The sequence below is a fragment of the Malaclemys terrapin genome, chromosome 9 (assembly GCF_027887155.1).
Source record: "Malaclemys terrapin pileata isolate rMalTer1 chromosome 9, rMalTer1.hap1, whole genome shotgun sequence".
Classification (NCBI taxonomy): Eukaryota; Metazoa; Chordata; order Testudines; family Emydidae; genus Malaclemys; species Malaclemys terrapin.
Window position 1 is genome coordinate 96,871,987 of NC_071513.1, and position 248,325 is coordinate 97,120,311.

General features: G+C 41.8%; 1 protein-coding gene and 1 long non-coding RNA gene across 6 annotated transcripts; one reads left to right on the plus strand and one right to left on the minus strand.

Annotated features, from left to right (window-relative positions):
* Positions 1–27,156: 27,156 nt before the first annotated feature.
* On the minus strand, positions 27,157–129,357 carry LOC128842805 (uncharacterized). The gene is made up of 4 exons (XR_008446123.1): positions 129,180–129,357; positions 54,221–54,273; positions 28,956–29,006; positions 27,157–27,691 (listed from the first exon to the last, which is right to left on the minus strand). It is a non-coding gene; the product is annotated as an uncharacterized LOC128842805 (long non-coding RNA).
* A 153-nt stretch (positions 129,358–129,510) lies between these two features.
* Positions 129,511–235,205, plus strand: ATP11B (ATPase phospholipid transporting 11B (putative)). Of its 5 annotated transcripts, none has more exons than XM_054038792.1 (31): positions 129,511–129,765; positions 150,513–150,629; positions 151,601–151,690; positions 153,053–153,133; positions 160,843–160,950; positions 161,153–161,281; positions 162,105–162,208; positions 163,627–163,674; positions 166,340–166,404; positions 166,936–167,017; positions 168,277–168,427; positions 171,974–172,171; positions 172,440–172,598; positions 172,860–173,035; positions 174,227–174,295; positions 175,390–175,463; positions 175,550–175,653; positions 177,255–177,436; positions 178,412–178,615; positions 178,898–179,051; positions 182,248–182,350; positions 184,602–184,747; positions 195,138–195,197; positions 200,735–200,862; positions 204,459–204,597; positions 209,417–209,482; positions 209,802–209,905; positions 211,094–211,259; positions 222,782–222,867; positions 229,562–229,695; positions 234,056–234,145. In XM_054038792.1, exons 1-30 carry the CDS (start codon positions 129,739–129,741, stop codon positions 229,662–229,664), a joined length of 3,423 nt encoding a protein of 1,140 aa, XP_053894767.1. In that variant the 5' UTR covers positions 129,511–129,738; the 3' UTR covers positions 229,665–229,695; positions 234,056–234,145. The 5 variants fall into 5 exon arrangements, with proteins under 5 accessions (XP_053894767.1, XP_053894768.1, XP_053894765.1 ...); XM_054038793.1 differs by lacking the exon at positions 234,056–234,145 and adding an exon at positions 225,867–225,992 and having other exon boundaries at positions 229,562–229,649; XM_054038790.1 differs by lacking the exon at positions 222,782–222,867 and having other exon boundaries at positions 234,056–235,205.
* The last annotated feature ends 13,120 nt before the right edge of the window (positions 235,206–248,325 follow it).

The following is a 248,325-nucleotide window of genomic DNA, read 5'->3' on the forward strand; positions in this document are numbered from 1 at the left end:
GCATATTGCCCAGAGGGTTATGGGGAACAGGCAAGGTGAGACCTTCCATCTACTTGCAAGGAAGGGTGAGGGGGTGAAGGTTGCTCTGTGGATGCCCACCCTTCACATGCCCACCATGCCTGGGATACACCCTTTTCTGGCCCAGCGTCGAAGTGCTGGAACTAGGGGTACTGGGGGTGCTGCCACACACCCTCTCTTGAAGTGGTTTCCATCATATACAGGGTTTACAGTTTGGTTCAATAGCTCTCAGCATCCCCACTACACACATTGTTCCAGCACCCCTGTCCTGTGTAGTAGAGGATTCCTGTTCCTCTATCCCAGACGTGGGCAAACTACGGCCCGCGGGACCATCTTGCCCAGCCCCTGAGCACCGGGGAGCCTAATCCCTGGCCCCTCCCCCACTGCCCCCCCTCCCCACAGCCACACCGCAGCGTGGGCCACACTCTGGCCCACCGCTCCCGCTGGGCAGTGTCGGGAGCACAGCTGGCTCTGGCCGGGTGTCGCGGCTGCGAGCTCCTGCTGCTGGTAAGGGGGCAAGGAGCAGGGGGTTCTGTGGGGCAGTCAGGGAGGACGGGGCGGTTGGATGGGGCGGAGGTTCTGGGGGAACGGTCAGGGGATGGGGAACAGGCAGGGTTGGGAGTGGGAGTCCCGAGGGGCCTGTCAGGGGGTGGGGATGTGGATAGGGGTCGGAAGGGCAGTCGGGACAGGGAGCAGGGGGAGTTGGATAAGGGGGTGGGATCCTCGGGAGCAGTTAGGGGCGGGGAATCCCAGGAGGGGGCAGTCAGCGGACGAGGAGCAGAGGGCAGTTGGATAGGCGATGGGAGTCCTGGGGGGGCTGTCAGGGGGCGAGGGTGTGGATAGGGGTCCAGGCAGTCAGGAGACAGGGAGCAGGGGGGTTGGATGGGGGCGGGGGGTCCCGGGAGGGGGCGGTCAGGGAACAAGGAGCAGAGGGGTTTGGATGGGTTGGGGGTTCTGAGGGAGGCAGTCAGGGGGCGGGAAGTGGGAGGGGATAGATAGGGGGCGGAGGCCAGGCTGTTTGGGAAGGCACAGCCTTCCCTACCCGGCCCTCCATACAGTTGCGCAACCCCGATGTGGCCCTCGGGCCAAAAAGTTTGCCCACCCCTGGTCTATCCCCATACCAGGTTTTGAGGTGAATGTTCCTCTCGCTCACCTTTTCACATACGGTTGGGACCTTTTGTTAGCATCTGCCCTTAGCAGTGTACTCACAGGGGAAAGGGACTACAGTGACGCCTGTCTGCAATGTGCACCTCTTCAGCACGGGTGACTGGTGTCAGCTTCTGATGTCCCCATCACCAGGGCTTATATGCTTTACGCAGTAATACACTAATTCACTACTGTGGTAGGAATGATTGAAATATTTAGACATAATGGAGGAAGTTTAATAGGGTCTACTGGGAAACCCAGGTGTTTAGATCAGCTTAAAAATAATAACCTCCTCCCCTGCTGAGAGCTTTCTTTTCACAATAAGCTCAGCTTTTATTCTTAGCCATAAAGGCTACCTCAGACAGGAAATTATTCACGTGATTGGTCTTTACAAGTAGTGGAGGGTTTAAACTCAGGGCTGGAGAGGTCATTAGTGGACAGCCATGTGATTAACCTTTGCTAGCCCATTTCTTTTCACACTTTGTTAACAGCTTCCATTATTGCCCTTCTGTGTCTTAAGGAAGTAGTTTATTGACAGTATTAAAAATACATAGCTACAAATTCCAAAGAGGCCATCCTGGTGTAAAACGGCTAGCAATTTATAACCATCTGATGTAAATGGGACAAAACTCCTCTATTTTTTCATGAGGGAATCCCAAAAGAAATTGAACGGCTAACACTGGATTTGATTCATACCCATTGTTTTACCCTTCACTGTCCCTAGTTCCCCGACCCCTCCCCAAAAATATATTTTTTGTGACACACAGACACAAAAACCAGGTCACAGCTGTAAAGCTGGGTTAGTAGTCAGCTGAAAGTGTCAGGGTATAATTGGATGAAATTGGATCCTTAATATTATTTTCACTGGAGATGGGTTTGGACCAAAAGCTGAGGATTTTGAAGATGTTTAAAATTAAAACCTGGATCGAGGTCCAAATTTTGCACATGGCCCCAATTTTTACAGTGGTCTAGGCACCAATAAATGCTGAAATGTTTGATCCAGATCTAAATTGTGTGGTTTGTACTTCTAACACCGGTTTTAGTTTGTCGGTTTTGGTTTTTAAACCAATCACGTGTTATGCTTTTTTCCTAGCTTTTAGTCTGAAGTTATCTTTATTCATAATGTACTGAGACTCTAGGTTGAGAATCTGGCTGGCTAGACATGGGTATAGAGCATTTTGTGGTCTTCTGCCTTAGTGTCTGCATGCGTGGACGTGACCTGCCTCTAACAACACGTAGATTCACAGGTGGGACAGACCCATCAGATGCAATGAATGGAACCAAACTGTGGAAGAAACCAAATCTAGATAAAAATGGAAAACGTTGTGATCTGAATGTGTATTTTGCCAAAACAATGGAAATGAGCAAGATTTTTGCACTGACCAAAATTTGCACATTTTTCACAGTAAAGTTCAACAAAAATGTAACAAAGCAAAAGCCGGAGATTTTTTGCACTGCTGCTGAGCAAAGAATTCAAGTGAGTAGTAAAAGTGTGTGTGTGCGCGCGTGCGCGCACACTAGATGATGGCTTTCCAAATCTAAAGAGCCATTCCTAGAGAAAGAGGGTCAAATCATTTAAATAGAAAGTGGCTGAATGTGTCTTTTCTAGTTAACTTATGGGAATTGTGGGGCATTTTTGCACACAATGGGACACTCTTTTGGTGTCTGAGGAGTGGGGGCAGAAGTCACAGAGGGCAGAGAAGCAAGCCAAAGAAGAACATCAGTTTATGAATGCAAAACTTACAGTAGAATATTTTTTTAAAAAAGTTGAATGTGCAAGTTGAAGCTAGCCCCAGGCAGTAGAACTTCTTCAAGTGGCATTTGTTTGTCAGGAAACCCAAGGCTTCACTCAACTTACCAGTCTTACAGGGGACATCTTTATGTACGAATGAACTTCCGGAACAGTGTAGTATGGAATTATGGGCTCTTTATACAGTAAAAGTGAATTTCCAATCCCCCAAAGCACTTAGCCATAATTTTCTGTCCTGAAGTGCCAAGGAATATAAGGAGCAGCTTCCCCTTATGGTGGGAGACCAGAGGTGAGGCAAGATGTGGGATCCTTTTCAAGGAACCTGAAGAGGGAAGAATCCCAGGTGTGGGTAAGTTGCTCAAGTGGCTTTAAGGAGATTTGGGAGAAGGCCTAGAAACAGGATATGGAAAGATCCTATGGTGGGGAGAAGTGAGATAAGGAAGAGGATGTGAGTAAAGGGAGAGGGCTTGGGATAAGAATTGAGCATTAGCTTCCTGTTTGGGCAGTGCATTGCTGGAGCTGAGAGGGAGGGTAGGAGGAAGTTCCCCAATATTGACAGGAGAAAGCCCAGAGAACACATGGGGGAAAGGATGATAGAACTGGTTAGTCCAGAGAGTGCAAAGGCAAACTACAAAGCTATAATTTGTATTGATCAACTCTATATCAACAGAAGGAAAGGCTGTGGCCTGAGCTGGGGCTAAGGGTGTATGTTTATATTTGGACTTCTTTTCCCCAGGAAGGGAGGATTATGGTTGGCCAGAGAGCTACACTTTATCAATTTACCCAAGAGTAAAGGGGAAACTGAGGCTTGGCCACTTTCTGAGGTCCGAAAGATAAGGACATACTATGTTACCTTTTCTTTTGGTCCATGTAAGCTGTGGACCAGAAAATGCCTGATCAATAACATAAAAACATTAATGATATCAATCATGTAACAGAGTCTTTAGTGACATTTTAACAATGCAAAACATTTCAACTGATACATCTATTTTAATATTTTAGTGGCACCGGCTTGCAGCCCTAGTCTTAAAGACGTGTTGGAATTTCTATCCTAAACTCTGAGTTTATTGAGTTTATCATTTTACTGTAAAAAAAAAAAATTAGCTGCTGGCTACAGTTTGACACACAAGGACACAGGAGCATATTTTTGAATGAAATTTTAAAAAATGCAGTTTGACAGGTTTATAAGACATCCGACTTTCTAAAAAAAAATTGTACACCCAGGTATTTTTTTGTTCTCTTGTAAATCAAACCCAGCTGGGGTTTTTAAATAGAAATGTTGCTGTCTGTTAGATTGCAATGATTGATACTTTGGGGTATTTTATGGCAGTGGGGAGGGGAATCTGGAAAGGCACCAGGGTAATGTTTCAAAAAGCAGCTACTACGTATATGCTTAATTAATTGTCTTCTGGCTCTCAGCCAGTATAAAGTTGTCATGCAAGATCTTGCACCAGCTCACCCTTTCTCTCCAGTCCCTCCCCCGACACATACCCCTCCTCAAGCATATGCGGTGTGCCAGGACAGGGAAGAAACATGCCAAGGACGGAGTGCAGGTCTCTGCTTCCCTACTCCTCTGTACCTACACTAGTGACATAACATAGAGCAACCCCTAGACTGCTCGCACAGGACCTGAGCTAACTATCCCCCACAATATGACCCTGACACTGCCCCATCCCTGTTCTCCTGTGCTGAGTGGAGTTTAGCTGCTGGACAGAATCTGACCCTTAGATTAACACAGATTTAGATTTGATATTTGGCCCAATCCTGCTCCCAGTGAAGCCAATTGCAAAAGTCCATTGAATTCAGTCCCAATGTGTGTAAAATGCTTTGAACATGAAGTGCTAAGTATGATTATTTGAAGTCTGTGGACAGTGCTTGCTCTGGGAATCACCTCCCTACTCCTTAATCCTGCACCATCAAAGTCCTCAACCAGATTCTGGTATCTCAAAGATTTGGATTCACTTTGATGAATGACTTATTTTAACTAAACTAGTTAGTCTCTTCCTATTATGACCTATATGCACAATGGACATTATCATTGGGATTAGGTTCCATTAGTATTACTTTATGCTGTTACTGGGATATCACAATACACTATATATATATATCTTTAAAATGCATATAAATAGGTATCTAATATATATAGTTGCATCTGTCTGATGTACGTGCATTGTTCACTGCAATATATTTGCTAGTAGAATGTGTGGGGTTTTAACCAGATACTTGGGGGGGGGGGTTCCCCATAAATTACCACAATGAGAAAATTTACTTACCCAGTAGCACTAGTGCACCGTATTGATCTTTATTTTGTTTTATTTTATTTCCGCATCCATAACCCATTCCCATCTAGTATGGAATAGCTAAAGCACTGTTATCAGTTGAGGTTGACTAAAGTTCAGAAGCAGAGATCTCATAAGGCACATTACTAACTAACATGCCATTATTTCCCTGTCTGAGCATAGTTTCATGCGGTAATCGAAGGAGGGAAGAATTGTGTTATCTTAAAGAGAACAACACTTAGTCTGCATCGTGAAACTGCTCAATGTGGACATACGCCTCGGCATTCTCGCTGCATTGGCACAGGACTCAGCAAAGTTTTCAGTTAGTCACAATATTACACTTTCTGATCATGGTTTAATTTAGCCAAACAGTAAAGGCATGAAAAAGCCCTGGATGGGATGATTTAGTTGGTGTTGGTCCTGCTTTGAGCAGGGGATTGGACTAGATGACCTTCTGAGGTCTTTTCCAACCCTAATATTTTATGATTCTATGTCTTGACAGGCAAAACAGGTGTTCTTTTCAGTTGTGTTAGCTCATCTGAGTTGGCTAACATGGCTTGAAATACACTAGCCTGTGTATTAACAGGGCCTTTCAATCATGTTAAGCTAACTCGACTGAGGTAACATGGTGTGGGGGCATCAAGACATGGCCTCAGATTCAGCTTTATCTAGTTTTTAGTGAGTGCTTTAGTTAAAGACATACCTGACCTCAACCCAGCTCAGCTGCTGCACAACTGTGCAACGCTGTCCTGGAAGAGATTAGAATGACCACAGAACTTGCTGCAGAAAGCACTTCTCCACTGTAATGCCTCAGCTTTCCCACTCTTATGCAGTTTTAAAAAAAATCCTTAAGGCACTGACCTGGGAGACCTGGGTTTAATTCCCAGATTTGGCACCATTTTCCTATGGGACCTTAAGCAAGTCACTTCATCCTAGGGTTACCATATTTCAGCAAGCAAAAAAGAGGACAGGAGGAGCCCCGCCCCCGTCCTGCCCTAGCCCCGCCCCTGCCCCTTCCACTCCCTCCCACTTCCCGCCCCCCTCAGAACCCCCAACCCTCCCCCTGCTCCTTGTCCCCTGACTGCCCCCTCCTGGGACCCCTGCCCCTAACTGCCCCCCCAGGACTCCACCCCCTACCTAAGCCTCCCTGCCTCTTCTCCCCTGACTGCCCTCTCCTGAGACCCTCCCCCCATCCTAACTGGCCCCCTAGGACTCTACCCCCTACCTGTACCCTGACTGCCCCAACCCTTATCCACACCCCCACCCCCAGACAGATCCCTGGGACTCCCACGCCCCATTCAACCACTCCCCACCCCCCTGACAGGCCCCCCCAGAACTCCCGACCCATCTAAACCCCTCTGCTCCCTGTCCCCTGACTGCTCCGATCCCTCTCCCCACTCCTGCCCCCTGACAGCCCCCCCCAAAACTCCCAACCCCCACCCCCCGCTCCTTGTCCCCTGACTGCCCCCTCCTGGGACCCCTGCTCCTAACTGCCCTCCAGAACCCCACCCCCTACCTAAGCCTCCCTGTTCCTTGTCCCCTAACTGCCCCCTCCTAAGACCCCCCCCAACTGCTCCCCAGGACCCTATCCCCTACCTGTACCCTGACTGCCCAAAACCTTATCCACACACACCCCAGAAAGCCCCCCCGAACTCCCAACCCCCCCATCTTTTGACTGCCCCCTCCAGAACCTCTCTGCCCCTTCTCCGACCCCCTGGCCCCCTTACCCTGCCGCTCGTCCCGGCACACTGGGCAGCAGGGGAGGAGGAGCAGGGGAGGAGCTCCAGGCTGCGGGAGGCGATCTGCGAATGCAGGGAGGGAAGGAGGGAGGGAGTGATCTCTGCTGCAGGGGAAGCGGAGGAGGGGCTCTCTCTGGCTGTCGGAGCCCCATGTAAGTGGCACCATCCGGCCGGCTGCCCTGTTAGCCGCGCGCGCTCTGCATGGGGGCGTCCGGACATTTTCAAATTCCCCCCAGACGCTATTTTTAGCTCAAAAAGCCAGACATGTCCTGGGGAATCCGGACGAATGCTAACCCTACTTCATCCCTCTGTGCCTGCATTTCCCCTCTGTAAAATGGGGTTAATATTTCTTTTGTCTCTATTACCTATTTAGATTGTAAGTGTTCTGGATCAGGGGCTGCCTCTTAGCACATGGATTTACAATGCTTAATGCAATGAGGTTCCCCATCTTGGTTCCCTCCCTTACGCAGTATTGTAATACAAATATTAAATACTGTAGTAATAAATTAGGGAAGGAGAGAGAGAAACAGGTCTTATTCCTATCATTTATTTTAGTTCTTTCAAGATACTTCAGTGCCACTATGATGAGTGTTGGGAATACCCGGGTACGCAGCCTGCTGTCTCAGGAATGACCAAGCAGGAGGGAAAAGAAAAGACTAATTCCCATCGTGAGGGTTCATTTCAGTGTGTCAGGTTGATGGTTTACAATAACTGCTTGGTATCCAAAGGGAAAAAGAGAGAAAGGACTATTATGCCAATAATATATCATACTGCAGGTAGTATACAGCTTTAATTGTGTCCTCTGCATCAGTTTATATCCTGAAATTTGACTCTGCAGATCTGCTCTGATCTACCCTAAATCAGCTGTCCAATTAAAGGATTTGCATATGAGATAATCCTATGAGTCTGCAGGAAGCGGAGTTAATGTTTGCTTTATACTTTAATGTCTAAAAACCCTAATAACTTAAACCTCAAAATGCCCAGTCAAGTTTGGGGAGAAGCCCTTCATTTTTTAATTCAGTGCAGTAATGGTTGGGATCAACATGGTATCTCCTCTCCCAGTTCTGGCCACAGCGCCTTGCCATTGCCAGCTATTGGGCTATCTTTTCCACACTGCTTTCTCAGGCTTCTTGGAACTCAGACTGGAAGACAAAAGGCAATTCAGACCAGCTTGATGCTCACATATACTGAGAACTAAACCACTAAGCAGATATCATCAAAACACATTTCACTTGTGACCTTTCACAGCCAATGAATTGGAAGGATTTTCTTTTGCTGTGGATTGAATTTAAAACTACTTCCCAGGAGCGAAAGGTCATCTCGTGGAGTCATGATATCCAGTTAAAGAGTTCTATTTAGCTGTATTTAGCATCACAATGAATGTAGTTATATATTACCTGGTTCGGGACGCTTTTGAGCTGAGAAGGGAGATGTTGGTGGGGGAATAGATCCTTCATCACCCATGGAAATGCACTGTAATAATTGAGTGAAAGAACAAAGGTAAAATATTTGACTAAATCTGCCCTTAAATCTGTTCCCCTTTGCCAGCAATGTAAGTGGACAGAACAGCAAGGTTTGTGTTGCATAAAGGATGCATTCTCCTCTTGATGTGTACACATTCATGGGAGTTAAGCATGCATCAAAGCGAGAATATACTATTTACCAACTTTCTGCAGAGCTTTGATCTTCAGATACTGAATGTATTGTGGTAAAAAAAACAAATTCATTGATCTTGTTGCATGAAACCAAATGCCCCCACAGCAGCACATTGTACCATGGGCTACAAATCTAATTGGCAGCTAAAGGGCCATATACACCAGGGGATCCCATGACATTATGTATCCTTCGAGGCCATCTCTTTTCTAGGGAGCACTCCCACTGCTCCAGATCTCTCTTATCTTAAGGCCTCTCTATTTCAGCCTTTCCCTTTCTGTTCAGATTTCAGGAACGACTTTCTCTCTGAGCCAAATTCAGACTAGGTGTAAGTGTGTGCCACTCACAGAGCTGGCTGCAGTTCATGGCACGGGAAGTGATTTCTGTAGACACTTTGGAAAATGGTTTGGGATCCTTTGGCAATATAAAATGAGAGGTTCTACATCCAGTGTTATGCATGATCGTACTGCTGAGCAAATACTGTAGCAAGATGAGGCCCTGAAACAAACTCTTGTGTCAGATGCCCAGTCTGAGGCCTGAAGCCTGAACCAAAGTACTTCCAGGCATTGCTAAGCAAAAGCTGGGCTGTGAGCCAGAGGCAGGCCTCACTCACAGAAGTTGGCGAGAAGAGGGTTGTTAGAAGCAGGTGCATTCACATATAAGTGCTAATAAGAGGAACTTGTGCCAAGATGGCACCTGGACAGCCCGATACAAGGACACTCCACAGACATAACAAGGAACAGGCAGGTGCATTTTAAAGACAGGCTCAAAAGGACAGCATGATGGATAGATCTGTTTGTTTGAAACAACATGATCAAAGGGGGAGACAGCACGCTAATGAGCCAAGGGGCTGTACCTCAATACGTCAGTAGGAATGAGTAATCTGTCCTGTAACTGTATAAAAGTCGGTCCCGGAGTGCGCATCTTTGTCTGGCCTAGGGGGCAGTGGAAAGTCCCGCCACTGACTGAGCCGGTCCATTGCCAGGGGACACAAATTTGTAGTGTGTCCTGCACAGTCTATAGGAAACTATTACTGTGCTTCGTTTGACAATAAACCTGGCTGGATGCCTTCGTACCTTATTAGAGTCTCTGGTCATTGGGGGTTCTCTCGGGGTTTGCTGTGTCAGAGATCTGCGCAGAGCCGGGGCAGCACACGGAGGGAACACGCACGCAGCCGACTGTTATCATCATCGAACAAGAGCAGAGCACCACACCGGTAGCTACTGACAATAAATACACTTAGGGAATAATGTGGGTGATTTAGCTGCTTATTCTGTTCATGAGATGGCCGCAACAATTAGGGGTTTTCATGAACTAAGCCATTTTTAAAAAATTTATTCAATCTTAAGTGTTTTTTTTAAACTTTGTGAATTGCTTTGAATTTGCTGCACTTACCAATACTTAAAACTCATAATTGCTGCCTGTGTTAGTTATATCAGTCATGAGTCACATAGATTCATAGATATTTAAAGGCCAGAAGGGACCATGATGGTCATTTTGTCCGACCTCCTGCATAATATGGACCATTGACCTCACCTAATAACTGCTGCCTCAAGCCCGTCATTTCTGTTTGAGCTACAGCATATGTCTCAGAAAGACATCCGGTCAAGACTTCAAATGATGGTGAATCCACCCCATCTCTCTGTAGCGTAGTGTTGGAGCGGTTCCCTGACTGGATGAGCGTCACTCTTATAATCAGGAGGTGGGCAGCTTAAAGAAGCCGATGGGGCTTGGAATCTCTCAGGGTGAGGGAGCAGGTAGAGTTGATTGAAAACAAAGGGAAACTTTCATTAAAACGTTCATAAAAAAATTCATTTTGATTTTTTCATCAGAGTTTTGAAATTCAAGGAAAAAACCTTTTGCTTCCTGAGCTACACAGGGCTTGCCTGAGGCACCATTCCTAACAAAATTAATGGATTCTAAGGGTACATCCCCACTGCTATAAAATACCAGGGCACAGCCGTGGCTGGCCTGGGTCAGCTGACTGGGCTTTGGGCTGCGGGACCATAAATTGCAAGGTTGGTGCTCAGACTAGAACCCTGGCTCTGAAACCCCGCGAAAGGAGGGTCTCAGAGCCTGGACTCCCTCCAGCCCAAGCCCGCAGATCAACACTGCAATATTTCACCCCGCAGCCCAAGCCTTGCTAACCAAAGTCAGCTGACCTAGACTCGTCTCTGTGACTCAGTGACACAGATTTTTTATCACAGCATACACATACCTACTATCTAAAATCCTGCACCCAGCCATTACAGGTCTTAATGTGTGCTCTCACCCATGCATGTGCAAGGTCCTAGTTGTAAAGGGTGCAGTCAGGCAGATCTTAGTCTGGTTTATTCAACTCCCACTTTGCAAGGGATCAAGTGAGGCATTTTTGAGGACTCTGTTGCCCTGCTATATTAGGGAGTTTCACATCCCATATAAAATATACTATGCATCCGAAGAAGTGGGCTGTAGTCCACGAAAGCTTATGCTCTAATAAATTTGTTAGTCTCTAAGGTGCCACAAGTACTCCTGTTCTTCTTTTTACTATTTCCTTTGCAAATACTCACCCAAGTCTGCTTAAAACTCAGTTTCTGCAAGGGCTGATGTGAGTAAAACATAGTCTGTCAAGTGTCTGCAGGAAGCAAACACACAGGTAGTGTGAGCACGGCCAAAGTTGTTGCTATTAATGTTGATTACTTGCAATGTGGACCAGTTGTGGTAGGCACTGCACAAACACACCAGAAAGCTCTGCCCAGGAGATCTTGCAGTCTAATTTCATATAATGGCAAATTGAAAACTGATAAAAGGAAATCCATTTGATACCACGTACAGTTACCCTGTGGAACTCATAGCCAAATTGGATTAAACATTGATGTGAATAACAAGAATATTCAGAATCACAATAGTAAATACTAAAAATAAATAAACAAGAGAGGTCAAAACATAAATCATCCCCAGGGACAGATTATCTCATAACTGACTGCTCCAGGGCTGCTTGCACTTTCCTCGGTAGCACCTGGAACGGTACTGTAGGCCAGATGAACCACTGATTGGATCCTGTATGGTTTATGTTCCTAGAAGATGAAACCACTGAGTGTACAAGCAGTGAAGTGCAGGGATGGAAAGAGTATGAGGGGATCAGTATTAAAAACATTCACTTAGGCCACCTAGGGACATAAATTGATGGTTCTGAGTGACTTTTTAAAGTTCAAAATAAAAAAAAGTAGTTAAGTAAATATCAGCCATCCTTACTAGCCATCCAAATGGCCTCTCTCTGTGGCGATTCCCTGTAGATATTATTCTTGAGGTAGGCCTTGGGGGAGGAGGGGATAAGATTTGCCTTGCTCTACAATATAATTAATGGTATAATTGCTTTAAAGTATTCAATGAACGCACTATATATGGATCTGAAATGTATTGAAACAGCCCAGTCTTCCTCTGGTGTGAATTAGTTTAGCAGCACTGGAAACAATGCAGCTAATGCTGATTTACATCAGCTGAGAATTTGGCCCAACGGTGGTGGTGGTGATTGTTGTTTGTCTCCAGTGTTAAAGCTTTTACTAGCTGGAATAGGGCACATTCCATGCAGGAGCTCACGTTACGCATTTAGCATAGGAAATCATCACCTTTATGCAGGCAAGCAGCAATGTTTCTGGAAGGCTTGCCTTGGGCAAGAGCTGATTTATAGGCGTAAACGAAGCACTTTACACAAAAGTGGAAATGCCTACCATGCGGGCATCTGGAATTCGAGACATGCATATTGCTTTGCTTCATGCTGGCAGAGCTGCAACTAAATTCTGACCCAGAAGACCACTGCCACCTCAGGGTCTCAGATCCTCCAATCACCTACAGTTTTTCTCCTCCCACAGCTTTAACCCTTACAATACTGGCTGATTTAATACTTAATGTGACGTAGACATCTGTAGTTTTCAAAAGGCTAATCTGTCCCCTTTCTCCACTCCCCAATTTCAAATTAGAAACCTGCCCCACAATATATCTTTTCGGATTTATGGAAATACTACGTTCACACAAGCCATTAATGAGTGATTCTGTCAGTTAGAACCCTAATATCTCAGAATTATCCTGTACTGTAGCGGTTCCTAAGGCAACCGCACTTTTTGAATGAACTGTAGTGTAAAATATGTAACAGTCAGTCTACAAAAAGCAGCCACTGCTGTTCTAAGTACATGCATATAGCAGGGTAACTGCTCTTACTGCATTTAAAGGCTGGGCCACATCCTCCGCTTCAGTGGAAGGAACTGTAGTGATTTATACCAGCTGAAGCTCTGGCCTTTGGTGATTTGGGATATGATATTTAATATAATCAAGCAGTTGAAGAGGGTAAGACTGTAAGTCAGGAAGAAGGAAAGCCCCCCAAATATTAAGACCAGTCCTTTTCAAGTCCTTTGAGGACTCCCATTGGGCTTGGAGTGAAGAGGAGGTGATTGGAGGGATCCGAGGAATCATATCTCGTGCTTGGGGTTTCAAGTTGGGCAACAATTTTGGGGTTTTCTGTTTTGTTTTTAAGATCCAAAACTCCTTGAACAATTGGAGAAATTAGTTTGGAACTTTGCAGCCTGGTTTTCTCTTATATCCCTAAGTGTTTCCTCCCCACCCTAGAATAGGAACAATCTGGGTGCTTAAAAAATCTAATTCTAGTTATGTTTTCCCATACACAAAGAGCTGTGCTCTAAGTTTGGTGATAATAGATTGTATTTTGTATTAAGAGAACACCAGCATCGAGAGAACAAATGTAAGATTTCCATGTGAGAGAGAGAGAGAGGGAGTCTCCTCTGTAATAGGCTGACTCTGGGCACAAAATGGCAGCCTCTGAAGCAAGGAGCGGGAATGCTTTCCGTTTAAAGGTGCAGTACAAATTCAAAAACCTTTTAAGCTGCATATAACGTGGCTCTTACCCTAGTTTTCTCTAATTGAATCTAGTTAAGGCTTTTGAGCACTGGAGAATCTTAAGGAATTCTGAGAACAGTTGTTCTCAAAGTCCATAAAATCCAACCAATAGCATGCTTTAGTCATATCTAACTGAAGAAGGTGATTGGGCCTCCTGGAGAGAGGGCAACAGTGTAGGTTTCTAAAGGAAAATGATTGACAGGTTCAAAGATGACTGCTAACTAACCCTTATGGCAACTATATTTAATAAAATGTGGATTTCAGTTTGCCCCAACCCCGCCTTCCCCGCCACCATCCTCTAATCAATCTTGGACTATGCATGTGGCTATTTTGACATTTCCATATCAACTTTAACCTGATCCATGTGCGTGTTCTTTCAAACAGAATAGCTAAAGGAGACTTTTATAATGCCAGATCTACAGTACAACAATGCAGCATAAAATATACTTTCAACTATTGTGCACTTCTTTTGCAAGGAAAACTTCTGATGCATTCTTTTATCTGCTCCATTTTATGTGGGCCAGCCCTTGTGCTTCTAGATTTTTTTCCCCCTCCAAAAAAGAAATATTTGTCTAATAGGTTGTCACTGCTCTCACATTTCCATTTTTAGCACATGCAGATGTGCTCACTCTGATGGAACCTTTCATTTTATTAAACGTGGAGAAGGATTTTTTGTCCACACACCAATTGGGCTGCAATTAGGGTCATTACAAGAAATAGATCCAGGAAAGTTTCTTGTGTAAAGTAGGTCTTAGGTTTCTTGGCAACAGATTTAAAAAAAAAAAAAAACAAGAAAAGAAATCCAGGACATTTCCTTCACAACAATCTCCTTCCATCATATCTAGTCTTTTGTTGGGTCTTTTCATTTTTTTCAGTTTCTCTTCCCAAGAAAGTAGGTAGCTATAACCATAGGTATCCCGGAGCCTTTTGTTAATACTGTAATAACAGAAGAAGATTGTTCAAAGGTGTGCTTGAAGTATGCAATTTCCAATTCCCTTTTGAGTGGTCAAACATTATTCAGCCTTTGCTTTTGATTCAAGCTAAACAAAAATCAAAGATACACCCACCAAAATTCAGGATTTGAAAGTTTCATCACCCCATGTTTGCTGCTAATACTGATGAAATAGAAAAGAATTCTAATTTAAAAATCTAGGGGGCGATAGGTTCGCTCTTCTTGCCATCCTAAAGATGTAGTTCAATAGGCATTATGAATTTTGTAATATCCTTGCAGTGTTTTTACTAAAAGCCAAAGCAGAATGACCCTAGCTGAACAATACATCGTGTAAAATTGCAGCAGTTGCTAAAAGCTTGAATACTGCAGATAGCCATGGGTCTGAATGCAGTTCTGTGTACTCTTTAAGAACAATTGATATAATTTTCAGGTATCTGAAGTACAGAGACTCATCTGCTGCATTCTGCCAGGCAATCATGAGGTTGAAAGTGGCCTGGATCTCAGTAAGTAGACTTGAAAAATCTGTATGCTGGGGATCCTGAAAGGACAACATTGGGGGATTTGCTGGGAGTCAATGATGCTGTACTTCATATGTGGCTGTGAAAATAACACTTAATGGGTGGATGGAAAGGATGCCTTTAACTACTGGAACTTAAGGAAACATTTTAGGTGGGCTGTTTATTTCTGAGACCTTTAATCTATTTTTCTAAGGGAGCAGTCGCCACATTTCCTAAAATGTTTGGACAACAGTAAATATTTTAAGCTCCAAACAGCTGCTGTCTGTTTAGCAAATTCAGAGAGAACATGTCTTATGCACATTTAACAGTGGGTGGCAAACATGGGAAAATGTCTTGTTCCATCAAACTGCAACATGCTATGTCATGAACAGCTTGTCAGAAAACAATGTAGGTTTTGTGTTTGCTTCCAGGTATTGCTAGATAGAGAACATCTGACCTGTGATTTTTTTTTTGTAGCTAATTAGTGGGTGGGGTTACCCACACAGATGCAGGTATTTGGGGATTAACTGCAAATCAGGCAGATCAGCAGGTATTCAAAAATTCAAAATAGTTAACATGGCTTACCTGCTACCATCACTTTTTAAGGTGGTCATGATACATACCATACTCTCTTTGCTAATTCATAGATTCAAAGGCCAGAAGGGACCATTATGATCATCTCATCTGACTTCCTGTATAACACAGGCTATAGAACTTCCCCAAAATAAGCCCTAGAGAATATTCTTTTAGAAAAACATCACATTTTGATTTGAAAATTCGCAGTGATGGAGAAACCCTCAGAGCACTTGTTAAGTTGTCCCAGTGGTTAATTACTTTCACTGTTAAAAATTCACACCTTATTTCCAGTCTGAATGTGTCTAGGTGGGATTGTGTTACACCTTTCTCTGCTAAATTGAACATCTTATTATTAAATATTTGTTCCCCATGAAGGTACTTTGAGCAGGGGGTTGGACTAGATGACCTCCTGAGGTCCCTTCCAACCCTAATCTTCTATGATTCTATGATTACAGACTGTAGTTATGTCACCTCTTAACCCCTTAACCTAAATAGATTCAAAGAGACTATCCCTAAAAGGTATGTTTTCTAATCCCTTAATCATCCCTGTGGCTCTTCTCTGAACCCTAACCCAGGCCATGGCCCCCACCCAGACTTTGTCCCGAGGCCCCACCCTTGCTCCCCCTCACCCCTGAAGCCGGCGGGGGCTCTGTTCCAGCGAGCAGCCAGGGGCTGGGGCGGCCAGGGGCAGTTTGTGCCAGCCCCGGGGGTTGAGCCAGCAGCCTGGGCTGGCTGGTGGCCCGGTTCTTGGGCCAGTGCTCTGGCCGGCCAGCAGCCCAGTGCTTGGGCTGGTGCACGGGCCGGCCTGGGGGTCGGGCAAGTGCAGCTGGGGCAGGCAGTCCTGTGGGCCGAGGTGGGGTGGGCCAGGGCTCCTCCGGCCACAAGGGGCTCAGGGTTCCAGCCACAGGGGGTGGGGGTAGGGGCTCTAGCCATGAGGGTGGGGGCTGAGGTTCTGGCAGGCAGGGCCTCAGGCATAAGGGGTGAAGGCTAATCTCCCCGAAAGGGGGATTCCCCCACTGCCCTTGAACAGATAGATGTGTAAGGAGTCAGTCATCCTGTTCACTAGTGTGATTTGGTATTCTGTAGCAAACACCAACTAATATCCCATCTTGTGCTTTATCCCATTTTGTGCTTTATGGACATTGATCCATCCTGGCTTTTATAGAGATGAAAACAAACCCTATCACATAGTATATGACTATGGAGGAGCATAAGCATAGTAGCTGATTGCATAACAGAACATGGTCATTTACTACTTTAAAGCTTGTTATTGGGTTTTTAGTGTATTCATTTAGTTGGGCAAGGTAGGAAATTAATAGCATATATGTAGCAGCCTATTTTCATGTTGGAATATCGTTTGATTTTTTCCCCCAATTAAGAGTCTCTGGGACAATGAAACAACTTCCAGGATTTGAACCATTAAAAAAACAGAAAATTTGAATTTGGGATAAAATGTCTAAGTCAAGGTTTATCCAGATGCAATCAGAAACCCTGCAAATCGGAAGGAAAATGGTCACCTTTAAACATAGGGCCAAATTCCACCTACAGATTCCCAAGCACCACTCCTACGAACTTTAATGGGAGTTGTATATGTAACCTCGGACAAAATTTAGCCCACTACTGTGAGGCACTGGTGTAAATCAGGAGTGAAGTATTAATTAAAAGGGCCAATCCTGCAATGTGCTGAGCAACTGCTAAAAATGTACTAACCATTCTTGACCCCCTCACTGAGTTGAGGGCATTCAGCACGTTTCAGGAAAACCTAAGCCAATTTTGTTTGGGATACAGGTGACTCTGGACTCTGGACCACATCCATGGCAGAATGGTACTTTCCTCTCCTGGAAATAGCCGTGTTAGTCTGTATCCGCAAAAAGAAGAACAGGAGTACTTGTGGCACCTTAGAGACTAACAAATTTATTAGAGCATAAGCTTTCGTGGACTACATATGCATCCGAAGAAGTGGGCTGTAGTCCACGAAAGCTTATGCTCTAATAAATTTGTTAGTCTCTAAGGTGCCACAAGTACTCCTGTTCTTCTCCTGGAAATGTTGCCTTTACCAAAAGAAGAGACAATGTCACCTTCCTATTGAGCCAACATAGACAAATCTGACAGTATGTGCCACAAGCCGTATTTGTATCTAGTCCTGTGAGGGCTTCTGGGAGGTATTGAGTAGCCTCAGCAGTCATTGAAGTCCTGAGTGTTAAGTGGAGTTCTTCTGGTTCATGTATCTTCAGCAATAAGAATTCTATGATCAGAACCTAGCAGAAAACAGTGGGCCAAAATCTCTGCTGATGCAATTCTTTGTTCCTTGTCTTTCTTCTTTTTATAACTCACCCTTGTGGTGAAAGGGACACAGGACTCTAAAGACCCTGTTCTATTTGGGGAGATACAACAGCGTATGCATCTGGACAATGAGATGTTTGTCTGAAGTTCTCCTGAAAACTATTTGAATGTTCAAGTAACTAGTATGGAGAACCAGGGCCAGATTAACTTTTTGTGGGCCCAGCACCAAACATATTTGTGGGCCCCCATGGGGCAGGAAGGGTCGGTCGCAAGAGCGAATCAGGGGCTGAGGGCAAGAGCATAGAGGGGTGTGGGGGTTGATCCCCAAATGAGGCAGGAGTCGGGGGCAAGCACAGCAGGGAGGGGGTCAGTCTTCAGAGCAAGACAGGGGCCTGGGACAAGCACAGTGGGGGGGGAGGCAGACAAGATTCCCCCGATGTGGGGAAGAGCTGGTACCTACCTCTCTCCGCCAGAGTCGGGTCCTTAGCAGCCAGTTCTCTCTCTCTCCAGCTGAACTGCAGCTCCTCAAGGCACCAGCAGCTGCTTTTCCTGCCCTCCTGGCAGGGAGGCTGATTGCAGTTACTCCTGTAACCGGAATTTTAGTGTCCAGTCAGCACTGCTGACCAGACACTGCCAGGTCCGCTTTTTGACTGGACTTTCTGGTCAAAAACTGGCCACCTGGCCACAGGGGTACTGGACCAGAGGGGGCCAGGTGCCATGGCTCCATCACTTTTTTTCCTCTCCTTCAGCGTGAAAGATGAGGGGAGGGGGCGGAGAGGAGCAAGCAGTGGGCGAGGTCTCAGGGGAAGAGGCAGAGTGGGGCAGGGCCTCAGGGCGGAGCGCAGGTGGGGCCACAGTCCAGGGACTGATGCCCCAACACTTCTAGGGAGCTTCCGGCACTCCTGTCTGGCAACCATAATGGGCCCTTCTGAGTGTGGGCCCAATGTGACGGCGCCATTGGCGGTGGAGAACAATGTGTGAATAGTTTATTATGCAATAAAAGAGGAAACTTAAGAGTGATAGCAGGCTCTAAGAACATATGGAGTGTGAATTAGGTGTTCCTACTGTAGAGGCTGATTCAGCTTCCATTGAAGTCAATGAAAAGACTCCTATTGACTTCAATGGAGAATTGAATTGGGTCTCAAAAGACTATTCCTACAGCACTTCCTCACATGAGTAAGAGCAGCAGAATTATGCCCTTAGTGACTGCAATGTTTAACATAAAGGAAGCAGTCATGTTAGTCAAGAGAGAAGATACAGCATTTCCTTATTAAATTCGTTAGCACTTAGCTCCTTCTGAGTCTGCTTTGGCTTCTGAAGCCATAGTTCATGCGGAGCATGCTCACAGGCTTAATACAGGTGCTGGAATAGTCGGTTCCATATTAGAATAACATCATCTTGTTTTTCAAAGTTGAGCCCCTGGTAGTAACTTGATACCTGTCCTGTGATGTGTTCTGGTTCACAACGGGAAGCACTGGTGCCTCTCATTCAATTGTGTCCAGTCAACCAGTCACTAGTGTCTGAGCTGTTCACTGAATTGTGTTTGGGGCAATCCCATCGGGGGTTAGAGTACAGATAACTGGGAGATTTATTCGGCTAAGGTCCAAAGGCCCAATTCTGCAGCTCTTATTTCCATTAGTGAGGATTGAATCTGATAAATGGTATTATTGCCCAGCAAAGCTGGGACCACTTTGCTGTCCCATGTTATGCTGCTTAAGTTTGGTCAGAAGCCAGCCACGTTGACCATCACTATTGATATTCAATAAAGGAAAAAATGACTCCTGCAAAACAACGTACTGAGACCAAGACCAGGCAAACAAGTCCAGGAATGAAACTAACATTTACAGTGTCCCACCGCAAATCTGAACAAACACCCAGAGCTGCAGCTGACATCGTATCAATAGAACAAATCAGGGATCTGGATTGTGGATTGGAGAGGAGAATTTTGCTCAGAGAGCTCCACTAATTAGATCCACCAGTGAGCAGCAGCTTTCACCAAGGCAGCACATACAGGGAATGTGAGTTTGTTTTGCAAACGTTAAATGAACTGCATGATGCCTTGTAGAGTACATAAATGGCAGTATTATTCCCATTTTCCCGATGAGTAAAATGAGATACAGAGAGGTTAAGAGAGCCAATATGAGAGCCAAAAGTCCTGACTACCTGCTCCTGTTGTAACCACTAGACAGCATTCTCAAAATCTGTTAGTCTGTTAGACCTGGTCTACACTGGGGGGGAAGGGTGCCGTACAACTTCAGTACGGGAATACCATAACTGAAGTCGACATATCTTATTCCAACTTACCTCCCGTCCTCACAGCGCGGGATCGACGGCCGCGGCTCCCCCGTCGACTCCTCTACTGCTGCTCTCTCTGGTGGAGTTCCGGAGTCGATGGGGAGCGCTTTCGGGGATTGATATATCTATTCCTGATAAATCGATCGCTACCCTCCGATACGGCGGGTAGTCTGGACTTACCCTTGGTCTATAAGGTGCCACAGGACTCTTCATCCTCAAAATGAGGTTCTAAGAGCTTGGCATCCTCTCCTGAAGGACGGATTCCACCAGCGATGGCATTCTTTTGTCCTTAGGCCATGTTTTCACCATAGAACATATCTGCTCGTAATGACGGAATACAGTGTTGGTAGTGAGCGGGAAGGGGGCATCAGGGGGAATTAAAGCAATTGTATGTATTTGCTTGCCTCTATGACTTGCAGGTAGGGGACAGCTCAAAAGCACTATTTTGATTTATATAAACAGGGTAACGCATCCAAGAATGAATTTGTACTCCTTGAATGAAAACAGCATCTGTTCAACGCAAATATCAACCTCTGAAATAGACACATCTTCTCATTTCAGCCTAACAACTGTAATCCACCATCAACAAGTTGGAAGAAAATGAATATAAGAAATCAGAGCAAGAGGAACAGAGAAGGGAAGTGTGACAGAGGGGTAATGCTTAAGATGATCCAGGAGGAAAAACCAACCCCTAAATAGATTCCATATTCCCTCGCTGTCCTTGTGAAAGGAGGATAAGTCAAGGCTAGACAGAGATGCTAAAAAGATGAGATACAACACAGGAAGAGGAAGTGACAAGATGAAAGGTTTGCTGAGATCAAACAAGAGAAATGAGAACTATAAGAGTCATTCCTTCCTCTTACACTTGCAAGTTCAGGATTGGCTTGTGCAAGGAGCCACAAGGGAAAAAGCAGAGTTTAACCGATGACCTAGAGATGCAGGGCCTGATTCACTGCTCCATTACACCAGTTTAGACTGGTATAACTCTGACTTCAGTGCAGAAAAATGGGGTAACACAGTAGTGAATCAGCCCCTAGTTTGAACAAATGTTATAACAGTATAGAGCCCGAACTATGTGGGCTATGGTGCAGAACAGTAATAGTGCTAAGATTTCCTAGAATCATAGAATAGCAAGACTGGAGTCTCCTGCACTCATGGCAGGATTAAGTATTATCTAGACCATCCCTGACAGGTGTTTGTCTGACATGCTCTTAAAAACCTCCGATGATGGAGATTCCACAACCTCCCTAGGCAATTTATTCCAGTGCTTAATCACTCATTAGGAAGTTTTTCCTAATGTCCAACCTAAACCGCCCTTGCTGCAATTTAAGCCCGTTGCTTCTTACCTTATCCTCAGAGGTTAAGGAGAACAATTTTTCTCTCTCCTCCTTGTAATATCTTTCATGTACTTGAAAATGGTTGTCATGTTCCCTCTCAGTTTTCTCTTCCCCAGACTAAACAAACCCAATTTTTTCAATCTTCCCTCACAGGTCATGTTTTCAAGACCTTTAATCATTTTTGTTGCTCTTCTCTGGACTTTCTCCAATTTGTCCCCATCTTTCCTGAAATGTGACACCCAGAATTGGACACAATACTCTAGTTGAGGCCTAATCAGCGTGGAGTAGAACAGAAGAATTACTTCTCATGTCTTGCTTACAACACTCCTTCTAATATATCTCAGAATGATGTTTGGTTTTTTTGTAATAGTGTTACGGTGTTGATATATATTTAGTTTGTGATCCACTTTGACCCCCAGATCCCTTTCTGCAGTACTCCTTCCATTTTGTATGTATGCAACTGATTGTTCCTTCCTAAGTGGTGTACTTTGCATTTGTCCTTATTGAATTTCATCCTGTTTACTTCAGATCATTTCTCCAGTTTGTCCAGATCATTTTGAATTTTAATCCTATCCTCCATAGCACTTGTAACCCCTCCCAGCGTGGTATTGGCCACAAAATTTATAAATGTACTTTCTATGCCATTATCTAAATCATTGATGAAGATATTGAACAGAACTGATCCCTGCACGACCCCACTCACTATGTCCTTCCGGCTTGACTATGAACCACTGATAACTACCCTCTGGGAACAGTTTTCCAACCAGTTATACACCCACCTTTTTGTAGCTCCAGCTAGGTTGTGTTTCCCTAGTTTGTTTATGAGAAGGTCATGTGAGACAATATCAAAAGCCTTATTAAAGTCAAGATATACCACATTTACCCCTTCCCTCCCATCCACAAGGCTTGTTACCCTGTCAAAGAAAGCTATTCGGTTGGTATGACATGATTTGTTCATGACAAATCCATGCTCACTGTTACTTATCACCTTATTATCTTCTAGGTGTTTGCAAATTGCTTAATTCTTTGCTCCATTATTGAAGTTAAGCTGACTGGTCTGTAATACCCCAGGTTGTCCTTTCCCTTTTTATAAACTGGCACTATATTTGCCTTTTCCCAGTCTACTGTAATCTCACCCGTGTTCCATGACTTTTTGAAGATTGCTGATGGCTCATTGGTCAGAGGAGTGCACACAATTTTTGGTTAAGATTCTTAATTTTCAACACTTGAGGACTTTCACATTTGGTTGCAAATACAAAAAAGGCCCTGTCTTTGCAATAACTTCACAATAAAATGAGATTGTGGAGCAAAATGGTTTTCATTGTGAAATTCCATATATTTTCTGAGACAAATTACTATTATCATGAAAATGGTCAGAACAGAATTTCATAAGAAACAAAACCACAATGATAGTGCAACTAGCCAATCATGCAACAGAAAGACTAGACATAGGAATGGATACCAATATATAGAAGCAATTAGGGGTGGAGATAGAAACCAGCATTCTTCTCTGGTTTGCTCTCCTTTGTATAAACCCGGGGCAAAACTGATCAAGGTTAATGCATTGAAACTTCACAAATGTATCTTTAGCCTGGCTTCCTCTGTGCCTCGTAAGTATTCATGTATGTCCTTGTACTGATACCATGTCATGTGGTTCTTCCTACTACCAGTCTCTAGTCAGTTACTGATGCACTCTTTCACTGAGCAGGTTGTTTCATGTGCATTTAATCAGTCTGGCTGATATTTCCTCAGATATACAGTAGCTTGCAGTTTCCATAATGTATCTCTGTAGCAAACTGTATTTATGAACAGAATTAATCTTTCTTCCCTGAAACTTGGTCTACTTTAAATGTTCCTTACTAAGCTGTAGTTCATGTATATAATCAACATAATTAGTTCTGTAGTGAGATACAGTCCTTTTTTTGTATTTCCCCAAGCACCAACTACCCCTCCCAACAGCAAGTCCTGTGACCCACCTTTCTTTCCTTATATACCTTTGCAGGGAGACATAGTGACCTTTACATTAGAACTGGGCAAAAAGAAATAGGACAATCATTTATTCACTAGAAAATGCAGTTTGGGATGCCCTAAACCTATGTACAAATTTGACAAGAATTCACCAAATAGTTTTGACCCATTGGTCCTGCTTTGAGCAGGGGGTTGGACTAGATGAGCTCCTGAGGTCTCTTCCAACCCTAATCTTCCATGATTCTATGATTTTTTGTTTGAGTTAGAGTCACGAAGGACTTTGGCACCATTCACAAAATGGCCAGAGGAGGAGGTGCTCCTCCCCTTACAACTTTTAGCCCCAGGGTTGGGACTCTCCCCCAGGATGTGGGAGACACAGGTTCAATTCCATCCCTGCACACACACCCACGCCCGATGTGGAGCAGTGTTTTGGTCTTCGGTCTCCCATCTCCCAAGAGACTGCCTAAGCACTGGGCTTATGGGGTATTCTGGAACAGGTCTCTCTCAAGCTTTCCTGTTGATGTTGTTCCACTTTGTATAACATACCTCAATAGTCATTAGGCCAGAGAGAATAGCCCAGTGGTGAGGGCACCCACCTGTGAGGTGGGAAACCAAGTTCAAATCCCTGCTCTACATCAGGCAGAGGTGGGAATTGAACCTATGTTTCCCACATTTTGGGTGAGTGCCCTAACTACTGGGATAAAAGTGATAAAGGGGGTATCACCAGCTCCTTCTCCTGTTTTGTAAATCTAGCCCTTTAAAAATGCCCTGGGAAACAAAATATTTCATTTTCACTAAACATCTTAGTTCAACCCCAAATGAACTTTTTTGATTCACTGAAGATTCAGAACAATTTTAGATTTGGTTCAGCCTGAACCAAAAGTTCTTCGTTTGTTTTAAACTGCTGGCAACCTGAAAAATCAGTTATACAGTGAGCTCTACTTTTCACCCCTTCCTTTTCTTTTTCAAACCTGATGGCCTCCACCACCTCCCACAATCCTCATTGGATGTAGTAATGAGCACAGGATGTGAGTCCTAACTTCTTGCATGAGTATGTAGGCAAGAAAACCTATCCCTGATTGTGCATAATCGTAAAGATGTCTTGTGTGACATGACATGTTCATCACTAGCTGCAGGCTGGAAGCTGCTCACCCCTGCAGTGGCATCCAATAAGGGCTGGTGCCTTCCCCTATCATAAAGGGGATGACAAGTGGAATATGGAACGAGAAAAGGGAAACAAATTTCTAGCTCTGCTGTTGGCTGGCTCTAGTGAGCTGGCGCTGAGAGATCCTGTGTAATGTTTAGCACAATGCCTGCATATTATTAGGGTTCTCTAGCGAATATGTTTGGGATTAGGGGGACTCTAGAGGAATTTGGCAGCAGGAGTTAGGAGTGCTTTTGCTGCTGCTGTTGAACTGGGGCACGTGCATACTACACTTCTAGAATAATTTATTTAGGCCTTGGATTAACCTCATTTCCTCCTTTTGTGGTTCTAGGTGACCAGGCTGTGGGAAGCGACCACACATCAATCTCATAGCCCCAGGCAAGGCAGTGAGCCATCTGATTCCAGGAGAGCAGAGCAGGTGGGGGAAAGCCACCAGCCTCCCCTGAAGACAGCTAAGGTACAGTAAGAAGAGGAGTCCTGGGAAGGAACACAGAGAAGCCAGTTTACACAGGTTTTGTAGCTATGCAAACAGCTTCAGTCAAGGATCTCAGGCTCACTGCGTTAAATCTGACCTCACTTTGAAGTCAAACTCCCATTGACTCAACAGGGACAGACTTTCACCCACTGAACCTCAAACCCAAGTTTCAGTTGAGTGAATTTGAGATTGATTATTTTACGCAGTTTTAGATTTTATATATATATACATACATATATAGATAGATAGATAGATATAAAAACTACTGGATGCCTTTTTCTAGTCCAATAAGATTAATTTATAGCCCTTCTGTCAATGAAAATTGGGCAATGTTTTTATTAGCTGACTGTAGTGAGGTTGAGTGGCCTCCCACTGAGCCAGATGGGGAGGGACCACTCCCTGAACTCAGGTAGGCAGAAGTAGGCCATGCACGCCCCTCCCACCGGAAGTCAGGAGGCGGGACAGGAAGTATAAAGGGCAGGTCCTGGAACTCAGTTGGGCTGCAGCGACTGGAGGAGAAAGATGCCTTCTGCCTGCTCCCGAGCCACGAGAACATAGTGCAGCCCCGCCGAGCTGAGGACTAGGTACATCCCAAGGGGAGGGGAGGAAGTGGCCCACAGGTAGCCGAACTCAGTCTGACTGAATCGCTGCCTAAAACATGGTCAGTGTGTTGCAGCTGGATTCTCTGCAGACCCAGGGGCAGAACACTCCACCTCTGTTAGGGCCCTGGGTTGGGGCCCGGTGGAGTCAGGTGGGCCCGTGTCCCCTTACCCTCTGCCTCCCCTCTCTAGGCCAAGAGACCTGCATTTGTTGGCTGTCCTCCGGAGCTAGGATGCCAGACCCCTTTTTTGCTCTGTCCTGAGTACAGGCGAGAGCCATGGACTATTTGCTGCCCCGCTCTGACTGAGGAGTGGGCTCATAAACCTTTGCTGCTCTAGGCTCAGAGACTCCTTTGCTGGTTGGCCTTGATTGCAACCAAGAGCCCTGAACAGTTTGCTGCTCTGCCCTGACTGCAGGCTGGAATGATAGACTGGTTGTTGCCTAGCCCTGCTTGAGGGCCTGAGGCCCCGAGACTCATTTGCGGCTCTGCCCGGACTGCATGCCAGAGCCATAAACTGTTCAGTGCTCTGCTAATTCCCTGACTGTGGGCGACACCCAGTGATGTAGTGAGGCGGAGTGGGCTCCCACTGACTCAGAGGGGGAGGGACCACCGCTAACCCACTACACTGACTCCATAAGTAATTTTTCCAGTTGCATTGTTGGAACAGTTCACAATGTAACCACTCTTGAAAACTATCAGCAAGATCACGTCTGATTCCATGATGTATTTCAGTTAAGCTCTTGGGTGATTGAATTAAAATCCAAGGTGGGCAACATCTCACATCGATGATGTTTTGGAAAGTTTGATAGTTTCAAGCCCATACCATCTGCTTTGAGGATCTTACATTTAAAAAGATCATCTTAAATAAAATTTCCATTGGCATTAAAGATACTGTCATGAAAAATAGTTTAGTTTGGGGCAGTATATTTTCATGAGACTAATATGTATTAAACTAAGCTGTTAACTCAGAGTTGAAGCCAAGACCTGGCAAATCAGATTTGCTCTGCTCACGAAGAGGGATTTTCCATCAATATTATTTTTTCTTAAGATTAAATCATCTTCAGCTGAATTTTGAGCCTATTACCTAACATTTCTCAGAGTGTGCCGGTAGCCAAAATATCTAACCTTGGATGATACATTTGAAAACAACTGCTTGAGAAGTTGAATTTGATTTTTTTCTCAATTAAAAATATAGACCCTGAGTCAAAAATGTGGCTGATACCTCTTATCAAGCCACATGTAATGTGTGTTATGGCTTATTTTTTCTCATACATTAATGAATTATCTTCTCAGTGGAAGAAGACTGCATGTCTCAGCACTCTGAATAAGTACAGAGCATTCAGTTCCTCTCCATAGCAAATTCAGCCTTCAACAAGTCAGTGCTTCCAATGAGGCACCGATGCAAAACTGCTTCGCAAATGTTTTGCTGGGTTTGTTGCTAGGTGATGACTTGGAAAACTTTGCTATTCCCGCTGAGCGGTTTAAAAAAAAGGCTTCATATTAAATAGCATAAAAATAGGCCATCTTGCTTCTTTAACTTCTGTTTTCTACCCCCTGTAGTTCCCTCTCCCCCACCCTTGCACACACCCTCAGCTCTGCTCTCCAGAAGTTGGGGCCACTAGAAAACATTTACATTTTATAAGTAAAGCGGGGGAGGGAGGAACATTAATCTTGTTGCACGTGAAATATAGTGACTTTTACAAATGCCCAGTGATTTATGGTGTCTCTTTGTTTCTACTTAAATTTCAAGTTAATAAAATAATCAGATTTTTAATTATTCAATGTGATTGGAGTGGGGTTTACAGGTAACAACAGATTAGGGCGTTCCATTGTTCCTGGGAATGGCCACTCCAGCTTAATATGTCTTGTACCTGGGCTGTATTTCAAAAAGTCCTTGGCTGTGACTCCTTCACCTGCCAACCAGCAGGGAATCCTGGGAAAGCCCCTAGGCTTGTCTGAGGCCTGGTAGCATGTCAGTGATTAATGATGTAAAGTTCTAGAGGTGACACACTGTGAAATCAGATGGTAGCACAAAGAGTTAATTCTTGGGCTATTTCCAAACTGGGCCTGTGAAGGAAGACAAAATATTTATTCAAGACATTGTACATTTTGTATCTATGGAGGTACTTTTGATGTCTTATTCTCTAGACATGATGCCAGCAAAGTAACCCTAAAATAGTATATGGCTAAATACCATACAGTTAGATGCAATTATTTACCTTTTTCTTCTGCTTCACTGTAGACTTCTTTTAAAATCTTTGCTCTGTTATGCGATATATTGTAAACATACTGTAGGAACAGCCATTTTGTGTGGCAGATTTGGACAAAAATAAACACTGGCCCAAATTTGCCACAGTCATAAACAAATGCAACTCCACTGACATTAGTGGAGTTACACACATTTTCAGCCAAGAATTTGGACCATTGACCCCTTATATAGGGTGACCAGATGTCCCGGTTTTATAGGGACAATCCCAATGTTTGTGTCTTTTTCTTATATAGGCTCCTATTACCCCCTACTCCCGTCCTGATTTTTCACACTTGCTGTCTGGTCACCCTACCCCTATAGCATCCAGTTATAATCTAGCTCATAGGGCCTGATCCTACAATGTGCTAAGTGCAGAGTCCTTAAATCCCACCTCCAAGGAGATGCTCAGCAACTTGCAGGATTGGGTGTTTTAAAAGTGCAGCTTTCTTCCGCCTCCCCCACCTCCCCCCGGGTGTGTTTGGTACTGTACAAGCATAGAGGAAGATGTGGTTCAAGAACCTTACAATCTTAGGCCCCAGTCCTTCAGAGATTATATAGCTGTTTAACTCTACATACATGAGTAGCCCCATTGATTTCAATGAGACCACTTGGATGCATAAAATTCAGCATATGTGGAAGTCAGGGTCTAAAACCAGAAAATGAACAAACATCAGCGTTTGTGCTCAGTTTCCCCTAGTCCTGTCCTAGGAGGAGTGGGGTGAATGTGGGTTTGGCTCTGCTACAGAACTCGTTTCCTATCTGTGTGTAGTTTCCCCCAGCAGATGCACGAACTTCAGCAGAGTCTCTTTAACACTTCATTAATTATTGAGAGATGGCAGAAGTTGTACGCTCCCACATCAGTAAATAGTAATTTAGAGGAGTGGGGGGTTGCATAAGTGAGCAGCTTTTTCACTACAGCTGCACTCCGAGTGGTATCAAAAGTCTTCCTGTGCTTTTTGCCAAAAGAGCTTGTTAGCATAACCTTTATGGGTTACATTATTTAAAAAAAAAAAACAATAAGAACAATTTTGGTGCTAAATATGTGAAGCAAGAATGGGTGAATACATAACGTTTTGAACAGACCTATGCTCCCTGTACTTCATTCATTTTATATCTTCATATTGGACTGCAGCGCTGAAAGGCATAAAGACAAATTGATTTCATGATTATATGTTACATAACATCATACAAAATTTAACATTAATTACAGCATCGCTCTTCTCAGCAATATACTTGTCATTCAGTTAGGGGCCTGGAGGAGTTGGGAATGGTTAGCTAAGGTTATCTTATTATCAGGATATTACTTCATGGTTTCTATGATCCATCACTTGGGGGCCAAGGTTTTCAAAGGTTGGAGCCTAACTTTACGCTTCCAAGGCTATAGTTAGGCTCCTAGATAAATGGCTTGAATTACAAAAGTGCTGAGTACTAGACCTGGTTGAAAAAATTCAAACAAAACATTTTCCCATTAGAAAATGGGCTTTTGTGGAAATTTTCCATAGGAAAAGATTGATTTTTGCAGAATTTTTCATCAAGAACATCGTAAGCCATAGAGAGACTGCAGAGCATCATGGGAGATATAGCCCTATGATCCCTACTTCCCAGCTGCAAAGAATGGGGGCACTACGGACATGGAACTACAACTCCCATGAGGCACTGTGGCAACTCAAGTAGATGCAAAAATTAACATTGATCTGACCTGAAACAAAATGCGTTGATCAAAAATTGTTGGAACTGCTTGTTCCATGAAAAGTTTTGATATTTTGACTTTTCTTCCTGATTTGAGACAAAAACAAATATCATAATATTGGAATTTCTCACAGGATGGAAATTTTGTTTTGTTTTTTATCACTTCTGTTGAACACCCAGCTACACCTATTGAAGTCAGTGGGTGATAACCACTTCTGAAAAATCAAGGCATTAGCTAAATTGGATTTAGGTGCCTAATTTTAGGCTCCTAAATCTTAATCCTAACTCACTGGGTCTGAGCCAATGGAAGTTGATACAGCAGCGACAACTAATATAAACCCATTTGGCACACTTCTGTATTTGATTGTCAGCTCTCTAGGGCCAGGGACCTTCTCTTTCTTTATATTCTTCTCCTCTCTCACCCACTGGATCTACAAGATGAGGGAGTAGCCACCTGGCAGCCTCTAAATACCCCAGCACAAAGTTACCATGCAGGGACTGCTTCCCAAGACTTCAAAGGAAAGGGATATGCAGGCCTTCTTGAAGTAGAAGAGGGTGTCATGCACAGAGGCAATGCAGTCCAAACATTATCCAAACCCAGGCCAGTTGTGAACACTTTTACCAGCTCTGTGGGCCAACTTGCTTTCATTGTTTGTAGCAACCTACATGGAACTTGGAGGGAGGATCATAGGTTGCAGGAGGGAAACGTATAGAGGAGGCACCAGGAGCCAGTCTGTGTGCACATGACTTGAATGTTAGTGGCAGTTGCAACATCTCTGTCAATAGTTTCCTTAAAGATCCAGTTTAGTTATAGAAACATGGAGCCTTCTCATGTTATTACCTAGGAAGTCATAGATAACACATGGTGGCAGTAGTCAGTCTAGTGTGACCCACAGCAAGGGGAAGAGTGTGATTAATAGGATAACAAAGAGAAACCTAGAAACAGATGAAATAGGCAGCGTGAAGGGACTCAGAGCAGTGGGAAAGCTTGATCTGCATCCAAAAAAACGTCTAGAAGTATGAAAGCAGCGGAAGCAAGAATCGAGTCAATATATAGAGATGACCATGGAAGACAAATTTGGGACAATGAAGCTAAAGCTTTCTGCCTATCTCATTTGTGAGGGAAAGGATAAGAAGTGAATGAGACACTGTTGCCAGAATAATGCCCGAAACATTAAAACAGCTGATAAAAGTGACTGATGAGTACTGTGACCCCAGCCAGAATAAGGTTGTAGAGAGACTATTTTTTTACCCAAAACCAAGAAGCAGAAGAGGGAATAGATATTTACATTACAGAGCTGCCAACTGTGGCATTCATATGTAACTTTGGAGACATTAAAGATGCCCTAATTACAGGATTATTTGTGGGACATGTAATTCCAGTTTACAGCAGATGTGAGAAACAGATCTAACCCTGGAGAAATGTCTCCAAATAGGAAGGGTGAGATGGGACCAAGTGCTGGTGATGCACAATAAAACCATTCTGAGGCCAGTGCACACATGGAGGCCATCCATAAGAAACCCATGAAACAAGGCACTAGTCCTAAAGTACTGCAATCATGGGGAATGGCTAAGGCCACAGTGTGATGCCTCAGAAGGAGGCCTAAGAACAGCACTGATGCAAAGCCCAGCAACCCTTTGCATTTGCTAGTGAAGCCCTGAGAGACACAGAATGGGAATATGCTCAGATAGAAGAGGAGCTATTGGCTGTGCTCTTTTGATTGGAACAGTTCCATCAGCTGGGCACAAGGTGGAGGTGCAGTCTGATCTACCCCCGACTGCCAGGGTCAGGAATGTGGGATTTTATTTAAAGGGGCTAAAGTGTCATCCTAGCAGATTTTAGAGCTGACATAATGAGACTGATACACACTTCACACCTGGGGACAGAAGCATGCCTGAGATGAGCGAGGGAGTATATATGCCAGCCACGCACAAATGCCAAGTTGAAAGCATACATAGAGTCATGGGTGGCGCTTGAACTGCTGGCTGGGGGAGACTAGCTCCCAGTCCCACCTCTTCCACCAGAGGCCCCACCCTTTCCACCCCAGCCTCAGAGCGCCAGGAGGGCAGGTGTCACAACCCCAGCCCCGGAGCGCCGGGAGGGCGGGTGGTGCAGCCTGAGCCAGGGCCACCCCACAGAGAAACTGGTCACTGGAGCCGCGTTGAGTGGAAGCAGGAGGGAGGTGGAGCACGAGCATGGCCACATTTGGCTGTTTGGGGAGGCACAGCCTCTCCCAGCCTATGTTACCCGCCGCCCATGCCTGGAGTGGGGCATAGTGTGCAAAAAGTATAGTGGCCGACAACAGAAGGAAGCTCTACAGCCTAATGAAATCCCAACCCGACCCTGGAAAAAGGTCAGAACAGATCTGTTCACTTTTAATGATAATAACTACATGGTCACAGTAAATTACTACTCCCATTTGTGGGAGGTGGACTATCTGGAGGACACTCAGGCAAGAAGTGTGATCAGGAAACTGAAGGCGCATTTTGCAACATATGTCGTACCTGCCACGCTGGGCTCAAGCAATGAGCTGCAGTACGCTGCAGCGGAATTCAAATGATTCCCGGCTAAATGGGATCCAAGGAACCTACAAACCAATCGAAAGACAGAGCTGGCAGTAAAGACAGTGAAGAGTCTGATCACATCCCTAAGGTGGGCTGTGTACTAGCAATCTCTGGCCTGCGCAACTCAGCAAACACTGGCACAGAAGACACAACAACAACAAAAACTGATGAAAGATGTAGCAACCTGAGTAGGTCTTGGAGGGGGGGAGCACAGGTTGTAGGAGGGAAGAGTGTGAAGGAGAGGCCAGGAGACAAGTCTTTGTGCATGTGGCTTGAATGCTCGTTGCGGTTGCAGCATCTCTGTAAATATTGTCCTTAACAAAGAGCCAGTTTAGTTTTAGAAACATGGAGTCTTCTCATGTTATTACCCAGCATAAAAGACATGCAACAACTGTCTTGTTTTAACCACTTAAACGACTAATGCTTTTCCACTCTGGCTGTACTTATAGATATCCTGGTCTAGATCTTGAGTGTCTGATGGGAGCTTGTGTAGCTCAGAATGGAGGATGGCTTTAAGCATCTTCCCCATCTTTGGCATAAACTAAAGCAGGTGAGGATTGCCATGGAATAAGAAAACTCTGGACACACCCTTTGTGTCATCTTGGGGGGTGGGACATTAGTGTAGGAACCATAACCAGAAGGTGACTGACTAACATCTGAACTGTTCTTTTTATCACTTAACATCTGCTAACAGGGAAAATGTTCTAGGTCAGCCAGTATTTACATGACAGACTGAACGGCACTAAGGGGGCTTATTCTGGTCTATTTGGTAAGTAATAATATATCTTTCACATTTTTCTTTTTAATATGTATTTGCATGATAGACTGGAATGGCTCAGAAGAAGCCGTTTTGTTCTCTGGCGTACAAAACACATGGTGTGTTTTTGTTGTTGTTTTTTTGGTTTTTATGTTTTTATTAACTTCCTGAATACGCATTTACTCAGTCCCCAACATAGCAGTTCTGTTTTCTTGAATAAATAATACAACTCTTATAACCTTCCATTACATTTGAAAAGAAATACATCAATTATATGATTTTTTTAAAAACATGTTATACAGATGGAAAAGTTTTGGCAAATCTACAGGAGCCAGAAAACTCTAAGCTTAAAGAACACCGTTGGATTAAAAATGTCCTTCTCTTTATTGCAAACACCACCTTAGATTATTAATAGTGGATGAATATATTCTTTGGCCTTTGTTCGCTTTTTCATTTGTGTAAGCACAAACAGTGAAACCAGACAAGTATTCTGTTCGCTATTGCTTATGACAGGTTTGTAGGCAATTGCACTCTCCAGTTCTCATGGTTTAATGCTACAATCGGTGAGTCCTATTGGGCACGTTTCTGGGGGCAGGACCATTGTTTTGTTCTTTGTACAGCACCTAGCACAATGGGAGTGGGGACTGGCTCATGACGGGGCTCTTAGATGCTGCCGCAATGCAAACAATAACTTGTAAGTAAGCACTTTTTCCTGCTGGCTGTCATCTTTTGCTCCAGAGTCTAAGCTTTCTCTTAAAGTAAAAAAGGATGGTCCTGATCTGAAGCCCCAAAATGTCAGTAGATGGCCTTCCCAGGATGAATTTTTTAATTTTACCCATATAACTCTAGGTTCCTCAGCTCCTTGGAGGAACCTGATTATGTTCTGAATCTTGTAGGAAAACACATCTTTTTGAAGGAACTCTCTTCCTGGGTTTACATTTCATTGTATGCCCCATTCATGAGCTCATTTTAGAATGTGTTTTTTCCCCCAGCTTCTGTTGTGGTACTGACCATTTAATGGTGCCAACATTCTGCTAGGACAGCAACGTTTGCTGATGAGACAGATTCGGTAGCTGGGATAAACTGTGCATCTAAACTTCCATTTTTTTGCAGATTAAAAACAATCCAGTCCTGCCCCAAACTGCTCTGAGCAAAATGTTTCTGTGCCCTACAAACACCAACAGTCAAAAGGTAGCATGGCGGAGATAACAGGAAAGGACACAACCACACCACTAAACATGGATTTGTAGCTGGTCTTCAATAGCTCATGGTTCAAGGAGGGGGAACGCTGTTCGGCCCATTGTATGTTTCTCCATTGCATAACATGACAGCATCATATGTTCTCATGTGGCTATACAGTTCGATCCATGATGAGCAAGATTGCAAACTGTTGTCACATAGGAATGTGCAGGCTTCAACACAAGATGTGGCATCACATGTGGCCCTTTTTTTCAATCAGTTTTTTGCATCTGTCTTCCTCAAAGTGTTTACAGCCTTTATTGATAATTGCCATGCGTATCTGTCCTTGGTTCCGTCTTTGAAGTTATCAATATTTATGCTGCATAAGGGCAAATTATGTTATGGGCGTCTTTGAAGTGTTTTTGTTGACCACTCTTCCTGCACGTTCCAAGTTTCAGTTCACCATAGAGAACTTTTTTCACCTATTCTGATAATGTCCTGTCCCTCTAAATTGAGCTTTGATGATCATTGCCGGTGGTTTTTGATCTTTCAGCAATGTTAATAATGGATACTTTGTCTTGCCAGTGGACCTTCAGAACAGAGCATATGGCATTTTTCAAGTTGTTTAATGTGTCTGTGGTAAACTATCCATGAATCATGCCCATGTAAAAGGCCCTTTGCTGTATTGTACATCATCAGTCTTATTGACTGTTTGATGGTGTGCTGGTTGAGTATCCTATGGTGAAATCTTCTGAAGGCCTGGCTTGCCTTTCATAGTGTGTCTGACATTTCTTGATCCAGGGAACCATCACCAGAGATGGTACTGTCAAAGTGTATAGCTATACATTATACAGCTAGGGGTTAGACACAAAACTAAGTTCCAGACCCAAATGTTCCCCACATCAAAGCCAGTTCATACATGCTGCCACATGTGCCTTTGCAGAGGACTTCCAGGAAAAGGAGGCCGTGCTCCACCAGGGACAGGGTAAAATACTACTGAAGGGTTTTCCCTTTGCGTTCCAGTGACGTGTTATGTAGAGTATCAGCAGATTTTAGATGACTGAACTGTGATAACAACTTTAGCCCTATGTGGAGCTGGAACATTTCCCTCACTGTGTAGCCCTGGCCAGAACACATCATGGTTCCCCCTTCCTCCTGTGTAACAGGAAATGTCCATTCTCTATTCCCCCATCTCCACTCTCACACATTCATAATGGGAGACATTACACCAGATTCTGATTGCATTTATACCTGTGGAAATATGATGTGACTTCACTGAAGTAATCATGTCTTTCCCCTGTTTGCCCCTGCGGGAATAAACACTCCCCTTCCTTCCCTAGCTGGCATGGCATAGGCAGTATTACTAATCTCAAGCATTCAAACAGGTCCCCAGAATTGAGAGAGGCTGAAAAACCATGAGACTTTTAAAAAGGTATGGTGTTTTGGGTTTGGTTTGTTTTCTTTCTGGTTCTGAGCCTTTAGGGTCACTGTTTCAAGCTTTTCTGTGCAGCCATGAGAGCTAGAAACTTGTATAAAAAAAAAAGCAAGCTGAGATTCTCATGTGATCACATGATTCCAGAAGCTGGGGCTCTTAAAAAAATCCCCCAAATATAGTGAGAGTGATGATAAAAGTGCCAGAGTTGGCAACACAGACACTGACAAGATTTTGAAAGTCACCTGGATCAATATTTAGATTTTCATGAGGTAGCAAGTTTTGGAAAGCTTTGAAGGTGGCTATTTGCATTTAAACCCTAATTGCAAGTGAAAAGAAAAGCACGCTTAAAATAACAACCACCTCCTTTCTATGCCTCCCAGTGTGCAAAAGGGAGGCTTTAAGACTTTGTTTGCCAATTTCCGTTCACAGTGCTGGCGGGGGGTCGGGGGTGGGAGAGGCAGGTTTATAGCTTCCTCCCCCCCCCCCCCTTTTTTTTTTTTTTTTAAATATGAGAAAGGGAAGTTCACTGTAAGTTGAAAAGCAAACAACCAAGCAAAGAATTTCCATGTACAAAGCAGATGGATGCGCATGGCCTTTCTTGAGGGAACTGGGCAGGTCTCCTTAACCACAGCTTGTTTTGTACTGCACATCACTCCGCACTAGCAATTGTTACTGTGCACCTGTCTGTAATTTCAGAGGTTCACCCACCTCAAGCAAACTATATTTAAAAACTCGACGCTGATAAAAAAAAAAAAAAGTTCAGAGGAAGGGATTTCCTAGTTCACAAATAAAAATGTGCAGTTGAGCGCTCACTAAGTAAACAGAAAACATGGGCAGCTGAGAGAAATCAATTTAGCTGAACAAACAATGTTCCATGTAATGAACTACTAATTATCCTTTTATGCCATGTCAGTCTGAGTGATTACAGAGCTGTGCAGTTTAATTTGACGTTTGAGCATTGCCTTGCTCCATTAGCCTCATATAAAGCTACGACACGTCGAGAGGGGGGAAAAAGTGGTGTATGGGGCGGGGGAAGCTGTCTTTATCTAGAACTAAGTAAGCACCTGTAGCAATACTAAGGAAAATATCTTTTGACAAATATCCTGATGGTGATAAAGGGCCCAGCATCTGGGGACTGTAGCAAGCATGAGGAGGCATCTGCTGCCCTTTCAGAAAACTTAGCTCTGTGCGTTGATGGTGTCCCAAATATTTGAGGCTTGCATTAAACTATCCGTAAGTACAGAAATAAATTCCACAGATCAGACACATGGACAGGTTGTCTCTGTCTCCAATACACAGGTTCCTGCATGGTGTTTGCCTTTGGCTGCAAGCTCTGAACAAGAGGATGCGGGGGCCTCCCGGATTTGAGAGGAAAAAAACAACACTTCGTGAGCATAAATATCTTTCCATGTGTGTGTGGTGTGGGTTGTTGGGGGTCCCTTCTCTCCCCACACACATACACTTTTATCTGGCAATTTTCACACTGTAGGTAAAGCAAATCCCCTTAGTATTTGGGAAATCTCCTGGTTAATCTGGAATTGAAAGAAGTGTATGATAAATACTAGTTTATTATCACACTGTTTGTCCAACTAGCTGTACTGATAACAGGATTAAGGAGAATTAACATGTGGAGAAAGCTAAAGACAATTATTTGGTATATACATTGTGGCTATTAACTCTGAGGATACCAGTGTAATTACCATATTCTAATATCTGGAGATAAACATTTTAGACTTGATTCTTTTCTCACAACAGTATAAATCCAAAGCAATTCCACTGAAGTCACTGGAGTTACTGCAGTGTAAACTAGTATGAGTGTGGAGAATTGGGCCCATTGTCCAGTATAATAAAATGCAGATTCTTTCATTGCAAAACAGTGACATTAAGAATAAATTTGATCCAGTGTAACTAATGTAACAGTTTCTGGAGTTAGGTTAAATAATGACAAACCTTCACCCAAGCAAAAATTTATAGTAGGTTTTTATAATTTGTACATCGGAAATGCCTCCCATTTTCAATATCTTCAGTACTGAAAATTGTTAGTGGACTGATAGATGCTAAAATAGTCCATACTCAGTGGGGAGCTGATTGGCAGGTGTAAAAGTGGTTCAGAGCACTCCAATTTGAGTTAAAATTAAATGAAATGATTTTTCAACTGATCAGTTTTATTGCTCATTCTCTTTTGGAGTAAAAATTAATATTTTCCCCTAAAAATAACCACCCAAACCTGGATACCCCAAGGATATATTTCAATATGTTATCTTTCATATAGGATGTACCATCTATAGTTCATCTACATTCAGATCCCCAGCTGGAGTAAATCAGTGTAGCTACATTGACATCAGTGAAGATATACAGCAGCTGAGGCTCAGGTCCACAGTACATAACATACTCAAACGTCCACCCTCCAGAGGTCTTGCTGTTTCCACACCTTGTACCATCATTCAATTTGGCCCTTTCTTAGGCTATTCCCAGAGCTTCCACACTGTCTCCAGTTTAAGCAAATTTAGAGCTGTTGAAAAGTATCATGTTGACAACCCTGAAGAGTGAAGTCCTCTTACCCACAGTACAAGTATCACAAAATTTACCGTTTCCCTGACACTTTTTTGCCTATAGGCTTCAACCGTAATTTGGCATGACCATCATTAGAGAGGTTCAGTCTCTATGCTCATTCGGTTCTTGGCCTTTCTACTGAGCCAAGAACCACAGCTGCGATTGGTGGGTTTTGTTATTTGTTGTTCTCAGTGGACAGGTGTCCAGAATTGAGAACACCAAGCTCGTTTGGCATAGGATCCCAAGCACCTACAGGGTAATGGCGACTTTTTGGTCACTGCCAACCTGGGCCAGGTTACAACACATTGGGTAAAATTCAACTCTGGTGTAAGCGACAGGATTTAAAAATAGAACTGCATCTAATCACCCCAGAGCTGAACTGGCTCCATTATTTCTTTTTAATCTGTCACTGTTGTACACATTGGGGTCTCTCTCCAAAGAGCGTTTTAACTCCCATTGATGCTAATGGGTGTGACATGCGTGTATCCAGAAGAGAATAGATCCCATTGACTATCGTAGCTCCCTGGACTTGAGCGATGCTCGACACTTGATTAACCTAAACTAATGAGGCACAACTAGAGCCAGTGGAAATGCACAGGACGCATGCCCTCTGAAAGGCTGTAGTGCAGAGTTTACAGTGGTGTTTTCCAATCAGACACACCAGAGGGCTTCACCCTCATCCTGAGAGAAACCAGTGGAAAGTGACGGCAAGAAAAAAGTGCTCTTAGGAGCAAGCACTCTCTTCCTTACATATGTGTACAGTGCACATTGGGGCCCTGATCCTTGGCTGGTGCTCCTGCAATATAAATAATAATAAAAATGACATAGGAGATTGTTTCAAATTCCTGGGAAGTTTAAGGTTTTGCAAGATTTGAAACATGATTTGTTGTCAGCTCTCCACTCATGCACTCTTCCCCTTCATAGGCCGGGAGCTTGGAGATTGCCTGGGATTCTTTCTCTAGGGAATTCAGGTGTGGCAAGAGCAGGGTCTCCTTCAGGGCTCTCACCAGATTGGCACCTGGTCCCAAAGGAACTTTCCCAGCTGGCATTAGGCAAGCAAGAATGACCAGCTCTTTCCAACATAAAACACTGACAATTTGGCAAGCAGGAACCTGTGAAATCTGTGAAAGGCCAGTGTCCCATGCAGTGGACACTGGTCACGTACCGACAAGTATCAACCTGGTCCTGAAGGGAGGCCAACACTTCTGCAAGGCGATAAGTACCATCATTTATTCATTGATTCTCCTGCTCATGGAGTGTAGTGTGCACATTTTGGATCACCCATCTCTAGAGCCCAGTCTCCTGCCAGTATTGCAGCCTGCCCTGTATTAAGGCTGAGGTAGGCGAGGTCGGAAGCCACAACATCCCTCCAGCATTTGTGAGGCCATCCACAAGGTCTTCTCCATACAGCTTTTATTGGATCAAGTGCATAAAGCTGGTGGGCTTGCATGGACTCCAGCATACAGAGCAAAAGTCCAAGCGTCCTGAGCTCGTGTTGAGTCATTTGGGAAGACATTGGAGGCTGGCTGATCTGACACCTGACATCCTTGTTCAGAATGTGATGAAACCACCATGTATGCTTTCAATTCATCCTCGCTGGTTCATGTTGTTAGTGTCCAGCTGACGCATTTGAATCTCTGTGGTGGCCCAGGTTTCAGAGCCATACAAAAGGATAGAAGCCACTGCTGCTTGATAGATGTGCATCTTAGTCCAAGTTGATATGTAGCGTTGATGCCATAGAGGCTTCCAGAGCATGCATAACACCCATAGCCTTGCTGATGCAATGTGTCATATCAGCAAGGCAACCTCCCTTCTTGGTGACAACAAAGCCAAGATACTCAAATAAGTTAAAAAGAACAGGAGTACTTGTGGCACCTCAGAGACTAACAAATTTATTTGAGCATAAGCTTTTGTGGGCTACAGCCCACTTCATCGGATGCAAATAAGTTAACAGATTCAACTTCTTGTCCATCAGTTACAATGGGTAGGAGTAGAGGTCCACCATCAGCGTGGTCTTTTTCCAATTGACTTGAAGACCAAGGTTACCATTCAAATTAATGCAAAGGGGGGTCCTATTAATCTGCTCCTTCTCCCCTTGAAGTTAATGGCAAAACTCCAAGAGAAGCTGGATCAGACCCTTATACAGATAAGAAACCGTTTTAAAAATCGGAGTCTCATGTAAAACATATAGTTTATTGGGAACACTTGGTATAAAAGTTCTGTAATACATCAGTCTTTCTCATTGTATTTTACACTGCCAGTGCATTCCAGGTCACAGCAGGTTAGTGTTTTTGTCATATCTTGCAATGCTTGCCTTTATGTAAGTGCTGCTAAGAATAAAATTAGCAGTGGGAGCGAAACAGCAGTTGGATGTCTAAATTTAGAAAACTTGATGAATAAATCTATTAACTTCATTGCAGGAGGAGAAAAGAATAGCAACCCTTTGTTTAAAGAAAAAAGTAAAATAAATATAAAATAAGAGCTGATTGCCCCTTTAGTTTCTTGAGGTGGCTGATTTAAAGTCTTCTCATTCCAAGTAGAAATCTAAATATTAGTTGATTGCCTGGTTTGATTCATGGGACCATGACTTAAGAAGACATTTTCCAGACAGATCTAAGAGGTTTTGTTGAAAATATTGTCGAAAGGGTCTCCTTTCAGCATTTATTGGCGGCGGAGAAAAACAAAAGGCTATGTCCTCTTCATAACATGGCATAGCATAAAGCAGGTTCTTCCAGATGTTCTGTGCTAACATGATGCTGGCTTCATTGTACCGCTCACAATAATCACATACCACACCCCAGACGTCAGGCAAGCAATACTGCTCACAGTGTGACAACGACCGGAAGAAGTGAAAAGCTGATTCCTAAAATAATGGTGAAGTGAAATAGCACAGGGAGCTGTGGGTTTTAAGAGAGAGGTTCCAAGCTTATAACACAGGAGACCAATCATTTCCTAAAGTGAAGCAAACCCCAGTGCAGATGGCCTGCATAGGAACATATGCACCACTTAAACCCCATGGTAAGGGCCAAACAGGTATATATACATGGAAGCTCTGATCCAGCAAAGGACTTGAGCACATGCTTAACTTTAAACACATGAGTAATCCCATTGACTTTGGTGGGACTACTCACATGCTTAAAGTTAATTAAGTGTGTGGTTAAGTACTTTGCTGGATGGTGGCCATAAGGCCTTTCTGCCCTGAGGTGATATCCACCTGGAGAAGAGATCACAATTGCATGGATCCTGAGCCAGGCCTGAGGATGGATTTAATTTGTCCCAGTTCTGTAGCCCATCTCCTTCTTCCAGACAAAAAAGGCTGCCTCCTGGTGCCAATAAAGAGGCTCTAAGATGGGAGTCAAAAGTCCAAAAGAACAAAGCGGTGTGACTATAGATCGGTAACACACAAATCCCAAAGCTGCTATTGCAGAACCTTAAAGAAACAGCCCATGACTATGGCAATGAAATCAATAGCCATGGCATGACACTGCTCTTTACTTTGCTTTCAAATAAAAAAAGGGAACCCTGATAGCTGAGCATGTTAAATCCCTGCTGAGCAGGAACAAGACTATGCCGCAAAATGTTTATTTTCTTCCTTTAAGAATATTTGCTCAGCTTTGATTTCCAGTGTTTCCAGTTGCCATATCAACCTGAGAAACTTGCTCTGCAATTGACAACATATTTTTTCAACACAGGATTTTAACACTGGTTGCGTCAGCACAGAGTTTCAATTGCTAATGTTCCTTTTTTTTTTTTTAAAGTGTGTATCTTCCCAGATAGCTCATGTTAGTTTGGGAATATGCCATTCCCTGTTCACTCAATGCTTCTCAGGTTTAAAAATGTCTCCTGAAAGGCAAGACGCAATGGACCAGAATCATCCCAGCCTCAGGAGAGAGGTCAAAACTACAGGCCAAACCCTTAGGTGTCGAAAATCAGCATCACTCCCTTAACATCAGTAGAGCTATACTGATTTAAACCAGCTGGGGTCTGGGCCTATACTCTTACAAGGCAGGCCTGCTGCACCGCAGGAGAGATTCAGCCCTCAGGGAAAGATGCTATCCTTCTTTTGGAAATTCGACCAATCAGAGTCAGCTTCATTCTCTAGAACTCTATATAGGACTCTAGAAGCCTGGCTGAAAGAGGAGATACACTGAATCAATGGCGAGCAGAACCCCTTTTCTTTGAGGTTGTGCTGTCTCCCTTACAGCTCCCCCGATGGAGGGGAGCTTGTAGTCCTCCAGCACTGTTAGAACCTTTGCCTTCAATCCAGTGGACTTTCAGTTGCTACTGGCCTAAACAGCAGTGAATCTGGCGCTGGTGCATGAAATGAGTCTGATAGAGTGAGAGTCTATAATATTTTTCATGGTGATTATACTGGGCTTTTAAAAAGAGAGAGAGGAGAAAAGAAAGGAAAAAACCCTGAATCTCTATCTTTTTAACATGGAGATGCCACCACAGCAGGAAATAATGGATTGCTGTGATGGTGGCTTGCCTGAACGCCTGTAGATTTATGTAACGAGAAATACAATTCTTGCAAAGGACATTGTTAAATCTTTTCAAAATTTCAGCAATAAGCCATTTTATTGCTAATAATATGGCTAGATTCTTCTTTTGAATCTAAGAACATTTGACAAGAGGGGAAAATGGATAGGACTTGAGGCACTGTAATCTATATTTTTCATTTACCTTGCTTGAAGCTTGAACAACACATGTGCCACAAATGATTTGTTTATTACTCGGAGCCCCTAAGGGGACCGGTATCCAGTCTCGGGAGCATAATGGCTATTCAAATGAAAGCTTTAATAGATTGTTGCAGATTTGATATCAATGCAGCAAGAGAAAGAGATATGCAAATGTTCGGAATTAAACAAACTAGCTGCCGCCTTTCACCTCTGGAGCCACGGTTTCAAATCTGGATCACATCATAAGTGAAATGAGTTTGTTGGCCTCAGTCCAGGTCTCTGGGGAAGATTTTTTTTTTTTCCTGTCTCACAACAACATTGCCCGGTTTGAGATGTTTGGCCTCTAACTGGCATTTGTGGCTGAGGAGAGCGCAGGGGTGATTCAGGTCAGGATCAAGGTATAGCAGGGGAAACAGCTGCAGTCCAGGTCTGCTTGTAACAGGGTTGGCTACCACCCAAGTGCCGCCTCATGGCCAGAGGTAGCTCTGCAGCACTCCCCTCCTGTTGTCTCCTTCACAGCGTTCCTTAACCAAACTCATGATAGTTCAAAGGAAATTAAAACATTCCCGTCCTGTGGTCCAATTTATTCACTCTTTAAGTACACACTGGCCCTCTAGCCCCCAACCCACTTCAATCTCTCTCTCCTGTTAGTTGGGGGGTTCCCAGCCCTCTTTCCCAGAGTTAGGCACAGTTAAAAGCCTCTGCGAAAGCTAATCTTGCTGCTGCAGATCTCTGCCTCCAGAGCATCCCCCCACCTTACTGCAGCCACCTGCTGCCCTTTATAGGGAAGTTCCTGATCCCACTCAGGTGGGGCGCATCCTGTAATGAGGGTTGGTTTAACCCCAGCCCATGGGACAAGCCACCCTGTTACTCTGCCCTATGCCTAGCTTAAATCAGGGCTAGTAATCTCACCCTTAAATTCTGTATAGATTTTTATACCACACTCATCACCATAGCATCTGAGCAACTTCCAGTAGTGTATTAAGAAACATGACCACACAACAATCACATGTTGGTCTCTTAACCTCTTCCCAGAGGGAGACGTGTATGCAGTGGAGTGTCGTGCTTTGGCAGGGTTTTTATTTAACTACACATGTTGCTCCGTGTTTATGTTACAGAAGGCAAAGTCAAAGAAATGTGTCTTGCACTTGGAGTGAAAGGGGATGAGGTTTGAGCTGGTCCTGCTACTGAAGCATAGAAATTAAAGATGGAAAAGGCGCTATTCACAAAGATCCCAACGGCCCCTCTATGTTGTGTTAACCGTTGTTGCAGGAGGATCCAGTTATACATTTGGAGAAAGTCGAGCAGAGCTGTAGCTTAATTTGGGGACACAGTTTAAACATGGTTCCATCCCATCTACACTGCAAGACCATGTTGAGGGATTGCCTTGTTGTTACCAGGGTCCCCGTGGTACAATCTGCCTAGAATCCTGGCCCCAAATCCACCTCAAGAAATGCTCGTATAACACCCTTGTCCACCCTACAATTGAAACTCTGCCAGCAACAACTGAAAACATGAAACACTGGGGAAAAATAATAATTATACATAAAAAAAAAACCCTGTAAAAGTTTTCAATGTCTTCTAGGTTCTTGTAAAACTGCTATTATCTTGTCCAACCCCCATAGCTTTTTATGCAATTATCAATTATGTCGGGTGGATTTCAAACTGAATCTGAAACACAGAGGCCACATTTCAGGAAAGAATGCTCAATATGGAGACGCACTCCTCTTAGCAGTACTTTTATTTGTTATTTGCCCAAAATGGAGCATAAAAATAAGACAATGGAAAAGGTTACAGAGAAGGATGGTCCTGTGGTTAAACCACTGGGTTGAGATTCAGAAGATGTAAATTCAGTTCCTGACTCTGCTGCAAACTTCCTGTGTGAACGTGGGCAAATCGCTTTAATCTCATCATACCTCACTTCCATATCTGCAAAATGAGGATAATGGTAGTCCTGATGTCTGTCGTGTCTACTTGGATTGCAAACTCCTTGGGGCAGGCAGTGTCTCTAACTATGTATTATTAGGAGTATAACGATGGAGCCTAAGGGTCTGTCTGTACTGAATTGTAAACCTGGGTCTGTTGGGTACTGAATTGTAAACCTGGGTCTGTTGGACCTGAGCTGTGGATTCAGTGGGTAGGTCACACAGCAAGCAGAAATCCTTAGAGTGAACCTGGCAGAGAGTCTCAAGCCCATGTCTATAGACTCAGGCTTAGAGAGCTTGCATCAGGGCAGTAAAAATAGCTGTGTAGACATCTCAGGTGCCAGACTCTGTGTGCTTTTTAGTAAGTTTGATTCTTTTCAACCCTCATTGGGCCTTAGGATGTTTTTCCAGAAAGTTATCTTGCCTAAACTTTAATATGGCTAGCCGTTGATTTTAGAAACAAGTAAGGAGATGCCAGTAGATTTATAGGAAGCAAGAGTAGCAGCCATTCATAAAAATATTTGAAATATTATACAGAATGGGTCTCAACCCCTATGGCTTGGGGTGATGACGTTTTGGTGCTATTGCTGTAGAATAATATGGTATTTGTAAATGGAAAGATGAGTGGATGCGTTACTACTATTTGGTCCACACTTTTCAGTGAGACTGAAAGCACTGACCACTCCATGACCTGTCCTAAAAAGTAGAGCTGGTTGGGAATTTCCCAACGAAGTGTCGTTTCGCTGAAAAATGTTGATTTGTAGAAACTGAAATTGTTTGAGACAGAGGGCTGGTTTCAGCGAATCTCCCGATTCTAAAAAAAATCAATTTTTTTTAAATTGTCAAAACGTCCCAATATGATAGTTTTGAAACAAAAAGTTTTGTGTGTATATTAAATGATTCTTTGTTTTGAAATTTTAATTTATTCTAAAAAGGTTTTTTTTCTAAACCATCAAAATTGTTTCAAAATTATCAAAATGAAATGTGGTGTTTGAGCCAATTTCAAAAATCTTTCAAATTATTCATTTGTGAGAATTTTCAAGATTGACTTTTTGTCTGTTTCAGGATGGGAAATTTTTTTTGAAAAGTTTCATGGGTTGGGAAAGCCATTTGCCATCTGGCTCTACTCAGAAGAGACCAAGAAAATTTTTTTGTTCTCTTCTTGGTCCCACTTAAGTACGGCCATGCTGGGTCAGACCAATTGTCCATCTAGCCTAGTACCCTGTCTTCTGACAGAGGCCAGCAGCAGATGCTTCAAAGGAAATGAACAGGATGGCAACTATAAAGCAATCCATCCTTTATTCTCAAGTCCTAGCTTCTGGCAGTCAGAGGTTTAGGGACACCCCAAGTGTGAGGTTTCATCCCCGACCATCTTGGCTAATAGCCATTAAGGGACTTATACTCCATGAATTTATCTAATTTTTTTCTGAACCTAGTTATTCTTTTGGCCTTCACAACATCCCCTGGTAACAAGTTCCACAGGTTGACAGTGCATTGTGTGAAGAGGTACTTCCTTCTGTTTGTTTTAAAACTACTGCCTATTAATTTCATTGGGTGACCCCCTGTTCTTGCTTTATGTGAAAGGGTAACACTTCCCTATGCACTTTCTCCACATCATTCATGATTTTATAGACTTCTATCATATCCCCCTTAGTTGTCTCTTTTCTAAGATGAACAGTCCAAGTCTTTTTAATCTCTTCTCATATGGAAACTGTTCCATATCCCTCATCATTTTTGTTGACCTTCTGTATCAATACTGTAGATCTTTTTTTGAGATGGGACGACCAGAACTGCATGTAGTGTGCAAGGTGTGGACATACCATGGATTTATATAGTGGCATTCTGACATTTTCTGTCTCATTCTCTATCCCTTTCCTAATGGTTCCTAACATCCTGTTCGCTTTTTTGATTGCTGCTGCTTTCATACCAATGCCGTTTTCTTCATGCTGCTTTCCACGACCAACTCTGAGCCAGACTCTCAGGTTTGTGTGAATAGCAAGTCTTTTTTTTTTCTTTTTTAAAAAAAAACCAAAATGTTTCCTGAGTATAGAAGGGTGTCTGATCACAAACAGCTTTTAAAATTATTTTGGTAAATAGTTTGAAACCAGACCACGAAGTCTCTCGTAACTGTAGGCTTGTCCTAATTTGGTTTGTCACTGGCAGCCCATTTTCATTTTCTTCCCCAACCCTCGCACCCCCTCCCCCCAGAGCAAAACATTGCATGTTACTTTTGAATCAGGGTTTGTAGGAAGTTGCTACATCGAACAAGATCCATAAGTAAACAGCGACACCTTGTGGACCAACTGTATCAGCTTTTCCAAAATATGGAAAAGGCTTGTTGACATATTCCTATACACCTCTACCCCGATATAACACGACCCGATATAACACGAATTCGGATATAACGCGGTAAAGCAGTGCTCCGGGGGGCGGGGCTGCGCACTCCAGTGGATCAAAGCAAGTTCGATATAACACGGTTTCACCTATAACGCCGTAAGATTTTTTGGCTCCCGAGGACAGCGTTCTATTGAGGTAGAGGTGTACTTTACCCTCTGTCCTAGAAAAATCAAATTTCAAATGGAATGAATTAAATGTGCCATATGTTGTGGTTCGTGGTAGTATCAAGAAAGAGTCTTATTTCCAAATTTCTGCAAAAGTAAAGGTGCCCAAAGCAGTGGCCAATACAGATAGAGGATCTGGAGTATTCTAAGCTCCGGGCATGGACACAGCTCCAAATAATGTCAGTGGAGATAATGAGGGGAGAATAGACTCTCAGTTGCAACACCTGGAATTCAAAAGGTAAAGAAGCAAAACATGACATGCTATAGAAATGCTCATCACAGGACTTGCTGGGAATTAGCGGATGCTCACATAAACAAAGGCTCAGTACTATATCCATCAAAATGAACTGAGGGATAGCTCAGTGGTTTGAGCATTGGCCTGCTAAACCCAGAGTTGAGTTCAATCCTTGAGGGGGCCATTTAGGGATCTGGGGCAAAAATCTGTCTGGGGATTGGTTTTGCTTTGAGCAGGGGGTTGGACTAGATGACCTCCTGAGGGAGGTCCCTTCTAACCCTGATATTCTATGATCCATTAGTACAGTTCTGCCTGTAAAGAGTGCAGAAGTTCACGAGGACTTCCATACAAGTAATAGTATGTGCACATCTCTCACCAAGTCAGGTTAAAATGAATGACTAGCTCTGGTCAACTGATATGTTGAGAAGAATATTTGTTACAAATCTGGCCCTTTATCCTGTATATGCACCCATACTAAGCTGAGCATTCACCATCCAGAATGAACAAACTACGTTCATCTCATGCTACCATTCATTTCTTCTCTTTGCTCTGCGTGATAAGTATTGTTTCTGCTCCCTGACTGAAACCTTTCAAGCCAGCGACGATGGCATAACAGACTCTAGCGTTTTTGTGGAGGGAATAATTATTTGTGCTGAAATTCACGAAGCTTGCATGATTCTCAGACTTCGTCAGTTATATCGAGTGGCTGTCCAGATACTCGCACACTAATAATAGGACCTTACAAGTCACGGCAAACTGAATTTGGTGCTCTTGCACAAAACTATTTGTGAACTAGGGTTTCTTTCATGTTCAGCCAGCTCTCCTAAACCCTCACTTTAACGCAGGCTAGAGCTGCAAAGCTCCAAACCCAACCTGCCTCAGTGAGAGAAATGGACGTAATGGTTACTTCTATGGAAATCCTTGTGAAACTTCTGCACTCTTTGCAGGCAGAACTACAGTAATGGGTGGTAGGTTCGTATTGACCCATCTAAAATTGAGCCCTTGTTTATGTGAGCATCAGTTAATGCCCAGCAAATCCCTTGATGATCATTTCTATCGCACTTCATGTTTTGTTTCTTCTATGGAAGCTCCTTTGAGGATCATGCCCATAGTTTGTCAATGGTGCTGTAGGAGTCTGATTCCAGCATCAGTAATGCTGGTTTGACAAAGGTCTAAGTGTGACTTCAACAGATTGACTCCTGATTTACATACACAAGGATAACCGAGAGAAGAATCGGGGCCTGTGTTTCTGCCAGTCAGAGTTCTTGCAAAATGTCCGTTTTTAAACTTACGTATTTATTATTTATTTGCATTGTGCATCACGGCAAAGGAGAGCTTTATGGGAGGATTTGAAGGTGGACAGTGAGGTGTCTCTGTAGGTGTTTACAGGGAGCTTAAAGTGAGCGATGAAGGCTGGCATCATTGGCCAATCAGAGGCAGGAGGCAAGATCATGATTGCCTCTGCGAGATGATAGGTTGCATGGGGATAGACTGTGAAGGGCCTTGAAAGTAAAGCCAGGTAGTTTCTGTTCGATGGGATGGAGAAGAGGGAGCTGGTGAAGAAGTGCAAAGAAAAGTGTAACATGGTCAAAACAACAAGCTAGGGATCTTTGCAGCAGCATTTGGGATAGATATGCGCAAGGCAAGATGGGATTTGTCAAGGCCAGAGAAGGGGATGTTGATATTGTGACAGACTGACAATATCCTGGACAAGCCTTATGGCATTAAGATAAACTTTACTGAGTTAAGTTAAACCTTATTGAACTGGGTTTAATACCTTTGGGGTCCATTGTATTTTAAAAAATGCGGTTGTCTGTTGTGGCATTTTATGTAACTCCTCTAGTAGGTGGGGGATGGTAATGTACTTCCTCTGTTATCAGCCCCGTGAAGCCCAGGAGAGGTGCGCATATACTAGTTCCCATGGGTAGCGGGTATCCATAGGCCAGGGAAGGCTATGCCTCCCCAAACAGCCAGGCGTGGCCCTGCCCAAGTTCTGCCCTGAGGCCCCATTCCTGCATCCCGCTCTTCCCCTGTGGCCCCGTCCACACTGCTCGTCTTCCCATTCTTGCTCAGCCTCTCCCCTGAAGCAGGTGGGGGCTGGGGCTGGGATGAGGCTAGGGTGGGCCAGCCAGCAGCTCAGGACTCAGGGCGGCTGGTGGGTTGGTGCTCAGGCCAGCTGGCCGGGACTTGGGGCGGGTTGGCCGGGAACCTGGGCTTGCTGGTGGGCCAAGATTCGTGGTGGCCAGTGGGCGAGGACTTGGGGCAGCTGGAGCTGGGCTCCTCTGGGCACAGTGGGGGACTCGGGGTTCTGGTGGGGGAAGGAGTGCAGGAGGGGCAGGGTAAGGTGGGGCCTCCGGTGGAAGGGGTGGGGCTGGGGCTAGCTTCTGCGAACAGGGGTTCACGCACTGCCCATGCTAGTTCCAATTGGATTCTCCAGGGACCAACAGACAAAGAAAGGAGTTTTGGATAAACAGCCTGATTTTACACAGGCTCAGGGCCTTCTTCCTGATTCAGCCGAGGTATTAGCACCCCTGGTTTGCAGAAGGCCCCAATCCTTAGGGAAGGGTTGGAAGAACTGAGCCTATGGAGGCCCCATAATACTGGATGCTTGTTCTGAGGTGAAGCTGCAATGAACTTGAAATCACAAGGAAACCCCTTGGGTTGGGTGTTGGAGGCCTGCTCCTGCCAGAGCCCCACATGAAGGTTGGGGTGATCTCTGGTTCTTTTATTATTTTTAATGTGTTTTCTCTGTAATGCTTTTACCTTAAGAATAAAATAGCCTTGCGTAAAAGATCTGCATGGTAACTATAACTGTGGGCAATCATGCTATTAACCATCCCTGAAGAGCAGGCAAGCAGGCAGGCCTGCTTGGGCAGCCTGTCTCTGCCGGGAATAACACAGTGAAGGCAGGGAACTGTGCAGCCTGGAGGTACTTCAGTCAGAAGAGAGTGAGATGCAGGTCTCTACCCAAGAAAGGCAGCAGCCCGGGGAGCTGGAAGCCTGAGAGTGGGTGCCCTTGGTGAACCACTGAGCTGAAATACAGGTGCAGTTGCCCTGAAGTGTGACAGATATTGCAGGAGTCAATGTTCTATTAGTCAACTCGATATTATCTAGTCTTTGAATTTCAGGGATTTTTTCTTCACTGTTGTTTTTAAGAATGAAAAGCTATTTTCAAAATGAAGAATATTCTGAGATTTGATTGGTAAGGCATTATTTTTACTGGTAAGCTGATTCAAGGCCTCTGATATTTTTCTTTCCAGCTATCAAACAGAGGTGTCCCTCACTAAACCAAACCAAACCAAAAAATCATGTGAGGCCTTATTGCCTGTCAAAAGCCAAATGGAACTCTATATGTAAGTAGCCTAGGGTGACTTCACACTGCAAGTTGGGACACTTTCTCATTTGAATATGGTTGTGTTTGCAAAACAAACACTTGTGTAACAGAATCTACCCTATATTTAATGCAGGCTTTCATTGAGCTATTTTATATTTCTTTTTCAAACATACTTTTGGACAATTCTCCAGTTATCATGGAATAGTCACTGGAAGGGACTTTAAGGTGCCACTGGACTCCTCGTTGTTTTTGTGGCTACAGACTAACCCAGCTACCCCTCTGTCACTGGAAGGCAGTATTTCCTAGTGGCTAGTACCTGGGGTAAGGATACTATTTCTGGCTGTGCCAAGGGCTCACTGCATAACCTTGAGCAAATTCCTTAACTGCTCTGTTTATCTGTCTGTAACATGGGTTTAAAAATACTTACCTAATGGAGGTGTTAGAGAGACAATGTCTCTCTTACCAACAGAAGTTGGTCTTACAAAAGATATTACATCACCCACCTTGTCGCTCCAATATCCTGGGACCAAGATGGCTACAACACGGCAAACAATAATGGGGATATTGTAATACATAGGTAATAGTTGAAGGATCAGAGATCCTTGGGGGAAAGGTGCTATAGAAGAGAACAGTATTCTTATTACTAAATTGAACATTTTTCCCTCCTCCCAAAACGCGTGAATTTACCGTAAATTACACAGCTACAGGGGCAGGTTATCTTCTCACTCAGACGGATGTAAATGAGAAGGAACTTTTTTAAAGTCAGTGGAGTTACAATAGTGTAAAAAAAGAATATGCGAGCTTAGAATCAGGCCCATCCGTTCATACTGTTCACGTCAACTTTTAATGAAAGTTAATGAAAATGGGTGGAAAAACAGGAATGTATCACAGATTTTTTGGGGAATTTTTTAAACTTAGAAATAAGATGTCTGGACTGACAATCCTGCAAGAAAAAGATAATCCCTACAAACCCCAATATTAGTCCCATTAGCCTGTCTATCTATTTAATAGAAATTCAACTCCCCTGCGGAATCATTTTTCAACTTCTTTCCATGGACACCTATAATATTGTAGAGACCCTATTTAAAAAAAAAAATAGCCCCACTAAATATTCACCTCATTGACAAAATACCAATTTAATTCAACAGAATCGTAATTAAGCTAGTTTGGAGGTTGAGGAGGGCTGGCATATCCCCTTAACTGTGGGTAATGAAAGCCCAAAATAGACTCGGGCAGCTTAACATTCATGACTTGGAATCCTGCCCTTAACAAACGTATTGGATGTTCTTACATGGCCTCCTGGCTGCTTATGCTCATATATCCATGTGCTTTGATGGCATCGTGCCCAATCACAAGGTGGCATGCCAGTTTCGCTGGGGGCATAGGTACCACACAAAGAGGTGGGGTTTGCTGGGCAACCTGCCTAATGCTGGAAGGGGCATCGCTTATGTGTGAAATTCCCTTCCATTGTGATAGCAGCGCCACACTGGTGCCACAAAGCCCCTCAGACTTATTAATACACTTGTGGGCCAATAGGCCGATGGTAGAAGACAAGTTGCTCCTGGGTAAGCATGGCTGCCAAATAGACAAATTATATAGCTGCAGGTACCTATTACAGCCAGGGATAGGGTGTAGAAATGTATAATTGCATTTGAGTCCATCCCTCAGATAGTCCAGGTGTATGAAGATCCTGCACAGACAGAAGGTTCAGGGGACAAGCTGAGTCACAAATGGCTCCGTTTCCTCGCATGCAATCCTGATGCCGAGGGGCTCATTGGAACTTTTCCATCCCAACTTCTTTTTTTGACTAAACTAAAGTTTTGGGGGAAAGTGTCCCTAGCTTTCCTCAGAAAAATCTCCTCCTGTTTTTCATTGGCATATCAGAAATCAAATCGTTTTCAATTATCGGCTGAAAATGTTTGGGTTTCAGATGAATATTTACAGATATTGGTGGTCAAAGAGCATACATTTTCCAGTTTGGGGGGTTTTTTCAACAAAAAGGCTGACTTTTCCAATGAAATTTTTGGTACAAATGAAGAAAATTAATTTTCATCTAAATTGACTGGGGGAAAATAACCCTTTTTGAGCTAGCTCTGCTACTAACATTCATGGAGTTGTACAGATGTACTGGGGGCAGAAATCATCCTAAAGAGTGAGCCCAAAAGCAGAGCAGTGCACTGACCCTGAGAAATGGGGAATTGCTAAGGGCTAGACTCTGCCTTTTAGGGCAAATTGCTTGGTAAAGGTCATCACTGTCCCCAGGGGAGCTTTCTGAGCCAGTCTCAGAAAGGCAGAGCACCTCCTGTAGTTCTCTAATTGCACAGGAGGGAACACAATTTTTGATACCCCTTTAAGGGATATAGCTTACTCCCTCCCCTAAAGAGATGGCGCCATGGCTCTTTCTACTTCCTACCCCTCCTCAGATGGTCATGTTTGTTCTGTACTCTGTTCTGTCTTCCAGATCATTAATGATTATGTTAAATACACTGCAGTCCTCGTTCCCAGTCCACTGCTCTATCCATTAGACCACAGTACCTCATCTGGTGATTTGCAATGCCTACTGTGCATGAGGCAAACATAAAAAAGCATAAGGAGTAAGCCTTAGGTGACGCTCAAGAGACAGCCGAATCACCTAGCTCCTGATCAGTATTATAGCGATGACTGAGGTAGATAAACACAGCTGGCTTGTTGCATAAACCTCTGGGTCAGATCTTCAACTTGTGTAAATTAGTGTAGCTCCCCTGAAGTGAACAGAGCTCTGCTGATTTACACCAGGTGAAAATATGGCCCTCTGAGTGGAGATGCCTGATAGGAAGAGAATAACCAAAGAATAGGCAAAACTAAGAAATGTGTTTGTCAGTAGGCAAGATCTGCTGCTGTTGACCCTTTTGCCGTTAACTCTGTCTGGGTTATGGCTCTGAATGTGGTAGTAACCAAAAGCCTTTAGTAAGTGATGGTTGCTAGGTAACCAGGGAGGCTGGACCAATGGGTTGCTATTTCCCCAGAGTGGGAAATGAGAATCCCCCTTACCTGTGCCAATAGGTCCAAGCTGCTGCGGAGGGGGATGCGAGCGAAGGTCAAAGGAGAAGTGGTAAGAGTGGAATGGAGTGTGTGGGATCACTTGTAATAAGAGAACAACAAAATAGGTCTCTAGGAGAGAGGAAGGGGACATGATGGTGTGTGTTTTCTGTGCACTAGGCTGCTGACTGAACACAAAATGGCAGCTGTCTGTGCATCGGTCATTTCTTCATTCTCCAAGGGTGCAGTAAAATAGTGTGACCAGATGTCCCGATTTTATTGGGACAGTCCTGATATTTGGGGCTTAGGCTTATATTGGTACCTATTATCCCTCACCCTCATCCCAATTTTTCACACTTGCTATCTGGTCACCCTAAGTACGTAGAAAAACAAGTCACAACAGATACAAACTACTTACAGCACATCTTTCATGCCTCTTCATTTGGTAAAAAGTGATGGCACTCCTGAGGCCTGTGAATCAAACCGAACAACAAGGAAAATTTCAGAAAATAAACAATTGTCAGAGTCACAGAAGACACACCTTTTATTTTTTTGACCAGCATGTGTTTTATTTAACAGGAAAAAAAAGGAAAAAAAGGCTCTGCAGTTGCCGGGGGGGGTATTTATAATCAAAGTACTAATGAACTTGTCGCGGAAGAATGGGTCTGTTTTCTATTATTTAAAAAAACCCACTTTTCCAAGGCTAATAGTGAGTAAGGCCCCTGATGGCTCCAGGGAGTGAGAATGGAGGGATGAAGCTGTGAGGGATATGCACACTGAGGGGGTACAGAGCCCTTCGTGCTCCACTCCAGGTCACTGGTTTGAATTTGTCCCTGCTTGTCATGGAACAAGCTTTTCCCTTCTTGGTCTCCAGTTCATATCCCGCCCCAAGGCTCGATCACTGCCTTCAACTCTGTGAGTTGGGGGCTGGAAAAAAGCTTGGCAAGGTTTCCTTCCTGGAGATGGACTCATAGCATTCTGTCAGTGGACAAGTTTGCCTCCTCAGCCTGCCACCACTTCCCCAAGGACAAACAGAGGCTTCTGTGCCTCTGTACTGGCCCTGTGTTTCCCTCCTCCCGACCTCCTGAGTAGAGTGGTTGCAATGCATCCACTCTGATGTAGGCGGCTGCCCTGAACCTGCGAAGGAATTGAAGGGGCTTCAGCATAGTCAATGCAGCTTCAGGCTACATGTTCCCTGTGAGGCTTGGGTTAAGAAGATGATGCACGTGTCTCAGGCCCCTAACTGCCTGCTGTCAGCGTGACTGTTTTTGTAGGATCCCAGGCCTGTGGAACTCCCTTCACAGAGGTTTGGGGACAATGCACTGAAGTCTGTCTCACTCCCAAAACTCCTGTTGCATTGCCAAGGGCAGATCCTCATGTGGATAGATCTCTCCACATACTGATCTTAGGGGTTCAGATTCAGTAGCTGTTTAGTGGCCTCTGTGAAATGGGTGAGAGGATCTCAATCCACTTTGTCAAAAAGAGGTCTCCACATCACAAATCACTGCTACAGCTGGGCGGTGGCATGAAGTTGTCAGGCACCAATCTACCTAGAGGTGGACCCATGTAGAGTCACACTAATGAGGCTGGAATAGCTTCCTCTGCTTCTGCCTGTTCTATAGATAAAATAGGACTCAATCTCCAGTCCTGTCGAGCACCTTTCCCCACACCAAATTCACTATATATAGATTGATAGATAGTGGATATTCTTGTTCATGTTCTATAGGTAACATTAAACGGGATGTTTTAAGCCAAGCATATTTTGCTGGGTCCTGGAAATGTTAGACACAGGGCCCTGTGGTGGGCAAAGTATGTGATTGCCATCGAACTAGGCAGTCATGCTCTCCTTGTCTTAGATTTCTTTATATGAGACAGAGGCTGATTCACAAAAGGAAATGCTGAGGCCACACAGGTTGCCAACTCTCTAGTCTAACCGGTGTAATGATTGAGGTTTTGCTGGGGAGCAGCAGTTAAAGAAAAAATAACAGAACGTGAGTCACATTCATCCCTGGTGCAGCTCCACCAATTTCAATGGCGCTAAACCCATGACGAATCTGGCCCCGTGTTTGTCCCTCGTAAAATAAAGGAAGATCCCTCCTGCAGCAGAATCAATTGGAAAAGGGAGAGAGGGAAAAAAAATGTGCTTCCTTCTAACCCACATTAAAAATAATCATTTTTAGTTGCACAATGGGGACAGATAAAACCAATTCTACTAGATACCACCGTACAATCTCCACAGCATGTCATGAAAAACAAATGGGCAAATCCCAGGCATTTCTTTCATCTCTGCTCATTTATATATAATACAGGGGAAGTGAGGAGGGCATAAATTGTGTGTGTGTGTTTTTCCTAAGTTGATCATGTCACCAAGGTGAGCACTGAAAAGCTTTAGTGTGGATTTTATACATGGACAAAATGATTAGGAATTAAAGTTTTTATTTGTCAGGTTGATTTAGACCAGTTGGCTAGAAATAATAATATAAAAAAAAATAAAAAAAAAAGACTGCCAGGGTTTTCTCTAGTGTGCAGTGTTTTCTGTGTCAGCCGTTTCTTCCCATTTGGCAGGTTGGTTGTGTATGTGAGCACTACTGGAATGCTGAAATACCACCTGAGGGAGAAAATTGCTAATCACTAAAAATGACTAATCATTCTCTCACGCTAAACAAATCCTGCTGAGAGGTTTTTAGTTACACAGGGTTGCTGCCCCCCAGCTAATGATACAGACATGCAAAAGGGACCATATCACATCCTAAAATTCATTAGCCGAGGCATTTTCGCATGATACGTTCTAAGTCTGTGTGCAAAACAAAGGTACAAAAGACTGAAAAATCTTCGAATGCACAGCACCGGTGCTCTCTGACAGAAACGGCAGGGAAAGGAATTTAGACAGCTATGTAATATTCTCTTAATATTACATATTGCCAACAGTCCCCAACTGACACTGTGACCCTGTTGTGCCAGGTGCTGTATAATACCATAGTAATTGTGGACCCTTCAAAGAGTTTGCAATCTAAATAGACAAGAGGGATAAAGGGTGGAAGAAAGGAAAGTATTATTTCATAGAGAGTGGCCTGTGGCACAGAGATTAAGTAATTTGCCCAAGGTCACACAGAGAGCAGAGCTGGGAATTTAACCCAGATCTTCTGAGTCCAGTACCATCCTTCCTCTCGCTCCTCTATTACTCCCTTTCCCTGCCATATACATTTCTTATCCCTAACAATGACATTTTTAATGACATCCCTGGGGATATGGAGCCTTCTCTTTCCCCACTGTATTTTAACAAAGCCATTCTCATGTAAGCCTTCTAGTTGTCACTATGCAACATACCTTGCCCACTCAACCGTCCACTAGCAGCAGGCCTGAAATCCCAACCCTGCTGCTCCAAAATCACTAGTCCCACTAGAATTATAGGAGGGGGACCACTGTGGTTTACAAATTAGAGGATGTGCAGACTAGGAGAATGTGTACCGGTGAGATGCTACTATAGTGGTCATAAAAAATATATTGTACTAATGTGCAATTAATAAATATGGCAAACATATTTCATCAGCAAGACTAACCCATTCTACAGCAGTTGAAGGCGAATAAAAAGAGGCTTTTAATCTGCCAACACCTAGCTTCAGTGCTCTGTATTTCCCCTGCAGCAGCTGATGTAGCAAACGTCTAAAACAGGGCAGACTGCTGCACACCCAGCGTTCCAGACACTCTTCTAGACATTGACTCTAGAAGAGGAATCAGGGTGCTGTGAGATAGGGTGATTGACAGCTGAGAGCAAAAGGGCCATGCATTTAGTGGGGAAATGTTGAGGTCACGTGTACTCTCTGGCACAGTTCCAAAGGTGCACACCCTCCGCTGTTTGTGTCCAGCTCTTGTCTTACACTTAGCTTGTAATCTCTTTGGGACAGGGACCATCTTATTGTTATGTGAGTGCACAGCGCGTCTCACAATGGGGTCCTACTCCATGACTAGGGCTCCTAGGTGCTGTGGTAATATAAATCAATAATAATCATTAATAATAATGTCTAAATACATCAGTCTCGCTGGTTCAGAAATCTGGGGGATTTTAGGCATTTCTCCCACAACTGGCAGGCCTAGCTGAATTTAAATGTGCGCCTTAAGGTGGATTTAAAAAAAAAATAGCTATACAGTTTTGCTTGCTTAATTCTACTTTGGGCCTCTGAGAGCCATTAGAGAACTTCTGATCAGTGAAACTTGGGCATGTTTTGTTTTCCTCCTTTAAGCTTCTTTGGGAGCCTGTTTGAGCTTCAGATTCCACAGCCAGTGCTGCGAGGCTGGGATTTCCTGGGGCTCAACTGCTATGCAACAGATGCACAGGTGTGTTCTGATAACACATCAGCATTCTTGTTTTTCACTTAAGCAGAAAGAAAACAAAAAGGTAGCAGATTAAGTCATATACAGGCACTAACAGACGAAAGAGAGAGAGAGGTTTGAAAGTACATTTGGCCAACATAGGAGGTCCATGATATCCTCCCAGAAGCCACTTTTTTTTTTTTTTGACAACCGTGACAGGAAATTTTACCACCAGCCTTTCTGAAACCTACAGTCAGGTTGGAGATTATCATCAAATTGTAGCAAAGTGCCTGAGGAGACACAATAGCCTGGCCTTTAGTCAGTCACCATCAATTCTACGTGACACCGTTATGATAGCGCCACCTGCTGAGCGGGCTGTTGGGTTTGGGTTGGTTTTTTTTAAGGAATTTCATGTGATTTGATTCTTTGAGCCAAATATAGCCCTAGTGTAAACAGACTCAACTGTTGACTCCAGTGAAGCCCACTTGCTCCAGGGCTGATTTTATCCCCCCTCGTTTCTCAGGTATCAATCAAGTACTGTCACATTGTTAAGCACAGTAGTGGATGCTTAGGACAGACTATGACTAAACTGCACTGACTCAGATACAGTACATTCTCTGTTCACTGCAGCCCAAGGCCTGGAGCTCACCTTCTGTGTCAGTTGTGCCCCCCTAGAATGGAAAACACAAGGCCTTTTCCAGGAAGATTTTTTCCACCACCCACTTAAATAGTAAAAAAGTTTACAACCAGGAACAGGTCTTAGGGTGTCCCACTCAGAGTCCTGGAGGGCAAGTTAGGATCTGTCCAGTAGTGAAGCATCTAGAAGACCTGAGTGATGCTTCACTACAGGACAGATCCTAACTTGCCCTCCAGGACTCTGAGTGGGACACCCTATTTCAACCCTGCCTACAGCCTGGGATAGCTAGATATTTCTGCTAAAATGATCAGCAGTGAAAGAGTTAACATTACCATTTACGTTGTTGTCATTGAGCTTCAGCATTAACACCCCATTGGGGTGAATGTGAGAATCCACATTACTCAGCTCTGTTATGGAGTACAACCATACTATGTGGGTGCAGTTATATCAGTACAGCCTGTTCTTGTGTGGAAAAGGGAATAAGCTATACTGATACAAAGTACCTATATACAAGTATAACTGCATCCGCACTTACGGTTGCACCAGCAAAACTATTTCACTATAAAAAAAAGTCACACCCCTAACTGACGTAGTTATACTGGTACAAGACGAGGCATAATACTGAGTACTATATTTGTAACCCTGCTGCCATGGTGAAGGAGTCAACAGCCATAATAATTCCATTGTTCACTGATAAGTTTGGTAAATGCTTTTAATGTACATGAGTCAAAAGCAATGGATTGGTGCATATTTTTACAGATCAAGCTGTAATATTAACATGAATGTGACTTTCAGCTCAAGTTACAGATTGCCTGTGAAATGCTTTCCCAAAATGGAGCAAAAAGATGCTTTTTATAAAAACACCTGGCACTTTCATGTCAAGTCTTTCTCCAAATCAGTGTTGTCTGGTAAAGCAAGATCAGGCCTATTTGAAAACAGCAGAAAGTTAAGCTCTTCTCTGAAAGTTGTGGTGAGGCCTAATTTGCTTATCACCTGGGGTTTCCTTTTTCTCCCAAATTTAGGCATGCCAGTAATTTCTATGGTGATTGGGCTGGTCCTGCTTGTATACTAATTTATTGGACATGGGAGTAAAATGGCCAAATATCTGGAACATCTGAGTTGGGGAAAGGGAGCATGAAGAAGTCTACAGGAAAGAGAACATGAGGGAATTATATTAAAGCCTCAGATTGCTCAAAGGCCCAAAGTTCCCTTTTCCTTCCCCACCAAGCCATAGCTACTGAAATCTGTATGGGCCTAGTGCACTGCACTCAGCTTGGTTAGCACTAAATGCAACAAGGCTCTTATTAACTCACAGGTAAGGAAGCCGCAGCTAAACGAGTTACTCATTAACTCTTAGGTAAAGCAACATAATTAAATAGGGCACTTTGTAAGCCATAGGTAAGCAGTCTGCTCAATAATGTACAGATAAAGCAATTCACACTTAACTAGAGTGCTCCTTAACCAAGAGCAATAATTCTTATCTATGCTTTCATGCAGAAGGATCTCAGAGTGCTTGACAGACTTTGGACCACATTCTGTTCTTGTCTGTTGTCTAGTCTCTCTAGGTATATGTCTACATTGCAATGTAAATGCAGAGTTCTCACCCAGGGTCAAACTTAAGCTCCCTTCTATCTACACATGAATTGTGCTAAGCCAGGGCTCAGACCCAGGGTCCTAGGACCCCCTTGTCCAAGCTTGACTCAAGCCGGGACCCAAGGTTTCAAGCCCTATTGCTTTGCAATGTAGATGCAGCCCCACGGGACTTCTGCTTTAGGAGTCTGCTTAAAGTATCCCACAATCCCATGGACCAACTTTCTTTGTCTTCTGGACAGTTACGTTTTCCCACACTGCACCACAAACAAAGGGCTAGAGTGGCCACATTTTGGGAGTACTAGGAAGTCTGGATAAGGGTGCTTAAACTCAGACCCACATAATACTGTATAGACTCTGGAGCTCCAGGTTGGGATCCAGTGTTCAACAACTCTGAATCTGGGGTTACAAATAACCCTAGGTGCTCGAGACCTAGGGTCTGCTAACTCAAGTTCTACTAATCCTGGGCTTACACTGTAGCACAGACCTACCCCTTGAGTCTGTGAGCATGTCCACACTAGGAAAAAGGTTAGAAGGCTGAGGTAAATTCTAGCTAAGCCTACAACTGTCTTGTCCTCAGTAGGATGTTAGTTACTACATGTTAGCTCCACCTTTTTTGCTAGTGAACTCAAGGCCTGCAGTGTTTGAGTTTACTCAAAGGGCCAGATTTTGGGAGATAGGGGCCTAAATACCTTTGAGGATCTGGAACTCCAGGATTCTCTCCTGTGCCTACAACTAGGGCTGTTTTACGTGCAGAATTGTAATGGTTGAACTTAACGCCTTATCTTAAACTGGTTTCATTAAATTGGTACAAAAGTCTGTGTGGACACTTATTTTGTCTTAAATCAGGCTTATTCTGATTTAGATTAAATTGATTAGGAACAGGTGTAAACTGAGCCAAAGTAAGTCACTCAAAACAAAATAAGAGGGTCCATTCAGGGGTTTGCACAAGTTTAAATTGGAGTGTAGACAGGGCCTGATTCTCCATTGCTCTCTGTCTTGTGCAGACATTTACACCACTGCAAAGTGGGTAAAAAAATGCTACCGTTCTGATCTGCTGAAAATGACTGCACAAGATACAGAGCAATCAAGAATGAGGCTCATTGCGCTTGCTAACTTACAGGTGGAGTACCTCCCAGCTCATCAAGGTGCACCAGATGGAATAGTGAGAAAGAAGAGAGCAAAGACAACAGGAGGAAGAGGAAAAACAGATGAAAGGTATCCTGTCAGCCCAGGAGCACCACTTGTCAGTCACAGACCGGAAGGATTGCCTCCAGGGAAGCCAGTTCAGGTAGCAAGAGTGATAAGGGATAGATGATTCACCCAGCTTGAGATAAGGAAAGAAATTGTAACTTGGTTCATAATTTTGTCCCCCTCTGTTTTGGCCACTGCTCAGGTTCTTTCCTCCATAGACAGATTTCTGAAATAGATTATGATTTCCCCCAATGTGTGATGATTCCTTATAATTATTATTATTAATTATGGCTCATTGGGAAAGAGACTCTGCTATGCAATATATTTTGGTTTGGTGAACAGGAGAAAGAGTGCGCATATCTGATCTGTTCTTCTGTCCAGTTGGTTTTATGTATTGCATTTTCCAGGCAAGTTCATTCTTCTAACTAATCTGTTCTTTTATTAGGTATTCATTTCAACCAGGGTCACCACACAAGTGAACTCTCCTCATAATGTCCTCGGCTTTTTATATCACCACTGGCCACTTCGTCCCAAATCTTGTCATGTTCAATGAATAGTGGCATTGTTCATTGATAATATCCTGGTCCTTCTGTAGCTTTGTATATATGATGACACTCATGGACATAGTGGGTCAAATTGAAGGCAGTGGAGTTAAGCCAGCAATGGATGGCTATATAACTGTAAGGAAATATATTGATTCCATGTACTTTGCCTTTAAATCTTTAACTCTTTCATTTTGCTTGCTGTAGAAACTGTGGTATGAGGTGTTTTAATGTGGAGGATTTTGTGGAGATTTGATATTTGTTGGTGAACCTATGTTAAAAGTACAGCTCCTTTTAGAAGATATAATTTTCTTATGGGCTTTGAGTTTTTTTAAAAAAACAACAACTTCAAACATGCCTTGTCTTGTATGTGTGGTAGAGACAAAGCTGCGTGGCAGTTTACGAAGCTTTGGGTGTTAGCAATGTGTTGTGGAAGTATTACAGTAATAAGTAAGGGTTGATAAGTTTGATGTTGATGTAGGTAGAGCCTGAGGCTAGGTCTACACTACCTGCCTGAATCGGCGGGTAGAAATCGACCTCTCGGGGATCGATTTATCGCGTCCTGTCGGGACACGACAATCGATCCTCGAATCGACGCTCTTACTTCACCAGTGGAGGTGGGAGTAAGCGCCGTCGACAGGAAGCTGCAGAAGTCGATTTTGTCGCCGTCCTCACAGCGGGGTAAGTCGGCTGCGATACGTCGAATTCAGCTACGCTATTCACATAGCTGAATTTGCGTATCTTAAATCGACTCCCCCCTGTAGTGTAGATGTACCCTAAGAAACGGAAGTGGCGGGTTTGACCTTAACTGTGCGTTTGCTAGCTTTTCAGCATCTGAGGAAAATGTTACAATAGCAGAATGTAAGAACCTTAACTAGCACTGAACAAAGGGTTGTTTTCTGCCTGGGATTTACCTTAGATATGTGGGGAAATGGGTTTTTTACCCACTCGTTTCCTTTATCAGGTGTTCACCAGAGCTGGTCTCAACCTTCCAAATTCCAGTGAAAATCTTCATCAAAATTTCAGATTTTGACAGAAAAGATGAAGAAAACTGGCAATTATCTCTCCCCCCACCAATTTTTCAAACAGCTTTTATATTCACTGAAATACCCCCTTTCCTTTTTGAATTTCTTCTTGTGGCGTAAGGCATTTTTAAACTCTCTAATTACTTTTCATTTGGTCTGACATGGCTTCAGTGTTCACTGAATGGAACAAGTATGGTAACAAATGGTCAGGTTATTAAAGCAGAGGTTCTTGACATCCCAGAAAAGAGGACTGTGAGTTACCACTGTCAACTTCTGACACTACAAAATTATATACGATGCATGGTGATTTTTAAGGTACTAGAAAGGAAGACTGGGCTGTGAGCTTGTCTGCAAATAATTATTAAGGAAAGGAATCTGGAGGACTTGGAATTGACTTCACCTCTGATCCAAAATAAAATTTAGCCCTGATACAAAATGTGAATGGGGAGAAACATTCAAGGATATGTGTTAATAGTAAGCTGTTGTCTAGGTGTGCAATGAGTTGTCCATTAGGATACCAGGAGAGAGATGAAGCAGCCACTGGGAGTGGAGCTGGCCCCACTGGTGTTCATGATTAAAGGGCATGATAAGGACTTCCAGGGAGAGAGTCCTGGGAGGTGCTCAGTGGAAGAACAGCAAGGGGGTTAATGAGGCCAAGCCCAAGGAACGTGGAAGTTGATTTGAGTTTGTGCCTTTGGTTTGGGTTTGTTAGAGGCTTCTAAGGGAAGGCCTTGAGAGTCCCAGCCCTGAGAGGATTTACTCATAGACTCTACTCATAGACTTTAGAGCCATAAGGGACCATCTAATCTGACCTCCTACACATCATGGGCCACAGAACCTCACCCACTCACTCCTGTAATAGTTACTGAAGTCCTCAAGAGTGAGCCTAGAGAGTCTGCTGGGGAGAAGGCCAGATAGGCTGAGCAGGAAGAAGCCCTGGAAGACAGCAGCAAGGAACTGGATGAAGCCCCAGTCCTTGGCTGCCAGTTATTGGGACATTTGGCTAGAACCTGGTGTAGTGGGAGGGCTCAAGTTCCCCTACTCGGCACTGAAGAAGCTTGCTTGGAGCCCCTGAGATGGGGATAAGGATGAGTGAAACCAGGGAGAAAGGTGTGAGGACCCAGAGTTGGAGCCAAAGACCTAATCCAGGGTCTTGGGCTCTGGCTTGTTGGATTGTTATTACAGAAGGGGTGGACATAAATCATGACCTGACCAGAGGGTTGAGTCATGGGAAGAGGTGGACCACTGGAGGACCAGAACAGCTGTCATGAAGGGGTGCCAGAGAGGGACAGAGCTGCTACACCATGCCAAGTCATGAGGAGGCGCTACAGCGGTGAGTGCCCTGTTCACTAGAGATAAGATGCCCCTACATGCCTGTGTAAGGCCCATACAGCATGGAAATCATTCACTTCTACTGCACTGTGAAGGGTCCACAGAAGTGGACACTGCACAGCCCTAAGTGGTGGCCTCCCCACCACAGGCTTCCCTGTTGTTGCCACTCCCGGGGAAGGAGCAGGCATGAGGCGGGCATGGGTGCCAATATATCATGCATACACAGCCTGCCATAGCTGGTTATGTGGGTTTGATCACTTTGAATCACTTGTTGGGGCTGAAGATTCCTGTCCTCAGCCCTCCTGTCTTTCAGAGCATTTTCCTCAAAGCAAAGCCCTTTATTCAGGCTCAGCTCTGTTTCTGAGGGCTTCGCCCTAGAAGTGCAGGGACTTAAGAAACAGCATCCTTTCACCCCACCAGACTGGGAAAGCCCATATTGTAGCTATTAGCGCAGCAATGACAGCAGCATGTGGATAACTAGAAGGCCTTCTCCCTGAGTGCCATTAAACCACTACCTTTTCATGAGAGGAGCACTGAATTCCTCCTCACCCAAATAAAACAGTAAGCCTTTTATTCATTTCATCATTATCTAGGGCTGCCACATTCAAATGATTCTCCAGCAGTCCCTTCATTTCGGAGTACATGTGTTGAGAAGGGATTGGAAGCCTTTTGATTAAGAATAAGAGGTGATGACACTTACAACCAGTGCACGGTTGTTATCATTACCAGGTACCCTCACTTCCACAGAGCTCTCTCTCTAGGTTGCCTCTGATATAAAGCTACTGTACTCTGGGTCTTAATTGAATGGAACTATTCTATAAACACACACACACACACATATTCCTTGAATCCCCAAAAAATCCCTAGGGAGGGAGGGATCGAGGGGGGAGGAGAGGAGAGACAGATGTGTTTAGTCCCTAGCAGACTGTGTGAGAGAGAGAAAAAGACTTCTTTGTTCCCTGCAGAACCTGCTTGCCATCCACCAGAAAGTATCTTTTTTTCCCCGGATGTCTAATGAGTGATTTGACCACCCACTTTTAATCCCACGATTTTCTGCTTTTGGCCTGGATTACCATTCACCGAAGGCCACCTTTCCTGCTTAGCTCACCATAAATTTACACAAGACACCTAAGGGAAAACATCTACCCTTTTGACCTTATTTACTGTTCATACATATGATGCTTTAACTCTCTGACTCTGTCGTGGTAACGTCCTCTTGGTAACAACCTGGGAAGGAAACCTGCTATCTACCCATCAGGATCCAATCATCTGTTTCCTGAGATTTTATTCTCATATACATCTTAAATCCATCCAGAAACTGCAGCTGGTGTAATGTTCGCCAGACGGCTTGTTCAACAGGGTTTGTTCAGTGCACTGGTGATCCATCATCTCCACTGGCTGTCTATTTTCCTGGCTTATTCTAAGGTGTCAGTTTTGATTTCTATATCCCTTAAAGGCCTGGGACATACCTATCTCTATTCCCATACAGCTGTGGTCAGCAAAGGCACCCTGCTATACCCTCATTGGTATAAAAGACAAAGGGGCTTTTGGCAGGGTATTCCCATTTAGAGCTCTGCTCATTCTGGAATTTGCTCCCTCCATCTTGGGTTGTTATAGCCTGAAGTTTGTTAACCCTTTGTTGCCCCTGGCTTGTGCAGCTGGGGAGAGCTCAAGTTTTTCCAGGGTGCCTATATCTTAAAATAAATACTCTTTGTTGTAGAAGGCAGAACTAATGGCCAGGAAAATTATAACCAATGAAAAGAAATATTTCAGTATGTAGTCAGTCTGTGGAATTCACTGCTGCAGAAGGACATTGTGTCAAAAGTGGTAAATATGATTTCATATTGTATCTTGGCTTACATAAAGGGAATCAATCTAATCTCCTAGCTCAGAATGTAAATTGATCCCCCGCAGGAATCAGGAAGGAATTGTTCCTACAGGAATGACAACTAACACTTGATTAAGTACCCTGATATCTTTCTCCTTCTGCTCAAGGGACAAAGGGCAGTGCTTTTGGAACAGGAGGTTCTGAGTTCTGCCCTCGTGGTAAAGATATACAACATATTGGCAAGAGTGATGTTTCTAGAGGGTTCCAGATATGTTGCAGTAGTTCAGTGGATCAGGCACTGGACTGGGATTTAGGAGGCCTTTGTTCAATTCCCTGCTCTCCCAATGGACTTATGGGTGACCTTGGGCAAGTCAGTTGCATTCTCTGTGCCTCAATTTCCCTATCCATAAAATGGGGGTGATACTTGCCTCCTTTGTGAGGTTCTCTGAGATCTAAAGATGAAAATGGTATACAGGACATAGGTGGTGTTTTATGACAACATTTGACTTGTGTGTCTTGTTAAAGGAATGTATCTATTGCATTATGCAAGACACCTCTTCAAAACTTAATTTTTTTTTAGACTCCATCACTTTTTGCCATCCTGATGTTGAACTACTGTATCTCCGGAAGCATGTCTGTGTGCGTGGGGTGTCTCGGTTTTGATTTAGGATATCTGCAACCTGCAATCTTAGTGCAACAGGACTTGCCAGTCAAGCAGGGCAGGAGAACAAAGGGACAAATAAGATGCAGATTCCTTTACATGCTCTCCATCACTAAGTGACACACCCCCCTCCCCAAATATCCTTTTGCATCTCGTCTGCTTCCTGTTAGTCTCCTGTCATTAGGCCTCCTTGCCCACAGCCATCAACAGTTTGCTAACATGACAAAAAAAATAAAAACCAGCTTGACATCCAGAGCAATCTTGGCAGCTAAGCTCCATTCCAAATGTGTTTTCTTAAGCATCACTGACATTTTTTTTCTTTTCCCGTCTTTATTTTTCAAGTCCAGACTTGACTGCTAGCGAGCTGGGGATTTCTGTGGTTGTGCTTGTCATGCTCCAAGTTTTCTTTGTTTGGCAATGTGTGCAGAGTGCTGGTCACCCTCTCCTCTTACTAGATAAAATGCACTGGGATGAAGAGGCTTACTTGCCATCTGATGCCCCACTGAGTGTCAGAGTACATGGGGTATGCATGCTGCTCTTTAGTTTGGGTCATTTGAAATGATAGATGTTGGAGGATGGTAGATTAGCTTCTGTTGAAATCCTAGAGGCTGCCTATGTTGGTAAATGTCATCCAGCGCTCAGCAAATGCATTCAGCTGAAATCAACAAGACCTTGGATTTCAGTCCTAAGTGACCACTAGAAGCACTGACAGCTTCTACCCATGGAATAAACACTGCGACCTAATGGCACTTTCTGTAGCGTGCGCTCTCCGAACGCTCCCTATCTCCTCTCCTATTTATAACATTCCAAACTCTACCCAGAACACAAATACATTAACCTCCATTAGAAGTGTCTTCAGTGAAAGCAAAGTTAAGCAATTATATTATGATAAGTCAGAGGTAAAGCCTGGTGAATACGTTTTATGTTTAAGCTCAGTGGCAGCTCTGAAAAATAAAAATAAACCTTTTCAGATCAAACTGAATCTGAAATTTTCCAGAATTTTTGGTGAATCAAAAAGGTCTGGGTTTTAGAGCTGTTCCAGAGTGGGGATTTGTACCTGGGTCTACGACATCTCCGGTGATTGCTCTAACCACTGGGCTAAAGGTTATAAAAAGAGAATGTGGTGACATCACCACACAGCCACCTTCCTCCTTCCCTTTCCCCAACCCCCATCTTGTAAGTGTCTGGAGCGATTCATGTCAAATTTGCAAATAGTTTCAAGTTGATCAAAACTGCATTTTTTCCCCTTTAGTGAATAAACTATTTCTTTGAAAAACTTCACCCAGCTCTAGTCACGATGCTGTTTGACTGAGTTGAGTCACACAATCTTACGGTTTCTTTTTGTACGGAGGTTGGATTATAAACTGTGGGATATTGATGGGGGAGATACAGGACTTGGATATTTCTTCTACTTATTGCATTGTTAGGTAACTTGTCTAAGAGTTTTTCCCTAAAGAATCTTTTGAGGGAAGTGTGGTCAGCTGTACAGTGAGCTAGGCTCTGCCATGGACCTGCTGTTTGATCTGGGACAAGTCACTTCCTGTCTCTGGTTTCCTCTCTTATCCATTGTGTTCTGTCTATTTAGTTTATAAATAATTTGGGGAAAGAACTGTCTCTTGCTATGTTTGTGCAGTGCCTTGCATAATGGAGTCCCAGTCTTGGTTAGGCCCTCAAGGTATTACTGTAATAATAATAATAATAATTTAACATCATGGTTAATAGTATGGAATAACCATTGTTCTTTGAAAATCAGTACAACAAAAAGGCTAAGGGAAACCAACACGTTTTGATTACACACAAAATGATCAATAAGGTTATGAGAGTGGAGAATTATTTTTTCCCATTTTGTCTGTAGCTCTTTCTCACTCTGTGCTAAGAGTTACACTCCTATTTCTCATAATTTGTAGAGCCAACTCTTCAACGAGGAGCGCGGCCGTTAGAATTTAAGAAGCATTTGACTTTGATGTTAAAAGAAATTAACTGAGGTTGCATTGTTCTGCTGCTGCACCTGTTCCACTCATACACAGAAATGCCAATGTGCACTGTGGCGCCGCTTCACACGGGTGAGATTGGATGCCGTGATCAACCATATGTCAATGAAATTATTCTTTTATCAGTAATTCTGGGTGGGATTGCTTCAGGAGCTGGAAAAATCCAGGAGAGGCCAAAGCAATGGTTTTCAGTACTGGATGCTCAAGACAACAGAGGTGAAATGGCCTGTTGCCCAAGTCCCATATTTTTGGCACACGCAAATACTCCTATCTGCAGGCCTGTGTCAACTGAAGCATCTGAATGCAGACTATGGATGTGCCTGTGTTTCAACATTCAGCGTTGTTGTCTTCTAAAATGAGATGTTACTGGCACGTAGAGCTCAATCCAGCTCCCAGTGGTTTCAGTAGGAGCCTTTCTATTGATTTCAGTGGGAGTTGGATCAGGACCTTAATGAGAATATCAAGTGGGTTGTAGGAGGGGGACAGAGAAAGGAAATGGGAATGGAGCAACACTGAAATGAAAGAGTTGGGTGCCTGAGCAGCCCAAGAGGAGGAAATGAAGATAGATGGGCTGCTTAGATTGGAAGGCTTTTTGGATAGGGACCATCTGTTTGTACAGGGCCTAGCACAGTGGGGTTCTGATCCATGACTGGGGCTCCTTGGTACTACCAGAATACAAATAATAAGTAATAATGAAATGGGCTTGAGCTGCAAAGCTCAGATCTCATTTTCACAGGGTGGAGATCTAGAGTTTAGGTTGGGCTCACATCTAACTAAAGAACTCCGCAAGAAGATCTGGAGCCTATCTGTAGAAAAGGGTACTGTATAGGAGAGAGCAAAGCAGACCTAGGGAGAAGAAAAAAGAAAATAATGGCCGAAGTACTTTAAAAAGTAGAGCTGAGCAGGAAATGACCTTCCCATCCCATGAAAATTTGAGATTTCAGATCAGAATGAAAACTTACTTTTTTTTTTACTCCTCTTGGTCTGCTCAGTCAGCAACCTTTTCATTTCAGCATCATCCAGTTCTTCATTCTTGAAGAGAATCGCGTTCAACTGTACACACGAACTACAGAAAAGAAAGTTCTCTAATTTAACACCAGTCTTTAGATGGCTACTTTCCCATAAGCAGCTGTTGGGAGCTTTCTTTCAGATGCCTATTAAGCACCAGCCTGATCACAGAAATAAAAAATGCACAGAAAAGGTTCAATTCCTCCCTGGGGAATGCCACTGATGTTGCATTAGGGATGAATTTGGCCCAGATCATTTTTACTGGGCTGTATTGCAACTGAAGGGTTGTATTTGCAGTACTGCCAACGCTTGAGACTTTAACGCAAACATCCACAAATATTTGGATCAGGTCCTTAGAAAAATTGTAAAATGAAAAGACATTTCCAAAATGTTGAAGTGGGATATTTCAACAATTTTGAAAGTTCTTTCAAAATTGTTTTGAGTCAAGAAATTTGTTGAAATTGACCCTTTTCCACAAAAAGTTTTGGTTCAGACAGATCAACGTTTTTCAACAAAGAAAGTGTTTGTTTTCTCAAATTCCTGACCCGTTCTACTAAGGAGTAGTTGGAGGACCATGTCCCTCATGTTGAGAGATGTCATTCATCATAGTTACCTATGCTCCACACAGATTTGGTATCCCCTTCCCTCTTAATGCTTGAAAATCATTTACATCAGAAATAGACTCATGAAACTGGAGGTACAGAATGTTACTTGCACTGAAGGAATGAGTCCCATAGTTCTTAAGTTTCCACAGATGATTGTTCTGTGTTTCTCATTTTGGGATTTTGTCATGCATGATGTCCTACATCTGAGCCTCAGCAGTTTGAGGTGTGGGTGGCACACAGGAATAAGTAACAGGAACCACAATTTAATAAGCCCAGTGTTGGAGAGAATGTAATTTTAAAACACATTGTCCCAGGTAACTGATGCTTATAGCTGGAATCCAAAGACAAGAGTTTATACTTGGCTGGGAGAAACAAATATATATTGATCTGTTTTGTAGCCATCACCTGATTGGCCTTCTAGGCAAAGAAAAATGCCAGCCCCTATATCAACACTTACTTTTAAGATTTTTCACAGGCAGAGGGTTGCTATCATCAACCCAGAAGAACCCTTCTCTTTGCTACCCATCCTAATAGCAACAATCAATACACTGAGCATGCACAAAGAACAGGAGTACTTGTGGCACCTTAGAGTCTAACAAATTTATTTGAGCATAAGCTTTCGTGGACTACAGGCCACTTCTTCGGATGCATATAGAGTGGAATAAATATTGAGGAGATACATATACACACATACAGAGAGCAATATATATATATATATATATATATATATATATGTGTATATATATCTCCTCAATATTTATTCCACTCTATATGCATCCGAAGAAGTGGGCTGTAGCCCACGAAAGCTTATGCTCAAATAAATTTGTTAGTCTCTAAGGTGCCACAAGTATTCCTGTTCTTTTTGCGGATACAGACTAACGCGGCTGCTACTCTGAAACCTGAGCATGCACAGTGGATTGTCTTTTTCCATATATTCGGCTTTTTCCTTGTGGCCATAGGGGATATATGGCTTGAGTTTGCAGGTCAGGGGTGCAGGTGAAATAGAGGGCTAAAATTCATGTTCTGCTGTGCCAAATGGTGGCGGTAGCTCCATAGCCTGCAGAATTTCTATTGCTAGCAAGTGCATTATTTCCAACAAATCCTGAGATTGGATTAAAACTCATGAGACTTTTCTTTAAAAAAAAAAAACATTTTGGGCTTTTTTCTTTGCTTTCTGGTTTTCAAACTTTTGGGGTTTAAATGGGTCACAGTTTCAAGCTTCTCTCTGTAACCCTGAGAGCTAGGCACATTTTTTGAATGAAAGCTGCAATTCTTACATATTCACAGAACTCCAGGAGCTGGAGCTTTAAGAGAACAACCAAATATCACAAGATCTGTAACACTGCAAGTGCAACCTTTCACTTGCAAGACACCTCAGTAAAAATGATCTGGGCCAAATTCATCCCTAGCGTAACTTCAGGGTGTTGCACCAGGCATGAATTGAGCCTCATTTGCCTTTTCTGTGCATCTTTGATTTCTGTGATCAGGCTGGTGCTTATTATGCACCTGAAAGAAAGCTCCCAACAGCTGCTTTTGGGAAAGTAGCCATCTAAAGACTGGTATTATGTTGGAGAATTTTCTTTTCTGTAGTTTGTGTTTACAGTTGAAAGCAAATCTCTAAGTCTTGAAAAGGATATAATTATTTGCTTTTACAATTAAATCCATATAAGGGGCTAGCTATTGTTGCATGCTCCTTGAAAACATGCTCTCTTTTGATTACTGTGATATTATTAATCAGTTAATTATCATCACTGCATTAAAATAAAATGCCCAAGTAAACAAATGCCTTTTCTCTAAGGAATGGATTCAAACTCTTGTGTGTTTTGTTTTGGTTGTGTTTGGTTTTCGTTGTTGTCTTTTTGGTTCTTACAGAGGTGCATGTCTCCCTGTCTCTGCAGATCTTCCCCAAATGACAAACACGTGTGCATGCCTACAACTCTCGGAGATTGTGCAGGCCTCCTAAAGGTTGATGCTTTTGTAACCATTCCATCAGACTTCACCACAAGGTATTTGTCTGTCAACAATGACCAGCTAAGTGATTAGCTGACACCGCTACTCACTATATGGGTCACTGGCAGAACAGACAGGTTCAAAAATACAAAACATTAGTTCCAAACCCTCCTGAATGCCTTGCCTACTTCATTAAGCTTTAAGCTCAGTTGTCTTGTGCAGGCAAAATAACACATGTTGGCACTTAAAAATAAAAATAAGCTGTTTAAAAATAGCAAACTGACCCCCTGCCGGGAGAGAAATGAATTTTTGAGGGTAGGGATTTCCCCTGCCCCCCCCCCCCCCCCCCATTAGGGCTAGGCTGTATTTCTGACCTCTGTGCAGGATGGAAATGCACCCCACTTCTCCATTCTGAACACCAGATTTATTTATCTGAACGAAAATTCTGCCCTGTGACTGCATTACATTTCTTGACAATTCAGGCCTTAATTTTTGCATGCCATGTTTGTACATCAGTTCTATTAAAACACAGACCAACGTCCTCCTTCTCTTAACCGCATACAGGAAGTTCGTGTTAAGAAACAGTTCCAGTATTTTCATTTCTAGAAACTGGGTATCTAACACTAAATTTTAACATGAGATTTTTATCATTTTACTCTTTCCACCCACACCCCTCCAAAAGCTCTTCACTCAAGCACGATATTTACCGAGTGCAGGACGGAGAAGTATTGGCGACACGAGACGCAGCTGGCATTTTAGCCCTTGAGATAAAGAATAGGTGTAAAGGAGGGTTATGATTGTATGCAAAGAGCACAAATGCAACAAACTACCATAGGAAGTAGATAAGAAGCACATTCTCTATGGAATATAAAAATCTATGGTCTAACAGAGAAAGATCAGTAATCAAACTAATGGACTGAAAGATGGACAGCCAGTTTTCATTATGACAGGAAGGAGAAAGCAGTTGCTTTCCTATTAAAGCTGCATTTCATGCTGAAGTGGGAAGGTGAAAAGTTGCCAGGCATTTAATGTTTAATTTTTTTTTTTTTTTTTAGAATTACCCTAATGCTATTCAACATCAAAGTTTCATAAGGGCCTGGTTTCTTGGATTGCCTCCTCTGCACTCATATATGTGAATTTCTCTTGAAGTGATAATGGCTGGTGATGAAAGCTATGGGATGGACTCAAGGTGATCCTGCTGGCCAAAAAAGTTGCACAGATGGAGGAAGTTAAAGAGCAGGTTTCATGAAATATAAAAGAGGCAAGTGTGATTGAAAGTCGGGGGATATATTTAGACGGAACAGGATCATATCCTAGTGCCTAGTTTCCATGGTGTCAAAGTCTTAGCTAAATCCTTATTTCATAAAAAAAAAAAGGAGACAGAAACATTCTCTCTTAAATTTCGATTATGTGTCAGAAGGGCAGTAGGATTTGAAGATCTTGTCAACAGACAAAACGGAAGAGTATTATCCTTTTGTGTAGGATTCAGCACAAAAAAGATACAGCTCAGTTGACCACAAATAGAAATGCCAAGAGACACGAGCCAAAGAATAAACTGTACAGTGTGTGTAAAGGACTTTAAATAACTTACACTGGGCTTAAACTACCCAAAAAATATGTTCTGTTAACATTAAGGGTTTGACTTGAGCCTTTAAGAGCAAAGCAATTCAGAGTTCAAAGGCAAAATATCTGTCCCGTTGTGCCTCTGTATATCAGACCATGGGGATGGCTTGTTTGCTATTGCATTACAGCCATGTGTGAAAATAATTCTTACTGGCAAAAACCACAATTTCCATTGGTTTTGCAGAAAAACCATTTTTTCCTCAGCTTTTCTCCCACCCCTAAAAGTAAATAAGCACAGGTAAATAACACACATTTGGGTGGTGGTTTTTCCAATGAGAAAACGGCACTATGTCCTTTGCAAAAGTGGTGACTTTTTACCAAGGACCAAACTGACAAACATCAGCATCTGGCACACCGTGATTCTGGGTGTTGCCGAAAACAAATGATAGCCCTGATTCTGGAAATACATAGGCACGTGCTCATTTGTAATATGCCAGCAGCCCCATCATTAGGACACCTCACTCCATAAAGTCAAGCATGTGCATAGGTGGTTGCAGGACTGAGGACAATAATACATGATTTGGGGCTCAAGGCAACTATTACTGAAATCAATGGGAGCAAGATTATACCCTGCCTCTGGGAATATGACAGGTGGTGCTTGAGCTGAACAAAACTCATTCTTGGTTCAAATTCACAAAGTCTAATAACAGTCACATACTTATGAGTTTAGCATTTTTCATCCAAGATGCTGCAAGTGAGGCACAGAGAAGGTTAAGTGATTGCCCAGTGTCAGACAGTGAGTTGTGGAAGAGCTGGTAAAAGAACCCATAAATAGTGACTCCTGGTCCTTTTATCTAACTCCTACATTGCCCTGCCGCCCTAGTCTACATCATGGGGGAAGGAGGGTATATAGCCAATTAAGATATAACTTTTTAAAAAGGAAATCTTTTGAGTGCATCCCCCAAAAAAATATATATATAGTTGGCCACATTTTCCCCATGGTTCTCTTAGAAGTTGTTGCACCATTGCACATGAGGGCAGAATTTGCCTCTTTGAATTTCTAAGGTACTCCTTTAAAGGCCCTAGCTCTGCACTTTGCTGCTCATGGGAAAAAGGCGTCTCTCACAGATCTGATTGCAAGATGGGTGCCTTAATGTTCAAGCATCCAAGTCAAACCAAATTTGATTTTAATTGAAAAGAATTTTTAAAAAGTAAAACCACAAGTCAAACTCCCTCCCAGCCTGAATCCTTGCATGCCAAGTTTCAGACCTGAGTATATTTAAATTTTTACAGCCAAGCTATAAACCCTTGCAAAAATCTTATAATGGAAATGCTGACAGGCCCTTAACTACAGCAGCGCCAGCGGTCGCTGTTATAATAAAGATATTGCATGTTATCAATAATCCTCTTTTTGGCTGAATCCCTGTATTTCTAAAGAGAAAGGGCTTACTGACTTGGCAAATCTATTTTATAAACTTTGTCTCGGCAAAAGAAGAACCCTATTGACAATGCAACTGAGATCTGGGAAGGCACCACAGCCTGCCTGACTGCAAGATAGCAGCGAGCTGTGTGTCAAAATGGGGCACTTATATTTTTATCTCTGTCCTCTAGAAGTAGTGGGGAAAGAAAATCTTTTTTCTCTGAACAAGGCAGGGTCAGCTGAGTTTATAAAGATTGAGTAAACTGCTGCTCTAGGCCACTGGGATGGCTTTGATATGGAGAGAGAGTCTTCAATTGCTGCTTTCCATTGGGCAAAGTCCTCCTAATTAGGTAGCGGATGTGTGTGTTTGTTTACATATACCCCTGTTTCTTTGGCAAAGAGGAACAGGATGGTTCTTCCTTCATCCTGGACTAAAATTGAATATGCTAATACTTCTATTTAAATAACAATACATATAGAAAACGCCAGCAGAAATGGATGAGATCTCAAGGATGACTCTTTTTAGTCATTATTCTTTCTTTTTCCAGTAGGAGTTATTTTAAAAAGGTATATTTTTAGTTTGGCGACATAGTGGATTTCACATCCGTTATGTTATGTCTCATGCTTCACTTACTATACCCTGAACTTGCTCAAAAGATTGAAATACTCAGTGAAATCTCCTACAGTGAGGACAATGGATCTGATTTATCAAAGGGAAAAAATGGGTATAGTTCAGGTCTGATTCTTCACGACTTTACTCCACTATGTATACCATTTACAGTGGTGCAACTCCATTAGAACCCCCTGGGGTGTGGGGTTTTGTTTTGTTTTCAGATTTAGCAAATCAAGATGGCAGTCGTACTTGCTATTCACCCCTAGCTGAATAGTAGCAAATAATTGTTGACTCTCCATATGGACAGGTATGTGGCACCTTTCCCCCAATGGACTAGAACCGACTGGATCTTTATTAAATGTTTGGTTTCCTGTGAATGTAGCAGTCCAGTGCCATTTTCTTCTCTCTCTTCCATGGACTCTGCACTTGAATGGATTTAAAAGCTACAGGAACAAGCACTCTCCCCTTGACCATTCTTGCAATGACCATACACCACAGACCATGTAACCTTCCCCCCTTAGCTCTGCCACTTTCCATCACCCCCTTAACTGCCCTTCTGCACACAACCTTCTGCTAAACAACCCTCTTCCAGCACAGCCAAGTACTACACCAAACATCAACTACTACTAATGGTAGTTTTTCACACCCTCCCCAACTTTCTGGTAAAGAGATGTGTGCAGAAGGGTGAAAGGGAGACATGGCGAAGGTTGCAATGTATGGTCTGCGGTGACTGCTTACTCTGTCATGAAAGAGATGCCGGGGCTCAAGCAATTAGGTGCCGGAGCTCAAGTAATTTTTTTTTACATTCATAACTGATGCAGCAAGCCCACGGGTGCCAGGGCTATGAACTGCCAAGCCTAGAGGTGCCGGGGCGCAGCCCTGGGCGCAAATTAAACACTGTCTGCGGTGCACAGTAGTTGTGGTGAAAAGGTGTGTGCTTGTGTGTGGAGGAGTAGCAGGGTTGTACTGTTAGATGGATTTATTTTTCATTTCCGTGCTCTTGTGGGTTTGTGTCAGGTAGGGTGTGGGGATAGCAGCCCGAACTGCTTCACAACAAAGTTATTTGTGTATTAATATATGTAGGGCAAGATTTCAAGTGTTCAGTATTGGCCTAACAATATTTTGCCATTGCTTTCCATGGCAGCAGAGTTAGGCCAGTGCGAGATGCTTTGGAAAATTCCACCCATAATGTAAATGGTTCTCCTCTATCACACCAATGACAGACTTTCCCCTCATTTTACCCTAAGGCTAAAGCTTACACAAAGCAGAACAGCAATGATTTAAACTTAAACTCTGACATCTCTCACATTCTCCATGTGAGATGACCTTTGACTACTGAGAACTGGGGGGGCTTTCTCCACAGGAGTTGTGCAGCCAAGACCCTAGAGCAGTGCTTCCCAAAGTCAAGCCACCGCTTGTTCAGGGAAAGCCCCTGGCGGGCCAGGCCGGTTTGTTTACCTGCCATGTCCGCAGGGTCGGCCGATCGCGGCTCCCACTGGCCGCGGTTCGCCGCTCCAGGCCAATGGGGGCTGCGGGAAGGGCGGCCAGCACATCCCTCGGCCCACTCCGCTTCCCGCAGCCCCCATAGGCCTGGAGCGGCAAACCGCGGCCAGTGGGAGCTGCGATCGGCTGAACCTGCAGATGCGGCAGGTAAACGAAACGGCCCGGACCGCCAGGGCCTTTCCCTGAACAAGCGGCGGACAGGCTTTGAGAAGCACTGTCCTAGAGACTAGTATATTTGCCTTTGAGTTTTGAAGACTATAATTAGGAGGTGCTGTTGGAATTGACTAATGCCTTTTCTCCCAGAAGACACAAGTCGGGTTAGTAGGTAGTGGGAGATCAACTGTGAAAGTTGTGAGACACCAGCAGTTACAGAACTGGCAATTCTGCACTGGCAAACCAATAGCAATCGCAAATACCACCCAGGACCGGCTCTGGCTTTTTTGCCGCCCACCGCCCCCTCCCTTCCCTCCCCCCCCCCCCCCCGGAGCGTGGCAGGGGAGGGCGCCGAGCCCGGCCGCAGGCTGCTCTCCCCGACCGGCGGGACGGCAGCGAGGCCGCCGCGGCTCCGCTGGCAGCCGGAGCCCCGGGAGGAGGGCAGAGAGCCCAGCCGGGGCTCCGCTCTCCCCAGTGGCCAGAGCGCAGGGGGAGGGCGGCGAGCCCGCTGCGGCTCCACTTTCCCCAGCAGCCGGAGCCGGAGCACCGCACCGCCCCCCTCCAGGTGCCGCCCCAAGCACAAGCTTGGTGGGCTGGTGCCTGGAGCCGGCCCTGAAACCACCACAATTTCTGAATGACTTACAATACACTCAAATTTAACTGACCATACAGCACTGAGCGAGGAATGGATCACTTGGCACAAACAAGCCAGTCTTTTCAAAATCCTCATTACAGAAATCATTGTTTCTATTTTGGGGAGGGCACAAGAAGAGTGGGGGACTCTGATCTACTTTGGAGAGTTTCAAATGGCAAATTATAAAACCCTTTATCCACTTATAAGATTTTAGGGGTTGGGGAGGAGAGTGGGGTAAAAGGTGCAAGCACTGCGAAGAATTTAATAAAACCATTAACTAAACCATACTTCCAGGATGTACTTTTACCCAATTCTTTCCTCTCATGTTTGATTCATTATAATTACACACTTAGGACCTCTGCCAGAACCTTTTTTATTTTATTTTTTAGATAGTACCAATAGCTAGGTCTTATTCATGTTTAACTAAAAAAAAAATCTATTTCTTTTTGTTCCAGGGTACTGAAAATATTGCACCATCTGTTTCACACAATCTAGTCAGAAAAAAACTAACTTACTAGATTTTTAGATCATCCCACATGTACTTAACGGATTAAATCATCTTTCTACATATAAACCCTCCATCACCAACTATATGTTTTACACACACACTTGTGCACACACACACACCCCTTTTGATCCATAAGTTTTATCACACAACTTTTAACACTGCAAAATGTGTCTACACTATTGTTTTGTTTTAAATGTTTGAAATCCACTGTGCCTTGTTTTCTTTTTCCTCATGGGGACTAAGATATTTTGCTTCAAAGTACACATTTTAAATCTATATAAAGGTGTCTAGGTACCCTGGAAATGAATACTTTGGAAATGTGTGACTGTGGTGGTGATCGTGGGGGCAGGGGGTGTAGAGTTATATATGGTTGGTATGTAAAATAGATGGCAGCCTCGGCATTAAAATGGATGCTAGTAATATCCTCCTTAAAAGGAATTTCTTCCTCAAAGGGTTAAAAGGCTCAGAGCAATAAAATATTCATCATTGACAGTTTTAAGAAGGTAAAAGCATTTCCCAGGGGACATCTTGTGGTGCTGTGGTCTCGCCTTATGCACAGTTTCCTATCTCTCACTTCCTTCCTCATTAGGTTGGTGTTGGGATAAAAGAGTAGAATGGGTCAGGAGGTCCTGTTCCAAGTAATTAGAGAGTTGCTTCTTTTATCTAAGTGTACCTTGTTAAAGTATATCGGTGTCAGCCAGGTTAATTGGAACTTTAATACATAATTGATGTTAATTTATGGCCCTTTTTGTTCCAGGATGCTCATGTGGACCCTACACTCAGGATACAGTTTTCTTGTTATTAATTATATACAGAAAACCAATATCCCCCTGGGAAGAAACCAGTGTCACCCACCATATATAAAAGATCCAGCATATCCATTATAGTTAGGCAGATCTTCTGAGCTGCCCAATTTACTGGTAATTCATGATTTACAAAAGCTTTTCTTCCGTGCTGGCATAAAATAAATGTCATTTCTCCTCTGGCCAGTTAACTCAACTGAGTTCAGTGGACCTACTCCCAGGTTCTACCATTGTAGGTGGGAGGAGTAAGATTGGACTCCAACATTATGGATTAGTCCATTAGTTTCATAAAGACACAATCTATTTTCTCCCTGAATTTACAATAATCCATCTGGTAGCAGCAACACCTTGGACACTGATGAAATAGTGTGCAACACAAATTTAAACAAACAGTCCATTTAAAGATCAAACCTAAGACCCTCAGTTAATCGCGGTCGATACCAGTCAATACACTATATAAATTCACTAATACCAGCCAAGGACCATCTCCAGCAATAGGTCATAAGAAAACAAGTAAAAAGAACTAGACTTCAGCTTCCCTGTATTTTTTTCCCCTCCAAGCTCCAATCTGCCCTGTTTCTGTCTTGCTTGGTTGGGAAATTGCACTGTGAGAGGCCTAAAACCCACCTGGCTCTGGTTTCTTGTTCCATTTTGGAGTGGAGGCTGATTGCACAAATATTGCCTTTAAATACCTACAAACTCAGGGCCATATGCCACCTTTCTGAAATCCCATCAGAGGGGGAAATAACTTGTTGCATCTCTTCATGAACTGGAGTTGGGAGCCCCCAGGAGGAGATAGCAAGTGCAGCACTGAAACTCTACAGATCCGCTTGTCCGAAGGGATAGCCATAGACTCAGCCCTGTGAATTCCAGGGCATCCATAAAGACAGCCCGGACCCTCTTCAGGAAGTCCTCCTCCCTGGCAGGAGCCATGCTGCCATTGGTTCACCCTGCCGCGTGTGGTCCTCTTTCCATCCCTGATATGAACGGAAGGTACTTGGTGCTGGTCTGCCCAATACCAGCTCCCATACAGATATCTTAATAGAAATCTGACTGTCTATGAGGAGCACACAGTGTGTAGAATGGCTGCTTCCTCTTCTCTCTATCCCCATAACCCATCACTCTAGCCCCAAACCTGCAGTTCCCCTTCCCCAGCCTCAGTTGGAGGGGGAGCATTTTTTAAGAGCCGTGCTTTACCTTCCTCCCAATTTATCCATGTTTGGGCAGACTTTATCCTCCATTTTGATTCCCCTCTACAGCAAGGAATGATGGAGAACATGGTATTTTCAGAGTCTGGTGCCCTCAAACTGATGGGCATGTACCCAACAATACCTTGAACACTTGCCATTCCAAGCTCAGTGGCAGCTTATTGATGCTACTGAAGTTCACTTTCTCCTAGATGCTGCCAGGTTTCAGACTGGAGAGACACACGCTAACCCTGTACAACTGGTTTTCCCCTTTAATTTATATCTTGACTCATTTTGCTCTCGGAAAACTAGCTGTGACATAACATAACAAGCCTGTTGTGGCTCACGCTGGAACATGACACAGAACATGATGTGTCAAGTTTCTTTGGAACCTTTCTCAGATCAGGTATCAGCCAAAAAGAGGTCATTTTAATTATCAGATGATTAATTAATTAGACAGTTAATTGTCAGACAGATGAACCCAAAGATTATGTAGCACTCTCCCTGTATGTCTGTGATACAAAAGAAGAATTATGATTTTTTTTTTAAGCTGAATGAATAGAAAGAAAACTGCTCAAAGTTTTTTGGACATCCATTTTGCTGATTTAATGGTTTGAATTGAAGCCTTTTATGTGAGGTTTGTGTAACATTTTGTAGGTATTGTTGCATCTTATTGCAGACAGAGCTATTACAACAGCTGGTTGAACAGTGACAAAAAAAATTGTGATCATTTTGCAAGTTGGAAATTGCAGCTTGGTTCAAATATGTTCCCACCCCTTTTATTCTCCAATACGCAAATGTTCATGCTTAGCAGCTTTTGTCTGTACAAATGCGTGGGGAGGAGCATGGGTTTGTGTGAATAGACATGTTGCATGAGAACATGGGGATTTGTGCCAGAAGTACTTGCCCCATTATCCCATGTGGATTTTCTTCGTGGGTCTGGAAATGAGGTAGGTAGGAGGCATTTAAAACCAAATAATTCTGATGAAAATGCAGCAGTGATCAAAGAAGGGAAGAGATGGGGCTAGGAAGGTGGATGTTTGAGGAACAAAAAGAAAAGTCCATTAATTAGAGATATTTTGTGCTCTAGCCCCTGAGCATATAGTAAAGTCTTTGACGTGTGGCCAGAAATTGAGGCAAGGAGATCAGTGTCCCCCCTTTGGGCCTACCTCTGTGCAGGAGCGGCGCCAGGGTTTTTGCCACCCTAGGCGGCAGCGCTCCTCCTCAGAGCAGTTGGTGGCGGGGGTCTTTCCGCTCCGCGTCTTCGGAGCGCTTCGGCGGCGGGTCCCGGAGCGAGTGAAGGACCTGCCACCGAAGCGCCCCGAAGACTCGGAGCGGAAGGACCCCCGCCGCCAAATTGCCACCGAGGATGGCAAAATGCCGCCCCCCAAATCCTGCCACCCTAGGCGACCGCCTAGGGTCGCCTAGTGGAAGTGCTGGCCCTGCCTCTGTGTATGACACAAGAGTAGGTATATGTCTGTGCAGCCACCGTGGGAGGACTGTCAGGATAGTTTAGAAGCCAGCAAGCAGCTCCAGTCAGGAAAGGGGCGGGTCCTCAGCCGCGGGAGTATCAGCAAGGAGCGCCGTAGCGGCTGCAATGTGGTAGAGTGGAGGCCTGACACTAAGGCAATTAAACAAAGATAAGTGACCGAGCTACAGAAAACAGGACAGAACATGTAATCGCTCTGTCAGTGACCATGGAGACGAAGGCTGAGGAGATCAGTGTATGCAATACCCTTGATATCGTTCTATGATGGCTATATAGGTCAGTGTTTAATGCAGCAAGCAGGACTTCAACCTCCAGCTTTAGTATCCACATGAACTAGCTTCCCTTTACTCAATCCTTTCTGGATGCCAGCATATAAACAGTAAGCCTCTTTCACAGATTTATGCAATTTTTAGACAAGATGCCATCTTGAACAGCTCGGTTAAATAATGCAGAGTTGTACTGTGCCTTGTTAAATAGCTTTTAGGATGGAGTGCAGGTCTTAGCTTTAAGAGAACTAAGTGTCCACCTTTTTTTAAGAATCTGAATACTTAAAAGTATTTTTTCCCAGGAGGGTTAAGGTTATGAGAAAAATCCAATAGACATCAAACAGATCTAGACACCATCACAATTGCATGAAAATCTCTTATGGCTTTTTATCGTATTGCTTTGTCCCAGAATTTCCTGAGAGAGCACTGAGCAGAACTGATTAACCTCACAGAAACTCCTTCAGGATTCAATGTTCTCAAAGGAAAGTTACTAACTGGCACTGAAGGCTCTTACTGGCCTATAGTCTGGAAACCATGGACCAGGAATTGAACCAGGTGTCCTTCAAATGCAAGGTTTCAGAGTTGTAGCTGTGTTAGTCTATATCAGCAAAAACAACGCGGAGTACTTGTGGCACCTTAGAGACTAACAGATTTATTTGGGCATAAGCTTTCGTGGGTTTTAGCCCAAATAAATTTGTTAGTCTCTAAGGTGTCACAAGTACTGCTCGTTGTTTCTTCAAATGCAAGTAGTTGTTGATTTATAATGGGTTTTTTGGTAGTGGCTGCAACCTATTTTCATGAATGCCTGTGTCCCTTAGTCCACTTTGCTAGAGAGACAACACTTCACATGGTTGATTGTTGCTGCTTCAAATGGTTCAAAATCAATAGAATCAGAAAGACACAGGTACATTAGGGCAGCAGAAACAAAAAAAGAAACATCTGAAACCCTATGTGACCCCACAAAAAGAGATATGTCTACACTGCAGTTGGGAGCATGCCTCCCAGCCCCGAGAGACACACTTGCTAGCGCTGCTCAAACTAGCATGCTAAAAATAGTGATGTGGACATTGTGGCATGGGCGACTACTCTGCCTAGCCACCTCAATATGAACCCGAGGGGTTGGGTGGACTTGAGTGGCTAGGCCGTGCCACAACATCCACAGTGCTATTTTTAGCGCACTAGCTGAGCAGAGCCAACGCATTTGTCTACTTGGGCCAGAAGGCATGTTCCTAGCTTCAGAGTAGACGTACTCATAATCAGGGCCGGCTCCAGGGTTTTTGCCGCCCCAAGCGGCGGAAAAAAAAAAAGCCGCAATCGTGATCAGTGGCAACTGCACCGTGCCGCTTTCTTCTTCGGCAGCAGGTCCTTCCCTCCGAGAGGGACTGAGGGACCCGCCGCCGAAGAGCCCGACGTGCCGCCCCTTCCCCTTGGCCGCCCCAAGCATCTGCTTGCTGAGCTGGTGCCTGGAGCCGGCCCTGCTCATAATGATTTCTGCTTCACTAGTGTGAAAACTGAGTGATCTTTGCCTCTCTTCCCAGGTGCGACCTACCTGTGCCACTGGGGCAAGTGATGCAGTCAGGGTTAGCAGTAAAGGACAACAATCTTAAATGTAGGGACTTGTTTCTTTCTTTCTTTCTTTTGAGACGTGGCTGAGAACCCACAAGTCCTGTGAACTCCACACTGAGCTGTAGGCACTTAGCACCGCTGAAGATTAGGCCTATAGTGCTCATCTATGTGCCTAGTGCTGTTACAGTAAACTGAGGGCCTGGTGGTGCAACCCTTGCATTGGTGATGACACAAGTCATCCCACCAATTTAAAGGCTGCACAATTGAGCCCTGAGTTAATATGACATGTGCTTAGAATTTGTTTTACAACAGCTCATACCTGATTTTTAATGGCCCTGAACTTGTGCATAGAAAACACAGGTGAAATATGTAGCCACAGAGCTAGAAGTAGCAGCTTTGAAGATTTAATCCGGTGAACTCTGAACTCCGCCCTTCCCATCTCCTCACTATCATTTTGTTACTCCTGTTGTCAAATCTGAAATTAAATTGGAAGCTCCTTGGGCAGGGGCCATGGCTTTTTATCTGTACCTGAAGACACCTAGCATGCTCCTTGGTGCTGGAAGGTAGTGACAATGAAAATGTTTAGGAGTAGATTGCCACAGACCTCACTCTGCTGTGCACGGGAGTCCAGCACCTCCCTTATTCCCCCTGCTCACGTTGCGACTGACTGGGGGAGATCTGGGGCTGCTCACTTGAGGGGGAGGGGAGAGGATGGAATAGGGCAGGCAAAGGGAGGAGCCCTGGAACTGGCCACTCCATAGTACCTGGCTGGGCCCTTGATGAGGAGTATGCAGCTCCAAACACAGAAGTGCAGTGACTTGCTTCTCCCGCCAGGGGGAGACTTTGTGAATTTGTGGGTCACAATCTAGCCCAGAAGGGGCAAACTATGTGGCCCGCGGGACCCTCCTGTCCACCCCCTGAGCTCCTGGCCAGGGAGGCTAGACCCCGGTCCCTCCCTTGCTGTTCCCCCTCCCCCACAGCCTCAGCTTGCTCGCTCGGTCACAGGTGCAATGCTCTGGGCGGCAGGGCTGCGAGCTCCTGGGGCAGCGCAGCTGCAGAACTGGGGCCTGACCCAGACTCTGTGCTGCGTGGTGGCGTGGCTGACTCCAGCCGGGCGGCATGGCTGTAGCGCCGCCAGCCACCGGTGCTCCAGGTAGTGTGGTAAGGGGGCAGGGAGCAGCGGGGATTGGATAGAGGGCAGGGGAGTTTGGGATGGTGGTCGGGGGGGGGTGTGGATAAGGGGGTGAGGCAGTCATAGGGCGGGGAACGGGGGGGTTGAATGGGGGCAGGGGTCCCCAGGGGGCAGTCAGGAAGGAGAGCAGCGGTTGGATGGGGTGGGGGTTCCGGGGGCTGTCAGGGGACAGGGAGGGTTGCAGGGGACAGGAGTCCAAGGGGGCCGTCAGGGGGTGAGAAGCAGGAAGGGGCGGATAGGGGGCGGGGGCCGGGCCACACCACGCCTGGCTGTTTGAGGAGGCACAGCCTCCCCTAACCAGCCCTCCATACAATTTCGGAAACCCGATGCAGCCCTCAGGCCAAAAAGTTTGCCCGCCCCTGATCTAGCCCATGATCATGCATCGTGAAGAGGCTGAATGCTGTATACTGACATTGAACAGGCACATCCGAAGCTCTTGGGGGGAGCCCTGGGTTTAAAACTTGCCTGGAATATGTGCAGCAGTGCAGAGGCTGGGATAGTGTTTCTACTGTCTCAGGTTAGAAAGACCCACCTGTGTGTGGTGGTAATCTAAAAAACATTGGCTCAGATTCATGGCTGCTGTAACTCCAGTGAAGTGGAGTTCCCTGCGTCATGTTTTCCACAGGGGCGTCTCCCTTAGTTCTGTGTTACTGTAGCCACTGATGAGAGAGAGGCATGGTTGGAGCACTAGAATGGGAACCATAAACTCCTGAATCTTAATCTTGATTCTCATACTAACTTTGAGCAAGTCCCTTAACTTCAGCATCCCCATCTGTAAAATGAGTTAATGGCCGTTACCCACCTGCATACGTAGTAGTTAGGTAGTGCTTGGAAAATGAAAAGTGCTCTATAAATATCTTGAGATGACCAGGCTGCCTTTTTAACCAGTGAACACCCAGTGGCGCTCTGAATGTTCAAGGAATGTACGATCAGGCCCTTTACCCACAGTTGATTCCCCACTTGCAGTTGTCATCTTGCTTCTGACTTTGCAATGATGTCTGCAGCAATCCGTTGCAATGCCTCCAAGGATGAGAGAGAGGTTTATGACTTCACTGGGGGAACTAGCACTGGGGTAAATGAACCCTACAGAAACAAAGCTTCTACAAATTCCCTTAGTGATCAAAACAAGAGAAGGGAAGCACAGACAATCGAGTATACCTGCAACTTTGTCTCTATAAACAACAGTTGGATTGGTGTGACAGCAGGACCTTAAATGGGAATTGCTTTGCTCTTGAGCTTGACAGAACTGCCATTAATAATGCTGATGCATTCTTATTGCGTTGTGCATTAGGGACTGTGGAGTCCAGAATGAAAAAAAAAATCCCCATCTATTCACTGGCCTGCCTAAGACCAAGAAAAATACAAACAACATTTGCTTTAAGGTGACTGGTTCTTAACCAGTCCATAGAGAAGTTTGAGGAGACTTGCAGGAAGAGGGGATCGATGAGACAAAGTTTCTCATAAAAACAGTCGACTCCAGCCCTGGCCAAACAAAATTGACTAATCAGTGCTACTCCAGGAGGGTCAGAAAATGTTGGAAAGACACCACTTTTCATGCAGTGAGAACAGCTCCTGGTACACCTCTGTCACCCAGAATAAAACAAACCAAATGGGAAAATATTTACACCCCAACCTAATCACATTAGAGCCCTGGGCATAAGCCCCTCACAACTCTCAATGTGGCTGTGGAGGACCTTTCTGGCTGTTAAACACCTTTTAATTTCACCTCGGGGACAGTAAAATCATGAGGTTATGTTTGTCATGCACCATGGACTGCTGCTCCCTCAGGTTTCTAATGCTTCATTCTCAAATTGCAAACCAATTCGAGCTGTTTTGTTTTCCTGGTTACGTGAAATTCCAGTATATGCTCCTCCCAGAGCTGCTCTGCTACATACCTGTTGCAATGTGTTTACACTGCCCAGTGAGCATTGATCAGATTGCAAGTGTTTCATGCTGCAAAGTGTGCCACAGTCTGATCTGAAATTTAATTTACCTGACCCTGTAGCTTTCAAATTCCTAATATTCATCTCTTATAGGTGAACATTGCAAATGCTTTGGAAGCCACACCACTAAAATATGAGCAAACTCCTTATCTATGTTATAAATGATTCTATATTGGTGTAAGGCTTTAAAACACTAATCTTTAGGCTAAAAGGATGTATTTGGGTTGTTTTGGGGGGGAGTTTTTTATGCCTTATGCTAGATTTGGACTGTAGGTATTTTATAATGAAGTACTAATCCATGTACATTGTAAAAGCTAAATCCACCCTGCAAGCGTTCTGTGTTCCTGGGAAAGTATTGAGGGTCTGAATGAAATTTGCTGTAAACTTCAATTTCTGCCATAAAGTTCCAGAAAAGGATCTGTTTGCTACCCTTTTGCAAGTGCCATCAAGAACATTATCCGAACTGACTTTTGCTCACAAACAACACTGTAAATATTCCATTATTTATATGTCCCTTGTTATCACAACATACTCTAGAAGCTTTTTTGCTATAGTTTACATAATATAAGGAGCCAATGTCTAGTTCTGAGCCTAGAGCTCCCCTTAGTGGACCGAGCTGTGCATGCAATTTATTGCATATATTTCTTCTCAGGACCTAAGATCACAGCTATTAGAGACAGAAATGACCGATTTGATTAATATAAGCCCCATTTTACAGATAGAGAAACTGAGGTATCTTACGTGAAGTTTCTGCCAGAGGTGAGGAACAGATCCTACCTCTCTTGACTGCTACTTCCATCCTTTAGCCACAAGACCAACAGTTCCTTCAACATGAGTCTCTGTTCAGCAACAACTTGGATTTCTATATTGGTCATAGGTCATAGGCCTGCCTATTTCAACTGCTTTGGTTCTCATGCTTGATTCAGAAGCCCAGTTGCCTTCCTACATTAAGCTTATGCCGTTGGTGCTAATGGCGGCACCAATGACAGCTCTCTCCTTTGTCAGTTGATTAACAAAGTCAAGTCGGCCCCACGGAAGCCAGCAAAGAGTGCAAGCAAGTGCTGGAGTGCTCTGCGTGGAGTGCTCTCTGTCAAAGTGAGGCAATTTCTGTTATCCTCACTGTCACAGCTCTCCACTGGCTGTGGTTTCAACTCGTAGCTAAGATGACGTGCTACTGACTTAACTGAACGAGCAGAACATGAAAACTTGCGAGCGAACTCTCGGAAGCAGAATGACCATACCAATGTAGAAAATGACTCTTGTAGGGGACAATGCATAGGGGTTATAGAATAGACCCTGAATAGATTCTATTGCATGACCTAGTGATTAGAGCACGGGATGGGGAGTCAGGGCTTCTGCATTTTATTCCTGGTTTGCCAAATGACTAGTTGTTATCCTGGTTAAATCTCTAAACCTCACTGTGCCTCGCCAATCCATGTGTAAAATGGGCATAACTTAGCTACTTCACCGAGGGTGGGGGGGTTGTAAAGCTTAATTAATAAACATAGTTTTTTTTAAAAAGCCTTATGCTAATCTCCTAAAATGACTTAGGCACCTAAATAAGTGGTCTGATTTTCAAAAATGCTGAGGATCTGGCAATTCCCACAGGAGTCACCCTTTCTGGGGGAAAAAGGGCCTTCAAAGCACTCGCTCCCGTCTCTGCTCAAGTCCACAAACAGCTGAGACCCTTTTACTGGTAAAACACACCCCATGCAATTTAGTTACAACATTAGTTTCCACCATCCTTATACACTATATAGCCTCGCCCCTACAGTCGCCCTCAGCTCCTGAGACAAGCCCGGAAGAGCAATCTCTCTCGTTCTGCTTCCCCACCTTTCCCACTTCCTTCCTGTGCCTGTTGTGTCATCTACCAAGTCAGCTGTCTAACTAGCCTCTTAGTTCTCCTCAGCCCATCAGTTAAGCACAGCTCTTCTTAATGAGGTCTACTCTGGGGTAATTCATTAGAGTTGTTGTGACTAGAGTGCTGGATCGGCTGTTGATTCCCAGCCTCTGTCACAAGCACTGAAACCCGGGGATGAAAAGTGTTGGGACAGAGCAAAATATTTTTTACCTGAGTGAACCGAAGTATTCAAGTATTTACAATGGAAAACTGATTCTACCAATTACTCATCCAGTCGGGGCACAGAAAAACACTATGATTTGTACGACCAGTCAAAACTTTTGTTGTTTATTTGTACTGCAGTAGCACTTAGAGGCCCCAGTCATAAACCAGGGCACCCCTTGTGCTAGACACTATACAAACACAGGACAAGAAGATAGTCCCTTCCCTGATGAGTTTATAATCTGAAGTAGCCCACACATCTTGAGTCTCAAATTACACATAATTTTCCAGGACAAGTGAAGAGATGTAGCTCTTGGCCTCTGTCAGTTCTCTCTTTTGAATTATTCAGATTGTTTCACAGTGCCTTATCTTCTATGGGATCTATTTTCATGCACAGTATCCAGAGGAAATGGTTTATTTTTCCAGATTTGACTCCAACAGTGTTGGGTTGTCTTTGTTTATCCAAGGCACTGCAGTGGCCTCGATCCTGTGAGGTGATGAACACCTGCCGTGTGGACTTCAGTGGGGAACACGGGCAACTCAGCACATCACTGGAGCTGTTTATTATCTTGCAGGATTGGGTCCCCTTTTTGTTGTTAGTTGGCACTCTGCCTGCACTATATCTTCCCTTTCTACATTGTTTAAATATTGTGGGCTGGGGATCCAGTGGCAGACATGCCAAACCCACGAAAAAAAAACAGAAATTGGGCTTGTTTTTGGCTTAATTGGCTTGTGAGTTGCTCATTGGCTAGTTTTTAGCTTGTTTGGCTTGTTGCTTCTTTTTTTTGATCGGCTCCCGGCAAGGTGGGGAGAGAGTCGGGGTGCACAGCGGGCCCACCACAGTCCTAGACTGCACACCAGGGCGATCTAGTCGCATAGAGTGTTGGGGTTCTTAGGGATTGGCTTGTTTTGGCCTTGTTTTGAAATGGGATTCACTTGATTTTTGGCTTATTGTGAAAGTCACAATGCTTATTTACCGCGTGAAAGTTGACAACTGCGTCCAGTGGTCGCACAGCAGCAGTAGGTACGCTAAGACACACATCTGTATAACAGTGTTGCATGGAGGAAGAACTTCCAGAAGAAGAGATGATTCTATTCAGTCTGGCCATCTCTTGGAACTTGTGTCCAAGCCAGCCTGGCTTAAACGGCTTGTAAATGGGATTCATGGCATATTACCAGTTAGGCATCAAGTTGGAGATAAAAAACAGTTCATTGTCATCACACTTGTTTTGCTGAAGTTCAGGATTCCCACTAACCTATAAACTTTGTAGGAGTTGAATATGCACAAGATAAGAGGGAGAGAGAGAGAGATCGATGCCCAGGGTAGTGCAAGCTTCCTTGCCTGTTTATCTCCAGGTTCTGGTAGGGAGGATGTAGGTTCGGTCTCTATGCCCATTCAATACTGGTCTGCTCTTTGGAGCTATAATTGTGTCGGGTTTGCTACGCAAGGCACCCAGTTGTATGTATGATTCCACCACCTAATTTCATATGGGTGACCGAGCAGCCATGATACTCACTCCCTGCCAACCTACACTGAATATAGACCAGTGACCTACATGCAACTACACCATACCCCTTTCCCAATTCCCTAAACTATCCCGTCCCTTATGACTCTTCAACGTGATCCTCTTTCCCAAAACGATCTGTGCCCATCTGATGAGACCGACTGATAGGATTTAGCTAGTGAAGTAAGAGTAAATACCAATTTTATTTAAAATAGCGGCATTATTGAATTAGAAGTGAAATCTAAAATAAGTTAGCGGTCTCCCTGAGGCCCAAACCTAAGGTCCAGATTTGGATTGGAGTCTAAATTTCCCCAATGCCCGGGAATAGCTTGATCTAGGGTTTCCCTCCCAGCCCATCTCTAGAAAGGCCATTTGCATGGTAAAAGCATCTTTTGACAAACATGCGGAAAATCAGTAGCAGCTGAAGTCTGACTGAGCAGGTGATTTTGAAGGGTGGTTGTGAGGGAGAGAGGATAAGATCTTGGCAACGTCACTACTTCTGATAAACTTGTTTTGTTTAATTCCACAGTTTGAACATATGTTCTATCAACTTTGCCTAGGCATTTAAATTGCATTTCATAGCCAGGCTAAGGTGTGTGTTATTAATGCAGGATGGTGGGAGGTGTGCTCACAAATCCTGTTATCAGATAATGGGATTAGCACGCATACCTCTTGAGCGCGGCTTTAAAAACTTACTTCTAAATCTACATATTCAGCGCCTCTACCAGCCCCACTATGGTACAACAAATAAAAGTGCTGGGGAAGCGTTCTGAAGGCCCTCTATCATGCTTATGATTATGCAGCAGTGACGGCAGGCTGAATGGAAGACAAGCTCTGGCAGCATTTAGTCTGGTGGAGGAGGTGAGCTCTGGCAGGACTGCTGAAGGGAAACAAAGGGGAAAGAGTCTCTTTGAACAGGAGAAAATGATGCAGTGATAGAAACAATGAAGGGCCTTATCCTGTCCCAAGTGGATTCAAGTCTACTATTAACTTCAGTGGGAGCAGCAACAGACTCAAGGCAGGGGGAGAGGAAGAAAATAGCTAATTTGAGGGTTTGGTGGGCAAAACCCAGGGGTTCTCACCACAGATTTTTTTGGTGGCCTCAGAGTATTTTTCCTAAAATACTTTAATTAACTTTAAGAAAAGCAAATAAATATGCACATCAAAATCATTGTAATTTATTTATTGCTAGCTAGTAAGTCTGCTGCTGTGAAAAGTGATATTTGTATGTTAATATTTTTCACAGCCTCGCAGCTAGCTACTAGGTCTGTTGTGAAAAGTGATATTACCAAACATGCACACAAGTATCACTTTTCACAGCAGACTTACTTAGCCCTGGAAAGCCCAGGGACAAATTAAGCCCTGGATGGGGAGGTGGCTGGATAGGCAGGCAGCAGGGGCCAGGGGCAATGAGGGTTGGGAGAGGCAGCGGGGAGCCAGAGCCAGAGCCTGAAGCCCTGGGGACAGGGCCCCAGGAAGGCGCTTGAAGCCCCGTGGCCATAGCCCGAAGCCCTGTGGCCAGGGGATGGGACCCTGCGGTCAGGGGACGGGGCCAGAGCCCGAAGCCCCACGGCCAGGGATCAGGGATGGAGCCCAAAGCAAAGCCGGAAGCCCTGTAGCCAGAGCCTGCCACCTCCCCACCCCAGGGCTGAAGCCCGAGCCCCACCATCCCCGGCTGCCTGCTCCTCCAGCGTTTGTGCCCCAGATGTCTCCAGAGTGGGGCAGGGCCCAACTTCTGCTGGCAGCCTCAGCAACCAACACCCAGGCAGTACCTCCAGGAGCAGCAAGGAGGGGGAGGGACAGCTGCTTTGCTCCCCAGTCACTGCCCATGAGGCTGTGGTCACAAGAAAAGCACCTGGTGGCCGCATGCAGCCACAGTGGCCGCATTTAAGAAACGCTGGCCTGACCATCACAACTCCCATCAACACTGTCCTGTACAGCTCTCTTTTCCATGTCAACGCCCAAATCTGCCCTGCAGCACTACAGAAGCTCCCTGCTTAGCTATTTCCCCTCTCTAGGTCAGACCTGCAGTGGAGTATTACTACCAATGACTCATCTTGCATTCCTTGCCCACCTCAGAATTCCCATTAACTTCAAGGATTTCTCCCATTAGCCCCACATACTTTACGGTTGTCAGCTTTTTGTATATGGAAAAACTGTGGTGATTATTAAAGGATTAATCTGTTTAGGAGCAGTTTTCTAACCTCACGAGCTAATAAGGGCTTTTTCCGATGGTGTAACACCTCCTATCTTGTATCTCATTGGTTAGGTGTTTTTTAGTGAGTGGAGTTTTGGTTTTTGGATTTTTTCTTAACTGCCCAGAAATACATATTTCATATTTACTAGTGTAGCCATTCTATACAATCCTTTCCAACAATGTTAGCCTAAAAATCATGGACGTGTACATGTATTGATTATATATTTCTGTTTAAGATAGAGCTAGTCAAAATTTTTCTGACAAAGTTTTCTCATAGGAAAATAGGATTTCTTTAAAAACTACATTTTATACAGGAAAATATTAATTTTTGACAATTTCCTCAATTTTCCACATTAAAAAACGCTTTTAAACACTTCGGGTAAAAGAATCCCGCAATGTGGAAACAAAACATTTTGGGTTTTCCACACTGACTGTTTTTCAACTGGGAAAAGTGTAGGGAAAAAAATAACGTACCCGTTGTTTCAAAAACTTCCTGCAGATAAACTGGAATTTTCATAGGAAAGATCCTGGGTTGTTTTTTTCACCCAGCTCTAGTATTAATCATGAAGCCTGAACCTAAACCAAAACCACAGAACCAAACACCCCCAAACATCGAAGTATTAGAAATAAAGTGTTAAAAATCCAGATCTGTATCTGAACTTTGTAACATGGACTCATATTTACCTTTTAACAACTGACTTTTTAGTTCCTGAAAAGCAGAGATTAAGAAATTGGTTCAAAGAATGTCCTACAATCTGCAGAATGAATTGGTCTGTGTGCGAGGGGGAGAGAGAGAGGGTTTAACATTCTTATGGTGCATCTGTTAGTTTGTCTAGTAAAGAACATGGACAAGTTCGAAGATTATTAGCATGAAAACAGTAAAATATATTGTGAAACAGGATGCAGAGTCTTATGGGGGAAGAGGATTAGTGGATTTTGTAAAAAGGCTGCTGCAATAAAGGATGTACCAGGGTTTTAATAGCATAAAGAATTTACTCAGTTTATGTCTCTGTATATCTAAAGCTTTTGACTGAGAATTATAAAGCAGTTGAAGGGATTTGGACACACATCTTCCACTAATGGAATCAACAAACTGCCACTGGCTCAGAAGCTGCCTCAATACTGAAGAAATCCAGATCCCAACTTTGTGGCTCAGACCTATCTCTGTAACTGGCAAAACCAGAATACCAAATTCAAATGCTTTTAAATTTGGGAGAAACTCGTATTCAAATCTTAATCCAGATCTGGATCCAGACAGTAGCTTGGGCCTAGGTGTATTATACACCAAAATAGAACAATGGCTCCTGATACCCTCAAACTCTGGGGCGGTTTGGATCTGCATATGAATCCAGAATGTCACAGCTTGGGCCCATCTTTAATTAGAATTTGTAAGTGGTAGACGCCAGTTACTATTGGTCTGTTGCTATGAGGCCAAATCCTGAAAAGGACAGCAGAGAGAAAAACAATCACCAATAAGAAGCGCTTACCTCAGGTGTGAAATTCATGTAATGTATATAATGTCTCCCTTTAGTAGCTGTCCTGAGGAGCTGCAGGTACTTCAGGAAATGTTCATTATGTTCCAGCAACAGTGCTAACACTGGCATAGGCACTAAAGATAGGACTCATGCTTTTCACATCATGAAATCTATGATGTCAAAACCGTCCCAGAAAAATCTGCCTAGGTGGGCTCCCTATCACAGTGGTTCCTTAGTGAGGGGAAAGACACTCAGTGAAAACCCAGGTTTCAAGACACAGTATTGAAACAAACTGCTCAGAGCTCACTAGCAGGATATATGCATTATTGTTGTAAGGCTTAAAAAGGTACTGCATATGAGTTTTATCTGAATCCTCCCCTTCCCCCCATAAAGGACCCAACACTCCAAAATCATAAGTTTGGGCAAGTAAAACTCCTGTTCAATTTCTTGCTCTTGAAATTGCGTATAGATCTTTTGAAAGGTGGCAACCTTTTAAAAATTCTGGGATGGTGGGTGGACTCAACAATGAAAGGCTCACTCCCTCAGAGGAAGGTGAACTCACAGAACCCAGAACTTAACCAAGTCTGGGGGACAAAAAGTGAAGATCAGCAATGGGGACAAGGGTCATTGAGTGAACAGCCCTGCAGAATGAAGAAGTCTATTTATCATCTCAACAAACAAAGCACAGAGCTTCCCCAGCATTGGCCCACCAATATGCCACAAACCCGATCTGCAGGGAACACCGGCAGGGATGGGAGGATAATTCAGTTTCCATCCTTGACCACTTTGCTGAGACAACCAAGCAGGATGCTAGTTGTGGTAGTGGTTGTCTGTGGACACTTGTCTACTAGGAAGGGCACTGGGATTCGTGCTTCATTTCACATAAGTATCTGTGCCGCTCTTGGATGGTAACTACTTCCAGAACTATGTTGGGTTTGATGTGGAAGGTCTGGCTGTGAAGGGATGAATTCCTAGAGTCACCATAACCTATGGGGACCAGACAGCAAGTGTGAAAAATCAGGACGGGGGTGGGGGGGGAATAGGAGCCTATATAAGGAAAAGACCCTAAAATCGGGACTGTCCCTATAAAATCGGGACATCTGGTCACCGTACCATAATCTTGCACTGCTGAGCACTGTACTCTTTATATGATGGATCTGACTGCTAAACAAGGCCCAGGGGGACGAGTTCATTGTAAATGAAATGACTGCTCTCTGCCCAGCTTTGAAATGGGAACCTCAAACAAAATGAACTAATGCTTTCTTATTCCTTAAACCCATTTGTCACTGCTTGTATGGCCAGCAATGGCCACATGGCATCCTGTCTCTGTCGCTCTCTTGGGGAGTGGAGGCAGCAAGTGAGAAACTGGAAGACCCCATGACAGTGAGTCCATAGAAGCTGGTCAGCCCTTGGCTCTGATATACTTCATGAAATGTAGCTGAAGTCAACCTCTATAAATACAATGAAATCGTAAGGTTCCATATTTATGTTCTTTGATTTATTTCAAGGATGAAGATCTACTTTGTGGGGCAGGATAAAATGGGCCATCCTGCTGGTGCCTAACAGAATAGCTCTGGGCAGGAAGCAATACTGCAGCATACCGCTGATCCTTCGCAAAGGAGCAGGATGCAGCCCTGGCTATTGCATGCCACAAGCAGCAGCATGTGCCGCTAGCCGGGTCAACCATTCCCTTTACTTGTTAAACCACAAACCCTTTTGGGATTGGTGGGTGATTGATATCAGCCAGTTCAGGAGCACATCTGCCTGGCTAGTGCTTGTATGGGCCCCAGTTTAGTAAAGCGCTTAAGGATATACATAAATTGCCCTCTGCAAGACTTAAGCATGTGATTAAATGATTTGTTGAATCTGGACCTAGAATTCCAATCTGCATGCAGTGCATTGGGAAGATTATTATTATAAATGATCTTTTATTTTCAAGCAAAAATCTGCAAAACTCCAGATTTTTCATACAATTCCACCAAAATGTAATTCAACTCCAATCTACACCCCAAATATTGTCATGATTTTGTTTAAAATATTTCACATAGCCCAACAGGATTAGGACCCCTCCTGTTGATAAATATTTTCACTCTTTAGGCTCTGAGATCTTAGGGATTGTTCTAGAACCCATAATGTGGGGGGAGGGGTAATTTGAGTATAGATCCCTTGTTGAATAGATCCAGTAGGAAACACTCCCTGCTGAGGGAAACTGTCCTGCTTCTTGGTTAAGATTTGGTTCTGTCAGAAATGCCTGGAAAAATTTCCTCACAAAAGGAACAGAGTATTCCCCTTGCGTGTGAATAAATCCAGCTCAGATTTATTAATTATTTTTTCTTCTTCACTAAATACCATTTTCAATGCAGCGAAAGTATCTTTACTACCACAATTTCTAACCCTGTATTTGATGTACTGAGGCATTTTTGTCTGGAAGATATTTCTCTGATTTTTCACTAGATGGTGCTTTAATATCTCTTTTCTGAATGACAGTGCTTTTCGGATTTTTTTTTTAAGATGGAAATTCAGTTACACTTAGAAAGTGAGCAGCTCCTACTTCTACAGCAGGAAGTCTCCATGGCCTCTGCTAATAATATTATTTTGCTTTACTGAAAATGGCAACAGCCCAGAGCAACAACTGTTTTCCTAGCTGGGGGGAAGGGGAAATTCCCATCTATGCCAATGAAAACTCATAGAAGAATTCTTGAACTCATGTATTTACTCTTGGAGTATAGCCAGAGCATGTGTTATGAAGCAGTTTGTGGCACTATACTGTCCTTGGTTTTTAAGTTTGCAGGATATCTGTGCTCCAGAATAACTTCCAGCCTTTATGGTTGAGAAGAGAATTGTCAGCTTTCCTACTCACAGACATAGCACCTCCATGTATCAGGAGACAGCGCTGCACCTCTGGCATGCCTGCTTTCTCTGCACTGTACCAGCTTGCCCTTTTGTCAATGTGTTCTGTGACCGAGCCCTCCGGGGCCAGAACATTTCTCCAGACCCATCCCCTTCTGGGGTATCAAAAGTCTAATGTAATACATTCCAATCAACCATAAACAAAAAATATCCTTCTGCCCCTCCACAGGGCTACCTCTAGGGTGACCAGATGTCCCGATTTTATTGGGACAGTCCCGATATTTGGGGCTTTTTCTTATATAGGTGCCTATTACCCCCCATCCCCTGTCCCGATTTTTCACACTTGCTGTCTGGTCATGCTAGCTACCTCAAGGTCATCAACTTTCCTCTATCCTTCCCCAGGCCTTCCCTCACAAAAGCCTGTCTTGCTCCTCGTAATTCTCTCTTTACAGAAGAGTTCTACCTTCTCTGGCCTCTCTCCCACTTGTGGGCTTCCCTCAGCATACTTGTAAGGTTACGAGTTGGTCACAGATTCCGTGATTTTATGTGACCTCCACAACTTCAGCCCCGTGCCGCGGGGCTTGGGCTTCCATGATTTATTGTTTGTTGCCCGCGTCCTGTCTGTGACTTGTACTAAAAATACCCGTGACAAAATCTTAGCCTTCCTTATAAGGCCCAGGTTTCTCATCATCTAGCTCATCAGCCACTGCACAGTTGGGGAGTCTCTCACTGTTTTTTTTCCCTTCTCTGGCAGGTGATGGGGGAACCCCTTCACAAGAACGTTCAAAATGTGAACAGAATATAAACTGATGACTGAGTCTGCAGACAGCTTGAAACAACAGCGATGAAAGAAATATGAACTCCTACTATTCATCTTGATGTGTGTTGATGCCGACGCCTAATGATGGCACTCCAGACATTAACTTTCTCAGCAGTTTCAAAGCTCATCATTTTAGCAGACCCATGAGGGTAACAAATTTCCCCATTAAGTCTGGATGTTCTGGCGAGGCATATCAGGATAACTGGTCAGTGTCGCATTTTGCTGGGGGGAGAGGGAATGAGGGATTCAACTACTACCTCATATTTAAAGTCACACCTAGAACTGCCCATAAATGGAGAAAGAAAAAGCATCCCTTTCTCAAGTGCCAAAAACCAAAATGTATGTCCACACCTTCCTGTCCCCTCCCCAGCTGTCAAAACTGCGAATCTTTCCCCAATAGCTTCTATGCATTTTCAAGAGCATAATTCCTATAGTGTTCTAGAAAGAGAAACAGTGACTGCAGAAGGGTGAATATATAGTTAATGTTTCTATCAGTGATAGATGGGAAATCCTCAGCTGCAGAGGGACTTCGGTGTGATGGAGGGAAAAATATACTAATTTTACCAAATCTACACCTCAGGTACCACATTGGAAGGTGTGGGGGTGGGAATGAGAATTTCCTAATGAACTTACATGGGTGAAAATGTGACCGCTGCTGTCTGGCGTGGGTGACATTTAAGATCCTGTTTACCCAATTAAAACTTCCTTCTGCTGAAGAAGTTCTTTTCCCCCATACGCGGCACAGCTAAACAGCTTGGGAAAGGCACCTTTGTTTTAACACCGAAGAGAGATGATGATTATATCTTGCGGTGTTGTTGACAGTGCTTAATTTGTGCCAGGGCTTGGTAGTTCATAGCCCCAGCACCTCAGGGCTTGGCAGTTCATAGTCCTGGCGCCTCTGGGCTTGCAGCGCCAGTTATGAAGTAAAAAAATTGCTTCAGCCTCGGCACCTAATTACTTGAGCCCCGGCATCTCTTTCATTACAAATTGAGCACTGGATGTTGAGCACATACAACAGAATTAATTGTACTTGACTGATTGTCATAGAAGACCCATAAGAGAGTCTGTCCACTGCCCAGTTCAATGGGACTCTGACCTACCTTTATTACAGTAATACAAATGATAAATAATAACAAAATAATTGGACAGTGCACAGGTCAAATATATTTCTTCAGGAAATCTGAGACGGCAAATAATATTTCCAGTCTATTTTGTTCTAAATTTAAGCTGTAGACACTAGACAGTCCAGCAGCCTAAATTCAACCTGCCCTTCAGGCTGAATTCCAGACTTTCATGAGATATGTTTTGTTTTTGTTTGTTTTAAACAGAAAGACCCTGCCTTCCTACCGAACAGGTGAAATGTTAAGGCCTCAGGTAAATGCAGTGAACGTTCTGCTGTAGGAGAGGGTTGTATATTCTGCCTAAGACTGTGTCTAACATCTATCATCCAAAATAATGTCTGACATCCTTGAAAGCACCTGAGCATCTCAGATTTTGTAAGCTGTTCACCTTTGCTCCTTCTGTGTATGCCAGCATAGCTCAACTTGGGTGTCATTTTTCAGACTCGGCTTGCAAAATGCTTAATTGTGCTTGTTGAGCCTGAAATGATCAGCCTGCGTTGTGCAACTCTTCCCAGTGAAGGGCATTCTCAATTAAATGGCTTCCATTACCTGAGCTTCTTGGATGTACTGATTTACAGTGATGAATAATGTATTCAGGGAACTACCCGAACTGATGGATGAGCCTTTAAAATCCAGCCTCGGCCCTGATCTTTAGTCAAACAAGTTCTCCTCTGTGGCTTTTTCCCCCCTCTTATTTTCTCGTCTTATATTGAAACCATTTATTTGGTCATAAAAGCTAAAGATGGTATTGCTTGCTCATTGATCAGCTGATTTATAACCAATAGACTGGCAGTTTCCAGTACCTCCTAAACTGTTCTGGAAAAGTATAACTTTGAAGCTGGTCTGAAGGAACAGAAAACAATGTCACTTGAGGAAAGCAATTCAGTGTTGATAAAGGGGTGCTTTTCTAATATGGAACATTGTTGTCTAGGGGGAAAGGTTGATTGGAAGCCTATCATATAATGAGCTGACTGACCTCTTGCTTACAGTGTCATAGCTTGTTTGTCAAGGGCACCTGCAGGGTTGGATGCTGCACCAGAAAGGAGAGAGGAAAGTTACCCTGAGGTAATTCAGAAACAAACATGTATCACAGTTTCAGGGATATCCTTTAAAGTGGCTACTTTGCATTTATAGAACCCATTTCCCAGGGGAAAATATGTTAACAATATTGATTCAGGGTGGGGTTTTTCAAAAGCACTTCAGTGGTTATGTACCTAACACCCAAAAGTCAATGGGGCTTAAGCACTTCTGAAAATCCCACCCTCAGTCTCACAACCTCCCTATCAGGGACCCACAGCCAAAACCAGACACAGTTCATTGCCCCCAGCTGATTGAACTAATGAACCTAACCGCCTGGTTGTGCTTGCTGGGGTCTTCAGCCATTCCTAAGGGCCTGCAGCAAGCCTGGGTCCCTGGCTACTCAATAGCATTCTATACCTCCAGCTACGTTTCTGATCGTGTTCCTGTTTCCTCCTTGCTCCCAGTTCTTGTTCCTGGCTCCTGTCCCCGCTCTGTCTGATTCTCTGGTTTTGAGTCTTAGCTCTGGCTTGCTCCCTGGACTTGGTATTTGTTTTCAGATCCATGGCTTCTGCTTTCCAGCTCTTGACTCTGGCTTGTTCCCTGGGTTTAGTGACTTCAATCCCAATTTGGGTTTGGGCCACTAGGCCTGGTCACCCCTGTTCCAACCAGTAGGCCACCTTCCTATCTTGAGCATTAGGCAAGACCACCCACAGCCTGGTCCTTAACACTCCCCAACAATGAGATAGGTAGGGATTGTCAGATCTATTTTACAGATGGGGAAACTGAGGCACAGAGGTCAAATGATTTGCCCATGGTCACACACAAAGTAAGTGTCATAGAGAGAACAGAGCCCAGGGGTTCTCACTTGGTTCCCTGATCTAATCCTTGCACATCATTCCCTCTCACAAGAAAATATTTTCTTTCTTTTAAACAAATCTTCCGTTATCTCCCAGCAGCATCACTAATATCCTCAGAGCTACCATGGTATTTTGCCTGCCTTTCTGAACCAGTGATAATGCCCCAACAGATTTTGTCAATTACAGCATGGCAATTATTCAATTATTCAAAGCATTCAAATTTGTTGCAAACAGCCCATGAAAATAAACAGAACTGAAGGGACCTAAATCAAAGATCTGGACTTGAAAGGATAGAATTGCTTCCAGTCATCTACCTGGAAGGAGGGATATTTGGTAACCAGGTGGCAGAGCAAAGGAAATGCTAAGGATGGATGAGTGACTAACACAGCTTTTGTGGTACAGCTAATTACCTTATATGCTAAGAGGCAACAGAGGGTCCTGTGGCACCTTTAAGACTAACAGAAGTATTGCGAGCATAAGCTTTCATGGGTAAGAACCTCACTTCTTCAGATGCAAGAAGTGAGGTTCTTACCCATGAAAGCTTATGCTCCCAATACTTCCGTTAGTCTTAAAGGTGCCACAGGACCCTCTGTTGCTTTTTACAGATTCAGACTAACATGGCTACCCCTCTGATACTTATATGCTAATTCATTCTTGTGAGCTGGTTACAGCTGGCAACAGTTTCCAAGTTATTCTGTTGTGTTCTGGTGGCAGCTGCAGTGGCTATGAGAAATAGGCTTGGGGGGGACAGGGTTCACCAGCTGTTTTTATCCCCCTGAGGTTGACCTGCTGAACTCTTCTCCTTTTTTGAGATTTATTTTTTTTCTGGAATGGAGATTCCTCCAAGAGCCCCAAGCAAACTGACAACAGGGACTGTCTGCCCAGAGTAAAGGATGATGCAGAACTGCACTGGTGCAAGAACAAACCGAAGCACTAATTGTGTCTGTGTTACAATTCCTTGCCTGCTCTCCCTACCTTGATCTTGGAGGAAGTAAGGGCTGCATTTGTAAAAGTATTTAGGTACCTAAAGAGGCACCTAGGGGGATTTTCAAAAGTACCTAACTTCATCTTTAGACACCTAAATTTCTGGCCCCAAGTTACTTCGCCCTCTTTCATGGAGCCGCCTACTTCCCCTTATGCACCCAGCCAACTACTGTGGCTGGAAAGTCAGGTGGGCAGAGCCAGGGCTCCTCCCTTTCACCTTCCCACTTGTATCAGTCAAATAGCCTCTGCTTTCCCCACAGCAGAGTCACAATATGAGCACATCCAATCAGAGGAATAAGGCAGGGCCGTACTGCCTTGTGCAGCCAGGAAAGGGCTGTGACAGTCTCTTACTTGAGGAGGGAGGGAATATTCCATGCTAGTGACGAGGACATAACTATAGTAAGAGGGACATATACAAACAAAGCCACATGATTCCTCTTTCTCCCAGCCCCTGTGTGCAAGGGTATAGTTCGGAAAATATCAATCTGCCATATAAGATGAGTATTGTCAATGGTCATCAGCATGTTCTGATGTCACATCATCTCAAGATATCACCATCTTGATGGGCAGTTGCAATGGGGTGCTATTTATGGGTGACAACGGTGACCCTGAGACTTGTGACCATACCAAACATGGTGGTTTACTTGCAAAATCTGGAGTGAGGGCAACCCTTAATTTATAGGATCTGGACCCTCTACCAGAATAGTGGTTATTGCTAAATGTACTATCTAGTGGAGAAAATGCATATAATATCAAAATAATTTTTAAAAACTTCCCATTTTTGTACAAAAGCCATGTTTTAAAGGTCTTATATGCATATAGATAAAGGAAAACAATAGTACCTGTAAATTTGGTTATGATAGCTCTGGGTACATTTCAGCAACATCAAACTGCATTCTGCTAGCTAATTATCATTGCTATTAAACCTCTATCTTAGTGCAAAATACAGCTTAGGAGCTTTAGGGCTCAGACTCATCAAGAAGCAAGATTAACCACTGACGCAGGTCATCTTTTCCATAACTCAGTTGATACAAAGTTGATACTCATTGCTTTTTACCACACAGTAGTTTATATTGGAAAAAATAAAAGGATGCTATTCTCCAATTTGAAATATTGGAGTAATTACATTTTTATTACATGGGGATCAGTCACAAGTCTCACTGTATACCCATTCCAGTGCAAAAAAACTAGCTGTATAGAGGACAGAGAATTAGATTAAATCCAATGATATATCTTCTAGGTTATATCTTTTATAAAAAGTGCTGCATGGTTCCACCTTACGTGCTCAACACATTGAAGTAACATTGAAAACATTATGTATTTGAATTACAGTAGCACTTACACCAATTGTGCTAAGCAGTGTACAAATATATAACACATAGTCGCTGCCCCAAAGATCTGTGGAAGCAGAGAAAGAACGGTCATGCATTGTATCCCCTTCCTGTCAGTTCTTTCTCTGCTTCCACAGATCTTACAGTCTAAGAATTAGACAAAAGGTGGCTCTAACAAACAGACAGTGAGCAGTGGCAATGCAAGCTTCTCGATGCTGCCCTAACCAATGTGCCTCAACTGTGCAGTGGAACCTCCCAGCCATGAGGTATCTTGATACTCTTCATTCACGCTTGTATCTCTTTGATGGGAGAGCCAGTTGTAACAAGAACGTGGGACTGAACCTAGATCTGATGCTGAAAAACCTTGTTTAACTGAATATTTCCATGGAACAGAATGGGACTACTTACTGGCCTACAACCTGATCCCCAGGCTGAGTTCCTATCTATATTAAACATATAAACACAAAAAGAACGTTATTAAGTTTGTGAAGTCAAGCCCTCAAAAGTTAGGAAATGGCAGAATTCAGGTTGCCTGTGTAACCTTCATTTGGTCCCTTGTGTATATGGATTATGATGTGATCTTTAAGTACATGATCACAGGACCCCGGCCTCATTCAGTGCACAGGAACAAAAAGGTCACCAGAAATTTTTAACAAAGGAAAACCAATGTATTTTTCTTACCTTTTTCCTTGGAAACAGCTGAACTGTTTTGGCTGAAATTTTCCAAAAATTTCAGCATGAAGCAGACACCTGGCATATCTCAAATTGTTAAAGTTTGGCAAAGTTATAAGCAGCTGTAAACAGGGTCTTATAATGGGAAGTGTCAGGCAACCTTAATTGATGGAGCTACCATCTCTGTCTCTAATAGGTACTTATGAAGGCTGCCTTGAACTATATATAGTCTGAACTGAGTTTACAGGTCTGGTGATTAGAATAAACAGCTTTTGCTTTGTAAAATGAGCACTTTTTTTATCTGGTGATCATTGTAAGAAAATAAGGGTCAAAGTTACATAGGCTAAATTTTTAAAATTAAGCACACAGGTCCCAATTCAGCAAAGCACTTAATCACGTGTTTAAAGTCAAAGTCAGTGGTATTTAACTATGTGCTGAAAGTCATTCACTTTACTGAATCAGGGCCTTGAATCCATATTTAGCCATCTAAATTAATAATAATATAATTATATAAATTATATAAAACTTTTATATAAAACTTTTCATCAGTGGATCTCAAAGCACTTTATAGAGGTGGTCAGTATCATATCCCTATTTTACAGATATGGAAATTGAAGCAGAGAGTGGTGAATAGCCTGAGATTCTACACATGCTTATGTTAACATCAACCCTAGATCCTAGTGATGGAACCCATTCTAGAAAACTAAGCTACAGTGATGTGAAGTGGCTGAAACCTCAGTCACTGGGAGCTGCAATAAGCCAGCACAGGCCGAAAAAGGAGACGAGCGCTGGCTGAAAAGGAATTGTAGCCAAAGCACTGAGTGTCTGCTGATTCAGTGCTCTGACACATCTCTCATCATCAGTCCTCTTAAAGAAAATGGTTGATTCTGTATCCTTTTAATTGACTCATTATTTTAACTGATTAGCCACTTTAAAAGCTGCCCACTTGCCCAGAGAGGTCTGTGCACTTTGATTTTATTTTTATTCAGAATGATTTGTCATCTTGTTGTTCACATGAATGATAAATGCTTTTAAACCCTTCAATTAATTTTTCTCAGCACTCAAATTACGCTGCAGATTCATGCATATTCAGACAAACTTTAACTTTTTTTCAAATCCAGTTATTAAACAGTAAATAAAATAAACTCCAGTCCATTCTCATTATAATGCCAGTCTAATGAGCAAAGTGCTTTGAGTGATATAAATAAGTGATGTTTAATGGAGTTCAGTGCAGTAAGAAAGTGTTTCTCTCAGCCTCACAGCAGACTGAGTGCAACTGAACAGAGAGCCATGTAACTTTCTGGGCTTGATTCTGCTCTGCCATCCACTGGTTTGACACCAGTATAACTTCATGGGCTTCAGTGGAATTTCTCCTGATTTACACTGGAATGGGAGGAGAACCAGGCCCTGTGCTTTTTTGTTACAGGATGTTGTGATCCTTCAACACTGTGATGCTAAATTATTACATGTGTGTGCTGGTTTGTAAATGAAAGAATTGTTTACATTAGAATTACCTCTATTCACAGGTGGCTGAGTTCTGGCAGGGGTTCACACAGGTGTAGGCCCAAAAGGGTTTAAAAGATGTAAGATGGAGGAAAACAGCTGTGCACTTAATAATCATTGTACTACTAACTTGGGTGTGGGGGTGAAACACAGCTGCATGTGAGGTTGCAGTGTAAGAACAAGGAAGGTGGCAAGATCAGAGTTTCTCAAGTAGGAAGAATCCACATAAAGTTCTGTGGTTGGGATATGACTAAACTATCCTGTCTCTGAGTTGAAATAGTAGCAAATGTGTATTGGTACATGCACTCATCTGTTTCACAGACCTGGTAATTAGACTTCGGAGCCATATAGCAGAGGTAGGTATTTGGACATAGACAAATATTTGGCCTAACAATGTGACTTTAGGTGCATATCTGACTGAAATCTTTGGGGATTATCATTTATTATGTGTATTGAGGTAGCACTAAGAGATTGCAGAACTGTTGTGGTAGACACTGTACAAACATACACCTCTACCTCAATATAACACTGTCCTCGGGAGCCAAAAAATCTTACTGTGTTATAGGTGAAACCACGTTATATCGAACTTACTTTGATCCGCCGGAGTGCGCAGCCCCGACCCCCCGGAGCACTGCTTTACCGCGTTATATCCAAATTTGTGTTCTATCGGGTCGCGTTATATCAGGGTAGAGGTGTATAACAAAAAAGACAGTTCCTGCCCTGATATGGCAGTTTTCACAAGGAACAGCCAGAATTTGGCCTTTTAGTTTCAAGATGAATTCTTTTTTGCACAATGACAGGAGTATTATATGAAACAAACACTGAGCTAGTCTGGCAAGAGGAAATCCAGTATCCACCTCCTTGGGCCAGATATGGCTACTGCATTCTGGGGCCGGGAGGGATTCCACCAGGAGAGAGCAGAGAATGTTGCCAAATACTCCAGAATAATAAGCTGGGGTAAACCAGGTGGCTGAGGCAATACCTTTTATTGAACCAACTTCTGTTGGTGAAAGAGACAAGCCCTATGGGACTCAAAAACTTGTCTCTTTCACCAACACAATTTGGTTCAGTAAAACACACCCATGTTGTGTGTCTCAGATCGTGGGGCCACCGTGGCTACACCACCACTGCAAACAAGCTGGAGAAGACAGTCTTAAGTTCTGTGAGGATCTCCACTGGAGCTTGTTGCTAGAAGCTGCATTGAAGATGAGCTCCTCTAGCGTGTTCCCTGGCTGTCCAACTTGTACTCCTTCCGCAGCCTATGCTGCCCACTTTTGGTGACACGACTGGCTGCCTGTTGCTAAACCAAGAGGTGATGGTCACTTTCCCCCACTGTAATCTGTCTTCCTGGTGAGCTTTTCGCTAGTGAGAGTCTGTATCTGGGTCTACCCTGAACTTATCCCATCATTCGCTTGTGTCATCAATGCTACAGTTTTACTATAATTATAAGCTTACTCCTGTAGAAGTGCCCTCATTTATCACCTTCACTGGGCCTCTGAGCCATGCACAGTTCCTGGAATGGCTCCATCCTCGTTATTTATAAATACTGTACAGAGTACAGCTGCTTTGTGGAGGTTTTTGAGGAACTATATACCCAAAAGCCTGTAAAAACGGGACTGGTAAATTGTGTTCAGACACCAGTAACAAAGACCTGGCAGAATTATAGAATTCTCTTGTGAGCATAATGGCTGGAAATAACAAGTCTGATTATATATTTGGGGCACTGCAATGTGAATGATCATGCCCCCAGTTTTGGACTGTTCATGACACACTGAGGACAGAAATTCATCATTTGAATACGGGGTCTTCTGGCTCCCACAGCACAGAGTGCCAGGGGCCCAAGCAGGATGGTCAGCTCCCACCAGCTTCTGATCCGCCGGCTCCTGGCAAGAGGCAATGGTTTTCAAACTGTACACCCCAAAGTTTGAAAACTTCTGTGCTAAATGGAAGGCAGAAATCTGGGGGAGCACATAACCCCACATGCCCCCCACATATTGACTCCATTCTAAATGAACTGTATGAGTAGTTACTTTTGTTCCCCTCCAATGTGTGTTACTTTGCACTTAGCAAATTGAATTTCCTCTGCTGTTGTGTGGATCATTTACCTACCTGGGTTAGGTCCCTCTGAAGGAATAGACAAACAGGCCACACTGTAGAACAAACAGTTAATGACTATTTTAGTCACTTGTGGTTAGAGCTGGTCAAAAAATGGAAAATATCTTTGAAAAACTTTGACAATTTTGAAGTCATTTTTATGCCACAGGTCTCAAAAAGAACCATCATCAGGTATACAAAAAATGTTGTGAACTTTTTATCAAAATTTTTCAGTTTCAAAAAAAAATGGGGGGGGGGGTGGTTCTTTTTCTGTTGCCGTCTTCTCCCCCCATTTTACCCTTTAAAAAAAGGAAAAGAAGGAAATAAAGGATGAAAATAGGAAAAACCATAAACTAAAAGAATGTTTTTGTTTGTTTACCAGTTTAATAATTAACAAAAAAAAATTTTTTTTAATGTTAATGACGGCCATTTTGAAAAACTCTGACCAGCTCTACTTGTACACCTCTACCTCGATATAACACAAACCGATATAACACGAATTTGGATATAACGTGGTAAAGCAGTGCTCCGGGGGGGGCTGCGCACTCCGGTGTATCAAAGCAAGTTCAATATAACGCAGTAAGATTTTTTTGGCTCCCGAGGACAGCGTTATATCGAGGTAGAGGTGTAGTACTGTAGTCTTTACACTTTACCACTAACCTCGTTGAACTATTCAGTCTGCTTCTGATTATATATCCTTGCTGGATTTAATACCACCCTTATAGCAGGTGCAAAATCTGCAGAAGAACTTGAACAATTAGCACTAACACGATTCTGGGGGAAATGGCAAGTGACTATATAATTTACTCAGTAGTGTATTTGTACTTATAATTACTGCTCAAGCAAAATACACACAGCAAGTTGCATGACAGCACAGTGTAAAATGGGTGTATAAACTGAACATAAATACATCAGTGGAAATACTTTGCAGGATAACAAATGAAGTGCAAAATGCTATTGTTTGTTTATCGTTTGTTGCATTCTTAAGCATTCAGTAATCTGTGTTTCAAAACGTAGCCTGAGGTATCTGTCATCCTGTTGATAATTCAGTTGTGCCAACACTGGGAAGCTGAGCAAGTAACCATGATTGCAATGACCAGATTTTTATTTTTTTTTAATACAGCATTGTTTCTTTATACTAGTGTCAAAATCCAGGGCCATGTTGGACTGGCCCTTGAATAACCATGGTGAGGGAGCACATGTGCAGCCTTCCCACACCTCTTGTATAGCCTGCACAAGCGCAGATCACAATAGTTGTCCCCACAAACCTCTGCTTACTGTAAACTACTTTCTTCCCCTTCCACTTCCCAAAGTCATTGCCCCAGAAGGGAAAGGGAGAAGTGAGGAGAAGACAGAACCATGGGCCTGCCTCCTTCTACAGTAGTTTATGGAATGGAGCTAGCACACTAGAGAGAACAATCTGCATCATCCTCATTAAAAAGTAGAGTATTCTCTACTTCCAGACACAGAATACTTCAGGAGCCAGAGTCTCTCCTGGTGCACTGTCAGGAGAGGTGAACATTTACACCACCCTCTATTTAGGGTTGTATGTAAATCGCACAATCTAGTCCTGGTATCAGCAACCTTCAGCACGCGGCCCGCCAGCAAAGCCCCGGGCAGGCCGGGCCGGTTTGTTTACCTGCCGTGTCTGCAGGTTCGGCCGATCGTGGCTCCCACTGGCCACGATTTACCGTTCCAGCCAATGGAGGCTGCGGGAAGTGGCGCGGGCCAAGGGATATGCTGGCCGCAGCTTCTCGCAGCCCCCATTGGCCTGGAACAGTGAACCGCGGCCAGTGGGAGCCGCGATCGGCCGATCCTGCAGACGCGGCAGGTAACCAAACCAGCCTGGGTGCTTACCCTGGCGCGGCACGTGCCAAAGGTTGCCAATCCCTGATCTAGTCTGTAACATATGCATCATGTGATCCGGTCATGTCATGTGATGAAACTATGCTTTGATGGAAACTGTCATATTACATTACCATTCTGAAGTATCGGTGATTACACCCAGAAAACAATTGTGGTGCCTTTACAGACTTTTCAATGACTTGATCATCTATTTATTTATTTATTGCCACACACTCTTCCTTTAAACTCTGCTCCTTTTCAAGAAATACAACTAATTAGGAAACTAAAGCTGTGAGAATAATCCAAGGTCTGGAAAACCTGCTTTACCGTGAAAGATTTAGAAAGCTCAATCTATTTAGCTGATTAAAGAGAAGGCTAAGAAGTGACTGGATCATGGTCTATAAGCAGGCTTGGAAGGATTAGATTTTTATTGGTAAACATCAATTTCACCATACACACACAAACCAATGAAAAAAATGTCCATCGATAACTGAAATTTACAGATAGGCAAAATAAGAAAAATGCTGCTTGCAAACTTATTAGAGACTTTGATTTTAAGGATATTTGCTTTGTATATTTTGACATGGAATGTTGATGGTTTGTCTTAATGATTATAAAGCTTTAACTTTTTGAATCTCAGCCTCTACTGTCATTAACTATTGTCTGGTGCCCTGCCCCCCATAATTTCCCATAACTGTGAAAATTTAAATTTATAAAAATTAAAAATGCTTAAACCCCATCATTTTTCACAACTGTGAAAATTTAAGTTGATTAAAAATTGAAAAAAATGCTTACAAATTTATTTTTATCCATCAAAATTATAAAATAACAATTCAATTAGGCTTGGCATAGTTAAGTACCTATATGGGGAGAAGGTAAAAAACCAAGGGATTATAAGGCCAAATGACTGGAAACTGAAGTTAGATAAGGTGCACATTTTAAACAAAGCAATTGGAACAATTTACCAAGAGATGGGGTAAATTCTCTATCACTTGAAGACTTTAAATCAAAATGTGTGTCTCTTAAATATGTTCTAGCTCAACCAGAGGATATGGGCTTGATGTAGGAATTACTGAGTAAAATTCTTTGACATGTGATATCTAATTCAGCGGTCGGCAACGTTTGCCACGCAGCTCGCCAGGGTAAGCACCCTGGCGGGCCGGGCCAGTTTTATTTACCTGCTGACGCGGTAGGTTTGGCCGATCGCAGCCCCCCACTGGCCGCGGTTCGCCGTCCCGGGACAATGGGGGTGGCGAGAAGCCGCGGCCAGCACATCGCTCGCCCGCTCCCTCTCTCTGTATGATCTGGCCTTCATTAATACGGAAACAATTTTTAGTAGAACAACAAGGAGTTCGGTGGCACCTTAAAGACTAACAGATTTATTTGGGCATAAGCTTTTGTGGTAAAAAAAAAACCCACTTCTTCAGATACATGGAGTGAAAATTACAGATACAGGCATAAATATACTGGCACATGAAGAGAAGGGAGTTACCTTACAAGTGGAGAATCAGTGCTGACCAGGCCAATTCAGTCAGGGTGGATATGGTCCACTCCCAATTGATGAGGAGGTGTCAATACCAAGAGAGGGAAAATTGCTTTAGTAGTGAGTCCCTATTCAAGTCCAAATTAATGGTGTTAAGTTTGCAAATTAATTGTAGCGCTGCAGTTTCTCTTTGAAGTCTGTTTTTGAAGTTTTTTTGTTGAAGGATGGCTACTTTTAAATCTGTTATTGAATGTCCAGGGAGATTGAAGTGTTCTCCTGCTGGTTTTTGTATGTTACCATTCCTGATGTCCCTGAGGGTGGTGAAGCACTAGAATAGGTTACCTACGGAGGTGGTGGAATCTCCTTCCTTAGAGGATTTTAAGGTCAGGCTTGGGATGATTTAGTTGAGGATTGCTCCTGCTTTGAGCAGGGGGTTGGACTAGATGACCTCCTGAGGTCCCTTCACCCTGATAGTCTATGATTTGTGTCCATTTATTCTTTTACATTGAGACTGTCCAGTTTGGCCAATGTGCATGGCAGAGGGGCATTGCTGGAACATGATGGCAAATGTCACATTAGTAGATGTGCAGGTGAATGAGCCCCTGATGGTGTGGCTGATGTGGTTGGGTCCTATGGTGGTGTCGCTAGAGTAGATATGGGGACAGAGTTGGCAACAGGGTTTGTTACATGGATTTGTTCCTGGGTTAGTGTTTGCTTCAGGTTGGGGGCTGTCTGTAAGCGAGGACTGGCCTGCCTCCCAAGGTCTGTGAGAGTGAGAGATTGTTTTCCAGGATAGGTTGTAGATTGTTGATGATGTGCCGGAGAGGTTTTAGCTGGGGGCTGTACATGACGGCCAGTGGTGTTCTGTTATTTTCTTTGTTGGGCCTGTCCTATAGTAGTGACTTCTGGGTACCCGTCTCATTCTGTCAATCTGTTTCCTCACTTCCCCAGGTGGGTGCTGTAGTTTTAAGAATTCTTGATAAAGATCTTGTAGGTGTTTGTCTGTGTCTGAGGGATTGGAGCAAATGCAGTAGTATCTTAGGGCTTGGCTGTAAACAATGGATCGTGTGATCTGTCCTGGATGGAAGCTGGAGGCATGTAGGTAAGTATAACGGTCAGTAGGTTTCCAGTATAGGGTGGTGTCTATGTGACCATCACTTATTTGCACTGTAGTGTCCAGGAAGTGGATCTCTTGTGTGGACTGGTCCAGGCTGAGGTGGGGTGGAAATTGTTGAAGTCCAGGTGGAATTCTTCAAGGGCCTCCTTTCCGTGGGTCCATATGAAGAAGATGTCATCAATGTAGCGCAAGTAGAGGAGGGGCGCTAGGGGACGAGAGCTGAGGAAGCGTGGATCTAAGTCAGCCATAAAAATGTTGGCATACTGTGGGGCCTTGCGGGTAACCATAGCAGTGTCGCTGACTTGAAGGTATAAGTTGTCCCCAAATCTGAAATGGTTGTGGGTGAGGACAAAGTCACAAAGCTCAGCCACCAGGTGTGCCATGGCCTCATCAGGGACACTGTTCCTGACAGCTTGTAGTCCATCCTTGTATGGAATATTGGTATAAAGTGCTTCTACATCCATGGTGGCCAGGATGGTGTTTTCAGGAAGATCACCAATACATTGTAGTTTCCTCAGGAAGTCGGTGGTATCTCAAAGATAGCTGGGAGTGCTGGTTGTTTAGGGTCTGAGGAGAGAGTACAAATAGCCAGATAATCCTGCTGTAAGAGTGCCAATGCCTGAGATGATGGGGCATCCGGGATTTCCAGGTTTACGGATTTTGGGTGGCAGATAGAATATCCCTGGTCGGGGCTCTAGGTAGATTTGTTCCCATGCTATAGCAGGGAGTTTCTTGAGCAGATGATGTAGTTTCTTTTGGTACTCCTCAGTGGGATCGGAGGATAGTGGCCTGTAGAATGTGGTGTTGGAGAGTTGTCTGGCAGCCTCCTGTTCATAATCAGACTACAGCACCTCCTTTGTCAGACCCTTTAATTATAATGTCAGAGTTGTTTCTGAGGCTGTGTTGTGTTCTGTATGGCTGAGGTTATGGGGCATGTGATGCTGTTTGTTCACAATTTCAGCCTGTGCATGTCTGCAGAAGCACTGTATGAAGAAGTCCAGTCTGTCGTTTTGACCGTCATGAGAAGTCCACGCCGAATCTGTAATTTTCACTCCATGCATCTGAAGTGGGGTTTTTTACCCATGAAAGCTTATGCCCAAATAAATCTGTTAGTCTTTAAGGTGCCACCGGACTCCTTGTTGTTTTTGTGGATACAGACTAACATGGCTACCCCTCTAATTTTTAGAAGCTAATCTAGTAACACAGATATGGTTATGGGTCTGTTGTTGTTGGGCTTTTAAATATGGTAATGTTATTCTTAACCTGCCAGAAGAAGGTACAGTCTATCCGTGTACTAATTTGTAACATGTCCAAAGCTATGTATTCTTGCAGAAGCTTTCTCAAGTGTAGAATTACATGCCTGACATTTAATGATAAATCTACTAATACAGTACATGCAATAAGGAACTGAAGAATACATTAAAATCAATTACCTTCTTCTGAAAAATGGGATATGACATCTACCCACATTATTTGTGGTTGGACTAGTGCTGATATAACTTTAATTATGTGTTTTAGTAGTTATTTTATTTCTCTAATTTAGTTGCTAATTTTGATTGATTTTGGTTCTGTTGAAAGTCTAGGACTTTAAAAGTGTATAAGACGCTCTTCTTTTCTTTTTAGTTTGTGTTTTTTATTATAAGATTTAAAGCTTAGTATCATGTCATAGTGTTTGGATGCAAACTGTCCCAAAGTTTGTGGGTGTTCAGAATCATGCTTTTTGATTTGGTCCTTTATATAGGAGCCTGATGCAAAATTTAGACCTGGATCTGAACTTATCCTGATACACCTGAAACAGCAGATGGTGTTTGGATTCAAGCTTATTTCTAATAAAATCAATACGGTTAAATACATGCCTGAAACCTACTATAAGTTATGGAAGTCAAAGACCCTGATTCTGATCTCATGTACACCAGTTTAGCATTGATGTAACTCCATTGACGTTCATAGAGTTACTCCTGATTTACATTGGTATGAAAAGAATTGGACCAAATAACTTTATTAAAAAGTCCATCGAAAATCATATAAAACATGCATAATGTGTTTCTCTCTCTATGGACTTCAGCCATGTTTATTTACTATTGCAAACCACTTCTATTTAATTTGTGTCTTCAGTACTCCCTTGGCATCTGTAAGTACCTCTGCTATCAACTCCAACTGATGTAGCTGTATCCATATCATGAAAAATTAATTAATCTGTTGCAGAATTATATCTTGATTGTTTCTGATTTACGTAGCTCAACAAGGCATTCTAAAAGTAAAAATGTTAAAGTAAATCTGTTTTTTAAAGACATTGGCATGTGGCTAAAATCCAGAACAAGGAACTGTTCTGTATATGTTACAACAACAGGTTTTAATTACAATCTGCATGTCCACAGTTCTGGATTGAAATACTTGCATTTATTTAACCACTAGTAATAGAATCTCTAGATCACTTGTTCAAATCTGGACTCAGTTCATGATCAAAAGTGTTGCCCTCTGAAGATGAGTGGCTTGTGGTACGTGAAATGAATTTTGGTGTGGTCCTCGGTGGACTGGTGTCCATATTTGATCACTAAAATTAGCAAAGATTGACAAATGTTTCCACACTGTCCTAAAAGAGACCAAGAATGGAATGGGCATAAAGAGCTGGACTACTCTCTTTAGCCCTAGAGGTATAGTCCTTCCAGCTCAGAGTTAGTCCTATAATGCCACAGTGTAAGCAAGTCGGTACTTCCGCTGCCTATAATGTGCTTTACGTGCTCTGTGGTTATAGAGGGCTTCACTCCTCAGTTCTGCCAACCCAGCACCATTCATCTACTCTAAAGTTTACTCAAGAATATTCCTGTGAAGGAAGAAACCAGCAGAACTGTTTCCCAGGTGTAGGACATCACCTTAAAGGGCACTGGCAATTCAAATAATTCTGATAATTTGACATCTTGACTGGAACATAATGCTGTGAATTAATCTACCATGACAATCTGTTGGTGAATATTTAAATAGGTTGGTAGTCAACACTAGAACTGTGGAACATAATATACATTGACAGCAGGAGAGAGCAGGTAAACCCGATAGCCAAATTAAAGTGTAAATTGCATTTTTATTATCATAATCTCAGTATAAAAATTCATTCCTCACATGAAATGAAATAATAATAATAATAATAAACGCTTTCCCCGTATATAGTGCTTTTCGGCCAACAACTTTCAACAGGAAAAGAAGGAACATCTATTTGTTAATCTGCAGATTAAATCCTGGATTCATTACTCAGGCAAACCATCCATTCACTTAAACAGCAGTTTTATTTCAATAAGGATTTCATGATATGGTCCTGAACCTTCAACCCTTATTCACATGAATAGTCCCAGACAACTAGTCGATACTATAAATAAAGGTTTCAGGACTGTACCCACAGTTTGTAGGTATTATTACAGAACTGTGTTGTAATTTCAAATAGTCGAAAAAAATCAGGTAGCGTGACACAAGATGTTAACCTCTAGGTTACTGATTCTAACCCAGCTCATGCCAGTAATGTCTAAAAGTTTTTGGCATAAGATGGCCGTTACGTGAACGTGCTAAAGTTTCCAGTTTATAGGTGTCTATATCACAAAAGTGATAGTCACAATTATATCTTGTACCTTTATTGGTCTCTCTGCAGAGAAGCTAATAGCTGAATGGGAGCAGAGACTAAACAACCCATTCACCAATAAAGATGGTCCCTAATAAAGCAAGTTGAAAATAGTGCATTTTATTCTGACGAAAAACGTGGGTGGGGGGTTTAAATGAAAATTTTTGTTTTATTTGAAAATTGTTGGCGTTTCAATAGAAAAAACAAAATGTCCATGAAATTTTTTGAAACCTGGCCTCAAATTTTTGTTTCTTCTGTAAGTTTCCATGGAAAATATTTACTAATTTCTCATCAGCTCCAGGCTCTACAAAATCGAATAGTGTTCTACCAAAGTGCCCCTATGAGGGAGCCTGCACTGTCATTCTCTGTGCAAGGCTTCTGTTCTGGGAAAGAGAAGACTCTGAACTCCAGGGCCCTCAATCTGATACTAACTCTGCTAAAAATAATAAAGAAAATAAAGTTAGAAAAAGAAGGAAAGATTGTAAATATTATTAACTTAGTTCATATCTCAGCTACTGTATGTGAAATCTAAACTCATATACAAACTAGGTCATCCCAGGTATCTTTCTGGCAATATTCAAAAAGACTAACTCAACTGGCACCACACAAATGAAGCGGAAAGTACATCATTAAAAATGTACAAGATAGAGAATGCATTTTGACTATATCAGTTTCAGGTTTTTCATATGGCACCTGTCCAAAATCCAAGCAAAGGGTACAGAACTCATCAACAATTGCATCATCCATATTATTCATTGGGATTGGTGCATTCTTTTCCCAAACTAAAATCCCATGTACCTCAGAAAGCACTGAGCTTACTTTTGAAGGTTACTTAGTCCATTATATTGATAACTCTGTGGTTTTTAAGAACATAAACAAAATACAAGAAAACAGAAAAGCCCTAAAAATCATGAAACTAACAAGGTGCATGAATCTCACTGCTCTCTCCTTCTGTCAGCTGCTGTTCCCCTTTCAATATCTTTAGGGCCTTCATTGTCAGTTTTTATTTTATTTAATTTTCCCTGGAAATTTTTCATTGTTTATTACCACAACAACAAAAACTGGTGAAAATCAGTGCAATAAAGTATTCATAATTTTTCTGGGTAAATATCGGGGCTTGTTTTGGGGGACAGAAAGATTGTGGGGGGGGAAGCATTCAGTAGATTAATGCTTTGAAATACATTCACCAATGTGGTTTGCTGCAGAATTAAAACAGAACTCAAAACACAATGCCATCTCTGAGTTTAAGAAAACAATACATCTCTAATCCCCACGTAAAACTTTTCATTTGAATAAACAGTTTACTGTTGTAGACTTAGAGCTATTAGCCTATAAATATTTTACATTTAATAATTGGGCCACACCATTTGAAGTGCATACACTCAACTTCATCCTTTTTCTCCTGTTTTTGTTTTTTAAAACTTTAAAAAATTTCCTTGTGTTCTGAAACAACTTCTGATACAGATTTTCGTTTTCTTCTCATTTTAGTGTGTCAAATCTTTAAACTGTTATCTGCTAACAGCTTGAAATGTGTCCGTGGTGGATGTGAGATTCATCAGTATGTTCAGATGCACATGCTCTTCAGAGCTTATATGCATGCCTGTTTGTTTATTGTGTACATCTTCTAGACTAATACATAGCCTTACTTCAACAGGCAGCTTTGTATATAAACACAGACTAATGTATTATCATAATATACATATCTCATGCAATGTATTGCATTTTACTAATAAAACAAGTTTTTTAATATATATTTGAATGATACAAATGTAGGGTGAAAAATCAGGAAAAAATGAATAATACTTTTTGTAAAACCTGGGAATTTTTCGGTAAAAATAGTTTTAAACTGAAAATGAAGGGGCTTAAATATCTTTCAGCTGTAAATTGTAAAGATAGGCCTCAATTGCATAGCTGTATTTATGTCAGCACTGAAGCGCATGCTTACATCTACCCCCTTTTAGGACAGCAGTCCTGCTGAAGTCAGTGGAACATAAGTATATGTTTAAGTGCTATCCTTTGAATAGGTATGTTTTCCTGAATTGGTGCCTTCGTTTTTAAGCTCTTTGTGGCAGGGACCTTGTCTCTACTGAGTGCTAGGTGTTTTACAAACTAAGTATAAAATCCAAAACCAAAATACTCGAACTATTTATTCAGAAGGTTTCATTATTAAATACAATTGCTTAATTGACTTATGTCTTCATAATCCCTTGATATATGTAATAGTGTCACTGTTTAATCCCTCAGCCTGTATTTTGTGGCTCTGCTTGTTCAATTAGCATAAGACAAGATAATACTATATATCATGCTTCAAGGGGCTATTTATGTAAGGTGACATAGCTACTAGAGAATGGTGAATACCACAAAAAAGTCCATAAATATTTGCATGATTTTTTAAAAATAAATGTGTGTTGACTGTGTTTGGTCCCTTTTCTGTTCCCTTTCCAACATATTCTAGCAAACAAACTGATGGGCAGAAAACAGCAAAGTTTTAAACAAGTGCTGGAGAATATTCACAGGACTCAGACGTTCGATAATTCGTAAACGTGAGTATTCACAGCAGAAAACTGTTTGTAGGAGTTATGTTTATGCAGCTAGGGAACATAAGGACCATGTTATCTAAAGTAACCAATACAGTTCAGATTTTGAATACTTGCAGTAAACTGCTTGGCCAAAATTTACAGCCCAAGAATTATTCACCAGTGGCCCAACACCAACTCCTAAGGAGGCTAATGAAAATCATCCCACTGCTCTCAATGGGAAGTGAACAAACCTCACAAGTATTTTGGCAAATAAGCTCAAATAACTACCATATGCGAACATCATATGCTGTTTGTGCACAATCTGCAAACAGAAAGAAGCTAAATTAATTGAATACATTTCATTTATTGTGAACCATTTAATCAACTCTGCTCATTAGTTCCTGTCTTACGCCCCTTTAAACCCTTTGCTAATCAGTCATCAAAAAATACTTCATTTTATTGTTAAAAAAGAGACTTCCTCAAACAAATATGAGCCAAAGGTATAAAAGTTGCTATAAGAAAGTAAAACAACTACTTATATATATATTTTTGAGTAATAGGAGACATCTGCAAAGCAGGTAAATTCCAAAACACTCAGTGGTGATACCTGGAAAGTTATTCACTAGTCTCTTGTCGATTTGGAATTCAGCATGTAGTGACTAATCCTGCACACTGCTCAGTGAATCAGTAAAATCAATTCCCACTGTGTCAGTGGGACAAATCTTAAGGTCCTTACTTAATCAAACTCCTGTTGATATCAATGGGAGTTTGAAGTCAACTGGAATTTGACTAAGTACTGAGTCAAAACTGTGTAAGGACCTCTGGGTTTGTGCCAATGGGCTCTTCAGCTGCTGGGGCTTAACATCTCATTGGATCAGGTCCTAATATAGCAATAGCTTCAGTAGCATACCATTGCCCTGTTTAAGCTTCCAGTACACTAGGGAAGCAGGACAGAAAGCTACTCCCGATTGAAAACAAGATCGCTCATTTTAATTAAGCCCAGTATCAGTTGAACACTCATGCTTTCAGACAAAGGTGATCAGTTAGCATAAGAAAATAAAAATATCCAGGGAAATCAAATATGGGAGAGCTGTAGCGTTAGTACTGCAGCAGGACTAGATGGAGAAAGTGAGACGACAGAAAAGGGATTAGGATTAGGATTGCTTATGTACTTACATAATGTTTGGCCTAAATTTGATTACAAGTACTCAATAAAATCAGTATTCGCCATGTACAGCAAAAGAAATTAATCTGCATCAGGATCAGGCCATACAGTTGCATAACTAATTCAGCAGCAATTGTAAAATGTTTTAATTAGGTAATGTTTGTGCTGCACTTGGAAGATATAAAGCATTGCATACAAGCTACATAATAGCAGTAATGTTTGTTTTGCATTTCTGCAATGGTAATAATAATAATTTTTCATACAGCATCATGCCTGTAAAGATCCCACTCTGCATTAGTTTAATTCAGCCTTACATGTCTGCATGGGCAATACAGGATTCTACTCAGTTTATCGATGGGTACACCAAGGCACACATACTTTAACGCCCAGAACAGTGGCCTCTAATTTTGGGAATCCAATTTTAGATACGTAGGGTTTGACTTTAGTAGGTGCTGCGCACCTGCCATTCCTATTGACTTCACTTGAAGCTATTAATGTTCAGCATCTCTTAAAAACTGCTTCTATGTCTCTAAAGTTTGGCACCCAAAATTAGAGACTATTTAAAAAAAAATCTGGGCTAATGACTTTTCCAAGCCCTTGGATAATCAAGAATAGGAATAGGATCAGGAATACCCTGCTTATTAGATAATACAGCCTCTCTTGGAAACTGACCCTTTATATACAGAAACACCCATTAATTATGGTCATCTGTGCTAAAGGCCAGTAAGATCACATTCCCCACAATTACACTAATTATGCTGACATCAAGAATATGAGCCAGAAAAATAGCCCATTTACTGGGTGTTATTAAAAGGTTTCAGTAGCTCAGAAAATAATTATACATAAAGAAAGGGGGCATGCTGTGTCTGTGGAAGGGTGTGGAATGTCTGATAGTTGTCTGTACACGGGCAACTTCAGAAGATACTGTGTGTGCATGTGCGACAGCATCTCTGAGAAAACGGTAACACAAAATGTACTGATGGGGGAGACATCTATGACCTCCAACTGAACCTAGTAGTGGGAGGTAAAAAATGTCATGTGCAAATGTCTGGAGTACACATTGCTAAATTGCTTACAAATTAAAAGTAGATCTCTTACATCTTTTCACACTGCTTAATCTGAAACCCGTCTTCATAGCAAACTCTCTGGCAAAGATCTTTTGACAGTGGCGCTCTGTGGCCATTTTAGTGGAGGCACTCAAATTTGGCTTTTTATCTTCTCTTTTCCTTCATTGCTCTGCTCTGGCTGGCCAGTTATTCGATTAAGTCGTGATGCTCTGGAGCCTCCTCCTGGTGCATACACATATCATGTGTGCCGGTGTTGAGAAGCTGGTACGGGGCAACAGCCACTGTATACCAACTAAATCTTTTGCACCCTCTGAAAAGGGAACAAAGATGACATGAGCTTCCCTCTCCCCACAGCTTGTCTTCCTTTCTTTCTTCCCCTTCTACAACTCTCGCCTTTTTCTCCTGTCAGATATTTTTCGCCTGCTCTCCTCATCTAACCCCTCCATTGTCCCAGTTACCCCATCCTATCTCCTGATCTTCCTTGTGCCCACTCTCATCCCCTCCCTTACTCTTCTCCTTGACCTCTCATTCTCCTCTGACTCCAGTCACAATACAATCATGCTTACATTTTTCTGATCTTAAAAAACCCATTGTGACCCAGGGACCAGTGGTTGCCAACTGGCATAGGGGGTGCATAGGGTTTTACAGGGATCTGCATAATAGTTCATCAAAGTCTGGCATGTGAGAGAACCAGAAGCCCACTGCTGGTCATAATCTTTGCAAAATATACTTACAGATAATATTTTAAGAGTTATATATCTATACTAAAAATTATGTTCTTACAGTCTTGGAGTTAAGGCAGGTCACCAGGAGAGGACATACCTCCTGCCTGAGAGGCACATTTCCAAGGTAACTGACACTTATCTCCCTGTCTGGCCATTTGTGTATTTTATACCTCACATAGTTTGCCTGTTTGCATACTGAGCCAGGCACGAATTGAGAGATTGTGAAACCTACAAGTGAGGAAATCTATAGGAAGAAACAAACAGCAGTGTCGTGTTTATGAATAAAGACAAGAAATTGATCTGGTATATCTCAGAGTACAAAGAAACAGACTGAATCCTTTGCTCTGTCTCGCCTGGGCTCACTCCCTACCTCCCCCAGCTTAGTTCCTTTGTTTCTTCAGGTGTTTTCAGCAGTCTTCCTTCTTGGGCAGGGAGGCAGTTGAGAAGAGCCTAGATTAACTCACTCCCCAGCCTTAAATAGGATTTACATATGGTGGGAATCTTTTATTTCCTAGCTCACCCCTTCCAGTGGAAAAATACCATCTCAAGATCGGACCCTGTACCAGGTGCCAGGCTTCACATGACCTTGTAGGGTCAAGGCAGCATCCCAGGAAGCATCTCAGGAAGGTGGGAGATTAGTATCTTCAAAGTTCTATTGTTCTTCTTAATAGCACATCCAGGCTGATTGCCTACTGTCTGGTGGGCATTCCCCCAAATACACACACAGTTGTAATTGCTACATAGTCAATAATCCTAACTTCAGATACAGAAATGATATACATGCATACAAATTGGATAATCACATTCAGTAAATCATAACCTTTCCAATGATACCTCACATGACCCATCTTGCATAAAACATATCTTAGTTATGCCATATTCTTATTATAGCAATATTTTTATGAAGAATATTGGGTGCAGCGTCACATCATCTGTCTGGTCTTGACAAATGCAATCTTGCCCCATTCATATCCATTCAGAATGCTGATGCAAAGATGCTGTCCTCTTTTCAAACATTAAGGATTATCCACGTAGCAACCTTACCTGAGATGCTACAGTACGGAAAGACCTCCTTGCAAGAATATATTATGATATGAGCTTTCATTAAGTGATCAGAATACTGAGCTATGTCTTATGCTGTTTTGCATAAGAATAGGGGCTGACTGTAAGAAACTAACTGGTGCTAATTATCAGATTATAAAATTTGGAGGGAAATTATAAGATTGTACCACTAGGAAACCTATATTCTTACAAATCATTAAAGGATCGGAAGATTAAACCATATTTCATATAGATATCTGTATTTCTTTTTCTTCTAGCCTTAGTCCCATCTACATGGGGTCGACTCTTTGAGTTCTTCTTCTCCATTCCCATCTGTATTGAAACGGTTCCTTGGAAATTCTGCAGCTAATCAAATCCTTTTGTATGACATCCATCCATCTAGTTTTGGGTCACCCAACCTTTCCTTTACCCTCCACTTCTCAGTTGAACAACCTGTTTCCTAAATATTTTCAAACTTTTCACATGCCCAAACATCTAATCCTGGATTCCCTTTTCTATAATTGATACCATCTTCACACTTACCCTAATTCATTTGTTCCAAACATGGTCCATTCTTGCAACTCCAAACAGCCATTTTTAACTTTTTCCTTTCCACTGTATTCAAGACCTTCTCCTGTGTCTTCCTCAGTAACCAGCAGTCAGAGTGCACGCCTAATTACCATCTTATAGATCTTACTTTTCAATTTGAAAGGCATTTTCCTATCACAGATCAGTCTGCTCACTTCTCTCCATTTAGTCCATGCCTTTCCTGTTCTGCATATATGTTAGATATCTGTATGTATAGTGTATAATTGCAAAACAATACTAACTAGCATAGATGGCAATTAATTGTCATATACAAATTTAACCATTTACAGAGCCCTATCTTGCAAGGTCGTGGGTGCCCTCAAGTTCCACAAATCAATGGGTATTGAGAGGCTCAGCACCTTACAGAACTGGGCCCAAAATTATTGGAAATAGGTAAATGTTTTTTTTTTAAAAAGCTGGAGCTTGAGTCTCTGTTCTGGCAGAACTATGCCCAGTGTAGAAATGCAAGGAGAAGAGCACTCTTCTAACCTATCTTTCCACTGCCTCTATTCTGAGGTTCTTCTCCTGACATAGGAACAGCCTTAGGACAAAGCCTAAAAGTGCTCTGATATGCACTTAGCTGCCATTCTGGTAGCTGGGAATAACTACAATATAGAACCCCCATCCCATGGCCATGAATATTAATTGAAAGTGGCTGTCACTTATCTGTTACAAATTTCCTACTGTGTGACCAATAGTACCCCAGTTCTTCCATGAGCTCTGCACAGATAAACTCCTGCACCCATGCCTGAAAGGAACAGCTTCCAGGATTATGGCCTTTGTGATCACCACTGACAGTCTGAAGCCCACAGCATTTTAATTTTAATAAAGATTTATTGAACTGTCAAAGATCTGTGACTCTCCATTTGTTTGCTAGTAATAAATTAATCTCTTCAGTTTGCTTTGGTATTAAATCAAATTGACAGATAAAAGTGTGCATATATATATATATATAATGTGTAGGGATAGCAGTTGAACCTTTACACTGTAAAACAGATTTTGAAATCTAAAAAGCAGTAGTAGGGGGTGGGTAAAGCAAAGGATCCAGCTTCCAATATACAAGAGCAGACATAGCAAAAAGAAATGAAAAGATAAAGCTCTATTGCATTTATATAATCTTGTAAATGTCGCTATTTAAAATGTGTAGTACTTTTGTTCATCAGATCTTATTTCTTGCAAGCAGCAAAAAAGCAACAACAAACTGGACAGAATATTTTCTTTTTTAAAAGCTCTATTCATTTTCTAAGAGTCTCTTTGTACTTTTTCCTGAAGATTGATGCTCTAGGCAACAATCTGCATGTGTATTTAGATTCAGGGCCTTGTGACTGGAAATCAGACGCTGATTATCTATAAAATTGGAGCTCCAGCCAGGTAACTGAATGCCTGCAGAATAAGGATGCGTTAAAGTAACCCTGTATCTCTGACGCAGACTTTTTGACTATGCTGTGACACTGGCAGACTAGGTGCCAGCTCATTCCAAGGACCAAAGGCCTCACTGAACACTGACAAATACATAGGGGAGGCAGATTGGTTTCCTGCTATGTGTTAGCATTGTTAAAATAGATGTTAAGTTGATAACATGTGTTTAGACTTGATGAAATGATTCCAGGATGGTGCATATATTGATCTCATAATATCTGCAGCCCATGGTATAGTTATATTGAGTGTTTGCACTGAAAATCTCTGTAATTGTGTAACTCACCAAACAGGAAAGAAGATTAGTGTAAAGGGCTGGTCCTGCACACAAAAACACCCACTGAAATCACATGAGCCATTGCAAAACATCAAAGGACAAAGACTTTGTTGATTGCTCCTCCACACACCCATGAACATGAACTCATCCCATAAGCTTGAACTCTGGGGTAACAGAATATAAATGCCTGAGAAGAAGGAACTGTATTGCTCGGCTGCTTGGAATTTGGAGAGGGCAATACTTCTAAGCATAAACAAGGGATCCCCAAGCTGCTTAGATTGGGTTAGCCTTGAAGGACTTATAGAACTTGCATATATAACAACTATTACCACTTTTTGGAACTGAAGGCTGTAAACTCATTTATGTATGTTTACCTGCTTTAACCGTGTACATAACACTAATTTTTTTTCTGAGTACACCTCCACTCCGATATAATGCTGTCCTTGGGAGCCAAAAAAATCTTACCGTGTTATAGGTGAAACCACGTTGTATCGAACTTGCTTTGATCCACCAGAGTGCACAGTCCCACCCCCCCCGGAGCGCTGCTTTACCGTGTTATATCTGAATTAGTGTTATCGGGTCACGTTATATCGGGGTAGAGGTGTATTATAGGATTGGCTACAAGCATCTTTAGTGTGAGATCTGGGGTACAATTGACCTCGGGTAAGTAACTGGTCCTTTGGGACTGGCCGTAATCTGAATATTGTTATGAGTCTTGGTGTAAGGAGCCAGCTATCATGGAAGCAAGCTTGCCTAGGTGACAAGATAGACCAGAGGATTGTCTGTGACTCCATGTTAAGGCTGTTGTAATGCTTGAGGAGCTCACGCTTGATACTTGATTGGTGAAATCTAAGTATAGAACACACAGCCAGTTTGGGGTTTGTGGTCTGTTTATTAAGAGTCTGTCCTGAGGTTGGCACTCATGGTCATGAGCCACTCAAGACAGTTTGACGTGTGGATTTGGAAATGAAATCACTAGTGTTCTACATATTTAGTACATAGGTTTGTTTTTTTTAATTGGCAGCTTAGTTGCCAATATAAATTTTGTAGATTAAGGTTTTCAAGAATTACAAAGTAATAAATGGAAAAAAACAAGAATTTTCCAGCGGGAAAACAATGGCTCCTAAGGGGCTGGATCCTGCAAGTCTTCATGCTTGATTAATTTTATACACAAGTAGTACCATTGACTTCACTGGGACCGCTAATGTGCGTAAAGGTTTGCAGGATTGTGTATCTGAACTCTAACTTTTTATATTTAATTTTTGAAAGCGTCCTTTTATCATTATACATTTTTGTTAATATCAGGGGACAGTGAAGTCCTTTGTTGCTAAGTAAACAACTGAAAATATCTTCCCCAGGGATAGGGAAGCCTAGTCAAGTGGCTAAAGCATATGACTGAGGTTCAGAGTATCTGGGATCTTATTCTGTCCCTGCAGGATAGTTACTCATATTGAAGTCAAGGTGGGTGGGACCTTAGTTCTATTTCTTGCTTCAATACAGATTTACTGTGCAAAGTTGAGCAAGTCTTCAAATCAAAATGTTCAAAAGTGGCCTTTCATTTTGTGTCTCAGGCTATATGTACACTACCGTGGTAAGTCGACCTAAGTTACGCAACTCCAGCTACATGAATAACGTAGCTGGAGTCAACATAGCTTAGGTCGACTTACTGCGGTGTCTACACCGCACTGGGTCGATGGGTGACACTCTCCCTTTGACTTACCTTATTCTTCTTATTCAGGGTAGAGTACCGGGGTTGACCGGAAAGCAATCTGCGGTCAATTTGGCAGGTCCTAGACCCGCTAAATCGACCCTCGGTGCATTGATCGCTGGAGCATTGATCCGGCAGTTGTGTAGACATAGCCTCAGTTTTTGGGTGCCCACCTCCAGACAACCTGAGGCTTGATTTTCAGAAGTGCTGAAGACTCACTGCCTTCTGTAAATCAGGCCTTCAGTGTCTAGGTTGAGAACCCCAAAAACGTATGACCTGAAATCTCAGGGTCCGCTTTTGAAAATTCTGCTCCAGATCTTGTTTTGCTTCAGTTTTCCTCTTCGGTAAAATGTGTGCCACACAAGTGTATTGTGAAGCTTAATTCATTAAGATTTGCAGATTGCTTTTGAACAACTCAGAAGGGATACTCCAGAAATACAAAGTTTTATTTTTCTCAAGGGTAGAATTATTATGATGGATCGAGTGTTTGCCTGATATTGTAAAAGGCAGAGTGTTCAGAGCCTGTTATGGTAATTAATAACTTTATTCTACTAATGCACTTTCTTCCACTAACTTTTACTCCTTTTTTAAGCAATATATATATATGATGTTGGAATCAATTAGTTTGTCAGGTGCTTTCAAGTTATTTTTGATGCACTGCACCACTAGAGTAACCTAATAGGAAGTGAAGAATATCTTCATCTAACTGAAACTGCATGTTGAAATGTAAGCTTTCAGAATGTTGCTACTCTTATCTGAATTTGCTAAGGATACAGCTAATGCCCTCACTCTTCAGAAAAACACCATGATCTTTAATAACTAGTGGTCAGGACCTTGTTTTTACTTCTTATCTGAAAGACACCAGCAGAAGAATGCTGATCAGATCAGTTAAGCTTTTGGCTAGAAGCTTTCCAATAAGATTGCTATCTGGGCAATGTTCCACAGCTGTGAAATCACTGTGGTAGTGCAGAAGTGGATTGATTTAACATTAGTTTGTAATGCTGTTTGAAATTCAACTGTGCTGTATTTGAATCTTTTCAATAATACGTAGCATTCAATATAGAATTTTACAATGTTTGAGGTGCTTCTGATAAAAATTAAGGATAAGTATTTTTCTAATTATAAATTCATATACTTAAAACTGCAGGGGAGAGGAGAGATCTCACTACTCAAACTATCCATCAGCCACACTAAATGTCCAAAATAAGTTGTATTCTGCCTAAATCGCTAACTAAAAGCTGAAACCTACACACAAGATCTGTGACAAATATGGTCATCATGCAATACTGCACATTATTGTGTTGGACTAAAGTGGTAGGCAGGACTACATTACTCCTGCCTCAGCAAGACTGGACTAGATGATCTCTCAAGGTCCTTTCCATCCCTACATTTCTATTATAGTAATTTGGAACTTCAGGGTAGTAGCAGGGATATAACTCAGATCTTCCTTCACAAAGAACCTGTTTCTATTTTAATCAATGGCAAAGCTCTCCTTGACTTTAATGGGAGCTGGATCGGGTCCCAAAAGCCCAGGCTTTTACTACTTAAAATAATCCTCTTTTAACTGTTTGCACAATAGAGCCTAGGAGCAAGCCCCTCATCCTACAAATATTTATGTGCATATGGTTAAACATGTACACGTATGGAGGCTCGGGCCTGAATACTTTATTTAATTTTCACAATTAGATGTACTATTTTTAATAGAGCAAAATAGAAATTTCATGGAGAACATTACATTTTATGAAAATGCTTTAATATCCACTTTTAATCAAACAGTAATTTTTTTTTAAACAGGCTTCTATAAATGTTTCAGTACAGATTAAGTCAAATGCTCCACTGCATTACACTAGTTTATACCATGTAGTACAACAAAAAGGAGATGCAGGCCTAAAGACTTTCAATTGGTTTTTAAACATTCAAGTATCAGAGGGGTAGCCGCGTTAGTCCGGATCTGTAAAAGCAGCAAAGAGTCTTGTGGCACCTTATAGACTAACAGACGTATTGGAGCATGAGCTTTCATGGGTGAATACCCACTTCGTCGGATGCTTGCGCAGCTTTTTAAACATTGCAATTTTCGGTTGAATAATTCCCAGAATTGTGCAAAACACACAAAATTAAAAAAAAAAAAATCAGACACACATGCTGGCATTTCTACTCCAGCAAAGCCTAATGTCTTTATTTTGCAGCAGCACATTGTATAGATGTCACTTTCTCTTTTCTCCCTTTAACTTCTTGTCCCCTGTTTCTTTCTCTCTTCCCTACAGTTTGCTCTCTGTAAGTTGCTATTAGGGTGACCAGACAGCAAGTGTGAAAAATCGGGATGGGGGTTGGGGGTAATAGGATCCTATATGAGAAAAAGACCCCAAAATCGGGACTGTCCCTATAAAATCAGGACATCTGGTCACCCTAGTTGCTATACTTTGCCTAACCGCTTCCTCTACTTTTCACTAGCTTCTTCCCAGCTTTATTACTTATTTTTGTAGTGTTTAAGAGCTCTAGTAAAGGACATGGACTCCATTGTGTAGGCCCTGTACAAACATATAAGGAGGGATAGCTCAGTGGTTTGAGTGTTGGCCTGCTAAACCCAGGGTTGTGAGTTCAGTCCTTGAGGGGGACACTTAGGGATCTGGGGCAAAATCAGTACTTGGTCCTGCTAGTGAAGGCAGGGGGCTGGACTCGATGACCTTTCAAGGCCCCTTCCAGTTCTAGGAGATGGGATATCTCCATTAAAATAAACACAGTCCCTGCCCCAGACTATACAATGAAGTTTGAGAACACAGACAACAACTGGATACATACAGATGGGGGAAGTACCTGGAAACAGAGACAGTCCTGGCCAGCAGTGGTCTCAGCACAGCAGCAGTTGAGGGATTTGTAGGCATCACAGCAAAGGAGGGCTTTAAAGCGACAGGAGTTGATTTTTCAAGACGTTTAAAGGGAGCGCCTCCAACGTGTGAGGGGCCGCATAGGAAGAAGCACCAAGGTTTGAAAGTTTTCCTCAGCTCCCCCTGTGCCCCCCACTCCAGATTTCTCCCCTCCCCCCACTCCTGGACCAACTTCCCCCCCCGCCCCTTTCTGCAGGCCCCGCCCCTCCCTCTGTGTGGCTGCTCCCCCGTCATTTCCTGGAGGCGGGGCGGACCGCCGGGAGAACCTGCCTCGCTGACAACAGCGGCTGGTTGATGGCGGTTGTCGGGCGGCCGCGGCCCCGCCGGCTCGGGGCGCTGGGCGGGCCGCGCTGCACCTAAGGAGGCGCCGCGTCTCTGCGCCATGGGCAGGCGGAGCAGCGGCGGGCGGCTACCCTGAGGCGGCGGCGGCGGCATCGAGCGGCACTTTCGAGGGGGAACCCCGCTCCGGGACCTGCAAGGCCGGGGGGATGTTACGGTGGATCCGCCAGCAGCTGGTAGGTGCCGGGCCGGTGTTGGGGCAGCCTGAGCGAGAGGGGCCGAGGAGCGCTAGGCCTCGCCCGGGGGAGCGGCCCTAGGGCGAGGGGGGAGCGGCGGGGACCACCTTGTGCCCTCACCTCCTGAGGGCGGAACTTTCCCGCGTCGCCCCCCCCCCCCTTACCCCGTGTGCCTGGACCCCCCCCCCGGGGCGGCTCCCCAGCAGCGTCCCGAAATCCCGAGTTGCGTCTAAACACGCCCAGACCCAGCGGGACCGCGCTGAACCCGGGGCGAGCGAGGGCGACCGGAGGCGGGTCTGAAGTAGTCCGGGACTCTCGCTCCTCCACCTGTCTCGCACCGAAGGAAGTGAGCGGCGGCCTCCCCCTCCCCCATGGCAGGCGGGGTGCAATTTGGCGGTGGTAAGGAAACGAAGGTTTCCTCCTGACTGCGGGATGTGTATCAGATAGCGCTCACAGGAGTCAGACGTGGCAGGGCGGCTTCAATCGGAGTGGATTTTTCTTGGGTCTTGAATAAAATATGTTCCTGCAGCTGTTATCTGTGGGGTGGGGTGAGGTGGGGGGCTGCTCACACTTTTTAGAGAAGAATGACCATGGCTTTTTCAGTGGGTGGACAAAGTCTGGGACTCTTCTTTCCTAGCACACAACCTTTTGAGTCTTCTCTTTCGAATCCTTGTGCCTGTCCCAATTCGCAATACATGAGCTCTTAGAAGCTGGGGTAACTGAATGAATAAGATTTTAAACCTAATTGACAAGTTTCAGAGTAGCAGCCGTGTTAGTCTGTATCCGCAAAAAGAAGAACAGGAGTACTTGTGGCACCTTAGAGACTAACAAATTTATTAGAGCATAAGCTTTCGTGGACTACAGCCCACTTCTTTGGATGCATATAAGTGGGCTGTAGTCCACGAAAGCTTATGCTCTAATAAATTTGTTAGTCTCTAAGGTGCCACAAGTACTCCTGTTCTTCTTTTTTTAAACCTAATTGGTAACATAACATCTTCCATCTTAAGTCGGACACTCTCTTGATTAAAAACTGCATTATGGCAGACTAGTAGTGAAGGGAGACTCCTTCAAATGAGCAAGAGTTGATATGCCTGTTGCACAGTATTCTGATAGGACACAAGGCAACTGTACAGTGACCCATGTATTATCCCTGCCACTACAAAAATAAACATACAATGATGTTTGCTGTTTCCCTTTAAATCATTTGTCAATAAAATAAGTCAGCTGCCCTTGAATGCCTTCCAATTTATAATGAAAAAGTGAAATACACTCTCCCAATTAAAGAAATGCTTTTAGACTGTCTCGTGGATAGATGCTTCCATTATTTTTAAACATCTATTTATTTTGTTTATTCATTGCACTTATCTTATGGCTGGCATGATTAATACAAAATGTTAGTGTGGCTAGGGCTTCTCTCTCATTATTTATTCTAGTTTGTTTAATTGCAAACTAATTTTTTTATAAAGTAAGAAAGACAAATACTGTCTAGTTTGTGGACATGATTTGCTTTTTTTGAACTGGTTTATAGTCATGAAGAGGCCTATAGTTTAGATTATTTCTGATGTAATTATTTGAAGCATAAAGCTGCCAGTGACAATATGATTGCCAGTTTTGACTGGTTTTATTGCTTTGGAGTGATGCTGAAGTTTTATGTCCCTGGAAATTAATTGTTTTAATCTCAGATCTGGCTATACACTTTTGTTTTATTGCATCCACACTCAAAAGGTTTGCTAGGCTGTTTGAGTCATCAAGAATGAAGGCTTTGATATAGTGCAGCTTTCTTTCATGTTTACTGGGAAGATGGGATTACTGTAGAGCCCGCCTGTAAATAGGTTGGGTTTTTTTTAAATGCCTAGTCTTTCCCACAAAGTGTACCTTGAAATAGAATAATCAGTTGTTGATATTAATATATAAGATATGATTTTCTTTGTTCTCCAATTGCGCTGTAATATGAACGGTTCTTCAAAGATCTTTTTAGTCTTGGAATAGAAAGGTAATTATGTGGCATAGTCTGCATGCTCAAGATGATCCAGTAGATTTAAGGTAACTGCTTAAAGTGTGGCTAAAAAGTGACTTTATATGCAAAAATCCTATAACATAGGTCTATCCTAGATTTTGAATTTCTTAACCTGCTGTTTATTTTTAAAGTTAGACATTGGGTTGCCTGAGCCCACAGCTCAGCCACTGCTGGTATTGAACTTCATATTGCAAGCTGACAATGGCAATTTTCTTAAGAAGGTCCTTAATTTAATATTTAAAATACTGTAACTAAAAAAAAAAAATCAGGTGAATTAAAGGTATTTCAGATAATCTGAAGATGAAGCTGTGATCTCTCATTTCTATAAAAATAACAAATGGCACATGAGTTTCATTTTATTTGCAGTTTTTAATGTTAATAAAGGTTCAGCAAACAGTTGTATCAGAAGAGAACATGGTAGTGCTGAGTAGCTAGGGTGAAATAGTGAGAAGGTACTAGGGAAACTGGTGAGCTGCAAGAGAAAAAGTTAGATACCAGAAATAGGTTTGATTGTGCCATGGACAGCACAGAGGTTCAAGGAGAACTGGGGCTATTGTGGGGAGGTAGAGGCAGAATCTAGTGGGTAGGAGGAAATATACTTTGTTTTGGATTATTTGGAGGTGTGTGCTGGGCATGTGTTGGGTGTAGTAGCAATGGGTCCTGAAACAAAGTATGCCTGTAGATGGGAAGTTTGGAAACTTGAGTGTATGAGTGAGCCTGATTTCAGTGAGTGGGAGTAGTGAAAGAAATATTAAAGAAGAGTATGAAAAATGGCAGGGAAGCAGCGTGCGAATGGGTGTCAATGGGCAGGTCAGATATGCTGCTGAGGCTGCATCTATCTAGATTTTATGTGAATACAAAACTAACAATAAGAACAGGAGTACTTGTGGCACCTTAGAGACTAACAAATTTATTAGAGCATAAGCTTTCGTGGACTACAGCCCACTTCTTCGGATGCATATGTTCCATTCTATATGCATCCGAAGAAGTGGGCTGTAGTCCACGAAAGCTTATGCTCTAATAAATTTGTTAGTCTCTAAGGTGCCACAAGTACTCCTGTTCTTTTTGCGGATACAGACTAACACGGCTGCTACTCTGAAAATTAACAATTTAAAAAAGGTATGTGAAACAAATTGTTTTACTGAAAATCCAGTACTGCATATTGTTGTTACTGGTAAAATATACAGAAATAGGATCACCATAGTATCTGAACACCTGTGTGCACAAGGAAAACAGCAAGAAGACTGGTGTACTCTGAGATGTAGGAGGGATGGTAGGGGAAATGAGTTACTGATAGAACCTGATTCTCAGTTGAAGAATTAGATAGTAAATTCCTCAGAGTGGTGACCTTGCCTCGTTTTTGTCTGTGATGGTCTATGCAAACCTCTGGTTTTGTACAGCTAAGTGATTGGCCTAGATCTCTCTTGTGTTGGGAGGGCTCTGGAGCCCTCATGACTGGGAAGGCCATAAATAGAAATTAGCAGTAGCTTCTCAGGAGGACTGGATTTGAAGAGACTGAAAATGTAGTGTATGTTTAAACAAAAATGAAGCATATAAAAGAAGTAGGAGAAGCAACAACTTTAAAAAATGAACACAGTACAATGTATAATGAACTTATTAGCATTCACCACCATGAAGAGAGTAATTGTTCTACTCTGTCCCTCCAAGGAGATAGATGTGTGTATATATAATCTTTCATTATGGTGTATGAACATGTGCATTAGAATGGTAACTTACATGAGCAACAAGCATGAGTGGGTGTAAACAGATTAATATGCAGAACTGTTTTGCAGAAAAGGAGAGAACAATCCAATTTGAAAATACTTTTGTCTAGATGTAATCTAAAACTATTGTTTTAAAATATAGTTTCCCTTCAAGCTAATGTTACTATATTGCTATATAGTATTTCTCACAAGCCTATAAGCACTTTACAGAATTGCAAAACTATACATATATCTTCCTTAATATTTATACATTGTTTTACATATTTGTTTTCTAATTAACTAGTCATATAATATAGCTGTGTTCTTAGAGATAACATTATTGATCAACATTCTCTTGCTCTGTGTTCATAAGACTAGAGGTCAGTGTTCAGTGTATGCGTGTGAATCTGTAATACCAATCACTAAGTTCTGTTTTGTTGGGTACTGTGCTAAATTTCTGCATATTACATTAATAACTGTCTGTGTTGTTAGCCTAATTAGTAAAACTTAAAAATGCAACATCTTCAGTTGTTTTTATTTACATAATGCCAACATGCAACAAGTCATGCAGTAGGTTTCTAACCAGGTTATCTTGCTAGCTGCCAGTTAATGTATATATTGGGTGTGGTGGGAGAGAAGGTGGATGTGGGACCAGCGCAGTCAATAGTTATAGGAATGGGGTATGGAGGGTGGAATGTGCTTTTGTATCTTGGAAGCAGCAGTCAAGCAGCAAAGATGCTGGTGCCCTCACCATATTTAATCTTTAAATTACACAAAGAGAATAGCTGAGTGGATTTGTTGAGGATTGGTTAATTTCATAGGTGCAACCAACTCTGGAGAAAAATGCAGCCAAGTTGGTAAAGAGCAGTTAATTCTATGTTAATGCAGTGTTCTATTAACACCTGCACATCTACCAATGTGAGAGATGCCATCATGTGCCAGCAGTGCCCTTCTGCCATGTACATTGGACAAATCGGACCATCTCTACGCAAAAGAATAAATGCACACAAATCAGACATCAAGAATTCTAACATTCAAAAATGAGTAAGAGAGCACTTCAATCTCACAGCACACTCAATAATGGACTTAAAAGTGACACCATCAAAGTAGGCGTGAATAAAGACTGGGAGTGGCTGGGTCACTACAAAAAATAATTTTCCCTATGTTGATATTCACCTCTTCTTATCGGCTGTTGGAAATGGGCCACATCCACCCTAATTGAATTGGCCTCATTAGCACAGACCCTCCACTCAGAAAGGCAATGCCTATCTTTTCATGTGCTGTGTATTTATACCTGCCTATTGTATTTTCCATTCCATGCATCTGATGAAATGGGTTATAACCCACGAAAGCTTATGCCCAAATAAATTTGTTAGTCTCTACAGTGCCAGAAGGACTCCTCATTGTTATAGAATGAAAAGTGTCACTTTGCTTTTTAACAGTAATGATGGCACTTTAAAACAATACATTTTTAAAGTTCTACATACTGCATTTGAAATGCTAGTATTCTGGAGTGAAATGTGTCAAATTTGAAAGAGCAGTTTAGTTAGTGATAATTTTATAATATATTAAACAAAGCATTGTAGTTCAAATCTTGTATATCTTGGAGTATTTAGATGTGAGAAATCAGACAGGTAGCCTGTCAGAAATTACTCTAATTTTGGTGTAACTAGCTAAAATATTTTTTTAAGAGTATGTGAACCTGCCACTATTTCCACGCTCTAGAGTTGCCAGTTCTTTGGTTCATATGTGATTGACCACCCTATTGGATCTAAGTGAAGCATAAATATAAAAACATAAGTTTGTCATCTAGGATGCTTGTTTCTCTTTTACCCAAAAGTGAATAGAAGATCTAACCAAGCATATAGGTGCATATGTGGAGTCAGATTCCTAATAAATTTATATTATGTTCTAAGGCCAGGTCTACATTGTAAACGTACATCAGTATAACTGTGTCGCTCAGGGACTTGAAAAATCCACACTCCTGAGTGATGCAGTTATACCGACCTAACCCTCACTGTAGATAGCGCTAAGTCGATGGGAGGGAGAACTACGTTCTCCTATCAACGTGGTTACTGCCTCTCATGGAGGTAGATTAATTATATTGATGGGGAGAAGCTTTTCCATCTGCATAGTAGCATCTTCTCTGAAGTGCTACAGTGTAGACGTGCCCTAAGATGCTCTTAATCATGATTTTGAACTAAAAACATTGTTGATAGAGGATGCCCTAGGACAGGAGTGGGCAAACTATGGCCCGTGGGCCACATCTGGCCCTCCAGTTGATTTAATCTGACCCTCGAGCTCCTGCTAATTTAGTTAGGGTGGATGTGGTATTGGTATTGACACCTCCTCATCTATTATTGGGAGTGGGCCACATCTACACTAACTAAATTGGCCTTCAACATTGGTTCTCCACTTGTAAGGTAACTCCCTTCTCTTCATGTGCTAATATATATTTATGCCTGTTTCTGTAATTTTCACTCCATGCTTCTGAAGAAGTGGGTTTTTTACCGGCGAAAGCTTATGCCCAAATAAATCCCTTAATCTTTAAGGTGCCACTGGACTCCTCATTGTTTTTGTGGTTACAGACTAACACGGCTACCCCTCTGATACTTCATACCCAGATGTGGCCCTCAGCCCAAAAATTTTGCCCACCCCTGCCCTAGGACATAGCCAAGGATATAGCCATCATGTTGCCGATTTGGAGTTAACTGTCTAGTTTTGAAAAGAAAACCCTGTTTTAAAAAACAAACAAAAACCTTCCAAAAAAGCAATCGGGGATATTACTTTCCATGATGTTTCTTCTTTGTGGTATGCCTGAGATTAACTGGTGCATATCCGGCATTTATAAGGCATGGGATGTCTTATTCAATAATCATTTTATGATGCTTGTCTCTATACAGCGAAGAACTACTGTAGCTCTCCTGATCCAGTCTGGATGAACAAGCTGTCATGAAGCTGTGGTTTTGAATATAAAGTAGAAATTTTAAGTTATTTATAGCAAGGGTTTCTGTTTTTCAGGGTTTATTAATTTAGTTTTTCAGGTTTATTTTTCAAAATTTTGAGTTTTATGTAGAAGCCCAAAAATTAGGGGACTTGGGGGCTTTCTCTTTGTATATACTGTAATGAGTAATCTCTTTTTCTAATGTTCTCTCATGCGCTTTAATGTAGTACTCTTTCAAACAGCACTACAGTGAAGCACACAAGGTAGGATTGCCAACTTTCTAATTGCACAAAACTGAACACCCTTGCCCTTCCCCTGAGGCCATGCACCCCACTCCATCCCCCCCTCCATCTGCTTGCTCGCTGTCCCCCACCCTCACTCTTTCACCAGTCTGCAGCAGGGGGTTGGGGTGTGGGAGGGGGTGAGGGCTCTGTCTGGGGGTGCGGTCTCTGGGGCGGGGCCAGAAATGAGGGGTTGAGGGTGTAGGAAGGGGTTGGGGTGCGGGAGGGGGTGAGAGCTCTAGCTGGGGGGTGCAAGCTCTGGAGTGGGGTTGGGAACAAGGAGTTTGGGGTGCAGGAGGGCGCTCCAGGCTGGGGCTGAGGGGTTTGGAGTGCGAGAGGAGGTTCAGGGTTGGGATTGGGGTGAGGAAGCGAGTGTGGGTTCTGGGGTGGGGCAGGGGTGCAAGAAGGATTGTGGGCTCAGGGAAGGAGTTTAGGTGAAGGATAGCTCAGTGGTTTGAGCATTGGCCTACTAAACCCAGGGTTGTGAGTTCAATCCTTGAGGGGGCCACTTAGGAATCTGGGGCAAAATCATTACTTGGTCCTGCTAGTGAAGGCAGGGGGCTGGACTCGATGACCTTTCAAGGTCCCTTCCAGTTCTAGGAGATGGGATATCTCCATTAATTATTATTATTATAAGGATGGGGGCTCAGGGCTAGGGCAAGGGGTTGGGGTGTGAGCGGCGGTTTGGAGTGTGGGCGCTGGCCGCAGGCAGTGCTTACCTCAAGTGGCTCCCAGTCTGCGGCACAGCGGGGATAAGGCAGGCTCCCTGCCTGCCCTGGCTCTGCGCAGCTGCTGGCAGCGGCAACATAGCCCCCCCTCCGACTCCTAGGCGGAGGGGACGGGGGCTCTACGCGCTGCCCGCAGGCGTCACCCCTGCACTTCCCAGCCAGTGGGACCTGTGGACCAGCGCTTGGGGCAGGGGCAGTGTGTGGAGCCCCCGTGGGCACCCCTGCACCTAGGAGCTGGACATGCCAGCCGCTTCTGGGATGCAGGGCAGGCAGGGAGCCTGTCTTAGCCCAGCTGCACCACCGACTGGACTTTTAGCGCTGACCGGAGTCACCAGGGTCCCTTTTCGACCGCACGTTCTGGTCGAAAACTGGACGCCTGCCAAACCTACTGGGGAGCCTTCAGTGGTTACCAGCAGTTTCTACCTGGACAAATTAATGCACAACACATTAGTGTGTGGTAGAAATACCCCCAAAGGCCACATTGCTGTTCTATGTAGATACAAGTCCTTAGATCAGTTGTTTTCAACCTTTTTTCATTTACCGACCCCTAAAAATTTTCAAATGGAGGTGCAGACCCCTTTGGAAATCTTAGATATAGTCTGTGGAACAAAGATTGAACACCACTGCCTTAGATACAAGTCACCATTTCTGCTGTTTTTCTGGTGTTTGTTGGATAAACACCAATTTAATTTTTTTTTATATCAGGGGTGTTTTATCAGTGTTTAAATTAGTGAAAACCAATAATCAGAAGCCCTATTTATAACTGTGTGTGACCTGATTTGGCTTAATGCTATTTGGGCAGTGTTTGTTCATGTTTGTTTTGATAAGTCATTGCAATGTCAGCAGCTGAAAAGAATGGCAAGTTTGCGATAATTTCATTAAACTGCCCTGCAAGAAGTCCTTTTGAAAAGCCCTATCGAGTGAGAAAAGCTCTCTGGAGCTCTTTTCTAACTGCTGTTCTGTGGAGTTCTTGAGCTTCTCAAGCTATTATATTCTTGCACTATTCAAACGAATTTAAAAAAAAAAATCTATGTAGAAGCAGTTCCAGGGAAGACGCTGAGAGCTACCTGGATTCCCGATTTTCACAAGCAATAATCCAAGAGTACCAGCATGCTGCAGATGGCAGAGTATCTTCTTCCTGTGTCCAGCGAACCTGAATATTATCATGCACTAACAATGCATTTGACACTGTGCAAGACACGAATCAAGACCGTACCTGCCCTAGCAGACTTAATTAGAAAACGGAGTGTTTTGTGGGGGGGGGTTTATATAATTTTAAATTCATAATTTTCCTTTAGTACTGCCAGACTTAAATATTGTAACACATTCTGTGTTTTTGAGAATGGGAGTTGCAGGGTGATTGAAGACTCTTTTTTCATATTGGTAATTATGACATTCCTAGCAGGCCAGTCCAAACTGAGTTTTATATTTTTTCCCTAGCAGACTGACACAAGAAAGGGAAAACCCCTAAACCTTTGTGAAATCATTCCTTGAAAAGGGTGTTGTAATATACGACTATACTTTATTTCTTGTATCTCTACATGGGGAGGATATTTTTTTCACCACCTGTACACCATAATTAAGACCAAAGCAGACTGTGAAGAACTTCAAAAAGATCTCACAAAACTAAGTGATTGGACAACAAAATGGCAAATGAAATTTAATGTGGATAAATGTAAAGTGACGCACATTGGAAGAAATAACCCCAACTATACATACAATATGATGGGGGGCTAATTTAGCTACAACAAATCAGGAAAAAGATCTTGGAGTCATCATGGATAGTTCTCTGAAGACATCCACGCAGTGTGCAGCGGCAGTCAAAAAAGCAAACAGGATGTTAGGAATCATTAAAAAGGGGATAGAGAATAAGGTGGAGAATATCTTATTGCCATTATATAAATCCACGATACGCCCACATCTTGAATACTGCATACAGATGTGGTCTCCTCTCAAAAAAGATATACTGGCATTAGAAAAGGTTCAGAGAAGGGCAACTAAAATGATTAGCGGTTTGGAATGGGTCCCATATGAGGAGAGATTAAAGAGGCTAGGACTTTTCAGCTTGGAAAAGAGGAGACTAAGGGGGGATATGCTAGAGGTATATAAAATCATGAGTGATGTGGAGAAAGTGGATAAAGAAAAGTTATTTACTTGTTCCCATAATATAAGAACTAGGGGCCACCAAATGAAATTAATGGGCAGCAGGTTTAAAACAAATACAAGGAAGTTCTTCTTCACACAGCGCACAGTCAACTTGTGGAACTCCTTGCCTGAGGAGGTTGTGAAGGCTATAACAGGGTTTAAAAGAGAACTGGATAAATTCATGGAGGTTAAATCCATTAATGGCTATTAGCCAGGATGGGTAAGGAATGGTGTCCCTAGCCTCTGTTTGTCAGAGGGTGGTGATGTATGGCCAGAAAGAGATCACTTGATCATTATCTGTTAGGCTCACTCCCTCTGGGACACCTGGCATTGGCCACTGTCAATAGACAGGATACTGGGCTGGATGGACCTTTGATCTGACCCAATACAGGCATTCTTATGTTCTTATTGTACTGTTTAATGATCTAATTTAATTTTAGTAGACTTCTTCATCTAGCCTCTCAATTTAGTGATCATTACTTGGTTCTAAATTTTAGCTGCTGCTTAGCAAAGGTTTTCTTAATATATCATTAAACGGGCTTTCATCTAGTACCATACATACAATGAGCAAAGCCTGACTTGCTGGTAGGAGATAGGTCCCTGTAAATATAGATTTATTTTTTTTCTTCAAGGTGTTGGACTCTGTTTAGACTTTCTGAGTGGGGTGAAAGGAGTTATGAGGTAATTTGCATTTTTTTCTACAACCTTAGCAAGTTGAATAGCATTTGGCTATATTGCCTATTTTGGCACTAAAGGCCTTGCGTAGTAGTTTCATTTGGTCACTAAGTAATTTCACTACTTTTATTATTTATACGTTATTCCTGTTTTTCTGTATTGTAGTGTAAGTGCTCTATTTTGTACTAAAACGTTACTAAAGATCCTTAATTTCTGAAGTCATCAACAAAATGTCTGATTGCTCTGATTCTAGGTTTTCCTTGTCATTTTATCCACCAATCAAGATTGTGGTCCAGATTCTCTGCCCTGAATCTGGCTTCTTTGCACTGCCTGAGCAATGCAAAAGTGGAGGAATCTTGCCACCCCTGCTTAGCTGAGATTTCCCTGGCTCAGCTCCACCAATTCATAGCTGCTGTATGGTCCCTTACAGATTATAGTGTTGTATGTTAGAACAGCTTTTGGGCTCCTCTAACTTGTGTTGGGACACGGGCAGCATGAGAATCAGGGAGCTATAACCAATGCGAACAATCTCCCTTGTAAATCTCCACACAGGAGAGAATCTGTCCCTTTGTCTTTGAATGGGCACATTCTATCACCCAATTAATATGTTTTCTTTTAATCATGTTACTAAAGTTGAACTTGCTGAATATTTTCTCCTTCTAATTTCTCTTTTATTGTCTGTTTTACTGCTGACGAGGGTTTTTTTTCAGTACAGTGTATTCCAGAAGCATGCAGCAATGGTCCTATGTTCAACAAGCTGTCTGCTCCACAGAGAAACGTCAGTTGCCTGCCTCATATATGACTTGTATCCCATTTCATAAACCTCTAAATTTTAAATTGACTTGCAGAGCAGTGTGATTTTTGATGAGATTATTGTTAAAGAAGACCTTCAAAACTGCAATTGGAAATTCTGGATAGGGTTTGGCATTTTAATGATATGCTTTAGTATTTTTTTTCCCACTTGTATCTTGTCTCATCTTTTGCTCTAGTCATGAGCCTCTTCTAAGCATCAATTTCTAATTGTGCCAAACTATTTTGGTTTTGATTTTTGTGATTTAAATGATGGATACTTAAACCAGTGACTAGTAGACTGTGACCATTATATAGATTGCATGTCTCTATGCGCAAGACTCCTGCATTAACCCAATCCTATCAACTACCCTGTTTCCCCGAAAATAAGACATCCTCCGAAAATAAGGCCTACTTACAGTTTTGCCTCTCGTTGTAATATAAGGCATCCCCCCGATAATAAGACCTCCCCGATAATAAGGCATCCACCGATAATAAGGCATTTTTCATTTCTGAAAAATAAGACATCCCCTGAAAATAAGACCTAGCGCATCTTTGGGAGCAAAAATTAATATAAGACACTGTCTTATTTTCGGGGAAACAGGGTAGGTGTCCACTCTAAGTTTATATTATAATATTGTTGGCTAAAGTATTCACCAAACATGTTACGCTGATAAAAATGAAAAATTTCTTGTACGTTCTGGCCGATGCACATTATACCAATAAAAATAAGTTACAGTAAGTGATTGTTCCACTACGTAAATTCGCTTACAAGAGAAAAGCTAGTTTCCAGTTTTGTAAAGCATGAATAATTTAAGGTAGTGCCAGTATATTATTTTAAATCAGATTTGCAACTAACTTCCACAAGTTGGAGAAGCTTGTTATTGTTGCAACTGGCAACTGCAATTTCCAGAAAGTTTTAATTTTAAAACTCAGTTTTAATAGATTATTTAAGAGTACATAGTCTGTAAAAAAAAAAAAAAAAAAAAAAAGCACCCTCTTAATAACTGTCAAAATATTTGAACCACAAATCAGTTTTTAATAGGTTTCTGTTGTTGTTATAACGTATTTCTAGTATGGGGTAGTGCCTCAATCTGGATCAAGGTTCTAGTGTCCTAGGTGAGTACAGTCATGTAGAAACACATAGGCAGCATCAGACATGTTAGACACTTTATAGTCAAGTTAGAGGACAGTGTGTTTGTCACTAGGAGCTTAGTCTAAACAGATTACTTGTAGATGAAAGATGCAATATAATAAAAACCAAGTTAATTTGTTAAGCTTATCAATTTTTTTTCTTTTGTTCTTGAAGATCTCTTTGGTGATACATTCTATTCTTTTTTGAAAGGAGTCCTAGGGATCATAGGCTTCATGGAAGAATGATTTTTAAGGTGGGACTTGAAGGAGAAGGTGGAGACACAATGCACTGGCCTGTTTAGCCTGGATGACAGGCTTTAAATAGAAGCTAAATTCTTGAAGTCCCTACACCTAATCATGTGAGGGTAGAACAAAAAAATCCATTATGCCCTTTGAAAGTAAAAATGAAGACTGCACTTAAAAAAAAGAGAGAGAGAGAAAGAAAAGGGGGGGGGGGAGGCAACATAGAAAGCAGAAAAATAAAGGGTCACTGTTAAGATGGACAGTCCTAAAGTATTATCTGCCTTTAAAATAACATGCTCTTTTTTTTTGGTACTACTGTACCTGGACTATTATATTAGTTCTCAGAATGAAAGGTGTGATGTATGAAAAACGCCATGTACCCAACTAGGCGAGTATATGGTGACAAACTAGGACACTGGAGTTTACTATTTATAAGTCACTTGAAGATAAAAATAACTATACATATAGTATACTGTAGCATATACCAACCAATACCTACCATACTTGGTCAGTCCATTTTGTTCTAGTGTGCAGGTAGGGTATTTATCCTGCAGTTAGAAAGCCTAGAAAGTATTTTTTGGATGAAGATAAAAGTATATTTACAGTCCAGGTCTAGCAATGACCTTTTCCTTTTTATATGGATTGACATAATGAATCCTAATTGACACTTAGAACAAATATGTTAAGAGGAAACTTTGTTTTACTAGGCTGTTATATATTCCTTAGGCATCTTGAAACACAAGGCAAACGAATATCTTTCAAAAATGTGCAGGTATGACCCAAATAATACAAAATATGTATTAGTTTAATAATTCAATGTTACTGCAGTCTGGATTATGATTTAATTTTTTTCTTTGAAATTATAGGCAGGTGTTCTTTGTATTTACCCTATCATTTAGTCAAATTTGCCTGCAACTTAAATTCTTGTTTCATTTTCTAATGGAGGTGGGAGGAAGATGTAGAATATGAAATAATTCCTTCTTTATTTTAATTAAATTGAAAGAATCCTGACTTGCAGCAGTCATTAGTGAATTATCTGTGTCTGGTTACTCCTGACTCTGCTGTTGTGTCCTGTATAGTTTTGACCCCATTTAACTAATTCTCTAGGAACCTGGCATTGATATCAATGCCTTAAAAAGGCACACACAATCATTTAGTTGCTTGCATGAAGATTTGAGAGCCAGCAGATAAGAGCAGTAACAGAGTTGATCTGACAAAGCAGTTCTGGAAATACAAGGTCATTTCTGCTAGCAAAGTACAGGTGACACATTTGCAACTAGGTTACTTTTTTTTATGTAAATTCTTCTTTTCTCATCTCTCTTCCATTGAAAGGATTTTAGGAAAAACTGAAACGGTAGTGAGAATGAATAATAGGAATAGCAGCAACACTATCATTTTTTAAAGAAAAGTCTAAACTTATTTGGCCTCCAAACTTGAACAGGATTTTTTTTTTTTAGGATCAGCTAGAGGGAATTTTCCTGTAAATGAAGTAAGAAAACAAGTGGTTTAGGGACATTGAGAGAGGGTATACCTTGAGCATGTTACATATTTCTCTTCTGAAATGTTTGTTTTTATGTATGGGAAAAGACATTTGTTCCTATACTACCAGGAAGCTTAAAATATTTAAATTATAATTCTTATTAGGTAGAGTCTAACCCTCAGGGAACAGTGCTCCTTCTGATATTAGTGCATCATATATTGAAGACTAAAATTAGCATTGCCTTTTGTCTATGCAATATCTGAACTTCAGTGTAATAATAGACAGTTGCTGAGTAACTTTCATAGCATAGAGCTGGAATTTAATTTTGGGGCTTTTCTTCACAACTAAGTCTTCAGTTTATTATTGTCTGAGGCATGTTCCTCCCTCTCTTTGTGCACGTATAACTTTATTCTGGTGGTTAATTAACACTGAGTTTAAGCTTTCTACCTAGAACTGTTAATTTCTCAGGATATTTAAATATCCGCTTGGAAAAAAAGGGTAGACACAAAATGCCAAGGAAAGTTAAGGTTTAGCAAGCCTTAGGGAGGAAATTGTTCATGGACATGTCTGAAAGTAGCACTTTGTACTGATATTTAAATAATAAAATCATGGTTGAAATGCTGAATTAAAAACTGAGACAAAAGTGGCATGTTGATAAAAGAACAGAATAGGCTCTGAGCTGTAATGTTAGGTGACAGTGCATCCTTTATCATAATAAATTAAAAGGAAGAACTAGGCAGTTTGAACTACTAACTAAATTATTTTCCTTTGAAATTTGTTGAGCAACAATCGTAAGTGCAATTGCCACTGTAATTTTGGACTAAATTTTAAAGCTCTTCATTTCTTGTGAATGTGTCTAGGAATTTTAATCAGGGTAAAATCTTCAGCTTTCTCTTTCTGTGAAGGAGGGAAAATCTGAATAGATTTTGAGGGATTGGGGGAGAGGAAGAAATACTTTACTTACTGTATTTCCAAACTAAACATATTAGTCTAAATTATCTACTAAATTAAGACAAAATGTTGGAAATGGGAATTATAAAATGTTTTTGGTGAGCCATTTGATCCTATTCATAGGTGTCTGTATGAATGACCTATAGCGACATCTAGTAATAAGCTTGTTGAGTAACGTTGGGCTGCACGTTTAGAGGATTTGTCTGGGATGTCATTCTGAAGTGAATAGGGCAGAACTGTTTTTTAGTTGGTGTAGTCAACATTACAAGTAAATACATAAATGAAATGAGTGGAAGTGCATCCCTCTTAGATGCACAACCACAGTCATGGTATAGACTCAACAAGATAAATGAATTTTTGCATTATGAAATTGATCTCTGCCCCCACTGGCCGCGGTTCGCCGTCCCGGGCCAATGGGGGCGGCGGGAAACGGCGCGGGCGAGGGATGTGATGTGCTGGACGCGGCTTCCCGCCGCCTCCATTGGCCCAGGACAGCGAACCGCGGCCAGTGGGGGCCACGATCGGCCGAACCTGCCGCGTCAGCAGGTAAATAAACTGACCCGGCCCGCTAGGGTGCTTACCCTGGCGAGCCGCGTGCCAAACATTGCTGACCCCTGTTCTATATTAAATGAATGACCTTTGTAAACACTGTCATCTAATAGTCTTTATTATCTTATTTGCTATAAATTCTCATTTTACTTTTTAATGTTAACAAAACGTAGTTTAGAAGAATTCTCCAATCTGTATTTTAGTTGTGCATCCTGAATTCAAGCAGTCAATGAGAAATGTAGTATGGATAATTGATTAATTTAAATTACATATTGTGTGTTTGTGTTATACTGTATCTATTTAATGTTCCCCTAGATAACTTGAATTTTTGAGTGGGGGAGAGGTAGAGAAATGTATCAGATTTCTGTCGGAACAAAATTTGTAAGAGAAAATAGCTAAATTGTATGCTGCCATATTGATTAGGGTAAAAACTTTTTTACTACTGCTGCAGAGGAGTTTAAATGACTTACTGCTCTAAGAGAGTTTTAGGAATACAGTTTAGTTTTGTTTAAACTATGACTTTTTGTGCTTACTTTACAATCAGTCCTGGTTACCAAGAGGTCTGTGTAAACAGAAGAGGTCTCCTTCTTGCTCGGATTGGTGTGTGTGTGATGTCAGAAATCCATTATGTTTGACATCAAAATTGTTTCCATGGCGAAGCTGCCACAGTAAAGTGCAGCATCATTGAATGACCCTGAAGAAAGAAAGGTGGATCCAGAAGAAGGCTTACAGGGGTAATTTAGACAGGCAGTTAAGTTCTGCTTAACCAAAATGCCCTGGATGAATTCCAATTTAACAGCCTTACTCTTTTTTTTTTTTTTTAAAGGGGTCTACTAAACATCATCATAGATAGCAGTACGGTTTCCCAAACAGCATGCTGAGTTATTGTTCTCTTTTTCAGACTAGAGTGCTGCTACTGAATTTTCAGCCTCACTTTTTGGAATACCCGTGTTTCCCATCAAAATGTCATCTGATCTTACGAGATACAATGTGAATTGGTTACAAAATGGGTTAAACCACAATGATTGAGAGGAGGCGGAAGAGGAAATTGCAGAAATAGTACATGATAGCTATGTTTTCTTTCTTCTTAACATTGTGCATCTTTAGAACAGGAAGGAATATAGCAGTAGTTCTTTAAAAGAACAGGAACAAATTTGCATGGAAACACATAAGCCTGAGAGTACCTGGGGTTCTTCACTCTTTTTCTAAAACAATGAGGAGTCCTTGTGACACCTTAGAGACTAACAAATTTATTTGGGCATAAGTTTTCGTGGGCTCTAACCCACCTCATCAGATGCATGGAGTGAAAAATTCAGTAGGCAGGTATAAATATACAGCACATGAAAAGATGGGAGTTGCCTTACTAAGTAGGGGGGTCAGTGCTAATGAGGCTAATTCAGTCAGGGTGGATGTGGCCCATTCCCAACAGTTGACAAGAAGGTGTGAGTATCAGAGGAACCATCCTAATTGAATTGGCCTCCTTAGCACTGACCCCCCACTTGGTAAGTCAACTCCCATATTTTCATGTGCTGTATATTTATACCTCCTTGTTGTTTTTTTGCTGATACAGACTAACACGACTATCCCTCTGAAACTTTTTCTAGTTGACGCTGTGCTTAAAATTGCTGCACAAAAGGTTTTTCCTTCCTCTACAGTAATCTTTGATATGATAAATTTTGTTTGACTTTAGTACACCAATATGCCTAGAAGAATTATTAGCTGGCTGCGTGAGTACAGATTTGTACAGACTGAGTATAAATAAGCAAGTCCTTTTCTGATATAGGAAAACTAGTCATCTAAATCAAATAGTTTTCAGAAGATGGATTTTCTTACTCAGTTTTACTCAATAGGCTCAGCAATCTATTGGCAGATCAGTGGGCTGTTTCTCAGAGGGCAAGAGTTCAGATCCCCATGCATCTTGGGTCAGAATCCCTCCCCTCCCTAGGGAAGTGACCTCTTACAATGGTCTCAAGTTTATTCTCTTTTTGTTAATACTTGGTTGTGTTGATGGGCTCCAGAAGGAGCTCTCTTTCCTCAGTTGCTGTTGTGAATGTCTTCTGAGTAAAGGAAGAGTTTCCAGATAAGACTTTTCCCTCTTCTTTTTTCACCCCATCCACTTACACATGAAATTCTGAAATTGCCTTGTTTCTTTTCCATAACAAATTAGTCTCTCACCTTTCCTGATTGGAGCTGGCATGACAGAGGGCTGGCTCAGGGTTTCCTAGCCAGGACCCTGTCACACGCTTCCCCCTTATGAACCGCCATGTTGGTCCTTCGTCGGCCTCTCCGCCTCATTCCGGTGGGGTTCGTCTGGGGAAGTCTCTCCCCCTCTTTCGGGTGATCACCTGCGTCGTCTCCTGGGGGTTCCTTCTACGTAGGCTATGTCTACACTACAAGTGCTCTAGCAACACAAATGCTTCCTTTCATGCTTACAAATTGGGTATGAAGGGATAGATCTCTAATTGGTTTTGTCAAGCACTGAAAGAAATTTTAATATAACAGTTTTCAGAGTACTGGACATTGCTGCTTTAATTTTAAGGTCTGATGCCTTTATTACCTATGATCATAGTTTTTAATCAGGAATCCTCTTTGAGTTACTTTATTGCAAAAGGCAGTTTTATTCCCTCTACAGTTTATAAAGTGGAAGAATTGAACTTTTCAACCCCATATATGTTACTAGTGAGGCCTTGAAAAATATACCTAAACTTACTTGTCTGAGGATTAAGCTTTCCAGAAAGATGAAAAAAAATCTTACCTAGACTGGGAATCTGTGAAATGCTACAAAGAAGAGATAATAAAAAACTTAGAGCATATGATTAGGTTTTGTGCTGTGTTGCTTGTTCTACCTTGTTGGATTTTTAAATTCAACGCTTTTGTGGCTTTATTGGGGTTTCGTCTTGTCAGATTGTCCCCTTATTTCTCCCGTTCTCATTTGGTATTGTGTTGTGGTTATTTGTGCAGGATTTGGACTAATTAGTTGTTGCCTTCATTTCTTTACCCAGTTTATTCCATGACTTATGCAGACAAAAAAGCTAACTTTAGGCCATGTGCATTCTGTGATACCTTGTTGTTTGTTACTAATGACCACATGAGATCATTAGCTGAGGGGAATAATCTAAACCAGGGGTTCTTAAACTTCATTGCACTGCGATCCCCTTCTGACAAAAAAAAAAAAAAAAAAAAAAAAATTTGCTACATGACCCCAGGAGGGGGGACTGAAGCCTGACCCCACCTGAGCCCCGCCGCCCAAAGCACGCGTCCCACCACCTCAGGCAGGGGGGCACAGCCAAAGCCTCAGGGCTTCAGCTTGTGGCAGGGAGCCTATAACCTGTGCCCCACCACCGAGAGCTGACACCCTCAGGCTTCAGCTTTGGCCCTGGGCAGGGGGGCTCGGGTTTTGGCTTCAACCCTGGGCCACAGCGAGTCTAATGCCAGCCCTGGCGACCCCATTAAAACAGCATTGCAACCCACTTTGGGGTCCCGACCCACAGTTTGAGAACTGCTGATCTAAACTGATATTTGCTTTCCATCAAATTCAAAGGAAGTGTAAGGGCTACCTCAGACTCCCGCTGTTGGAGTAGATTTTTAAAGCCCCATTCTGCAGTCCAGTGCTGAGGATCTGTAAGGGAGCCATAAAGGAACTCTTAGGCTTGGTCTACACTGGGGGAAAGGGGGAGATCAATCTAAGTTACACAACTTCAGCTACTTGAATAACGTAGCTGAAGTCGATGTACTTAGATTGACTTACTGTCAGGGCCGGTGCAAGGAAGTTTTGCGCCCTAGGCGAAACTTCCACCTTGCGCCACCCCCTCCGCCCTGACCCCCCCCCCCGGCAGCTTCCCTCCCCCTCCTGCCCTGAGGCGCCCTCCCACTGCAGCTCCCCACCCCAGCTCACACCTGCTCTGCCTCCTCCCCGAGCACGCTGCCCTCACTCTAATTCTCCTTCCCTCCCAGGCTTGCAGCGCCAAACAGCACTCCGGCATTGCTGTCCTGTCCCCTTCCACCCACTTTTACCCACTTTTTTGATAGTGCGTCTTCCTGACCTACTACCAAAACGAGGGCAGCAACAGATTGATGTGGCTTTGCTGGCGCTAATTCCAGAGCAGCTGCCAGCGTAGGTTACAGCAGCACCAGAAGTAGGATAAAGCTCCCAGGTGGAGTATCTGCTCTTCGAAGAGGCTTTGCAGAAGAGGCAGCACTATGAGATTAATTTTCACTTCTAAGATTTGTTTAACCCTGCTCAGCAAATCTACAAAACACAGTGCTCCCACTGTTATCATTGGTGGACCTGAATTGGTGGTAACAGTGGGAAATTTTAGAAAATAAAGTCTCTGAATGTAAGCAAGGCTTTTATGTTCTTTGAGACAGGAAATCATTTACTTGGGAAAGAGGGAAAATAATGTTGTTCAGTCAGTTTCTTGATTTTTGCACTGGTCGGATTATTTTTTCAAACTTGAATCAGAGCATTATGTTAGTGTAACTCTCTTCTGTTTATTTAAACTGTCTTATCTGATTCAATTATCCAACATTAGTTTGGCTTTTAAAAGTACAGCTATGACTATCTTTAATTTCCGCCTGTATTTTGGTTTCCATTTTTGCTTCTCTCTGCCAAACTGCCATTTCCCTGTTTTCTTTTTTTCTGGTTTTACTGTGAGACAGTAACTTTTATCCTCATTTTGCATAGCTTGTATTTGCTCTTTCTTCTGATTCTTAACGTTTTTTGTGACGTATGTCCCATAAGGAATGAACAGGTGCCACGTAAATTTAGGCTTGTTTTCAGTTGATCATGTCAAAAAAATTTTAAACACAAAAATTAATCAAACACAAGTTTAAAAAAAACACACAAATTAATCAAAAATGTGTTTAAATGACATTAAAAAGCAAGCCTCCTAACAGCAAAAAAAAAAAAAAAATCCTTTCTGGTCCAGATATGTTCATCTGTGTGTCCAATTCATAATCTGCTATTTCTAAGACTCTTGTTAAAATTTGGATCCCAATTTCAGTTTAAAGATGAGCAGAATTTTGTGTGCCATGTGTGGTCTAAAACTATAGTTTTGATGTAAACTGTCCTGCCTGTTGATCAACTGATTTTTACTTTTGCCTTTCAGGGTTTTGACCCACCACATCAAAGTGATACACGAACTATTTACATAGCAAATCGTTTCCCCCAGAATGGCCATTATGTTCCTCAGAAATTTGCAGACAACAGAATCATATCATCTAAGGTAAGGCTCCATGTACTTTGTCAAAAATATTTGATAAAGAGTAAACATCACTTAGGATGTTATGGAGTATCTGTGCATCTGGTGGTGTGGCATGTTTTCACGTCATTTAAAACAGCAAATGATTTCAAAACCAAAGTTTAAAAAGTGAGGCCCCTTCTCCTCCTCTCTGCTCCCATCACCCTGCCCTGCAAAATAAAAAAAACCTAATTGCACACTGACCAACCGTCTCGGGTAAAATTCCTCAGAAAAGAGATGGGTCTCGATCCATGAGATCCACTGGCAATTCCCTGAATCACCTCCAGATATTTACATCTGTACTTAGAGAGGGCATCTCTCAAATGACCAAGTCTCAAGCCTGTTATGTGAAAAAGAGCATGTTAATGTAGAGAACAATGAGCTGCAAACAGAGTTTCCTTCCTGGTGCACAGTCTGGCCGTTGGTGGGGTGCAGGGACGTAATTGGTCAGGGTAAATATCTTAGTTGGCTGAAGGGTAAGGACAGAAGGCAGCCGATAGCAATGTCTGCTGCTGCCGCAGCGGCAGTAAATCTTTCCCCCTGCCCAATAGCCAGCTCGCAACCAGCTGATTGGCTCAGTGGGAAGGAGGAAAGCAGTCCCCAGGGGAACCACTCTGACACCGCTCGCTCCCTCCCACCCACCCACACGCATGCACTGATAGGTAGAAAGGTGTCTTCAGCTGGCACTGCCACAGCAGCACAGCTACCTCCATGCCTGGGTTTCTCCCAGCTCCTGGCTTGCCCACAAGAAGGGACAAGCCTTGGCTCTGCCTCACCCCAAAGACAGAGAAGAGTGTACAGCACTTTGGGGAGGGAGGGAGAGAGAGAGAGAGACGAGGAGAATTAGAAGGTTTTGAGGGATTGGTTGGGGAGAGACTGGGAGGAGATTGGGACGTTTTTGATGGAAAATTTATGCAATGTCATGTTATATAACCACACTTCTCTTTTCTTTACAGTATACGGTGTGGAATTTTATTCCGAAAAATTTATTTGAGCAGTTCAGAAGAATAGCCAATTTTTATTTTCTTATTATATTTTTGGTTCAGGTAAATGAATAAAACTCATAATTTCATGAGACTCCATAGTCTGAATATAGAGCTGGAAACAAGGATTTTCTGGGTTATATTCTCAGCTCTGCTACTCATTCTCTACCTTGGGCAAATCACTTAGATGAAAAAACTTTTTTTTTTTAAAGGCACAATAAGTAGTTAGGCCTCCAACACCCTTGTGAAGTAGTTAAAGGGACTGCACTGAATTTAGGCTCAAATTTGAAATGTTATTTTGAGTATTTACAGTTTTTGTGAATTTTAAATCTCCTTAACTTGAGAGCAGCATTTCTTTTCCTATCTACTCTATCAAAGCAGATTTGTATTTACTATTGTTCATGGTCCACTTGGTACCGCCCAATCTTTGTCTGTTATAGTATTCTTCTTGGTATAAATTATGTTTCCAGGCTGAAATCCTGTCTGGGTGTATAATAGCAGTACACAAGTTATCTAGCTCAGACTTGAATTTGCCATATTTTTTAACTCTCTGGTAAATTTGAGAGTAAAAAGATCATGAACAGGCCCTGCTGTGGCCCAAACTATTTTCTCTAACCTTTAACTTTTTAAAACTCTATGCAAGATTTATTTGGTAGTGCTTCCCAAGGCAATGAGTTAAATTTGAGGTAAACCTAATAACTTTATTAAATTAATATTAATGTTTTGAAATAACTATTTGCCTCTGTATCCTTTCTCTGCAGCCCTTTAATACAGTTAGTTTATCCTGTAAAGTAGCGCTGTTCCTGCAGTAGAGAAAAATCCATGCAGGCCCATGCACAGATTTTTAGTGTTTGCACTGAAGTTGGCACCACAACAGTGGTAGCATAAATTGTAAAATCTGCAAGATTATCTTGTAGAAGACAGAAAGCAGTACTATGAGCAAGGGGATTGTTTAATTTATGTGCCAGAGATAAAGCCCTAGGAAATTTGTGCTTTCAGTTTTCAGTTTGAATTTAAGATGTCTTTTATCCTACTTTATATTGTTGTAAGCTAGTTCTTTGTATGGTGTAAAAAAGCAGTTTCATATAATATTTCTTAACTCAACCTGGTAGGAGAAAAAAATTTTGTTTTCATTGGTTAAGAATCTTAAAATCAAAATATGTGATGCACACTACCAACTGCAAGAGAAATTCGCTTCTGTGATCCTCACCATGGATTTTCTGTCTGCACTGGATGCCATCTTTAAGGAGAACTTCTGACATCAAGGGGAGTTTTGCACCTAGAATGACTACAGAATATGTAATAAAGATCCTCACTGACTTACACCACATGAGCAAAATTGTGTAAAATGTTATTGCCTTTGGTTTTATAAGATTTTTAAGAATAATCTGGTACTAACATTATTCTCATTCTCTTTTCCTATAGCTTATGATAGATACACCTACCAGTCCTATTACAAGCGGATTGCCATTATTCTTTGTCATAACTGTAACAGCCATAAAACAGGTATGAAATTAGCTTAAATAGCATGATTCCTTTTTAAACACTTTCTTTAAATGATGTAGTCAGGATTTGTTAGACATTCTAAGCAGTAAAGTGCACACACATAGTTTCTAGAAAGAAATCAGTAAATGTGTTTAAAATGTTGCCCACCAGAAGCTTAAACTGGGGAGCTCTGCTTAGCTGTCAGGCGCACAATGACTCATTGTAACACCCTTAAATGCACAGGAATGACTGTCAAAAGGCATTTTTGTCTAGGCTTTGTATGTCAGTTGTTATAAGACCATTTCCTAACGCCTCTCTCTCATTCGCTTGGCACACCTCAGTACACATTATAAAGGAATCCTCGTACATAATACAGATCAGGAAAGAGACTTGGGGTGGATGATGCATTAAAAGTACCTGCACAATGTTTGGCAGTGGTTAAGACAGCCCCAGGAGTGGGGGGGGGGGGGGGGGGGAGAGCTTTTCTTTCCAGTATAGAATGGTGCCCTAGGCAGGAAAGGCTTAAGTCCTCCCCTGGGGCAGAAATATAGGCATTCACACAGCTGTCAGATGAATGGAGGTAACCACTTTACAGTTGCATATTGATTAGAAGCAGAAATTCAATTAAGATCCTAACCTTACAAAAATAATGTTTGTAACCTAAACAAAGAGCTCTGACTATATTTCACTGTCCCTGAAGTACATTAATGCTGGTAGGGCTTGTGACGTTGTGCAGTCTATATGGTTTTATAAAAACATGATAATAAGTGAATATAATGCAACTGGGATATGCTTTGTGCAAAAGGTCTCTTGTAAGGTATCATTATAAAGCTCATAATCTGAGTGTGATCATCCTATTTGTAGAAATGTACCACTCTTGTATCTAAAACTAGAAATATAAAACATAACTCTGAGGGCCTATTGTAATTATGTAAAGTGTGGGCCATTAATGATGTTTTGGAATCTTGATGACTCCCATTAACCAGGACCATTGTCTGCAGATGGCTGTGTTTATCTGTTAGTCTTCCTGTATGTGTGTGTGCTGGCAAGTGGGCAATGAAGTCTTGCAGTGACATGTGATCATGTCACCTGAACTGGAATCCATCTTTAACCTGGTGCTTTTCCAGTGAGAAGGGGGTGGAAACCCAGAGGGACAAAGGGTTCCCGCCTTATGTAAAAGATATATAAAGGGGTGGAAGAGAACAAAGGGAGAGAGGAGCCATCATGAAGAATCCCCTAGCTATCACCTGAGCTGGAACAAGAGCTGTACCAGGGGAAAGAATTGTGCCCAGGCCTGCAAGGTGTCCAGTCTGAGAAAAACTTACTGAAGCATCTCTGAGGGTGAGATTATCTGTATTTCGCTTGATTAGACCTAGATTTGCACATTTTATTTTATTTTGCTTGGTGACTTACTTTGTTCTGTCTGCTACTACTTGGAACCACTTAAATCCTATTTTCTGTATTTAATAAAATCACTTTTTATTTAGTAATTTACTCAGAGTATGTATTAATACCTGGGGGAGCAAACAACTGTGCATATGTCTCTATCAGTGTTATAGAGGGCGAACAATTTATGAGTTTGCCCTGCATAAGCTTTATGCAGGGTAAAACGGATTTATTTGGGTTTAGACCCCATTGGGAGTTGGGCATCTGAGTGCTAAAGACAAGCACACTTCTGTGAGCTGTTTTCAGGTAAACTTGCAGCTTTGGGGCAAGTGATTCAGACCCTGGGTCTGTGTTGGAGCAGACGGGAGTGTCTGGTGCTGGAGTACTGAGCTGGCAGGGAAAACAGGAACAGGGGTAATCTTGGTACATTGGGTGGCAGCTCCCAAAGGGGTTTCTGTGATCCAACCCGTCACAGGGCTTTTGGGAAGGCTTAATGGTTACCTGCAAAATGGGTTGTTGAATGTTAGTTAATCCTAAGAGATATCTGAGCCATTAGTGATTATCTTTGAGAAGTCATGGAATATGGGAGAGATTCCAGAAGACTGGAAAAGGGCAAATATAGTGCCCATCTATAAAAAGGGAAATAAGGACAACCCGGGGAATTACAGACCAGTCAGTTTAACTTCTGTACCCAGAAAGATAATGAAGCATATAATTAAGCAATCAATTTGCAAACATCTAGAAGATAATAAGGTGATAAGCAACAGTCAGCATGGATTTGTCAAAAACAAATCGTATCAAACCAACCTGATAGCTTTCTTTGATAGCTAACAAGCCTTGTGGATGGGGGGAAGCGGTAGACATGGTATATCTTGATTTTAGTAAAGCTTTTCATACTGTCCCACGTGACCTTCTCATAAATAAACTAGAGAAATGCAACCTAGATGGAGCTACTATAAGGTGGGGTCCTGCAGGGATCAGTTCTGGGTCTGGTTCTGTTCAGTATCTTCATCAGTGATTTAGATAATGGCATATAGATAGTACACTTATAAAGTTTGCGGACGATATCAAGCTGGGAGAGGTTGCAAGTGCTTTAGAGGATAGGATTAAAATTCAAAATGATCTAGACAAACTGGAGAAATGTCTGAAGTAAATAGAATGAAATTCAATAAGGATAAATGCAAATACTCCATTTAGGAAGGAACAATCAGTTGTACACACAGAAATTGGGAAATGACTGCCTAGGAAGGAGTACTGTGGAAAGGGATCTGGCGGTCATAGTGGACCCCAAGCAAAATATGAGTCAACAGTGTAACGCTGTTGCAAAAAAAGCAAACATAATTCTGGAATGCATTAGCAGGAATGTTGTAAACAAGACATGAGAAGTAATTCATCTGCTCTGATTAGGCCTCAACTGGAGTATTGTGTCCAGTTCTGGGCACCACATTTCAGGAAGAGTGTGGACAAATTGGAGAGAGTCCAGAGAAAAGCAACAAAAATGATTAAAGGTCTAGAAAACATGACCTATGAGGGAAGAGTGAAAAAAATTGTTTGTTTAGTCCGGAAAAGATAAGACTGAGAGGGGACATAACAATTTTCAAGTATGTAAAAGCTTCGTACAAGGAGGAGGAAGAAAAATTGTTCTTAACCTCTGAGGCTAGGACAAGAAGCAATGGGCTTAAATGGCAGTAAGGGAGGTTTAGGTTGGACATTAGAAAAAACTTCCTAACTGTCAGGATGGTTAAGCACTAGAATAAATTGCCTAGGGAGGCTGTGGAATCTCCATCATTGGAGATTTTTAGGTTAGATAAACATCGGTCAGGGGTGGTCTAGATAATATGCAGAATTCCCCAAATGACAAGGGTAAGAAGGTCATTCCGGATACAAATTACTGAAGTGATCTTTTTCTGTTTGTGTGACTCCCCAGCCTTCACTGCACCAGTTTCAAGACACAGGTCACAGAACTCCGTAACTCTGTTAGACTGGAGCTGTTCTATAGCAACGTTGCAGTGGAGGTAGTAGGGGGAAGAGAAATAGTGCCTCTTAAAATTAGGGTATTAAAATCCTGCAAGATGGTATGATACTTTAAATGCAGTAAGCTTTATGTGACCACTATACGCTATCTCCAGTCTTTAGCAGCATTCCATAGTGTGTGAGGCATCACCAGCATGCTATGGTGAAGTACTCTAGAGCAAGCTCTTTATCATGAAAGTGCAACTTACAAATGTAAAAAAAATTTGTTACATAACTGCACTCAAAACCAAAACAATGTAAGACTTCAGAGTCTACAAGCTACTCAGCCTTTTTCTTGTTCAGCTAATTGCTAAGACAAACAAGTCTGTTTATATTTACGAGAGATAATGCTGCCCTCTTCTTGTTTACAGTGTCACTTAAGTGAGAACAGGCGTTTGCATGGGACTTTTGTAGTTGGCATTGCAAGGTATTTATGTGCCAGGTATGCAAAACATTTGTATGCCCTTTCATGCTTCAACCACCATTCCAGAGGCCATGCTTCCATGCTGATGATGCTCGTTTAAAAAAAAAAATGCGTTAATTAAATTTGTGACTCAACTCCTTGGGGGAGAATTGTATGTCTTCTGCTCTGTTTTACCCGCATTCTGCCATATATTTCATGTTATGGCAGTCTTGGATGATGACCTAGCACAGGTTGTTCCTTTTAAGAACACCTTCACCGCAGATTTGACAAAACGCAAAGAAGGTACCAGTGTGAAATTTCTAAAGATAGCTACAGCACTTGACCCAAGGTTTAAGAATCTGAAGTGCCTTCCAAAATCTGAGACGGATGAGGTGTGGAGCATGTTTTCAGAAGTCTTAAAAGAGCAATACTCCAATGCGGAAACTACAGAACCCGAACCACCAAAATAGAAAATCAACCTTCTGCTGGTGGCATCTGACTCAGATGATGAAAATGAACATACGTTGGTCCGCACTTTTTTGGTTCGCTATCGAGCAGAACCCGTCAGCAGTATGGACGCATGTCCTCTGGGGGAATGGTGGTTGAAGCATGAAGGGACATATGAATCTTTAGTGCATCTGGACATATGAATCTTTAATACCTTGCGATGCCGGCTACAACAATGCCATGTGAACGCCTGTTCTCACTTTCAGGTGACACTGTAAACAAGAAGCGGGCAGCATTATTTCCTGCAAATGTAAACTTGTTTGTCTGAGTGATTGGCTGAACAAGAAGTAGGACTGAGTGGACATCTGTTTTATTTTTGAATGCAGTTATTTTTGTACATAATTCTACATTTGTAATTTCAATTTTCATGATAGAGACTGTACTACATTACTTGTATTAGGTGAATTAAAAAATACTATTTCTTTTGTTTTTTACAGTGCAAATATTTGTAATCAAAAATAAAGTGAGCACTGTACACTTTGTATTCTGTATTGTTATTGAAATCAATATATTTGAAAATGTAGAAAACATCTAAAAATATTTAAATAAATGGTATTCTATTATTGTTTAACAGCACAGTTAATTGCGATTAATTTTTTTAATTGCCCGATTAATCACGATACATTTTTTTATTCACTTGACAGCCCTAGTTCCTAGTGTGTATTCTTTTTAGCAGTTGTGTTGTTCAGAAACAAGAGAATTGTAATGGCACTAGGATTTACATGACCCAAATAAGCCTTCCCTTCTTTCTTCTTCATTGTTCCTCACCCTCAAAGAATTGGGTTAGCCTTCTGAGTATTAGAGGAGTATTTGCAATATAACACTGTAAACTTGGAAACACAGAATACGGTACTTCGAATTTTTTTCTCCATTCATTAGTCATGTGTGGGATCCTCCAATATCAGGTCATTTTTTAAATAAAGTGTTCTGTATCCAGAACACTTGAACCCAAAAGAAAAAAAAACTCATGCAGTGGCTGAATTAAGAGTATAATTGGGCAAAATGCTTCTATTTTATATATAATAAACACCATGTATGGAGGTGATACCAATTTTATAAATTAAGAACCAGTTGATAGATGATAAACCTATCATACCCCTTTGACTGCCTCAATAAACTTTCCATAGAAATATTTCCTGAATCCCCTCAAATTAACACTAGTCCAAGGTTCAGGACAAGCAAGATTTAGTTTTGTATCAGTAACAGCTTTTCTATACGTGAATATAAAAACATTCAGGTCCAATATCTTGCGGCATTCCAAGGTCAGAAACAATCTCATTAGGGTGGTGATATTCCCAGCATTTCAGTGAGACCCAGTACTCACTTCTAGGCTTGCAAGGTTCCAAGAAAGCAGACTGCTTTGTCACATTTTTATGGATGGAAAAGCAATTCAGATCGCTTTCTAGGTTTTTTATGGCTGCTTCTGACCTCTGTACAGTTGAATTCATGGTAACTAATGTCCCCAGCTTTGCAGATGGAAAGAGAGATGAAAATACACACAACAAGAGGTCTAAAAAATCCTCTAAAACATCCCTAAAATAGATTTCTATAATATTGCATATGACAAGTATAGAATACATGTTGGCGTATAAGATATTGGAGGTAGCACTTCAGAGTTGGTTGGCTGTTTAGTCCATTTGAGGCAAAGTAAGGTAATGAATCTGTTTCTGAGGCATCAGTGGAAAGTGACTTTTCCACATTAAATGAACATACCCTTGAATATTTGTCTCACTGAATTTAGTATGTTATCAAAAGTACCCTAGATCTTCACAGAAAACTGATCTTTTGCTGTAATCCTTAGAGGTAGTTGATGAACACACTTTTAGTACTTTGAGTAGCATTTAGTTTTTTATATAGAAATGGTAAATATAAATCTGCTGCAGGCTTTGCTTTTTATCAAGTCAAACTTTTTAAAATTTTCACATCTGAATGTTATGCACAGCTGTGAGCTTGCTTACTCGCCCACTAGGCCTACTTTTGTAACTTTGAATTGAGAGTACAATACACACACACTTGTGAATGAAACATTGGTAGAAAAATTATTTAACTGTGAATCATAGCCAGAGTTAGTCAGGAAACAGCAAAATACATTGCTGTTAAAAATTACTGGCTCAAGAACTTCCCTGTTATATACTTAGATTTTAAGCTTCTTGGCGCATGGACTGTCTTTTTGTTCTGTGTTTGAGCACACCTAGCACAATGGGATCCTGGTGCATGACTGGGACTCCTAGGCACGACAATAACACAAATAATATTAACATTAACCTTCGTTTCAGGAATACAGATAGTTATTGAATTCATACGTATGCTGCCGGATCCATTGCCTCCTGCATATCAATAGTATCTTCCAGGATATATCTATTACTGTCTGACCACAAATTTATTGGGAGGTGTACAAGTAAACAAGCAATATGTTAACTAATGCACAAAGAAAATATAAAACAGGACATGTACCCTCTGATTTTTTGATATCTGGAGGAAAAAAGTTAGTTTGTCTTCTCTATTAAAATTCAGGTTGATTAGTCAGTCTAAATTGTTGCCCTGACACAGTCTGGATGAATTAAAACTTTGTACCTGACTATTTTTCTCACATACACTGTCATCTCCACTTGCTCAACAAAACATGAACGTCAACTCCACACCGTAGAAGTTAAAATCCCTTTGCCTTGGCTGTTGCTTAGAAAGACACTAGAGCAAGTTCTTTGGGAATTGCATAGTTTAATAGAAAAGGGAGTTATTTTAATAAATCAGTAAATGAGACTGTGGGAATGATTGGCTGTATTCCCTACTCAGTTGCCTTAATCCACTTAGACATTGTGATGCTCTCAGGTTGCATGAGCAGTTGTTTTAACTCCTCTTCAGGAACCTTCACCTCAGATATTTTTGTTTTAAAATAGTAATAACAGATTCCATAATTCTACATTACGACTGCACAGTGATGGGTGCAGTAGAACCTGAATAGAACAGAGGTCCTGTGCAGTGGTTCCCAAACTTGTTCCGCTGCTTGTGCAGGGAAAGCCCCTGGCGGGCCGGGCCAGTTTGTTTACCTGCCACGTCCGCAGGTTCGGCCGATCGCGGCTCCCAGTGGCTGCGGTTTGCTGCCCCAGGCCAATGGGAGCTGCTGGAAGCGGAGGCCAGTACATCCCATTGGCCTGGAACAGCGAACCGTGACCACTGGGAGCTGCGATTGTCCGAACCTGTGGACGCGGCAGGTAAACAAACCGGCCTGGCCCGCCAGGGGCTTTCCCTGCACAAGCGGCGGAACAAGTTTGGGAACCACTGCTCTAGTGACATGCTCAAGGTCAAACAGCTGGTTGTTTGCAAAGCTATGGTGCCTCACAGTACTCTGTGACTCTTAGAAAAGTATATAGCTGTTAGGTTTCTAGTTTAAAATATAACGTTCAATCTTGTATTTCTGCAGGGTTATGAAGACTGGTTACGACATAAAGCAGACAATGAAGTAAATGGAGCTCCAGTTTATGTTGTTCGAAGTGGTGGCCTTGTAAAAACTAGATCAAAAAACATTAGGGTATGTGTCTAACTAGTAGAAAACAATGTATTTCTTTTTTAGAACTATAGTTATGCCAATTAGTTCATGTAAGCAAAATGCTCATTTGCTGCATTGCAATTTTATGTAGGCCTCTTGCATTATAATTCTGAATAACTGTTAAAATTAATTCTTAATCTATTCTTTTTCAAAAGCATACTCTCATTTGTATTTATCTTTTCAGGTGGGTGATATTGTCAGAGTAGCCAAAGATGAGACTTTCCCTGTTGACCTTGTACTTCTGTCCTCCGATAGAGTGGATGGTTCGTGTCATGTTACTACTGCTAGCTTGGATGGAGAAACTAATCTTAAGGTTGGTAGTCTAAACATATGCAGTTTTCTAGTATGAAATGCAACATAGAAATAAGTCAACTTTCATCCTTTGCTTCCTTAAATTTCTCTGTTAATGACTCAAATGGGAGGTTTTTGTGTGTCTAATTTTACTTTTATTAAAAATTTCTTGCAGCTTCCACAATGTGCTAGCAGTTTTACTAAAAGTAGAGAGAGAGTGTCTAGGCTCTGTACTTATCGAAATGTAGCAAATTTTTTATTTTTACTTATTTAAGCACATAGCAAGGCTATTTTAAAAATCACAATACGTCATAATCTGCTGTTTTACCTTGTTGTGCTACACATAGGATCTTATTCTGCCACCCTTCCTCAAACTGAGTAGTACCCAAGCCCCTTGAAATCAATGGGCTTTTAAAGTAAGATGTACTACTCAATGAGAGTAAGAGTAGCAGAATCTGACCTTTAGTTATTAGGTATGTCTTAGTATATCAGAACTGTAGTATCCCTGTTTATTTTTCTTTGGTTTGAGCTGCAGTATATTAATAGGACCAAGAATCTTGCTTGATCTGCTAATGTAAGAAATGTTATAAAATGGTACTTAATGTGGGTTTTCTCTGGCCAAGTTAATCACTTTTAAGGAACACTATTGCAGTACTTTAAATGGCAGTTTGCAATGTCACAGTGGTGAAACATCTGTCAGTATACAAGATGTGATGCTTTCATATACAAAATCCATGACCCTTTTCGGGGTTCCAGAGGCTCTACTTGACCAACAAAACGCCAGCAAACTAGTACTGTTCTGTATCATTGAGAAATTCTCATATATAGAGATGTGTGTTTTTCAGACTCATGTTGCAGTCCCAGAAACAGCAGTATTACAGTCAGTTGCCAACCTGGACACACTCGTAGCTGTTGTAGAATGTCAACAGCCAGAAGCAGACCTATACAGGTGTCATTTTATTCTTCATAATTTCAAAGTTGATTTAAAAGCAAAATTTCTGATGGTTGTTAATGATATGGATCTTGCTGAGAGGAAAGTTTCTCCACAGTATTGTTGTACATTTCAGGTTTTATTAAACAAATTTAGGAATTTGTATGTAAATCCCTATGATGCTTAAAGCTACAAAAAGAGAAAGAGCCTTCTGATTTTTATTGTTTACATTTTAACACCAGCATGGTTCTACATCGCTAGATAAGCAGTAAATTTGTTCACAAATTTTAAAAGTAATGGTGCTTGAGCAGGAATTGTGGAAAAAGACGAGCTGTATATGGTTCTGCCAAAACACTTCAGTCCTGAATATTTAACACCCCTTTCTTTTGTTCTAAATTTAAAGTGTCTCAAATTGTGTGCTTTGTGTTAATTTTCCACTAAGAACATATACCCCCAAATTCACTTTCATTTACAGCCTAAGCAGGATTTGAACTATGTTTCCCAGCAGCAAAAGATTAGTTTAGTAAATCATTAACTCACCAACATGTCTCATTTAAAAGCTACAGTCAGCAAGCAATGTGATAAACTTTTTAAAAGGGTGTTTTCTTAACAAATGTATGTTATGTAGGTCTATGGCCCTGTAAATATTTCTGACTCATAGCATAATATTAACATTGCATTAATTTTTTATTCATGACTAGCTTTAATAGAAGCTGATAACTTTCATGTACATTAGTTTTAGTAATTATACTATATGGAGAGTAGCTTATTTTAACTGAGTGTTTGGTTCCTTGTGGAATTTCAGATTCATAACATGTATATTTGCTTAACTAATTATTGAACACTGAATCTCTTAAGTGGATTGTAACAGTCATAGAATTAGTGATGTCAGTAAGGAGGTACTAAACCAATGATAGTGAACTTTTACAGTCATTTCAAATCAGGGTGTTATAAGGCATACAAAATATATTTGACATTTCAGACACCTAAGAAGTTGAAAGTATGGTTTATTCATCTGCTTTGTTGTGAATTAGTATTCATTTCAGATGGGAAAATGTACTGGTAACTTTGACCTTTTTTTTTTTTGGAATTCTGTTTCTTGATTGGAACATGTAATCACTCTGGATTTTTTTTCAAAATTTACTTGTTACCTGATTTCATAAATTGAGTTGTATGGGTTATTTCTAAAATCACTCATTTTCTTGAAGGGGGGGATAGTTCCTAGCTCTTGATGATTTCTTGAAACATACCTCAGAATTATCACCAAGGTTAATGTATTGCCCATTAATAAAACAGACTGTAAATCAAGGACGGGATATTCCATCTGGCACATAACACATTTATGTCATGCTTTCCTTGCATAAATGAAATAAAGATTTTTTTTTTAATATTGGAGTTTGTACACTAACATTCTGACATATGACCTTTTTTCATAGATTTGTTGGAAGAATAACTATAAGTCATCAAATTGAGGAAATTGTACGGTAAGTAAAATGTTTGTAAAGCTCACTTAGTGAAACTTAAAAGCTAAGTTATGGTGATTGAACCTGACTGTTATAAAAGAGCATTATCATGGAATGGAAAAGGGTAATAGTTTATTATCCAGATACTAGTTCAACTCCATAGTTAAGGTTGAGTCAAGTAAAACTAGATTAGACAGTTGAAATATTTAAACCTAAATTTACTTGTTTTCCAAAGATTATTTGTGGTAATTGTATGTGTTAGCTTCACCACTTGAATTAACTTGCTTTTTGTAAAGTTGGCATTTGAATGTTTCTAAAATGTGAGTATGAAGTTAGCATGTCAAATTTGTGAGAAGTGTTGTAATTTACAATTCTGTATCTCATAATGCAATAGTTACCCATAGCTTGATTATCAGAGGCACTGAGCAATCTCAGCTCCTGTTGAAATCAGTGGGAAATACTGGCTTATAAGTGCACGTTTAATAAATGTGCACTTTCCCTAGGTATTTAACTACTTAAATGTTGCAGAGCATATAATCCCATGTATTGCAGTAAATGCACATCACCTGTTATAGTGAACATGCCTGGTGTAATAGGTTTTCCTGTTCCATTGAAATAAATGGAATATCCATTTAAAATGCAGCAAAAATTATCAAAAGGGTCAAGCAGTAAAGAAGTTCAGAGGTTTAAGAACAGATTTTCAGCTGATATTAGCTCCCATATAGGCACCTAAAAGAAGTGCCCAGAGTTTCAAGAGTGCTTAGCACCCAGATTGCAAGTAGAGCTGGTGGGTGTTGAGACCTCTTGAAAAGTTGGTCCTCTCTGTCTTTTAAAATGTGCTTTTGTACATAATAGATTCATTAACAAACCAGTTCCTTCCTATGACTTGTTTGTTATTTTAATACCCAAGAAGTTCATTCTTAATTGTTTTCGTTGTTCAGGCATAGAGCTTTTATCTCTAGGGCCTGTCTTCTGTCCCCACACTTCATACAAGGCTTTGGGCAAATCATTTATTCACCCTGTACTTCAATTTACTCATCTTTAAAATTGGCATATTTACTGAGCTCACAGCCAAATTGGGAGCTTGCTTAATTAACATTTTATATAAATTTTTATATCTTCAGATAGAAGACACTATATAAGTGTTCAATTATAAACTTGTTAAAGAGATTATTCAGCTAAGTGGGAAAAGAGCTAAAAAAAAAAAATCAGAACCAGTTAAGAATGAACTTCTTGGACTGGTTCTGATTTTTCTTTTTTTAAGCCCTTTTTCCACTGACTGAATAATCTCTGAAACAAGTTTATAGTTCAGCACTTAGAGTGCCCTTTATTTGAAAATATAAAAATCTTTATAAATGTGAATGAATTGATGCTCTCAATACTGCTGTGAGGTTGGTAAATATGTCAGTTTTAAAGATGAGTACATTGAATAAGGGGTGAAAAAATGATTTGCCTGAGTTCTTTTCCAAGGTCTTGCATGAAGTATGGAGACAGAAGACAGATCTTTCAGTCCCAAAGCCTATGCCTGAACAACAAAAACGGGGCATTCCCAAAGGTTTTCTTTAGGTTGCGACCACATTTGCAGCTCTTCAAAATATATTATTGCCAAGCTTTTCATGTTCAGCTCCAGGATTAATCTCAGAATTAATTCAGTTGAAAACTATATCAGAACCAGTTTAAAGCATGTGTGAAGACACACTTACAAGACCACCAGTAGACAGAGCTTATATCTCCTTACCATCAAAAATAAACCAGTTCAGCCTGTACTGCACTGATTTAGCTAGCTCAGAATACACAGTTCAGCTGGTTTTATTGATTGTAAAACCAATTGAGTCCAGCAATATGGGTACAGCTTCTTAAGATAACATAATTTACCTGAATACCTAAAATCCTCTCTACTTCAAGTGTACTATATTGCATTGTTTTATTGTTTTATTAAAACTTTGCAAATCTACTAAGAAACATTTACATTATAAGAATTTTTACTCAAGTTTGGGTTGAATTCTTTCTAACAGTGATTTTATACGGAAAAAATTTAAAGCAACTGTCACAAACTCAAGTGCATAATTTGCACGTGCAGTTACTGTGGTTGTAGATGCAACTATGGCAATTGCTTGTGTAGCTATAGTTAGTCTAGCAGAAAAGTTTGTCTTTTGTGAACACAGTTTTTTAAATCTGGGTTATGTTTTCAACTGAACTTGAAGGATAAGACACTTTGTTTATGTAAATGGTAATCATGAGCTATTGTTGCTACTGCTTATGAAAGAGTGAAAAACCAACACTAAGCTGTACAGGAGGTTAATAAGCTGTACATCTTAGTGTTTAGTTTTTAATTCTGGTGTCTGCCCCTCCACTGGAGTTTTTTTCCATTTCAGTTTCTATTGGAACCACTTCAGGCAAAATAAGAAAATTTTACTTTTTTTTGCTTGACTTCAAGCTAACATTTTTGACAGTTTCCAAAGATGGTACAAACACTGGGATGGAACATATACATATCACTCTTACCTTAAATTAACTTTCCTGATAACTACAGCTGTGCTTTCCACAGCACCAATTTCAGCTAATACAAATTGATTTAAAGGGACCCTTAGAATTCAAAATGTGGTGATGTCCTAGATTTAAAAAATAGCCATTCTTAAATATTGTGCTTTAGCATTTTTTTTTTTTAATGTATCTTTCTTTTTAGACCTCTTGGGCCTGAAAGTCTTTTACTTCGAGGAGCAAGATTAAAAAACGCAAAAGAAATTTTTGGTTTGTAGACATCGAAACGTTTTTAACAGTGTGTCTTCTTAAAACATGTTGATGAGTTGTGGCCTAATTTTCCCATTCATCTTGAAGATATTTTAACAATCCTACTGGGGTTTATCTGTAGATGGGGTATGATTATGGCTGAAGGGGAGGAGACTATGACCAGAGAGCCCTGTGGGATATCAGATTCTGTCTTTGGGTTTAATAATGGAGTAACAAGAATCCATTAGCTAGGTGGCTCTGACACTGCTGTCTGTTTCCACTGTTTAAGACCCACTCTAGGGCATTTATATTCTGACCTCTATACCCTTAATTATAGATCAGGGAACAGTACAGATCTAACATTGAGCAGTATTAGCAAGTGCTAAAATTAGTTCCAAAACTCTGCTTTATCATCACAGAATGCCACTGAAATGTCTAACTAGCCTCACCATGGTGTCTGAGTGCACATTACAAGTAGCAACCCCTCTAATTTTTGTAGAAAATACCAAGCTGTACCTGAACAGAAACTGAAGTATGGTTCTGTTTTTTCAGGTGTTGCTGTGTATACGGGTATGGAGACAAAGATGGCATTAAATTACAAGAGTAAATCTCAGAAACGATCAGCAGTAGAAAAGTATGTATGTGTTATACTGTCTTATTTATGTGTAGAATCTAAACTCAGTGTTTCAGCAGTAATTAAAATAATTAATTGCCTATATTTTTGTCAGTACATAGACAAAGGGAGCTATTGTAAATGCTAGGTCTTCTGCTGGCTGGTGTAATTGTAATTGTAATTTAAATTTAATCTAATTTCATCACTTCATTACTTACAGCTTCATTTTGCAATAGTATGCAAAACTAGTTTGATTGCTCTCTCTTACAAGGAAGGATTAGAATAATAAAAATAAGTCAGTTTTTCCTGTAAGGCCCTGTTTGGCAGTCCTTAGGCAGCGACTACCGAAGGCCATGAATGCTACTCCAGAGTAGTCAGGAGGAGATTATTCAAGAGATATGAGGTGCTCCTTTCACCAGAGGTTCAGAGACTGTTTTACAGTAGTCCCAATCTTTGTCACTCTCTTGACACATCCTTTATTAGGAAGTTGCATCCTGCCCTTGTAGTGGGATGAACTCAGTCAAAGTCTTAATCTCTATCTCCTGAATCCTGATTTTTCTCCCCTTCTTATTCCATGTGGGTGCTTGTTCCTGTTACTTGGTCTGCGGTATTAGTAGAGAAGATACAGATTCTGAAAAGGAGCACTAAGTACTCCTTTTACAACCAAAGAGTTAATTATACTAATCTAGCCAGACACAAACAAATCTGTGGGATGCACAAGAAGCTGCTGTATCTTTCCATCCCCGCATTTAACATTTCCCGTGTACTGACATAAACTCTGGCCTTAATGAGTATTGACAGGGTTGAAAGGTGGTCACTGTCCAGCTATGGAACTGCATTTTCAGGTAGCGAAAAGGGAGCGGCCTTGGATTGGATCTCTGTATTGGTCTTCCTTAGTTCCTTCACATTCTGAAGTGGTATTCAGAAGAGAGGGTGTCCTCGGAACAAGGATAATAAAAGTTAATCCCCAAAACTCCAAACAGCAGCTGTTACAGGAAACAGATTTTGATACAGTGTTGCACCTTAATCTAACGTTCAATTTATAATAACTGCAGAAATCTACTGTAATTTAGTATACATTTTAGTCAAATGTAGTATTCCATTCCTGTTTGCCATTGTTTCCATTTGTCACATAGAAACTTTTCTGTTTGAAACAGATGCACTGAAAATATTTGCCAACAAAACATTTTGTCATAGTTAAATGTTAACATTGCTTTCATACATTAAGGAAAAAACAAAACAGAATATACTGAAATAGTATTTTTGTGTCCTCCTTCTAGGTCTATGAACTCATTTTTGATTATCTATCTAATAATCCTCCTTTTTGAAGCAGTCCTGAGTACAATCTTAAAATATGCCTGGCAAGCTGAAGAAAAATGGGATGAACCTTGGTATGACCAGAAAACTGAACATGAAAGAAACAGCAGTAAGGTAATATGTGACTATGTAAAACTACATATTGAGTAAATACACCCATAGATACTAATAGTATGTCTGAACCTTAGAATACTTCCATTCTTGGATTTAGGCATGGCAGCTGCATAGTCTTTCATAGATATAGTTGGAAATCAGTATTGCTTTAATCAGAGCCGGTTCCAGCTTTGTTGCCGCCCCAAGTGGCGAAGGAAGGGGGGGGGGGAAGCAGAGATCGGCGGCATTTCGGCAGCTGCTCTACCGCGCCGCTTCTTTCTTCGGTGGCACTTCGGCAGCCAGTCCTTCCCTCCGAGAGGGACTGAGGGACCCGCCGTCGAATTGCTGCTGAAGACCCGGACATGTCGCTCCCTTCTATGGGCCGCCCCAAGCACCAGCTTGCTGTGCTGGTGCCTGGAGCCGGCCCTGGCTTTAATTTAACTTTTGGAGGAATCCAGCTTTAGTTTTAGTCCTATTTCTGAAGTGGGGGAGCGCAAGCTGTCATTTCCTAGAGTTTTTGTTTGTTTTGGCAAGGCCCAGTTTTTGATAGGTTTTTGTTTTTAGTAGGGTGTGACGAACTGGGACTGTTCTTACTGTGGTCTGTGAATGCTGACAGGGGAGTGTGGCTAGGATAGTCTGCATTGGGGGATGGGAGACTGCCTGAAGGAGAATACCTGAGCGTGTAACATGAGAACCCAGGAAGGGGTTGGAGGCCAGTTGACACCTTGGCCCGGGAAACTGAACAAAGGCTGTGGGAGGGGTCGCTGAAGGCAGAGTGTTGGAAGCTGGCTGGTGAGATGGCTGGGAGGCAGAGATGGCTCTGACCTCCCAAGGGAGGCTGGGATGCCCTGGGACCCCAAGATGGACCTAACTGAGGGGGATCCTGTTGTCTGTGCCTGCAAGACCTGTCTTGGACTGTATTCCTGTTATCCAAATAAACCTTCTGCTTTACTGGCTGGCTGAGAGTCATGGTGAATCGCAGGAAGCCGGGGGTGCAGGGCCCTGAGTTCCCCCACACTCCGTGACATAGGGTATATTCACAAGGCTCTGTCGCAGGGTTCTGTGTGTTCATCTCACATTGTTTGTGGGTATCTTGCCCATCCTTTTATGTTAAAACAAAGAAGTTTTTGGGATTTTTGCCTATTTTGTGCACTGCCTGTTGCAGTGATTTTATTATCTTTTTTACTTTAGGAAATCCTGTCATGCTGGTATCATTCAAGTAACTTCCCTTTGCCTGTAATTTCACTGCTTTGAAGATATTGCCAGACAGAATTCTCTTTCCTTTAGAGTTTGAAGGGATTCTTTGAAGAGATGTTCTGTTGGATCTTATAGTTTACATCTCTGGAGGATATCCCTCCTTAGTCATGTTTTACTTTATTTTATTTTAAATTTCTGACTTGTTTTGTGGGCCTCCTGCTTCCCATGCAGTTCAGGAGCTTATAGGAAAGTTTGGGAGGGGGTGAAATTTTCAGAGGTACAGAGTGGAGTTAAATGCTCATTTCCCGCTGACTCACATTGGGAGTTAGGCACCTAACTTGCCTTTGTAATTTTGGAAATCTCCCCTCTAGACTCTAAAGCAGTGGCAGTTGGTGTGTGCTGACTAGTCATCATACAAATATGCAAAAGGATCCAAATTATTGGACTGAAGAGAGTTCTCCCAGGTTTCACACTGCTGCTGTAAAATAAAATGGAAGAAGATATGAGGAGCTCTCATTCAGGAACCTACAGTTAATGGAGATATCCCATCTCCTAGAACTGGAAGGGACCTTGAAAGGTCATCGAGTCCAGCCCCCTGCCTTCACTAGCAGGACCAAGTACTGATTTTGCCCCAGATCCCTAAGTGTCCCCCTCAAGGATTGAACTCACAACCCTGGGTTTAGCAGGCCAATGCTCAAACCACTGAGCTATCCCTCCCCCAATAATGTTGTATTGGTTTCTTTATTATAACACGTGACTTTCCCAAGGGTTCATGATGTGAATGTTCATGATTGAACTGGAAAAACATAAACATAATCTCTTCCTGGATGCCACTTTCTTGTAAATTACATTTATAGTTAAACTTACCAAATGCTTTACTCTTTAAAACAATCTTATTTAAAATTTTAATTTTGCAAAGAATTTGTTTCAAAATTGCTCAGTGGCCATCTTTTTAGTATCTGAAACTCCTTAAAGAATCTCCAGTTTTTTGATGTAGTCAGTCAAGTAAAGGTGTATTTTTTTCTTAATTTGTCTGAAGTAGTTGCTATGTAAATGAGGAGAACTTCTGGGGCCATTGCAGTGTGTTTGGAAAAAACAGGATAAGTATTTACTAAGCCATTCCATCCCCTCATCCTCACCTTCAAGGCTATATGTAACCGTGCCCCTTTCTTTGATGTCATTTCTTCCTACTTTTCCTTCTTAATCATCTCTTTTTCACTCTGTTGCTCCCTTTATCTTTCTTCCACTCTTGTCAACCACCCGCCCCTTTATAGCTCCATTAAATATGCAGTTTTTAAAGAATTCCTTCTAGCTTCTGCCGCTGCCTTTTTCCCAAAAAATACCTTCACACCCTCCATTTTCTGAGCTACTACACTGTACCATGTCTTTGTTTATCTTGTCAGTCTTAGATTTGAAAATCTTTAGGGCAGGGAGCCTCTGTTTTGTAAATCACCATGTAAACTTACAGTGCTGATTAAATAGTTATGCCAACATTCCCGAGTTAGGAAGAACACTTTTTATTATTAGCAAAATATTTACTACTTTTCCACTCTATTCCCGCACATTGTTCTCCTACTCCAGTATATTTCAATGGAGTTAAAAGGTATGTTCCAGTTCTTCTTGTCTCAAATATCTCCCTTTAAGCTTTCAGACCTTGGTAGGAATTTCCTCAAAGATAAGTTTAATGCTAAGATTGTCACACTAATTATCAAGATAATATCCAAAGAAACTGTAAAATTGCATTTCATCCTTGAGTCACACCTTTTTCAAAGTATGACTGAACTATGTTGTCATCCTTTAATATAGCAATTTCTAGCTTTTGTTACTTTGTATGGCTACTTTAATGTGATCTTCAATATCAAATGTAAATTATGAATACGATAGATAAACGGTTAACAATGTGGAATATCTGTTGCTTTTAACTTGTTTTGCCTTTCGTAATTTGTGGATTGTTAAAAACAGTCTGTGATTGGCTGTTTTGTGGAGTATGTGGTGTGAGTTGGTCATCTCAATCCAATTCCTAAAAAAAAAAAAAAAAAAGTGTTCACATTACAGAATTATCAGAACACTTAATATTGCAGCCTCCTTTACAGTCTCAGCAGAAAAAACATGGATTGATGGGCTTGAGAACTGAAATATCCTCTCATCACTAAAGGCAGTCTGTCTGCATCAGTCTTAAAGACACATTGCTGGGGCACTGTGGTGAAGCCTGCATTGTTGCTACTTGTGTTGTACCTCTTCTGTGTATATAGAGGACTTCAGTCTCCTCCAGTACAGACAATCTGATACCTTTCATAATGCTGAAACACACTTAAGTGACTACGTTCCGCTTAATGACTCTGATAATCTTTCCTTCTCTCTCTCTCTTAGATTCTGAGATTTATTTCAGATTTTCTTGCTTTTCTGGTACTTTACAATTTTATCATCCCTATTTCACTTTATGTGACTGTTGAGATGCAGAAATTTCTTGGATCTTTTTTTATTGGCTGGGATCTTGACCTCTATCATGAAGAAACAAACCAGAGAGCACAAGTAAATACTTCAGATCTCAATGAGGAGTTGGGACAGGTAACAATAATGTCCATTTTTTACTTTTTGTTTAAATATCAGTGTTAAATAGTAAGGAAAAGTATTAGTGACTTCATATTGACTCTATTTTGAGCAACTCATGAATTTGAAAATAAGATCTGCATATCTGACTTGATGGCAGAAATACATATTTGACTTTTTTTTGTTTTAATGTTAGCAAAATAAGTTTGTGATATGGGGAGATGGTAATAATTTTTCTGTATTAAATGTACATGATTCCAATTTGTTTTCTTTCATATTACTCTAGGTGGAGTATGTGTTTACAGATAAAACTGGTACATTAACTGAAAATGAAATGCAGTTTCGGGAATGCTCTATTAATGGCATCAAATACCAAGAGATCAATGGCAAACTAGTTCCAGAGGGGTTGACTGAGGATTCCCCAGATGGAATTAGACAGAGTCTTGTAAGATTTTATTTTTCTTCAAACTGAATAGATGCTGATTAATATTTCAGTTTAAATATTCTCTCTTGGTGTGTTATGTAGAAGAAGCAGAACTTCTGGAAGAATTTCAGGTAATAAAAGTGATTACAGAAAGTGGTAGATGTAGGACAGTTTGAGAAATTTGATTATTTAAATACCCTATTCTGTGGTACTGTAGAGTAGCACATCTTGTTTTAGAAAGATAAACTTGGCTTATGAACTGCTTTGTCTTTCTTTTTATAGATGAAAGAGGAAGAGCTCTTTTTGAAAGCAGTCTGTCTGTGTCACACAGTGCATATCAGTGCAGATCAAACCGATGGCATTGGTGATGGGCTCTGGCATGCCAATGGAATAGTGTCTCAGCTGGAGTACTATGCTTCCTCACCAGATGAGAAGGCTTTAGTTGAAGCTGCTAGCAGGTGAGTTCTAAGGCCAAAATTGTGACAGGCACAGCATGGCCTACAGCAGCTTCAAAAGTTAACGGAGATTTCACAGCCCTGTGGCTAATTACTACAGTTTACTGCAAAGGGGTTTTATATACCATACACACACACACCATCCAGGCATTTTTTTATATAGAGAGAGTTTTACTTCTGGATCAATTGATAGAAAGTAGGCAGCCCAGGGATGAGGTCAATGGGGTTTGTACACATCACGGTTCCCTGGGCACAAAGAGACTTAGGGGAGCACTTGGAGACTTAGGCCTGGTCTACACCAGGGATGGGGGGGGGGAATCGATCTAAGTTACGCAACTTCAGCTATGTGAATAACGTAGCTGAAGTCGATGTACTTAGATCTACTTACCGCGGTGTCTTCACTGTGGTAAGTCGATGGCTGACACTCCCCCGTCAACTCTGCCTGCACCTCTCACCCTGGTGGAGTACTGGAGTCAATGGGAGAGCGCTCGGTGGCTGATTTATCGCTGCCCGTCAATCCAGCACGTAATGTAGACATGCCCTCAGGCAACTCACATCCTTCACACGTAGACTGTGATTATTCGCCTTTTAGCAAAGTCTTAGACTAGATTCCTAATGAGGCATTGGGACATTGCAGAATATTTTACTAACTATTACAATTAAATACTCTGGCTGCAAATGTCTTAGTTTTAATTCTCTAGTTTTATAATACTCCAACCTTAAAATTGGATTGCTGTTTAATAGTTTCATCAGTTATTTTAAAAATAAGTTAGGCTACATTACCAGGACCTGTGAACACTTTGAATCAGTTGATCAAGCTTAAACAAAGCACACTGTTTTAATTGTCATGTCTATGTTTTGTTAATATTTAGGAAGATGCTGCTATTGCTGAAATGCAGTTATAATTAGGCTTAGCAAATTAAAATCTGTTATGGAATATGTAAAGTGTATGTTTAGAATAATAAAGCACATAATATACTTTAAGGTAGACTGTAGATCTGTAGAAGTATGTAGTATTGCATCATCTTTACTACAAAAGAGGCATAGAAGTATTGAGTATTTTTAATTTTCTGGAAATTAGAATATCTTTTTTCAGGTTATGTAATACTTTTGCATTATTTAAAAAATGGCTCTTCCACAGAATCTCATGTTGATGAAAATAGCAGGTAAACCTTTTTTTCCCCCCACATTTAGAGTTGGTGTTGTATTTACGGGAACTAATGGGGAAGGTATGGAAGTGAAAAGCCTTGGAAAACCAGAAAGGTATTTCTTTCATATCACATTTATTGTGGTTTTCAAAGGACAGAACATTAAATAATATGGATTAATATAATGTTATACTTTATATTATCTTTACCCTTCTAATTGGAAAGCATAGAATATTTTGTTCCTCTTGCTTTCCCCGTAACTGCCGTTTTCTGAAACCTTTGCATATGATGTCCTTGAAACGGTAGTATTCAGTCTTTTTTAATGAGAATTAAATACATGTAACAATGGAAGGTGTGTGGGTGTATATGTATATATATGTGTGTGTGTGTGTGTGTGTGTAATATATATATATATATATATATAAAAAAAATCTACTGGTATGTATGTTACACTTGTCCTCTGTGCCCAATCCACAGATAATCTGAGCCTTGTTACAGTTCTCAGAGAACCTGGTTCTTTAGCTCAAGTTGTAGCATCTCATGCTTTCAGCTCGGGAGGTCCTCAGTTCAGTTCCTAGGGTCAGTCAAGATGGCAACTGTCATACATGCGCATTTTGATCATGTCTCAAATTTTTCAGCAAGCAGTTGAGAATATATGGATATTTGCATTCTCTGCATTATACCATAGAATTTTTTGTCTTGGTCTGATCTCTCTTAGTAATAACATGACTGAGGTCAAAGTTTTCAAACCTCTTAACTTCTTTCAGAGCTCGTAAATAACATTTTCAAAAGTGACTTAGACACTTAGGATCCTAAATCTTATTGAAAGTAAATGGGCCTTAAGTTCCTAAGTGACTTAGCACTTTTCCAAATGTTACCCCTTAAATTAATACAAGGTAAGGCAGCAAGCTAGCAGCTAATAGTAAAAGTAACTTTCCAGGCCCAAAGCTAGTATTCAGTAAACAAGATTTCCATTGGAAAAAGAACATACTTAACTCTTGCCAGACAGAGGCTACTAATACACCACTGCTGAAAAATAGCAGTTGAGAAAGTATGGATAATCGTCCCCATTTTACATAGTATAGTTCTTATAGAATGTCTGGAGCAGAATAGGGGTTTGGGAGACATTTTTATAACTTGTATTTAACTGCTTCCTACTGGCATTTGTTTCTAAGAAAAGCTGCTTTCCTTTCCCCTCCCTCTCCCCAGGTATAAATTACTTCATGTTTTGGAGTTTGATCCAAATCGTAGACGAATGAGTGTCATTGTAGAGAGTCCTTCTGGTAAGCAGCCAGATCTTGCACAAAGTTGTAATTTGTAAACTGCTAAATGGTGCATATGCTCAATTTTTACTCTGTTTTTTTCTTAGGAGAAAAGCTCTTATTCACAAAAGGAGCAGAATCTTCCATTCTTCCTCACAGTAGAGGTGGAGAAATAGACAAAACAAGGATTCACGTAGATGAATTTGCTTTGGTAAGTCAAAACATTCAAGGTCTGAACCAACTAATAGATCTTGGTTTCTTGTGCTACTGCTCAGAAAACATAGTGGAAGTGTACAAAAGAACTGTGGGTCTCTATTATGTGGAAGGGGTACTGTTTGTATGTGACAGGTTTCAGAGTAGCAGCCGTATTAGTCTGTATCTGCAAAAAGAACAGGAGTACTTGTGGCACCTTAGAGACTAACAAATTTATTTGAGCATAAGCTTTCGTATCCCACGAAAGCTTATGCTCAAATAAATTTGTTACTCTCTAAGGTGCCACAAGTAATCCTGTTCTTTTTGTTTGTATGTGGCACTGCCTCTGCAAGATCTGAACCTGACACCACCAAATCAGAACAAATTAGTATGTCTTCTAATTTGGTTTGATTTATAACTCAGTGTAATTTATAAAACAAAAAAAATCGGTTTTATAGTTTAAAACTCATTCAGATTTCAGTTTGGCAATTGCATCCTAAGAAGTCACTGTTACGTAAGCCGGTTGGGAACCCATTCAGTCCTTTTCTGGCTGCTGTCTTTTACCGATCCCCTTGAATCTCTGGTCAGCCCTTTTGTTCCTTCCAATTACAATATCTAGGGTCTTAAAGCTTCATAAATGGCTTAAACCAACCAAAAGCCTTAGTCTTGAACAGATTAAACCACTCTATGTAAGGCTTTAGATTAATTTAAGATGTTTATGCAGCTTTAAGGCCCTAGATAGGTTTAAACTAGGAAAAATGTTCAAGAAAACATAATTTAGGGGGACTAGTAAAGAGTGGAGTCGCATTTATATGGGGAGAAATTCTAAGATTCCATGAGCTCAAATGCCAGCAATTTGCAGATGACACTGAGCTCTATTATTAACATTTTTATGCCAATGCCACCCTCGCCCCACCTATCCCAGAGTCTGGGTGAGGAAGATCTGACTGAAGCTATACCCAAGCAAGGTAGAGGTTATGTTTACAAGCAACAGGAAACACTTAGAAAAGCTTCCACCACACTGAGATCTCCTATTGAGGGAATTTGTTCCCAAATCCTCAAAATTAGACCAGTTTGTCCTTCTAGACTCCTCAGGGTTACTGAACTCTCACATAGCACTGGTTGCAAAACTGAGACTAACTAGGAATCTATAGCCTATTCTTTCCACTGACAAATTTTCCTTATCTGAAGACTTTTGTTACCATCACACAATACTACCACAACTCAAAATATATATACACACAGGTATTAGAAAATTGTATAATCTGCTGTGCTCTGTCACTAGTCCACATTCGGCCTGCCCTTGCTTGTTAAGTCAAATACATTCCTTCTGCCTCTTCTAGGCTTTCCAATATGTTTCCTTTCCTTGGTGTCTTCTAGTGATTTATTTTTTGTCTTGTATGGTGCTGATCACATTTTTGGCACTTAACCAAATTTTAGCTTGGTACTGGTAATCTGCCTTATTTAAAGCAACTGGTCAGTTTTTTAAGGTGTCAATTATGTATATTTATAGGATATAAATATTGTACTTATAGTGCCTTTTTTAGTGCCTTTCATATGCTTTTAAATCATTTTATGAACATTATTATGCCTGAAAACGTGCTACTTGTTTTGTTGCAGAAAGGGTTAAGAACTTTATGTGTAGCCTATAGAAGATTCACAGCTGAGGAGTATCAGGAAATAGACAGACGCCTTCATGAGGCTAGAACTGCCTTACAGCAACGAGAAGAAGGACTGGCACGTGTATTCAACTTCATAGAAAAGGATCTGGAATTACTTGGGGCTACAGGAGTAGAGGACAAGTATGTTTTGGGCCTTCTGCTGATTCCGCTACAAAAACAAAACAGGCTTCTGTTTTATAATTCCATGATGATGTACCCCTCTTTGTAAAATTATCCCAACAAACCATGAAGTAATAGACAGCTGCTTATCTGCGCTTAAATAAATGCACACATACACTCAATGAAGTCTTAAATGTACTAAACGTGTTGTGCAGCATGAGACTTGATAGTTCCAATAGTGTGCTATGTGCTTTACAGACAGGTTTTCAAATGTCTACCTTGTAAAGTGCATTCACAATCAGACTGACTTAAATGTATGGTAAGGCTTCCAGATTCCTCCTGGGAAAAACCTGAAAAGTAGATATTCTTGAGGCCATTCTACTTTTATGCTGTATTTTTTTAAAAACTATTTTAATTTGTCTCAAAATAAGTTCTGCTGATTCCCAATTTGAAGTCATAATCTCTTTAACAATAGATTGATGAATAAACTATTGTGATTTGTGTAAGGTTATAATTTCAGGGTGCAGATAGAACACTAAAGGGGTTTTCATGTATTTTATGGAAATATTGCTAAAAGTAAAAAAGAAAAATAGAAAAAAATACTGAATATAGGAAACTAAAACTTTTCTTATAAAAGATTTTTCAAATATGTAGAGAAGATCTCATCTTAAAACGCCTTACTGCTGCAAGTTTGAAGTAATTTCACTTAGTAAAGGTAAACTTTAGATTATGCTTCGCTGAGGTCTTGATTAGACTGTGTAGAAACAAAATTAGCTGAATACATTTGTGAATAGTGTTAGGAACACCCTTATTGCATCCAAATAAGCCAATTTACAAGTTAAATATCCTACCATATCATAACTGCCTATTTCAAACATGATTTTGTGTTCCTTTTTATCACATGCTTTGTTATATTTAAATATTAAACCCAATCATCATGTGGACTGTTTCTTTGTAGTGAGTTCTACCAGTTAGTGAAGATGGTTTTATTTTCAGACTCCAAGATAAAGTCCAAGAAACTATCGAGGCACTCAGATTGGCTGGTATCAAAGTGTGGGTGCTTACTGGAGATAAGCATGAAACAGCTGTTAGTGTCAGTTTATCATGTGGACACTTCCATAGAACCATGAACATCCTTGAACTTGTACAACACAAATCAGACAGTACATGTGCAGAGCAGCTGACGCAGCTAGCCAGGAGGTAAAGTACCATCTGTGGCAATCTGAATGATGTTACTAACTCTGGATTATTTTTATTTCTCAAGTTTTATGACAATTACTCATTTTAGTTTATTTACTAAAACATTTTGTTTATATATAAACTTACTCTGACACTAATAAAGCTGTTGCTTCTGAAAGTCTAACAGACACTCTTCTTCTCAACTTGTGTGATTATTTGTTGTGAATATAGTACTTGCTTACTCTGTAACTAAATTAAAATACAATGGTATTTTCAATATAATGACATTTTTTCTCTGAATAGAATAAAGGAGGATCATGTAATCCAGCATGGGCTGGTTGTGGATGGGACCAGCCTCTCTCTTGCACTCAGGGAACATGAAAAACTGTTCATGGACGTTTGTAGAAATTGTTCTGCAGTGCTGTGTTGCCGCATGGCACCCCTGCAAAAAGCAAAAGTAAGTCAATATACAATATGAATGGTTATTTTCAAATATAAGAATGTTTACATTTGTAAACTATATTATTGCATTGATTATGATGACATCCTGCATTCCAAAGCTTATTATAAAGTTAAGTATTATGAACTTCGTCTCAGAAGAATAGTTAGTATACCTGAAACCAGAGACATATTGCATAATAAAGGTTTGGTTCTCAAGCATTGGCTTAGCTGTTTGGTCATCTAACAGCATTGTCATTATTATTTATCTATTAAGTCCGTGTCAGTGGTGGTTCGGTCATTTGGGCAACCCTATCACCGTGAAAAATCAGAACATGAAATCTGTGTGTAAAATTTTATTTCTAAATCAGTTAATTTAACAAAATACGTCTTAGTGTGGCAAGTTGTTCAAGTGCTTCATGCTGTACAGTACATATTCCAGTAGGTGGTTTCAGAGAAGTAGGACTTATGTGAATAGTCTGGCAGCCACACCAGAGCAGTAGGGGGGATGCTGTTGCTAGTATCCCTAATTAATGAGTACATGGACAACTAAGCGTGAGCAAATTAATGTCCAAGCTAAATTTGGACAAGGACATGTCACTATTCACTAGAATTCATGTAGCAGAATAATGTATAGACTTGCTGGGGCCCCGGGCTGAAGCCGAAGACTGAACCCCAATGCCTGCATGGTGGGGTTCAGGTTACAGGTCCCCTGGGATTTGCCGCCCCACCCCCCCCCACCCCGGAAACCCAGGGCGGTGGGGCTTGGGCAGGCTCAGGCTTCAGTGTGTCGTGTCCTGTTCGTTCTCTCTCCATCCTCCTCCCCACCCCCCCATGTAGTAATTTTTGTTGCCAGAGGGGGGTTGTGGTGCAATGAAATTTGAGAAACCCCGGAGCTAGAGCATTCTCTCTCTCTCAATCCAGGAAATTAATCATTCATTATTTCTTCTTGGCCATGTGTCTGTCTCAAGGAATGCTTCTCAAGTTGGAGTTTTCCTAGCACTGGTTAGAAGGTTCCTGTTCAGAATGTGTTTAATGTGTGCAGCAAAGATTTCGAGGACTGCTGTTCTCAGGAATGCACATAATTCTTGCATCCAGAGATACAATAGTGTTTCTCCATTTTACCTGTTCTACAGTTGTCCTGCCCAGTAACTAAACTGGGGCTACTCACTGACTGTCTGTCCTTTTTAAGGGATGTTTCTTACATGAACTTATCCTTTCTTCTAGTCTCACTTCTAGTATGTGAGAGGGTGCAAGATTCTTGTATAGCAATGATATGTCCTTCTGCCAAAGCACATCCTTTCCATTGTCTGTGCCAAAATACATATTTGATTACATTACTTAAGTACAGTGCAATAAAGGAATTGCTAATCTGGGGAGACATCTTGTACATATGTGTACTTTCCTTAGCTGTATTCATCATGGTTGAGTCTGTGGAGTATTTCACAAAAGTTTTAGCATTCCCTTCCAGGTTTGCTATGTCTCCTGTTACACTACTAGTACCTTTCTAGGTTCTAGCCTTGCAATCAAAGACATTGGGGCTGCATTTCTCTTCCTGCACAAACCAAAGACAGTTCAAACGTGTCCAGAGGTCTTGGTCACACCCCTTATTCTTACACTAGATTCGCTCTGTCTCCATTGGTGCAAACAAAGCAGCAGTTTAGCATCCCCTGCCTTATCCATTGCAATCCTTAATGGTGGAGCAGTCCAGTCGGACCAAACTGAAGATCAAGAGGTGCTTCATCTGCAAAAGTGACCTTTTCAGGAGTCACTTCTCTTCTGAACTGTGTGGAAAGGATGAGTTTGTTAATCCTTTTCCATTAGCTTTTCCATTTAAGAATATATATGCAAGTCTTTTGGATGACTTTGTTAGTATATACCTCTACTACTCAACTTGATACTAATGCAAAAGATCACATACAAAGGAATGCAGCGCAGGCCATGTGTTCATTTTGAGCAGTGTTGATCATGTCTATGGCCGTTTACCACCTGTTCAGGTATTCCCATATTCTCCTGTTTCCTGTTTGTTGTAAGAAGTTTAGGAAGTCTCCAGGGTTTTCCGAGATACAAGAAACATCCTTGGATTATTCCTGGCCCCTTTTATGATCTGGTTATTGTTTTCTGCATACTTCCCTTCAGCTATATAGCCTCCAAGAAAAGGAATTTAGTAAATACTGTATTTTCAGAGAGATTAAATGTATTGTAATTAAGCTTTAAGAGTTGAGGGAATTTCATGCAGTCTTGTCAAATTATGTGATGCTGAATTCAGAGAAATTAATCTCTCCTTAAATCTGCACATACCACCAGATAAGAGTTTTCTCCATAACCTACTCTGCATGATCTTGAGACCATATTATCAAGGGATTCAAATTTTGGATTATTCCCTGGTTGAATTTTCAATTTTCCCTTTGTTCAGCAGCTATGGAATATCTCTGTTCATCCTAGTTATTTTGTATGTCTTTTATGTGAAAATACCAATTTTATAGTAGATGTGTTTTTTATATTGTAGTTTTTGAATCGGTAGCCTGTGAATTAATATGGGAAAACTGTGCTATATTCTTTTCCTACCCTTATTGAAAACAAGCTTTTCTTATGCTGTGTGGGATGATTTATATCATACAATTCAACTCCAGGATACAGTTGAGGTTTTTTCTTCCTGTCTTAAGTGTTTTTTCTTATATTTCAAGTTTTTTAGCATTCAAACTTTTTTCATTTGCCTGTATTATGTATACACAGCATGATCTGATGGATGAATGAGTCTGTTTTCATAGTCCCCATGAAACCTTTTAAGAGAGTTAACTCTGTAGGTAACCTTTGAAGGTATTGTCTATCTGTTGCTCCCACTCCCTACTTGCATGAGAAGTAAAATTCAGTATTTTGATTAGATTAATAGTTGTAAAAGACAAGATGGTTATGTGGATTGTCTTCAAAGCTCGCATAGGAATACCTACCCAAGCTGTATTCACTTATTTGATTGCAATGTAGACATACCCTAAAAGTTATGTTAAAAAACAAGAGGCTTTTCCAATAGAGCTATGAATTTATGTGACATGTCCATTTATGTGACATGCTGGAGATACTCTTATCCAAGCATGCTTATCCCTGGGGATCACTGTTGGTTGCATTTATTTAAGCTACTCATGAATTAGTGACAGATTTATAACCTGAAAATCCCCCCACCCCCCTCCTTTTTTTATTTTTTCTTCTCTCTTCAGGTAGTACGACTGTTAAAAACATCTCCAGAGAAACCTATAACATTAGCCATTGGTGATGGGGCTAATGATGTAAGCATGATACAAGAAGCACATGTTGGCATAGGTAACTGACCTTTTTCAGAACTTTCACTTGATATAAATATTTAAGTTTTGTGTTCTTAGTAAAGCATTTTACTATATGTAGAATTAATCTGTACTTTACTTTTAAACTGCTGAACTTGACATTTTTACACCTGAAAATGACAATACATCAATCTTCCAATCATTTTTAAACACACTTGCAGTTGCATGTTGTATGTCAGAATTTCAGTGGAATCTAAAATGGAAGACCATTCCCTTCTGAAGACAATATCTTAAATATCAATAGCTTGTGTCTGTTATACGGCACATCAGAATCTAGACCCCCATAAAGTGGTATTCTCTTAATTATCTCCAGCTGTTACTTAAGACACTATTGAATGTCTCTCTTGACACAGAATTGAAGCTATTACCTTTATATAGGTAACTAAAGTTTTACCACCATAGATCTTTCATTACTATACACTGAACTTTAATTTTATATTGGTTAATCACACCAATGTTTTCTTTCCATATGTGTGATTTTCTTGACTCGCCATGTTGAAAGGGGGCCTTATCCAATGTCTAGTGAAAAGAATCCAAAAATTTAAAAATCATTTAGTTTTATGTTGCACTAATAGAATAATACTTTATCAAGTAAGACTTCAGCCCATTTTACTAATCCATCTCTCTACTTTTTTGCAATATATAAATAGCAAAGTTATTAAGATTTAGATTTGGATATAATTAAATGCTGCTCTAGATTGTCTTCCACCTCTTCTCCAAAAAGTGCTTAATTTTCAGTGCTGATTAAGGTGCAATTTAGGAAATAAATATAATCTTGCACATATGCAGAAAGGAAAGACAATAAAAAGAGTATCATGAGAAGAATGAAAATCTTATTTCTGCAGTCACTTCTGCAACTCGTTAATTTTCATTCTAGATCATTCTGTTATATTCTGCATGAATAAGAGAGGTTGATTTTGCTATTTAAAAAGAAGTGTAACAATCCTTTAATCCTTGTGGCACCTTAGAGACTAACAAATTTATTTGGGCATAAGCTTTCGTTGGCTAGAACCCACTTCATCAGATGCATGGAGTGGAAAATACAGTTGCAGTTATATATACATAGTACATGAAAAGATTGGAGTTGCCTTATCAAGTGTGTAACGAGACAATTGAATTAACAGTAGAATACCAAGGGAGGAAAAATCACTTTTTTGTAGTGGTAATGAGGGTGGCCCATTACAAAAACTAATTTCCCCATAAGAATTTCCCCCTCCTGTTACTCACATCATCTTGTCAACTGTTTGAAATGGGCCACCCTCATTACCACTACAAAAGTGATTTTTCCTCCCTTGGTATTCTACTGTTAATTCAATCGTCTCATTAGACTGACCCCTCCCCCCTCCCCCTTGATAAGGCATTCTCTCTTTCTCTTGAAAGTCTGTTGCCGATCCACAGTTAAATATTGTAGATTTCACTTAACTTCCATCCTTTTTTTTTCTGGGATGAAAGTGGATTATGACACACGTGCCACTTTTCATTCTGTTACTCTTTTCATATAAACTAATCCCACTAGCCTCTTAAGGATTGCTGTAACAACACCACCCTAAGAGTAACTGTAGGAGGAATTGCCCTAAGGTCTTGAATATCCTGATGCGGCCTAGTAGCAACTCTTTCTGTGACAAGAAAAATCTACACAATATTCATTTATTATGGTGACTGTGAAGAGCACAGGACAACCTGCTTGAGAAATATCCAAGTAAATAGTAGATTGTCATCTATTGTCATAGTATGTGGTTAGTTCACATAAAAATGATGTAAGGAACATGAAATGATGTACAGTTATCCAAGTTCCATTTGTAATTTGTCCAAATAATTCTAGCAATGATACCTTTTTACTACCTGTTTTTAGAGAAAAGCCTCTCTCTAAAACTGGGCGTAATAGGTAAATTCAAGGGTTGATGGTAGATTTGTACATTTTAAGTAAAAAAAAAAAAAAAGTTGATTCTGTATGCTTTATTGTTGCTGTACGTTCCCTTAACATATTTTCTTTTATATAAACTGTCATTCAGGTATAAATGCAGTAGTATTTTGGTCTAACTGGTCCAGGGACCTTGAGTGAAGCTGATTCTCTAATTGTCTCCTATTTTTATCAATAGCTATTGGAGTCTTTAAAATGTGAAAGTGTATAGAAGATAACCTGTCGCTTTCAAATGTATATTTTCATAAATTTACTTTTTCTGCAGCGTTTACTCTAATTTCATTTATATTTTATGTCCCAAATATTACAGGAATCATGGGGAAAGAAGGAAGACAAGCTGTAAGAAACAGTGACTATGCAATAGCAAGGTTTAAATTCCTCTCCAAGTTGCTTCTTGTTCATGGCCACTTTTACTATATTAGGATAGCAACCCTTGTACAGTACTTTTTTTATAAGGTAAGTCTATTCAGTGTGCCAATGATGTTCAGTAGAACTAAAGATTCTTTTTCCTAGCCTAAAATGTGTCTCAGATTTAATTCTTGCAGTTAAATCACCAAAATATTAAATATCTCCCACCTTGGAGTGTGTGGGTGTTGATATACAACAGAGCACACCTGAAATGAGAGACCCATTTTGCTTCAGAATTCATGTGGAATACAGCTCACTGGAAGTATCTTTTAATATTGCAGCAGAGTTCACCTGGGCCAGTGTGCAGCTATTGTTACTCTACCAACTTGAAATCCAAGTAAATTTTAAAATGAGTTAAATCATCTTGGATACTACCCTGAGCCCAGTTCCTCTGTCAGTTTTTGTCATCTACAGTCACTTTTTCGCAAAAAGAACAGGAGTACTTGTGGCGCCTTAGAGACTAACATATTTATTTGAGCATAAGTTTTGGTGGGCTACAGCCCACTTCATCAGATGCATAGAATGAAACATATAGTAAGAAGATATATAGATAGATATAGATATAGATATACACACATACACAGAACATGAAAAAGTGAAAGTAGCCATACCAACTGTAAGAGGCTAATTAATTAAGATGAGCTATTATCAGCAGGAGAAAAAAACTTTTGTAGTGATAATCAAGATGGTCAATTTTAGACAGTTGACAAGAAGGTGTGAGGATACTGAACATGGGGAAATAGATTCAATATGTGTAATGACCCAGCCACTCCCAATCTCTATTCAAACCCAAGTTAATGGTATCTAGTTTGCATATTAATTCAAGCTCAGCAGTTTCTTGTTTTTGAAGCTTTTGCCACCTTTAAGTCTGTTACTGAGTGACCAGAGAGATCGAAGTTTTCTCCAACTGGTTTCTGAATGTTATGATTCCTGATGTCAGATTTGTGTCCGTTTACTCTTTTGCATAGAGATTGTCCAGTTTGGCCAATGTACACGGCAGCAGGGCATTGCTGGCACATGATGGCATATATCACATTGGTAGATGTGCAGGTGAACGAGCCCCTGATGGTGTGGCTGGTGTGATTAGGTCCTATGATGGTGTCATTTGAATAAATATGTGGACAGAGTCACATTTTCCTATTTTTTTTTTTTAAAGTTTATTCTTCTACAAGTGATTGTCCCTTTTGTATTCCAATGAGGGATATGTGCATGTGCCCTTGAATTGCCTCGTGGTTTAGCCCGAGGCAATAAAGGGCGGGGCAGACCGACCGTGTCTCCAGTTCCTTCTCGCTGCCGCATGGTCAGGGTTGGAACGTCTGTTGATCTCTTGTTCTTAGTGTGCACTTCCAAAAAATTTTACCAAAATACTTCTTAATTTTTTTTATAGTTAGGATTTTATTGTTGTAATTTGATCATTTCTTGGGACACCGCTTCTGCGTTTTTTCCCACCAAATAATTCCTTTCTGCACCCCAGCTCCTAGGTCTGGGTTCTGGATTATGCGGAAGATGCCAAGATTCAAAGTCTGTGCTTCCTGCCGTGGCTCATTTTCCATCAGCAACGAACACCAACGCTGTTTGTACTGTTTGGGGGAAGCCCACATCACCTTCTGGTGCAGTATCTGCCTCTCCTTCCATGCCTATACATGGGAGGGCCAAGCTCTCTACCTCAAGAAACACCTCATGGAGGTTGCCATGGAGCTGAAGTCGGATCCTGGCTGGAGACCCCCCATTGTACATCAGCCTGAGCAATCCAAGAGCATTCCCCCTACCGCAGAGCCTCCGTCTGGATCTGCCGGTACCAGTCCTACAGGCCCAGAGTAGGGGCCTAGCCATCAGCCACAGAAGTATGCGCAGAAGCATGGTAGTAAGTCTTCCTTTAAATCCAAGAAGGACACTGCATGTTCCACAAGTTCCAGGCATGGAGGAGCTACACGTTCCATGGTGCAGAAGAGAGACGAGAGGCCACACTGCTTGCCAGATCCACTGGTGCCGGCACCAAATCCTCATATCCCTCCAGCATCCTGTGAATTGTTGGTCCTGAGACAGATGCCTTTACTAGTTCCAGTACCATCAATACACCGGACATACCATTGACTCCGGAGAGACTCAGAAGTGCTCCCAGCCCTCACAAACTGTTAGCTCTGGAAGGAGCAAGGTTTCTGCATATTCCAGTGCACTCACCTCTGCAGAGGGCTCCATCTCCTGCACTATATCTCCCATCTGCTGGCCGTACCTCTCTAACACATCTTGTTCTGTTGGTATTGCCATTCATGCAAGACTCCGACTCCTCTGAATCTGAGGGATCTGGACTTTTGGCACAGTGCCACTTCCATTCCAGAAACACGACTTTGCCTTACCCAAGTAGCTGGTATCCGGCTCCTTGGGCACAAGTACAACAGAATAAACTGGGTTGGCCATATTGGAGCTTCTGGCCCCAATATTCGTCTTCAGAACAGTCTTGTCTCCCCTGTTTCACCACCCCATCTTTCATCCGGTAGACATTCGGAAATGGGGTTAGACAAGGCACCAATCAGCCCGGCTCTGACAGTACTGGGGGATCCAGGGAGATTCCCTTCGTCGTCTCCAGACACAGCTGTGTCATCGACACCTTCCTCCCTGCCAGATGACTATCGTCCGTTTCAAGAACTCCTATGGAGAATAGCCAATATCCTTGATATCCCACTGGAAGAAGTCCAGGACACTTACCACCAGTTAACAAGACATTCTGCACACGTCAATACAGGTAAAGGTGGTCTTACCCAACATTGATGGGTTTCTTCAACCAGCACACATCATGTGGCATACCCCAGCCACATTTGCATCGACCCCAAAGAGGGCCAAGAAAAGGTACTACATCCGCCAAAAAGGGTCAGAATTTTTATTTTCACACCCTCCACTTAACTCCATCGTAATACAAACTGCGTCGGAGCAGACCAAACAACACACGCTCCACCCCGGCAGACTGGAAGCATAAGAGACTGGACCTCATGGGTCAGAAGGTCTTCTCCTTGACTACAATTCTGGATCTCTAGCTACTTGGCACTGATGGCCAAGTATACACTCTGGCCGGATGGAGAAATTTGAAGATCAGTTACCTCAGCAGGATCATACTCGATTCCAAGCAATTTTACAGGAAGGCAAATTGGTCACCAGTTCCATACTTCAGGCTCCAGTTGATTCAGCGGATACGTCCTCTCTTGTATTGGCAACTGGAATTGTCATGAGGAGGTAATCCTGGTAACACTCCTCAGGTTTCCCTAGAGAGGTAAGAACACAAACGAGGATCTTCCCTTCGGTGAATCACACCCCTTCAACCAGAAAACTGATGATTTCTTACACTCACTTAAAGAACCACCTTATGATCCTAGGGCATATATACACTGGCACCAAAGAGAAAATGTTATCCCCTACCACCAGCCCAGTGCTATAGAACTCCACACTTATAAGAACATAAGAATGGCCGTACCGGGTCAGACCAAAGGTCCATCTAGCCCAGTGTCCTGTCTACCGACAGTGGCCAATGCCAGGTGCCCCAGAGGGAGTGGACCAACAGGCAATGATCAAGTGATCTCTCTCTTGCCATCCATCTCCATCCTCTGACAAACAGAGGCTAGGGACACCATTCCTTACCCATCCTGGCTAATAGCCATTAATGGACTTAACCACCATGAATTTATCCAGTTCTCTTTTAAACGCTGTTATAGTCCTAGCCTTCACAACCTCCTCAGGTAAGGAGTTCCACAAGTTGACTATGCGCTGCATGAAGAAGAACTTTCTTGTATTTGTTTTAAACCTGTTGCCTATTAATTTCATTTGGTGACCCCTAGTTTTTGTATTATGGGAAAAAGTAAATAACTTTTCCTTATCCACTTTCTCCACATCACTCATGATTTTATATACCTCTATCATATCCCCCCTTAGTCTCATCTTTTCCAAGCTGAAGAGTCCTAGCCTCTTTAATCTCTCCTCATATGGAACCCGTTCCAATCCCCTAATCATTTTAGTTGCCCTTTTCTGAACCTTTCCTAGTACCAGTATATCTTTATGTAGATGAGGAGACCACATCTGTATGCAGTCTTCGAGATGTGGGCGTACCATCGATTTATATAAGGGCAATAATATAGTCTCTATCCCCTTTTTAATGATCCCTAACATCCTGTTTGCTTTTTTGACCGCCTCTGCACACTGTGCGGACATCTTCAGAGAACTATCCACGATGACTCCAAGATCTTTTTCCTGACTTGTTGTAGCTAAATTAGCCCCTATCATATTCTATGTATAGTTGGGGTTATTTTTTCCAATGTGCATTACTTTACATTTATCCACACTAAATTTCATTTGCCATTTTGTTTCCCAATCACTTAGTTTTGTGAGATCTTTTTGAAGTTCATCACAGTCTGCTTTGGTCTTAACTACCTTTAGCAGTTTAGTATCATCTGCAAACTTTGCCACCTCACTTTTTACCCCGTTCTCCAGATAATTTATAAATAAATTGAATAGGATTGGTCCGAGGACTGACCCTTGAGGAACACCACTAGTTACCCCTCTCCATTCTGAGAATTTACCATTAATTCCTACCCTTTGTTCCCGGTCTTTTAACCAGTTCTCAATCCATGAAAGGACCTTCCCGTTTATCCCATAACAACTTACTTTACTTAAGAGCCTTTGGTGAGGGACCTTGTCAAAGGCTTTCTGGAAATCTAAGTACACTATGTCCACTGGATCCCCCTTGTCCACATGTTTGTTGACCCCGTCAAAGATCTCTAATAGATTAGTAAGACACCATTTCCCTTTACAGAAACCATGTTGACTATTGCTCAACAGTTTGTTTTTCTATGTGTCTGACAATTTTATTCTTAACTATTGTTTCGACTAATTTGCCCGGTACCGACGTTAGACTTACCGGTCTCTAATTGCTGGAATCACCTCTAGAGCCCTTTTTAAATATTGGCGTTACATTAGCTAACTTCCAGTCATTGGGTACAGAAGCCGATTTAAGGGACAGGTTACAAACCATAGTTAATAGTTCCGCAACTTCACATTTGAGTTCTTTCAGAACTCTTGGGTGAGTGCCATCTGGTCCCGGTGACTTGTTAATGTTAAGTTTATCAATTAATTCCAAAACCACCTCTAGGGACACTTAAATCTGTGACCATTCCTCAGATTTGTCACCTACAAAAGCCAGCTCAGGTTTGGGAATCTCCCTAACATCCTCAGCTGTGAAGACTGAAGCAAAGAATCCATTTAGTTTCTCCGCAATGACTTTATCATCTTTAAGCGCTCCTTTTGTATCTCGATCATCAAGGGGCCCCACTGGTTGTTTAGCAGGCTTCCTGCTTCTGATATACTTAAAAAACATTTTGTTATTACATTTGGAGTTTTGGGCTAGCCTTTGTTCAAACTCCTCTTTGGCTTTTCTTATTACATTCTTGCACTTAATTTGGCAGCATTTATGCTCCTTTCTATTTGCCTCACTAGGATAAAACAAAGGAGATTCCTTCCCCATGGTACTGATTCTTACTGAGAATTCAATGATTTTCTGTCCTGCTTTAATTAATGGAGATATCCTATCTCCTAGAACTGGAAGGGACCTTGGAAGGTCATCGAGTCCAGCCCCCTGCCTTCACTAGCAGGACCAAGTACTGATTTTGCCTCAGATCCCTAAGTGGCCCCCTCAAGGATTGAACTCTCGACCCTGGGTTTAGCAGGCCAATGCTCAAACCACTGAGCTATCCTCCCCTACCCCCCACCAATGAGCCCACGATCCTTTTCAGAAGCACCCGAAGGTACACAGAACTCGTCAACTGTTCTGGCAGCGCAGACCTCTGCACAACATACTAAGTCATTGCGAAAGCAGTATTTCTTAGTGCGCCTAGAGAGCCATCAACCACTCCGTACACCGAGCTCTTACTCTCCACCCCTTTCAGGGATTGTCTCAAACTCTTTCTACAAGCTTGGAGAGCTATAACAGACAAGTAGGTCTTGGACATCGTTCGATGGAGCATACTGTGGAGTTTATGCTGACACTACCTCCACATCCCCCACCCTGACCACCTATCAGAGATTTCTCTCACAACAGTATTCTTACCCTAGAGAGTGGACTCCCTTCTGCAGAGAGGAGGAGTGGAGCCAGTTCCTGCAGCCTTTCAGGACACAGGGTTATAATCCAACTATTTTCTGGTACCCAAGAAGAAAGGGGGATGGAACCAATTTTGGATCTCCGACACCTCAACATTCAATTTGCAAGCCATAATTCTGTATGGTCACGCTTGCAGCCATCATTCCCTCACTGGAAAAAGGCATATGGTTTACGGCTCTAGACATGCAAGATGCCTACTTCCATATTGGCATACATCCGACCCACAGAAGGTTCCTGAGGTTCAAAGTGGGTCATCGACATTTCCAATACTGGGTTCTCCCATTCAGGCTCACCACTGTCCCACATGATTTTACAAAGGTTTTCTCTGTGGAAGTCGCTCACCTACGATGTCAAGGAATCCTTGTCTTCCCCTATGTGGACGACTGACTGCTGGCTGCCCAGTCCAAAGAGGAAGCTCAAGCATCGACGTCCCAGCTTCTTCTACTCCTCTCCTCCCTAGGAGTGACCATCAATATCGAAAAATCAACTTTGCATCCTACTCGGTTCTGTGAATTCATAGTAGCTCACACCAACATGGCCTTCATGCAAGCTTATCTGCCGCAGGACAGATTCCAGAGGCTACCAGACCAAATAGCCCTGATAACTTCCAACCCTTCGGTCTTGGACAGGACCTGCCTTTCCATCCTAGGGCACATGGCAGGCACATACGTCATGATCTTTGCTGGCCTGCAGCTTCCCTGTCTACAGCTATGGCTGCAAAGAGTCTATTCTCCTATGCACCAGTCTATGGACACCATATTCAATGTTCCTTCAAAGGTCATCTCTTCTCTTCGGTGGTGGACAGACCCACTACAAGTCTGCTCTGGGATGCCCTTCTTCCCATCCTCGCCGACTGTGATAGTCATAATGGACACGTCACTTGTAGGCAGGGGTGCTCACATTGGAGATCACATGACATAAGGCACCTGGACCACGCAGGAGACCAGGATGCACATAAACATACCCAAACTTGGGGCAGTATGCAAAGCATGCCATGTGTTCTTACCAGCTATCTGCTATTGCCATGTTCTCATCATGTCAGACAACACCACCACAGTATACTACATAAATAAACAAGGGGGCACAAGGTCCCCAGTGCTTTGTATGGAGCCAGTTCACCTCTGGGAATGGTGCATTGCACATGTCAGCAGCCTATCTTCTGGCCCCCAGAATACGACTGCAGATTCTCTCAGGAGGAACTTTGCAACTGACCATGAATGGGAGTTGTCCATGATTATCATGTCATGTACCTTTAGTCGCTGGGATGCACAAATCAGAAACCTTTTTGCATCACACACCAACACCAAGTGCACCCAATATTGCTCCGGGGAGAACTTGGTGCTCACTCACTGGGCGATGCTCTGGTCATCAGTTGGTCAGACTGGGCGAACTACACTTTCACCCATACACAGATTCCTACCCCTCATCCTCCACAAACTCTGGCAGGAGAGAGCGACGGCCATTCTGATCACTCCGTTCTGGCATCACTAATTCTGGTTCCCTCTTTTCTGCATATCTAAATAACCTCCACTCCCGCTACAGACATTTCCAGAACTGCTGACACAACACAACATCAGACTCGGGCATCCAGATCCATGGACTCTACACCTGACAGCATGGGTTTTGGATGGACACCTCCATTAGCACGAGAATGGTCATTGACAGTGCAAGACATCCTCTCGAATAGCCAAAAGGACTCCATGAGGTGATCCTATCAGGCCAAATGGACACACTTCACCTCCTAGGCCCCCGAAGCTGTGCGCATCCCCATGCTCTTAAACTATTTCCTCCACCTGAAAACCTCGGGATGTGCTCTCAGCTCTGTCAGAGTGCATGCAGCCACCATTAATGCTTTCCGCCCTGGAGTGGAAGGGCATTCAATTTTTGCCCACCCCTTGACTGCCCAATCCTGGAAGGGCCTTTTGCGTAAATATCCACTCATTCAGCCTATTGTTTCCCAATGGGACCTCAGCTATTTCTTACCTCTTTAATGAAAGCTCCCGTCAAACTGCTGGCCTCCTGCCCTCTCTCTCTCCTCTCTATGAAGGTTGCTTTCCTTGTTGCTATTACCTCAGCAAGGAGGGTTGGTGAACTGAGAGCCATGATGGCAAGCCCTCCTTTCACCATGTTCCATAAAGACAAGATCTCACTGCGACTGCATCCCAAGTTTGTGCCAAAGGTGGTTTCCCAATTCCACCTCAACATCTGACTACCTTCTTTCCAAAACCACATGCCTCAAATGATTAATGGCAGCTTCCTTCCCTCAATGTGCATACGGCCCTAGCCTTTTATCTACAAAGGACAAAGCAGTTCCAGAAGTCTCCCAGGCTATTTGTCACCATAGCAGAGAGAATTAAAGGACAGGCCATTTCCACCCAGAGAACCTCTAAGTGGGTCTCAGGGTTCATTACACGCTGCTATTAATTGTTAGAGCGCTCCCCCGAGATGGGATACGAGCCCATTCCATGAGTGCGCAAGCATCAACCACACCCACGCTTCACGACATGCCCCTTCTGGACATATGTAAGGTGGCCACATGGAGTTCAGTACACACCTTTTCCTCTCACTGTGCTCTGGGATGTGATTCTATGATGGATGCCTCATTTGGCACAGCGGTCCTCTGCTATATGATTCCACCATCTGCCTCGCACCCTCCTCTCTCTAGGTACTGCTGGTCAATCACCTTCAATGGAATACAATAGGGACTAGCATTTGAAGAAGAGGAGGTTACTTACCTGTAACTGAAGGTTCTTTGAGATGCGTGGTCCCTATCTGTATTCCAAGCCCACCCTCCTTCCCCTCTGCTGTGGATCTGTAGGTCTGTGGTTAAGAAGGAACTGAAGACAGTCGGTCTGACCCTCCCTTTATCACCTCAGGCGAAACCACAAGGCAATACAAGGGCGCATGTGCAGATCACAGAGCAATACTACCTTGAAAAGCTCTGGCTCTGGGCACATGGTGCATGCGCATAACCTTCAGTAGAATACTGATAGGGACCACATATCTCGAAGGACATCCAGTTACAGGTAAGTAACCTCTTCTTTCCTCTCTTGCTGTGTGAAAGTGCCACACCAACAGGACACTGACTATAGAGGAGTTAGAGTGAAAATGACAATGCACAAAGTGCTGTTAAATGCCCAAGTAAACAAGCTGGGGTGGAAATAGAGATTTTTTGTTTTTATTATTCTCACATCTTTCAACAAGGACTTGTCTACACATAGGCCTGGTCCGTACTAACGTTGTAAGTCAACCTAAGTTACGCTACTTCAGTTATATATGTTATGTAACTTAAGTTGACTTACAGCGGTGCCTACACTGCGCTGTGTCGACAGGAGACACTCTCCTGCTGACTTAACTTCCGCCTCTTGGGGAGGTGGAGTACAGACGTTGATGGGAGAGTGCTCTGCCATCAACTTAGCTTGTCTTGACCAGACCCACTAAATCGACACTGCTGGATCGATCACAGACGTGCTGATTTAGCTGGAAGTATAGACAAGCCCACACACAATTTTTGTACTGCTATGCCTATATCTGTTTAAAAACCTGTATCATAGAAATATAGGGCTGAAAGGGACCTTGAGAAGCCATCAAGTCCAACCCCCTGTGCTTAGGCAGAACCAAGAAAACCTAGACCATCCCTGTCAAGCATTTGTTCAACCTATTCTTAAAAACCTCCAATGATGAGGATTCCACAACCTCTTGAAAACCTATTCCAGAGCTTAACTACCCTTAGAGTTAGAAAGCTTTTTTTCATAATATTTAACCTAAATCTCCCTTGCTGCAGATTAAGCCCATTACTACTTGTCCTACCTTAAATGGACATGGACAATAGTTGATCAGTCTCTTTATAACAGCCCTTAACATATTTGAAGAGTATCATCAGGTCCCCCGTCAGTCGTCTTTTCTCAGAAGTAAGCATGCCCAGTTTTTTTCCTTGTAGGCTGGGTTTTCTAAACCTTTTTTCATATAGTTAAAGCAGTACAACCCCTGAGTCTGGACACAGTTATACCAGTGGGAAAGGTGTTTATATTGGTGTAAATTATTCTCATAAATATATGGAATCTTAGGTGATTCTTGTGAGAATAGTAGATGTAAGATGATTATGTTTAAATTGAAAATTCAAAAACAAGATCTGGTGCAGAGTGAAGCTTATTACTTTGCTTTCCCAAGTGAAACAGTGGAATGCTTTACTCACTCCATGTATTCATGCCAGCTTCATAGAAGTCATTTTTTTCAGGGCTGAGTGTGAGGGGCTTATACGTTCTAGGACTAACCATCCCTTTCATTTTTGTTTTTCAGAATGTATGCTTTATTACACCACAATTTTTATATCAGTTCTTTTGTTTGTTTTCACAACAAGTAAGTATTGGGTGTCTAACTTCTTTGTACATGGGAGGGGATGTTAAATGACTAGACAAATGGGGAGGAAAGCAGTAAACTTTCTGCAGAAACTTTGTACAATTTGGCAGCTGAGTAGGAAATTTTTTTTTGTAAATTGCATATTCTTTAGCCTGTTGCTTTATTCTTTTTCAGAAATGCAAAAATATATTAAATGATATTTTTTTTCTTTTATCAAAAATGACTGCTGGCTTTTAAAAATAATCAACCACCTATTTCTTAACATGGCACTTTATTAAAAAAAAAAAAAAAAAAAGAAAAACTCTCACTTCAGAAAAAGTGTCTGCTGTATGACAGTTACTTTTCCACAGTAACTGTATGAATGAGTAGTGCAACTTCATGGATATTTTATTTTTCTCTTTTACCTTCAAAGTTTGTCACTTTTTTAAACTGAATTGATGAGCTTGTTTTTCCCATGTCTAAAGAGAACATAATTATGGAGGGAATAAAATTACACTATTGACAACCCATTTTCTCTGACCAAATCGATCTAATTTTTTGAGGGCATTTTTAACTATTTGTAGTGCCTTTCCCACATTACAGACAAATCAGCTTCTGCTGTAGAAATGATTGACATCAAGTGGACAACACATTTAAGTATTAGCTTAAAAATAGCCAGCCTCCATTTTAATATTAATGATTAGTAAAAAACAAAGTAATTTTCTAGAACAAATCTAAAAAATTCATTGTCAGTGAGTTACTGTTTCCCACTCCAATTAAGTCACTTCTGCTTATCTCTCATAAATTATTATATAGCTGTAGAGCGTTTATAAAATAGCAATTGCTAGAGGTTGGGGACCTGAGCTTTTAGAGCTTTAGACCAGGGGTTCTCAAATTGGGGGATCAGGACCCATCAGGCGGTCGTGAGGTTATTATGTGGGGGATCACGAGCTGTCAGCCTCCACCCCAAACCACGCTTTGCCTCCAGCATTTATAATGGCGTTATAGATTAAAAACACTTTTTAATATATTTAAGGGGGGGGTCGCACTCAGAGGCTTGCTGTGTGAAAGGGGTCACCAATACAAAAGTTTGAGAATCACTGCTTTAGACCATGCAGATTTCATCTCATGGGAAAGTGGTCTTGAGGACAATGTGGAGCAGAATTAGGCGCTAGTGGCTGAAGATCAGAAAACTGGGTCAGCGATGGAGGTCTCGTTGTCTCCTCCGCAGCACCTCTGACATCAGTTCCTGCACAAATAGCAGATTTTATTGTTAACATTATAAGTAGCTTAGGTTTTTTTTCTTCCAATATCTGGTACATAATCATAAGGCTTTTAAAAAATGTAATGGTTTACTTTATGCACCACGGTTTGTTTAGGTAATTGGTTTTTGCATTTGAATTTCCCTGCTTTTATTGCTTACATGTAGTTTGTGTGTTAATTTAATCTTCGGATTATGCCAGTTTCTCTCACACATTTCTGTCTTCAACTTTACAAATCTTTGATTAGATTGTTTGGATATCTGTTAAAGCCAGTCATGTTACAAAATCAGAGCTTATGGGAGAACACACTGTTTCCCCCCCTGGAATCAAAAGAGAGCTAAAAAGCTCTCTAGCTCCCTTTTGGGAGTATAAATCCTATTCTGAAAACAGTATCCCATAGTATCCTGAAGAGTAAGACCAGGTCTACACTATAAACTTGCATCGGTATAACTATATCACTCGGATGTGAAAAATCTACAACCCTGAGCGATAGTTATATTGACTGAGACCCGGTGTGGCTGGGGCAGCCCTCACTGAAAATGCAAAGGGCAGGGCAGGCTTCAAAAGGGAGAGCAGATCCTCCCAAGACTGGTGGGTAACACTGAAAGTAAACCTCCCAACCAGTCACAAACTGTGCTTCTGATCCCCACACTGGTTATCAAGAAGCAAAAAAAAAAGAAATCACAGTCCCCTGTATTGAATTCCAGTTTTCTGGCTCCCAGTCAGCACATAGGTCCTATACAGTGCGACATTATTTTAAAAATTCTGCTCACATACACAAAATGTTCTTCTGACCCCAAAGGGTCAGCCACGTTACCAGGTTTGGATCTTATCCAAAATATCACCCTGCCCACCAATCCTTTAGTGTCTAAAACTCAAGGTTTATTATAAAGGAAGAACAAGAAGAGAGTTGTTAAATGGTAAAACAGTCGTATACATACAAAGACTTCAAAGTCCATATATCAGGTTCCTAGCAGTATTGGTGGGTTTGCTGGCTTAAAAGTCCTCTGGAACACATCCACAGCTTGCATGGGTCAGTCAGTCCTTTGTTCAGAGTTTCGTTTGTAGAAAAGTTACTCCAGAGGTAAGAAGCAGGATTGAAGACAAAATGGAGAAGATGCAGCTGCCTTTTATAGTCTTTTGCCATGCGGTCTGTGCTTCCGTTGTCCCAAACACAAGCTGCCTAGCACATGGCTTGGAAGCCTTAGAGTTCTGCCCCTGCATACCTTGCTGAGTCATAATTTGTATCCCTTGCCTTCTCTCAATGGGTCAGTTGTATAGCTGATAGTCCTTAATGGGCCATCAAGCAGGCTAGGCAGTGCTGATGCCAAACTGTCTGGGGGTGTCACCCAGAAGCATAGCACAAGTTTTGTAATACAGACATACATACGTATCCACTTAAATGTATACCATAAATTAAAAAAAAACAGAAAAGAACCACTGTGGCTAAACAACAAAGTAAAAGAAGCAGTGAGAGGCAAAAAGGCATCCTTTAAAAAGTGGAAGTTAAATCCTAGTGAGGGAAATAGAAAGGAGCATAATTAATCTGGCAAATTAAGTGTAAAAATATAATTAGGAAGGCCAAAGACTCAAAGTAATAGCAAAAAAAAATGTTAAATACATCAGAAGCAGGAAGCCTGCCAAACAGGCTGCTAGTGGGGCCACTGGACGATCGAGATGCTAAAGGAGCACTCAAGGACGATAAGGACATTGTGGAGAAACTAAATGAATTCTTTGCATTGGTCTTCACAGTTGAGGATTTGAGGGATATTCCCAAACCTGAGCCATTCTTTTTAGGTGACAAATCTGAGGAACTGTCCCAGATTGAGGTGTCATTAGAGCAGGTTTTGGAACAAATTATTACAAACAGTAATAAGTCACCAGGACCAGATAGGATTCACCCAGGAGTTCTGAAGGAACTCAAATGTGAAATTGCAGGACTACTAACAGTCTGTAAGCTATCATTTAAATAAGCTTCTTTACCAAATGACTGGAGGATAAGTAATGTGAAGCCAATTTTTTTAAATGGCTCCAGAGGTGATCCCGGCAAGTACAGGCCAGTAAGCCTGACTTCAGTACCGGGCAAACTGGTTGAAACTATAGTAAAGAACAAAATTGTCAGACACGTAGATGTACATAATTGTTCGGGGGAGTAGTCAACATGTTTTTTGTAAAGAGAAGTCATGCCTCACCAATCTACTAGAATTCTTTGAGGGGGTTAACAAGCATGTGGACATGGGGGATCCAGTGGATATAGTATATTTAGATTTTCAGAAAGCCCTCACCAAAGGCTCTTAAGCAAAGTAAGTAGTCATGGGATAAGAAGGAAGGTTCTCTCATGGATTGGTAACTGGTTAAAAGATAGGAAACAAAGGGTAGGAATAAATGGTTAGTTTTCAGAATGGAGAGAGGTAAATAGTGGTGTCCCCCAGGGGTCTGTAATGGGACCAGTCCTATAGAACATATTCATAAAAGATCTGGAAAAAGGAGTAAATAAGGAGATGGCAAAATTTGCAGATGATACAAAATTCCTCAAGATAGTTAAGTCCCAGGCAGACTACGAAGAGCTACAAAAGGATCTCTCAAAACTAGGTGACTGGGAAACAAAATAGCGGATGAAATTCAGTGTTGATAAATGCGAAGTAATGCACATTGGAAAACCTAATACCAACTATATATATAAAATGATGGGGTCTAAATTAACTGTTACCACTCAAGAAAGAGATCTTGGAATCATTGGTGATAGTTCTCTGAAAACATCCACTCAATGTGCAGCAGCAGTCAAAAAAGCTAACAGAATGTTGGGAATCATTAAGAAAGGAATAGATAATAAGACAGAAAATATCATTTTGTCTCTATATAAATCCGTGGTACACCCACATCTTGAATACTGCGTGCAGATGTGGTTGCCCCGTCTCAAAAAAGATATATTGGAATTGGAAATGGTTCAGAGAAGGGCAACAAAAATGATTAGGGGTATGGAACACCTGCCATATCAGGAGAGATTAATAAGACTTGGACTTTTCAGCTTGGAAAACAGACAACTAAGGTGGGATATGATAGAGGTCTATAAAATCATGACTGGTGTGGAGAAAGCAAATAAGGAAGTATTATTTACTCCTGCTCATAACACAAGAACTAGGGGCCACCATATGAAATTAATAGGCAGCACGTTTAAAACAAACAAAAGGAAGAGTTTTTTCAGACAACGCACAATCAACCTGTGGAACTTCTTGCCAGAGAATGTTTTGAAGGCCAAGAGTATAATAGGGTTCAAAAAAGAACTAGATAAATTCATGGAGGATAGGTCCATCAATGGCTATTAGCCAGGATCGACAGGGATGGTGTTCCTAGCCTGTATTTGCCAGAAGCTGGGACAGGAGATGGATCACTTGATGATTACCTGTTCTGTTCATTCCCTCTGGAGCACCTGACATTGGCCATTGTCGGAAGATAGGATACTGGGCTAGATGGACCTTTGGTCTGTCCTAGTATGGCCGTTTTATGTTCTTCTATCAATACCCCAAAATACAAATATGATACAAACACATAAACGAGATCATCATATCTGGCAAATTGTAACCTCTTTGCAGATATCTTTCATGGCATATCTGGCATAACTCATTGCAATTTTACAGTATTGGTATTCATAATATCCTAAAGTGTCCCCCAGATTCCATACAGCGTCACACTGACCTAACCGCCGGTGTAGACAGCACTGTTTCAATGGGAGGACTTTGCTGAGCAACATAGCTACCGCCTCTCATGGAGGCAGATTAACTATGCTGATTGGAGAAGTTCTCCCTTCGGCGTAGCACCGTTTTCACTCAAACGCTACATCGGCACAACTGCACCAGTGCAGATGCACCGCTGAAGCGTTTTAAGTTTAGACCTTCCTGAACTTGGAAGATTACTTCACATTTGCATAGAAAAGGATGATCACAAATGTCCAAACTAGAGCTTGCTTAAATTATTAATTCTTTGGGGTAGGAGGCTGACTTTTTTTGTTCTGTTTGCACAGTGTCTATCACAATGGGGTCCTAGTCCATGACAGGAATTCCTAGGTGCTACAGTAATACAAATAAAAAATAATTGTAATAGGATTTAACACACAGTGGAATGCACTTTCATGTATACACTGTATATCAAATTTTAAATAGTGCAAATTCGCATGAGATTAGGTGGATTTGCTGCTACTATTGCTCTATTGCTTTTATATATCTGTTTTTAAACCGGTCACTCTTTCCATTTTTGTATTTAAAAACTTTAACTAATTAAGTGTATTTACATTTACAGACGCTTTATGACAGTGTGTACCTGACTTTATACAACATTAGTTTCACTTCTTTGCCTGTTCTGATGTACAGTCTTTTTGAACAGCATGTTCACCCTCATGTGTTACAGAGCAAGCCAACACTCTATAGGTATGCATACCTTTGTACCTAAATGTGGACCTAGTAGAATGTCAGTAGTAAAACTTACTAATAAAGTAAAATAAAGTGGTGTCTTCTGTAGTTATATCTTAATGTGCTAAAATTACTGCATTTGCTTAGATTCCCCAGTATTTGTATAACTTATTAACAACCGTCAGAAGAAAAACTTGTAAAAATGAGATTTCCAATATTAAAGGTTAGTTTTCAAAAATATTTTTGTGATTCAAGAGCCACATCTGTTATATCCAATCCCATGTTAAGATTTGAAAAGAACGAGCTCTTCTTCGAATGATGGTGGTCCCTATGGTATTCCACTGAAGGTTTACACATGTGATCCATGCATCCAGAGTCAGAGAATCTGAAAGCAGGAGCGTCCATTAGTCCGTGCATGTGTCCTTGCTTTGTCTCATGGTTTCATCTGAGGTGATAACGGGTGGGGCGGACCGACTGCGTCTCCAGATCCTTCTCACCATCGCATAGTCCGAGTCGGAACTACTAGCATCCTCATGTATGACACACCTTAAAAAGTGTAGAGCTGTATATAATTTGTTTTTCTTTTATTTGCTGTTTTTATTGTTTTAACATAGTTTTAGCTTTTTAGTAGTGTTTGGAGTAGAACTAAGACTTTGGGGGAATCTGTTTACTGATTACCCCTCCCACCCGCATACCCACATGTGGGTACTGGACTATGCCGCAGAGTCATGGGTTTAAAAACTGTGCCTCCTGCCTTGCTTCTCGATCAGCGATGAACATCTGTGCTGCCTCTACTGCTTAGGAGAAGCCCACATTTCATCCAGGTGTGGTATCTGCCAGTCTTTCCCAAGCTGTACCCGTTACCCTGTTAGTTGGACCAGATTAACTGCACCTGGCCTCCTTACCACTCCTGCCACTAATCCTCCACAAGATCAGACAGGAAAGAACCACGGTCTTCCTGCTCATCCCATTCTGGCCAAGACGGTTCTGGTTTTCCAACCTTCTCTGCATGTCAGCTTGTGCCCCACTTCCCATTCCCACTTTCCCTGAGCTGCTAACACAACACAGTGGCAAGATCAGACATGCCGCTCCACAGACGCCTCAACTCAGAGCATGGTATTTGGATGGGCGCATCTGCTCTAGAGCAAGAGTGCTCATTGGAAGTGCAAGACATCCTATCGAGCAGAAGGAAAGATTCCAATAGGCATTCCTACCAGGCCAAGTGCAAACGCTTTGCCTCCTGGGCCGAACCAAAGGTGCTTTCCCCATAGGAAGTAGAGATTTTTCCCTTCTTTTGAATTATTTCCTGCCCTTAAAGATGTCAGGGCTTGCCCTAAACTCTCTCAGGGTCCACCTAGCGGCAGTCAGCACCTTCCATCCTCCCAGGGAAAGACACTTCCTATTTACACATCCGTTGACTACTAGGTTTTGGAAAGGCCTCCTCTGAACTTTTCCACCTGTACAACCTGTTGCTCCCCAATGGAACCTCAACCTTGTCCTGTTTGCACTGATGAACCAATCCTTTGAGCCACTGGGTTCATGCTCTATGTCCCTTCTTTCCATGAAAGTCACCTTCCTTGTGGCTATCACTTCAGTGAGAAGGGTAGAGGAACTTAAGGCCATGATGGTGAACTCCCCTTTCACCACTTCCCATAAAAACAGTCTCTCTGTGCCTATATCCTGAGTTTCTACCAAAGGTCATCTCTGTTTCATCTCAACCTACCCATCCACTTGCCTGCTTTCTTCCCAAAGCCTCATGCCTCAGAAGAGGAACGATGACTTCACTCCTTTGACGTATGATGGGCCTTGTCCTGCAGAGGACAAGATTGATCAGAAATTCTTCTAGATTGTTTATTGCAATAGCAGAGAGAATTAAGGTGCAAGCACACAGAGAATTTCCAGATGGATTTCCGGGTGCATTACACTATGCTATCAGTTGTTAGGACTGTCTCCACTCTTCAGGGTGAGGGCCCATTCCATGAGAGCCCAGGCATCCACCATGGCCACCCTCCACCATGTGCCGCTTAGAGAACATGTAGGGTGGCCATGTGGCATTTGGTACATATCTTCACTATATGTTACGCCTTAGTGTAGAACTCTGCGATGGATACCTCATTCAGCACAGCTGTCCTCCACTCAACCATTCCATCCTCATCCTCGCACCCTTCTCCAAATTAGGTACTGCTTGTTAATCACCCAAGGTTGAATAGAATAGGGACCATCACTTGAAGAAGAGGAGGTTACTTACCTGTAACTGGAAGTTCTTTGATATGTGTGGTCCCTATCTATATTCCACATCCTGCCCTCTTTCCCCTCTGCTGTGGATGTGTTGGATTTGTGGTGGTGAAGGAACTGGAGACTGCAACATCTTTTATCACCTTGGACGAAACCATGAGGCGAAGCAAAAGCACGTGTACGGACCAACGGACACTACTGCTTTCAGATTCACCAGCTCCGGATGCAAGGTGCCCTCAGTGCAATTCAGATAGGGACCACATGTCTTGAAGAATCTCCAGTTACAGGTAAGTAATCTCCTCTTCTCAATCACTGTCCGCTCATGTCCAAAATCAATGGTGGGGTTGCAGGTGGCAATCCTTGTAGTGAAGGGCAGTTGGGGAGAAAACAGTATTTATTCTTGTGTGACTCTCTTCCTATTCTCTCTTAATCTCAACCTATCCCCCTCAAATCTAATTGTTACTATATACCTCATTCCTCTGCGGTCTGCAGTTTGTGCTTGTGGAGTATAATTCTCCTAGTGGAAGCATGTGGTACTGCATTACACACTTGTGATATTATTGGTGGTTCTTAGTCCCTTTAGCTTCTAATGATCAGCTGACCCTTTCTAAATTATAAATTATATTTACTTTATTGAAGGTAGTTTTGCTTATTGGAGACAGAAAAGTGTACTGTAGCTAAAACTAAATTCACTCATGTCATCTCCAAAGATCTTTTAAGTAGAACTATCTGTCATAACTTATTTTGTGGGTTTTTTTATTTGTATCTAAAGTAGTAAGTGAAATAAAAGTCTATAGACAAAATAGATACTCAGATTCTACAGTGATGGGAGAAAATACAGTACAGATTAAAAAGTGTCTTAGCCAAGATTTGATGGTAAGGTTACAGGGCCTAGGTGGCAGATCCTGTCCCCCCTGGGGAAGGAGGAACTTCATTGTCTGACATTCCTGTTAGCGACTTTTTAATAGGACCCCTGTCCACTAGAAAATGGGCTGAGACCAGCTTTTTTTAAAAATGTGAAGTGGCTAAAGCAGGGTGCTCTGAGTGAGAGAGCTCCCACGGATTCCTCTTACGGCCTGAGGTATATCATTTAACCTTTCTGCCTACGTTTTTCCATAAGATTGAGATAGAAATAATAGCCCATGAGGATGTTTGAAAAGGAGATTTAGAGGTCTTGCCTAGATGGGAAATAAATCCTATCAGTGGTTTCAAGGTGTCGCTTAAATAATTGTTTTATTATTTGCAATTTTAAAAAATGCATCTCAGCAAAGTTAGAGAATGAACGAATGTTATTGTTCTGAGTAAATGCAGTTTCAGTAGCTAGCTGATTGGTTATTTGGAGAAAATTTTGAAATCTAAAATTTGTTTTATTTCCACAGAGACATTAGGAAAAATGCACTCTTGGGATTTAAACCGTTTCTTTACTGGACCATTTTGGGGTTCTCTCATGCATTTGTTTTCTTCTACGGCTCGTATCTTCTGATGGGAGAAGACACTTCTCTGCTGGGAAATGGCCAGGTAAAATAGTTCACAAATTGCAAGACAGTGTATTCAGTGATTTTTTTTTTTTATTATTATTTTATTTAATATACTCTGCAGTTTCTGTAAAATTAGTGTACTCTAGCAGTGCAAAAGTCACACTGTATTCAGTAAATTTAAATAGTAAACCAGTAGACTTCTTTTTTCAAGACCTTAATACCTTCTACACTGAATAAATACAAAATGTGCTTTACCATTATTCCCTTTATAGGCAGTAAAAGATCCTGAAATTAAAGTGAAGAAAAGGCAGAAGAACAGATCAGTCATATGATGATCTGTTGCTCCTAGGCTGGTGCGTGGATGTTTGTCCAAAATAAACTCATATCCTAGAAAGATCCCTGCTAATGGATTAGATTCTATCTGCTTTATTTCTAATATAGTAATTGAAATGTTGAATCTTTGGATAGTAATTATGAAAAAACATTACTGTTCTATTCTAATTACTGGAAATCTGCACACTTTCTGAATACATAACTTTCCCTTTGTATTAGCCAGTGACAATAGAACCACAGAGTTACAAACACTTTGGGAATGGAGGTTGATTGTAATTCTGAAATGTTCATAACTCTGAACAAAAATGTTACGGTTCTTTCAAAAGTTTACTATTAAACATTGACTTAATACCGCTTTGAAACATTACTATGCAGAAGAAAAATGCTGTTTTTAACTATCTTAACTTTCTGTGCTTGTTTCATTTAAATTTCCTTACCTTGTCAAATCTTTTTTTAAACTTTCCTTTTATTTTTTTTAGTAGTTTATGTTTAAAACAGTAATGTACTGTATTGGCTGCTTTTGGGGAGTGGAGGGGGGGGTCTCTTGCTGCCTGATTGCATACTACTGTTCCAAGTGAGGTGTGTGGTTAGCTGATTAGTTCATAACTGTGATGTTTGTAACTCTGAAGTTCTATTCTGCAAAGCAAATGTTCATAAAAGCCCAAACAAACAAAATCCCACAGAAAAATTAAATGGATTACTGAGTTTTTATATCACATGAAAACCTGTAATAAAATGTGTTTGAACTACCAGTGAATTATGACTGAAGATGACAGAGCATTATATAAATACCTCCACTCTTGGAGGTACAGAAATTCAAGCATTAAAAGAGAGATCCTTCCAGATGAGCATTTCTGCTTAGCCACTAACAAAATATTGAGCAATCCTTTAGTATGCCCTGGAGTATATTTTGATATTTATTAAGATAATGAATAGAAAACCCTGTGCAACTCTTAATTGTCAGAGTAATTCTGCATAATTGTATATCTTTATTCCAAAAAAATTGTCCCCCTGAGAGCATGTGCTGAAAGGCTTCTTTTGAAGTTGCCACAGAACCAGTTATAATAGTATTCAAAATGTCATCGTTTAACATCTCTGTAAGTTGAAGTCTTTAAATCATGATTTGAGGTCTTCAGTAACTCAGCCAGAGCTTATGGGTCTATTACAGGAGCGGGTGGGCCACATTCTGTGGCCTGCAATGTGCAGGAGGCCAGACTAGATTATTATGATGATCCTTTCTGGCCTGAATGTCAGTCTAAAAGGAGTCCTGTTGGTTCTGTGTAATAATGAAATTTTAGATTGGTTTGGTGATTTAAACAATTTTTCAAACTCTTTATTCACTGTTCTAGCTAGTCTTTTGTAAATCATTTTGACAGATTTGATAGTTTGTCATTAAATTTATATGAGTAAAGTGTAAATAGTTTGTTTTCCAATAACATGAAGTCTTCAGCAAATAAGTGGCTGTAGCATCAATGATGAACTCTCCTTCAAGGTCATGAAGTGGAATAAGAGAGTCTAGTTTTCAGTACTTAAAAGTGAAAATCTGTCAGGAAGACTAAAACTTTTGTTTTAGTAGAATTAGTAGTATTTAATCATTTAACCTTTTAAAATTACAGGACACTAACATCAATTCTTGGGATTTCTTTTTTACTGCTAGACCAAAACAAGAAAAACAAAAGGGGCACTCTCTTCTAGAATCTGTCCAGGATCAACTGGCCATTGTCCCTTTACCGCCATCATTACTCAACTTGCAGTGTCTTTGATACTAATGGGCAATTGCTCCTTTTGTGGGACTAGGATTTAGCATCACAAAGTAGTTTTTTTTTCTTACAGGTGGCCGTACAGATTAGGCATTTCTTACCTACTACCTTGTCCTCAGTGAGATTCTTGCCTTGTGTACCTTATTGTTGAATGCCAAATAACAGGAGAACTAAGTCCTATCCTAGAAGTTAGATTTTTTTTTTTCCTGCAGCAAATAACTTCAGCAAAGAGGACTGTTTGACTTAGTAAATTTGTAATGGAATATATATCTCTTCTCTAGGTCACTGGTTCAAATTCACCCCCATCTCAGTGACCTTGTTTCCATCCACTGGCCAATGTGAAATAAGTTGGTGGTTTCCTTCTAGGATGATGTGGGGAAACTCCCATTTCCACTATCCACATGCTACCTGTTCTGTGAAAAAAGAAGATTTCAGTCTGCGAGGCTGTAACCAAGCACCTTTCACATATATACTTTGTAAAATAAATTTTTCAGTGAATACAGTCATTTTCTTTTATTTTGTAGTATGACAGGTTTTTTAGGTCTTCCAAATGAGTGCTGCTCTGATGGCAGGAATTGTCAATCTGTTATATTCTGTATATCTCTGCCATAGACTCCTCATTCATTCTTGCTCAGACCTCAGTAAAACTTCCCTCCATAGCTTCCATTTATGGCAGTCAGATGCTAGAAAAAAGGCATCTGTTAAAGTTCTTGAATGTTCCCATAATCTTACAGGTACCTTGTGAGCTCTACCCCAGTTTCACCAGCAAATGATATATATTTTTTGGTGAATGGACAATGGCCAAAAAAGTTTTGTGTGGCTAAAGTCAGAGAGAACATGAAACAATTGCTAGATTCTGTTTAGAGAGAGCAGAATTTAGATAGGGTGCAGGCTGAAAAGTTAGTGGTGATAATACAGCTAGCTAGAGTATCTATCCACTTATGAGATGTTTGACAGAGGCATTAAAATAGTTGAACCTCTGAGCAAAATATCTTTACTAATTGAGGTATGTATTGTCTCCTCTGGTGTAACATAGTAAAGGCCATATGACTTTCTGCTTGTGCATTCATAGATATCTTGCTTTTGTTGAATTTTATTGAATGGAAAAAGTTTTTCAATACAGCTTTTCCCCTCTGGATCAATCCATTCCTGAGCAGTTATTGGTTCAAGTAAAAAATCCTTTTTACATCAAAGTGCCTAAGTACAGACTTAATGGTAGACTTTCAGAGCACCAAACGGAACAATTTACTTTGTATACATATAACATATGGTTAGCTTCCAGAGCAGAGTATGTAAATGTGTGTTTGAGGTTTAATAGCCTTACATCATAACACACTGTACTACAAGTTGATCTTTTAGTTCTACTTTTTTCCCCCTTTTTTCATGCTGTGCATGTCGTCAGATATTGAAACCTAACAGGCAAATGGTAAGATTTACGTTAGAAGAAGAGAAGGAGATACAAAATATTGTATCTGGTATTCCACAAAATTAAAGGATGTAGCATCTATTCTCTGTAAATGCTTTCAAAAATAAAAATGGTGGCAAGAATTTGTTCATTTTTTGCATTGCAGCTGTACAGCCATCAATGGTAGTGTAAATTAAGACACTTTCTTTCATGGGCCACTCTTAATAGCAGTAGTTTAATTTCATGGTTAACAAGCTGAAAAATTATTTTTCTTCCTCATATAGCAAGGCACTGGGTGTATGGGGGTACACTTGAGGTTTTTTATTTGTTTTTTAAAATCATTTATCTATTACAAGGGCTGCAACCATGTTAATCCTAGTTTTCTAATTGATGAACTAAACTATGAAATTCCAAAGTGATGAATTTGGTTGCATATCTGCAGGTGGTGTCTTCCTGCACTATCCATGTTTGCCTACTTCTAATAAATGGTAAAGAAGTGAAATTTACAAGAATTCTGGGCTCTGTCTTAAAGTATGTAGAGTGTCAGTCACCATAGGTCTAGGTGCTGCAGAGTCTCTTCAGTTTCGGTACCTGCTTGTTCATGAGAACAGTACAGGCGGCAAAGTAGAAGGGTGATATGTGTTTGTGGAGCATGTGGGTACACAGTTGAAACAAACACAGCATCCTCGCCTTTTGTTAGAACTGGGATTTTGACGTTGGAGAATTTGTTCCAAGGTCTGATAATTCAGTTGGGATGGGATGATGAAAGTGGTAGATGCTTTAGACGTATTTTAGGGTTTGGATTAAATTTTCATCTTACCAGCCTTGAAAAAAAAGTGTCTCTCTTTTCTTAATGTTCTCTTTAAAGAACATAACAGCACCATTATTTTTGAATTATGAAGATTGTGGTTTGGAAAAACGAAACCCTCCAATGATGCTGCATTTCAAAAATAACTTTTAATGTTAAACTTCATAATTGAGGAGTTATTGCTTTTACACTAAAGTGGAATACCTTCCCATTGATAGTCATGGCTAACTGGATATTCACACATAATTGGTTGATTAGTAACTTCATTTTCCTACCATCTCATTTTATGATTTGGTTTTGTCATCTTCTGCTGTAGATTTGTGGTGGTAAGGAAAAAGATTCCTTGCTAGTGGGATGTAAATTTTGTAACTCTTAATAGGAATTATATTTTTTCTTTGCCTATGGTTTGCGCTGTACCCTTCTTGCTCTACTAACTATACTTAGTGAACAATCACAGGTTTCATTAGTGTAGCTGGTTTCAGATAACTATAATTTATTACAACTGCTATTAATTGATTTTGTGCAATGACTTCTGTTTTTGTATTTTGTTTAGATGTTTGGAAACTGGACTTTCGGTACTTTGGTCTTTACTGTTATGGTTATAACTGTTACAGTGAAGGTACAGTAGTATAATATTTACCCTCCATTTTGGGAAATGTAGGCAAATACAGAATAATTTATCAGTTTAAAGTTGATTTCATAGTTTACAAGAGTGGTGAATAATTTCTGTCTCTCAAGGAAACAGGAGGTAAAGAGGGCATTAGGGTTAATTTCAGTGATGGCTTAAAAAGATTCATTTCATAGTTTCATGTGTCTTGAAAGGTGTTTACTGATTAAGTTTGACAGTAAATCCAAATAATTTGAAAGCAATGTTGCCTTTTCATATTAATGAAGTAAAACTGCATAGCTTAATTTTCTAAACATTCTTTGTTTTTTAGATGGCTTTAGAGACTCATTTCTGGACTTGGATAAATCATTTTGTTACCTGGGGCTCCATTGTATTTTATTTTCTATTTTCCTTGTTTTATGGGGGAATTATCTGGTGAGTGATTTTTCATTTTGTCTCTGTGTGTGCATAAAACATAGGAAGATAAAGTAGAACATTGCTTTTAGTATTTGATATCCTGCACTATAGCTATTAATTTCTTCATACATTTAGAACAGGAAAGGAAATGACAATCCCAGCAATGGGGTTTTGCCCTTTTCTTCAAATCTAGAGCCTGTTACTCCTAGCATATAGTGTGTAACTTTGCAGCCTTGCGTGCATTTATCCCTCACCTGAAGCAGACACATGTTTATGCATTTTAGAACTCTGAAATTCATTGCATTTTTTCTAAGTTTACTAGTTTTCTGGTTAAATGAAACTGCAGTCATTTTGTGTAACAACCCAAATTCTTCCCTTAGAATGACTGTTTTCTAAATCTCAGCATCCTCATACTGTTTCTGGAAACTCTTTTTTTGCCTGCTACAGTACTCCATGGATGCCATTCTCTCAAAGGCCATCCACCTCTTTCTGAAGAGGCTTCTGGCACCTATTTCCATACACATGAATGCTGAAAAATTTGGACAGTTGTCTTTGTAAATACAGATTTTCACTTCACCATGCTGCACAATGCAAGGCTCACTGTCTCAAATAAGGAAGATGAACTAATTAGATATTTGCCTATTAGTTCTTCATAGAATTTAAGGCTTTATAACTTCTACATAATGTTGGTTTAACTATTAGAATACTTTAAAGAATACTCTTGTTAATCATGTCCCTTTTAAAAATCCTGCACTGTTCTCATTTCTGGTTCTACAGGGATGTGCAAATTGCACATAGCTTTATCCGTATGGAACCTTACACAGCTGTGGGAAATCCATGACCTATGGCAAGGCGATGTTTCTGTTGTGTCATCCTCATGTGTTCTGTTGATGGGCAGCTTTAAGGTGTTCCAGGAGCTCCGAAGGAGCATTTCCTCTTATAGAGGCTGCAGCAGGGATGAATTAAAACAGTACATCCCCAACCTTCCCTAGCCACACTCTTCTCCAGCCCACCCCATTCACTTTTTAGCTGCCCTATGCCACTTTCAACTACTAGACTCCCCTCAGTGGTCTCGCCAGTGCTGGTGTCCTACACTCTGACTTATTCTGGTGGACAGCATAAAACAGGGATGAATTTAGCAAATTAGTTTTGTTTAATTTGTACTTCTGATATTTTCCTCTAATTATCTTTTCTCTAATTTTTCAGGCCATTTTTGCATACGCAGGACATGTACTTTGTATTTGTTCAGTTGCTGTCAAGTGGTTCCGCTTGGTTTGCCATAATCGTCATAGTTGTCACTTGTTTGTTTGTTGATGTTGTGAAGAAAGTGCTGTGCAGACATCTACAACCAACAAATACTGAAAAAGCTCAGGTAATGTTATATTTTTATATAGAACATGGTCAATAATTAAAAGAAGAACTTTATTAAATTCAATCCTGTTAGTGGATAGCTAAATAATCCTTCTCTGAATAAATGTCAAAAGATCACTTCCTCTGCAAAAATTGAAATTTTTATGATGCTTCAGTATGTAAAATAGTGGTTTCATTTGAAAGCTGTCATGGGATAAGAGGGAAGGTCCTCTCATGGATTGGTAACTGGTTAAAAGATAGGAAACAAAGGGTAGGAATAAATGGTCAGTTTTCAGAATGGAGAGCGGTAAATAGTGCTGTCCCCCAAGGGTCTGTGCAAGGCCCAGTCCTATTCAACATGTTCATAATTGATCTGGAAAAAGGAGTAAGCAGTGAGGTGGGAAAATTTGCACATGATACAAAACTACTCAAGGGAGTTAAGGCCCAGGCAGACTGTGAAGATCTACAAAAGGATCTCTCAAAACTAGGTGACTGGGAAACAAAATGGTAGATGAAATTCAGTGTTGATAAATGCAAAGTAATGCACATTGGAAAACATAATCCCAATTATACATATAAAATGATGGGGTCTAAATTAGCTGTTACCACTCAATAAAGAGATTTTGGAGTCATTGTAGAGAGTTCTCTGAAAACATCCACTCAATGTGCAGCGGCAGTCAAAAAAGTGAACAGAATGTTGGGAATCATTAGGAAAGGGCTAGATAATCAGACAGAAAATATCATATTGCCTCTACATAAATCCATGGTACGCCCACATCTTGAATACTGCATGCAGATGTGGTCACCCCATATCAAAAAAGATATATTGGAACTGGAAATGGTTCAGAAAAGGGCAACAAAAATGATTAAAGGGTATGGAACAGCTTCCGTATGAGGTGAGATTAATAAGACTTGGACTTTCAGCTTGGAAAAGAAATGACTAATGGGGGATATGATTGAGGTCTATAAATCATGACTGGTGTGGGGAAAGCAAATAAGGAAGTGTTATTTACTCCTTCTCATAACACAAGAGCTAGGGGTCACCAAATGAAATTAATAGGCAGCAGGTTTAAAACAAACAAAGGGAAGTATTTCTTCACACAGCACACAGTCAACCTGTGGAACTCCTTGCCAGAGATGCTGTGAAGGCCAAGAGTATAATAGGGTTCAAAAAAGAACTAGATAAATTCATGGAGGATAGGTCTATCAATGGCTATTAGCCAGAATGGGCAGGGATGTTGTCCCTAGCCTCTGTTTGCCAGAGGCTGGGAATGAGCAACAGGGAATGGATCACTTGAGGATTGCCTGTTCTGTTCATTCCCTCTGGGGCACCTGACATTGGCCACTGTCGGAGGACAGGATACTGGGCTGGATGGACCTTTGGTCTGATTCAGTATGGCCGTTCTCTTGTTCTTATGAAAAGATAATTAATTTAAATTATGTAAACCTATTTAATGCTATCATCAGATCCAAGTGTAAGTAAGGATTTTACTCTTGCAAAGGATAACTTTTGTACTAGAACTGACTAAACCATTTCTGAATAAAGTGAGCCTACAGACTTGCTGGCACACAAATTGTTCAGTCTTTAGCATCTACGTTTATAAAAGCATGCCAGGATACGTTTCGTAAAGAGTTGCACTGCTTTAAAGCTAGTTGCGAAATTTACTCTTGTTGTTTTCTGAGACTGAACAAAGTGTCTAGAGATATTTGCCTTGCCTTTTGAGTGGCTGTTACAATGTAATGATGTGCAGTAGTTTAAATGATTTCATAGATTCTAGGACTGGAAGGGACCTCGAGAGGTCATCGAGTCCAGTCCCCTGCCCGCATGGCAGGACCAAATACTGTCTAGACCATCCCTGATAGACATTTATCTAACCTACTCTTAAATATCTCCAGAGATGGAGATTCCACAACCTCCCTAGGCAATTCATTCCAGTGTTTAACCACCCTGACAGTTAGGAACTTTTTCCTGATGTCCAACCTAGACCTCCCTTGTTGCAGTTTAAGCCCATTGCTTCTTGTTCTATCCTTAGAGGGTAAGGTGAACAAGTTTTTGCCCTCCTCCTTATGACACCCTTTTAGATACCTGAAAACTGCTATCATGTCCCCTCTCAGTCTTCTCTTTTCCAAACTAAACAAACCCAATTCTTTCAGCCTTCCTTCATAGGTCATGTTCTCAAGACCTTTCATCATTCTTGTTGCTCTTCTCTGGACCCTCTCCAATTTCTCCACATCTTTCTTGAAATGCGGTGCCCAGAACTGGACACAATACTCCAGCTGAGGCCTAACCAGCGCAGAGTAGAGCGGAAGAATGACTTCTCGTGTCTTGCTCACAACACACCTGTTAATACATCCCAGAATCATGTTTGCTTTTTTTGCAACAGCATCACACTGTTGACTCATATTTAGCTTGTGGTCCGCTATAACCCCTAGATCCCTTTCTGCCGTACTCCTTCCTAGACAGTCTCTTCCCATTCTGTATATGTGAAACTGATTTTTTTTCTTCATAAGTGGAGCACTTTGCATTTGTCTTTGTTAAACTTCATCCTGTTTACCTCAGACCATTTCTCCAGTTTGTCCAGATCATTTTGAATTATGACCCTGTCCTCCAAAGCAGTTGCAATCCCTCCCAGTTTGGTATCATCCGCAAACTTAATAAGCGTACTTTTTATGCCAATATCTAATTCATTAATGAAGATATTGAACACAGCCGGTCCCAAAACAGACCCCTGTGGAGCCCCGCTCGTTATACCTTTCCAGCAGGATTGGGAACCATTAATAACAACTCTCTGAGTACGGTTATCCAGCCAGTTATGCACCCATCTTATAGTAGCCCCATCTAAATTGTATTTGCCTAGTTTATCGATAAGAATATCATGCGAGACCGTATCAAATGCCTTACTAAAGTCTAGGTATACCACATCCACAGCTTCTCCCTTATCCACAAGACTCGTTATCCTATCAAAGAAAGCTATCGGATTGGTTTGACACGATTTGTTCTTTACAAATCCATGCTGGCTGTTCCCTATCACCTTACCACGTTCCAAGTAAAAAGCAACAGAGGGTCCTGTGGCACCTTTAAGACTAACAGAAGTATTGGGAGCATAAGGTTTCGTGGGTAAGAACCTCACTTCTTCAGATGCAAGTGAATCTGAAGAAGTAAGGTTCTTACCCACGAAAGCTTATGCTCCCAATACTTCTGTTAGTCTTAAAGGTGCCACAGGACCCTCTGTTGCTTTTTACAGATTCAGACTAACACGGCTACCCCTCTGATACTTGACACCTTCCAAGTGTTTGCAGATGATTTCCTTAATTACTTGCTCCATTATCTTCCCTGGCACAGAAGTTAAACTAACCGGTCTGTAGTTTCCTGGGTTGTTTTTATTTCCCTTTTTATAGATGGGCACTATATTTGCCCTTTTCCAGTCTTCTGGAATCTCTCCCGTCTCCCATGATTTTCCAAAGATAATAGCTAGAGGCTCAGATACCTTCTCTATTAGCTCCTTGAATATTCTAGGATGCATTTCATCAGGCCCTGGTGACTTGCAGGCATCTAACTTTTCTTAGTGATTTTTAACTTGTTCTTTTTTTATTTTATCTGCTAAACCTATCCCCTTCCCATTAGCATTTACTATGTTAGGCATTCCTTCAGACTTCTCGGTGAAGACCGAAACAAAGAAGTCATTAAGCATCTCTGCCATTTCCAAGTTTCCTGTTACTGTTTCTCCCTCTTCACTAAGCAGTGGGCCTACCCTGTCTTTGGTCTTCCTCTTGCTTCTAATGTATTGATAAAAAGTCTTCTTGTTTTCCTTTATTCCTGTAGCTAGTTTGAGCTCATTTTATGCCTTTGCCTTTCTAATCTTGCCCCTGCATTCCTGTGTTGTTTGCCTATATTCATCCTTTGTAATCTGTCCTAGTTTCCATTTTTTTATATGACTCCTTTTTATTTTTTAGATCATGCAAGATCTCGTGGTTAAGCCAAGGTGGTCTTTTGCCACATTTTCTATCTTTCCTAACCAGTGGAATAGCTTGCTTTTGGGCCCTTAATAGTGTCCCTCTGAAAAACTGCCAACTCTCCTCAGTTGTTTTTTCCCTCAGTCTTGATTCCCATGGGACCTTACCTATCAGCTCTCTGAACTTACCAAAATCTGCCTTCCTGAAATCCATTGTCTCTATTTTGCTGTTCTCCCTTCTACCCTTCCTTAGAATTGCAAACTCTATGATTTCATGATCACTTTCACCCAAGTTGCCTTCTACTTTCAAATTCTCAACGAGTTCCTCCCTATTTGTTAAAATCAAGTCTAGAACAGCTTCCCCCCTAGTAGCTTTTTCAACCTTCTGAAATAAAAAGTGGTCTGCAATGCAGTCCAAGAATTTGTTGGATAGTCTGTGCCCCGCTGTGTTATTTTCCCAACATATATCCGGATAGTTGAAGTCCCCCATCATCACCAAATCTTGGGCTTTGGATGATTTTGATAGTTGTTTAAAAAAAGCCTCATCCACCTCTTCCACCTGGTTAGGTGGCCTGTAGTAGACTCCTAGCGTGACATCACCCTTGTTTTTACCCCTTTTAGCCTAACCCAGAGACTCTCAACACTTCCATCTCCTATGTCCATCTCTACCTCAGTCCAAGTGTGTACATTTTTAATATATAAGGCAACATTTCCTCCCTTTTTCCCCTGTCTATCCTTCCTGAGCAAGCTGTACCCATCCACACCAACATTCCAATCATGTGTATTATCCCACCAAGTTTCAGTGATGCCAACAATGTCATCGTTGTATTTATTTATTAGCACTTTCAGTTCTTCCTGCTTATTACCCATACTTCTCGTATTTGTATATAGGCATCTAAGATACTGGTTTGATCTTTCCTCCCAGTTTTGTCCTGACCCTCCTTTCTCTCTGCCAATATAGCCCACGCTCCCTCTCGTTTCCGACCCATCTCCCAGGTCTCCATGTTCCCCACTTACCTGTGGGCTTTGCTCACCTGTCCCCGTCGAACCTAGTTTAAAGCCCTCCTCTCTAGATTAGCCAGTCTGTGTCCAAATAGGGTCTTTCCCCTCCTCGAAAGGTGAACGCCATCTCTGCCTAGCAGTCCTTCCTCGAATAGCATCCAGTGGTCTAGGAAGCCAAAGCCCTCCTGGCGACACCATCTTCGCAGCCAGGCATTCACCTCCATGATGCATCTGTCTCTGCCCGGGCCCCTACCTTTGACAGGAAGAATCGAAGAGAATATCACCTGCGCTCCCAACTCGTTCACCTGTACTCCCAGAGCCCTTTAGTCACTCTTGATCCGCTCAGTGTCACACCGCGCAGTATCATTTATGCCCACATGGATGAGTAGCATGGGGTAGTAGTCAGAGGGCTGGATAATCCTCGACAATGCCTCCGTAACATTTCGGATACGGGCTCCCGGCAGGCAGCATACCTCCCGAGATGAAATGTCAGGGCGACAGATGGGCGCCTCCGTCCCCCTCAGCAGAGAGTCTCCGACCACCACTACCCTACGTTTCCTATTCGCAGTGGTGGCAGCAGACCTCCCAGCCTTAGGGGTACGAGGCTTCTCCTCCTTTACTGTAGGGGGTGATTCCTTCTTTCCTGTATCAAGAAGAGCATAACGGTTACCTATTACCACGGCAGGAGGGTTCGGAGCAGGGGTGGAGCACTGCCTGCTGCCAGAAGTAACCAGCTGCCAGTATCCACTCTGAGCCATCTCCTCCTCCACCAGTGGTGTATCAGCAGTCCTGTGTACTGGGACAGCTACCTCAGCTGTCTCCACATGGACACTGTCCAGGAATTGCTCGTGGATTTGGATGCTCCTCAACCTAGCCACCTCTTCCTGTAGCTCTCCCACCTGCTGCCTGAGAGATTCCACCAGCAGGCCCCTTTCACATTGGATGGTCCCCCCAGCCTGGATGTCAGTAAGTGGAAATTGCAAGTTACAGTCCCTGCAAAACCACACGAGGATCTGGGTAGAAGCATCCATGCTCAGGCACTCTGTCTGGCTACAGGCGCAGGTGGAGGAGACAGAAGCAGTGCTGGCACAGGTGTTGTGGGTCTGCCTAACCATCGTAAGCCTCCCTCTGTCAAACTCCCGTCTGGAGCCCCCTGTCCGCTGAAAGGGTTGTTTAAGCAAGAAGTTTAGGTTTTAAGGGGAATAAAAGGAAAACAGATAGAACCGGCAAGGGACCCTCGCCCCCTTCCCACTCCCCTTCCAAACTCCCTTGCGAAACTCCCTGTTAGCAACCCCTGTTTGCAAAAGCTCCCTGGTTGCTTGTGCGCTGCTTTATAAAGCCCTGGCCTGTATGAATGCCCCGCCCACTGATTAAGGCTCAGCCACTTACCAGAGGCTTCTAGCGTTCAAACCTTCCTTTGAAGCTCACAGCTTCCAACTGCCAGCCACAGCACACGGTCCTTCAAACAACCAAACAAACTGACAAACACAAGCTCAGCACACAGCAAGTAACCCCCAAACACAAACGCACACTACAGACAGTCACTTACCCCAAAAGGGTGCTGTATTGCTCCTCCTTCACCTGGAGAACTCCCTTGCGAAACTCCCTGTTAGCAGCCCCTGTTCACAAAAGCCCTGTTCACTAGCATGTAGTTTGGCAAAATAGTTTTATAGCAAATATTCATTAGTATTACTATACAGAAATACATACTTCTCTAATATATGCTGATAAAACATTCTCCATAATGTAATTAGTGTTCCATAAAATCCTGGTTATGACTTATGCCTTATATAGACTATTTGACGAAAGGTTATTGAGTTTAATAAAACTGTATTATAATGCTAGAAGGGACCACCGTTGTCATCTAGACTGACTTGCTGAATAACAGACCACAGGACTTCCTGAATTAATCCCCATTTGAACTAGAGCCTCTTTTAGAAAAACATCCTATCTTGATTTAAAAATTTCCAGTCATGGAAAATCCACTAACCGTTGGTAAGTTGTTCCAGTGGTTAATTACTGTCATTGTTAACTATTTGCACCGTATTTCTTGTCTGAATTTGTCCAGCTTCCAGCCAGTGGATCTTGTTATACCTTTGTCTGATATATTGAGGTGCCCTCTGTTATCAAATTTGTGTTCCCCATGTAAGTACTGATAGATTGATCAAGTCACCCCATAATCTTTTCTTTGATAAACTTATTAGATGGAACTGAGCTCCTTGATTCTTTCACTATAAGACATGTTTTCCAGTCCTTTAATCATTCTAGTGGCTCGTCTCTTAACGCTCTACAGTTTATCAACATCCTTGAATTATGAATGCCAGAACTGGACACAGCATTCCAGCAGTAGTTGCACCAGTGCAAAATACAGAGGTAAAATAACCTCTCTACTCCTACTTGAGAGTCCCCTGTTTTGTTTGCATCCAAGAATCACATTAGCCAGCTCGTGTTCAGCTGATTATCCACCATGACCTCCAAATCTTTTTTAGTCTCCTTGCTTCCCAGGAGAGTCCCCTATTTTGTAAGTATGGCCTAAGTTCTTTGTTCCTAGATGTATGACTTTACATTTGGCCATATTAAAACACACATTAGTTGCTTGCTCCCAGCTTACCAAGTGATCCAGATCGCTTTGTATCCGCGACAAGTCTTCTTTATATACGTTCCCCTATTTTTTTCATCTGCAAACTGTGTCAGTAACAATTTTATTTTCTTCCATGTCATTGATAAAAATGTTGACTAGTGTAGAGGCAAGAACCAAACCCTGCAAAACCCTAATGAATTCACACCTGCTTGTTGATGATTCTCTATTTACAATTACATTTTTTAGTCCATTTAATCTGTTCCATGTTGATTTTTGTATCATTCTGGTTTCTTTCTCAAAATGTCTCGATACCAAGTCAATTTTTTTACTGAAGTTTAAGTATATTACATGAGCACTATTACCTTTATCAGCCAAACTTGTAATCTCATAAAAAAAATCAAATTCGTTTGACAAGCTCTATTTTCAATAAACCTGTGTTGATTCGCATTAATTATATTGCCCTCCTTTAATTCTTTATTAATCAAGTCCTGTATCAGCCACTCCATTATTTTGCCTAGGATCGATGTCACAGGCCTACAGTTATCCAGGCTGTCGCATTGACCCTTTTAAAATATTGGCACCGCATTAACTTTATTCCAGTGCTCTGAGACATAGCCAGCATTCTAAGACTTAATGAAAATCAACAGTAACAGTCTAGAGAACTCTTGGATACAAGTTATTTGGACCTGCTGGTTTTAAAATGTCTGACTTTAGTAGCTGCTGTTTAACATCCACCTTAGTTACTGTTGGAATGGAAAATATTTCATTATCATCATATGACAACATCATCTGGCTTTCTTCCAAATACAGAACAGAAATATTTATTGAACACTTCTGCTTTCTGCATTTTTGGCAATTTTACCACTTCCATCTAGTAATGCACCAATTACATTGGTACAAGATTCCTTTAGTTCCTAACAGATTTTACACACACACACACACACACACACACTTCCCTTAACTCAGCTAGTCATAGATTTCTGCTTATGTCTTTTTTTTCTCCTCTTATCAGTTTTCTACAGTTCCTAGCTTCTGATTTCCATTCATTAGAATACATTTATTTTTAATCTCACTTAATCTTTCAGTAAGATGTTTGTTGCCATTGTGATTGCATGCTTATGGGCATGGCCTGTCATTTTACCTAAGAGAGAAGTGTGATGCTACCTAACATTTTTCCTGTGGTAGTGTAGGTATGTGTTTTGGTTAGTGCATTTTTTTCCCTTTCTCCATTAGTACTGGACAGTTTGGCAGCATCTGCATTAGTGCCACTGCATTCTGCCGGAATACATCTTGCTGGGAAACCCCAATTCTGGTATTAATTGCATTAGACAATCAGCTAAACTTTGCAATAAAATCCATTAACTGTTGTGTAATTTTTAATGGTGGTAACAACTTAATGACCATCTAGCTGCTTTTTGTGTGTGCGCATGTGTGTCTTTAGAAGTGTAGTTATAGTCAGAAAAGTAAATTTCCAAAAATGGGACCTTACTATTTCATGGATCTCCTCCTGCATATGTTCATACATATACTCGTCTCTTTCAACAATTGCAATCTAAGGGTCAGGTTCTGCCACTCTTTATGAGCAGTTCTTGGGACCAGTCTGAGATCATGAAATCAATGGGAGTTACCATGGAATAAGGAACTAAACATGAGTGAAGGGTGACCATTTTTTTTCTACTTATTTTAGTTAGCTGTATTATCATTAAAGCAGTGCGGTATGGGATTCTTTTCAGGTTTGTACATCACTATGTTTGTTAACTAAATTCCAATTACAGAATTTTTTTTACTGTTGATCTCAAAGCAAAGAAAATAACCCAGTTTGACTTTCAGATCTCATGTTGAGTTGGTAGGGATGACAACTAGAAAAAGTTGTTGTTTTTAAAAATAAGCAAATTTTGTATGGAAGCTATTGAGAGAATAAGTGGAACTCCACATTTCCACTGTAAACTTACTTTTCACACTACAACTGCGTCTTACATGTGGCTGAATTAATTCCTGTGTACTTGCATCTTTTAAAAACAGCTTAGCTCCCAATAACTGAGACTCTGTCAGGGGTCAGCAACCTGTGGCACGCATGCCAAAGACGGCACGCGAGCCGATTTTTGATGGCACACTGCTGCCTGCCAGGGTCCTGGCCCCACTCAGGCCCCCTCTTCCGCCCACAGATTTCTCCAGCGGGGGCAGAAGGCAGAAGCTTGGTCATGCCAGCAGCCAAGCTCCCCAATCCCCTGCTTCTTCCCCCAGCATGGTGCTTTCCTGCCCCTCCCACTCCCTGCTGCCAATCAGCTGATTGCCCTTGGGAGGGGGAGCCGAGCTGAGCCGAGCCGCAGCGTGCTCGCTGCTCCGGGAAGGAGGCAGAGAGAGGTGGGGACAGGGCCCTGGGAAATGGTGTGGGAACGGGGCATATTCCCTCCAGCCCCCTGCCAGGAGCACCCCCACGAGCCGAGCACCTCAGCCCTCTGCCCTGACCCCTGAACCCCCCACACACACACCCAGCCCCCGTTATGACTCCTGCACCCCCCCACACCCCATGCCCTGACTCTTGGACCCCACACACACACACCACACATCCTGAGCACCAAACGGGAGCTCCTGCACCACCACCACCACCCACATTCCCACCTGCACCCCTGGTCTGGGGTCCTGGCTGCCGGCTCCTTGCCAGCCAGGGTCCCACAGGCCCCGCTCAGCCCGCTGCCGAACTAGGTGAACGGAACCCCAGGCCGGTAGTGGGCTGGCGGCGTAAGATCAGCATTTTAATTTAATTTTAAATTAAGCTTCTTAAACATTTTGAAAATCTTGTTTACTTTACATACAACAATAGTTTACTTATATAATATAGACTTATAGAGGGAGACCTTCTAAAAAATGTTAAAATGTATTACCGGCACGCGAAACCTTAAGTTAAAGTGAATAAGTGAAGACTCGGCACACCGCTTCTGAAAGGTTGCCGACCCCTGCTCTGTGTGATACAGCAAAGTAAAACTAGTTTTAGGTCAGGACAAGGAAATAGATTACATGCAGTAATCACAAATTTTTAAAAATGGAGCTGTTGGGCTTTCATAACCTGCTGTCTTTTACCTTTAAGTTCTAAAATATTTCACTGGGAGAAATAAGCAAGCTTAAAGTACATTTTCTTAATTTGGTATGCAAGGTAAAATAATTGTCCCAGTAACTCTGAAAATGAGTCAACAGATTGTCTCCATCTTTTTAAACCCAGATAATAGTTTACTTTGAAAATTATAAATACTACTATCATCAAAATAATCATTCCCCAAAGACCAATTATTTTCTGCACGTAATTAATTTAGACATCATGTAAGATCTGATAAACTTCTGCATGAGAGAAATAGCTGAAAAATAACATTATACACTGTTTCTAAAAGCTGTCTTAAAACATAAATGTTAAGGTATTGTAATCAGGAACTACTGTATAAGAAACTATTAGTTTTACTGCATTTTGAAAGCCGATTTAATTAAAAACTTAGCAAAAAATGTAGTGTGGCTTGAAAATGGGCTTTCATAGTGGGACAAGCATGACTTTTTGCCATGTTCCAAGATTTTCTGCCTGGTACTTCAATGAAATCAATCTGTAATTGCTGTGAGCTTTTGCATTTATAACTACCGTGCGATCATATAGGAAGATGTGGCTACTGGGGGGACAATCCCAGTAAAAATATAAATCTTTTGATAAACAGCAGAAATTGCAATACTAATGGGGTGGCGGGAGAGTCTAAGGACAGTTGGAGAAGCATGCCCCAAGTATTCCCATGTTTTTTTCGCCCATTATGAAAGTTAAGGGACACTTTTTAAACATGGCCCCAGTGAAAAATAAATGAAGTTGGTGCCAGGAACAATCTGCAAGTATCAGTCTCATATGTGTTTTGCGTATGAAGTATATTCCAGTAAATAACAATGTCTTTTAAAATCCTGTCCTATTTCTTTCTCTTAGAACAATACTATTACTTACTGACTTGTATGTTCCATCCCTTCTCTGTCCACTTATAGATGTACTCCAACAGAGTTGCTTTAAGTGATGAGTTCATCGCACTGCAGCCATTATCCAGGGCAAGGAATCAGCTGAGCAGAATTAGGTAGAGTAGGAGGGACAATTCCTCATAAACTGTTATGCATGTTGCAGGTCAACTAACCAGCAATGAGAGAAATGGGAAGAGGCATGAATATCAAAGTGGGATGAGAGGCAGTATCTATAGTGGAGATTCATTCTATTTGGCATTTTTCTTGGCTTTGCTCTCTGTTTTTTCAGGCCAATTGCTTCTCATAAGTAGCATGTATTAGACAGTCTTTTAGGAGAAAATCCCTAGCATGATGCTCAATTTAGAGAATACAGTACAAGTCTTTCTTGCATCCATTTTTAAAATAACCACAGTTTCTAGCATGGTTCCAATGTTTTTGCTTTGTGTAGTCAAAATTAGCAGTGCTTTCTGCATGTTGGATAACTACAGCTTCATAAGACCATAACAGAAAGGTCCTTGTATTTTAGGCAGCAGTTTTCTTGCTAATTGTTTGCCCATTTTAATTTGCTTTCACTTGTGCCATAAGAGCATAAAACATGTCTTTTGCTTGGGTGTAAATATACATTTGTGCATCAACTAAGACTCTTGCTTTTGTTTAATGCATCTATCAAGTGAATGTTGTTTATTTTCAATGTATTATGGATGTCTGTGTCTCTAAAGATATTTCGGTGTAAATTGTATGAAATACTCAAAGACTGAATTGTGCCTGTCTGTTGTCTAGGTAAAATACTAAGATGCTGGAACTTTTATAATGCACTCAGTCTCAGTATGTGAAATGCTATAGGACTACGATTTGACATTTCTTTTTAAAGAATAAAACATGCACAAAAATAAATGTTTTAACTTGCAACAAAGATTAAGGGCCAAACCTTCGTCCCAGCCTTCTACAACCATCCACTTTTGCAGCAACAAAAAATTAAAAGCACAGTTTTGTTCATATAGTATTTGATTGTCTAAGTCTGGGATTGTGCCTGTAAAATCCGGACCAGGACATCCATGTGACCTACATTGAAGGAATGGATGTACATCCTTCAGAATAGGGGAAATAGGAGAGCAAAGTGACCTATGCAAAGGTAATGAGTGCTATATTTTAAATAAATAATTGTGACCACTAACTCTTAAAAACCTGAGAAATCTCAGTTGCAGACTCCATGGTTCATCTGCCAGGGTGACTGACATCACCACAAAGAGAAATTTGAAATAACAATTCCATTCTTTTCTGTTATTACCATGTGATGGTACTTGTAATGCAACTCACTATAGCAGAAATACCAGGAAGTCTGCAACTCAGATTTCTGAATATCATAGGGAGTTAATCTTGTTGAAATTCAGCACAAAATTAACTTTTGAAGGAAGGTAAGTTGGCACTTTCTAGCTTTTTTTTTTTAAAACTAAGTTTTTGTTTAGGAATGTCCCTGTGTTTTTAATGTGGTGCCAAAAGTTAAAAGTAAATTAGTATATATGGTCCATATGAGTAGCGCAGGCATCAGCAGGTCTTAAGAGTTCTTCTAGGTGGCTTCTCTCCTATAGACTTCACCCTGTACATGAAAGTTGTGTGTAATGGGGTCATTATAGTTGGGTGGCAAATTAAGGTTTTGTACGGCAGAAGGGGAATGTAAGGGACAGGAAAGACTTTTATCCACACGGAATGCTAATGCGTGAAGTTTTAAATCTAGGAATTAAAAGTTAACACTTTTTTTTAATGTGGATCAAGCTCTGTCCTTCCATCACTCTCTGCCCCCCACCCTCCTCAAACGACTCCACTGTTGCCCCTTGTTTTCTCCACTATCTCCATGCACGTCTGCTTTTCCTAAAGCCCTCCATTCCAAGACTACAAGAGTATGCCTCTGTGGCCTCAGGTTTTCATGACCTGAACTGCTGCTGTTTTTCTCTTCGCTATCATGTCTGCCTCTGGTCAGTAGCTGCTGCAGCAAAGCCTGGAGCCAGAAGCAGATCAATTTCTATTAAATTTGTATTGTACATATTGTTGTAATTCCACTGGTAAACCAGCCTTTTCCTCACCCTTCAATGCTTCCCCCTCTCCCCCCGCCCCACACACACACTAAGGGGCACCAAGGCATCTCTTCTTAGGATGACAGACTTAGATTGTATGCTCTTTGGTGGCAGGGACGATCTTTTTGTTTTTTGTTTGTACAGGGCCTACCACAATTGGGCCCTGATCCATGACTGGGGCCCCTATGGGCTGCCACAGTACAAATAACAAAAAGTATTTGGTGTTTGTAGACTAAGTCATTTTAGAGGTACAACTGAGCAAAAGATTTAGGAAAATGTTTTGTTTTTTTTTAAAGTGCCAGGGAGACTTTAGAAATGCCAAACTTCAAAATGCCTTTTCTAAATTTTCTAGAAAAACTAACCAAGGATGAGATGTGGCATTTGAAATTTCAGGGGAATCAGTCTCTTTTGTTGGGGTGACTAGAAGGTAAAAATGGGGGGTCATAATGGGAAGCTACTTTAAAGCTTAATTGTGGTGTAGCAATAACCATCTCATAATCTATTTTAGCTATTTACATAGCGTCGATTATATTAGTATCTAGGACCCGGCTTCAGCAAAGTGCCACTTAAGCATTTGCTTAACTTTAAGCACATACTGAAATCCATTTCTTTTTAGCAGAGCACATAAGCATATGCTTCAATGAGATATAAGTGCTTTGTTGAACTAAAACCTGCAGATGTCATTTGGCATACAGAAGACCCAACAAACTGGGAAAAGAATTGGAAAGACCCTTTGGACAAAAGCGCTAGTTTTAGACCTTTATTTGGGGGAGGAAGGGGCCGGAATTGAAAATTACTTATCTACATTTTTTGTAAGCCTTTAATGTGTTGACAAACTATACTCTGTGGTAACATTGATGTGCATTAATAAATAATTTGTGATTTGGATAACTTGAGAAAGTGGTCATCTCTTCCTGCGTAAGCAAATGTGCACTGTTCTATCAAGGACAAGTCAGTAGATTAAAGACTGGTTTAAAGATTACTGTTTTAACTTCAACTGAGTGTGGTGTTTTATAAGATTTGTTGCTTTTCTGTCCTTCTAGATGGAAGAGGATAAGGGTTCAGTCAGCTCAGCATATGACTTTGCTGAAAGCAGGCACAGAGGGGAGGACAATAGGCAACTGCTAGCTGATCCATCTAGCCAGCAGGACAGTTCTTACATTCACTAGGTAGTACTCCCATTGTACCCTTATGTACAGTCCGTCATGGAATCATCTTTGAAATTCCCATACTGGTGATATTGACAAGGAAACTTACATGACGGCATGTTTTTTGTTTGGGCTTAACAGATTGAATCACTAATTGTAATACATAGTATTTAATTTTTTTCTTGATTCATTCCATTAGTTATCCATTCCCCTGAAAAACATTTGCATTACAATGATTTAAGATCTTTAGCCCTAAATCATACCTTTTGCAAACTTCTTTGCAGCCCAAAGATTAGTGTTCTCATTTTTTTCTCTGTATATGTCAGTCTTTAAGCAGTGGCTCTTCCTACCAGTTGCAGCCCAGTCGAGGATACACTTAGTATTGCCAGAGACTTTTTTGTTTTAAAACTATCTGTGCTCAGTACTGTCCACCTCACCGCATTCTTCTGCATTGTTGTCTTACCTGTTTTTGTCAGGCCTTAGTTTAGTGTAACACACAACTGTGATCAAATCTGTGCACAGATCTAAAATTGGAGAGGAAGGCTAGAAGAGATGCAGGCAATGAGGGGAGATTCTGTATTAAAGATAAAATCCTTCATTCAGGAAAGGGATATAAAGAGAATGGATCTTAAACCAGGTAGCCACTGTCATCATATTGAGTTTATTTTACTATTGTCTCCTTTACAGTCTCCTAATAGGACCCTCTGTTGCTTTTTACAGATTCAGACTAACACGGCTACCCCTCTGATACTAGTCTCCTAATATTATTTTGGATGTTACTAAGAGCTAGTTGGTATAGCTGACATAAGGAAGGTGTGGATTTGGGATTGCAAAGGGATCTCTGATGTTCACAGTTGACTCTGGAAGTACTACTTGTAATGCTTCCACTCAGTTTTTAGTCTTTAAAGTGGGAGGTCTATGGATTTAAAATAGCAAATATTAGTTCTTCGCAATTATCTACATACCAGATTCTGTAAAGTCACTATTTTCAAGTAGGTGGTATTAACCCTTTTGAGTCATGGTAAAGCATTGACTCCTTATTAAACCACTATTGTATTGCACAGAAACTAAAGGCAAAATTGATTCTAAGCTCATTAGAAATCAAATATTTTCATCTTAAGTAGATTTTTTTTTATTATTTTAGCCTGTTTTGTTTTTCCAAAATCCCCCCTTTGCATTGCAGTCACTGCTTTTTTTATATCGTTTATAGGCAGTTCAGAAATACATGGTGCATTATACATTAAAGATTACACAGACAGAGCATAGGATTCTGGCATTGAGGGAGACAAAGATAGTTTTATGCACCTTTTATATGACCCTTCTTCCCAAATTCTGGTGCCAACTGTTTCATCCCACAAATGCAAATCTGTGCAGCCTCTTGGCTATTCCCTCTTTGTGTCAGCTTGTAACATTCTTCAGTGATCTCCAGCCATTATGCCAGCTAGGGATTATTAGAGCGCAATTACACCCTGACTACTTCCCCAATATGCACCCTCTGCCAGGGGCTAAGGAGGCCAGAGCTCTGCACTGTCTGGATAGTCCCTCAGCTGATTGGTGAAGTCAACTTTATGGCCCCAGAATACTGCAGGGAGCAGGTTCTGCTTCATACAGTATATATTAAGGGAAGAATCAATTCTGTATATAAAAATCAAGATTATAGAATGTGAAGTTGGCTCGCCACTGATCCAAAATTAGGGGTTATATGAATCTACTGCTAATAAAAGACCTGTTTCTGGAGCGACTATGAAACAAAAATATAGGTACATATGCCTCGATGAGTGTAGTGAGAAAAGGGACATGTATCATGCATGAATAAGTAATAATGGAGCTCTTTCATGTGTGATCAGATAGAAATTATTGGAAAATGTTATATACTATTAGAGAGAGAGAGACAATTTTCTGCTAACTTTGAGCCAATTGTAAGTAGAAATCTCAGATCTTAATCTCTTTCCTGAGACTTTTTAAAGCCCCGCTCCTGTGATTTACTGAGGCACCTTCTGAGAGGGTCTCTGTCCTCAACTCCTGCTTACTTCTGTTAATTTCTATATCTAAAGTGAGCAGCATAAATTTGTAAATATTTGAAGGTCCTGTTGGAAATTTTTGGAGCCTCAGAATAATTGATACATATCGTCCAGTCAGGAGGTACGCTTCTGTATATAATTCATCTCACTGCATTGCATCTGTGATGTTAAGTGACTAATACAGTTTAATGTGTCTCTTTTCTCCCCCCCCCCCCCGAATTAGTATAACTGCTAAACAAATAGTTTAATTTTGAGTTATGTAGGTAGCTTCCCCCTCCTCACCCCCACATCACCACCCTCAGTAAATTTGTATACCCTATTAGAAGGGAGGTAAGCACAAATGAATTCAAAATATTCTCTCTCCAGTTTTTCTGTAGTGCTAAATATTTGGAATTTTATGTGTGCTGCAGTGGAAAAATACTCAGATGAAGTGTAGTATGAAGGAACTTGTTAATAGGTGATTTGTAATAAAAACATCTTCCTAAACTCTCAGTGTAACCTCTTTCAGTTTATTCTAATCTGTTTTACACGTACTAATAAACTTTGTTGTATTCATTCATAGTTATACTAACATTCAACTTTTCCTTATTCTTGCGTGAATATGACTGATGGTTCTTAATGTTAATTCTGTGTTTAAATTTAGATAAAAATCTGTAGACAACCGTTTCTCTCCCTCCCCTCCCCCCCAAAAAAAAGTGAGAGATTAGTTCAACTCGATATCATAAGCTTTAATAATGGCATTCCCAAATTCCAATCCATATCCTGTATTTTGTAAAGGGAGGCTTATCTGGCATCATAAATGGAAACCTGGGATAAAATTTCAGAACTATGTAAATAAGACAAGAAGGGTAGCTAGAAAAATTTACCTCTGACTTTTTTGCTTATGATTTAATGTCAGCTTAAAATAGTAATAGTGAGTCTATTGCTAGTCATGGAACCTGACTTCCTTCAGAAAACTGCGTTCTGCGGTTCTTTTTGAATTGTTAAAAGTATTATTTTTAGGCAGGTTGCCACATCCACAGTCTCACTTATTCTAAAGCCTTTTTCTATTATTATTATTGGATGGGGGGGGGGGCTAGTATATTTTGAATGGGGATAGATCTTGAGCTAGTGTAAATTGTCATAGTTCCATTAACGTCAATGGAGCTATGACAATTTATACTAACTGGCGATCTGCCCCTGTAAGTGTATTACAGGTAGAGCACTATAGCAGATGATTTGCCAGCCAGGTTACTTATGACAGTAGTGGGAACTGGACATATTTTTATTTGCTGGGTGCTTGTGTGGGATCAATGTTAAACAATCGCCATTTGTTCAATAAGCCATTTATTTGTTCAAACCTTGGCCGCACCAAAAAGCATCTAAATCTCCATCTGTATGATTCACATGGAGAAAGCAAATGCTCTTCTTAATAAGATATCATAATGATTTTCCTATAAAATAGAAACACATTCTATTAACACTATTGAAATTTAAAAACTAACCTTCTTTAAGCATTGTCTGTGATAGCAGGACACTTTTGTCACAAGAATCCACAAATACTAATTCTTCTCTCTTTTTTCACTCCAGCTTACTGAGACAGGCTCAGGTATCAACTGCTTGGACTCCATGTGCTGCTTCTCAGATGGGGAAACAGCATGCGCATCTGTTAGAAGAATGTTGGAACGACTAATGGGAAGATGTAGTCCAACCCGGGTCAACAGGTGTGGAATTTCTCTCAATAGCCTTTGCTGCAGACGATTCTCCTATAAACTGGAACCTGATGAGCCTGCAGCTATAGATGTCTAGCAAACCAGTTGCAGGTTTTGCGTAATTAACAGGAAATGCTGTTCTTTATAGTGCTTTTTGATCCTAAAAGATCCATTTCTTGCTTACTGGGAGTGCTTTTGTTGGAAAAAGGAAGAAAACAGTTTTTCAAGAAACAGAACTCTTCAAACTTTGTTTGGTCTTTCTAGTATGAGATCTTGTGTTGTGTGTATATATGGTATTTTCTCTGGGTTTGTACATCCTTCTGTTTAGAAAAACAAACCTCACTGTGCTGATTGTTTTCCTGATCCAGCTTTTTGCCTTCACAAATCAAGCGTTATTTGTCAAGTCAAAAGGCTTTTCCTTTGATACTTAATGTATGTCCTCCAAATAGTCATGGATTAGCTTGTTACTTCTAAAGATATACAAAAGGGTCGCATTTCCCCCAGACAATAACTCCATCATTAAAAGGAAAGTCTTTAGACTTTTCATCCATTGGTGGGTACTAAAATTAAATATTTTTTGTAATATAGCTTTTATACTCTATTTCTAGAAACCAGCTAATTTACAAAACACAGCCTTCAATTTAACTTAGTTTGAAGGATTTTTCTGTTTGTATCAAAAATGTCAGCAAAATCATGAGTGCCATTCAAAAATATGTGCTAAATATCTTCTTGAATTACATACACTAAAACACACATTGGTGGAAGAAAAACATAAGAATAATCAAAAATTATTTGTCACAGGTAATGCTGACATCTTACAACAAACATAGCTGTGAAAGAAATTTAGAAAGTGATTTTGAGATCTACTGAAAACACTTTCACATCTCCCCGTTTCAAAAAAACTCAGAGAACTAGGTAACAAATTTGGGGGTAAAAATAAAAAACCTTTTGTATATCTTAGTCTGTCTTTAGCTGAATGATATCATAGTACTCCATTATTCAAAAGCCAAACCTGGAAAAAAATTGCACTTCTCACATTTACATGGGGTTTCCTTTAATATGTGAACAACTGTCTCTTTAAGTTAAAGGATGTGATATCATTCATACAAAATAAAATCTTGTATGGGTAATTTATACTGACATGCATTGTCAGTTCTGATTTTACCTTTAGGTGTTGACTTGGTATGTGGTATATTTCAGTTTTAAAATTCTTGTGTTAACACATTGTCTGTGATTCTAATCATCTTCTTTATTCTGGCTTGCTTATGAAATTTTGTTAGTTATTTCCATAAATCTAGGGTATAATTATGCAAAAATATCCTATTCTGTATAAGAAGGAACTGTTTTTGATCAAGTAAATTTTTTTAATCAAAACTCTTGCTGTATAGTAAGCAGGCATGATGTGTAAAATAAACAGTTGAATAGAATTTTTAAACTACAAGATGAGCCTTTAATTGGTCTAAAACCAACATTTCTGTAGTGGTTGCTTTAGCTATATTTTCACTTATTGCTATCTTCTGTAACAAATGAAAACGCTGCGCTGCAATCTAGAAACTTTTATTTTCCACGCTGCTTTCTTTGTTCTAATGTCACCTAATAAGTGATGCTGCTTTTGGCCAAAAATTGTTTATTGTGCAGGATCTCATAAAGGTAGGTATAATTATTTTTTTCATTCTGCTAGGCATCTAGATTTTTATTTTTCTTTTTTACAATTTCCTCCCTCCTTTGGTGGGATCTACTACTAATAAAAATAAAATATCATATTTGACAGAATATAAAGCACTTTAGCAATATTGTGCTATTTCTCAGGTTACTTGTCTGTTACCACTTGTCATCTTTTTTCCTAATGACTGTACCGTCTGTCTGAATAATTTTAAAGCCTAAAAAAGAGTTGCTAAAGCATTAGAATTAACATTGCTTTAAACAAATGAATATGCAAAACAATCTAGGTGCTAGTCAAAGGGCTTTAGAAGTTCCATTGTTGCTGCTGCAGCTCCAATTTTTATATTGAAATGGGTCTTCACAACCCTTTCAGTTTCACTTCATGAAATTAACTAAAAATGAATCTGTTTGCTTTATTTATTACATTTTTGTTTTGAGTGATTCCAGCTCCTTCCCTTCAGCATTTCTATTTAAAATCTAGTCTAAAAGCGGTAGGAGGATATATTTACATTCTTCCCCCACTTCCCTTGCAATACGTAAAAGTTGCTGAATACTTTTGTTGAACATACTAATTATGTAAGTCACATAAAACAGTTACCTGAAGGTACAGTGAAGTACTTTTAATCCCAAAATATATTTATTTCTCAGGGTTAAGCTTAGATCAGGCTTGGATACAAGTACAATTTAGATTTTACTAAATAGCTATTGTCTTTTAGAAGATGCATGCAATCTCAAATGTAATAGACTATTGTGTAATGTTACTGCTGGTGTGAACCAACTGTTCTATTCCATCCCAGAGGCAGCTGCATATCATTGATGAATTAAGTGATACCTATATATATGTAGTTTGTAAAAGTGCTTTGTAATCCTTTGTAATGAAAAACACTTTTTTCCAATTTTGTTGATATAGATAGCTTGTGTTTATATACAATATGTGCACCTAATATTCTGTCAAATATGATAATGGGATATGAAATTATTATACTATCAAATTTTGGGTGGGAGCCATTTCTTTTGATCTCAAGGTGTACAAATGCTTGGAGTAGAGGGCAACCAGCATAGAGTACTGCAGATTTATTGTTTTGTTTTTTTTTTAGATATAATCAAAATACATTTTTCATTGTTTCATTCATTTAAAATAAAATTGAAATATTGCATGTTTCTTGCAAATTAGTAAAATGCATTTCTGTCTGTCTCTCTCTTCCATTAAACTAAACTCTCTGTCTACTCATCAGCCAATAGAGTATTAAAAATGCTGGATCACATGTAAGTTCTTATGGTAGAACCCATTACTGAATGATCTGGACCTGTCATTAGCCAATACACCTGTCAAGATACATGCGTGTACTATTTTTTGCAGAAACAGCAGATTTCTGACAGAGGTGGGCTTTGGAGCATAAATTGTTTCTACTTTGTGGCCCCCTTCCTTCCCACCCTTTATTTTCAACTTTTAGTCTAATATGTTGACTTTAGCAATCCTGCCAAAGCAGTGGCCTATATACAGGATTTATTCATCTAGGAAAATAACTTACTCTTAGGTGAAAAACGTTGATAGATTATATCAGAATCAAAAAGCAATGATAGTTTGGATATTTTTTCTCTTGTCATACATTTTCGTTTAAATCTAGCACAGCCAATAGGAAAATACAGTAACTCCTCACTTAGTCGTCCCGGTTAAAGTTGTTTCATTGTTACGTTACATGGGGGGTCGCGAGCTGTCAGCCTCCATCCCAAACCCTGCTTTGCCTCCAGCATTTATAAGGATGTTAAATATATAAAAAAATGTTTTTAATTTATATGGGGGGGTCGCACTCAGAGGCTTGCTATGTGAAAGGGGTCACCAGTACAAAAGTTTGAGAACCACTGATTTAGCAGCACGGCATTCCCTGGGAAATATCCCACGCTCTTCCACCCGCTAACTTCACCAACTCAACCAAGCTTCAGAATCATCATAGCTGTAAACAGTATTAAATTTTGTTTAAAACGTAGTGTGTGTGTGTGTGTGTGTGTGTGTGTGTGTGTGTGTGTGTATTTTATATATATATAGTGTTTTGTCTGGTGAAAAACATTTCTCTGGAACCTAACTTCGCCCCCCCCCCCCCCTTTACATCAATTCTTATTAGGAAATTGGATTTGCTTAACATCGTTTCTCTTAAAGTCGCATGTTTCAGGAACATAACTACAACGTTAAGTGAGGAGTTACTGTATAGCTTAATGGCTATAGTTAAACTATTAGATTAAACTTGTTCTAAGTTAAGTAGCTCACTGCATCAGTATTAAAATATATAAATAAAACCCCAATATATTAGCATACTGCAATTAGCTATTTGTGTATTGAGAGGATTTGTTAGAATGATCTTACTATGCCAAAAATAAATGTAGTATTCACCGTGCCTGATTTACATATATATTATTGAAGTTGCCTCAAAAAGCCTAGAAGCCCCATATAATTTCAATTGATAGCAGGTTAAATATCTTTTTAGTCATGTTTATAGTGAATTTTAAAAATAAATACTGTCCAGAAAATTCATGAAATAGTTGTTGCAGCATATTTTTGAGGGTTTGAATGAATTGCAGGTGTCAGGGTGGAATTAAGTGACTACAGTTTTAAAGAAAGGAGTAATTTGCTTTATGCTCTTAGACCTTTTTTCCTCTCACCTAGAATTATAGGTTCCTAGTCAGCCAAACTTTTCTTTTATTGTTACTGTAGATCATGGAGCTCATCGGATCCCTGCTATACCAACGACAGAAGCATCTTGACTCTCTCCACAATGGACTCACCCACTTGTTAACAAGGACATTTGTTAGTGCCTGGTGGAAGCCATATGGTGCTTGCATATTGATAATAGGTTATGCATGAGTTCAGTGCTGTACTCGCTGTCCTAGAAAATGTGCTAGCACAACAAAAACATCTAAATACAAACTTCGTGGTCTATCTTGTAGCATAGCAAAACATACTCTGAAACGTGAAGGATAATCTCTTCCACTACATTTTCTAATCTTATAACCAAATTATTAAATATTTGAATGCTTTTTCTGTGCCCATTTCCTCTTTGTGCTTCATACTAACAGGTTGGAAGCCTGTGTTTGACATTTTATTTGAGATCTCAAGGTGAGGGAATGACCAAATTTTTCTGCTCCCAAGTAATTGATTTGAGGTTACTAACTTATTTTTAAATCTGGTTTTGTAAATTCAGCTGATTTTTTTTTCCTTGGGAGGTGGGGGGAGAGAGAGATTTTTTTATTCTAAATTTATATTGAAGCTTCTTGTTATGCTAACCTCTTAGTCTACAAATAAACAAAACTCTTGTTTCTTCCATGGGCAAGTCAATTCATTAATATATCACTTTTAAAAAAAACTGTGCTGATGGATTAGCTGTTAAGAGATTGAAATACCATCCACATATCTGTACTGGTGTACAAATGGCAAAAAATAAAATGTACAAATGTAAAATATGACATAGCCTTTTCCAAGTGGTGACAAAAGCATAGCATTGTGTACCCTTCAGGTATAATAAGCATCTCCTGTTCTTTACAGGTAATATTTAAGAGCCAGTCATTCTCCTTCATAACCATTATATCCTACATGTTTTAATAACTATTATTGATCCTAACATGGAAAAATAGGGGGAAAACATGTTGACTGGATTGTGCAGTTCTCACTAGCATAAGTGTTGAAAATGTAAATGATTTAATCCTTTTACCATTGGGGGGGGGGGTTGCATGTGTTATTTTTATATATTTATATTCATACTGTACTTTGAAGATTTAAGCATTATCTTCATATATCTGAAGGATCTGACACATTGATGACAATGGTTTGATATACATGTATCTCAATAAAAACAAAGTGCACAGATGCTACTTTGCACAGAATTATAAATTTTGCAGCTACATTTTCTGCTATAAATGTGTCTGAGTTCTTGGGGCTGGGTAGGAGTGGGTGTGGGTGTGACACACACCCACCCACCACCACTACTACTACTACTAATCAGCAGGAGGACTGAATCTACTGGCCATAGAGAGATACAAATAGGATGTTGCTAGACAGCCTCCACCATCCCAGAAGCCGGGGTGGGAGAAGAGTGCTGCAGCCCATGGACACTGATTGGGGACTCCATGTTTTAAATGAGTGGTTCTCAACCAGGGGTTCAAGAACCATTTCAGGGGGACCGAGGTGCTCTGAGGCTGAACCTTGGTGCCCCAAACCCCAGCACTGAAGCTGGGAGGATGCAGGGCTGAAGCTACCCACCCAAGTCCCTGAAGCCGGGAGCCCCAGCGTGCCCCCTGCTGAAGCTCAGAGCCACATTGGGAGCCCCCCTTCCTGTACACAGCCCTTAGCTACCCCCTCCCACCACCCTGAGCTACTCCCGCACACAGCCCCTAGCTACCCCCTCCCTGCACCCTGAGCGGGTTTTCAAACTTTTTGAACTGATTCCCCCTTTGAGTTATATTTTTTGGTTGTGTTCCCCCACAGCCCAGACAGGCTGGGTGGCCTCCTGAGTGAGTCAGGGATGGAGGTGGCACTGGACCCTGCTGTGTGGAGCTGGCTTGAGCCCTGCCACCCCTTGTCTCTTCCCCCACCCCCAAAAAATAGAAGTAAAACTATGCCTATGCCCAAGGGTCCCCCACTGGCCCAGAGCCCTGTGCTCCCAACCCCACTGGACCCTGGTGTTTTTATAACGTGCTGAGGGGGGCCTCAGCAAGAAAAAGGTTGAGAACCCCTGTTTTAAATCAGCCTCTAGCTACTAAGTCCCATAAATAAAATTTCTGCCCCCCCGAAAAGGAGAAGGAGGTGGTGGAAAGCTGCATCTATATTGGCAAAACTCAGACCTGTAATTATCTATCAGTGGTGGCAACGGTGAATGCTGTAGTGTAGACAAGGTGTGTAGGCAGGCCTGCTGACAGGAGGGGCAATCGCCGGGAGGGCCGCAGGGTGATAACCGTGGTGGCGAAGGTAGCCGGGCAGGCATGTGGAAGCGCTGGCTATGCCAGAAGAGCGCAGCCGGCAGGTCGCTGGGCACCAGCCAGCGCAGGCACAGCACCACCCAAATGTCAGGCGGACCGTGTCCACGGCTTGTGTGTGCGTGCACCAGCTCCACACCAATGTGGCAACATCATGCCAGGCCTGGGGACCCATTGACTGTTCTGCCCTAGGGCCCGGAATTGCTGTCGGCAGGCCTGTGTGTAGGGTAGACAACACAAGGGTCTAAGTGCCTGCCCCTGTCTACACTACAGCTTCCATTATGCTATCACCTGTAGAGCTGTATTAGCGGTGAATTACATGACTGATATCTCTTTCCTAGTATAGACAAAGCCTTAGAAGTCTTCTACACTATGGGGCATGGGCTGCTGCTGCAAGAGAGATTGGTCTCCATTATCCTACTTCTCCCAAGCTTTCCTGGATTCTGTGAACTGTAGAGGATGAAGTGTTAAGATGTCTCCACTGCTGTTCTCCTTTTCTCTTCTCAGATTTTTGGGTCCTCCTCACTGCTAACACCTCCAGTGCCTACCTCTGCTGCTGTTCATGGCTTTCCCAGCAATGCATCAGTTTGGTTCACATCTTGAATTTTCATTTTTGCTACAATAAGAACCAGAAACTTAACTTTTTACAAATGAAAGTTTAAATTCTTGAGAAACTGGTGGATTTATCAATCTTTCAATTGTATACATATACTTGGAAGTCTGAGTTAAATACTAGCACAGGTTTTCTCAGTGGTTTCTGTTCCTGAGACACACAAATTTTATGCCATGGTTATGTGTGAAATAATTGTAGGCCCCATTTTCTAAACAACTTCTCATCAGATATCTGTTTTTTGCAACTGTTATCTTTGTGTTTTAAGCCATTATGTTTCACTTCTCAAAAGTAGCCATTGTCTGTCAACGTCATTCATTCCTTAGCCAGCCCTCAGTGGTTTTCAGTGTTGCCATAGTTTTTCATTAGTTCTTGTGATTAGTATGTCATGTTTTGAAATCTAAATTATCGCAAATGATTTATTTTTTAAAAAAGGGAAAATGCTTTGAAAAATAACCCTGCTCCAAGCATTTATAACAATCCCATACCACACACATATAATGTTTTGACTTTTGTGGTATGAATAAAAGGTTGAGTACTTTTGTGCCAAACAAGCAAAATCTAAGGTTACTGAAGAAATAAGCTCTTCCTGAATTGTTTAAATACATAAGAATTTATCTGTTTACCACAGGTACACTTCTGTATTTGGAGAAAAACTTTATCAGTAATGTTTATTTCTCATTAATGGGAATACATAGTTGGTTTGCATAGAATACAGAATGTTTATCTAATGAATGCTTAGGAGGAAAAACAACAATATTTTGTAATGTAGCACAAATAATGTAGAATTGGTTTTACTCAAGAAAGGTTGGTTTTGTATACACCTCTCACTGTTACAGTATATGCAATATGCCAGTTCTAGATTTGCTAGTATGTGGAATTTTACACAAAGCAAAGTTAACCAAGTATGTTGTCTTCAGTTATCCAACAGTAACTATTGATCTTTGATTGAGAACATGAGGGAAAAGAATGTATAGTATAGAGGTGTGTGTGTGTGTGTATATATGTGTGTGTGTGTGTGTGTGTGTGTATATATGTGTGTGTGTGTGTGTGTGTGTATATATATATATAAAATACACTCTTGAAATCCACAAAATGAAGGCACGTGCAAAGGATTCCTTATGGAGTTTCCTTTTACTGCAATAAAGGCTACTCCAAACATTCTTAACTCACAGTAACGCATGACGTTATATACATTGTTATTTTACTGTGCTGTATGTTTGATAACATGGATGAAAGAGAGCACTTTGTCCAGAGCCACCTTTTAAAACTAGATTGAATTCTCAGTGGATCTTAATACCTGGTATGGGGGAAAAGTCAGTTTTTCAAGAGCATATATTGTTTCGCACAATGTTTGGTGTCTAAAGCATATACTGTGTAGAGACTGGGAACTGGAAATGACATAAGTCTGCTTACATTAAAAACACTTCAAGCTAAAATATAAATATTATTTAAAATGTCCATTTAAATATAATAGAGGGAGACCACAAAAGTGGAGAGGCAATGTTGAAAACTTTATAATTTCAAAATGATATCTTGTTTGTGAAAATGGTTATTTAAAACAGATTACACAATTTACAATACAAACTACCCAACTGTCTCTCCTTACTAGAAATAATTGGTAATACTTTCAAACCCTTATTTTTACAATCGGATAAAACTGTTGTGTGTGTGAAAAGTCTCATTTCTAGTACTAGAAATCTCGCATCATAAAGCTATTGGTAAACAAGAATAGTCTATAGAATTTTTGATTGACAATCTTTCGTTTAAGATTAGGCTTTATGTACTCCAACTGTATTTGTGAAGTGCAGCATTCAGAAGTACTTACCATGTATGCTACCAAAATCATGTGTCCAAGAGAATCCTATACCTTGCTATATTAGTTTCTCATTTTACAATATACAATAGTAATGTGGCTATTTAACAGAGGTTAACCCACAGTAACTGTAATTGTTACTGCATTATCGTATGATCATCATGGTTTCTAATGGAGTTACAATACTAGAGCTGGGTAAACCATTCATAATGAAGAAGTTGACTAACTTATCTTTTTCTGTTCACAAATTATCTACGGACAGACATTTTACAGATTAGTGTTTTATGCAAACATTTCAGTCTACTGCTGGTTTGCAAATTCCTTGCTTCTGCTATTTGCTTTCTAAGGTGTGTGATTTATCACCTCAGTCACATATATCTGGTTTCTTCTCCCTATTTTAGGTGACTTAACTTGTATGAAAGGGGTAGGGGAAATTGGAGATTTTGCTATGGCTGTGTGAAAACTTCTGCAACTGATCTTCTCACAAACACATTCACAAAAATACTTGCAAGTCTTTTTGTTTTCCACAGAAACATTCCTGCAGCTAAATATCATTCATACAGATTGCAAAGGCAGTCAAATGAAAAATACACCCCAGGTGTTATCCACATTAATCCATGGTTTTCACTAGAAGGTTCTCCATCGCTTTCTTGAAATATTCATCTAGCTCTAGTTATTACCACAGTATAATGCAAGTTGTTTTGCAGTAATTGTAGACAATTGTCATTACTGTAGTTATGACTTTTTGTTTCCAGTATGAATAAATGCATGGAACTTAAATAAAGTCTGACAGGCTTTGGGCAAAAAGGCATCTGATTATATAATACAAAAAGGTATATGAGAGCACCCTAAAAATATTGCTAATTACAACACACTGTGAATTGTTTAAAAGACATATTTAAATGTCTAAACATGATCTAATGTAATAGAAATATCATTCTTTATAGTCAACATTTTTAAAGGAAATTGTTTCATATGTCAAAGGAGCCTGCTTGATTGTATTTTTCTTGGCAGTGGGATAAATCGTAATACGTTGCATGTATATATTTAAGAAGCATGGGCAGAATACTTTAAAAACAAGACTGTTTCAGGTATAAATAAAATGTCATTACTACACCAAAGAGTATATTTGTAAGAAAAATGCGTAATTATGGTCCCATTAAATGTTTCAATTCTTATGTAGAAACAGTGAATCATCTTAACTTCCCCCCCTTAAGAAAAGCATGATCAAGTGCTGCTTGTTTTGGGTACAAAAACTTGAATGATACTCATGCAAGAAGTACTGGATGCTATGTTGAAACTGATACTGTTAGACATTAATGGGCGTTAACAACTGGAAACTGTAGCAATAATTAGTACAAAAAATTTCAGACCTCAAACACTGCGCTGCCTCTAATGTTCTGACTGACAGCAGAGTTAATGCAGGGTGTTAAATGTACAGTTCTGTTAGTGAAGTTGTTTTTAAATAGTTCATGGAAATTATATTTATTAAATAAAACTTTCACTTTTAGCTAGGTTGGTTTGTTTTTAATTGTGTAATTTGCTTTGAATTGTCTATTTTGATGTATTTATACTACACCACTATGGGTGTGGAAACAGAACTCCAGAGCATGATTTCATAACCACAGGTCTGTGTTTAAATTGCCTTTGAGCTATTGTAAAAGTTACTTTACAATCTTAATGCTCCGTAGCATCCTCTCTTGTCTACATTTGGGAGTTTTATTTAACCCCTTCAACAGCCCATTGGTATACCTATAGCAAAGGGAATCTTCAGCACATCCTTCAACTTAGAGCTGCTAATTTTTCTGGTAGCCACAAATCAGCATCCAAGAATTGTAACAAAGAGAAGTTTGGTTCTCTGATAGCTGATTCCTTTTTGTTGTTGCCAGCATCCTAGAGTAAATAAAGCCATTTGCAAACTCAGGTTTTAATTTTGTCTTTATCTTTACCTTCAAGACAACTTTACATTTAGCAGAGCAGCAGCTTTTGTTGAGTTTTTTATTTGTTTATTTGTTTTCTTATGCTGAAACTTTATCAGTGAAGTTTCTTATGGGGTGCAAGCAGACCCAAATCTTCAAAAACTCTCTTGGGCTGCATTAAAAATTTAACAGCTTCTTTGTCCCTTAGCATCTCCTACTCTTTCAAATAAGGAACATCCTGTGTATCAAATTAGGAATACAATTCAACCTTATTTTTTGTTGCATCTTCCATGCCAGTTATCCCTCTGCTCAAGAATTGTATGCCCTATAGAAACTTGACCTCCAGGTTGAATTTTAAGACCTTTTAAGAATTTTAAGGCATAGAAGGAGAAGAGGAGATCCATGAAAACTATTCCAGTTGACAAGAGTAACTACAGTGAAGTTTTATTTGCAACCCTTGTGGCAGGATTGTGTAACGGAACAGAGAAAACCAGTGCTGGATGAGCAGAGAGAAGCAGTCCAGATAGCTTAGCTGAAGTCGCACGGTAGGCTTATAAAGCAAACAAGCCACCTGTAACTTAGAGACCGAACTGCTTGTGGCTCCTTCTCAAGGCATGGCTAGGCCCCGGGGGTGATTTTTGTCATTGGGAGCTCTCACTCTGCTGAGCCGAAGAGGAGGGGAGGGAAGGCCTGCATGCAGCCAAGTGCCTCTACCACATGTCTCCATTTTTCTGAAGGCTCTGGGTGCATTAGTGATACGTTACAGTAGGCAGGCCTGTCCCGGAAAGCAAATTATACAGATGCTACTCGGGACAGTATTATAAATTTTGCAATTGCTGGCAACACCAGCAATTCATGGTTTGTAAATGAAGCAGAGGAAATTGTCTAGTGAGGGAGTCGTCAAAATACAGCCTAGTTCTTCTGTAATGTTAATGGAGGTAAATGGTGGAAGGGGCAGTCTATGAATTGCATGTAAATAGCATCTTACTATAAAACAAAGACAAATCATAGCAGAAGTGTTCCACCTAAAGGGGGAGGGGGGATATTTGTAAAGTTCTCTAATGGGGCTGATGGTTTTTCCCTTACCCAGATCTGAGCATGTGCCCTAAACTTTGGAACCTGGGTATATCCCAGCATGCTGTGCTTTCACTTTATAAAGGGGAGAAGCAGGGGGAGGGCCAGAACCCTATATAAAGAGGTGGCTAAAGATAGCAACAGAGGTAGTAAATTGGATGGTAATGAACTGGAGTGAGAGGAGATTTCAGGGCCACACATGACCAACAGCCACATTTGAGCTGACATGTGACTGGGAGATGTCCTTACTTCCCCCACCCCACCCCACCCTCTTTGGCCAGAGGCTGCTCCAGGGTGAGCAAAACCCTAAAGCTCACAGGGAAGACTGAGGGAGCTAATATGAGAAGTGGGAGAGATTAGGGGTCCCAGGCTGAGGTGAATTCAGCAGCGGTACTGCGATGGAGGCCAGCCTGTTGTTTGTATTGCAATGGTACAGAGCAGGCCCCAGTAGAACTGGGAAACCTAGTGCAGCAGCTCTACAGAACCACCTTGTAAGTGATTGACGTGGCTGGGAACAGCTTATGGTCTAAATGAGGCGTTGGCCACCTTTGGGTCGTGGTGGGCCAAGTCCTCGTTAATTTAAGGTTTCGCATGCCAGACCGGCAGCGCGGGCGGCAGACGGAACCCCAGACCAGCAGCGGGCTGATCACCGGCCCCGCTCAGCCCCTTGCCGGCTGTGTTCCATCCAGGCTGTCCCCTGGGCTAAATAGACAATCTGAAGGGTGGGTGACTCTGCACCAGTGACAGATCTTCATGTCTGGTTTGTTGACTTGGGAGGCGAGGGAGAAAGGTAGTTTTGTTTTTAAGGGTGAGAACCCAGTAAGCGATATGTTAGTGAGAGAGCAAAAGGGGGGCACTGTGAGGAAGAAAAGGGAGAGGAAAGGTCTGTAAGTAGAGGAATGAGGCTGGGTGTGTTGCGGAGTATTGGGGGACTCAGGGCCCTGCACCCCCGGCTTCCTGCGATTCATCATGACTCTCAGCCAGCCAGTAAAGCAGAAGGTTTATTTGGATGACAGGAATACAGTCCAAGACAGGTCTTGCAGGCACAGACAACAGGGCCCCCCTCAGTTAGGTCCAGCTTGGGGTCCCAGGGCATGCCAGCCCACCCCCCTTTGGGGGGTCAGAGCCATCTCTGCCCCCCAGCCATCTCTCCAGCCTCCTTCTAGCCTGCTTCCAGCACTCTCCTTTTTCGACCCCTCCCACAGCCTTTGTTCAGTTTCCCGGGCTAAGGAGTCACCTCACCTTCAACCCCTTCCTGGGTTCTCATGTTACACACTCAGGTATGCGCCCTCGGGCAGATCCCATCCTGCAATGCAGACTATCCCAGCACACTCCCCTGTCAGCATTCACAGACCACCGTGAGAACAGGCCCAGTTCGTCACATCTCTCCCCCCTTCGAGACCGAACTGAGCAGGGTCACTTTAGCCAGTGACCCGGGGAAGTTCGAACCTACCCCCGTTCCCATGGATGCCCCCGCATCCCTCCCATTCCTTGGTGAGAATTACACCAGGCCCCTCCAGTTTCACGCCCCCCCTTAGGTCGGGGTGCTTGATGGCACTCGCAGTTCGCATGTGGGAAGGTTTATGCGGCCTGCGCCCTTTTCCCACCCCCATACCTCTGGGGCTCCAACTGGGCTGTGGTCTTCTCCCAGCGCTCCAGTCTGGAGGTCTGTGCTTTGGGCTCTCTTGGTTTAGAGCCGCCCTTTTTACCTTGGCCACCCTCCGAAAAGGCTCCTCTATGCTGGGCAAGGGTCCTAAAGCTGTTTTCCCCTTGTCCCAGGCCTTCCTCCCCCTCTGACAGGGGTCACAGGATCCGCAGTACTGTCGGACAGTAACAAAGACCCCAGGCCAGTAAAAGCTCCGTAGCAGCCTCTGCTGGGTACGCCAGGTTCCCTGGTGCCCTGAGAGGGGAATATCATGGGCCCGGCACAGCAGCTGGCGGCGATACTTCTGGGGTACCACCAGCTGCCTCCTGATCCCCCCTGACTCCATTTTCCCTGGGGGAGCCCATTCTCGGTACAGGAACCCCTTCTCCCACAGGAACCTTTTCCGGCCACCTCGTCCCATGGTCTGTACCGCATTGAGGTCGGCCAGGTCCCTTATCTTCCGCAAGGAGGGATCTCTCTGCAACTCGGCCTGGAACTCAGCAGCTGGGACGGGGATGGCCACCTGCTCTTTCTCGCCCGCTGGGTCCGAAGCTGCAGCCTCCCTGAGCCGCGTCCCTGGGCGTTCCCTCCCCACCAGGTTAGAGTCCCGCGCCTCAGGCAAGGCACCCCCCCCAAGGCCAGGGCGCAGTGCCCCTCGCCGGCTCTGACCGCGGGTCACAACTAAGGCGGTCTGGGGGCTGCTGGGCCAGTCCTCTAGGTCCCCCCCATCAACACCTCAGTGGGCAAATGGTGGTGCACTCCCACGTCCTTGGGGCCCTCCTTGGCCCCCCATTTCAGGTGTACCCTCGCTACAGGAACCTTGAATGGGGTCCCGCCCACCCCGGTCAGGGTCAGGAAGGTGTTGGGCACCACCCGATCTGGGGCCACCACCTCGGGCCGGGCCAGTGTCACCTCTGCGCCCGTGTCCCAGTAACCATAAACTTCCTTCCCATCCACCTCCAGGGGAACAAGGCACTCGCTCCGCAGGGACAGCCCCGCGCCAACCCTGTAAACGGAGAACTTTGAATCCGGAGCATCTGGCCCCCCAGAGAAGCTGGCCTGGGGCTCTCCTCCCTCCTTAGCAGGTGGTACTCTGCCAGCCCCCCTTCCCTGGGAATGCTGCCTCTCGCCGGGCTGGGTCTCTACCCAGTCAACCCTCTGTGGGTTCGGCCTGCTCAGTCTGTCCCTGAGCCTGGGGCACTGGGCCCGTATGTGGCCCTTTTGGCCACAGTGGTAGCAGCCCATGTCCCATGGGTCCCCTTGAGTGGGTCGGATGGTCCTGATGCCGGATGTTCCCCTCTGATGGGGTTTTTCTGTATTTTCCCACGGGGAGGTCCCATGGTGACTCTCTCTCTGCGTTGTGGTGGGATTGCTCCTTTGGGACTCCTCCCTGCCACCCCCTGACCGGCTCTTTACAAACTCATCAGCCAGCTGCCCGGCGTGTCGCGGGTTCTCTGGCTTTCTGTCCACCAACCACAGCCTCAGGTCGGATGGGCACCGCTCATACAGTTGCTCCAGTACCAGCAGTTTAATCAGGTCCTCCTTCGTCTGGGCCCCACCAGCCCACTTGCTGGCGTATCTTTCCATGCGGGCGGCTAGTTGCAGATATGAGATCTCAGGGGTTTTATCTTGACTCCGGAACCTTTCCCGGTACATCTCAGGAGTCAGCCCAAACTCTCGTAGCAGGGCCTTTTTGAATAGTTCGTAGTCCCCTTTCTCTGCCTCTCCCAGTTGGCGGTACAATGCCACGGATTTGGGGTCCAGTAAGGGGGTAAGGACCCGGAGTCTGTCCGCGGGATCCACCCGGTGCAGCTCGCAGGCCGTCTCAAAGGCCTCCAGGAAGTCATCCATGTCCTCCCCCTCCTTGTATGGGGCCATGATGCACTTATCAAAGCACCGTGCAGTCCTGGGTCCCCCCTCACTCACCGCAGCCGGGGGTTCGCTGCCCTTCAATCTCGCCAGTTCCAGGTCATGCTGACGCTGTCTCTCATTCTCCTGTCTCTGTCTCTCTTTCTCCTCCCGTTCACGCTGATGCTGTCTCTCTTTCTCCTCCCGTTCATGCTGTCTCTGTCTCTCTTTCTCCTCCCGTTCATGCTGTCTCTGTTGTTCACGATCCTCCAGCTCTCTCAGTTTTAGCTCTTTCTCCCATTCCAGCCAATTCCGCTCCCCGGATGCCGAACGTCGCCGGGAGGATCCTCTGCTGGCCGGCGAGCTTCGCCGGGGGGACCCCCTGCTGGCCGGGGGGGCCACGGCGCCTTCGGTATTTGCTGGGCTCCTCCCCACCCTTCCCCTAGGCATAGGAAGGAGGGGTCTCGGGACGCCCTCAGCAGCCGGCTGACCACTCCCAGCTGGGACAGACACTGGTGCCTGCGCTGCATTTGCCAGGCTGCTTCCCTGAGACACAGGGATCAGTTCATTCGCGCGATCTTCTGCCTCCAGCTGGGCAATGAGCTGTTCTTTGGTGAGCCTCCCAATGCGCAGCCGCCTCTGCTTGCACAGCTCCACCAGGTCGCTCTTAAGCCGCTTGGCATACATCTTCCTGCTGGCCACTCACCGGCCTGTGTGCTCACAGCTCCCCACAGTTCCCAGGGGGCCCCCTAGTGTTCCAGCCCTTCTCGAGGTCACCACCTCTCTGCCAGGGTCGAGCTGCAGACTCCTCCGCCCCTGGGACCACTCGCTGCGATCCCCTCGGGGGACCCTGTTACTGCAAAAGTCCTTCTCGCTGGTCACACACTCCCAGGGGTAATAACCGTCTCTCTCTCACTCTTCAGCGCGCCTGGTCCCCGTCAATCCCCCTTCGTTTTACTGCTCCCCAGTCACTTACTGCAGGAAGCGCCGTCCACGGGGTGCAGTAGATCCCGCCGCTGCCACCAGTTGTTGCGGAGTATTGGGGGACTCAGGGCCCTGCACCCCCGGCTTCCTGCGATTCATCATGACTCTCAGCCAGCCAGTAAAGCAGAAGGTTTATTTGGATGACAGGAATACAGTCCAAGACAGGTCTTGCAGGCACAGACAACAGGGCCCCCCTCAGTTAGGTCCAGCTTGGGGTCCCAGGGCATGCCAGCCCACCCCCCTTTGGGGGGTCAGAGCCATCTCTGCCCCCCAGCCATCTCTCCAGCCTCCTTCTAGCCTGCTTCCAGCACTCTCCTTTTTCGACCCCTCCCACAGCCTTTGTTCAGTTTCCCGGGCTAAGGAGTCACCTCACCTTCAACCCCTTCCTGGGTTCTCATGTTACACACTCAGGTATGCGCCCTCGGGCGCCCTCGGGCAGATCCCATCCTGCAATGCAGACTATCCCAGCACACTCCCCTGTCAGCATTCACAGACCACCGTGAGAACAGGCCCAGTTCGTCACAGGGTGCTTATGGAATGGGAGGAGGTAAATGAGCTGTGACTATTAAACACACTGAAGATTGGGAAGGAATGTACAACTGGGAGATGTCTACATCAACCTTTCTCCCTGAGCTCGGTGTCCTCCTACCACTTCCGCACCCTCCACGAAGGGGTTCCAGTGCGTAGGAGGCCACCTCGCTCCTTCCGAAGATGCTCCCCTCTTCTTTAGCAAATGTTGGAATAAGGCAGTAAGCTCATATCTATCATTTTTACTAGGCTTTAACTCCACTTGACAGTAAAACTTTGGCAAAGCAAAGGTTGAGATCTATAGTTTCAGACCCCTTCCCCCCGACACCCACATGCACTCTTCTCCAGCTTCACTTGTCTTCAATAATGACTGAGTGAGGCAATCCATGCACTTGTGGTTTGCCCCTGTGCAGCACTACAAGGGGAATAATTGTAGTTCTATACCCTGGCACCAAGAGAAGAACCCTAGTGGGGAGAAGAGGAAGGAAAACACCAGAAAGTCAACCAGCTAGCAAATTCTAGACATACATAAATCAAGCTAGACCGCAACATTTGTAGAACTGGAAAAAAAAGACCTTCCCTGATCAGGGGTAGCTAGAACATTCAAAGCTTGTCTTCAATCAGTTTTTGAAGACTATTTGAAAATCAACTTTGTTCATGATTAAGACTCCATGTTTTTCATGGAGGTCACAGAAGTCATGGACTCCATGACTTTCTGTAACTTCTGCAGCAGCTGGTGTGCCGGAGGCTGCCTGAGGAGCTCAGGCAGCCCTTGGGCCCGTCGCACTAGCCGCTGCTGGGGCAGTCTCCCACCCCCGCGCAGCAGTTTGGGAGTGGGAGGGCTCAGGGCTGGGGTGCAGGGCAGTGTTACAGGAATTTCCCTCCCTCAGCTCCTAGCTCCACGCGCTGCCTCCACCTGCAGGCACCGCCCCCGCAGTTCCCATTGGCTGCAGTAGAACTGGGGCTTGGGGCAGAGTGGAGGCAGCACATGAAGCTGGGTAGAGAGCCTGCCCTAGACCCGCCAATCATCGCCCCCAGCACCTGTAGTGCCCCTGCCAGGCAACGCCCCTCACAGCACATGTGGTACCCCCCCCCCGCCCCCGCAGGCTGCATCACCTCAAAACTCCCCCCTCCCCCATTTTTAGTCAAGGGTATATAGTAAAAGTCATGGACAGGTCACGGGCCGTGAATTTTTGTTTACAGCCCGTGCTCGGTCTGTGACTTTTAGTAAAAAATACCCATGACTAAAACGTAGCCTTAGGGCTAGTCTACACCGGTAACGTTACAGCACTGCCGCAGCAGCACTAACGCGTGGTTTATGTAGTCACGGCAGAGTGCTGGGTGAGAGCCACCTCCACGAAGGGACTAGCTCCCAGCGCTGGGGCACTCTTTACGCTGGTGCCTTGCAGCGCTCGGGGTGTTTCTTCACACCCGAGAGAGAAAGTTGCAGTGCTGTAACGCGCCAGTGTAGACAAGCTCTTAGTCATGATATTTCAACCCAGGACATGATTGTATGTGACTTTACTAGACAATCGAGCACCCTAGACAATGTTACTAAACCTAAAGCTCTGGACGCTTCCCAGACGAGGGC

What these genes read in the sequence shown, in the direction of transcription:
- ATP11B (XM_054038789.1), top strand. Translation starts at nt 129,739, where the DNA reads ATGTTACGGTGGATCCGCCAGCAGCTG. An exon ending in ATGGAGAAACTAATCTTAAG is followed by an intron (nt 161,282 to 162,104) that starts GTTGGTAGTCTA and finishes TGTGTTTTTCAG; the next exon opens with ACTCATGTTGCAGTCCCAGA. An exon ending in ATGAAAGAAACAGCAGTAAG is followed by an intron (nt 168,428 to 171,973) that starts GTAATATGTGAC and finishes TCTCTCTCTTAG; the next exon opens with ATTCTGAGATTTATTTCAGA.